Source organism: Falco biarmicus, chromosome 9 (assembly GCF_023638135.1).
Source record: "Falco biarmicus isolate bFalBia1 chromosome 9, bFalBia1.pri, whole genome shotgun sequence".
NCBI classification, from domain to species: domain Eukaryota; kingdom Metazoa; phylum Chordata; class Aves; order Falconiformes; family Falconidae; genus Falco; species Falco biarmicus.
In genome coordinates this window covers 31,937,750-32,226,107 of record NC_079296.1, presented here as the reverse complement: position 1 = coordinate 32,226,107, position 288,358 = coordinate 31,937,750, and the positions used below count along the sequence as shown (strand labels likewise).

Genomic DNA, 288,358 nt, shown 5'->3' with positions numbered 1-288,358 from the left:
AATTTGTCAGCAAAGCCTAATTCATCCTCTGCTGAGGATATGGACCCACTTCTTTCCTGTGCATAACTACAGCTGAGAGCTTTAGGCCTGTTAGCTGAGGTCCAGGGCTAGATTTACACTAGGAGCTTTTCCAGTGATGCCAGAGGGATATCAGTAGACAGACTGAAGTATCACTCTTGTATGTTTTCAGCTTGGTTTAACAAAGCTGCAGATCTGCCATCCTGTAGCTCACACTGAACAAAACCTAATGTGAAGACAGGTAATTGATACCTAACTGCGCTGGCAGAGGGTCTGCTATGGCAGCTATATTGACCAAAGAGCACATCTCTTCTCATCCTTGCCCAGTAAAGAGTGTAGAACGTACATTCAGCTTCAGAGTGGTGCAATGAGAGTAATTAAACCACACTGCTACCCACAGAAACATCTCTACAGAACCAGAAAAAATGAAAGCTGTATTTCAAGGAGATTGGGACACGATTTTTAATTCAGTCCAAATGGATTTGCCTTAAATTAAAACCTGTCAAAATACTACATTTTGCCTAAAGTATTTTAATGTTTTTTTTTCCCAATAAACATGCTTCTAATCTAAAAGCTGATCTACAGCAAAAGATAAGCTTGGGTAAAATCAATCAGTGTAAAAATAAACTAAACGCATTTGATTTGGAAGACAGCAAACTGTCTTGGGATGACCCAAAATGAATTTTTGGATGTTGCTTTGCTGAAAAGTAATTTGAATTTCTCTGATTTTCCCCAGGAAGCCCAAACCATTATCTTTCCCCAGATTTCCTGCCTGGAGACCATTACTTTCCTAGAAAAAAAAAAAAAGTAGGCAAGTAATAATAACAATAATAATAAAAAAATTAAAATAGAAAACCCCCAAAACAGCAGCAAAAAAAATATTTTACTTTTTTCAGTGGTATCTAGATTAAGCCCTAAGAATTCCCCTTTGTTCAGAAAAGGCCCTGCAGCTGACTGTTACAGGGGCTCAGACAGCTCCTTTCCCAGTGGAACATGAGATGGAGAGCAGGAGATATTTGCACGCTCTGTGTTCTGAACTGCTTTGATCTATCAACATCCACCAGCTAAACATTTCATACCACTAACCTCATTGATAAGGATTGTCAGCATCTTCATCACTCCTCTACTGTACACAGGTCCATAGTCCATAGGTGTGACTACTCTGAGTTTGCATTACTTTGCTCTATTCATTTGGCCCTAGTGAGTAAAACGTAGTCTCTCCACTTTTGATATTGAATTTAGTAGATGTGAGGCTTGATGTACTATGCAAATTCACCACTATTTTGCTTTAAATTGGACTATGACTCCAAGTTTCTCTCCCCTATTGCATGGCAAAAACCCATCCCAACATACCTGAAGCCAACATAGTGATACGCACTCAGAAGCATCTGAAGAGCCAGGAACTGAGATGTTAACTCTGAAACCCAGTAATGGTGATACAAATATCTCAGCTAACAGATTAGAGATGATTTGTTGCTCATCACATCCACACAAACATTCAGGTAACACGCTTAGCCCTGTTGTCAACACAGATCACCAGCTGCACTATGACAATCACCATTTTAGAGTGGGGACTACGGCTCAATACAGAAGTCAAAAAAGACATTTGTCTACCACAGTACCCCTTCAAAGACTGAGAGTCAAGTATTTAGACAGATAAATCGTTATTGATTAGATTTGATAACAAAGCATCAATGGCTTATGTCAAGAACATAAGCTAGACCCAGGCCAGGGAGGGAGGGAGATGCAGCCTCAGGATGAAGGACCAGAGCAGCAGGCATTCAAAAGCCTCACACATTTTAGGTGATATAGCACTTGCTCAAGAGGGTTGGATCTCATGTGTTAATCTAACATACTGGAAAAGTGGGCCCAGCCTGGATCACCTTGATTCACAAGTCCAACCCCCAGTATCAGTGGTAAACAAACTGGAAGTTCAGAGTATATCATCCACCCTGCAACGCTGCAAGCTAAAGCAAGTTTCATAACATTATACAAACTTGAGACTTAAGTTGAAACAAAGAAATAAAACTATAAAACAGAAGAATAGCCATGTTCAGTCAGATGAGTTGGTCTATAGGGAGAAAGCACAGAAAAAAGTACAAGTACAGAACGGAGGTTTTTTTGCTGGTATATAGTATATATAAAGCTGTACACTACAGCTGTACGTAACAGCTACCAACAGACTTGTTAGCCCTCTGTTGGTAGCTGTTATCCCATAAGCGTCCAATCCCATTCTGAAGTCATTAGGTTTTGGCTCCCATAATAAACTGTGGTAATGAGAGTTGCAATTTAATTGTTAACTCTCAAGACAAATAATTCCCTTTGCTCGTTTTGAAAACAGGAATTCTGATAATTTAAGCGATCCTAGCTGCTGTGTTATGAATACTCCTGAATAATTAATTATTCCCTTTTTGTTTTGCCCATAGTGTTTAGACTTCTATCCAATTCTATCATACCCACCTCTCAATCATCTCTTCTCATGATCCAGGCAATTTCTTCCCGCATAGAAGCCATCCATATACCCGAAACTATTCCTACTGCTCTTAATTTGTGTATGCAACTTTTGGGGGTTGTTGCAATAGGGTAGGGGAGATCAAGAATATGATCAAAGTCCTAAATCTATTTTAGAGGAAGGCATATCTTTGTTGAATAAAAATGGACAGATGACCCTAGGAAATGGGTTTCTGAAGCCATTGCCAGAAAGCAAGCCTCTCTAATTGCATAACTGAAGGTATTTTCCCTAATTTTGAAATGGATGCAAAGATGTTAATGAATCTCCAGCCATATCCTGTTGTATCACAGAACAGACACGCTACTATGGGACTTGGTTGAGGCTTGAGGCACAAAACCCAGGACTGATTGTAAATTTGCAGATGAAAGAGGCAGCCACTACAAGCTCAGCTTTCCAGGTAGTGGTGTTATACTCAAGTCAGCAGTGCTATATCAGCTTTCCTCTGTTGAGCACCATACCTGTGAAAAGCGTGCAGGGCAGCATCAGAAACTCATTCAGGTAACTTTCCTCTACAGTGTGGTCTCCTAAATGTCAGGTTTTGCTTTAATTTTTTACAAACTACTTCCAGATTTTACATTTTCTCATTTAGTTGTATGCACAGGACAGGGGGTGAGTGAAAGTGGAACCAAAACAGCCCCCAAGGTGAACAATGAATGTAGGAAAAACTTCTGATATTTAATATCAACATTACAGTGATGACGATCTTAATGGAGAAGCTAGACTCTCAATAAAAATTGGCAAAAAGAGGAATAACATTAATAGCAGCTTATTCTTGCATTTCAGACTCTGGAATTGCCTAGCAGTGTTTGATGATCTTCCTCAGGATACCAGCATCTTGCTAGTGTTGAGGTGGAAAAGAGAAACAAGATATTTAATCTTCATCTAGACTTTTTGCTTTGTTTTTTTCCCCCCATTCCTGCAGTATACGCATACAGCATATTTTCAGAGTACAGCACTAGGACGTCTGCATTTTCAGTCCTAGCACTCACGGCTTTGATCCACAGGTGGTTGTTTTCAGGAGCTCTGAGCAGGTTGCTTCAGCCAAACAGTGAGAACACTTTCTGGAGTCATCTTGTCCCCTTAGATCTTTTTGATACACTAATTAGCGTAACAGTGAGCAGTACATTAGCTGACAATACTTCAAACCTTTCCTTTGATGTACAATGAATAGGATCCTCACTCTACAGCAACAGACAGCACACAACAGATGTCGCACACCGTCTATCCACTATGGATGGTCAAGGAGCCATTACAGAAGCCGCTGCTCAGCTGCATCCACCTTTCTTAAAACTGTTCACAGCACTGCCACAATAGGAGCAGGCAACAACATTGCTCTGGATCAGACCAGTAAGCTTAAGCAGCCATATCATGGCAAACCACTGAGCAAGAGAAGTGGGGTTAAAAACTGACATTGCCTGACTTCCATGTGTTCAATCCTTGCTTAAATGCAGTGGTTTGTATTGCCAGACTGGGAACATTGCTTCCTGTTATGGCTGCCTAGCATTATCCACTGTAAGAGTCCTTCAGTTGCCTGTAACTTTGTCAGAAGACAACTGTTTTGCACAGGGTCGTCTGTCTCTTGCAGACTGGCCAGGTCACACCCCAGGCAGTAAGGGCTGCCTTGTCGATGATGGATTCACCACCCCAATCTGTTCCTCATGGCTGCCCAAGTTCTTCTGTCCTGGTGGAAAAGAATCAAGTGAATTCTGCTAAGGGTCTGACTGAGTTGCCTAGGGAGGGGACTTGTGGAAGGGAGAGCATCTCTGCAACTGATCCTTCTGAGATGGTAATGTGAGCAGGAGACAGAGCCTTCTCACTTGCCACTTGATCTGAGCTAGCTTTCAGGTCTTTCCTGCTGTCCCCTAAAGCACTACCTTTTTCCTCAGCACTTTACAGCCCTTCCCAGAGACTGACTCCTTAAGGCCAGTGGCTAATTCCCAGTCTGGAAACTCTGGGAGATCTACCTGGGATTTACCCCACTCCATCTAGGATCTGACAAAACAAAGCTGAGATTGCTGATCGGACGTACAGGACCTCACACAATACTTCTAATAATTAGGCTTCCTAATTTTTCTGTAATGACCTTGCAGACGTGACAGCGGGTTTACTCGGTGGACACCAAACTGTGTTCTATACCTGGCACTAACTCTACTTTAAAGGCGAACCAGGGGCTGACAGTCCCTTTGAACACTGGGATCAAGCTTACATTACCATTAAGTGCAAAATTTCCAGCTAACTGTACACCTTAATGGTATCATAATCTATATTTTACAAACAGACATAAAAAGAGGAATAAGTCATGTAATTACTGGCCTAAGACAGACCTCTCCTCCAAGCAAAAATTGTAATAGGAAGAGAACTAATCACTAATCAACAGGAAGATGGCAAATGATGGGTTTCAGAGACAGTGTTGGTTTATAAAGGGCAAAGTATTCCAGGCAAAAAGGACTAGTTTGCTACAATGAGACTGTAAAACAAGCACTAAGTGCAGCAGGGGCAACATGCTTGGATTTCATTACAGTGCCATATCACATGGCTCCTGAATTCCTTAGTGCAGTAACTCAAGTTGTCTGGAACACAAACACTGCCAGAGGTACCCAGAACTCAGAAGGGCTCCTCAAAAAAGCATTATCATAGCATGCAGCATACTAAACTTGAGAAGGGATATGCAATAGCTAGCAGCAGAGTAAGAAGCTCAGAGAGGTGTCCAGTTCTGCTCTGAACTGAAAGTGCCATAGCTCCCCATAGGCAAAATGGTGAAGATGACAAATATATTAACTTTCTTGCCTAACATGGCAGAGGTTCCACAATAATTAATGCTGGCTCTAAGCTACCAGATCACTTAATAAGGCAAGACTGAGCTAGATCAGGCATGGACACAATCATGTTTCTGTCAAGTTAGTGAAAGCACACAATAGAGAGTTTACATCAGCTTTATGCCAGCTGCAGAGGAAGAGATACCTAATCCAACATAAAATTGGAATGATATAAGCAGACCATATTTATATAAGCAGACCATATCTCAGTTGAAATAAAGCTGGTTTACAGCCTGGAGGGGTGTCTTTTTTTTTTTTCTCCTCTCTCCTTTTTTAAAAAATAAATTTGAAACACCAAAATGAATTTATTTTAGAACAATACTTTGTATTACATATCTATATCTTTGGTACTAACAGCTCTAAAATCACGTTAAATTCTTGAAAGAACCTCAGACAGTCTTAAGTACATGTTAAATGTCTTACCAAAATACACACAGTATAAGGCTCTAGTCTCAGCTGTGCTTCAAGTCTTGTATCTAGAGTTTTGTTTGCATCAAGATCTACTCCATTCAGAGACATCTAACTTTTCTCTCTTCCTAGAGAACACTTCTTGTAATGTTTTATTTAGTGTTCAGATACTATCTTCATAAAGATCTGAGAGCAGAAAAGTGTGAGAGCATGTGAAGGTAGTAAAAAGTGTTGCAAACTGCAGTGACAGAAATAAAGCAAAGAACCCTAGATAGGTTACAAAGAAATAACCACAGGAGACTAAAAAAAGTGTATTATGTAAAAACAATATGTACGTTATGGAAAAATAAATCTTGGCAACAATGAGAGATGACAGGGAACGGCTAATCACAAAGGAATTTGTGTGCAATAAAAGCAGCAACGAAAGCACAGTTTGGGCTGCAAAATAAGAGACCTCACATCATCAATCTTCCTCCAATACACTACATGGCTCTGTAAACTTACATGTTGTCATACAGTTACCCGCTCTATGGCGAGATGAACACCTTCCCAGCCTCATGGCCAGGACAATCCCTGCCACTCTCATCTGAATTAAATGATTTTACTGAAAGAAAATTTTACTTGTGAAAAGCCTAATTTCTGTGAAAAGCAGACTTTTGTAAAATTTTTAGTTTTTAACAAAATTACTAGGTGACTAGGATTGCAGATCTACCTATGAAAATGCAGGGTTGCAGTAAAATTGTTACTGACTGTTCTGTTACTATACAGCCTATATGTTGGCTAACAAACAGTTTGACAAGGCTATCAGAACTACACGTGTGACTCAGAACCAATTTTACCCCTTGTTCCTGCACATATACCATATAGGTTTTTAATAAACTGCTGTTTTCAAGCGTGCCGAGTTGCTGTTCAACCAGGCAGGCAGTTCTGGAGTTGTCACCTTTCTGTCCTGTATTGGCACACATTCCTTAATGCTGCTTCACATTTCTCTGAGATTTTCTATAAATCTACCTATTTGTATTACCAGACAGCATCTTCTGCAATGGGATCTGATAACTGCAGCTCAGCATTAACATCTACAATACTACCCAGAAATAACCCAGAGAACCTCAAACCTTGGAGAATATACAATAGGAACAAATCAGGTCGACCCTCATTCTGAATAGCATATCATGTCTGTCTGAAGCATTTTCCCTACAGCACTCCATGGCTTCAAGACAAGAAAGTAAGCTGAAAAAATGCAGGTGGTGCAGAACTTATCAGATGGGAGGTGAAAACATCACAGGGCGATACTGCTAACAGTAAGTCAGGAAAAAAATCCAAAGTGGTCTGAAAGCCAACCACTTGGAGTACCAAAGGCCCAAGCTGCAAGGAGAAAGAGCTAGCTGACTTTTTCATGAGCCTGCTAGGACCTTTCGTTCCTGCAAGATGTCTCCCACCATAAGCAACTGGAGTGGAATTTTGGGCTTACATGGGAAAACAACAAAACAGAACAGTAATGATTCAATGTGGAATCCATCTTTTCTCCCAGCTCCCTGTTTTCACTTACCTCCCATCTACTCCCTGCCTGCAGGGAGCCCTAGCTAGAAGCTAGAAGCAGTTGCTGTCTCTGTAGCCTCTCCAGCTGGATTGGTGTTATTAGCAGTGAGGCACACACACTTCCTAATCAACTTTATTAAACCCGTTCATTACAACAACATGCGCCACTTGCATGTTCATGACAAAAATGAACCTCAAAGGCTCAATTCCTACAATATTAACAAATCAGTGTGGTACAAACAAATAAATCTGGGTTTCGTTGTAAAAGCAAGATTGTCTCTTGAGTCACAGTTAAAGAGACTGACTCACCTCCTCACTCCTGGTTTGACATTAGATCTACTCTGGTCTCATATTCTAGCAGCCTTACCCCATCTACACACCTCACTGCTTGCAACTGGATTCTGCTTTCCCAACAATCTTGTATGGTAGGGAACACAATGAAGATCAAATAATTGACTACTGATGTCTATAGCTTCGTTGAATGAGGTTTTTTAAATTTCTCTGTCCCTCAAAATTGTCTTTAACAGTGTGTACCCCCAGACTTATCTGGCTGCCATTATGTCTAATCTCAAATACCCTTACAGCTAATTCCTCTCATCTTTCTCACCTTTATATAAAATATCTGTTTCTACACAGAGTTAAAAAAATTGGCATCTGTTTCAGTTTTAAGAGCTGTGTTGAACACTGTACTCCATCGAGCTGGGAAGGAGTGGTCCTTCTAAGAGATGCAAATTATTACATATATAGGTGAGGGGTAAACACATGCTACTTACTGTCTGGATGGATGATGGCCCACAGGCCATCACCATCACAGAAGCTAATGAGGCAATTAACATTTCTGCCCAAATAGCACCAAAACTGAATTCCTCATTAAGTCACAAATAGCAGGAAACATCTGGATCTTCTTAGAAACTATATAAAATATAGGTGGACAAATATTAGGGTTTTTTTCAGAAGTACATACATTCTTTTATCCTAATGTCTCTTCAGTGCTCAGATACTTTCCATGGTAGCTGGCAAACCTGACAAAACTTTCCATTCCCATAGGTGTGGCAATCCTAAATTGGCACAGAAGATCTCTCAAACAGAACAGCCCAGCAGAGGAATTGCGGATAGACAAGAAGTAACAAGGCTGCCTCTGTTAATCTGCATGGTCTGCTTTAGGAGCTTGCAATGCAGGGCATCAAAATACCTCTCAGCAGGAAGCATGAGCAGGAAGCATGTCATGGATAGTCCACAACAGGTCTGCACCTTAAGTCTCAGGCCCTTCCATGTTTCTTGGGCTAGACTTTTAAGGTTATTTATAGAGCCTCACCAGCAGCAGTAATTTGTCCCTTCTAGGTGAAAATCACCCATACAATTCCCACCCATTTAAAGAGATGTGGAAAATAACATTTTAAAATAAAGTTACAAATGCCTACCCCATTGTTTTAACACAATTATCTGAACTTGCAGAAGACCACTGAGTAACTTCATTCTCTGTAATTCTTTCCCTTAATCCAGCTCTGATGATAACATTCTTTTTGATGACAAGCTAAACCTAGACACTCTTTGGATGCACAGAGAGAAATCCTAGCAATGACAGTTCACATGCCTTGGATATCCCCTGCTCCCAACTCTAACACCCAAAGGGATACCTGCACTGAAAAGAGCAGCGGTTATGTGGCATAAGCATTTCAAATTGATACCTAAGGAAGGCCAACTTGTGTCATCTCATTCACTAACCACAGTTGTTGCAAGCAAGTCCCTAAAAGCTCCCCAGTGATGCGGTGGCAGCAATGGGATCAGAATCTGACAGGTAAACATCTCCTGGAGACAGCAACCTAACCCCTCTATCCACCCAAGCTTCCATCTCAGCTAGGTCAAGTTCCTCAAGCACTGAAAGTGGGGTGGAAATAGCTGAAAGAGAGTGAATGAAAAATTAACTAAGTGATCTCTATTAATAACAGCTGAGAGGAATGAAAGTGACAGACCAGGTCAGGGCCAGGAGACTGAGAAAGTGCAGGCTGGCCTCAGCATGCCAACAAGAGCTTCACATTCCAAGAAAGAAACTTAGAATTAAGTACACTTTAAAAATAAATCCCAGTCATTTCTGAATCTGTCTCATGGCTGAAGTTGCAATGCTGAATCTCTGCTTGCAACAACACACCTGGCTTTCAGCCAGAGATTTGAAAGTCACTGTGATCTTTTTTCCCCTTCTCCCCAGCCGTTCATAATTTTTAAACATTCCCACAGCTGTGAAAGAAAAGATAGCTGGGAGGGGGCAGTGGTTGGGTACCCAGAGGCTGCTCTCTCACATTTGCTCACAGCTGGAACTCTTCATGGTCTTTGGCACAATCCCTTGCTACTGCTTCGGCTGCCAGGCTGCCCTTTGAACAGGCATAGCTATCTGACCAGTTTCAGAATTATTTCTAATTGGACAAATACTGGATTTTCCCATAAGCTCACATAAAAATGGGCAGCTGTTTCCACATGAAATAAAAAAAAAAATAGCATGTCTATTTGGAGTAGACATTCATAATTCAAACAGATGAATATTACAGACTTCAGCTTATAAAGCATAGGCTGTGTCTCAAACATCTTGAGGCCGTGACACCATTTTCCTTATTCACATGCCTCATACCTCAAAAAACTAACTCCACCATGAAGTTCAGTTTGTGGCACTAGAGTGGCAAGCATATGGTACGCATTGGAGAGGCAAGGGCAGCAGCCAGGAGTCACTGTGGTCTGCTGTCTGCTCAGTTGTTTAGCATGGGAACTACCTGAGGTTCACAGTGTCCCTCTGCCTGATGTAAAACCAAAACACAACACATACTAACTCAGTGGTGCTCAACCACTCACCTAGTATGGGAAAAATCACCTCTTCTAGAGGCCCTTGAGCATTGTACCCCCACCCTGACCATGTCATTAGAGATCTGTCACATGAACGGTAGGTGTCACACAATAGGGACAGGTGACATCTTGTGATGTGATGTGCACATATAGAAGAAAATACAGGTGTTCCCTGCACTTTCCAACACATCACCAGATGTGTCCTCACTGCATGCATAGCAGCTGTTGGAATTTTATTCACCTGAAAGATTTATTTTGTTCACATGCTGGGAAAAGTCTATGGAGCCTCCGGGTAGGAGCACAGCAAGGACAGGACTACCAAAATAATCCCTCCAGTCCTCAACCCACTTCCTGCCCACATCTGAAGAACCACCAACAAACAGGGCAGGAGGGGAATGTTCTGGCCTGTGTGGTGTATGCTCGGCCTCCCAGGATTAATTTTTTTGAAACCTCAGGCTGTCCTGACAGTTTTAAAAAATTATAAATACCAAATGAAGTGTCCTAAATTAATATGCCTGCCTAAACCATGAAGATTTTACTTTGGCTAAAGAAAGTGGATTTTTTCACCCCCCCCCCCCCCCCAGTTTTCAGGAAACAACTGAATTCAGCTTGCTTATTTACATACCACTGTTACTGTGCAATTTGCCCTCTCAGATTATACCTCAAATTTTGCCTCTCTCAACTTAGTTTATGAACTCAATGCCTGAGATGCACTGAGAGATGGCTGATTACCCCACCACTGAAACAGCTGACACAAATGCCACAGTTAAAATTTTGGCTATATCAGAACTTCGCTGTGTCATACCACTGTACAATATAAAGCTGTGGAAATAGTCACAGTAGTGACTAAAGATGTTCACTAAGTCTGGGCTGCAAAGTTCTAGGTGCTGTCTAAACATGCGGCTGGCACTTTCCACTGTCTACAAGATAGAAGTAACAACTGGTTGAGACAAACAACTAAAAATAGTCTAAGGAGGGAGTGGTAGCTAATGAGGATGTGCACGGCTTTTTTTAGACCACAACAAGAGATGGTCCATGCCCTGCAGAGTTTATCATCATAACAGACTAGAGAACAGGCAGGCAGGGAATTGCAGGCAGACAAAGGGAGCAGCATGTTCACAGTCACACAACAGGCATCAAGGAGAAGGAATTCCTATTGCTGTTTTGCGTCACGCACCATCCACCATCCACAACATGAACCTGCCACACAAAAATATACACATTCCCAGCAGGTCTACTTGCTGCTTTATTCCACCCACCTCAGATGAACTGAGCAGCCTGTGCAATTAACTTTTGCAGATGCCTTTCATGGACTACAAGTTAATCACAATACTAAGGGATCGGAGAGTATCTCTGTTAAACTTACTATCAAAGAAAAAAAAGAATGCTATGAGACAAGATAACTGATTGAGATGTCTATTATAACAGCACATCTGCAGCAAGAAGAAGAAAGCAAAACAAAAGGCAGCTTTAGGCTACCTATTTCTTGACTTGAAAGTGCTGATTCGTATTGTATTAATATTCAGTCACTCGTGGTGGATTTTATAAAATAAAAATAGACCTGGAAAATGTTATCACCAAAGACCAGGTGAAAAGCTGAAGATGAGATAAAACCTGAACTGATAGGAGAGCAAGCTTAGAATGCAATATCCCATTATGAAACACTTAGAGCTTGTCAATATTCACTTTTACATAGATTTAACTAAATTGACAAAAAACCCAATGCAATCAAATAGATGTAGTCCTTCAGCATAACTAAAGTCAAAGTACATTAAAAGTGTATCAGCATGACTTGGCTGGACAGTGAATTAACTAAAAATCAATATCCATTTAGTTAAATGGGTTTAGTAATAGAGTGCCAACCAGACTCAGGCAATGATGAGTTCTAACCATTGACATTTTTTCTTCCCTGGGCTCCAAGCCTTGACTCCAGCACTATGACTGACTCACTGAATAAATTAGTCTGCAAGTTTGATTCATAACATCTTTGTGATGTACATCTAAAGCTGAGATATGATCATAATTCATGCAAGAACCACTAGGAAACTGATTAGGCAAGGCTTAACTAGACTTTGACCATCTAAAGCATCTATGCTTTCCAGTAAGTATGGGCATAATGATATTCAGCTCCAAAAATCTCCCTATCCCTTTGTGGGGCCTAAAAAGAAGACATGACCAGAACTGTGACTGTATTTTTCCTCTCTCTGGCATTTCCCATGCTCTCCCTCTTGTGGCAAAAGACACCCACTTTTTTACTTCAAAAATAAGCAAAACTTTCAATACATGCAATAAACAACTTTCTGCATTAGCTGGCACACACTGTTGAGTCAACACAGAAAGAAAAAAAAAAAAGAAAAGCTGTCGCGAAACAGAACAGAGGCTCTCTACTACCTTTTCATTTGTAATAGTAACACTTGCTTCAACTGAAGTGCTGATACCAGAAATCTGAGATCCTACCACATCACCTCTTTTCTTTATAGCTATGGTTTTAAACCACCTCCTTTGATATTCATATTTGCCCCATCATGACAGTGTTGTAAACAGTACTCGCTATCCTGTAAAGTTCATTCTCTTCCAAGTTTTCATCTCTTTAGCAGGAATGAGATGTGTCGATACAGAAAACCAGCAGCAGATGAATAAAGATGTTAGGAAGGTGGGAAACAGAGGGACCAAAGGCCACTCTCTACACACAGCTGCAGAGAACAGACCATAGTACAACTGTCAGTCCTGCTTACTCTGTTACCAAGCAGTTAAAAACGAGGATCTGTGAACCAAATCCAGCCTCAGCATCCATGAAGTCTCAGAGAATGGGATTTTAAGAACAATGGCACGTGAACACCCATAATAATGGTCTTTCATGACACACATTTCTAAAAACGAATTAGTTTGTCTTCTCAAAGTTTAAATTACATCTTCTCTGTTTCCAACCCTGTTTTGTATTAGCTACCTCCAATGTCAACTCACCTCAATTAGATACATTTACTGTTCGAGCTAATCCAACTTGCCCTTGAGAACTGGGATTAGGAAACAGCGGTGTTGCTGCAGGGACAGACGTATCTTTACATGACTGCAGCTTTAAACAGTCTACAGATGGTTGAGTCAGGCCAAATGACTGAAAATAAAATTTCTCCCCCAGATGTAGCCTAGACTTAGTGTATAACATTCTTATACTCAAGAACAAACCAACATGATCCTTCTAATGACAACAATTTTATTCTATTGTCCAGTTTATACAGGCTGTAGGCTATGTGTGGACTTTTCCTTCTAAAAAGCTGTGTTACAACATACAATCTCCTTAAAATGTTTTTTTCAAATGAGTAACAAAGTAAAAGGAAGCAATCCAATGTAAATAACCCAATGAGGACCATTAGCTAGATACAGAATTTTGATTTAATCATGAAAGTTTGCTGAAAGACTTGAATAAAGCAGATAAGCAAAGAATACTACAGGCGTAACTACTTCATGCTTTCCTTCCCTTATTTAATGATTAGACACTAAATATTCAAACTTAATTTAGGTATTTCCCCATAAGACTGGAATGTCATTTCAGTAGTAGACCTTATATTCTCTCACTGTACAGGAAAACTTCAATACAAGCAAACAGCATGAGAATCGTGCAATTTAAACACCTTGATGTTACTCTAAGGTCAGAAATAGCAAGCCCAGGCAGTCAGGAGAGATCATCTGGGAAGGTTTAGGTCATACATAAAGGTAAGAACTATCCTTAAGGATGCAGAAAACAAGCCCAGCACAACGCTAGGAAGAGCTGTACTGCTGCAGCTGCTGACTCCCAATGTAGTAAGCAAGCAGCACCTGAACATTTGCACATGTCCTGTCTAACATGCATATGAACCAAGAGGTGACCAGTCTGTTACAAGTAATAGTTGAAACCTAGAATGATTTTAAACCAGTGCAGGAGGGAACCTCAGTGGAAACAGTAATTTAACACCACAGGAACAGTGTATCTCAGGGCAGAGCCCTTCTTTCATTGTCATATAAAGATTTCCTAATTTGTCACTCTGGACTTACTAGATCTAGCCATTAGCATAATTTTTATATCCTTTGATTAGCTTAACCAGTTTGATCTAGAGCTTCTAGTCAGTTTTGGATACTGAGGTAAAAAGTTCACTGCTATATACAACATACTTAACCTTTTCTTTCATAACATGTCTTTTCTACGACACTTCTTTTTGGCCTAACTTGGGTTAAAATCCTTAACTTCTAAGCAGAGTTTATAAAGTATTCTAGGGCTTGCAGAAGCATTCCTCCATTTTTCTCCAGCATTTTAAAATTTGTATTTATTTACACAGTCATTTTCTATTTACTTTATAAACTGCATGTTTCCTTGGCATCTGTGCTAAGCATAATGGGGCTGTAGGCAATAACTAGGGTCCTTAAGTAATGGTACATCTATGTTCTGAGAGAGTCCTTTTGATGAAAGCTTACTGGATTTGGACCAAACCTGGAAAGTCATCCTTTTCAAATGGTGCATGGTGTGCTGGTCCTATTTACCATCAAACCCACTATCAACTACACAGCAGAAGGAGGATGCATACACATTGACAAGTATTGCTAAGAAAGTTTGCCCCCTAGAATGGTTACACATACAGCTTCAACTTGTAATTCAACAATTAATACTTTAAATAAATTCTATTCAAACCATCTTGATCATAACACTATGATAGGCTCCAATTGTTTGAACTTTTTCAAGGCAATAACAAGCTAAGGACTAGGATTTCAACATCAAAGTCTCACCTGCTCACCATGGATGCTGAAAGGAAAAAAAGCAACAACAAACCCAAAAAAACAAAACCAAAAAAAAAAATCACTGCCAGAAATCAGCAGCCCTGTCCCTCCAATCGTGAAGCTCTACCAGTTCTGTCCAATTAATCATGACAACAGGTATTTGCATATACACAATCCAGCCAGTCCATTAGGATAACATCAATAAAATGAGTTAGCACTCACATAGCACTTTAAATTACCCAGATGCAATAACTGATTAAGAAGCTAGAGAAACTACTAAGTGAGAGCAGTCCATACACTTTAGGTGGCCAGATACTAGGAACTGAAATTTGTTGGTGGTTTTTTTTTTTACCCCTTCCACAAATCCTGCTGTGAAGGCAAAGTGGATTAGCGGTTAGAAGTGAAAGGAAGAACACTTCTTCCCTAATGGTGGAATCCACCTACCTTAGCACACTGCGAGCAGGCTGGCGCACACCATCCAGCACCACCTCACAGCACCAGTCTGACTTTGCTCTGGAAGTCCTTCACAACATTATCAGTATGGCCAAGGGCTGAAGATGCTTTATGTGCAAAACAACTCATGCTGCCCCTTCAACTATCCCCATCCTAGGTAGACACTTTGGATGACAGAATTCATGTACTCTCCCTAAACAGTGCCTCATTTCAATTCGCAGCAGTTCTAGAGGAACATCATGGTTATCGAGCTTGGCTTCCCTGGGAAAAAAGGATTTAAAGGATTTAAAAACCCCCAAACAGTCTATCCCTAGTCAAAGCAATCCAAACAGGCTCCCTACTTGAAAGTGACTTTCAAACAAACCAGAACAATACAGATTAGCACTAAAGATAGTAAGCCCATCCAAAAGTAGTGTCTACTTTTTTGGAATACTTCCTGCACATTTAAATGAGTCTGGAAAGATGAATATGATTACTTCCATCTGTATTGGGGTAATGCTTCTGTGCCCTCATATCACTGAGTGATTACTATAAACCAAAGTGAAGGTATTTGCCTCAAAGAAACAGACAAGAAGAGAGGCAGCTCTTGCAGTGCACACACAATAGCTAAGTGAAAACACCAAAGTTATGGTCAGACCATCTACTCAGTACACCTTCAGCCCTTATCTAGAAGTCTCCATTTTTAAGGGACATGCACTAACACCTATTGCATATGCTTCAGCTAACACATTTTACTTTGCATTTCCACCAGACAGAGGTAGATCTGTAAATTATCATATCTTTGTAGAGGATGAAAGTTCAAGATGCATTAACTTGATAGTCAGTGATCAGAGAGATCTATCCTATTACTAAGAGCAGAACAAAACGTTTACCTGAAAAGAGAATAGATTTTGTGATGATTACAACAGATGGGCACTAAACATGGATCATATTCAGCCACCTCACTTTCCTCTTCTTTTTAAGACAGCTTATCATGTCAAGATGAGAAAACAGGCGCTGAAAGCTTCGTCAGAAGAGCTTGAACTGTGCATAAGGAATAAAGGAATAGAAATTGCATCTGATGTATTTGAGAAAGAATGCAAATGGTATGGAAGTAACCAAGCAGAAGACACTGGTCCCTTGAGCAGCTGCCACTTTCCAACAGTAATTCTAAATGTTCTTTCAAATCCATGAAAGGCAAATAAAGATTTTTTTTGTTCTAAAGACAATCAGTTCTAACCTTCTGCCAAGCTGGGACAAGGTTCGGATTCCATCTTCCCAGCAAACAAACTATCTTCCCCACTATACTGTCCTGCAGAGAAGATGCTTCTCCACATGACTAAAGCATCAGACTTCACATATGCTTTTATACACCCTCTGTTTGTGCTTGCAGAGGTTACATGAGGAAGCTTATTTGTTTTGGACAAACCAAGGATAAAAATAGAGATACTCTCTTAACACCAGACACATCCATTTGTAGAAACAGAATGGCTGCTTTGAAGCTGCTACCCGTGTACTGAGGTAGACAGAGAAACACCAGTAGTGGTGAGAGGAAAAGCCATTTGTATGGCTTAGCATATGAACTGGTTCTATGCCATTCTCGGCATGCTGCACAAAATTAACCAGAGTATTAGGCTTGCAAATATCAACATGACACTAATGATGAGGTCATGTGAATGTCTGTAATGCTCAATGTAGACTTAATAGACATGAGTATCTCAAGGAATTTCATAGGTATTGTTACATCTGAGGGTTGCAATAGACAAAATTATGATACAAAATTACATCTCTTCCTTGTAAACGTATTCCAAGCTGGAGCTCAACTACTGCCTCTCTCAAACTTCCCAGTTCATTTGTATGGATTCAAATTCCATTCCAGTTCAAACCTGTACAGTCTTTTCTAGACCCACAAGCAGAAGTTGTCGCCCCTGCTTTTTCTGAGGATATACTCCCCTGCATTTTCTGAGGCTTATCCTCTTCCAGCAATGCAGAAAGCACTGAGATGTACACAAGCAAAAACGTATTTTAATGCATTATTTATCCATTTCTGAAAGTTCTCATGGCTGCTGAATTCTGTACGGCCAACCAGACTAGCCATGCACACACCTTACAAAACATCAAGTCCACTCCCTGTGGTAGTAATTATGGAATTCCCTGTGGAGTAGGCTTTGATGGATGCTTCAGTTGAAAGCTATTATCTAGTTCAGATTGATTCCAATTAGCAATTACATTTCAGAACAGAACAACAGGTCTGCCAGAACAGAAAGCTACTGGGACTATTACTCTTAGAGATCTAATTGGACACTGCATCCTGATGCTGGATGAGGATGCCAGAACTGACTGACTCCCCCCCAGGAGAAACCTATGCAAGATGATCATCCCTCCCCTTGTCCCCCCATCCAATCACACATTAAGGGAAAGTCTCTCTTCTATGATTATTTTAAAGTCAGATTACCAGGCCTCATATCCCTGGCTTTGATAATGGACCATGACATTTATTCATGTGAATAATATTCATTATGGAATCAGTAATGAACACTAGCCACACCACAGCTGAAAGGGCTTTAGGAAAGTGGAGATTTCTTTTAGGATATCGCTACTAAAATATCAACCCCCTTCCCTGTGGATCACAACTCGCTGCTGAGATTGGCATGCCCTCCCAACTCATGGTCAAGCCACACTGTCTCACTGGGAACCAAGCAATAATAACTAGCAATTGCTGCCTTAATGGTGGCTTTCACTTAAGACTGACAGAGGATAGATTTCATCTATTGTGCTACTAAATGACCCAGGTTTGGATCAGTAAACTCTACTTCATGTGATGATGATTATGGCATCCCAGTGTTCTATGGTTTACCTGGATGGCTGACAGAAGCAGAGATTTTGTCAAGAAGTCACATGCACAGATCGTTTCATGCCCTGCACACCAGTTCTGCTCAGTTTCAAACATGGACTGATGCAATTAGATTGGAAGAAGATAAAAGAGGTGGAATAAAAACCACTGTGCTAGAAGCCCTGGATCTGTTCTTCAGCTGTACTTAAATGCCTTACTAAGCTCATTCAGTGGCATTAGCTTCAGGAACTGACACCTACTCTGATGGTAATAAACCATCACTCCTCAGAGTCATGTTACCCCTTAGCCTAGAAAGGATCTTTATGCACGGTATGAAAGAAATTAAAAACTGGACAAACCCAAATTATTTCAGGAGGTTTTCACTTTAAGACAAAACTTTCCCAGCATTCTAGGACAAAGGGACACCAAGACCCCTGGAGCATCGCTGCTGTTTAAGAATTGTCTCAGTATATTTCATTGAATCAACACTTATCCCACACATCCACCCTGTGTATGAACAGTCTGTGTACCTTTTGATTCTGAAGACAGCAAAGAGACTTATTTAGATTAATCTACATAAGTCTTCATTGATTCTTTTCTCCTCCTGGGGGTCTGCATTCCTTCCACAACTGAACAGATAGAAACAAACCTGCGTTGTAACCCAGCAAAGCATAGGGTTAAGAAATCTATCAGCACTGCATTTAAGCACATATTTTTCTGGACAGTCTACTGCATGTTGATCTATGCCGGGATACAGGAATCCCAAGTTTTCTCCCACAGTCTGCCAAGGGCATGTCACACAACTTCGAGTGGGTCACTTGGGTCTCACTTTTCAAAGCCATGTCCTCCTATCTCCTATTGACTTCAGTGGGTGTTCTGAACAGCATTTTGGCAGGTCAGTCCCTTAACTGTGTCTCAGCAACCTCACCTGTAAAATAGCAATAGGTTAGACCTGTACGCCAGCTGAATTATTCCTGAACACTGCAGTAAATACGCAGCATCAATTTTCCACCTCTATGTAGCTCTGAATCAAGGGAGCACTCAACAACTGCAGATGTACAGCTGCTGCAGAAGGTCTCTTCAAGCAATACAGCTCTGGAAATCCAAGTTATTGTTCTAGCTTCCCATGCCAGGAAATCTACCAGCAGTTGTAAGGTAATTGCCACAGTTAAAATTTGCAACAAAATAGGTCCTGCTGGGATCTGAATCTGAACTACACTCAGTGATAATAATTGGGTGATGCTCCGTGTTAATGAGGCTACTCAGTTCTTAGACTTGGTGATACTCAGATCATCCAACACTTTGTATTTAGCTAAATAGATCAAGGTCTCAAAAAAAGACTTCCCTCTTAAGAAGTAGCACCCATTAGTGGACCTGAGATACTGCACTCCCTGGCTCAAATCCCAGTTGACTAAATTACATTCTTGGTCTCTGCCTCAGTTTTCCTTTCAGTAAAGTACAGACAGTATATTTACAGAAATGAAGCTATTTTTACTGAACTCCAGCTAACAAAAGACCAGAGGAGGTAAAGTCCCCTGTACTTCTACAAGTGGCCAGGCTGCATCTAGGCAACAGGTTAGGGCTTTTCAGCAGAGCAACCTCCAAAAGTAGCAGATAACAAGCAGCACTTTTACCATCACTGTAGCTGAGATGGCTTCAATAAAGAAGAAAACTGCCTTTTCATAAGAAAAAAAGTTAACAACTTCACTGAGGAGCTAGGAAGAGCCACTGGAAGAACTGAAAATTCAGTGAATAGGAGCAGTGTTCCCCTTGTGCTACCACATAAGGGCAACAATTTTTTTGAGGCACCAAACTAAAAATAAAAAAAAAAAAAAGAAAAAAGGTGCATGTGTGTGTGACAACTCCGCAAAATTTACAATTCAAAGGTACTGTACATTCCTGATGCTAGCAAAACTAACCAGAATGATCACTTAACTGTAACAATAGATATTTGGCAGAAATATTGAAACATCTTTCCCAGAGCTTAAGTTATCTCTAGTTGTTAAAGACATGATAAAACCTTGTGTAGGGGTAGATTAGCTCCCACCTGCTGCTGCAGACCCCAGTCACTTCAGAGACATCTGGTGCTAGCCACTGTCAGAGACAGAATACCAGACCTTGGGTCAGATCCAGTCTAGCAACTGCTGCATTCTCAGAAAAAGAAAACAACAGACTTCGATAATTTGATAATTAACAGCTCAGCAAGGGTTCTGTCCAGAGAAACTCAGCTGTTAGTGAAAACAGGCCTTGATCATGCTTTGTTTCAGCCATTGTCAGAGAATGGCTACTGCTGCAGAGATTTCTTCAATTATGATATGCCTCCTGTTTTAGATAATTCAGAAAGGGGTGTTGAGAGCAGATCGGAGGCGCATAAATTAGCTTCAAAGTCATGAAGTCAGTGTACACTTTACTTTTCTTCAGCAGAAACCACAAACTTCCCAAGTTTACTTGTTTTCCTCTATTCAAATGTCCATTGCTCAGTTCTACACTATTAACAGCTCACCTACAGCATCAGAGAAACAAAAAAGAAGATTCTTAAGCCTACCTTGGACTAGCCAAGTCTGCCAGTAACACCAGTTTGCATCTCCTGACAGGTTAAATAACTCAGTATGGATAAATTTTTGGGATGCTGCGAGTGAGAGGAATTACCTGATTAATTAAGATGACCACAAATTCACATGGGTAGCTTGGTATTGTATAGTTAAGAGGATACAAAGTTGTGGGGGACTTAAGTGGGCGATTCCAACAGACTCAAAAGGCTGCCAGCCTGCGAGGCAGTAAAGCAAGTTTTAGGGCATTTTCCGTTATATCAGAAAAAAACCCAGCTGCAGAGTGCAAAAGGGTACCAATTCTGTTCTGCCATATTTAGATGTACTAAAATATTACGAAAGGGTAATCTCTTGAAGTTTCTGTGTGAGATCAGGCAGAGTCTGCTCCCACAGGCAATACAAGGTACAAAGTGCCAGAATAAAATTCTGCTACATGCTCTACTTAATCTGATACAAACACTGCTGAATTGGTCTTATAGATCAGGATTACATTTATATTGCCAGGTGTTCTAGCAATATATATCTGATATTAATAAGCTTAGAACTGGCATGTTCAAAAGCAGTAATTCATAAAGCATCTCACCAGCAGTGGGCTCAGAGACCCTTGCCAGACCCCTAAACAGCTGCCTAAAGACTCTCAACTAGTCTAGTCCCCTTGCTCCAAGAGAATTCAAGTCCCATTCTCCCTGGTGTGTTTCTCTTCTAGTAAAGTCTCTCTCTACCATACATATGCCAATACTGGATCTCTAGAATCAGAACCAGAAGCAAATTACAGCATGAAATAGAAACACCTAGTAAGGCTCTAAGTCAATGCCACTGTCAGCAGGCACAAAATCGCCCAGGTCTGTCTGGCTTACACTGGCAAACTCGTAACAGTAACATCTCAGAACCCCTTCACATTGCTGCTGTTTTCAAGCAGATCCCCCTCATTTTCTTGGAATCTCATTCTCCTCCCTACAGTGATGGTTGAACTATTTTTTGCCTCCCAAGGGAGAGCTGGATGCCTGTCACTTGAACTGCTTACAGCTAGGCTAGTCAAAGCACATGAGAATATGCCAGGGGGAACAATACTGCATATGGTTTCTCAGCATTCCTGAGAGCTGCAGACAGAAAAGGGCTGATGGAGCCAAAGCCCTCCCTCCCACTGTCCCCCTTCAGCCTGACTCTTCACTCCAGAGGGGTGTCTGACCCAGTGGGCTAATCAGCAAGGCACACACATTGACACACACAGATTTTCCCACACAGAAAGCCAAAACACTGACTTTTCAAAGCATTGCTTCAAGAGCTAGACACAAAAGGCCTCCATTCTTCGAGCAACAGGAGCAAAGCCCTTGATTCCACTTTTCTAGGGGTGCTTAAGCGGTTTAACTTCAGGAAGATGCTGCCCTCCATATGGGAAGGAAACCAGTGCTCACAGAGCATGAGGAGACAGTGGTGAAGTAGAAGGTTCATCCCAGGGTTTTCCTTAAGGGACCGAGTGCTTCTGTCTCTCACCCATGCATCTCCTTCGTGCTCAGAGCAGCTCTAGACAGCAGACTGATGGGAAGAAAACTGGAGATACCCTGCTCCCTACTTAGTTCCTATTGGAGCCCTGAGTGTCACTGTGAGCAGTCTGGCCTATGTGGGAGAGCAACTGCCACAGGACAAAGCTTCATCCAAAAGCAAGTGCAGTTAGTGCTGGCAGTACACCTGACAGGGAAAAAGGGCCAAGATTCAAAAAAAGACCACTGTCCTGAAAGTCAAGGGACAAGCATTACAGAGTCCAATGGTAAAATCTATAATACCACCCTAAAAGAAAAAAAAAAAACAGCTAGAAAGTGTGAGGACATAACATCAAGCTACCTAGACAGACCTGAGTTTAGCAGAGTGGCAAAAAGGTTTTCATCAATTACACAGGTGGGGTGCTGGATGTCGGTTGCAGGTTGCATACCCTGGATGCAGAGAATTAGTGGAAGAACAGGGATGACAAGCCTGAGCACGGATACAGCTTCTTGGGCACATAACACCCTAGAGCATGAAAATGTAGAGCACTTCAAGCCAGAAAACAGGCCTGCTGTTGCCCATTTTAACTTATTTAAGGAAGTTACTTCAGGAGTTGGGTTTTGGGTTTTTTTGTTGGTTTTTTGTTTGGTTGGGTTTTTTTTTTACCACACAAACAAGGTTACTTAACATACCCAATTGACATAATCAAAACCATCATCCTCTTAAGTCTTGGATTTTGGCAGATCACTTAAAGTGTAAAAACATTCTTACATTATTTTATTTCTTAAGTTTCATATCCTTTTTCTATGGCTTAGAAGCAAATTTGTAGTTCCTTGTAATTTTTGTTCCATTTCAAATTACCTACGTTAAAACCATTGTTTCAAACACATCTGAAACACCCCTTTCCTCAGTTGATGCTGAGCCAGATATAGCCAACTCATCATGCCTCCAACAGTATTTTCAAGTGTTTAACATATCTACGAATAAATTCCAAGAAATTTTATAGGGACATATCTCTGAATCTGACTTTTTTTAGCTACATTCTCAGTACTTGCCACATATAAGCACGTGTACGTGGTGTCTTCGCAAAAATAAACAGTCATACATTATGTTGGCACTCTGGGGAGGAAGGGCAGGAGGCAGGGAAGAACTGACTTTGTGAACCATTTTCACAAGTCATAACTACCAAATCTTACCAATTAGAAAAGTAAATGAAACGTCTCTAAAATAAGGGAGAATTTCTTGCCGTCATCAGATATTCACAGAAGTTCACACTAGCAAGGAAAAGAAAGCTTTTATTCTTATTCTGCTCTTCAGTGTCTAGTCTGATTTTTTTCAAAACCTTTCAATATTCAGCACAAATTTCCCTTGAATAAGGCAGAAGCACAGAAAGCTTTCATCTCCATAGTGAACGACTGCATTTACAACCACAACACTTTGCAGCAAATAAAGAGTAAAAAGTTAAACGCTCTAGATTGCTCACCACTGCTAAAATGAGCAGTTACTGGTATGTTGTTACATTTCATAGAATCACAGAATTATTGAAAGGGACATTAAAGATCTCCTAGTTCCAAAACCCCTGCTATGGGCAGGGATACATTTCACTTGACCAGGGTGCTCAAAGCCACATCCTATCTGGCCTTGAATGCTTCCAGGGATGGGAGGAACCCACAACTTCTCTGGGCCACCTGTTCTAGTGTCGCACCACCCTCACAGTGAAGGATTTCTTCCTTATATCTAATCTAAGTCTACCCTTTATTCCCCCTTATCCTATTGATACAGGCCCTTGTAAAAAGTCTCTCTCCAGCTTTCCTGTAGCCCCCTTCAGGTACTGGAAGGCTGCTATAAGGTCTCCCTGGAGCCTTCTTTTTTCTCCAGGCTGAACAACCCCAACTCTCTCAGCCTGTCTTCATAGGAGAGGTGCTCCAGCCCTCTGATCATCTTGATGGTGCACCTCTGGACTCGCTCCAAGTCCATGTCCTTCTTCCGTTGGGGGGCCCAGAACTGAACACAGTACTCAATGTGGGGTCTCACAAGAGCAGAGAAGAGAGAGAGAATCACTTCCCTCAACCTGCTGGTCACACTTCTTTTGGTACAGTCCAGGATATGGTTGGCTTTCTGGGCTGCAAGCGCACATTGCTGGGCCATGTTGAGCTTCTCATCAACCAGCACTCCCAAGAGTCCTTCTCCTCAGGGCTGCTCTCAATCCATTCTCTGCCCAGCCTGCGTTTGTGCTTGGGATTGCCCCAACCCACATGCAGGACCTTGGACTTGGCCTTGTTGAATTTCATGAGTTCACATGGGCCCTCCTCTCAAGTCTGTCCAGTTCCCTGTAGATGGCATCCCTTTCCTGCAGTGGCTCAACTGCACCACACAGCTTGGTGGTGCTGGCAAACTTGCTAAGGGTGTGCTCAGTCTCACTGTCCATGTTGCCAATGAAGACGTTAAACAGCACCAGTCCCAATACTGACTCCTGAGAAATGCCACTCATCACTGGAGTGATGAATTATTTTTTTATTTGACTGTCATACCATAACATATTTGCTCATATAACGTAGAATCTCACAGACTTATGATGATAATGTAGTTTCCCTTATGACAGTATCTGAGTATATCGCAATCTTCAGTGTTCAATCTCAATCCCAGGCCATTATTGGAGGTCTCACAAAAAAAGAATTGAGGCCTTACAGGACTAAGCAACTGGATTGGGGTCAGAATGATAACCGAGGCAGAGCACGGTACTAAACTTAGGTCTCCCACACCAGTGGTCTAACCATTGAACTTTCTTAGGTTCTCTTATCCTCTACATTCTAGTCGTTATCCACAGCATCTCAATGGCAAGAACACAGGTGAAAAGGCCATGGTGATACATAATCTTCTTAATTTCTTGTGTTGATGGCAGTAGGTCACTAAAGAATCACTGCATATACTAGTAACCGCATAAAAATAGGACACTCAGTGGAAAAGACTTACAGCCTATGGAGAGATAATTTAATGACTTCCCCTACCAGCTGCACTTCTGATTTATGGTTTTTTTGATAAACAAAACGTGCTAGGAGATAAGGCTATCCCATCATAAGTACTGCTAGAATACTGCCGTAGCCACTCAAACTGGAGGAGCGTCTCTGCTGCTCATCCAACAACAAAACATTAAACAAGGTTTGGGGGAAAAGAATCCCTCCACAGGGTTTTTTTCTCTTGTTATCATGACACAAGTATCAAAGTCCAATCCACTTGGCTGGAAATGGCCAACTCACAGTAAATGACCAACTCACAGTTGGTCCTGCTACAGGGGCACAGGGCCAAGAGACACCATATCTGAAATTACTGGGAAGCAATGGTTGTACCTCATACTCCCGGGTACCACAGGGGCTTCAAATGCGAGCTCAGTGTCACAAGTTGTTAATGAACCAGCACATATATTACACTTCCCAGAGGAAGTGTAATGGCCTTTTTACAGATTTCTTAGAAATTAGTTAATTTAAAATGAGATTTTCAAATAGCTCATCTCGTTCATTTCTGAGCTCCCCACCAGATTCACTTGCTCAGTTCATTAAACCTGCCAACATAGCATGACGGAATAACCATTTGTACTTGGAGTTGTTATCACGCTTTCAAAGTTTAGAGAGAACATTTTTGCTGCAAAGGCTGTGGGAGGGCAGAGAGCCTCTCTTGCAACCACAACTGCTCCCAAAACAATACTGAAATACATGAGCTTTTCTCTTTCAGGACCCAGTCCTCCCAAAAACTTACTCAAATCACTTACATTTATTGTCAAAGTCTCTGCCAGAAAGAGCACATTGTGAACTGTCTCTCCTTACTACCAACTTTTTTAAAGAATAAATTCATATAAGAGCAAGAGGACAGTCCTGTCTATGGGGCCAAGCTATGGCAAACTGCAGTCCATTTTCTCTTGTAGTATCTACCAACTGTAGAATAGAAAACACAGCCAAAGGGTCACCCACACACTACACCTGCTATAATGTTTTACATGACATGCCCTTTTCCAGGTTAAAAATAATTTTAATGACTTACTCCTTTCAGAAGCACACCAACTACATCAGAACTGCAAAACTTACCTTTCAGACTGCGGTTTCACTGTCTAAACTGAGGCAACTGCTGAAATCAAAATCATTAGTAAAACAGTAAACAGGTAACTGTTAAATAGTAAGACAAAGAGACTATCTGCAACTACGAAGTATGCTAAACAGATCAGAACAGTTTCTGAATTTTTTTTCCATGATACTTGAAAAAAGGTAAAATAATTATTGGACTTATCATATTATAAAAACACCCATTGTTCTCCCACTCACTCCCTGTGCTCCCTTTAAGTTTGTTTTATGCTTTAAAAATTTGTTTCATGAGTTAAAATTTTGTCCCTGACAGTCAAAACAAGATGCTCAAAGTCTTACATACTATCATTCCTTAAAAATCCTAAAAATGTTGCCTATTTTCATTGCTAAATTCATACTTACTAGTACTGCTGACATACTTCCTGAGAAAAAATAAAAATCAACAAAATAGCATTGTTTATTATTCCAATAAACATTCAACAAACAGAGGGTTTGTTTTTATTTTGTTAGATTAGTCACATTGCTAAACACTGTCGGTAACTGACCTGAAAGACCCTTTTGCTTATAACAGCTACTCACAGCAATGTGGTCACCTACAAAAGATGTAAGGCATCCAGTGTCAACATTTGAACAAAGTATCGAATATTCATTACAGTAAAACCAGTTGATAACCACATACAGAGCTGTTTTCAACATATGAAATGGAAGCATTAACTCCTTTTCATGTCCAAGCATGTCCAAGAAATTTTGACAAGACTATCATTCGCAGGCTGCAACACAAACGACGCTGTTGTGTGTAAGTCCCCTGTTGACTCCTACCTGCAGCAGCCAGCAGACTACAGCAAGCCTGGAGGCTGTTTCCTGGGTTGTCTTGAGAGAAGCAGCAGGCAAGGCACCACCAACATACCCTCAGCAACATTTTGCCTTGCACAGGTAAGATCTCCCCTGCTTCCAGGGTCACTCACAGCTCACTTATTTGGGGAAGAAAGGTAATTTTTTCATGCTCCCCCAGAGGACAGCAGGGGAATCCAGTAATGCTCACCCTTGCTCTGCACAGCCCACAACTGCCCCATGAGCGGGTTCAGGTACCCAAACATGGGTTCCATTACAGTTATTTCAGTCTAAGAATCATGCCTAGCATACAGATCATGGGGTTTGCTTTTGTTATTTGGTTGTTATTTAGAAAAAATAAAGGAAGAAAAAAGAAAGGCTGCTACACCAGATTCTAACCACAGTGTTTCTCTAAACAACATTTTTTCCCTCAGTTCTCACATACTGCTGTAGAAGGTTCTTCTCCACATCATACACTGGTTAAAAAACCGAGACACCTCATTTGCTTCATTTATATGAACTGAACAAGTTCTGCATCATCCCAATCAGAAGAAGTTGATTATTTACTGTATTTGCTTTCAGGAATACTCTTACTTATCAACATATATGCTCCAGACCAAATTGGATGTGTGGGCTAGAGAAGAGAATGAACACGAAATATCTAACTTGCTTTGATGTCCAATTGCTTAGTTATTTGTAAGAGAGCGTGCAGGGCACTGAGCACTTCTGCAGCAGGAAAGATAGCAGAATTGCTGAGCTCATCACACAACGTAAGCTTCCACCCTTTGTTTAAAACGACACTCTGTGCCTCAAAAGTACCGTTTGGCGGATCTTTCTTCTAGTAAAAAACCAAGACACTGTGTGGTAAATGTTTTCTCAGCTTCACTGTTTTGCTGACTTTTTCAGATCCAGGACAAAAATTTCAAGCAACAGAACTAAATATTAAATTTCAGTATTTTTTAATTAAGACCTTTGTGTTAAGGGACATTAGGACAGGATACTTGAACACTCATTTTTCAAATCCAAATGAAATAAATGAGTTTTTAAAGAAAGTTTAGACTAGGTAACGCTTATGAATTTTTCTTCAAAAAAAGTTAACTGTCCCTAATCTGAAGTAAAATGTTTCTATATAGATCAAATATTTCCATATCTCCAATGAAAATGTGTATTTTTGAGTCACCGAAATTTTACCACACTATCATATCAGGCTGACTCAAAACAGCTTTTAAAAAAATACAGGAACGCAAAAGTGTAAACAACACATTAGTCTCAATACTTTAATCAGGAAACAAGAATTTATTTTGTCATTCTCCTGAGTATTTGTTGGGTAACATTTGCCAAGTCATTTTCCTTCCCTGTACCATAAAATGAAGAAAACGGGGAAAAAAATAATGCTTGCCTTGTTTAGCTTTTCAGTAGGGTGAACCACAAACCAAAAAAATACAACGGCTGCAGAAAAGCAACTCATTCTGAAATTTATTAACCAGCAGATTTTCTGCCATCTTCTCTGTCCTAGTGAGTTTTCACCTAGCATGGCAAGCCAGATTTGGAGACCAGAGAAGTGGACACACATACCACAGAGGATCAGAGAAGAACAGTAAGAATAACAGATGTAAAATAAATCTTGTAGAAAAGCTGGAAAATAGTAGGTTTGCTTAGCCTAAAGAGACTGAAGTAGGGATTTCCAGTAGTCTCATAGTTTGTTAATGGCTGTCATGAAGACGTAAACATTAACAAAAGATTCATACAGGTTTTAAGAGTGATTTTCTGTTATTAGTAGTGACTGAAGAAGCTGAACAGAAAACTTATTTATGTTGTAAATCTTTCCTTAGAAGTTCAAGACCTTGCTGTATGTCATCTATTCAAGATGGTCTATATGAATGTAATTTGGTTAAGCACAGGATTTCAGGACCTCTTGAAGTAATTCTTACAGTCCTATGTTTCCATACCAACACTTTGTTGACATTTTTTTAAATTTTTATTTATTTAAAAATATTCACACCAACCTTCACCTGGGCTCTGGCCTCTGCTCTTGCTTGTTGGTGCTAAAGAAATACAAAGTATAAATGAGTGTATTAATATATAAGATGTGGCTATCAACACAGCCAGTGCTGTAAGAATTTATTTCAATTATTCCAGCCAGCAAGCCCAGTAAAACATGTCCAAATCTAGCACACTGTGCATCTCTCTGGATATATATACAACATTCCAAATTCAGAATAAAACCCCCTTGATAACGATTTTGACACATATAGTGTTGGTGATGACTGCTTACATATAATTAGGTGCTCCTGAACTTTTGTGGATGTTTAGGAAAAAAGGCAGTATTCATGAAACCTCAATTCCTGTCCTAGCTCTGTAAGCATAAGCTCTCAAAACAATATAGCTCAGACTGTTAAACAAAACCCAAATAACCAAAAAAAAAAAAAAATGCTTCTACACATGGAAACAAATCAGTGAATCTGGTTAGCACGAGTGGGATCCGAAGAATAGGAACACTTCCTATCACGGCTTCATAGACTAAATTGTATCTCCATACCAAAACTTCATGGAGGTAGCTGAGGAAATTAATAGTAGATAAAGATGCACCAGCCAGAGAACCTCTAAGCTCAGCACGCTAATGAACATTAAAATGAACATTAAATACCCAAACAGTATCTAAAGAATATCTGAGCAGTTGGTATTTCAACAAGGCCCATAGGAAAAGAGAATTTTCTAGCAGCCTGAAACCTGCATGTAGGAAGTCTTCAGCTGGCTTCTTGAACAAATTATCTTATTTCTCTGTGCCTCAGTTCACCTACTCTAATTTTGGGGGGGTTGGGTGTTTTGGGGTTTTTTTTGTTTGGTTGGTTCATTTGTTGGCGTTTGTTTGGTTGGGTTTTAATATATATGAATTCAACTCTTGCTAATCCACTCATAGAGACCTCTATATGGGATTTTCTAGTTAAAAGCTAGATGAGGGCAGAAAAGCTCTTAACATCCTTGGTCAAGGATGCAGACTACATAAGTATTTTCTAGGTACATACCTCTAAAATGTCTTTATTTTTTAAGTCATATTTTCATAAAATAAACCCACTGGAAAAGAATTAGCAGTGTTAACTTTAAGAAGCCTTTTCCACATCACATTTAATTAAATGACAGCTGGTTTGTACACTCATTAAGTCCCAATAACAATGAACACAAGTTCTACCTATGGTAGTATGACAGGTTGAAAGCCCTTACGTATAGATGGACACTGTATTTAGGAAAAAAAGAGAACACAGTATATAAAGCAAGTTGGAGGGGAGAGAGTACTTCTCTCTGTACTTCATGCAGTTTAGGAAGCTTTCCCATTATGAGTGAATAATGTCATAACAGAGAGCAGAAGCAATGTCACTGCAGGGGTCCATGCTGCCTTTATGGCTTTCTCACTCTGAGAGCCTGAAATTAGAACAAGTACCAAGACTCTGTTGACAGTAAATACAAGGCAGAGGTTGAGTATACAGCAGATGTTATCAAATCTTCAGGTGTTAGCTTCAGTTGTGTACAGATTAAACACAGCAGGCAGTTTAACCTGCAGGCAGTTCACTGAAGGGGCACCAATGCTGTTCACTAAGTAAAGAACTGCTTAAGCTTCTCAGTTGATATAGTTGTTATATATTAAAAGCCTCTCTGGAGCTATCCTCCACATAGCTGTATTCCATATTTTTCTGTTTCTACATACAGACAGTAAACTACTGCTTTGCTGAATCTCACCGGCCTCATTTCTGGTTTTGGCCCCATGTTTCCTTCCTTCAAGATTATATCCACTCCAGTTAATACACCATGTGCTCATTTTCAGACAGGGCCCAACATCACACAAAGTAACACATACTTGCTTGGGTAAAAATGACAACCGAAAGCATTCAGCACTTTTGGGTGCAAGTATTCATTTATGGGAAGAAATAAAAAAAAAAAAAAAAAAGGTTTAAGTTGAAACTTCTGTTCCCAAGTTATAGCAATCAAAAACTAGAAAGGCAACTTTTGATTAAAAATTCTTTTTAATTGCTTCAACAAAAGAACTGCAACTAGTTCTACTTAGCAACCAGCCAACATCTTCCATGATCTGTCCAAAAACCAAACTGTGAATCAGACAAGAGACTAAACATATGATCAAGCCTTTGAAATGCTATCAGTTACTTTCTTTCCTTTTTGGAGCAGAAGTGATAGAGACCATAAAGGTTAACAGTACTTTTTCATCAACTAACACAGCAACCCCTCTGCCATATTAGGTTAAAGGTTAGTCTTTGTTTTCATTGATAGAACTAGTTACAGAAAAAATTTCTGGACAAGTAGTAATTGACCAGATAACATTTCTTCTTAAAACAAAGCAGCTTTTCAAATTTCTAGTTATTATTTTTTATTTCAGCAAAAATAACCAAGGAAAAGTCTCCTACATGCCCCAAGATATACCCTCCAAATTTCACCCTTATTAGCTATAAGTATATGGAAAAAGGAGGAGGAAGTACATTTGGGTGCACACCCGGGAACACCAGCTGGAAACACATGCAGGTGACATTCTCTGTTGTACTCACTAGAGAATCCAATTCACTTTTTCCTACATTTTGGAAAAGACTGTGAATTCCTCCTTTATCTCCTTTTTTAAATCTTGAGTTATCAAAAAGGATACAGAATGCTCAGAAGATTCCCAAGTCCGTTTTGCTACTATAGTTACCATGTAAACTGATCACCTTGTTGAAATGAGGAATGAGTTCACATACTAATTTTATATACATTCCCATCCAACACAGGCTGTTCTCACAGTGCTTAGGTCCCACCACACAAAGGAAATAACTGTTTCTCATAGGAAGGGAAGTGTGCAAAATAATAAGCACACAAGTTTATTCATACACATACTTTCTCATCTGGGGACTGCATAACTAAAATACTGCAACTGTGTGCTTCACATGACTGTACATGGGAGAGCCAAGTGTGTAAGATCACAGTCAAAACCTACTTGATAGTGGGAACTCATGCTGGTCTTCTGCTAGAATGTATCTTCATAGTTACTATGGAAGTTGAAAAAGAATCCAGGAAAAATAGAAGACTGAAGATTTTTATTTTTATTTTTTAAACAGGAAAATTAGCTCCTTAACTCTAAGATCATATCAGGAACCCTAAGATCACATTTCTAAAGTGTTCCAATATCACAGACTGGAAGATTCATAATACATATACAGTGTATTCAGCATGTCAGACTTCTGAAGCATGGTTTTCTAAATACTTAACCTTTTTTGCTCTTAAAGTGGAAGTTACTAAGATCATCCAATAGGCACAACTGACTTTTTTAAAAGACTTCCCTTTCTACTCCTTTTATACAAAGCATGACCACCATCAGAAAAACCTAGCTAGCTTTTGTATCTCAGATAAACCCCATTTTGCCAGTCTTCCCTGTCTTATAAGCCCTACTCACCTTACACCTTCTAAAGTACAAAATAATAACAGAATTGGCATCAGCCAAGACTGGAAGAGAAAATATTGTTTGGCTGAAAACTTGAGTTCTCCTTCATTCTTGATGTTTGCCCCAGTTTGGAATCTACTGGTGTTTGAATCACTTTTTACCATAGTGAATGCAATATGGGTTTTCCTAGGAGAGCTAAACTGAGTAGCCCAAATTGATGATGAGGTTAAAGAAAGTAATTACTTACAATCTTGATTACATTGCATGACTGGAAATCTTTGCAACACTGCAGTGCAAGATTTTTTTTGATTGTCTGATTGGGAATAACTGCCAGTGTAAGAAATGCCAAGAAAAGAAATACAATCGTAGTGAAACAAGCAAGCTCAGTAAATAGGGAAGTATATATAATCAACCATAACACACGAAATACACTCTCCCACCACCTTCAGGTTCCAGTCTGGTCCAGGCTAGTAGAAGTAGACAGTATTAGTGAGGTGGAAGAAGGACTTTATTTCTAGTTCCATTCTAATTCCTGCACTGGAATCATGCCCTTCGCCCACCTCCTGATTTCAGCACATCCTAAGTCACTGATTGTTAAGGAGGGGTAAAGGGACAATTCAGTATTCCTGCCCAGGATTCTGGTACATACTAACTAGTAGGCTAATTCCACTACAGGGACAGAAGTTGGTGAGTGGGGATGACAACACTCCACCTTCGTTCTGGCCTTAAGCAAAAGCAGATCTCCCTAAACTCCCACCCCTTTATTAAGCTTGTCTCTGCTAGCTGCAGATAACCAGCTGTGTTCGGGGAGACTAACACTTCAGTCTGCCAGTTCTTCTAAGAAATCAGAATCTACTCATCAGTTAACCCTATCTGTGTCTGATGTGCTAAAAACCTATCAGGACCAGCTGATAGGGCAAATGTAATAACTCAAAACATACCGTTATCCATACCTTGGTCCCCAGCCACACCTCTCCTCCCACATCTGCCAAAAGTATTCTCACACCAGAACAGGACTAGTTGAAGCTCATGGTCAGAAGGCCAGTACAACAGTAGTGTAAATCATTCTCTTCTTCTGTGAAATCAGACTTCTGTGAAATCATGCCACAGGAGCAAATTAGTGAAAAATCTTCCACTGAGGCCAGAGAAATAAAATAGTGTGAAAGCAGCATGGGCAGTCCCAGTCAGAGGCTTCTCCACATACTTTACAAATCTAGGAGCATCTGAAAAGCACTGGTAAATAAACATACTACTTTAAAGGGGCCTATGCCAAGCACCAAGGAACAAATGAGTTTCTGCAGAATCCTACAAAGCTGAATTAGGTCCCAGTTAAGAATACAAATCACAGCTTAGCACTTCAGGCCTTCACCCACAGTGAGTGACCAGTCAGACAGGGCACAGATTTTTTAACCTCACTGATTATATTACTGCTAATGGCAAAGTCTTATTACACTTGAGATTTATTTCATGTAGATGGAGGCACACAACCTCTATTACACTTGAGATTTATTTCATGTAGATGGAGGCACACAACCTCCATGAAACAAACTTCAACCTTCTACATGGGTTAAGAGAGTCAGCCAGAGGAAAGATTTATACCATTACACAGGAGTAACTTCAAAATATATTTTAAAAATAAGACAAAAATAATGGCAGGGCCTTTAATGAGCTACTCTTTTTCCTGAGCCTGTCTCTAGTAGGAAAAGATGCTTTCATCAGGTGCCACTCTGAGAATCTGGGCATAGTCAACTCAACAGCCTGAAATACTATACAGATGTTTACCTGGCCTTCCCTACTCCTGGCAACTCTCCTGAAATGGAATATTCATTTCAGTGTTTATCCCCTTTTCTAATATAACTGATACCCATATTACCTCAGATCAGCGCCCTTTTCATTTAGCTTTATTTTCATACTGCATTCTTTAAATTCATGAAGCTTATGTATATAGATAAACTTTATCTTGATACAACTGACATGCAGACAGGGGCCTCATATTCACCAGATTTCCACCAATGTGATTATTTTGCCTTTGTGTCAAGACCAAAATTTGTGTGCTAAATTCCTAACATTTTTTGAATCATATTTTCAGTGTACTGATAAAGGTACATTTTGCTTTTTCCAAAGTTTTTAACAAGAAATAACTTTTTTCCCCTTGTTTTCTCAGAAATCTAACTTCAGAGGATTTTTGATTACTGAAAGAATTATTTTCAGCTGTCAAAGCTAAAACATTTAAGAGTTTATTTATTTTACCAACTCCAAGCATGTTAATGTTTTTGAACACTATTCTTAAAAGGGGATCACTTTCTACCCAGAAAAGCTACACTTCTCTTTGGGCTCACACATTACCTCTTCTTATTCCTCCTGAAACCAGCCTACAAACTTTCACCAAAGCAAACAGGATGCTGGGGGCTGGTCCCAACCAGCAAATCCATGCAGGAGTCACCTTGGGAGTAACTGACAATCTGTACGGAGAAAGAATTACAGTGGCTTTATGCGGGTCAGAGACACTGCCTCTCTACCTCCTATCTCAGCCTGTTCCAGACTCCTGAGAGCTCGGCCCTTCAGAAAGTATTCAAGTCCACCAGGACATGGAACTGACGAGGGAAGATTTTGTCAGCTAATCCTATTGCCACATTAATAGCTTTCCTGATAAGAAAAAAAGAAATTACCACTCTCCCTCCCATTAAACACTTGTCAGCGGAGAAAAAGAAGAAAAAATAACGGTATTTTAAGCATAAGATCACAACCAAAGATAATTTTTAGGGTTGGTTGGTTTGTTTTTAAAAAAATGAACCACCAAAGCAGCAATGACACCTTCCAAGGGACTAGACACCGAGTACTGGACCCGGGAAAACCCTCGTTTCCATTCCACTTTGTCCTGTTGAGGCGGAAGGCAGTTCAGACGGCCGCCACCGATGCAGGGGCTGCCGAAGCGGCCGGACAGCTGCTGCCGAGCCGCGCTCACCCGCGGCTGCGAGCAGGCACCTCCCAGGAGCCGCAGCCGCGCCGCAGACAAGAGGGGAAGGAGGGGGGCCACCGGCTCAGTTTCCCTGTCACCTTTGAGGGGGCAGTTAGTTACCTCTGGGCTTCTCATCGCAGCCTTTGCAGCAACATAGCCCCATGGCAGGTGACAGCGTCCCTCGCAGCCCCAGCAAGCCCGCTCCCTGCCAGGCGGGACCGCCTACAGCATCCCGGGCAGCGGGGCGGGCAGCCGGGCCCGGGGCTCCCAACGGGCAGAGGCAGGTTGGTGCCCTGGAACTCTCCGTCTCTGTCGCCCGTATTTCTAGCCAGCCTTAGGGAAGACCTCAGCGCTTCACAGCTCTCTCTGCCCGTTAAACTTCACCGGTTTATTAATTATACTCGCCCCTTTGAAGGGGTGAAGGCCGCCAGAGGCTGCATTATGCGAGTGCCAGATGCTTGCTCTCAGATGGCTGGAGGGCAGCAGACACCAAAAGTAAGCCTTCAGTGTGCATAAAAAGATACTAGAAGGGCCATGTCACCTCTTGCAAAATTATGTCAGGACAGGGTCATATCATATGCTCTCCCCCCTGTAAGAGTAAACAATGTATCTCTGGGAGTCTCTGCAGAGATTTTAAGTACTGACAGTTACAGGGACCTTGCATTCTTGCAAAGGTCAGCACTGCTCCAACAATATTCGCAAGGCTTGTTTAAACACTTACTTTTAATTGCATTAACCTAACTAAATCACTAGCCACAAAGACAAGATAAGAGTTTTGTTTTAGGATAAGGAAAGAACAACAATCCTAGAGCAGATGTTTGCCGATTCCCTGATCATTCAGTGTTTGTTTTCTAGACCTCACAGCACTTAACTTAACCAGCAGGGACCATGCTTATTGAAGACCTCCTGCCCAGAAGCAGCAATGCCCTAAGCATTGCAGCATAGTCACACAACTTTGTTTTACACAGCAGCTCACAGGCAAACAGGCTGCCTTTGCAAAGCTTGGATCAAGTGTTAAGAGTTAGATGTCACAAGCAAGAAACTGGGTGCTAAAGTCTTTTCCAGGTTGGGCACTGCAGAAGAGAATGCTCTTTGACAGCACTGTGCAATGCACAAAACAAATTGCAGTGCAGGTGGGAGTGGAGAGAGGTACACAAAGAAAAGTTTGGGAGCTGGGGGGGTAGGGGTGGTAACAGGGAGCTATATCTTGAAATACAGTTCAAATACCAGAAACAGCCTGAACCTGAGACCCAGTAAGAATCTGCAGCTCCTGCTTCCATACATACCCCAGCCTCTAAAGATCAAACCAATACTTCAGACTGGATTTCCAGGACAGACACTGAATAAAATAAAGGATAAATGTCTACTGGATCTCCCATCATCTAAAAACATACGACTATGATAATGTGCTGAGGTCCTTATACAGAGCGTTCAGCTGTTACTGCACACTTGAGCCATCCCAGATTACGAGAATTCATTAGTTAGCACAAAGCCCAAACCAACCCAAACCCTAATCCCACACAGGATGGAAGATGGGCAGGGCAGGAAAGCTTTCCCTTCACCACCAAACATGCTAGAGGAAACTCAAGATATTCTTGCAGGAGAGCTGAAGGAAATCCAGTATTGACTTTGCTGGTATAAACTTGCTTGTCTTGGAGAGAGGAGTGAAAGCTCACCTCATTTGTTTTCTTGAGTCTCTAAACTTGTCAAACAATGCCAGTTAGCTGCTTAGAAATCCATCTCTGGTGCGAAGTGCTACCTTTCCATTGTAAAATGGCAGACACTTCTCTTTCTTCTTGGCTAGAGGGTGATCTGATCTCAGAGGCACATAAACCACCTGCTTGAGTGACTGGACTCTGTCCTGGCAACACTCCTGCATTTCATACAAAGGAAACTCCAGAGAGCTCCCTGGCAAGGGTAAGATTTCCAAGTTCTGGAAAACACACAGTGTTTACTAACAATGCTGTCAGATCAGTGGCAGATAAAACTTATGGAGAGAGCACCCTGCTCTCCAGCTGCTCCAACCTGGCAGCCAAGTCAGCTCTGTGGGGATTGTTACTAGATGCTACACCTCAGACAAACTCCCCAGATTATTTTAAAGTTGCTGAAATTTGAGCATTTAAGAAAATTTAAGACTACTAGGTACCATGACCTCACATTGACAGATATAGGCTGCTGTGGGGTTAAACACACATGCTTCTTTTAAACAATCAAGCTGACAGCTTCAGTAAAGCATGTCATGAATTTTTGTGTTTCTATTACTGAAACATTACAATTCTAAAATTCATTTTTACAATACTTGGAAAACTCAAAAAGTCTGTCTTTGCTTTTGATTGTTACATTATATGAGGGAATTAAATGGTCCCAAATGAAAACAGCTGAGATTCATTTACTGCAATAACCATCACCATGTAATTAAGAAAATAATCTTCATATGCATTCATTGCAAGAGGGAAGCAGAGCCTCTGACATCCCTACCACATGGATATACTGTGACATTACCTGAAAGCATTGCTACAAAAAAAAAAAAAATAAAATAGTTAAAGAGCACTTAACATTTCCCTCACTTTTGCTCTGGATGAAAAAATAATTACAGTGAAGTACAGAGAGCTAATCTCTAGTGAAGTAAAATATTATAACCACTATCACTTTCATAAAACCTTTTTATGACTTGAAAAATCTATATAAGCAATATAAACTAGGACATACATGCTATACATACTTCCAGTGCACTTTGCAGATCATTTGTCATTTTAGGTTTAGAGGGCACACATTTTGTTTCTTAGAACTTAAGCTAATACATGTCTTTTGGCAAAAAAACTGCCAGTCCAAATACTGCCAGACAGAAACAGCTAGCGTAAGATTAGGCCAGCAAAGTACCTCCACACAAACCAGACGCCATGGTGGGTGGACAGGCAGGGGCAGTGAAGGGGAAAAAACCACCACAAAATGCCATTTTGAGATAGCTAGGCAATGTTTGGGAAATGCAGAAGTCAGATCTGTCACCCTATGGGAAATTCAAGGTTCTTCAATGATTAATCTCATTTAGTTTCTCTTTTGAAAGCAATCAGGCCCATCTCAAGTCAGCTAATGAAGAACTGCCACCCAGATCTTTTGACTAAATATAAACTACTTAGTTTCTCAGGCCCTGCTAGTGAGAAGTCTGGAGGGGCACAAGAAATTGGGAGGGGACACAGCCAGGACAGCTGACCTGAACTAGCCAAAGGGATATTCCATACCATGGAACATCATGCTCAGCATATAAACCTGGGGGAAGAAGAAGGAAGGGAGGGACATTCGGCATTATGGCGTTTGTCTTCCCGAGTAATGGTTACGCGTGATGGAACCCTGCTTTCCTGGAGATGGCTGAACACCTGTCTGCCAATGGGAAATAGTGAATTAATTCCTTGCTTTGCATGCATGGCTTTTCCTTCACCTGTCCTATTAATAGTTCTTATCTCAACCCTTGAGTTTTACATTCCTTTCTGATTCTCCTCCCCATCCCTCCTGGTGAGGGGACAGTGAGTGAGCAGCTGTGTGGTGCTTGTTTGCTGGCTGGGGCTAAACCATAACCCCTTCCAAGACCCCATCTCCATCATCCCCCGCCTCCAAAAGCCCACCCTTCTAATTTTAACACTTCCAATGGCTTTTGTATAAACTGTGAAGAAAATGTTTTTGCAAACTCCAGTTCTCCAGACTGGTAAGGCCCTGAAAAATTACCTGCTGATAGAGGAATCAGACCTTCATGGTTTAAACAAACAATTTATAATAGTTCATCTATTCCTTATGGAAGGCGTTGACACAGAAGAACATGAATTCGATGTAGATATATAACTAGACTGTATGAGAGAGAGAGGTACTGAAACAGAAGTACACATTTTGTATTCACACACTGCCTTTTACCCATGAGGTATAATGATGCATTCTCATTAGCCAGGCTAGGCTAAGCTTATAATAGGGCACAGTTCTGTTAAGGGCTTATGGGCTTAAAACAAACCCCAAACCAAACACCACCAAAACCCAACACAGAAACGTTTTAGAACACAGGATCAAAGCTATCAGGAAGTGCTCCTGGTATCCTGAAATGCATGTAAATCCAATATTCAAGCATCTACAGGATCCTATCTGTTAGAAAAGCTTGTATCACAAGAAATCCTACACATTCTGGACATGCCAAAGATTCGACATCCATTCCTTGCTTAATAAATTTATCTGAACAACAGGAACTGATGGGAAAAAAAACTTATATTGTCGTCATTTATTAATTTTAAAGCACACAAAATTAATTGCTCGGTTTGCCACTCTGCAGGGATACTCTGCAGGAATAAAAGTGCACGTTAATTTTTTTTTTTAATATGATTAGTGTCAGTGGTTTTGTTCGCTAGACCAGGAAAACTAAACTGTTCTGTCTGTTTTGTGTTTCATGTTGCACTAGCTCTTCAGAGCCAGCATTTTCAGCAGTTCAAGTGTCAGACCAATTTGCTTCCCTGTGGTAACTTGCACCTTTCAAAATTCTTTCATAAACATCAAGCCCAAGAAGGGCTCGTGTGATGAACTAGTATAAGTTCCTGAGTAACACAGGAGAATTTTATGAGCAAGTTCACAGGCATATATTTTGGGAGCAACTGAGTTGATAGGACCGTACCCAAGGTAAGGCTAAGTACAGGCATGTGCGTAGGATAAGAATCTGAAAAATCACTAAAAAGCAGCATGGAAGTCACTTCAACACCTCAGCCTTCCTCCCCCACTCATCATACCTAAATCCATAACTTGGAAATAAAGTAGCATACAAAGGCTAAAAATAGCTTTTACAATGTAAAAAGTTCTTGTTACTTTATAGCATGACAACTTATTTAATAAAGTATAAATCTTAAGTGTTACACCCTAGGCAATACATCTTTACTGTATTTCCTCCTCCCTATGAATTTCAGAAAGCCCAGTGCAAGCTGATTCTCACTGATAGCACACTAGCTATCCCTAAAGCATTTAAGACAAACAGAGTGGGTTTTGCCTGTGAACCCTCAGAACTGGGTGACAGCAGGCCAGCTGCCACTTTGAACTGGAATTAGCACATCATTCAAAGGCACAGTTTCATAAACACCCCAGACAGCAGTTTCCCAATTATAATTCCTCTTGGATGCTGGAGGAGCACACTATCAGATTTGCCTCCCTTCCCCCACACAATTTTGTGTGGGCTGCACAAAGAGGAAATTAATTCTATTTTTCTTACCTTTGCTCCCCAGAACAACTTCCAGCTGGTATTTTCAAGTCAGCATGTTACACTGAGCAGCTGAGCTACCAGCACTAACAGGTACCTTAATAGCATCAGCAGTGCTGCCTTACAGGATTCTCAGTACATAGTATGTTTTCTAATGATGGTTCCCTCTCCCTGCTTTAGGCAAGTGTTGTTTTTTTTTTTAAATTGTGTGTGTCAGAATTCCCTTCTGGAGCAGTCTGGGGAGCAAATATTTCTGTTTTTTTCACCTATGTGCCATCCTGCATTGGTTTAGAGACCAGTCCTGCTTCTGGGCCTCTTTTCAGCAGATACAACGTGACTGCTGCATTTTCAGAGTGTGTGTTTCTTTATATTTTGCATAGCCTATACCTGCTGCACACACCACAGAGATCAAATCCACAGCATCTCAAAGCACGTAGGAAGCCAGAGTAAACCTCAAGTCATTAGGTGTTGCAGATGTTACAGCAGGAGCATAGCAGGTACACAAAAATTTTTACATTTAAAAACAAAGAGATGTCATCTTTATACTTGCTATTATAAAGCATGAACTCTTGCAAGCAGATATATGCATCCACTGACAGGTTCAGGATCGACAGTATTAAAAATTTTAACCACTTTAACAAAGAATCATCATCTATCCATCCATCCAAAATTCAGTAATTTACTTCTCCTAGTATCAGAGCTAAAGAAAATAGGCCCAGCAGACACGCTGACCCTTAAAAGCTGAAGAAAAATGAGAGCAAATCAGTCTCTGGAAATACTGAAGGAAGAGAGTGAGCAACCCTGACTGCATCTCCAGCTCACACAACCAATACAACCCTGCAAATTAATTTCAAATGCATTATATTTGTAATTTAACATGACTGTGCCAATCAGCTAGGGACAAGAATTAACCCACTGAACTGCTCAAGGCAAATCAGATGAACTTCAAATAGAAGGCCCAATCCCACAAGACTTAGAGATCAACTCACATTTGTGAGTTGAACATTTTTGGGACAGGTGCCTAAGCAGTAAACTTCCTTTTAGCTTGATGTTTTCTTTCTTCATGTTGATGTTGACCTCTAATACTTATTTTTAGTACCACTAGAATTTGCTGTGTGCTATGAACTACATCGCCATATATCATGTGTCTTGTTTTAATTGCTTCATACTAACCTACTGGACTAGAGTACTTTTTTAGCCTCAGGGATCCCAAACATTGCACAAGTCTTGTGGAGAATTCACCCCTCATTACTGCAAATGGGAACACAGGGGCTTCTGGGGCTGAACAAAGCTTAACCTGCAACAGTAGCATCAGAGCACACAAGCTGCAAGAGAGCACTTGAGACTTGATTTTTGACAAGTTGGCAATAAACATTGGGAAAGTACTATATAACTCATTATGTTGACCATTCAATAAGCATATCTTTATGGAACAAAGCTGCTAATGCACAGAAATGCTTAAAAAAATAAAAATCTCTATTAACTACACATGCTTAGGGCTTAATATATTATCCCTAAAGCGAAATACTCAACAGCAGAGCTTACCCTGGAACGTCCCAGCAGGAAAAATTCAAAATCTTACCTAATTTGCACTAAAAAGCCAACCTGATGGGATCAAATGATGCCTTGTACATTCCAGCAACAACATGCCATCATTTTGCAGAGCCACGTTTCTATACCCAAAGTGCAGCCTACACAAAATGCTGTGCAGACATATTTGACTCTGAGGAATACAATGGACTTAAGGAAAATTTCCCAAGAACACTCAAAGGTTGTGTCTTAATGATCTGCACTAGCAGAAAAAGCTATTAATGAAAGTCCTTAAACCTTATGCTCCTTTCCCAGCAGGACTCATGCTGTTACAATTGAAGTTGTAAAAACCAGCATTCTTGTTGAAAGCCAGTGTGTGCATTGAAGACAGCTAGGTGCTACAGATCAGGAATTAGATGCAGAGTTTCTCTTAGAGATGCAAATTCCAGGACAACAGAACATGTATGCTGTCACAGCCTGTTTCCAGGCCTACTTTCAACTGCCCAGGGCCTCAGAGCACTGAGGGATGTAGACAGTATAATTTTGAGTAGATCAAACACTTCTAATGAAACAAAGGCAGGATCTTGTTTATTTCATGAAGCAGGATCCTTGCTTGCCAAATGAAAACATAAGCTTTGGGCATTGCATATGCTAGGGAAAAACACCAAAGCAAAAAGCAATTTACAAGCTGCAGGTGCCTCCTGATGCCCCTCAAGACGTTTGAACTTGATAACATAAGGTGAACCAAAACATTCTTAACTATCAGAGAGCCTCATAGCCCTCAGGGGGAAAGAAGAGCCTAATAAACTTTCTGTACAAAAGTCTGAATGCAGTCTGAAGACTTTCACCTGAAGTAAGCAATAGTGTATTGGTCAAGTTTTAGGGGTAATACCACTGGGCTGAACACAACACTATTGAAATCAGTGAGGTTACATGAATTCAGAGGCAAAGTTCAATCCCTTTTTTCACATTCTCTTTTCAGAAGTATTTAGTGACACAGTAGAATATTCAGGGAAAATACCAGTCAGGAGACCAGTAAGCAGAGAGGCCTTGCTTGCAGAAAATTTGACTTGTTAGTGTCTAGCATCTGCATGAGGGAAGCCAGGGCCTCCATTAACATACTCAGGGAATAGTTGTTCAACTCAAATCCATTTGTATAACAAGCCTAGAAATACTGGCAGCTTGTTGATGCTAAATGAAGTTGTCAAGGTGTGGATAGGCCACAAAAACCTATTTTTCAGTTGGATAAAAGAATTTCAGTAGAATTAGGAAAAGGAGTTACCCTGAAGAAGGCAATTAGTAACTTTTGGTCTTTCTGGCAGATCCCTAAGCAGCAATGCAGTGGGAGGTTTGATCAAGCTCCTTCACCCCCAAACCCAGATGGAAGCAGCATATGTCAATTCATTAAAACTGGAAAAGTCTGAAGATGTATGTTTTGAAAAATAAGTTTATCAGGCTCAGAATGGGGGAGGTGGAACACAGTCAGATGCCACAAAATAGCCAGGAACCCCTGGGTCAGTACATCAACCTGAAGTAGTGGAGGCCTAGGTTCAAGCGGCTTCACCACACAGTCATTACTGTACATATCTATATAGAATGTGCTTTGCTCTTCCACAAAAAAACTTTTTTCATTTTAAGATTAGCAGACAATTTTAACTTGAATGTTTTCAAAGACTGTTGATTTTGGCATCTGTGACAGCAGCTGATAGCATTCAGTAACTTGTATCTTGTGGATTCAGACTAAGATGCCAATGGCAGTGCAAATGTGCAGAAATGCATGCAATGCTATATTCTGTCTGCACACTATTAGCTTCACAGGCTGGGCAATAACGTTGTTACAGAACTCCTGCTTGCTGTTTTGCTTTTGAGCAGACATCAATGAATATTACAGTGGCTAATTTCTTCTTACAGAATGAACTTGCACTCAAGTGATTCAAGACATATGCCATAACCAGCACCATCTAGTGCCCAGGAGCAGACAGAGCAAGGATAAGATATAGAAGAACGTATCAACAATTTTCAGGCATGGAAGTGCAGAATACACTTTTCCAAGGAGACTCAGGCTGCACTTATCTTGCATATAAAAGGAGACTCTGCAGCTGGCAAATCTAAGCAGAGGTACCTGTCACTCACTATCTTTGTGCAAAGACTCTGTGACTGCAAAGGCAGCATGCAATTTTAGCATTCTGGGCACTGCTTTGTAAAGACAGTTCAGAGAAGGTATTTTGGGTTTCTCCCTCCTTAATAAATGCAGAGTCTACCTCATGTTCCAAAACACAGCTATCACTTTTAGTGACATACAAATATTTGCATGGCCTCAGCTGCACTCCAGACATTTAGAAGTGTTAGGCACAGATCAGACAGTGCCCTCCACTGCAAAGCCAAGACCATCAAACTTCTCCTGCAGGTCCATGCAATGCCACGGACATTGTGATGTCCCACAGCTCTCATTTGCAAAGTGTTTCCACAGTGCACTGCTGAAACTACATAGTCTCATTCTTTCTAGTAGAACCTAGAACTACTTTACTTTGCTGCCATTTCCCTAGTCAATATGCTGAATGTCAAATCCCAGGAACCTAAATAAACCTCTCAAATATCAACATTATCATGTATTTCGGTATGCACAGTTGGTTATCAGCTGTAGACTTCAAGAGAAAATTCAATTACCAGCAGCAAATTCAGTTTCCTACTGTTAGTTAAAACTGCAATTTGCATTGAATAATACAGAACATGGAATAATTTTTATTGTCTGAATTTCTGATTTCCCCTCCAGGTATTTTAATTACATACCATCTCAACAGGAACTGAGATAAAAAGTCCACAAAAATAACTTAATTAGTGTTGATCACCTGGGACACAGAAGTGTACCAGAGTAGACTGCTTTGTAGGCATCATTCAACCTACCGGGACAAGACAAACAAGCTGCCTGTCCAGCTGCTCTGTAAGATGCTACCAATGACGCTGACCTCCTCCCTACAGAACAAGTAGTCAACAGTTATTGTCCCTGTAAGATAGGACTCTCGCCTTCTGATTCTACTTGTCTTGCTTTCCTACTTGTTATATAGCACAAACAAGGCAGTGAAATAGCCTTTATATAAACCCTGCACAAAAGTTCCTGGATGAGACATTTTACTGTGCCCCAGTTAACACCTGGCAGAATGCAACCACTAATCCAACTTTAAAGGAGTCACTGTTGAATGCAGGTCCCTTTCACAAGGGCAAGCTGCCTATACTGAGCTCAGTGTTTAACTGAAGAGCATGCCATAGAGCTCTGACTTCTAAAGTTTTGAAAATAATCTTCTACATGTAAGTCAAGCACAGGCAGTCATCTTTGCTCTGGCTGTCTGCAAAAAGCCTGAGACAACAGTTCTGAAGAAGACTCAACTGCCTCACTAAAGAGAAGGCTGCTGGTGGTACTCAGTTGGAGCACAAAAAGCAACGTGTTTTTTTCAGTCATAAGAGCTGAAGTGAGAGATGTGATTAGATACTGGGGAAGAAGCCAAGGGGAAAGGGGGAAACCAAGATCAACCCCTTCATCAACAGTTTCCAGTGAAATCAAACTAAGAATGGAGTTTTGTGATAAGTTTATTTCACAGAAAGACCCAGCTAAAAAGCTGTCACTGTTCACCTTGGCAGAAAGTGCTAAGCAAGAAACAGAAACTAGGTGTCATCAGTGATAAGCAGACACCAAGATGTGTACCATGAGTTTTGGCCTGGAATTTTTCAAGCTGCTTTCCACCATAACATACCAGGTTGTTGAAACAGAGAAAGGCACATCTTCTTTGGACTACAGCATTAATCTAGAATGATTTCATAATAAAAAAATGAAGCAAAACCATCTCGGCCAGAAAAATAAAAAAGGAACAGTAGCTACTGAAGGTACTTGCCCATTATGCAGGAGACAGATTCAGGTTCCTGGTCTAAGCCCAGTGGTATAGAAACTTGGTTCTCCTGCAGCACTGGAGAGTATGTTAGCCAAAGAGGTGTCAGGTAATCCATGGAAAATTTCTTGTTTGTATTTATGCCCTTTCCCTCTTGCTCTTCATGAATAGATCAATCAAACCCAGTCTGAAGCAGAGTAGAAGAATCTCCTTAAAAGTCACCAGGTTTTCTACATAGAAAAGCTATTCTCCAGTCAGTTGGTAATAAACCTTGCCATACCTATAAAAAGACGGCACTTCTCACCTCCTAACTTTTGAACCTTTTTACCACTCCCTTGACTCTGAAAACCTTACTATATCAGAGAATTATCTCTGACTGTGCAGAGAAACTTGAGCATCTCATCTCACAGTGGTGCAAAAGCCAGAGAATAAAACTAGGCAGATTATTTGCTGCAGAGCATTAAAAGCATCAGCTTCCTAAAAAGTGAGACCTCAGGAGCATTTAAGCCATCAATATTCCTTAAGACACTGTCAGCAATCCATTCCTGTCCATCTTACACACTGCATTACACCACTCTGAGATATACTGTAACACTAGGCTACACATGATTCCTTTGTTGCCCTAGTAATGAATCAGCTGTTGATTGTGTTAACAGATTTTGACTCCTCTTCCCAAGCAACATACAGTGGTTATTTCCTTCAGGAAATACCAGCGGCTGTGTGATGATTACCCTAAATGGTTAAAGGTTTGCACCTGACCTCATACTATCCTGATAATTTTATACAAACACTCCCACCACCTGCTAATGAGTGCCAGAACAAGAGCAACTTGAACCCACAGCTTATCCTGCCATTCTGCTTTGAACTTCACTAGCTGTGAGGAAGGAAAGCATGAACATGTTTAAAAGGGTTCAGAAAATTACATTTACTTTTCCCAGAGAAGAGGACAGAGGACATTTCTGCCACAGGAGGTATTTCAGGAAGTCCTGTGCCACCAGCTCTAACACTGGTTTGACTGTAGAACTGTTCTACAGTCTCTCATGTCCCTAGTTAACCCTTCTCCCAGCTGCACTATACAGCTTAGAAATTAACTTGGTGAAACGTGAATAATACACAATGCCCATCATTAGTTCTTGTTACTCAGCAGAAAATCAATACATGCTCTGTTACAGCGCAGGACATGCTGTTGCTCTAGTCCCTGCACTCTGAGGAAGCAGCTCCCACAGCCAAGCTTTACACAGCCTACAGCAGAGGAAAGGTGAGAAGATTTCAGCAACAGTTCCAGCAGCAAGGATGCTGAAAGCCTTAGCTATTGATAATGAAATAAGTTTTTGGAGGTAACTGGTACCACAGACTTAAAGCTTTGAACATTTCCTTGCTGAGAGATCTCAGCTTCTCCTCTTTGCCATACAAATTGGTATCACAGGACACTACGGGAACATTTTAGGAATGCTGCACTCCATTTGTAATTTTGTCAGTTAAAGCCTGCTGCTTACTAGCACAGTAAAATCCCATATATATATATATATATATATATTCACAGCTATGGAATGTACCTGTACTCACAAGATCCCCAACTTAGTTAAGATGACTTAAAATAAAATCTCATCATCCCTATAGAAACTGTATAGTCCTAGTTTACACTGGGAGAACTGAGGCACAGTTAGGTAGAGGTATGATCATGGCCATACATCTGACACAGGGGAGGACAGGAAGTGATGGAAAATAATTATTTGGGTCCTGCAAGATCATTTGTGCTCCCCTTCCTATCTGGCATCTGTTTAAGAGCTGTTCACTACGTGGGTGTTCTGCAGGCTGGCAACCACCAGTTGGCAGCCTGGCTGGCAACCAACCAGTCATTACAGAACACATGCGAAAAAGAAAAGGCATTTATGCCAAAACCAGCACAGAATAAGTGTACTGTGAACAGAATGGGGAACTCTTCAGGCCACATTTTCCAGTGACGTCTGTGCTGAGTCACATTCCATGTTGACTATTTATAGCATTTTTCAGTATTTGCTATCCACATATCCACATAGCAACTAAGTTTGCTACAAATGTGAATGGATTTAGGTCTACAAGGGAGGCAAAACATTTCAATTTTGCAGCAGGACAGTGGTGTGTTAAGACTGGATAGTTTTCCCAGGGTACACAGAGAAGGACAATGTCAAAACCACAAGCTGAACACAGGTGTCCTGGGACTCACAACTGTGCTGTGAACAGAGTAATTTTTTTTTTTCCACCCTTCTGGATAGCCTCTTTCAAGTAGCCACATGGCATTACTTTACCAGCTTCACTGAAGAAACAGCCACCTGCAGTTCAGGACAATTCTTTTGCAGCCTACAGTAATACAACATGACAGGTTGGGCAAGAAATGCAGAATGACCGTTTTCCCACCCTGAATCAGGGGGCAAACTCAAATCTGCGGAAACAACCAAGCTGGTCTGTGGCTCAGTTAAATATCTCAGGTCACTGACAGAACACGTGGGATCATTCACAGTCACAACCACTCCAGTGCTTTCGCATCCCAGGTCCACAGTCCTTCTACAACTACACAGCGCACAATCTTTGGAAAACCGCACATAAGATGTGTCACATTCAGACTGTGAATGCAACCTCCTACGAGATCATCTATGCAAGGAACACTGTGAGCCCAGTGCCCTGCTGTTTGTGGGGCCTTGCCTATGAAAGCATGGTCCAGTATAAGAAAAAGGAGGCATTAACAGATAGCATGCAGTTGTAAGGAAGAGAAAACCAAAACAAACGTCTTCTCCCCAAGTAGCTTCCTGTGTGTCTAACAGAATGTCGTGACTAAGTTAATGCAAAACCTGCCTGCTTATATAATTGAAAACTTTGCAGTACTGCCCATTCTCCTTGCACTGCCCGATACTGTGTCAAGATACATGTGCAACACAGGCATTTTAAGCCAGCCTGATTAGAGAGTAAGAAAAAAGACCCCAAAGACACAGGTAAAAGTACACCTGCCTCCACAACACCAACATTCAACTATAAGGACAGATGTTCCCTGTGCTGTCCATTTTATTAAAAAAAAAAAAATACTGTTATCTACCCTATCAATAGCACCAACACTGCGGGGAAACAGACAATACCAAGAAGTATGGACAAGTAGTCCATGCAGGAGAAATTTACTATGAAATAAAGCATGACTGAGCCAGTGCAGTGACATAATTTTTACCATAGTCACATTTGTCTCCCTCCTTGCTTCCAGGAACTCAGTCTTCACGTATTGGGAGATGGCTGTGGAAGGACTAATCCAGTTCTTTCTTATTGCTCTGGTCTAACATTGCTAGTGGTGCAACAGCCTTCTTCTTTGTAGATCCTGCCACCTGAAACTATGTCCAAAATATACTGCATTCAAATCTATGCGCAGGGATGATCCTCTCCCAAGTACAAACAGAACTGAATAAAGTAAATTCAGTTGCTCTTTTGCTGCAACAGGGGACTTAACTCTAAGTATACCCTGGAGATACCAAACCAGTCCACAGGTAGAATTTACATGGGAGTTAAAACAGTTTCAAAAGTTTTACATTTAGACTATGCTGGACAGGTCATTAGTTTTTTCTACTTAACAAAATGTCAGCTTCTCTTTCATGGCAGATCATCTATTCTCTTAAAACTTTTGGATAAAAGTGAAACAGGTCGGAACTTCTAAAAACTCTTCTTCTTCTCCCTCCACCCACCGATCTGCTGCTTTCCCTACCTCCACCCCCAATTGTGGGGGACTAGTATACAAGAATGAAATTACATCCAGATACTGCCTACCCTTTTTCTCTAAGTTCTGTGCTGTGCTCCATGTCAGCTTCAGCTTCTCCCACAACAACCAGAAAACCACAAGCTTGGGAGACCACCAGGCAGGAGTCCCTTCCACACAGAAAAATCAAGGAGCATTATGTATCTCAACTACTATTTTCATGAGGTACCATGGCAGCAGTTAAATCCAAAACAAAGAACACTACATAGTCTATCAAGTCCCACTTCCCAATCTCTCTAGATAATCTAACTAATGTATCAGAACACTTAGAAGTGATTAGTACAGTTAAATTATCATTAATGACAACAGATGGGAATGAGATGGCTATGTTGAAAGTACAAGAAAATGATGGCATACCTGGGGCAATTTCAAAGAGGTGTTTCCCTGGTTCATCAGGATTAGGTGGCAGCTCATTCACCTGATTGCCTTGCAGTAGTATCAGACCCTGTAAGGGACATAAACACCAGTGAAAGGGGAAAGGCAATGAAGAAAGTAAGGAAAAGGAGACAAAGGTAATGGATACAGCAAATTTAAGCCCCGCTCTTTGATTAAGCCCATTTCCTTTCCACATTTCTGAGCAAGAAAAGTTTGAGCTGGTCATGCACCTGCCTCATCCGTGCCTTCTCTCACACTGGACACTTCTGATCAAACTACCTTTTCTCTAGAATAACCATACTCTGAGCATGCATACATGATTCTCCTTGGTTTCCATAACTAATCATCCCTTGCAAAAGTGTCATTTCACATTGCATCTTACTCTTCCTTGACCCTTTAATTTCTGGTTACAGCCTACAGCAATGAGGTGGTTGAAGTTCTAGATCTTTACTTCTGCAACTGAAGAAAATGGCCCATTTTCCAGAGATTGTCAGTACACAAAAGCTCCCAGGGACACACCTAAAGGAGAACAGCTAATTTTGGTTTGTAAGGCAACAGGATTACCTTTTAATCCAAGAGGCAGTTTCCCTAGCAAGGAATCTGAGCCCTTTTGCTTCCCAAGTTCAAATGTTGCCAGAATTCAGATTAATTTTCACCTTGAGCCCAAGTATAATGAACACAACATATTCCAGTTTGGGAATTCTGCATAGCTGGTGGCATAGTATCTTCAAAGTGAACAAAATCTATGGAAAAGTTAAAAAAGAGATCACAGGAAGCTCTTGTCCAGTAACACAGGTGGAACAAGAATGAACACACTATTTAGAACTCATTGTTTCTCCACTTTTTTAGTTTGATTTTTGACATTTTAAAGGACTTCCAGCTAGCATTCTTTAGGTCATACACACAATAAGACAGATAAAATGCAGTAAGAACTGGGACTTGCAAGACTTAAGCCATGAAGAACATAATCAGCAGTTCCTACTCCTGCACTGAACCACCCTGGAATGGAAGCTGGGTCCAAACCATTATCTTCTGCTCAGCAGAAAAAGTTGTTTCAGTCAGTTATTTTCACTCATAGCTCTATTAAACATGCAGTTACATGTTCTCCAATCAGTTTGGCAACAGCCAAACCTGAGACACATTGGAGCATCATAACATTGGCAATCAAAATGAATCCTAGTTACTCCTTGTCAGCTTCCAGATCCATATTACTGAGTAGCACCATTAGTGTCTCATGCGAAAGACAATCCAGGATTTCAATCAATAGAAGACAACTCATCATATGACCTTTGCAACCTTCTCCATAGAACAGAAAAGCCAGTTGTATTATTTTTCATTATATCTGTTACAGCATAACTTCCCTAGCTTTGCCCCTTAATAATACATTCTCCTACAGATGCTTTGTTTGGAGAAACCACTCTAACAACCCAGGGAGCCAGCTTGTATTAATGTAAATTAATTAAATTTTACACTTTTCATTGAACACAGAACGTGCAAAAACTACTACAAATAAAGTACAACAGTAATAATTGAGATTGAAAATACCTCAGCTAGGAAATAAGCTCTGCATCGTGGAGGTTTACAAGTTGACCTTCCAGTTCTAACAATTCATGCTACTAACATTTGCTGCTTTGAAAGGATCTGTTCATTGCAGACTGAAAATGTTTCACATACTCAAATTTGTTCTTCACAAGGTAGATCTCAACCTGCTATGTCAGTATAGATTCAGCAACCTGCTTCTGGGTTTTGCTACACTGGCACCAGGCTATAGACTCTTATTTATTTCCTCTTGATAAGCCACATCAACATTCTAGAGCAGAGAATCCCCGTCACCTAGAATTCATGAAACTACTGCAGTTAATGACATTTTGCAGGCTAGTGCCTATGTGATCATGTGCGGAGTGGGTAAAGGGCTGAACTACAAGAGAATGGGGCAGATGGGCAGAGAAGCACCTCTCCACAGTGTAACCTCCACCATGAATTCCCAGCTTCTTAGTAAGATCAGATCACCTGTGAAACAGGAATTTCTAAAAGGATAAGGTCTCCCTATCCACATATCACTGACCACCTGTCTAAAATGGCAAAATATTTCTGACAGCAGCATCCTGGAAAATTAAAGTGATACCACCAATTACCACCATAGATAAACTGTCTTCTGCCAGAAAGCAAAGAGCAAATCTCCCAAGGAAATTCAAGCCCCATGCACACTGCAACTCACAAAATTCATGCAAAGTAGAGGTAGCGTCATGGAATATTATGTCAGCCAGAGCAAGGACCAAACAGTGGTCAACTGAACACAGCATGATTTTCAAAGACAGGTCCCTGAATCTTGCTTTTACCCAAAGCTTAGGATGTTTTGACAATAAGCAGTCTCAACTTTTGACTTGAGCAGGAAGACTGCTTTTCTCAGTCTCATTTCTATCGGGTAGCCCTCTGAAACAAAAATAGCTTAATTGAATGTACTGAGACGTCTGTGCTCTCTCCCCCATCTCTTCTTCATACTGAATGCACAGGTTTTAAAGTAGTTTCATAGCAAGCTCCTAGGGACACCATATTCAATGGTAAAGTGAACAAAACTGTTAAATGTAAAGCATGTGCTTGCCTTACCACAGAACAAAGATCCCTGGAGAGACTGAAGAAAGTAGCTTCTATGTCAACCTGAGGCTGAAGCACATGGATAAGGGCATGTGGATAACTGGAAGGGACACAGTTCTTTGTTTAGTCTTTTAAAAAAGCTTCTTTATGAAGAACAAAACCTGAAATTTTAGTACTCCAAATAGAAATTCAAACCCTTCCTGCTTTTTGGAGTATGTGGACCATCCCTAGGGAAATGGTAGCACAAGCAGAAGAAAAATCAAATATCCAAGTTGCACAATTGAAACTAGAAAGGATTACAGAACTGCCTAAGACAAGAACGCCAAGAAGCCACAAGGAAGGACCCTGAAAATCATGAAGTTGGCTGGGCTGGGGTGGGGGAGCTCTTAAGATAGTTTTGTTGGTCATTATCTTATTAACACAAGCTGGAAATGTACATATAGCAATAAAGACTAATACAATATCAGTGGATTCCAGCTCATCAGACTTTCAGAGTTTCAGGTATCATTTGCAATTTGGCAATAGTTGTTTTCTGCCAGAAGATGTAACTCTCTAAATGTTAACAGCTGCTTTCCTTTGAGAACCTACTTACATTTTGTTGAATGAAAAGTTGTTAAAGATACAGTTAGTTACTGTCTCTTCTTTTAAAGTACAATCCTCTCTTAAGAAGCCCTCTAAATAAAACTAGCCAGTCTCAAAGTGGATATGCCTACAAGCCAGCACAGAATAAAAGTGAGGCCTTCCTTATCCAATGGTATAAAGCAAGCAAACCCCCATTTGCAATATTACCTAAACTTCACATTCATAATAAGTGGACCTCAGGACCCTGAAACAAGCCCTGTATTATTTCAGAATAAGTCACACTTTTATAGAGGGTTCTTTCCCTCAGCCTGAAATAGTAAACTTGGCAAATACATATAGCCAGGTCACACATATTTTAGGCAAAATCCAAGAATACACATGCCAGCTTTTTGTTGTTTACAATATGGAATGGTGACGGTGTACAGCAGTATATACAGACCAGGAGATACACTCTGCACTCAGTGAAGAGCAGTGACAGTTCATAGAAAACTGCTGTCAAACTACAGAGTTTCAGAAGGCCCATCTTTCTGCAGGAAACTGAAGTCAGTGATGAAGTCAAAGTGTTAAAGCAAAATCTCACACTGCAGTGCATTCCAGTGGCTGTAATTTCCTTGCTTTGAGTCACCCTTCTCCTGCAACAGAACTAAGCAAATGGACTTTCTCCATGCTCAAGGAACCATATGGTGCAATGTCACCTGCCCCTGCTTCAATGAGTCCCACCTTTGGTACATGAGGTCGATGTTTACTTTAGAAGAGATTTCAGAGGCATAAACTGCTTCAACTAGCACCCTAAACCAAAGCATTTCCCACACAAAATACCCTTTCTTTTTGATCCTTTTCAGAACAAATGTGATTTCATATATTCTGTAGAAAGTTCTCATTGAAGTGACTTCTTTCTTGTTCTCATTTTACCCATCTTTGATGAAATGGAAAAGAAAAAGATCACTATGTAGCAGAGCTCATTTAAAAAATAAACAGAAAAACTACCACACACACAAGATAGTGGATGGAATGCAGTACTTGCTGCAGCCACAGTGGCAATGGGGACCGTACACCAGTATAGCTACTTTGTCCTTACCAGTGTGCTCCTCATTCAGCTGTGCAATGGAGTTGCAAGTTGAGCTGGTAACATAACAACTGCAGGAGCTGGGAAATAAGACAACTAGAGGAATGATTTTTCATAAAGGAAATCTGAAGGATGCTTACTCTACTTACGGAAACCAAGAAAAGCCTGCAACCTAGGCTCACCCCTGGCAAGTATTTTTAGGTCATAGGTGTATATACAGCAAAGATCTTCAGACCAGCTTCTTGTGCATTTCTCTCTACACATGTCAGCTAACTGCGCTGAGCTCTTCTATCTTATATAGTAAGTCCTTTTAGAAGCCTTTTAGGCTTCTCCGGAGGGTAATGGATTACTTAGCTCACAGCTGTCCAATCTGCCTGGCACACTATGGAGAAGTCTAAATAAGAAAAAGCTGAAAAGATAGGAAAAAACCTAATTCATCTTAGCAGGGAGGGTGTATCAATTCTGACAGTTGCTGTCACTGGTAGAAAGACATTACTAAACTTAAACAGATTGATGTGTCCTTGTCAAGCAGCCACTCAGACTGCATTAGTAATCTTGCTTGGGAAATAAATTAATGATGGATTAAATCAGTTTAAATTCCCCAAGGTCTAACTTGTTATATGTCAAAGCGCGCCCCAGAAATAAACTTCAGTTCACAACTAAGTTATTCCTCCCTCCCTCAGGCTTTGGGAGCCTGAAATGGCTCAACAGCTCAAGGCACAAGCAATAGGTTACAGACCTTCCAGTAAGCTGAGTATTCAAATCCAATGTCTGATGATAGCATCACCTTGCATGCTTTGAAGGAGACTCTTAAGAGGACAGGTGTTCATACCTTAAAGGTATTACTGTAGTCCTCCCTATTGAGACCAATTTAGAAGTCCTGCCCTCTACCAGGCTCCGTAGAGCCAGGATTTGGTAAAGAAAAACTGTAACACAGGAAACATGAGTGGGAAGCTTCCTTTTCTTGACAGAGTCCCTCAACACACACAGTTGGTGCCAGAGCACTGATCATCCTAATTCTCATACTGTTACATTTAACACATTAGTCACTATTAAAGATGTTTACAAGATGGGAGGGGAGGAAGAGTGGAACTCAAATCTGCTCTCAGTTATACATATCTGAATCCCAGTCTAAGGATGATGAACTGACTACACAAGAATCTTGATTTTAGCTGAGCATGGAACAAAATTTCTGCAACAGCTTTATATCAATGAATTATCTCCAACCCCAAATTCTAAGGATCAAAATAGCCCAAGCTAGCCCACAACCAGACTTAGCCTTAGTCTCAGTGAAAGGGACGAAAGTCAAATTCTCTTATATTTAAAGCAGGCTAAGGATAGACCCCACAGTTCAACTGATAAGTCAGTTGTCTCAGAACCTCATGTCTCAGGTGAGGACAGAGAGCAAAATGACAAAGGAAGCTTTCCCTAAGTGTTTGTGAAGAACTCTTCCAGAGCTACACAAGCATGAACTGGCAGAAGAGCTCTGTTACCTCTGTTGTTCATCATCTAGACACTCAATAACAGTTGTATCAATAATAGATAAGAAAGGTGACTTGCTGGCTCAGGCTGCCAGCAGACATTTCTGCATCAGCTATACTCAAAAGTTTTCTGCAACCTCAATGGCTAGAAAACCAATGCTGTCACTCCAGCCACAACAAATGATCCTTTCCAGAGACTCATTCTCAAACTGGTACTTTGGATCTACTGTGCCACAGGACATACCCAACTACAACTTTGGTGTGTTATGTTAACCTAACAGCCAAGTTGTCTGCGTCACAGTTCTTCTGTCTGTAGGATACTGACAATGTCCCTGTAACTGCAGCTGCTTCCACAAAAGGAAACTGAGTCTACAGGATCAGTTCAAGATCTTTGAAAAAGAGTTTTATAATTAAAAAGGTGGTATTTTTTTTCTTCATTTTTTTAAAGAGAATTTGGATCTTTAAGTTATATTTGAAAGGGAGAGGCATGAAGACTATTGCATCCAGTGCCATTACTGGAGATGTACTCTGCGTATTTCAGGCTGAAGAAATCTCAAAACAGCCACACTGGTGTCAGTTGTTGAGAGGAACAACCACTGAATTATTTTAAAGATGGACACCAACTGGAGAAATATTGAAGGCAGAGAACACAGTTTTCTTTTCCCATCTGTCACTCCATAATAACCTTAATGCTAGACTTATTTCTGGAAGCATGATTTAAATTAGTGCCACTGAAAAATATGGAGGCTAAACAAAAAAAATGAGACAGCATCAACAACATGTAGTAGGTTAACCATGGATGCACTGAGCTCACTCATTTTCAAGAAAAAGTCAAATTACTTGACTTGCTACCATGTAAGGCCATGCACATCGGTTACTATGATCAGTTAATATCCTGATACTTGCAAAATTACTGCCATGCAATCACTTCTCCACCCCAAGTGACAGGAAAAGTGTATGTTCTTAGACCACTGGAAAAAAGTTTAAGGATCTGGCATGCCTGAGCTTCATCAATATCTGGGAATAGATAAATAAGACAGCTACTTTCTGGAGCTATGTAAGTCTCAGACTGTTTCATAGATTTTTAAGGGCAGAAGAGATTAGTAGGATATCTAGCCTGGGCTACCACCAAGGCACTAGCACCCCTGCTCTTTTTGCTGGTTTACATTCTTCCTACACTCAGAGCAATATTAACATTCTGCTTAATGTATACTTTTCCAAAAGAAAGGAAAAATGAATGCAGATTTTGGAGAAAATAATAACTCACACTTTAATATTCTTCTCTCCTCTATTCTTGACACTCTCAGATCTCCACCTGCCCCAAAAAAACCCTTACTTCCTTCTTGAGTAAGACCCCACCTGAAATTATCCAACAATCCATTTTTGTAAGTGTAAATTTTTTGTAAAATAATGGAAAATTTCCCACTAGCATTACTGGAGCTGGATTTTGTTTGGGGGAATATTTTGTGAATAGCAACCCTTAAAAACTTCTAGAAACAGTACTGGGAAATGAACAGAAGACTGAATACATCTTATAAACCTCTAGACCAAGGTTATAATAGATTTCTGGTGTTGGTTGTTTTTTTTTAGTCAAGATATACCTACATATCACACTGGACCAGAGGGTTAAAAGAGCACCAACAAGTATGGGTAACAGCAACAGTCCAGCCGACACATTGCTGTGGAGTAGATGGAACAGCAAAGACTGGTTATTTCAAAGGTTTTCCAGGCATTGGCTCTCTGTTCCTGCAAGGAAAAAAAACACACGGGGGAGGGGGGGAGGGGTGTGTGTGTGTGAATCTCTTCATTAGCAGCTAATATTCTCCACAATTACTTGAAAGAGGCTGAAATTCCAGTCCATTTCATGTGTAAGTACAGCTTTACTCCTTCACCTTGCAAAGTGCACCACATATTGGAAAGAGAAAACAGACAGACACTAGGTGGACTTTACTGACAAGAAATTGTCAGAACACTCATGAATAATCTGAGAGGACAGAGATGTGCAGGCTCATGCAGACCCCTTGGAGAAGAGGGAAAAAAGTCCTGCTGTTACTAGGTATTACCTAACAGCTAGTTAATTCCCATTACCAACCTCAATGAGTATTCTCCAGGCATCCAGAGTAATGAATAAAAATATTTACCAAGTTTGCGTGTTATGACCCCCCTTCATATTACACATACAGGTACAATGCTACTCTTGCTTCCCTTTTCAGGTGTTCCATTATCAAGTCTGTTACACAGAGATCACATTGTTGCTGCCTCTGTTCACTAACTAGAATAGAGTTGGCTCTAATTCTCTAGTAGATTCTCTAGGTCGTGCTGCACAACAGTGTCAGGGCTCTGTTCCTGTCCCCTACCTAGTGAAAAGGTAAGACCGTGGAAGGTCACAGTGTACAAGGGCACGTAGCAAATTTCCTACTGAGTGGTTTATCTAGAATGGTTGTGAGTTTTAAAATGAAGGAGAAGTAAGAAGTCAACAGAATAGAATAAACTGCTAGCACCCTTCCCTCCCAATCTTATTGTCCTACATTTTGACTTTGAAGTTCACTGAAATTAGAAGATATGCTGAAGGCATTCCAAAGATACCAGGAAAACACTAGAAAGGCAATGTGACAAAATCTTATGTGCATCACAAATTATTCCAAAAAGGTATAGAATACACATCGTCATCTTTAGAGTCTAGTGGCCAGAACACATTCCAGAAAATTCCACTGTTTTCTAGAGCGCAAAATTCAAGCCCACTGCAGATGCACTAAAGCCTTCATACAAAGTCAATGCTGAAAGAAAGGTTAATGACTTAGCTGCAGAGTGGCTTCTGTTCCCCTGGAAACCGGAGAGGGGCATATGTTCCCTCCTACCCTGGGAACAGAAACAAGCCTAAAGCTACTTTAAAAACCCACATATATATTGACAGAGTTAGAAGGAGCATGAAAAGCTCTTTGCCAGTCAGTCCTCCCTTCCCCATTTCCTCATGGGGGCACCTGAGAAAATACTCAAGAAAAGCAATGGCTACAAGTTCACCCTCTAACCTTTGGCACAAAAGTTAGTCTGATGAAGTGCAATTATGTCATACAGCACACAAACACACACACCTTCAACAGTACTAGATCCATTAAGATCACAGAATAACTTCTTGTCACTCCAGTAAACCTATGCCAGTCCTCTATCATTAGATTATAGCTCCATCTTTTCAGCATTACTTTCAAGGGAAGAATATCTACACTTCCCTCTAAGGACCTGGAAGCACAGGTTTTCATAAAAATAAACAATATAACATCCATTAACAAAAAGGCGTTTAAGGTTTCTGTTTTGAAACATTATGGCATAAATGTTATTTTCCTTTGCCAGATAAAAGAATACAATCCTCTTCTAGAGTTCATATAAATAATCAAGTAAGCAGAAGAGAAATGGAAATTTCAGTGGTTATTGATTTAGTTTATGCACACAAGCTTGTGAGCCATACTTAATATTTAAAACAGAAAGATTTAAAAGAAGCATGAGTACCTTTAGAGCTGAAGGAAATTAGAGATTAAATTCAACTTATGAAAATATCTACATGGCCTGTAACAAAGATCTCTAAGGTTCACAGCTGTCTTCCTAAGATATATGGGCATGCCTGTACCATTGTGCCTTCATTTCAGAGAATCCCAAGCAATAGCTATCTACAGGTTCCAAAAGTAGATCTCACCTGTGAGATGCATACAGTCCTAGCTGACGTCAAATGTGAATTCTAGTTTGCAGCTGTTAGAAGGATAGTTATGGCATGGTTGCGTACGATCCTATGCCAAATGGCTTCCCCCAGTGATAAATGTACAGCAACCTTGACCTCAAAAAGGAAACCCTTTTTCAACATGTCAAAACGAGGCAGCTCCTTCCTCATCATGTTCACTGATACAGTTCAGAAGTGCCCAGCTCCCCCCATGCATTGTATAGGAAGATAAGGTGCTTGTCTTGAAAGTGCAAAATCCAGCTGTTACTTGCAGAGTCCTGAGCAGCAACAGGTTACATCATTGAGTTCAAGTCTCTAGCCTTTACACAACAGGCTATCCATAACAATGGACCAAATACTTCACAAGGTCAGTGCAGGACATAAGATGCAGCCAACATCCTCACACATCTACCATGCACATGTCAGGGAAAATTCATTACCGTTCTCATTCTACAATGAAATTTATGTGTAACAGTTAAGCACACAGCTGTATCAAGCAGTTTAATAATAGGCTATAATGAGTGTGTGGATGGTGATGATATTACCCAGGCTGTCTGTCACACTAATGCCTGTACTGACTCATCAGGAGGCAGCAGTACAGGCCCTCCTCAGTTATGTTCTCTCTGTTCAATGACTCTTGTTAAAGGACTGACAGTCAAAACAATGACTACATGAAATATGCTGCATAATGTACTACAGCAATTAGAAAATCCCTTAGCACAAATGCCGCAAGAATATTTTACAGGCATATTGAAGAAATTGAATAAGGAATTCTTCATCTAAGCTGTAAGCTTTATTCCATCCCATAGCACACAGACACACGCCTCACCCCACAAGTGCTGTAGATACAGAAGGGTCAGAGAAGCAGAAAATCATCCTGAAATTAGTGATGACTCCAGACCAACAATTGCAATATCCTCAGCTCTGCTTACCCTAGATGTAGAAGCACTGTTTTAGAGAATCACATTTAATTATAAGAAATTGATTCTAGACCAGCAACACACTCACAAAAGACATATGAAGCAGCAAGTAGTTAAAAATTCCATTAATTCACACTTGGCTTAAGAGAGACATACTTGTGCAAAATGTTCACTTTATTAAAAGCTGTTCAAAATGTTCACTACCAAAAAGTTACAAGTTAAATGTCATATACCCATGAGAGTATTGCATGGTGACTGTCTATCACCCTTTATCAACAGCAAACTGCTCTACAGCTTCTCAAAACATAATTGATTAGAATCTCCTAAGCCTTTCACAAGAATAAACGTGCTTTAGAAAGGTTTCTTGCACACATTTGCTGTCCCATGGACAAACAGATACAGCTGATCTAAACTAAGTAGCCCTACTGTGGTTCGATTTATTCAAGTAGCATTTATTGGTTATTATTAAATTATTTAACCACCAGCTAACCTCTTCTCTCTTTGTTAGCTCCTACACATCCTGATCCTATCTCTTTCCTCTGTCCATTTTCATTCCATGGTCTACTTTGGGACGGCTCTATGACACTGTCCAATACATATTGCACAACTGGACTTGACCAGTTGTTCCCACCAGGAAAAGTGTTCTCTTTCATTCATGCTCCATAAAGCATAAAAGTTTTGATAAAGGCAAACTCCAGACAGTTTAATTTTTTCCCCCATTGTAGAAGGTCGCATTGTTCCCTAGTCTGCTAAATTAGTTTTTGCTGTCACACACATAGCCCTCCATCCAAACCCAGACAGCACACAACCTTATGTAAATTTTTTCTCCTCAAAGTTTCCATAGAAAAGCAGTAACTCCCAGGTATATATAAAACATGCTAAAACACATATTACAGCCCATTCTCTAGTCTTGCATGCAGGCATGTAACAAAACCTACATACTCTACCCACACAAACTAACCCTAAGCAGCTGGCTCACCTCTCTGCAAAACAATGAATTAGTTGGGAGATAATGAATCCCAGCTGACTAAGCAAGGTTTTTCACTCCTGCCTCAGCAATCTGGAACTCATAGCTCTTCCTGTCAAATTCTAGTCTCATAGATGACCATACTAAAATGTACAGGTCAGCATGTCCTAGTGGGTAAATAAACACCTTCTTTCTCGCAAGCTCTACTACTTGCCTAGGTAGTAGCCAGGTCTCCCTGCAACATCTCTTGCCTTTGAACCTCCTTGAGTGTGTATGGTTTTGGCTAGGATATAGAGCAACAGAAAAGCTGTCAGTCAAAGCAGTGACTGTGACCCACGTAGAAGTCATAACCAATACACCCTACAGTTCTCCAGTCATACCTGAGGTTTAGTTTCCTCTTCATCCTTATAATAGAAGAGCTGGTCCCCACGCAGCACAAACCACCGCTGCTGCCAGTTTTTCATAATGCTCCTTTGTTTCTTCAACCAGCCACACTTCAGCACACGATCTTGACAGTTTGGAGAAGAAGGTCTGGAGGGAGGCCCAATCTGTTCACCCATCACCAAACTCTTTGATCGGGCTGAAAAACCAATTACAGAGTAAAGGAAAGAAAGGAATAAGAATAATAACATACAGAGAGGCTAAATAACTCTTCTGTACTTCCTTCTCTGACATGGACAGACCATTATGTGCAGGCTCTCTCTTGATTAGGTACTTTTTTTTCCCAGGGTGTACATTCAAGTTCATTATAGTCATGCAAAAGACAAACACCAGCCTTTTGGCACTGCTCACTCTAACAATTTTAAGTGATACGATACCTCCACCAAGGCCTCTACAGTTCATATTACCTTTCTTTGTGGCTTACTGCCTTCCAGCTCTACATAGGAATAATGATATTGCTCTCTCCTAAGGGGATATTTGCTCAGTGAGAAGTTGTGTAAGCATGGTGAGGCGAGACAGAAAAGAAGGAAGGAGAGAGCGTAAGAAAATATTCTCACTCCACACGCAACCACTACTGGAATAATCAGCCAGTGAAACCAGCTGCCATGGGGTGGGGAACAGCCAGCATAGATAATGTAGCTATCCAGAATAATTAAAGTCACCTCACTCTTAAGGGATTTATGACATTGAAGCAGAAAAACACAATGGAAATTAAAAAAGACAAACAGAGAAGAAAGTTGAAATGTTATAAGAAGTGCTGATATGGTATCATAGCTTCTTCAGAATTACACTTCGCTTATTTTTGCTTAAAACACCTTGCTGAATTTAACCTAGGCTCATGTACAGTGTTAGTCCTACTTTAGGGAAGTTTACTAGCAGACTTCAGATTCACTTCAGTAACCCAGCACTCTCCAATTCTGATTATTTTTATATAGCCAAAACAATAATTTAAAAAAATACCTTAATACATAATTCACTTAAAATCAGGTTTTGATGTATCCAGGCTTATTCTCTAAGCTTACTAACTGTAGTCTGAGCTCTCAAACAGGCATTTTCATGCCAGCAAAATATATAAAGAACCACTTTTCACGATGAAGCCAAGATCCTTATGCCTTCATATATCCCTTTCTGTCAACACAGTGCCCTCTAGCAGATGACTACCAAAAATACGAGAACTTCATCTCCTCCCCACTGGCCCCCAATACTGCCAAGAAATGGAGCACCCTATTTTATATGCATCTAGTAAGAAAATAGGCTTTTCACATTTAAATCTCTATTGCAAAAGCCTGTAAGGATCTAGTTGAAGAAACTGCCTCTGCCTCATTCCAGGTCACATTTTACAACAAGGACCAAACTGTAATATGGTTTAGACTGTCCTAGATTCCTTTCCACATTCACATTATAACATATGGTATTACAAGAACAAGTATCCCAAGAATTTTCTTTTCCAAATGGAACTGTAATGTTTCTTAGGCAACATATTGGTAATTAACCTAACCAATAAGTCTAATAACTCCAAAATCTATACTTCTATAAGCACTCAATACTCTCCAGATTGTGTGCAATTCCCAGCAGTTTCCAGTTTTCCTGAGTTGCATATAGTTATATAAACCCTCTCCTACTTCAGCCCTCCTACTAAAAAGAAATTAGGTCTGCTTAACTGGAAAACTACTACCTTTGTTTTAGCATCTATATTGAAAAGACATCAAATCTCTAGCTTTAGATTACTCCAAAGCATGTTATCTCATATTTCCGCTCGCATACACTTTGGTGTTATTTGTACAGCTCTTCCTAGTAATTATTATAGTGAAGAGCTAAGGCTTTCATGATCAGTCACTGGAGAAAGAGTATCTTCATATTCTTATTTTAAATAGCACCACATCTTAGTCAATTGCTATGGTTATTAATTCTTCATGCTGTCTTAGCTTTCTATTTCCTTAGAGCTTTTAGTTGTGACTGTAAAAGTTAATTTCATTAGGGAAATACTTAGCAACCTCATCTGCAAGTCAACAGCATGGATCAGATAGAAATTTTCAGAAAGAGGAATTATTTATGACTATTAACAGCATTGATGTTCATATCACATGCTTCACAGAACACAATAATTGCATAGAGGATAGAAGAAAACTTTCATAGATGAACACAGCCTTCCTTTAAAGCAGCAGGTATCTTATACTACTGGGATCAAAATACTTGCTTTGATAATCTGATCCAGTACATCAAGCCCGTAATTATTAATGGTAGATATATATTCTTAGTGCTCATCTATTTAACAGAATTATGGAATCAGCAGAGTGTAAGGAAAAAAACAAATCAATAAATCAGACTCACAACAACTCAGTGAATACTTTACATGGTCTGGAGTTCTGATCCGTAATGCATTTTAAATAATACAGCACAGTTTGGTTTTGCTCTTCACATTTTCATGAATTAATTATTGATTCCGCCAAACAATAAGTTCTAAACATAAATCAATGTAGAACGGACTCAAGTTGTTCTTGGAAAAAGGTTTAGGATTCATTTGCACAGTGCAGCAGTACTGAAATGCCAACTACAGGACATAACCATTCAGATGCAGGGGAGCACAGCAAGATTACAACAGACTAGGCAGACCCATATCCTCGCTGTCCCATAGGTGGCACTAACAAGCCTGGATTTGGGGGTGACAAATCATTAGAAGGAAGGCAAGAATCAGAGTCGCAGACCTTGAAAATACTCCTGTGGCTGGAAGTGACACTGGCATATGGAAGTTCCCATATCCAGATGAATACGGGAGCAGGAATATGAGCAAAGGCAGTGGGGTGACCATTAAAGCCCATTGTGCAAATGCCTGGGCTACACTAAATAAGCTCCCTTTGTCATGTCTTTAACAGTAAACTCAAAGATTATCCTGAGGAGTGAATAGACCAAAATGGATAGAGCCACGCTGCCATTCCTTATAGGCAGCAATCTTTACCCCCGTTCCAACTCAGCCCTGTCTAAAGCTAATCTTGCTGTTTATCTTCCTTGCCCCACTAACAGAGCATCACAGACTTCTGCAAGAGTTCTTCTACAACTCAGAACTGCCTCCAAGCAAGATACATATTCCTGTTTCCTCAACGCATCTATTCTCTAGCCTAAGCAGGTGCATAACTACAAAGAAAGCTTTTCCCCTTCCCTACCCATACCATCCCCCCTTCCCGAGTTCAGTCCTGCTTGGCAATATTATACAATCTCTTCTGCTCTCCTTCACCTGCTTACAGCTCTAAATATCACTACAGATTTGAGCAATCAATATAAAGTACCTACTTGAAAATAGAGACATGGAAATCAATCAAGTCAATGCAATTCAGTATCAATTAAAGTTGTAGTTCTTTGAAATTTCATAAGCAGGGAGCCTAAAATCAATATAGTCATTATAATAGATTCTGGCTGACAAACTGCCCTACCATGAAGGCACTTTGCTCTAGTGTTTCTTCAGTCTAATGACACGGTGACACTATGTATTATTTCTGGTATAGTCTTTGTTTAAAGTACTAGCCACAAAGGGAAGTGGTTTCACATACTACAAACAATATTCTCAGTTTTATTTAATTCATACTTTGCCTCAAAAATGGATGCACTGAAAACACAAGAATCATATGCCTTAGAAAGTGATACTGCATTGCCTTTCACCGAATTGTAGGAAATAAAATCCTTGGTTTAGTCTGTTTTATGTGTCTGTTACACATCTGTATTTGCATTTCAGTTTGATTGCTAAGATACTACAGCCAGTGAGCACAAATGAAACCAAGAACTTCCTCAAACCACTGTGACAGCTTAGCATCTTGAAACACAATAAGCAAAGAAATTAAAGGCAGAATGTTTGGAACTGTTGGTGGTGAGATGTATTTAGGCAACTAGAAGGATATCAGAAGAAATTGGCAAGGGCTTTTAGTCCCCTCCAGCCAAATAGAGTAGTAATTCATACAGAAACAAAAGGGTGCTACATAGCCACATGCCTATGCACATTTTGCGACTTGGAAGACACCACATTAAGAAATGCTACCATAAGAGTAGGTTAAGCTCCGTTATTTCTATTCAATAAAGTTACACCTGTCTATTCAGAACATTTTATAGATCAGGACAATGTGCTGTGATTCTACTTTTTTTCCTCGATTTGTTTTGCTTTCAGCCAAAAAAAAATATGAAAGGATGTTTTACTATGGAAAATAATTTTTCATGGCTACCCATCAGATACTACTGAAGAAAATGAAAGTAAAAACAAACAGGTCTGGAAACCCATCATTTTTTCCAAGAGAAACTACATAACTGCTTCCGGTGTAATGCATGTATAACCTTACTTGTCCAACCAAAGGAAAAAGCAGGGAGATAATTAGCTTTACATACATTTGTCTAGTAATCTGCATTTTCTGCAATGGTTAGGATACCAGACTGCATGTACCAAAGGAGGTAGGCTTGCCAACAAAAGATTCTGACAGTCTGAAGATTTATTTGTACAAATATTTACTTGATATTAAGTTCCTAAGAGAACAACTGCATTCCCAAAGGCCGTTTCAAACATCTGAAATCCAAAATAAACTAGTCTAACTTTACCATCAGACTAGAGATGACTGCTGGTTAGAAACTGGCTATATATACAGGGTAAAATACATTTCAGGCCTTACTTTAAGGGCAGAAACTTTGTTTATAGATATTTAGCTGTAGGTAAGACACATGCTGTTTAAAAACTAACATCAAAGCCAAACAAAAAAACCCCACCCCACAATCACCACAGACAGCCTTCTGAGAAGAAGAGCAAAAGAGGTGGATGTAGGAAGATCTGAACAGCAAGGTAATGACTAAAAGGCACATTTCAGCTACAAAACACAACTATAACAAAAAAAAAAAAAAATGAGCCAGCCTGAAGGACAATGACAAGAACGAACTACACTGTAGCAGAAGATGCATCAACACCCCAAAAAAAGGAGCTCAAATGGACTGGGAAACTAGACTTGCTCATCAAGAAGCACCCTCTTCTGAGAGGTTCATCCCTGCTCAGAATTCCTAAGACAAAAAGCTCAAGGTTCTGCTTTCAAGAAGTCTGCTGTTTTATAAAGGTTGCTACCCCTTATCTCTTTTGCATGGTCAGAAAAGTCAGCGCTCTTTCACTGGCAAAAGACAAAGGAACTGCATGTGAACCAAGGTGTTGTGAAGAATAAGACTAGACTGCATAAATCCTCCATACCAGCATGTTTTAAGAGAGGGCACACTGACAGTGGCTGGCAGAACAGGAGGCAAGACTTCCTGCTAGCTAATGGGGTTAGCACACCCAAACAGCACTGTTGTACTACACATAACTGCATCTGGTACTGAAAGCTGTGTAGCCCTGCTTTGCCATAAGCTCAGGTACAGCAACACACATTTAAAGTTGCCTGTAGCCTTTCTAGAGTCACCAGAGCTGGCTCAGCTCTTTGCATCAAACATCAATAAGCATGCAGCATTTCCTTTGTAGAACATGCAGAAAAACTATCCTGTTTTCCACCTACAGTACAGCATTTACAGAACACTGTCAGAACCAAGAGACAATGTCACAGTAGTTTGAGGGCAGGTGCTTAGTGACTGGCATGAAGAAATTAATCTTGGTCTTTTACAGTGTTCAAGATAACAGCCATGACCTTTCACCACCTTACAAATGGTATAGCCAGCTCTGTATAAGGTATGTTCTAAATCAGAAAAATAATTTTATATTCTAGTGACCTGTGCAATGTAACCGTAAAAGCCACTTTACTGGTCAGTTACTTTGCAAGAGTATGCAGGTAGCGCACCCTAAAAAAAGCGGTGAGGAGATCAGTTGAAGGAAGGCAAGAATCAGCTTCAGTCTTAGTTAAATTTCACAAAGATTCAAGGCTTCCATGAAATATGCTAACAGATGACTTGGTAATGTCTTTAATGCAAGGAACGCATACATGGTAGCACATACTGATACACATTAACGCAGGGCCTTTCCACAAGTCAAGGAAAACTCGTCTTTGATAATTAATTCAACCCACTGCACACAATGGAAAAAAAACAACAACACATAGTCAGTAGGATAATTTAGTCCTTTACTCCTGAAGAACAATTTACATTCATCTTTAAACTATTGTTACAAATTCATGGCATCTTGGACTCCAGAACAGGTAAGGATTTTGGCAATCCATTGCTGCTATCATACAGGTAAAGGGGTATTGGTTTGTTGGTTAACATTTCACTCCAGCTCTGGAGATCCATGACCTATTACACAAAGAAGTCTTAAACTTATTTTGCTGTCACTAGCAGCAAGAAGGCCAGCAGGTCTCAACTCCACAGAAGAGTCATTTAAAGAGTTTAATCTTGTATTTTCATTAGGATTTGAATTGTTATCCCAAGTTGTGGGAATATGTTGGACTTGTGGAATTTAAGGTTTATTCATTGGCAGGTACCAAAGGTAACCTGCCACCTGCTGTTCACAAGAGTACCCTATGAATACATAAAGCCATGCCAGTCTTACCAAACCACTAGCATTAAATGACGGATAAGTGCCAAGATGGAAGGGCGATGGCTGGATTCTTTCAGCTACAACTGACCACCCTACAGATTTCCCACCTAGTAAAGTGAAATACTTTATTCTAAAAAACACAATGTGTTGTGGGAAACCACAAAGAATTGTCAGTATTCAGACAAGATACCCTGCATCCGTGCAGAACTGGGGAATTTGCTAGGTCTGTATTACAAAGTAATACAGTACAATGGGTGTAGGGCGGAACAAGTAAGGAGGAACAGCTTATACCACAGACCCACCATCTATACAACACTTATTCAGGGATCTTATTTGGACTGACCATGGAAGCATACTGCACATGGAGCACATTTTCATCCAGAAGTAATTCAAGGCTATGCTAAAACACCCTCTAAAACACGGTAGGTAGGAAAGATCAGGAGATCTGCTTCAAAAGTGTGCCATTGATTCAAACCCAGACAGATGCAGACAACCCTCAGGACTCCAAATGAGGACAATGGACAAGATCTGCCAACTGACCCAGCAGCTTAAGCTAAGGACAGAAGCACACACTCTGTAGAACTGACAGTAGATAGTGATGCTAATAGATATTATAGCAGTAGGGACTAATAATTATAATCACTTTCTTCACTGAAGAGTTTAAGCCTTAGCTGTTGAACCCTGCCATTCCTATCTCTAGTTTTACTGCTCCCAGCATATCCATAGTAGCACAATGGCTGCATCTCTACAGTGTGATTAGAAAGCATAAAGAACAGGTAAGAAACTGTTACAAAAAAGTGTCTGTGATAGGACAAGGAATAAAGACATTATTCATTTAGCACCCTGACTACTGGCTCTTTATTTCTCAATAGATGATACCACACTAAGGGGTGCAATGCTTATGCCCTCCTTTTGGTATCAGCCACTTTGCTGCAGCAAAAAACTCAAACTCATGCAGCAGTGTAAGTTAGCTTCTCTGTGACAGAGGGTACAAAACACGTTAGAGCACAGCCATTCAAATTTGCCTTCCTAATGCTCCCAACTTTTTCTTCACTAAGAGTGGCCTCCAACCCCTTCTATAAACAGGAAGATGAAGTAGACTTGCATAGCTTGCTGCAGGTCATATTTTAAGCACATTATTTAGCATAGCTTTCTCCAAATCAATGACTATAAACACAAAAGGCAAGGAACAATGAGGTAATCCTATGTACTCTTGAGGGAAGGTTAGAGAGCTACAAACTCCATGAATTGAATACTAGTCACTGAAGTATGCTCACATGCTTCGTTTATTTGTTAAGTACTGAAAGGGACACATAGAAGCTGGAGGGCCAGCCCATTATAGATTTATGCTAATCTACACCAATAGACAGCAGGTTCAGGTCAGCTTCATTACCAGGAGAGATTAAACACTTTGTGGTGGTTTTTTTTTTTAGGTTGTATGTGTGTGTGTGTGTAGAAATCAAAGATATTCCTACCTCTTCTTGCTGATCATGAGTAAACCGTAAGCAGAAGGTCAGAGCCCCAGATTCAACCTGCTGTGTCCTTTGTTATTGCCAAATCGGAGTTACAGACCATATTGATAGGCAGCCCAAGTACAGAAACCTGCTCCTAGCCAAAGACTGTATTTTCATTTTCAGGTCCCTATATCTGTAGTATCCTGTGATGGTTCCCAGCTAGATCCACTGCAGACTATTCAGAGGACAGATCAGCACTTAGTTTTGTAGTCCATTGTGTGTGACAAGTGGGCGTGCTTTAAAGTGATGCACAAAAAGGCTATGAACTATCTAGCAAACCCAAGCACCAGCTCTTCACTCCCACTGAACCATGGCAGAATCTCCTGAAAGCTGTACATCATCTACATCTGGTTGGTTAGAACTGCCTACCTGACAAGTACTGCTGAAAGCATCTCTGCTGCTAGCAAAGTTCTGTATTTCCATATGAAACCATGCTGAACTACAGCTCACTGCTGTCAGAACAGGCAAGGCTTAATCCCTTCTCCCTACACCCACACTGCTCTTCCCTTCTGCTGATACACCCAGCCTTACATTCCTAGGCTTCACTGACAAGGCGAGGCCTTTTTATAATAGTTACTCACAGGAATGACAGAAAGTTATTTCAGTTTTCTTCCTCCTATTTTAGTGAGTCAAAACAGGTTACAGAAGACTGAATGAATACGTTGTACTTCCTCCTACGGGTATGGCTTTAAGGCTTAATTTTTAATAGCCTTCCCAGCCATAATGGACTGAGGAAGAAACCAAAAATGCTGACCGTGATAACACTCGGATTTGATCTGGGACTGTACCCTGAGCTCATACAGCACCAGGTACTGTGGAATCCTGGTCAAGACTGCAGCTCTTCACAAACATAGATCTACCACACTCCATGGAATATCCCTTCCCAAAATTATTCTGGACTGAAAAAATAATCAAGACTACAGAAAACTTTGTCAAGGTCTTTTACCAACAACCGACTCTAAGATACTATATTATGGCCGAGCCACTTTCAGCAATAAACTTCCCCAAATTCAGTCATCATATATTTCTGATTTCCCTCATCCAGACACCAGGAAGGTATTCATTCCTACCCTACTTCTCAGGGCATAGCATTGAACCAACAGTTCAGTGTGCCCGTTTCAAAGTTTATTGTATCTATTTTCAACGTGCAAATCCTGCTTCCTTCTCTGTACAATAGGTTGCTTAAAGTGACTTGCCCTACTGCTGGAGTTGATTCAGGGGACAAAGGCAGGAGAAATCCAGGAATTCTTACTTCTGAACTTGCTCTGAACCTAAGTACCCAACTTAGATTATTTAGCCATAAGTATTTGTATTAAGATGTCACTGGTTAATAAGGTAAGGGTGGCTGCTCCAAAACTGGAGGGCTGCACAGGAATTAAGTATTAACCCCGCTTCTACAGTTCTCCCAAAGAGATTGTGATCAACCCAATCCTTTCCCCTGCAACAGAACCAGTTCTCACCTTAGAACCAACATATACAGCTACCTTGTCATTTAGCTCCTTGTATCATAGGTTTGTTCTTTAAACTTCTATACCAGTTCACAGAATGACTGTCTTACTGAAGTGTAAGAATTCTTAACATCTGCATTTGAGAGGAAGGATATTACAAGCAACTTCTGTCAGCTGCAAGGACCTAGTATCTCCTCTCTTTAGGTCTTCATAAAGACCAATTTACTGCCTTTTGGGCACAAGGGACACAAGCTCTGTAGAAAGAACACACATTAGAAGAAATGTCAGCAGAAGCTTCCCTCCCCCGTGTTAGTTTTAAATACCTTAAACGCATGCAGGCCTGGGCAGAGTCTAGGCATAGATCTTTTCCTCTTCTGGCTCACCATAGCTCATACTGCAGCCTCATCAAGGGGTTTCCCCTCCCCACCACAGTGTGCAAGTGCCTTTATTGTTGCCTCAAACTACCTCTGCCTATAATGCAGACAGCTGGAGAAAACAAATTAAGCTGCTTATGCAGCTGTGCTAGCGTATCAGCTACCATGAACATAAAGGCAATGCCGGCATGGAAAAAAAGTCATTCTGGTTATCACCTTGCAATGAAGATTAATAAATTTATAGAGGCACTAGAAGTAGCAGGTGACTGCCATCTTGGGGGAGAGGGGTTAGCATTTGTAGTGCTTCCACTGTGCTCTTCACAACCCTGCCAGTTTCACTCCATGGGTGTTTCACAAGTAATTAGATGGCCTATGGCTTTTTCATTTTTTAATATTTAATTCCCTCCCCACAAGTTCTCTGCCTAGCAGTCCAGCTACCCTTTGAACTAATTTAGTACTCTTTCTTAAGGCCCCCTCCACAGGAGATGAGACTATGGCTCATTATTTCAAGTTCAGATTGCCAGTGCTTAATAAGCTGGCACCTGCCTGCTAACTTTTCAGGGCTTTCTTTAAGGAGAATGATTTCCTGCCTAAGCCTTCAGGCAGAGACAGAAAGCTGCTATTGCCAAGAGCAGCACTTCAGCACACACCATGAAGCAATCCTATGCGGAAAGAGGGACTTCTCTACAGAGGTAAAAGCATGCCACCTTTGAACAGCCTGGGCCCTTCTTCATGGGACATACCACAATACAAGAGTAGGAATCTGAACCTGCCTCTGGAGGAATCCCACAAATACCACCTTGTTGACCCTTTCTGTCTATGCACGAGACCACTGAATCAGGACAATAGAGACAAAGCAATTGTAGCACACAGCTGATAATGCAGCTCGCTATCGCACACCCCTGCACCAAAGCAGCACAGTGCCAAGCAACTGACCTGGTACCAAGGGGCAGAAGCAATTCCTTGCTTTATCCACCTCCCTAGGGCTGCACATGATGAGAGGGGACATGCAGCTCCCTCTTTGTTCACTTCTCCCCCACTCTTCAGGGTTACTTCCTCCTGCCACCTTCAGGGCAGTTAATCCAGCAGCACTCCAGCCCCAGTGCCTCCCCTCCGCAGCCCCCATATCATCACCTTGTGATTTTAAACTCAACTCAGCACCTTTAACTCACGTTCCTCCCAACAAAGATGATGAAACCCAGACCCACACCACCAGCCACTGCCACCTCCACCACCTCCCCAGCACCTCATGGACCTTCTTCCTCCACCAGCTCACAAACTATGAGCTATAAACAAAATCATATTTCTCAGCACCACACCCTGGCATTTTACCTTCACATTTTACACTCCTTTCTACAGCACAGCATCTGAAATCACCTCTCCTGCCTTAAAGACTCACTCATTTAAGTAAGAAGGGTAGCGAACCTCCCCCTCGCAGCTGGGCACCTTGTTAACGGTGGCTCTGCCATGCCAGCTGCAGCTAGTCACACTGATTGCTCCCTGCCCCGGGGGGTTGGTGTGCTCCCAGCAATGCTGGTGGGCTCTCAGGGGCTGAAGGAAGTGTTTGGAGTTCACAGCTCCAGGGCTGTTATCTTTGATACCAGGAGTAAGATGCTGGATGTTACTGTTTGCCTGGTAAGCTGGAGGTGCCAAGGTGTTGGCCTCCCATGTGCTCTGGAATAGCCGTGTTATTATCAGCCTGTCAAACCAGAGCCACAGCGTGGGGCTGTTGGAGGCACTGGGGTTCCTCTTTACAGAGCTAAGAGGCTGCAGGTGCTCTGCTGTGGTTTGGCAAGGGGAACTAGACACATGGGAGCGTTCCCCTTTTCTGCCTTTTGCTGAGCAGTGAAAGGAGGTTTCTTCACAGAGCGTGATTTTGAAAGGAGTACAGTCAGAGGAGAGGCCTGCACTGAGCAGTCTCTGAGGTCCTGGACTTGCACAAGCAGCACTGTTCTGGCCTCTGCAGGGGAAGGTGCCACCAGTTCTTTCCTAACACCAGAGGAAAATAGAAACTTGACAGTGAACTCCTGTTGTGCACAGGGCAGCAGGATTGCCTCCTCGCTGTGGAGTCTGGCCAAGAGCCAGAAGCTGAAGGGTTGATGCCTTGCTAAACAGAGAAGTCTGAGCACACTTAGCGCCATTTGGCTACTTCTGTGTCCCTGTGAAATGTATTTATTTCACTGTTCCTAATTTCTTCTCTCTGCTATGTTCTTCTTCACAACTGAGTTGCACACAGTTTCTTTTTCTCCTTTCTGTTGAAGTCTCCTTTAACCAATGTTTGTTTCCTTGCTGGGCCTCATCTCAACTCTACCTGTTTTATAGATTGTCCTGCTACTGAGGTTGTGGGGTTCCTCTTATGTGAGGTCCAACTCCTGGAACCTGAAGTGTGTTGGTGAGACCGAAGAATTATTAACTGGCCACACTAAATATGATTCTGAACAAGCAGCATCTTCTAAAAGAGTCAGAGGTCTCCTCCATTGGTCTAAAAATCCCTAATTCATATCATCATAGCTTATTCCCTGAGCCTGGCAAACTCAGGATGAGAACTCCTGAAAGCCATAACCAGTTCACAGCCTTCTGGTGTGATTAAGACTGTCTTGAAGAAGTGATAAATAACATCATTTCCTTTAGACAAGAAATCTCTAAAGAGATGACCTCAATCTCACCCTACGTTTCTGGTACAGAATAAAAGTTCCTGGAGGCACCCCCCACAATTTCATATCAGTATGTTCATCCTATTATGCTGATGCCCTCCATTTAACTCGAGAAATAAAGTTGCAGGGTTGCATTTATATGACTAAACTGTTCTTAACTAGTGAGCTCTTACAGAGTTGATGTGTTATGATGACAGAAAGAAGCCAGTGAAAAGCTGTTAAATAAGAAGGAAGGATAACCCAGTATTTCTTCACATATGCTGAACCTGGGGAAACTCGTTTCAAGTCCTGGCTCTGCCTTGGACTTCACATGTGGCCTAGTGTTTTTCCCTCATTCACAGAATGTCAATGTCGCTTGTGAAATGTGGCATGTGCAAAGGTAAATACATTTTGATTTGTTAAGTTCTGCAGTACTATGGTAGTGAATTGTTGGCCAGCAAAGTAATGAATTAACATAAAACTATCAGTTCTGAATACAAATGTCTTGTGACTCTGACAACTTTGGAAATGTCTAAATTAGCAAATAATGCAGATTGTTGGGAGTGGATCTGTTACTTAGTGGCAGGGATATCCATGTTACCTATGAATTACAGGGGGCTCTGTTTTGGACTGGTTCTATTCTGATCCTATGCACTGAATACCCTTTAAGGGCCACAGAGCATTAGGGGCACCCCGGAAAATACCATCCCACCTAGTTCAATACAAAAGGAATTAATGTTTGTTTATTCTTTATGACACTGTTCTATGACATAACCAAAGTGCAGTAAGTGAGGAGAATTAGATTGGTTCAAAACCCACTTCTAACCCTGAAATGATCATGTAGATTCCAAAGTATACTACGAGAACTCTCATAACTGTCATGTGCTTTTGTATTAAATATGCTTTCAGTCTGCAGAATTGAGAAAGACTGCATTTCCACTGCCTTATATTCTTCCACCACACAAACCCTACATTTTCTGTACATATTCAATGTACATATCACATACAAACAGATATTTGTACATATCTACATTGCGCTCTATATATTCCTCAAACTTGCATAATGTTGTCTCTTCATCTTTCTCAAATACCCAGTTCCTTCCACACCCCTGACAACCCAATACATTCCTAACATCCCTTACCTTTTTAGCTGACTTGCATATACATGTGCTCTTACAGAACAGCCAATATGTGTCTTTTGGATGGTCAGTTGGGCATTATCTTTCAGAACATATACTTCTGTTGAGTACTGTGTGGCACTTTTCCCTAGGTGTACAGGTATGGTTATCTTTACTCTGTCCTCCCACCAATTTTTCTTTGAGATTAGAGGAGTCAAATATATTTTGGCACTCCTTTTCTGCTTTCAAATCTGGTTGGATTTAGCCAAGCAGCTCAAAAATTGTTAGGACAGAGATTGATAGAGAAATCACGCAATCATGTATCCTTACTGCAATAAGAAAACAGTTTAAATATAGGGTATTCATGCTCCTGTAATCAAAGACACAGCACTTTCATTAAAAATACAATGACACCATTGCAAAGACATTAATATTAAAACCTAGCTGTCCTCACTACAAGCACATGAAGCTTAGACTGTAGATGTGCACACTCCCAGAGGACTATCATAGTACTTTACTCGCTAAAGTCCCTCATGGCAGCATTACTAGACACCGTCCTCAGAAACATTTTAAGTATGCTAAAGCCCACTTTTCATTAAAATTGAATTATGACAAGTTTCAGAAAAAGAAAAAAGAGAGAGGGGAAATATCTCTGTTCTACTACAGCCATGTGAAGTATACCTAGGTAAAACTAGCTCATCTGTAGCAGGCTAGCTAGCCAAAATGTCTCACATCACTTTTTCCCAGCTCTAAGTTTCAATTTAACAAATAAACAAAATTTTAATTATTCTGACTGTGAAAAAAATTTTCAACACACTGGAACATATGTATGAGCATGTTGCAAACAGAAATGTCAGAAAAGTGCAGACAATTCCATAGTATCAAACACCCATTAGCACAAAGTCCCAGTAAGGACAGTAGGTTTATTTTTAGTACATATACAACTGAGACAGACTGTGCTGAAGATAGGAATACTGTAAAGAATCTATCATGTCAGCAGGCCAACTTTCTTGGTATAGAGGGAAATCCCATCACCCTACCTATTAAAAAGCAAATGCATAAGCTTGTAGTCAGTCCAGCTTCCATCTCCTAGCACATTTAAATGCGACTGGGCAGATATAACCTGTTTAAGACTTTTCAAGGAGCAAATCCTTTGTTTCATTTTTTTCATCTCTTAACAATGAAACAAAAATACATTCCTTGAGACTCAAGGATGTAGTCTGAAAACTGCTTTTCATGGTCTGCATATTGAGATTTCTCTTGCCTCCTTCCAGTCTGGAAGGCACTATTTCTGTGCCCCATCACATAGAAAGAATGTGAAAATAGATGTTTTTCCATTGCAGTCACTTATTTCAGAATCCTGGGCTCCACCAATTGCTGTACATAAAACACTGTAGATGAAAAAAATAATGCAAAATCCATTCCAGCCTAGACAGGATGAATGATTTTCCAGGAGGCCCATTTATGCACATTAAGGTTTTCAGTCTGTGAGATTTTACACCTTCCTAGGTCTTATGAAAACATAATAATGTACCTGTGAATGCATATTTCTGAGTTACAGATGTGAGCTTGCTGATGGAACAGCAAGGATTGCATTACACTTGACAGTCACCTTTAGTAAGGCAAATTATCTCTGTTTTCTACCATACCTTTCACAGATATTAAGAACTACAACCCACATGTCAAGTTCAAGTCTGAACTCAGCATTTTCGAAGGTCTGAATGTCTTTCAACCCAGGAGCTTTCTTAAGGACCATCCACAAGTCAAACAAAAAAGACAGCATCAGACATCACAAGTGAGAGTTTAAAGATACACTCAGCAGAGATTTGGAAATACAAGGGGAGCTGATGAAATATTCCTGTTGGCACAGATGCAGAGACCCTGAAGCAAAGAGCTGAAGATGTATACAGGGTGGTTTGAGTAATTTATCTGCAAGAAATCTACACTAAATACATGATCATCACTAGGTTCTGTGATAGGAGGCAGCAATAAAGCACTCAAGTGAGACCTCAGGCTGTACGCAGAGTATCCTTCCCTGTGCCTTCTATTCATTCTGTCTGTTGAGAGAAGTCACACGGCCTCCCTTACACAACTAAGTCCTCGATGGCAGAGCTAACAGCCACTACTTTGAGAAGTCAGCCAAGCTCATGCAGCAGTTTGCAGCAGATCTGCCCTTAGTTGATGCTCACTGTCAGCAACAGATTCTTGCAGCCCTCTCAACAGTTTAGTTGCCCACCATTTACCGCCTGAACCTTCATTAGCAATCCCAGCTGAGAGTCTAGGGAGTGTGAACTACCATTTCACATTCAGCTCAGTCTTGCAAGGTGTGAGACTTACCTTCAAGAAGAATTCAGCATCTTCAGCACTGCCTGTTCACAGCTCCTGTCAACAAAAGCTATGGAAGAACCTTGCAGGAACCAAACAGAATAAACCTGAGAGAATGACATATACTGTAGAAATTTAAACTGAATCACAAAAGTACACTACAGTTTGTCCCCCAAGCATCAGTAGCCCATAGATCTAGAATAATACGTCCCATAACTAGACTTCAAAAATGTATTAATGTACAACTTAGTCCCTTCCAGAAGAACTGAAGAAAGTGGAAGAATGGCAGGCATGCAGTTGTGAAAGCCTGTGTTCCTTGCTCTGACACAGGCTTCCTGTGTCACTCTAGTTGCATCATTTGGCTTGTCTCATCAGAGCTATAATAGCCCACAGGAATACTGGATAAAAAATATATTAAAGACTGGAAGGAGATTGCTGACCCCTTAAGAAGGGGGATAGCAAAGAGACAGCATCTACAAAAGACTTGCTGAACTTCTATGAAATTGTGTAACTAAAAAATAAGTACATATGACTTTGCTGTGGGTGAGGCTGTGCATATCTGATCCTGACACCTCCAGATGGCAGGAAGCTTCTTTCTTCCAAGATACTAACAGCTATTTAATGGGCTGTTGGTATTTAAAGGCTGTTGTGTAATATTGCTTTTATATTTATGATGTAAACTGACATTCAGCTGCAAGTATGTGTCTCAGAATCACAGCAACTGGAACTGGTGACACTTTCCTATTTTATAATGTTGGTGCTGCTGAAGAAAAAACTAATTTTTATGTACTCTTCTGACTGTGTCTGCTTTTGCTCCTAAATGACATTAATCTACCCTCTGTTTCCGATAGGTGGGAAGATATCCCTCTGAGACTGTCATTAGGCTGCAAATGGCAACAATGCTCAACAAATGCCATGTCAAATGAGGAACTGGTGCTGCAGCAGGGGATTCATCCCCTGCCAGAGCATCTCCTCCAGGCAAGCTGGAGAGGAGACAACGGCTGTGCCCAGCCCCTGCTGATCCCTTTACACACACTGCATACTACACCTTGCAGGTCTGAATGACTGCTCAAAGCAGCTGTTGCAAACCCAGGGCAGGTTTTCCTTCCTTCCTTTGTCTTGCCCACAGCTCTTACACAACGACTTTCCCCACCTCCTGTTTCCAGCCCTGGAGGGATAACGTGCTACAGCAAACCGCTTCTCCAAGATGCTGCAGGTAAACTTGTCACAACTGTTTCCAGTTGTTATAATGAATTTCAGCATTAGAAACACAGCATTAGCAACCACCACAGGGGTGCAAAGGCTCCATCGGGTCCCAGGACAGAATACGAGTCTTGAATTATCCCTGCTGCTCAGCCTTGACATTGCAGACGATTTTAGTGAGCCCAGGCACAGGTGCCCTCCTCCTACGCTTCATTCTCCCCGCACCTTTGCAAGCACCGTTCACTCCCGCTGCCCTCCCCCCAAGGCCGGGCTTCAGCCAGCGGGGCAGTCGCTGCAACGGGAGGAGCAGGGCGGGGAATGGGGACCGACGACTTCGCAGGCAGGGGTAGCGGCTCTCCGCCACCGCCGGGAAGTTCCCCCGTGTTGACAGACGGTCCCCGTCCCCACAACACGAGGTGCATGAGAAGGCTCACTCACCTCTCCTGGCCTGCCTGATCTTGGGGCTCAGCATGCTCCCGGCTGGGCGCGCTGCTGCCGGCAGCCTCAGCGGCCAGCCCCGGCCGCCGCCCCGCGCATTGCCGCGCCCGCCGCTCTCCGCTCCAGCGCCACTTCTCTCCGCTTCCAGCTCTGGCTCGGCGGCAGTGCTTCACATGGGGCTAAATAAACCCTAATGCATTATTTATCAGGCCTCGAATTAATTCCCATCCAAACTAGGCATTAAGTGCCTCGGTAATTACTGTCGATAAATCACTAGCACACAGACACGAGGGCTGGACCTGGCTCTTTCTGCTAGTTGGCCATGCATCAGTGTTACTGATACGCCTCTTTCAAGGAGCAGCGCTGATCCCGCACTCCCCCTCTGCATCTTCCTCCGGTCGCGCTCAAAAGACGCTTTGACTCGCCAAGGATCAGGTCAGGTGCTGAATCTCTCCAAACCGGGGTTGGGGGGGAAGGGCACAAAACACACGCCGAGAATCTTGCACATCTGATAAGGTTGCGCATTAGAAGAAATACCAAGTGCGCTGGTCCGGAGGGTAGCGGTGTGCTGGGCTGCCTGCTGATCACTGCATCCCTCGCGGAGAGGTATTCCGGTGAGAGCTGGGAAAGAAACGATCCACTGCTCTCTCCAAGGAAGAAAAATCTCTCGCCTGCACTGACAGCCCGGCAGGATGGGCACAGGGAAATGCCAACACTCCATTTTAGCACCCATCATTTTTATTTGTGTTCTTTGCTAAACTCTCCTGCATACCTCCCAGGGTGGGGGGAGGCAAGGCAAAGCCTGCAGCCAGTAATGGGGGGAAGAAAGGACAAACATCTGATAAAATAGTTAGCTACTATTAAAAAGTATCTATGAACTATTATAAATACACACTGGGATGAAAATTAAATCTCAGTAATTGACACATCCTGCCCCTGGGCTGCTTTTTAGCACAACCTCTTTCCTTACCATCCCCATCTGCCTAGCAGGTCCTTCTGCAGCATAGAAAAGGGGGTAAATATTTTCCTAGCAATGTGCATGCCCTGCAGTGTCACCCTGCAGGTTTGTATTGTTGAGTTGCATTGACAAAAAGCATTTCAGATTGCCAGCTTCGTCACGTTCCAAGAAGATCCATCATATTTTGGATACCGAATACTGGCCAACAAGTCATATCTCCAATAATAGAGGAGGTTCTCTGGCCCTTTACAGAGGCTGTACTTCTCAATGTGCAAGCTGCAGCAACAGTTGGTTTGGATCTTTAGCTGCTGGTAGAACCAGCTGCTTAGAATTGAGTGTGAATCTTTGAGTTCATGGTAGTTATGTCACATTTACACAACTGTAAATGAGGCTAGAAACAGGATCTGAACTGTTACCTCTATTCTGAATACATAGGCTCCTGCAGATATCTTCCCACTGTGTCATCTGTCTTAGCTGGGCTTCAGCACAGTGAAGAGTAGCTAACTAACTGGTGATCCCTTGCCCAACAAATTTAGCAAGTGTCCTGATACTGTGGATAACCAACAAGAGCATTGACAGAGGGAAGTTATGCTTCTGCATTTCTGTCCACCTCAATCCCTGGATAAGAAATTCCTACCAATCATGGAGAAAGAAAGAGTTCTGTTACATATTTTTAGCATTTCTTGTCTGCTCTGATGCTGTTTATACACATCATTTTGCAGTTTGAGCAGGAAGCCAAAAGGTAGTATAGTAAAACATCACAAGAGATAAAGTTAACTGAACTTTTAACCTTATGGTTAAAAGGTCATGGGACACTTCATCCTGCTAAGTCATTTCCCATGAAAGCTTTATTTCCCCTCTGTGGAAAGACATTATATAGGGACTTATACAAATAATTATCATGCTTATGGGCAAAATGAAAACATTAAAACAAATAACAGCCAAGTTCAACACTAAATGCTAACTTGGAAGGGTTTTTTTGTTAAATAAAAGTAGTACTCACTGTAAACAGAAATATTCAATTTGATCCTGTTTGAAATGTTTTTCTTTCACTTAAACATTTTCAGCCCTTCTTAAAGCAATTTTCAAAATAGACACATCGTTGAAATGATTTTTTGAAAGTTGGAAATTATATATTTTTTTTTTCTCCCAGCTTACATACAATAAATTCATACCTTAATTTCTCAGATGTCCTCTTTGGGGCAAATAGACTGTTTGTCAGGGGAGGGGGGAACTATAAAAAAATGCCAGCTGAGAGAGAGAAAAAAATCACCTGTATCAGGTGGTTCTATGCTGGCTGCTGTGCTTTGCTTTGACACTTTAAAGAAACACTTCCTGAAAGAAACACCAAGAATAGATCCAACAGAAAGGTAGCATAGCAAGCGTCTAGAAGGAACCAGATGCTATGGGAATGTAAAATCCCTGAAGCTTACATACTGAACTTCTTAGACTGAGCAGGATAATTAGGACAACATATCTTAATGGTTTGTAATTCTCCTATGAGTTTCACAGCCCCTTTCCATCCCACAGCTAATTTCTTAGGGTCTGTGTTCCTCAGCTGTACTGACCCCACTGAACCACATCCCACAGGGGCTCTGCCCACGGAGCAGGGCTGGGAATGCACTTTACCTGTAGCCCAAGTCAACTTCTCACCTGCATCTGTCCCACACCACTGCTAGCTGCTTCTTCAACACACATACCTAGCAAGAGGTATTTTGAACATACACCCTTCTATATAGAAAGCCCTTGTGTGAAAGGTGACAGAGCTCAGAGTAGTCCATGGTGATGCAGGAAGGAAAAAAATTTGAGTATTGCTGATTTAGCGTATTCTCCCTATATCAAGTTTTGTCTGACTCAGGTACTGCTTCCAAGTGGCAACAGTATTGACAAATTATCTTCTTATGACATAATGTTTTACAGTAACTGCAATCTGAAGAGTATCCAAATTAAGTATAATGAAGTTCCTCTGGCAGTTCATCTAGGTACAATTACTTCAGTACAGCAATTTTACTTAAAGGATTGTAAAGATGTGAAGAATGAAGAAATAATCTGTGAAAGTTTTACTTTCAATATATTTACATCGGGTCTCTCCCTGAATATGCAGTCACATAGCAGAAAAAAAGGGATACTGGTTTAACCCAGGCTACCAACCAGGTAACCCCATATTTCACTGCAAAAGAAAAGCTTGTAAATACAGAGGTGGTAAAACTGAAGAAAACAGAGATACAGTTCTGTGACACCAGCTCTCCCCACTTACCTAGCAAAGGTATCCTTGAGGAGAATTTGAAAATATCATAATTAGAGAATTTAAACAGAACTACCAGAAAAAGTATCTGGTCAGAGTTCCCAGTTTAGGATTACCTGAAATCTTGTGTCCTTGTTCCAGCAATTCTTAAAAATGCCTGCCTGCTGCTTCAGAACATGACTTATCTATGTCCTTGCTATTGAAACCTAGGAGTTACAATACCAGAAAAAATTTTGCATAGAGCTGCAAAAAGAGTTGTAGCAGAACTAAAACAACAGAGTTGTTCTTACACCTAAACTTATTCTAAGGCTACAAAAACACATGTTGTGGCCCTAAAGTGCATAATAGCCTTAACAGCCCTGACCAGCCTCACCTGGCCACCACCCACACCCTCTGCTCATAGGCCCAGAGCTACATTTAAGTCCAGGCTTGGGGGCTTTACTTCTAGCTTGAGTTATCTTGCAGGGATACTGATCTCTAGTTCAGCTCTACTGATGAGGTCTATGGATTGTTTCCTTTGCTTGATCTTGTATCTGTCTTATTGCTGTGGTTCTACCTAGTCCTTGCTGGATTATATCTAATACTGGTAGCCCTCATCTAGTCTCATTTTGTGACCTGTAAATGGTTTTTCTGTCTTGGCTCTAGACCTGCTTCATCATCATGAATGTGTTTGATGATCTGGACTCCTGAGTATCACTTCAAAGTCTTTTCTCCTTATCTTACTCAGGTACTGTGGAGATTATGCTCTATTTTGTTGTGCTGTCTCTCCCTTTCCCTTAAAGAACAAATGGCTATTGTTGGTCATCCTATTCAGGAGCTAGGCTAAAGGTGGCCCAATTTAGCAGGCCTCTCAGAGAGACTTAGGAAGCTGTTGGGCTGTATGCTGTAAGGCTTTTATGACTGACTGATTTGAGGTAAAAGGAGCATTCCTGGTGGCTTGAGCTACTAATGTGAAGGCATGTACCCACTGTTGGAAACCACTGCTCTCATGTTTATATCTCCCTGCTTGTCTAAATCTAGAATGGCAGTCTATCATAGAGTACTAAGCCTCTATAAAGCTAGAAAACAGAAATCAGCTGACTAATGAGGTACTAGAGAAATGCTACTATATGTCTTTTATGTGAATCTAAAAATAAGTATGCTCATCAACTATCTGCTGCCTGTAGGAAGGTGATATGGCCTAGGGATTAGGAAATAATCAGGAGAGTTGGGAGGAAGGCATGGCCTCTAGCTTTAACGTCAACTAATTTCCCATGGCTACAAGCAAGATATTCAGTTCTAGGTCCTATCCACCTCCATGCAGCATTTTGAGACCTGGGATTGGCAAGTGTTATCTAAATGCAGAGATGATAATGATAATAAGCTACTGTAGCAGGGACACTCACAGAATATATGATTCATCTGTTGGTGCCAAGACTGATAGCTGGAGGCTATGAAACCTGTCTGGTGTTTGAGACAGAAGAGCGCGTGGGCCAATGAAGTTGCTGAATGTGTGGGGGATTGAATGGATCTCTGTTTCCCAGGCTGCATACATAGCATGCTGTCACCTACCAATTATTACGCGGCATATCCTTTTTTTCCGCCTACTCATCTTCTGCTTCCATATGCAAGCCAAGGACTTGTTGTAACTAGCTGATTGATATATTTTCTTTACTCATCAGCAAGATGTATCTGGATCAAAGCCCAAGATCTAATCACACTGGACTTTGGCACCATTGAAATCCAGATCCAGTTTGTTTAGATTGCAGCTTTGGTTACAAACTGTTCTCATATGGTATAAAATGGAGTTGATGGAAAGGAATCCAAAGAAACAGGAAGGACCATGACATGCATTTTGAAATCAGCAACTGCAGCAGCATTGCCTCTGCAAGGCAAGCTAGAATAATTATGTATACAAGGACTGTGGGATTTTTGCTGAAGAAGACTGGGCATAAATTGACAACTTTTCAAGCATCTAATGATAGAAGGAGTTTCAGTTTGATATGATCCTTGCTTCCAGGCTAAGTGATCCCTGGTTCAAACCTCTTCATGATGGTGCCTTCTGGTTTTCCAGGTGAAAAGGGCCACTGGTCTTTCAGCTGCCAGTAACTAGTGGTTTTATTAGCGGTTTTAGGAGATATAGTAAGAGATACTCCAACCATGAAGAGAGAATTTCCCTGTTTTCCTTTTGAGATAACCTCTCTGGTACCAGGTATGCTGATGATGTAGGACAGAGAAGGCTGTGCAGATGTTCTAAAGCACCTCTGGAAACAACTGGAAGCTCAAAGGTATTTTTGAGAATAATTAATAGTTTAGTTCTGGGATTATTTAAGGCCAAGAGATAAGAAATGGAGCAATTTCTTTAGGTTTGGCTTAAAACTAAGAAAATGCATAAGCCTCATGGCATTTTGGGCTTCCTGGGGTAATGTTTCACAGAGGATGCAGTGAATATGCCAAACACATCAAGACTACTAAAAGAGGACAGAACTATGATCTCATGGAATTACATTCAGGAATGAGGGGTAAGGGGAAGACTGTAAACAAAATAATTTTGAAAGTTTTGCAGAGTGAAACTAGGCAATTTCTGAGTATCTATCATTCCTTTACAGTCACTGTTCCTTCCCATCTAGTTGTGTTCCAGAAACAGGTCAGGAGTAATTAATCTTTTTATTTCAGGATGTAAGAGTGAATCCCTAGACAGCAGCTACAGCTTGAGAGAAGGCTGTAACACAGCTGTCACAGACTTCAGTTGGGCAAGAAACTCACCAAATTGAGATACTGCTGGCAGCCAGAGATGGCTTTAACTTTTTTCTCCTCTGCTGTGATGAGCATGCACAAAGGGTACCTATATCCCTCCAAGCTCTCTGCTACTACTGTAGCAAATACCTGAAAATAATCTGACTTTTTTCAGAAGTGCCCTGTGAGTAGGAGGAATGGGTATTTTACTTAAGTGACCTGCAAAAACACTTTGAGAGTATATGTTATTCTTCATGGTAGATAAAGAAAACCTGACTTGGTATTTTCTTTCCCTTTTTTTGCTTATACTTGACAAACATCGAAGATGTTGAGGTGTCCTTTCTCATTTTGCTATATATAAACAATGGTCTCTGACCATGTTGAGGGTGTGCACTATATTAATGAGAAGCAAAACCTTTAACAGAAATTTCTGACTTCCAAGAAGTTATTAGGTAAGGCAGTTCAAAAAGTGACAAAATAAAGGCTAGGCAATTCTAACTGATCTGATAAAGAATTTCAACTTTTTGTGATGCACCTTCATTACATTGGAGGCAGGCAAGGCTTAGACTATGAATGTCAAAACTTTCTTAAAAACAACAAATTACCTGATTCCAATATAGAAAAGCATTTATGCTTCACATCAAAATACATGCTTAACTGATGTGCAGGGTCAGAATTTATTGGAGTAGTTCATGTTGTTTGGATTTTGCATTATGTAAGCAAAGCATAGAGCCTCAAACTTCAAAGGAAGCTACATGACCAAGTCCCAGTTAACTGCTGTTCAGTCGAGTCTCTGATTCTAATTGTATTATCTACATATGTCGCCAGTTGTATCGATGTCAGACTGCTCTCACTCAGATCTCACAACAAAATTTGTCTGTTTGAATTTCTGTGACATTTTTGGAACAGGTGGGATGTGAAAGCCTGGAGAAATTACTGATTTTTTCATCATTCATCTGTTCCTCTACACCCCCAGACCTTGCACCTTTGAGAGCAGTGACAGCAATATATGCTTTAGAAGAAGGTGCAGGACCTTGTGAATCAGCTGCATTAAAACACAATAACCTGGGCAATCACTTATCCTATCTGTCATCTATGGGCCTAGAAGGAATGAGGTACTTGATTCAAAGAGGAGATACAGAAATGCATTATTTAAAACTTAAATGCTATCTCTGCAGAATAGATATCTTTTTTCTTTTAGTGGCAGGAACCAAAAAGCAGGCATGCGTATTTTGGACACTGAGGACCGAGGCTGGTATCCTCAGGAACATATTTCCTTCTGCTGTCTCAGGGAAAAAACACAGTTGTTTAGGTAGAACTGCTTCAAAATGAAACTTGGGTTAAAAATGAAGGGAGCTAAAAATTTCCAATGTGCTGTTTTTTTAACACTGACCCATTTTTCTTCTGTTTCAAATACTTTTAAGCAGAGACAGAGGAAATAATGAAATAAAAATAGAGTTGTAATTATTAATGACTTCTGGACTTGCATTTTGGGGGCTCAGGTAATAACTGTGGCTCTGCCACTGTCTGGCAATGTGGCTCTGGGTATGTCACTCGTAATTCTTAATGTCACTGTTTCCAGCCTGCAAAATGGAGATTATAATACTGACCTCTCTGATAAACTTTTCCAGATGTATGGAAGAAAAATGTCCAATAAAATGGGTTTAATATAAGTAGTATTACTTATTAAGCAAAATGTGACCTAAAAAATTCTTGTATTTTTGGATCAAAATGTAACAGGAAAATGTGAAAAGCATTTCTGTTTTGTTTTTTTTTTTTTTTTAAATGTCAGCATTTCCATGAGGAGGGGTGGGGGTGGGTAGGTAATAATTTAGGGTTCATAATTTTGGTAATCAGCATTTTATTTACAAGGTTACCAGTTTCCTAGAAGATGGCAAATGTGGAGCACACTTATTTGGACTATCCAACTGTGTAATTATAGCAAAGTCTTCTCAGATATGATCTCCTGTGCCTCATGGTTCTAAATCCTTAGCAAGACAGTTCCTAAGCTTGTGTTCTTGCAGAGAATTTATAGCTTGGGAAAAAAAAACATGTACTGAAAAGCTCTATATTGCTGGATTTACAGACACAGAACTTACCTGTTTATTAAAGTTGTATGAATAGAATTTTTTTTATTAAAACCAACCAAATAACCCTCTAAAATTCCACACATGGTATTTGTCTCATGATACTCTGTTCTATTATGTTTTATTTAGCCTTACTAGTATTTGTTCAATGTTTAAATGAAAAATGTCTTTTCAAAACAAAACATTTACTCCAATTTTGAAAGTATTGAAAAGCTCTCTTCTATTAAATATCCTTTTTTTTCCTTTGCCAAAGCTGACCCAATTTACAAGTAATTTTTCTCTGAAAAGGTCCATTCTTCATTCACAATCTTTTACCTGCTCTGCTTGCATATTGTCAACTTTATAATCTGTGCCCCTAAAGTGAGAGAGTCAAAGCAGACTGCTGTTTTCAAAGTGGCTTCTCTGCTGGGTGCCCAAATGAACCCTGTCCATTCCAGAGGCTGATGGGAGTATGAAAATGTAATCCTATAAATGCTCAAATTGCTGAAAGTAAATAAACAGGAAAATAAGTCGTTATATTTTGTGCTGTGATACTTTCCTGCATCGTTATTGAGGATGGACTGAGGAAATGAAACGGAAGCCGCAATTTTAACATGAAAATAAACTGTGTACCTGCCGATATATATGATTTCTGCTGCCTCATCTAACAGCAGACCTTGCAAGCCCTTCTGTCGTGCTGCCACCTGGTGACGCTCAGAGAGGAAGGTGCCACCACAAAAAGCTCACAGTTAAGACTGCTCGTGTTACCGCTGAGACCCACAAACTAGGTAATATCTGGAGCTTGGGTAGAGGCTAAAAGGCTATGCAGTATATTTCATGTATACGTTTCAAATGTACAGTCTGTATGGAAAGGAAGAGGTCTCAGTACCTCTGGCAGGAATGCCTGTTATTGGGCAAAGGCAGGCTGTTTGAATTTTTCATCTTTACTCTCATCTCATTTGAGAAAAAATGAAAAAGAACTACAAATAGAAAATAAAAGTTTAATGGAAATTAAAAAGAAGAACTTAAATAGAAATAAAAACACCACTAGAGCCTGGCGTGTCTACATTAAGTATTTAGTCATATACTTGTCGTCTGTACATTTAGGATGTCTTTTAAGATGGATCCCATCTCTGAGCTTCTCCTTCAGTTGTGCAGAATAAAACGCAAGCCCATGGGCCTGACTGACCAATTTTTTTTGCACTGGTAACTCTGCCAGTGGTCTGAACGCAGGTTCTGGTATTAGCTTGTTGCTACATAATTGGCACAAATGGGACAAACCTTGCAGATTATATTCTGAATATGTTGCTCCCAGACTTCAAGACAGACTTCTGCTTCCTTCAAGTTAGAGGCATCTGCACATTCCTCTAAGCATTGTGTAGCAATCGATGCACTGAGATGCAAACCAATTAAAGTCTGACCTCATGACTGGTGTCTGTTTTTTAGACAGCTTAACAAATCCTATTGCTGAATAAGCTGCCTTAGACCTCCATGTGAAGTCTGCTGTTCACATTTCCCTGCTTAAAGAGGTAATTCTTGCAGGCAGAGACAGCCCTAGGGGACCCTGTGTTTGAACTGGCATCCTAAAATACAGCCTTGCAGAAGGAATTTGCTTGTTTGTCAGCTCTGAGCCACTGCTCTTCAGCTCTGGGAAGGTATCACAGCAAAAGGACTCCTATCTTACAAGTAGCTGCTGAGGATCCTGTTGCACTTCCCTCTTGTGGTGAGCCTCTCTGCAAGGTAACTACTGCATTATTTTACCAATTCCTCCTTTGCTCCATGTGGTAACAGCCTCTGCTTCACATGTGGAAGCTGTGCTTTCAAGTTCTGCTGAATGCACTGAGCTCCCAAGTGATCATGCAGCTAATGACCAGTTTCTTGTTGCTCTACTTTGCTTCTTTAACAAAATACTATGTGTTTGGTTCTAGGGTTTAATTCCAAGCCTAATATTACCTCTGCTGAGCAGCCGCAGCAATTTTGTGTATCTTTAGAGGTCAAGTTCCTAGCACAAAAAAAAAAAAATGCTAATGTAGAATCTGGCTATAAATTAAGTGAAGATTAAGGAGATTTTTCATATTACTTACCAGCCTAGAGCAGAGTCACCTGAACACCCTAAAAGCAATCCTTTCCTAGGAAAAAAAGGAAACCACAGTCCCCCGAGAGGCTATTTGTCTTCAGGAGTTGTTTTTTAAACCAGAACATACCAGATAGGAAAAATACTGCTTTCATCAGTTTGTCCCCATTTTTTCTGTCCAGAATTTTGTGGCAGAAAGCTAGCAACCAAATTCAATTGAAGTATTAGTTCCATAAATAAGGAATTAAAGACAGGGGAAGATATATGAGTCTAGTGCAGAGAGCTAGAAGAATATTTGTAGAAAACCCAAGCTTATCCATGAATAGACTGTGACAGCTTGTTAAGCATGGTTATTAGCTGTTTGAAAGTACCTGAGTAGTTATCACTGTGGGAAAGCAGCCTTCTTGGATACATGCGGAGTCTGGGAGTGCAGCTTATAGGAAAGCAAGGTCAGGGGAGCAGGAGTTTATAAATAGACTTGGTAGCTGCCAAAGAATAAATAGCAGTAGTTAGTAGGGGACACATCAGAGATGGAAAAATATCTGTGCTCATACTTGCATTGCAAGGATTTTGCAACTTCAGGCTCCCTATTTCGTACAAGATGACAATGAGAGTTGCTGTGGGCTGTGCAAGCTACACAACATCCTTCAGAGAGCAAAGAGAGATGTTAGGAACTAGAACCAATTTCTGAGATTTAAGGAGGTGGTATTGTCTGCAGAGGTTTTGGTGCTTCTGCAGAGAAAGTGAGAAGAATAAATCTTCCAACAAATAGCTCTTGGTCAATATGTGCTTATGTCATTATGTCTTGTGCTGTTTTCTGAGGCTGTGTCTAAGAGTGGTATTTTCTGATAAGTACTAAGTGTTAAAGTCTACCTTTCTGTTTTGTAAATATTTGTGAACATTTTCTTGCAGAACTTCTGTATCATGATCCTTTCATTTGACAGCTTTTGAGTTGGTCATGAAAACAATGAATTCCTGTATATCCTGTAGTAGAAAGTTAATCAGAGGTATGGGAGGGGGGAGAAATGGTATTCCATTATATTTTGCATTACCCTTTCAACTTCCTCAATCTCATTAGACTAACATAATTTCCAGTGTGGAGATATGTGTTCAGTAAAGCTGCCTTAAAAATTTTCCTGCACAACATTTTTCTAGTCAGTAGGTGGCATTTAATCAAAATAGCAGCTTCCCAGTGGAACTTTCATATTTGATACTTTTTTTTGTCTTCTGGGCGGGGGGGGGGGGGGAACCCTATTAATTTGAGCAAGATGTTTGGGTATGAGAGTTTCAAAGTGTTTTCACTGTTGTTACAAACCAGTTTTTAAATGTGGCTTCTTTTTCCTTGTGCTTTTAAAAAATCAATCCTGTTTTACTAATTCTGAAATAATTTTGGTGACAGCTATGCACATTTTTTTTTAAAAAAAGTAGTTTAAAATTATTTAGGGTAGTTCTGTGATTATATAGTCCAGTGACTTCTCCTTCCCCTCACACACACCACTGACTACTCTTAAAGGAGCCAAAAGAGATGAGTGAAGGGGGGACTGTCAAGCAGCAGGCTTGCACTTGCTGTGTAATGGTTCATAGGGAACTACTTCAGGATTACACAGACTGGAAAAGGCTGAAAAGCACTGCTCCTGTCTGACTTCTAAGATACAGGCTCTGGGATATACTTTGATTTATTCCTGTTTAAACAACAAAAGCATTGGAAAAAAAATCCCCTTTTGATTTACAGACTTTTGTTGGAGGCAATTTGTTCCAAGTCCCAATGAAATATTTTGAAACAGCAGAATTCGATGTGATAAAAAATGTAACACTGCTACTACTGATCAAACCTTACCAGTGCGGAGGTGCAGGCTGGCTGGCAGGAGGCAGAGAGGGAGGGTTGCAGGTCACCTACCCTTGGTCATTGGGGGAAGAAAATGGCTGCCTTTCCTGAGGCGAGTTTGGAGCTTGGCTCCAGCGCCAGCCCTGCAAACTGCCCTTTTACAACCTATCAGTGACGGTGCCAGAGCAGTGTAACGAGACCTCCCGATCCAGACTGAGTGCTCGGGTCCAAGGACTGCTGGCTGGCAACAGGCAGGGAAACGTTGCCTCACAGAGACTCTGCACACCTTTACCAGCAACTAGTCTACCTTTACCAGCAACTAGTCTCATGGTTTCATCAGCGTGACCTTCATTTAATTTAAAGGTGAAGTATAGTTATCTCTGCATATTCAATATATGTGTAAAAATATTCTAGTTACCTTATGATCTGCATAGTGTGGCCAGGCATCGGTACATGCTGTCTTATTTTCCTCAGAGGTGGTGGCGCTGCCTGAGGCGGCAGGCCTGGGCGGGAAGGCTGCCCCGTGAGGGCGCTGGCCCTTTCGGGGGCTGCCTGGTAGCACCGGCCGAAGCTGCTTTTAGTCCCCACCTCCCCGAGCGAGGCTCTGCGCTCCGGGAAAGTGCAGTCACGGGAGGGGGTGGCCTCCCATCACCCCAGGCCTCCCTACATCCAGAGGGAGAGGAGCTGAGCTGAGCTGCTCAGGCGCAGAGTCTTGCAGCTTTTCGCTTTGTAGCCTGCTGTTTTTGCTTCTTTAGGAAGATTTGCTGAAGGAGCTGAATGCCTCCTTCATTGTAGAATTCAAGGTTTGCTGAGCAAAACAATGAGTGAAAATGATGGTTAAGCAGATGGTTTAAATTTTTGCATTGCCTTCCTCTGCAGTCTCTGTCGGCTTCGGTTCTGCCATTGAACAGAGGGGAGGAAAATGAAACACAGCCACTTCCCTTTATGATGTTAAAGAAATAAAAAATGATTCAATTAAATTTTTTTAAGCAACGTTCTTTTTATCAAGAGAAAAAAATGCGTTTTAGCAGGAAAGGTGAAGAATGGGAAAAAAGCTGCAGCTAATTCAACTTTTGGGCACTTCAGTGTTGAAAGGAACATGTGTTTAACTGGCTTTTTTTCTAGATTGAAGGTTATGAATGTGCAGCAGAAAAATCAGAAAAATGTATTGTCTCAGCAACATCAGCTGCATTTTATTTCTTATGTCTGCAAGGAGAGAAACTTGATGAAGGGAGAAATACAGGCTTTTCAGCAGAGCTCCATCCCATCTGGGTTTGCAGTTGGGCTGAACCGACAGCCCCCCCGGGCAATGGCAACTGCAGAGAACATGCCTGTTCTGGGTGTAACCAGTCAGCCTGTTTGGTGAACCTAATGCAAATGAAAAGTGGTGCAAGTTGTGTTTCTGGAGAAACCTGCAGTAGCTTATCTCCAGCCTTAAACTGGAGAAGTGCTATGCTTCCAGCCATTCTGGACCACTAAGATACCTTTGGTGTGGGTGGTATTAATGTAAAGCAGTGAAACAGGGGTTTTCCATTGTGTGTGGAGGTTGGAGTGGCAAAGAAGAGAGACGTTTAAATAAGAATTGACATAAGGGACATTATTTGGTGCTGTGAGACAGTGGACCTTGTAATTATCTACAGATCCTTGCCTTAGGAAGTTCGCTGTATGGCCAGCTCAGGTAGGACATCTCATCTCCACTGGACCATGCAAGATCTGCTTGAGGGTGCTGCCCCTATCAGATGACAGTTTCCAGTTGGTGTTGTTAGCTCCTGGGTCCAGGAGGTTACTAGTGCCCTTTCCAGAACCCTTAAATCAAGATGAGGGTTCCTCTGAGCTAGGTGCCCTGCATGTAGATACAAATACAAGCATGTGGGAGACCTGGCTTTTTATTCCTGTGAGACTGGGGGAAACGATGAAGAACGGAGGGATTTTCTTCTCCATTTTTGTAGATGGAGGCACTGTGCAAGGGGTTGTTAATATAACCAACCCAAACTGACAAAGGGCATTGTGGCACTGTCCCCTTTACATTAGCTATTAGATTATCTTTATTTCTTGTGTTATTTTTACTACAGATAATTTGGTTACAGCTGTTTCGCTCCAGTGAAGCAGATATTAAGCAGGAGGGTGTGTTGAAATTCGGGACTTCCAGCCCCATCAGCAGTTAGTGCAGAGTGAAAAAGAGAAATGGTGCTTCCTCTGCTGTGTGGATTGCAAATCTACTAATGACTGTGTGGCTACTTGGGTCCTGACAGCATCTAGTGAGGGGAGGCACCACTGGATAGGGAAGGCTCCTGGGAAATAAACCTCACTGAGAAAACAGTATGGAGGGGCTGCTGCAAATGATATTCTGTTCTGTGGTTTTAAACTGAGACTAAAAGGGCAGAAATGGAGCACATTTAGGCTTGTTTCTGAGTCAGGAAAGGGAAAATGATGATGTTGTCTCTGGGTTGGTATTAATATTCTCTTCTGTGTCTCTGCTTCTGCCATTAATGTCACCGCTGCAGTTTTGGCTGGATCTCAAGTGGGAAAGTAGCAGCTAATATGTGAGCAGTCTAAGGCAGAAAAGTAGTGGATGTGTTGATGCAGCCTTTTGCAGGCTGTGTGAGCTTGCTGGGCCTGTGCTCAGAGCTGCCTGGAGGCCTCACAGCCATGTTGTTGCAGCACTGAGCTCAGCCAGAGCTGTGCGTGTCTCGGTGGCGCTCACTAAAGCGGCCTAATGCAACATTCGCTGGATCTGCCCTGGGTGTGGGTAGCTCAGCGTGACATTGCATCTGCTTGGAAAACATGCTATACATTATACTTAGCTAATGCTTTCCAAAATCTGCTCATCTTAAGGCTACTGTCTCTACAGACTGGAGTGGAATATTTTCCTTGGGTTCTAAGGTATATTTCTGTTTACAGCAGAGATACAGAGATGCTTAATTCCTGCTATAATCTATAAAGGGATCAACTAAACCCATTATTTTGCTGCTGCCTCTATTGTTGATCTTTCTTTCAATAAATACATTTCCACAGTAAGGGATGAGAACAATCCTCTGGGATTTCTATGCCAGAAACATCACTGCAGTGAGAGAGGTCCCTGCAGTGTATAGGGAATCGCTGTCCTGTTTTACTGCTTAATCCTATTGAATAGTGAAATCGGTCCCTTCAAGACATACTGCTTCTACCTTGAGAAACATCAGGACTCTCCAGTCTGGATACTGCCATAGCTTAACTGGAAGAGAAAGTTAGTATTCCTCCTGAATACTTTTTCAGGCATCTGAGTGAAGCGGATGTTAACAGAAAACAGATTACTTTAACTGCCTAGGGTAAAATCCCTTCAGGTTTCAATCACTGTAAGGCTGTGATCCCACTGATTCTAATGGTCACCATAAAATTCTTGGGGAGAAGCAGTTTACAAAACACTTGAGTTTCCTGTGTAAAAATGTTTAAACTCTACCTCCCCTCAAAAAACAATTGTAAAGCCTTTCAGATGTGTTGATAGGGAGAGCAAAGAGCAACTAGGCAATTGAGAAGTAGTCTTGCTCCAACCCAGTATCTAATCTAGGCTCCCTTATGTTGTCAGCGAATTTATAGAGCTTGTTTGCCTCTTGATCTGAGTAGCTTCCTTGATCATTTTAGTAGAGCTATTATTTAGCATTCACCTCAGTATTTAAATGTATTTATTTTAAGGGTATTGCATTTGAGGAAGGACTCTAGCTGTTGCTTGTCCTTTGGGCACAGGTTGCACAGAGAGCATGAATTTTGTGGTATTGTATTCATGCAGTAATTTTACTTTGTAAATTTGTAGAATTTAAAATTGAAACCAAAATGAAACACCACACACACACTCTTCTTTGCCCATATGGTGTAGGAGGAAATACCTGGTTACTCTTGAGCTAGGGAGAAACATGCAATGCCTGTCAGGTTTGTGCATAAACTCAGTTGTTGCTTTGGGAGCTGGCGGGTCCTGAGCATGTGGGTCATTTGCTCTTCACTTCTGCTTTCCTCAGGAAATAAGTGCAGCAGCCAATCAGGTGATTCACAGTGGAAAGTTTAAAGAGCAGTGGGGGAGCTGCTGCATACACCAAGATGCCTAGTAGGATAGAAGCAGTAACACTCTTGTCTCTGGATGTGGTTATTGACTGCAACAGGAGCTGCTGAACCTAGGATCCCAGGTATGTCAAGATATTTGCTGTGAAAGCAAAAGGTACAAACTGTTAGTTGTTGAAGGTATCTGCAGGATTATCTGTAATGGGTTTATTGTGGTAGGGTTATTTTCAAACAGCAAAGGTTTCAGTCAAAGTACACCCTAAAATGAAGTACAAGGAGCAAAATGGATCAGTGTTTTGCTTGTATCCTTTAATCAAGGGATGATAATAGGGTCACAGATTTAAGGGGTATATCTGTTGGAGCTGCTGGTGGAGACTTGTTAGATTTGGTTCAGCTTCATGTCCTTATTTAATGAGCTCTTGTTCTGAAATGATCAGAATTGGCCTGGTCTTGTTCCTCTGAGTTTGTTACAACTATATCGTCCATGACTAACCAGAAGCATTCTGTTTGCTCTTGAGATTGAGAGCATTTGATTTCCAGGAGCACCACATCTCAAAAGCAAGTATATCAAATATCCCTGCTTCTCTTTTCACTGTGGTAGGGGTATATGCAAGCCAGAGAAGAAACTGTTGCTAATTAGATATTTAGAAGCTACTTTTTGAAACAGAAGAAACAAAGAGTAGGTGCCTGTGTGGGAGAGCCGAAGTCGGTTTTAGAGCTGTTTTTGGATTGCATGCAGATGGTCTTCAAACAAAAATGAAGAGAAATGCAGTTAAGTATTTTAAACTGAATTAATGATTTGTGAGACTGTACTGCAGAAATGCCTTGTGCAACTTAGATGTACTCAAAAGGTAAAAATATGCTTGGACAAATGAAGTCCTAGTGTAACTGATCGCAAGTCTTTTGGTAGTAATCGTGTCACGCCTTCTTGAAACAAGCTGAAATGATATTTATATTGCTGAAAAAGTAGGGGCCATGTCCTACTGAAATAGGACTTGTTCTCTGAACAGTATTCAATCTTCTGTAAACTGAAAAATGTTTTAATACCCCTATGCTATTCTTATTTTGTTATCTATTTTGATTTCAAGGCACCAGCTAGATTAGGCTCCTATTGTATAAAGCGCTGTGCCAGAACTTGGGACGAGAGAATACCTTCCACACAATTTATGGTTAAATGGACCTGGGAAGGATAGGTAGGATATTGAGTTTTGCAACTTGTTTTAATTCTTGGAGAATTTTTATTAACTCTTTTATTTTTTTAATAACTTGGAGAAGGTAAATAGAGTGACATCAAAATGTAGATTGTTTTGGTGGTGGTTTTAGGTTTGCCTCATGCAATATGGTCAAGTATGATCACTAGACACAGAACCAATAAGTGTAGATAATTTAAGAGGGAGCTCAGGGAGGAAGAACTGAGGAGATTAGGAGGGACAGAGATAAGAGTTGCAGATGGACAGTGACTGGCACAGTGTTTGTTCTGAGGTACTGTCATTTTGTGTGAGCACAGAGTGGCATGAACCACAAGAAGGAATGTAATTGAATTGGGTGAAAACTAGAATCTGTGAGATAAAATGGTTCATAAAAGAAACAACTGATGCCTTCTACTGCTTGGGTCTGTTATGGCATAAGACAGCTTTCCTGGTGAGATAGTGGAATCCCTGGTTTTAACATGCCAGTCAATCATTTTAAATGCTATCTGTATTGCCAAGGAAGGGAAGGGGGTGTAAAAAGGTATCACAGTGGATTTTTGGGATGCTGTGAGCCTTGTGTTTCTGATAGTCACCAGAATCCTGGTTTTAATAGTCAAGAAAAGGTTATTAGGAGAAGGAATATTTAAATCAGGTAGTCCTAGTACTAGGGGTCTGATGTTCAGTCTAATATACCTCTTGTTGTCTGAACAGTTGGAGTAAATAAGGAGGCAGATAGTAGTCCTCATTTTGCTTTCAAGTACTTTTTGGAGATTAAATATTTCCATGTACAGTCAAATATCTGACATTTTTTGCAGATACTTACCATAAAAAGTGGACTAAACTCTGAAATTTTGTATGAGACTTGATTGTGTTTTTGTCAGCCATCTTGCCATGAGACCCTTCTCTGACAAGAAATTATTTTAAATGTGTAAGTAAATTTCTTGATCTTGGTGCAAATTGGGATTTTATAGTTGTATGGGATCCTTCTTTGGACTGCTAGGGGAGTTGATCCCAGATAAACGCAATTAAAATGTCATTTAAAAAATCATGTTTGTTCAGTCAGTAAGCTTTTAGTACTAGCATTCTGCCTGTCCTGCCAGCTTTGGTCAGACCTTTCTTCCCTTTTGTCTTATCAGTCTGAAAAGGTGTAGCCACACAAGTGTGATTTCACACAAGCTTCATTTAGAACAAAAGGGAAAACACATTAATAAGTTCCACTTCCTCTGTTGCCTAACACCACTCTCTGAATGATAATATCAGGTTTATTTGATATATTTTCACTTTCACATATTTTAAAATACTTATTACTTAGACTTTACTTTTTGTGTCATTGTAATATTTATAACTTGTCAAAGCTGAAATAAGCCATTAATTTACACTGAGGATCAGGACAAATGGTGGGATGTAGAAGAGAGCCAACATATAAGGCATTTTAAAAATATCTAAGCTATCCTTAATACCAAAGATACTTGAATGCTGGATGCTGTGATACTGCGATTGGTCTAGAAGAATAATTATCCTCCAAGAGGAATAAAAAATGTGAAGTATTTAGAAGCCCAAATGAAATTGTAGATGCAAGAATAGGCTATTAGGAGAAGGAATATTTAAAGCAGATAGTGGAAGTGGAGATAACAGACCGTTACTAGAGGACTGATATTTAGTGTAATATGCCTTTTGTAGTCTAGACAGTTGGAGTAAATAAGGAGGCAAATGATAACCTCCATTTTGCTTTCATGTACTTCTGGAGATTAAAGACTTCCATGTACACTCAAATGTTTTACATAGTCTGTTACAATTAGGTCTTCATTAATGAAGTTGTGTGTGCATATCTGGTTTTAATACTTTCTGTGGAGAGGGAAATAATTCTTTCATTCCATACAATCGTGAGAATTTTTTAAGTGACCAGCCCTATTTGCCTTAACTGTGCCACCAGTAAGAAAAGTCTGCAAAATAAATTATAAATAGAAAGAGATAAAACTGATAAACGCATTTGCAGTGCCATTCAGTGCAGTGCAGTTCAAGCAGTGCCATTGACTGGTCAGTCACTGACCTTCTGAGTCAGCATAAGGACTTCATTTCACCTCTTTGTGCCTCAGCTTCTCTATAGAAATGACCAAGGTGAATGTAGGCCCTGGGAGTGAGTTAACTTGTTACTTAGCATTGATTTAGTCTTAGCAGAGTAGCTTTCAAGGTGAGAGGTTTCCATTAGGAAGAGAATGATGCCACCTGGGATGTGAGAGCAGGCTCATTGAAAAAGTAACTCTTAAACTATGCTCATTCTATGCTAGAAGAGTACCCAGGCTTTCTCAACACACTGTACAGCTTCACAATGAGTCAAGTGAATTGAAATCCCCTACGAGGGTTAAGTATAACATATGACAAACTGAACTCCCACGTAGTCATGAGGAACAGAGTCTTCCTGTTTATTCTGTGCGCACAGTCATCATACTTCTTCTTGTCACAGGACTGTGTTGTCTTAGTGCTAATAATTAAGGAAAACAGCAGCAGTGAAACATAAATTGTTGTTGAGGTCAGAAATTCCAGACTGACATCCTTGGAGACTGATCAAAATTTTGTAGCCCTCCACTTCCTGGTAAAAGGACAGAGTATGGGCTGTGGTAAAATCAGTTACCCTCTGCTGTGGGGTGAAAGAGTGGCTGGAAAGCTGCCTGGCAGAAAAGGACCTGGGCATGCTGGTTGATGGCTGGCTGAACATCTGAGCCAGCAGTGTGCCCAGGTGGCCAAGAAGGCCAATAGCATCCTGGTTTGCACCCAAAACAGTGTGGGCAGCAGTGCTAGTGAAGTGATTGTTCCCCTGTACTGGGCACTGGTGAGGCTGCACGTCAAATACTGTGTTCAGTTTTGGGCCCCTCACTTCAAGAAGACATGAGGTGCTGGAGCGTGTCCAGAGAAGGGCAACGAAGCTGGTGAAAGGTCTGGGGCACAGGTCTGATGAGGAGCAGCTGAGGGAACTGGGGCTGTTTAGTCTGGAGTAAAAGATGCTTGGGGGGGGGGGGACGGACAGAACAGACAGACACACCTTATCACTCCCTATGACTGCCTGAAAGGAGGCTGTAGGGAGGTGGAGATTAGGTCTCTTCTGCCAGATAACAAGTGACAGGGCAAGGGGAAATGGCCTCAAGTTGTGCCAGGGGAGATTTAGATTGGATATTAGGAAAAATTTCTTCACTGAAAGGGTTGTCAAGCATTGGAACTGGCTACCCAGGGAGATGGTGGATTCACCATCCCTGGAGGTGTTTAAAAAATGTGTAGATGCAGTGCTTAGACATGGTTTAGTGATGGACTTGGCAGTTCTAGATTAATGGTTGGACTTAATCTTAAAGGTAATTTCCAACCTAAACAATTCTATGATATACATCCAAGCATAGGTGTCTGCTAGGACCATTGGTTTCCTGCAGGTGGTGTGGTGCACAGCGACAAGATAATTTCACCCTCTTCATCTCTGCAGTATGGAGCTACTGCATGAGTGTGGAAGTGAAACTGGTTCATCTGGCTTGGAGTGGACAGCGTGCAAGCTGTAATCAAGCTGCATAAATGATGGATGGTGAAGAAATAGAATCCCAAACACAGTATTAGTGTTGGCTTATAATTTCTAAACCAGGCTCATAAGTCTTCTTAAAAATTTATTTTAAGGAATGTATGTATTGGTAGTGCAGATATGACTCAGTTTTTGAGGTAATTTGCTTTTTGGAGTATTCATTGACAAACTAGAATGGCAAAGAAGCACTGTAGACAAGGAACCTATTTCCTAGAAATGGGTGTACGTTGGTGTTTTTCTTTGATGGGGTGTAATGATGTGTTAAATATTCTTCTAGGCTCTTAAAGGACTGTATTTGGTGAGTAAAGTGATGATCTACATTCATCTTTGTGATAAATCCCCAGCTGCCTGCCCACACTATGATAATTTGTGTCATATTTTGAGTAGTCAGACTATGTCCTAGACACCAATAAGCATATTGCTGATTTTGATGGAAACTGAAGAGGCCTGATTTCCATTGGTGTAAAAGAGTGGAAAAGAGTCAGTGGCTGCCAGAATTTCCATACTTCTAAACTCCTCAACTCCAATAGTTAAAACTTTCAGGGCCTAGTTTCATGGGACTGGTAAGAGATTATGATAACTGTAAATAACACAGTATCTTTAACTTTGAGTCTCACTTCAGCATGGACAAAGCAGCTGAACTTGCATGGCAGCTGGAGGATTCATCTGGCAAAGCAAGACAGCAAGAGCAAAGCCCTGATGATGGAGACAAAGCAGAAGAGCTGGGTCGGCCTGCACACGACAAGGACAAGCCACCCCAGAGCCATAACCTCCAGTGGGAGAATCTAGGCAGACAGTTTGTAGAGTATGAGCAGGTGGCTCCATTTCTCATCCCAGAGGAGAAACAGAGAAGGCTGCTAGAATTTCTTCCCCTCTTCTTAAAGGTTTGTTCTCCTTGTTGCCTTTGGTGCAGATGCAAAGGATGTAAATTTGAGTTTATGTTGCTCTAACCATTCTGTGGTGACCCTAACTGCCGGCGGAGTTAACTGGAGGGTGATCCCTTTGTCCAGGTGATAATTACTTTTATTCCATTGGAGCCTGGGCAAAGTTTCCTGTCCTCTTATCTAACTAATCTGCTATGTTAGCATGACAAAAGTACATGGGGGGAGTGGCTAAATCCTACTATTGGAGACAAAGGGTATGTTGATGAGACAGGCCTGTTTCCCAGTCAGTATCCTGTGAAGGGGTCACTTCATGTCTGCCTCATCTGTTTTATTGCTTACTGGGGGGCTGAGCACAGTTTCAGTCTGGGAAAATGTGGCTGTGGCATGCAGCCAGCGAGGGGAAAGGCAGGGGTACAGTCTTAAGATGGAAATTTTTGGGTTAATGACAGTGCTGATATCTAAGTTTTGTGCCTGAGAGGAATTGCATCACAGACAGGGAAACTGTGGCATGAGGAGGGGAAGGTCATACTGTGGTTGGGGGACACAGCTGAGAACTACAACGTTTTAGTTAGCAGGCTGCCCTACCCCATGCCTTACAGTTTCCATCAGCCAACAATTTCTGAGATGGCCATATTAACAGGTGAAACTGGAAGAGCTCTGTGATGAGTAACTAGTGTTACAACTCTAATGTATAATAACTCTGTAATGTACTAACAAACAAAGGACTGGTTGGGGGAAGCCTTGAGTGTAGTGACTATATAAAAGTAATAGTACCTGATTGTAGGAGGCCAGTTGGGTGCGATAGTATTAGTCTACTGGATTTTTTTTTTTATTTCTGAACATTTTTTCCACAAAGTCAAGGCTAAAAACCATTTAAGAGGGAAACAGTAACAAACAATTAGTGACACAGGGGCTATGACAAACATTTACATTGTTTTGATTGTATTCAAATTAGAAAATGTAACTGTTCTCTAGTAGGTGTATTACATGATTCAAAAAGTAGCTCTGAGTTGACTTCTGTAACTAGAGTCAGGCTCCTGCCTGTCTAGCAAATGCTGCTTAAATGGATTACACTGGCTGGGGAGAGAATTTTGCAGGGGTATGCTAGCTTTATATTTGTTTCTTTATATTTATTAGTACTTCTAAATCTACCAAAGACATGCTGTATCAGAAAGACTTAACAGTTACACTTGGATTTCAGGCCTGGGAGCAGTCTGGTGGAGTAATCATATTCCCCAACATTCAGCTGTTAGCCAGTGAGGTTTCCAAGCTTCTGACAAAAGAAATTAAGAGGAACCTCAATGGCAAACCTGCAGGTAATGATCCACTGGATCCTTTTATTCTGGGAATGTGCTGTCATTCAGATATCCTCTGTGCTTACCATGAGGGAAGTAAGGAGGGGAACAGGAAAACAGTAAGTGTAGCAAGTCAGATTTTTAGTAGGTGGTGAGCTAGCACTGGTTTTAGATGACTGCACTGAAGAACTGGGCTTGTATGTCCTGCTGACCTTGGATTTGGAACTTTTGTAGCTGGAAATGTGTAATACTGCAGCTATGCACTAAAAGAGTAGGCTACACACTGTTCTGAGGAGCTTTCTTTAATGATAAAAATACTTGCTAGCCACACATGGCTTTCCTGGTGGCTGTTGTACATTCTTCACGCTGGTCAGCTGGCAGACTTCATGAACTGAGCTGGTATTCCTAGTGAAGCTTGTCAGTTTGAAACATGTAGTTTACATGAACTGATCTTAACCTGGTGCTGCAGCAAAATCCTTTTATGTCCTTCTCTTCACTTCAGTGGACTCATGCTACTGTAATTTTGTTAAATTTGTCAGATCTTTTAAGAAAGGAGCAATGCAGTATTTTAATATTTCATAAATAAATTAAAGGTTAATATTTTTATGGTAACAGAGCAAGCTCGTCTGGCTTTGGAGCAATTGCTGCAACAGAAAGGGGAAGCAGAAGATGGCCATTTGCTCCTGAAATCAGTGTATCTTCTCTCTCAGACTGACTTGGTAAGAAAAACCCACTGCCCACAAGACTCCTTTGTAGTCATTTCTTTGGTTGGTTGGTTGGTTGGTTGGTTTGGTTTTTTCCTTTTTATTTCAGAGAAGCTGGGTAGCCACCTCAACAGTGGAACACCTAAGTCTCATGTGTGTGTTATCCGCAATGCTTTGTGCTTCAGCATGCCCAAGGTATACAGTCAGGTAGAGGACACACAACCAGGTTTATAGTTCAGGCTTTTCTATGAAGAGGGAAGTGTGTGCTCTTTGCTTTCACATACCCTTTTTATTTTGATCATCAGGCAGCTATTTTTTGTAGCGTTCCTCTGATTAATCTTCCTTCCCTCCCCTCCTTGTGTATCACTGCTCTTCAACCTTTCTTTGTCACTCCAGCTTCCATATCAAAAAGAGGAGTAATAAGGATCTATATGGTAATGTAATGGTTGGATTTTCCATCCTGATAGCCTCTCACTTTGAAGCATTTCAAAACATTTCACAAACTGTACTTGTACAGCCATCTTGAATGCAGACTGGCATCAGCAGTACAGCTTGCTGATGGACATTGTGGGTACATCTATCCCTGACTTTGGGCTGAGCAGTTTCTTATCTTTATCCAGATACGTGAAAATAAAATATTACTGTCAGCTTCTAGTGGACATGTTCTGTGTATAAGGATTTCTATTAAATTATATATAGTTAGTAACAGCATGAAGTTCCTGATGAGGTTTGATTTTTATTTTTTTTTTCACAGATTTAAGACGTTGCTATTTTTTGTGGCTCACACTCAAACTTCATATCACAAACCTCACCTTTCTGTTAAATTTTCTGCTGATTTTTGTTTTGATTATTGTGTGCCAAGCAGGCACACTGGGACTTCTCTGTGAGTTGTGCACAGCCATAGTGAAGATGGGAAGAACCTAAGTGTTGAGAAACATTGTGGAGTTTCTTGCATTTATAAAACCTATAATTAGAAAGGTGTGTGCAGTTGTGCAGTATGTTACAAAAGGAAAGGTGTTATAGCTAAATTGCTGCTGGCTCGGTCAAGGAGCGAATAAAGAATTAATGATTTTAACATACTAGACTTTTGTAGCTGCACAGTATCCCGTGAACTAATGATAAAGGGGACACTGTCTGCCCCTGGACTTACTGCTATGTTAGCTGCTAGTTAATTTGCAAGCCGTATGCTTTATCAGCTGTAGGTTTCCTTGTACAGGACATGGTCAGTATCTCCATCAAAACTGTAGTTCAGCTAGAGTGGGAAGTCCTGGTAATAGCTATGGCAACACATGGTCAGTGTGTTTACTTCTGCCAAGTGGATTTGTACAGCCATTCTATATGATTGCCATGCTTGTGTGCCCTGGAGAACTTGTAAGAGTAAAATGCTCAAGTAGCTCTTTCATCTGCCATGACTACACTCAGTGTGTAGAAACACAAGGAAACTGTGGTCATCTTCTGAAGGAGCTGATTTTTATTTTCCTTACCTAGAGAACTATGTGGAACATAATTGGATCTGGCCTTCCAGCTGCTTTGATGCAGTGCCTGTACCTTTTCTTTACTTTTCCTCTGAAGAAAATCAGTGATTATGGAGACATAAGCGAGGATGACACCCAAACTCAGGACATGGTTGTTCAGGTGAGATGCACCTCTGGGAGCTCATTTGTTCTGAGTACTCAGATGTTCCTTTAGGCTTTTAGCTATGATTGATTCAAACTGCAAAAAAAAAAAAAAAAAAAAAGGACTGAAAACCATTGAACAAGTATCAGGAGCAATATAGAACAATCAGATTTATTTTTAAACATCTTTTTTGTTAAACAAAACAACATGACTTTAAGTGGCAAAAAGTCCATTAAGAATATCCTAGTGGTAGTTTAACTTTTTAATTTCACTGCATCCTTTCTTCTGGCATTAGTATCAAACTATAATCCCCCCCTAATTAATTTTTCTTAATCTCCCAGATATCTGCAGAGGTGTTTATAGTAGTTGATGTTTCTTTGCTTTTCAGATAATGCTTAAGATGTACAGAGAGGAACAAGGTGTAGAGGAACTTCTAGCAGCTGATAAGCTTCAGTCATTAATAATAGCAACTGCTTCACTCTGGGACCAGTGTAGCCACTCATGGAAAGCACCTACAGGCCGTGTGCTGAGAACAATTTCAAAGGCTCAGACAAAAAACAGCATTGTGTACCTTCAAGGTTTGGTTTAGTGATTTGGTTTCTCCTTTCTGTATAGCTCCACTGACAATGATGTCTCAAAAACAGTCTACCTGGGATAGATTTTTATCTTTACATCATCTGGTAGTCAGTCAACTGCAATACACGGGCTCTTGGCTTTCTAGACAGGAGCTTTATGTAGTACTGATAGCCAACTGGAAAATGAAGAGTTTTTTCCACACAAAAATAATAAAATTACAGGCAAGAGCCAATCCCACCTACCACACTAATGTAGGAAAGGACAAGATTTTTGTATGATTCAATGTACGAGCCTAAGATTCATGTGCACTCTAAATATAACGTGAGGGCCAGAGTAGTGGTACCTTTTGGGACAACATCATGATTGGCAGAGGTACATCCTCATTTCTTCCTAAGCTTTATTAAAGGAAGCAATCTTCTTGTTACTAAGAAGTACAAAGGCCAGGAGGCTATATTTCTTAGAAGGAAAAAAAAAAAAAAAATTATAATCCACACTATACTGTCAGTGTTCCTTGTCATGGAGTAACTGCATATAGGTATTTTTATTTTTAAAAATAAAAAATTTGGCTTCCTGAGTGAGACTGAAAGACTGAAGAATAATAGTTCTAAGATTACTGATCTGTTTAGACATTTTGAAGCTGTCCTGGAAGGACTGGCCATCAGATCAGACAAGAAAACTAAGCTTCATTGCTCGGAGCAAGCCTCATTGAGGCAGAATTCATCTGTTAACTTCACATAGAATGTGTGATTGACTTAGTACAAAACAATAAAATATGTCAGCCTCTGCTTACCTTGTATTCAGACAGATGGATTTACTGTATACAAATTTTGGTGAGTGGGTGAGTTGAAGTTTGTACTCCTAAGACTGAATCAGCTGAGAGTTAAGCAAAGAAATGCATGCATGCATACTTTAAAATCAGAAATGTTCTTCATGTGGCCTCTAAAACAGGTGTGACATTCGTATATCCTCTTGATGTTGTTTTTTTTAACCTAGAAAAATTTTGAATAGAGTCCTGTTTTACTGGGAAATACATTTTCAAATGTGCTGGTTTCTTTTTTATTGGTAACTTTGAACTTGTCAGTTCTTAAATACCTGCATTTTTTTTCCCACATAGCTGTGGACTGCATTAAAATAGCTATTCAGAATCTCTTTAAACTGGCTGACAACCTACCTGCCTGTGATGTGTGTGAAGCTGCTAGTATTATCTTGTGCTTTGTGAAAGATTCCTATCCCATATCATCAGCTTTGTTAACAGAGTTCGAGAATAATGATGGATACCAACTCCTGCTAAAAATTTTACTTGGGTAAGTAAAGAGGTTTTAAGTGGGCTTCTAGAGGGTGGTAAAACTTCATTTTCAGAATGCATGGTTGTTTATTCTAAAATATGAATCATGTAGGTAATCCTATGTGGATGCAAAGCCAACAATAAAGACCTTAATATTGATTTTTTTATTACTGTTTTAGGAAGGGAAGTAGTACATAACTTCTTTTAGTGAAACCATAATGGAAATTAATGGTAGGAGAAGTTAGTCTACAGTTGGGATAGGGACTTACCAATCACAAGATGAAGGTTCTTTGTCAATTAATGTAAGAGGGGTTATAGGTCAGATACATTTGTCTTGGTTAAGGTGAACTCTTGATCCAGGAGTGCAGTCAGCACTAGAGACGGAAAGCTGATCTCCTTGCTGTACAAAAAACCCAACCAAACAAAAAACCCCACTCAAACTTATATCTGAAATGGTTATGTTCCTCAGAACTGAGGTGAATATAAACATATCAAGACAAATCCCCACTAGTTATCCTAATCAAAAGTACAAAGTAGAATCCTTTACCCTCCTTGTCTCCTTGCATTGTCTAACCAGACTCTGAGTTTTGCTATGTCAAAACAGTATATTACACTTCCCCAGAAGGACTTTAGGAATTCTGTTTTGGTTTTCTTTAATATCTTTTCTTAATAATTTTCTTTAATATCGTATGAAGAAAGCATTTCCAGATCTTCTCAATCTATTCTTGTTTCCATTCTGGCTTTGCCTTTTCTTGTACTTCTCCAACACCTTGGTGGAGAACTTTGATCCCTGGTCAGTACCTTAGACTGAGGGTGGGTATTCTGTAATTTAGATATAGAGGATTGTAATTTGAATCATGAACCAAAATATATCCATACGTGAGTATGATTTTTATGATTATGGGATAGCACAAAATTATTAACCTACAGTTGGAAAAAGTTATGTCTCTTTCTAGTGGTGTTTTCTGTAGTTACTGTAGATTGTCGAGCTTTCTGTCATAAGCTGTGTTGAGATATATATTTCTGATGAAATTCTAACTATATAAGGGCAGAAATGCCCAGTCTTTATCCGTAAGGGCTATGGCTGCTCCCATCCTTCTTAACTGATGTAACCAGGCTGGAGAGAGAAATAGCATGCAGGTGCTCAAGGCTTCAGATTTGTCTTTCTTTTTAACATATACTGGCAGAAATGGGTTGACAGAGAGCTTCTTTCTTGAATGTGCTGTGTGACCAGATTTCCTTTTCTCTGATGTTCGGAGTTTCTTTTTCAGGTAAAAAGAAGCTTGATTGCAGTCTTTCCCACCAAAATGGATACTAGCATTTGCTCTGCTCCCCCACCCTCCACCCTTTTTTTTTTTTTTTTTTTTTTATTGTTTAGATTAAAGCAGAGCACATTAATTTTGTTTTCCTCTGCCATCAACCCATGCCCAGATGCTGCAGTTTTCCTTAAGAATCGATCCCTCTAAGCAGTATAGACTAGGATGACATGATAAGTAGCTCTGCCTTTTGACAGACTCCCACTTCAGTCTAAACTATGGCAAATCTGGGATTACAGGTCAAACTATCTCCTTATGGAGGAGAGAGATGCCATCTTTATGTCTGATTCACAAAGCTCAGGCTGTCGCAACAGAGGGAAAACCCAGTCACTCATTATGAGTGATCAGCAGACTTTGTTTATTGTGTCTTACAATCATCTTTTATGCCTTGTTATAATTAGCTCATACGTATTACAAAAGTTAAGCTCATTATTGGTTAGTTGCCTAAATACCAAGCCCACCCCTAGTTTCTCTTCCGTAGTTATCTGTTCCCTCCTGCAACATTCTTTACCGACCGCAATCTTCTTGTTATTGTGTAACAAAACCAGCCAAGGACAGTGTATTTTTGCTTTACTTCAGATAAGCTGAGTGCGATGTGCATTTTTTGTCCAGCCAGCTGGACTATATGTGAACTTTTTCAGCTAGCCAGCTATCCACAACTCCCCCGTTTTTATTTTGGGCGACATAGGCTTGGTTGACCATTTTCAGTAACAGCGTTTTAACACAGGAAAATACACAGCTAAGCACTACTAAAACTATTACAATAATGATCAAAAATAATAATCCCGTTTGCAAAATGCCTCCTAGTCTCAACCAATTTCCCAAAGTGTCTAAGCCAAAAAAACCCCCGATATCTTTCTGTACACGCAGGGTGTGGCTGATTAGGTCTTGTATCTCCTTATGTATAGATTTTGAATGATCCTCTAGATCCATGCAACACATCCCATCAAAGTCTTCACATCCATGCCCGTGGGCCAGCAATTACACCTCTTATTGATGATTCAGGATTGTTGCTGAACAAGGATTTCGGTCACTTTCTTCCTAATCGCGTGAAGCTCTAATAAGCGTTTGCTTTTGCTAAACAAATTCACAATTCCCACATTACAACCCTCGCAGTTATGTTTGATAAATCCAAAGTTCACGGTAACACCCTGTTCACCATAACAATACCCATGCCCCACAGTTACAGTTACCACATTTAAGGCAGCTGGAGTGACCAACTGGCCTTGGGTTATGAGATTGTATCTTTGTTGTCAAAAGTTCGAGTTTTTCACGTGTGATCCCCTGTATGTGGGATCGGAACAGATGTCGAATAGGTTCTAGAACAGGGTCTATCGCACGGTGCAGGCGAAGCAGCGTTCTCGCGTCGAGCTCCTCCAGTGTGCTCTACAGCAGGTTTTTATCCAACAGCTGGGAACCCAAATAGTACCTGAATCGGTAGAAATACAGACATAACCACACCCCACATAAATCACCTCCACAGGACGTACCCATTGTCCTGTTTTTGCATCCTTATACAGTACTTTCATGTGTGGTGGCCTGGGAGGTTCTGAGCCAGCGTGGCACCTTATTATAGGCGGCTCATTACTGTCCCCAAATACACACAAATGATTAAGCACAAAAAGAGCCTTTTCTACCCTTTCTCTTACATCCTGAATCTCTTTGAACTTTTCTATATAATGTTTTAGCGTCCCGTTAGCCCGCTCTATGATTGCTTGTCCAGTTGGAGAATGAAGGATTGCAGTAACATGTTTAATATTCCACATTTGCATAAAGCGTTTAAGTGATCCGCTACCATATGCAGGTCCGTTATCAGTTTTAATAATAATAGGCACCCCTAAAAAAGCAAAGCAACTAGTTAAATGCCAGCGCACGTCCCGGACCTTTTCCCCGGGCTGTGGTGTGGCCCATAACATATGGCTATAGGTGTCTATATGGCTATAGGTGTCTATAGCAACATGCACATATTTCAATCGACCGAATGCAGGAACATGAGTAACATCCGTCTGCCAAACATCATTAGACCTTAGTCCTCGCGGGTTGACCCCTCAACCGAGCCCTAAGCCTGAGTTATGGTGACTACATATAGGACAAGCCTTCACAATGGCCCGAGCCTCCTCCATAGTTTGTAGGTTCGTGCCAGCCCCTTTGCGTTTTGATGGAAGATCGAATGGGCTTCTCGGGCTTGACAATGTGGTGCTAATGGGGGTTCAGTAGCGACTGCGACGAGATGATCAGCTCAAGCATTGCCCTCTCCGAGGCCTTCTTCCCACTGATGGCTTCGGATATGGATCACTGCATGCGATTCCGATCTCTGTGTGATTGCAAGCTGCAAGCTCACAAGTAGTTCTGTCAAGCGTTGATTCTTTAAATCACACGCGCTTGCATCTTCAATCCGGCTGACTATGCCAGCAACATAGAGAGAATCTGTGACTACGTTCAGTGGGACATCTCTCCATCTAATAAATGTCCAGACCACTGCGAAGAGTTCTAGCGTCTGTAGGGAATCCTTTGGCTGCACTTGTAGAATTTGGTGTTGCCACCCTTGCTCATCTTTCCACATTATGGCAGTGGTCCTAGAGCGTCGACCCACATCAGTAAAGGCCATAAGAGCATGCGGGATAGGCTGGCTGGATCGCTTCGGCTTAACAATCCAGCCCATGTTCTCCATCCACGACAGGATGGGCAATGGGAGTGGTTTAACTATTATCGCTGCTCCATCGTGGAGTAATGCAGCCTGTAGTCCCTCGGAGTTCTGCAAGTACCACTCCCAGTAGATCTGTCTCATCGGCACCCATATCGTGCCAGGAGGAGTGCCATCCACCTGTAAGATACGACAGTGACCTTTCTTGATCAGCTCCGTCAGCGTAGAAAGTTTTTCTTGTATTGTGCGTCGTGGTTGCAGTGGGGGAGCTATCCATTCCAATACGATGGTGGTGTACTCCCCTTTCTCCCCCGTTTTTATTTTTCGCTGTGTTAGAGCACCCATGAGGTACTGAGTGCCACATAAGATAGTCAAATCGATGGGTAACCCTACAACACGCCGATGCGTGGAGCACGTAGTCACCATTGATGCTATTTGTTGTAATGTTTGTTCTTGCTGTTCAGTAAGCTGTACTGGGGTTGAGGGATCTGTCCCTCTCAACAGGGGGCGTAGTTGATTTAATAGTTTATTGGGGATGCCCACTACAGGTCGGAGCCATTGCAGATCACCGAGCAGTCGTTGGGCGTCGTGAAGGGTTTGGATATCCAGATGGAGTGACAACTTTTGAGGCTGAATTGTTGTATCAGTAATGCACCACCCCAGATACTTCCAGGGGCTTGATTCTTGCACCTTTTTGGGTGCTACTACCAAGCCTCTGTGCTTGAGTTGTTCTGTTAAAACCTGTTTTTGTTGTAAAGAGAAGGGTGTCGGCTGTGCTAACAAGATGTCATCCATATAATGGTAGATTAAAGTCTTAGCCCAGCATTGTCGCAAAGGTTGCAGTGTGGCATCAACATAGAGTTGACACAAGGTGGGCGAATTTCTCATTCCTTGTGAGAGGACCGTCCATTCAAAGCGTTGATCCAGTCCCTCCTGGTTGATCACGGGTAAGGTAAAGGCAAATCTGTGCTTATCATCTTCATGTAAAGCAATTGTGAAAAAGCAGTCTTTCAAATCTACAATGAGTAAATGCCACCCTTCCGGTACCATAGCTGGGTTGGGTAAGCCAGGTTGTAAGGCCCCCATATCATACATCTGTTTGTTTACCGCTCGCAGATCGTGAAGCAATCGATATTTTCCAGACTTTTTCTTGATAACAAAGATGGGGGCATTCCAGGGGCTCGTTGACAGATGCAAATGACCTTGTTGATACTGCTCTTTAACCAGTTCATGCGCCTGTTCTAGGCTTTCCCTTTTTAGCGGCCACTGCTCTATCCACACTGGTTCCTCTGTCTTCCATCGGAGTGGGATCGGGAAAGTCCAAGCAATGGCCGCTCCTAGAAAGGGAGGTCTGAAGTGAGGACCATCCCCATTTGGGCCAAGATATCGCAGCCTATCAAAGCATGCACCCCCTCAGGCAGTGGAATAATCGAGACACAACAATTTATGACTTTGTCAGCTATAGTCCATCGTAGTAGGGGGGATTTGCGAGCGAGGGTCATTCCTCCTACTCCTGCAACTGTAGCATTGGTCGTATGGGTTGGCCAATGCACCGGCCATTTGTGTGCACTGATTATAGAGACATCAGCGCCAGTATCCAACAGCGCAGTAATCGAGAGTGTCTGGTCTCCATACTGCACTGTGACCGATCGCCGTGGTCGTTGACCCAAGCCAATAGTCAATAAAGCCATTTGTCCCGTAGACCCAAAGTTACCTTGTCCTCGAGGTTGTTCTTGCAATGGTTGGAGGGTGCCTGCAAGATGCGGTAGTGGAATCAACTGGGCTATCTTGGTCCCTTTAGGTATAAAGAGTGGGGGAAACAGTGTCTGAGCCATAATATGAGTTTCTCCGTGAAAATCTTTATCAATCAGTCCCACCAAAACATTGAGTCCCAACATGGTGGCTGATGAACGCCCTATGAGTAATGCTCCAACAGCTTGTCCGCTTATACAAATTGGTCCTTGTATGCCAGTAGCAAGTTTTGTAGGCTTTGAGTCCAATAGGGTACAATCTACTGTTGTTGCCGGGTCCAAGCCGAGGCTTCTGCTGGTTGTGGGTTGGAGAGGAAAGGATTTTGTGCTGCTGGGTAAGCAGCCGCTTTTTGTGTCGGCGCGGGGCGGCTCTTCCCGCTGGGTCGCCTGTTTCCCGATCGACGACAAGCAGCTTCGTTGTGAGTGTCTGAGCGGCAGTTTCGACACCATACAGAGTTGGCATTGCAGTCCCGTCTCATGTGTCCGGTGACACCGCAACGGAAGCACCGTAGATGAGATGGGCCGCGGGCATTTGATCGCCCAGCAGAGGCTTGCAAAGGAGCAAGGGCTGCCAAGACCTGACTTTGGGTAGCCTGCGCCTGCTCTTTTAAAGCACTCCCTAGTTCTTTTATTGCCTCGACTAACATAGCCTGGGGCCCGACTGGCACTTGTGCCATTCTTTCTAAAGCTTCTTCTATGGTCCATGTCCCTGGTAGCGTAGCTAGGATGTTACGTGTGGCTGGGTTACAATTCTGTATGGCACACTGCTTTAAAATAGAGCCTTTGAGATAGTCTTGCACCCCAGCTGCCTGTATGGCGTTTGCTACCCGATCGATAAATAACCCAAATGGCTCCTCCCTTCCCTGCTTGATTCCCATATACGAAGGGATTCCTCCAGGTTCCTTTATACGGTCAAGCGCTAGTCTAGCTAGCCTCATCGCCTCCTTCGCCTTATCCGGTCCCATCAGTGCCTGAGCTTCAGTTCGAAAATAGGGTCCTAAACCCATCAGCTCCTGTAGAGTAACCCCATGCAGTGGGTCCCCTGGCTGTCTAACCACTGCTGTCGATTCCTGAAAAGCAGCCTGCCAATGAGCATTAAACAGAAGCTGCTGATGTTGGCTCAAGATTAACTTCATTATACTGCGTATGTCACTCGGGAGTAAGATATTAGTTCCCCAAATATAATCTAACATTTGCCTGGTGGGTTCCCCTTTCAAACCTGACTCACTCACCGTAGCCCTTAGCTGAGTTAATAATTTCCAATCTAAGTTAGTGATAGAAACCGTGATATTCCCCTGCGCATGTGGCTGTGAATACGTGACTGGGAAAGCCTCATGCACGATTCCTGCGGCAAAATCACGTTCACCCTCAAGCATAGCACTTTCTGCTGTCTGCTTCCAGACCTTTTGCCTATTTTGGGCAACCTGAAAACTTTCCACAAAAGGATTCGTACATTCCCTACTCTCTACTGGGTTTTTACGCTCTATTTCCTCGTTTATCTCATCATTCCCCGACGGATGGGCTGAGGGTTTCGAAGAGGGCGGCGACGGGAAGGGCGACTGTTCCCACCTCCCCGCAGTCCCCTGTTGAACCGTCAGCGTACGCACCGAGGGAGGCAACGGGCAATCGGGGGGGGGAGCCGATTCCCCCTGCTGTGTGGCTATTGCAGTCCCGCTTGCAACTCCCAGTCGTTCAGAGGCAGCAGCAGCCGCTCTCTGTTCAGCTCGATGTTGCAAAAGGGCATTGGCGACAGCTTGCCACGGTTTCATCAGTTTTTTGGCAGTTTTATTGTCGGCTATTACTTCGGCAAACAGTGTGTCCCCATAATTACGCCACTCTGCATGCTCGAAAACCGTATCTGGATTCCCAAAATGACCCTTCGCTACCCCATACGCTAATAACCCAGGTAATTCCCTTTTACAATCTATGCCCTGAACGCTCCGCTTTTCTAAAAAGCATTTGAGCAAATCGTATGTCGCTTGTCTCTCCATACCGTCATCAGCGCTGTTGCAGCCTTTGTGAGACTTCGGCGACGCGTGGCCGGCGGGACCCTCTGTAGGTGCTCCCAGGCGCGGGGACTGTTCCCTTTCGCCTCCTGCACTGCTTTCAGGACCGGTACCCGATCTCCGTCGACTCGTGGCTCGCAGGTTCAGCCCTCTCTAGGGTCTCTGTTTGGGGTGCCATTTGTCACGACGGAGGGAAGACACAGTCACTCAATATGAATGATCAGGAGACTTTGTTTATTGTCCCTTACAGTCACCTTTTATGCCTTGTTATAATTAGCTCATACATATTACAAAAGTTAAGCTCATTATTGGTTAGTTGCCTAAATACCAAGCCCACCCCTAGTTTCTCTTCTGTAGTTATCTGTTCCCTCCTGCAACATTCTTTACCGACCACAATCTTCTTGTTATTGTGTAACAAAACCAGCCAAGGACAGTGTATTTTTGCTTTACTTCAGATAAGCTGAGTGTGATGTGCATTTTTGTCCAGCCAGCTGGACTATGTCTATGTGAACTTTTTCAGCTAGCCAGCTATCCACACTCAGGCAATATATTTTTCCCTTCCAAAGGGCTGAGTTTTTTCTGTTACTTATCTCAGTCAGCAAGTTTCTTACCTTGTCAACCATATGCCTGCCTTTTAAGGTGAAGTGTCTGGTTTAATGTTTTGATTTCTCATAAAATTTAAATTTTTACTCCCCAAAACAGGCATTTTTGGATATAATGAATAATTTTAAAAAGTACACTTATCTGGACTAAATTCAAACATTTATCTTCCCTTTCTTCAGAAGACTCCTCAAAATTCTTTTTAAGTTTGAAATTTTTGTTCTAATTCAGAATGTGCTACCATGGTGTGGAGTTACTGTTTGCAAAATGGTTAAAGAAGTCAGAGAAATAAGGCAAAACGACAGTAAAATAGACTGGGGAGGAGTGGGGAGTAAAATGGGTAGCTCCTGTGTGCTCAGTACCTGGTGATATATCCAAAATGTTTTACTAAGGCATGAACATGTGACTCTCCCAAGTTTTGTTCCTAGATGTGAGGGATTGGAGCAAAATGAAGCAGACCCCTATCTGGATGAGATCTTGGACATGCTGACCTGCCTTACAACCTGTGGAAAAACTGAACTGAAAGTTTCTGGCGATATTGTACACCCACAGTTACCGCACTTTGATTTTGAACAGACACGGTCTTCTGGTACAGTGTGTATATATATATTTGTATTTATATGTGGCTATGTAGCAGGTCATAGAAAAGTGAAGCTCTGTTCATTATGTGTTTTAAGATGGAGGAAGAAGTATGAGATGGCATCTTTTCTCTGTGACCTTAATGCTGCAGGAGTCTGACTCTTACCTATTTCAAACTGAACTGATCATGTCAGCTGTAGGGTCTGATCCGAGGCTGAGAACATGCCTCCCAATCACATCCCTCATGTCTGTGACTTCTATTTCCACTTTCAGACATGATTTAACATTATAGTTATTGTGCTTGCAGTCTCAAATAGCGCTGATGTAAAAATGGTCTTACCTGGTTTTATCCCACAGGAATGACAGTGAAAAACCTCCAAGCTTTTCAGGTGTTGCAGTCCATTTTCCAGAAAAGTAATGACCAGCACTTATGTGGAAGAATCTTGGCAGCAATCAGTACCATATGGGCCTGGGATACAGTGAACTTCTTTCTTCTGGAATGGACACTACAACCTATCAACCAGTTTACTGACATAATCCATTTCAAACCACACCAAGTCCAAGTCCAGTTCTTCAGACTGGTGGAGTCCATAGTGCTAGACCTGTCTTATGTCCCCCATGAAATTTTGAAGAAGATTCAGTATTTAATAAAGGAAAACATAGTGCCATTCTGCACCTTGACAGCTCTCCGGTGCCTTCTCAGCATGACCAAGAAGGACCTGTTATTCAGTGACATATTCCGCGACTCTGGGCTCTTAGGCCTACTGCTGGCTGTTTTGAGGAGACAAGCCAAGATCCTCAGGAAGTCAGGTACAACTTAGTGTCATTCACAATGACTGTTGAAGTAGGAAGATCAATGGGAATTAATGAAACCCTTTCTACAGTTAATTTATACATTTTATATACTAAGTAGCTAGGTTTTGTCTTCAAGCCAACTGGCCTAAGTTTATGACATACTAAGTTGGGGGTCATCTCTGAAATCTTAGCTGTTGATTATTCTGTTTGCTAGCCTAAACAGTTCTGGGCTATTCTTCACCAGTGTATGATGAATTATTCTGGAGGGTACCATTCAGCCCACGTTTTTAAACAGGTCTTAATTTGGGGTTCTCTAGGATGCCATCTTGAGAGCAGAGGAAGATTTTTTTCTCAGTGCTTAGTTCCTCTGAAAATAAGACTTAATCCTGAGGAATAATAATGGAAAGCAGTTTCTTGAATTTTGACCATATATTACGTGCAATTACTACCACTCATTGTCATCTGATATAGTTTATTTCCTATTATGAAAACAGGAAGGTGATGGTCCTGGTGTAGTAACTGGAGTACAGCTGACTTAGGGGATAGATTCAGATATTTAAAAGTTTATAACTGCTATTAAAGAAAGATGCATGGTAACATTTTCTGTGCTGTATGAATTAGGAAATGTCTTTAAATTTCAGTGCAATAGTTATTTAGTAAAGGAGGGAGGGACTCACAGTACTAGGTATAACTTCTGATGCAGCAAGCACAATTAAATTATTTATACACATTTATTTCAAACAGCAGAAGGGACATGAATTGCAGAAAATGTTCCAGAGTGCAGATATCCATTACCTGCAAGGATACTTAGATTTGCATTTTTTATACTGGAGAACTAGAGTTTTGTACAAGAGTACTTAGGTAAGGTTTGTCAAGATACATACCAAGGTTCTTGAAAACGTACCTTCTGGTTAGAAGCTGGTGTGTAGGTGCTTTCTTTTGTCTTTGCATCCATTTCACTCTGTGATTTAGATTTTATAGAATGAGTAATTGAATAGCTATGTAATTTGTAAATTTAGACACACAGATGAAGAGGGACTGGAGCAAAGGCACTGTGTGAAGTGATCATTACTTCCCTCTTTTGGTTTCCAGAAACTTAGCCTGCAAACTTCAAGGCTTTTAGATCTAAAAATAACCTACCTTACACTGTCTACTCTTGGAAATGTTTGCCTTTGAATATGCAAGGGGTTTCTGCTCTTCACTTTTAGTTTAGACATTTGAGTACTTCTGTTGCTTAAAATCTCATCACTTCACAGCTCATAATCCATAATTTTCTTTTTAATTGTGTGTGTTTCTACTAAGGATCACTAAACAGGTAACTAACTCCACATCAGTTGAGAAGTGGAGACACTACAATTGCCAATATTGCCTGTGGTTATGCAGAAGATCTGGGCTGCAGGGCATAGAATCAGACCTGTTTTTCCCAATCCCAGACTAGACCCTGATGACAAGACAATGCCCTGTCTGAATTTTTTGCTCATTTTAGGGTTCAAGTAGCCTGTAAGCCATATTTAAGAGAAAACTGGGATCTGCTGGGGAACTGGTTTTGCTTTTTGGTTTAACATATTTTAGCTACAGTTACCTATGTCTTGTATAAATTATATTACAACTTCTAATAAACTGACAGCTGGAATGCATCTGCCTGGTGTGGAAGAAGGCACTGAGAAGGAATTAAATGCTGTGATGTTGAAGATGGTGGCTGCCCTTACAGTGAGGTCTGTGAGGAACACTGGTAAGAAATTACATATAATTGCCTTACCTTTATGGTATTTGGTAGTTAGTGACCACTATGCCTCTTAAGGAGCACCAACAAATTTTCCCACTTTTGTGCTTCAGTGAGAAGTGAAGGAGAAAATTTAGAAATGTAGGGATAACAGATACACCAGGAAGAAATGTGGCAAAGTTGTTCTCATCCTGCATAATGAGCTTTATCCCAGTACCCATCCTGCTTCCCTCATCTGTGTGGATGCTATTGAAATGTTTACATAGAAAAAAACAATCTTACCTTGAAAACAAGACTCTGTCCACAAGTTTTGGGTAATGTTTGTTCATCCAGATTTTTTTCTGTGATATCTATTATTTGAAATCTTGATAGGATCAGACACATGCTGAGTAACGCTCATACATTTAGTATTGCATACCTAAGAGGTGTATGTGTAGGGAATATAGTGAAACATGGTAATACAGAAGTGAACTCTTCTGAATAGTGGAATCCACTCACTTAATTTGCTCATGAATCCTGGAATCATCATGTTTGCAGCATCTTACATGGTGCAAATTATTGTCACAAACTATTAAGCAGTCCCCTTCATAAACTAAGGAGATGTTTAACCTCGATACTCATAAGGCATCTTTTCCTTTTAATTCATTACTGTATTGGGAAACTGTCGCCTATGATGATTAGAAACCATGGTCATCCAATCATTTTAGTTCTAGTTGTTCCTATGCCATTCAGTTTGTGTCATCTTTAGCTTAACCAGCTCTTCTTCTTGCTTCTCCTGCTGTACTATTACTCAAAATATTACTCCAAAACCGAAAATCTATCTGCAGGTACTACAACTGTTATATAACATTTGTTATATGGTACTGTATTTGTCCCCAGTTGTTCTGAAGGACTATGGAATGGTGCCATATATCAAGATATTTTTGGATGATGAGTGCTACAGAAGTGCTACTCTCAGCATCTTGGAGCAGCTATCAGTCATCAACTATGAAGAATATATGAGCATTATTGTAGGGGCCCTCTGTTCTTCTACTCAAGGGGAACTACATCTGAAACTGGACTTGCTGAAGGTAATTTATGTGGCTTCTCTCTTGGTTGTTGTTTTCAAGAAAACTGCTTGGCTTTTGGCAAATGGCTCTTAATCTCACCCCTAGCACTGAATTTTTTCGAAGAAGTGCAGACAGAAAAAGCCATGGGCCAATTTTTGATTCTGGTAAATTGGGCGCTTTGATTTTTAGTAGTGTATGTATGTGTGGTGAACACCTTCACTCAGTATCAGATTGTGAAGTATTTTGAAGACTTAAATAGTAATGAGGGACAGAGAAATGGAAGTGGCAAAGGGCACAGTTGTATGAGCAGTTCACATGTAATATGACAGAGAAAGGGGAAACAAACATGAATAACAGTGGAAGAGATGTGGAGGGAGGATGTGAGAAGAGGTAAAGGAGGAAGACTGGAAGAGGGAGGGTAGGTATGAGATGAACAGCTTGATTCTGGTGAGTTTGAGGCTGAAACTTTGCTGTCCTTAATTTTGTCATCTCTCATATGCACCAATGTAATAGAAAAAGAGATGTGAAATAACGAAAAGGAGTAGTCTTGTGAATGTTTGGAGGAAGAAATCAGCGTTATTCATAGCCTCTGTTGTGTTTATAGAGGGCTTGATCCATAAGTAATGAAGCAGTGGAAGCAATGTGTTTTATTTTGGTTTAGATCATAGGCATCAAACTGAAAAGCAGCAGTGTTGTAAGCACTGATTTAAAGTTTCATTCTACATTCTCGACAAAGCGTGAACTGAATTGAGCTTTCAGCACAATATAGCACCTGATTCTGTGATTAAAAAAACCATGCTACTTTAAAAAAACAAAACCTTGAAAAAGTTTATAGTTTGATTTGAAACAGTAAACTTTAACAGTGTTTGCAGGAAAAGTTGAATATAGTGTCCAAACTAATATGAAAATAAATGCAGCTTTGGTGTCTAATTTTGACAGATGTAACTGTATTAAAGCATAATGTAGGCAAATGAATTTATTATCTACATCCATTGGGACTGTGATTGTGTTACACACAAATTCAGATTGATTTGCTAATATATATTTATCTGTTAAAGCCTGCGCCCAAATGCAATTAACACTGCCATATTCCAGTGTGGCACACGGACAATTATGAGGAATAACAAATAATGGAATGTGAAATAAATTCTGTTAATGATAACTGAATTAGGGGGTTTTCAGCAGACATCAGTTTTATAGATTCAAGACAGAGGAATACTAAGTCACAGGCGATTAAATTCTAACTGAGTTAGAACTGAAGGAAATGTAGTTACTGTTGACCTTCTTTGAAATGTGTTAAAGCCGTCCTGATAACTTCAGCTCTGAGTTATTAAATTTGATCCCTGTTCAGAAGTCTCTGCCTGGTTTGATACATTATCATACAAAATTGAATGACAGTAATAGAGTTCCCCTTCCCCCTCCCCCTCCAGTTCTGCCAACCCTTTCTCATAGTCCTGGATCCTGTTACAGGGAGACATATATGTTAAGAAACCATTCTTCTTCAGCAGGCTGTGAAGTGAAGCTCTTTCATTGGATGTCTATTGGAAAACTTTATATGTAAAAACAGTGCTTTCCAACGTTGGCTTGCAGATAAAGGTACTGCCTCAAATGTGAAAGATCCCTGGTGCCTGAAAGAGCGTCATATTTTCAGAATTAATTGTGCAATAACCCGAAAACCTGGGATGGATTACATTCAAATACTGTAGACTGTTTCCTTGCCAGCTCTTTTTTTTCTCACTAATTTTACTTCTAATACTACAACTCTTAATAACTGTTCTAGATTTGTTTTAAAATAGCAAGCCCATAGCATTCAAAATTTACAAGTGGTATAGGTTAGTTTTTATGCATGCACAGTATTGTCAGGGTGCATTCACGTATAACCTGCTTCAAGCAACAATCTAATGACCTAATCATTTAGCAATCTGACTCTTTATGGCTTTTCCCCTCCAAAGTGTTATGCAAACTTTAAAACAACATCTGCTGAGAAAGGGAATTATTATTGCCTGCCTTAATGACAAAAGCCTGCTGCTTGGTATTCTTTGGGCTATCCTGTGTCACTGCTTTTTTGGAAAGGGTTTGCACAGTCATGTGAGCAAAAGTCCAGTGTGCCTTCCCATGTGTATTCAGGGCTGTAGGAAGACTTGCCTATAGAGAGCTGTGCCACCTTGTCAGTTTCTGTATAAGGTTATTTACAATGGAATCTCTGCTTTCATTTAAGGCAAAGGCAGATTTCTTGAGAGAGTCTGAGAAGACTGATGAAAGAATAGCCAGAGATCTGAAACTACCTCTGGCCAAACTCACTCGGATATGTGATGCAGGAAATTTGATTTCTTTGTTTATTCCTGTAAGCACTATTCTATACCAGTCAGGCTGACTCCATGGGTTGCTCCTGAGGGTGCATTCAAATTTTGATTGAGTCATTGGCTATACGGGAAAAGGGAGAAAGAGAAAAATTGTGCAGTGGTGACCTTTACTTTGACCAACTTCTTTTTTTTCTTTTTTTTTGTTCTTCAAAGAGTGAAATTTCAGTGAAAGAATTTTGGTACAAGCTTGGAATTTTAAAATATTCTAAAGCTTCTTTGTCCCTTGATTTAAGTACTGCTTTTGTCTCCTTTCTTCCTAATGTTTGTAGTCACTCCTGAGGATACTGGAGAATCCCAAGAGTCATTCAGCTTTCAGAACCTGTAGTGGATTCAATGGACTCCTGTCCCTTCTCTCAGACATGGAAGGTGCATTGCAGGACCCTCCCTCTGGACTGTGGACAGCAGTTGGTCAGAATTGCATATTGGAGCTCGTTTTCTACACGCTTCAGGGGATAGCAGCAGCCCTGCACCTGGATCCTGTCAACAGCAACTTCTTCCAGAGGAATGGTCTCTTTGAAAAGATGGCAGAGGATCTTGGGTCACTTGGATGCTTCTGGACACAAGGGGAAAGGCAAATCCCTCTGAGCCTTGAGAAGACAAGGACGTTTGCAGAGTTCTTGGATGCAGCTTTCTGCTCTTCAGAACCTTTCCCAGTGTGGCTAAAGAACTGCATATGGATTCTGAATTTTCTTGATCACATGGTCAAAGGAACACTCCACCTGGAGAGCTACTTCAAGGAGAGAAAGCCAGAGATGGGAGAGGCATCAAGAGATGATCAGGATGAACCCCAGGCTCAAGAAGGGCATCCTGTTGCTTTCAAAAGACGAGGCAGCAAATTACCTGCCTCTGCCTGTAGGCTATGGGGAAACTCTGAAGAGAAGTAAGTTTTTATTTACTGCAGGAAATGTAACAGTAAGACTAGTATCTGCATTTTATATGGTAGTAAACTGAGGTAAGTTATGACATAACTTGCCTAGGACAAACAAATCCATGCCACAGTCTCAACTTCCAGACAACAGAAATCACCTCTTTTCGGAAGGTAAATGATGGTAAACATTTAGGTATTAAGTGTTCATGTGAGCAGTGGGACACACAACCCCAAGTTGCAGAGTTTGTGCTGAAGGGTCTGACACATGCAGTGTGGGAGCAGGAACGGGGTCTAAGGAAAGGGTTACTGGGACTTGAAGCTTGCATTTGCCCCAGTCAGCTTTGGCTTCCTGAATTATGTGGGAAGCTGTTTCCAGTCTCCTGATAACTTAAAAGTACAAACTGTTTTAAATGCTCCCCCATGCTTGTGTCTCAAAGCACACATGTACAGACACACACTCTCACTCATTTACTCATACAGCTGAATCAGAGAAAATTGGAAGAGGAATATTAATGCTGCCTGCCTCATATAATGAAAGATTATATCAAAATACATATCCTTTGCAGGAAGGAAAGCCTACACCAGGAATCAACTGGCTGTAATCAGAAAGATCCTTGTGTTGTTTTGCCGGCTGAGCTGTGAGGCTGTGTGGTAACTGAATGAGTACCACTTGTGGAGAAATTAATCATGTAAATTAGGATCCATTCAGTTCACAGTGTCTGGTTTGGAACAGTTTGGCTTTGGCTCTGGTTGTGAAGGCACAAAAGGAAGCCAGATTAGCTAGATGTGGCTGGAGCGTGTCCAGGACAAGTGTAGGCAAACACAGGAGAAAAACATGTACGGGCAAGCTGTCAATCTTCAGGCCACACAGCCTTTTCCAGCAGCAAATTTTCTGAAAATAAAAATAAGAAATGAAGTTCCCAGAGTTCCTGCAAGCCTGTGGTTCCCCTGATGCAGCTTCCTCTTAACTGTACTCCATGCTCACACTTCCTCCTGAGGAAGGCTTTAGCCTGGTGCTGTGCAACTTGAAAGGAGGAACTTGAGTGCAGTCAGTGTAGGTGGCCTGTGATGCCCAATCCTGCAACATGTAATTAACATCCTTGAAGAGAGCGAAAGAAGGTGATTCTACAGGAGCCTGTGACTAAGACACAGGAAAATCAGTATTTTAACTGGGTAATACTTTAGCCCCTTATGCTGTCCTGTGGTCAGTGATACTGCAAGCCACAGGGAATTGACCCTTCCATTCCTGTCTGCAAAACAACCCTCCGTGTTCCTGCTTCTGTATTAATGTTTGAAACACCTTCTGTGACAGATGGAGTCTCTGTTCTCCCTTTTGCTCCTGTTGATTAGTGATAGCTTTTGCAAGCTGTGTTAACTGAGGCTGATCTCTCTTTGGGAGGGAAGCCCCTCTTCATACACCCCGTAGCAGAATGGCTGCTGCAGCTGCTGTTCCCAGACTTACTGCTGTAATGGCTCTTCAGGTTCTTTGTGGCATCTCATTTTGTTCCCAGACCATCTTTGTCTTATTTTTAAGTAGCAGCCAGTGCAGAGCAAATTTAGGATTCACACCATTATACTGGTAGGGTAGATGAATTGGAATCATGGGGCTGACCGGTTAGCCTTGAGGCAGGAGTGTGAGAGATGGTGCATGGAGACAGCTTTTGTACTAAGACAAGCTAGGAAATGAGAGCCTCATGGAAAACAAAGGAGGCTGCAGATCAGACTTACATAATATTCTTAAAGGGGAGTGAGTGTGCAGTGCTAGCAGGAAAGTTGAAGTGTAGTTCAGTGCTGGTCAGGGACTCTGGATTTTTCCTTCTTTTTCCTTCCTTTTTAACAGTCCTGGAGAGTACTAAACCTGTCAGGCAGTGCTCTAAAATATGAAGACGTCTCCTTATAGTTATGGCAATGTCTTAAGAACTTAATGATTTTATTTGTTTTTTAAAGGATCACTTTATATTATTGTCTTCTGATACTTGCATTTTGTTAGTTCATATTTTACTTCTACTACACATTGTATGGGTTATAAAGTCTCTATATGAGAAATTTTTTTTGGATGTTCAAGTGTTGTGGTTTAACTCGAGCCAACAACCAAGCACCACATAGCACTCATTCAGTCCCCTTGTGTTGGAGAGAATCAGAGGAGTAAAAGTGAGCAAACTCATGGGTTGACACAAAGACAATTTAATAGGTAAAGCAAAAGCTGAGCATATAAGCAAAGCAAAACAAGGAATTCATTGACCACTTCTCAATGGTCAATGGCAGGTGTTCAGCCATCTCCAGGAAAGCAGGGTTTCATAACGCATAAATTACTTGGAAAGACAAATGCCATCATTCCAACTGTCAACCCCCTTTCTCCTCCTCGCCCCAACTTACATACTCAGCATAATGTTCAGTGGTATGGAATATCCCTTTGGCTAATTCGGGTCAGCTGTGCTGGCTGTGTCCCCTTCCCATTTCTTGTGCCACTCCAGCCTTCTTGCGGGCAGGGCCTGAGAAACTGAAAAGTCCTTGACTTAGTATAAACATTACCCAGCAACAACTAAAACCATCAGTATATTGTCAATTTTCAGTATATTTGTCAAATCCAAAATACAGCACTGCACCAGCCACTAAGAAAGTCAGCTCTATCCCACCTGAAACTAGGACAAGAGATAATGATATTTCTTCAGTCTAGGAAGACTGCTGTGTGTTAAGAGAACTGGACACACTGCTTGGTGATGTATTTTTACAGTGCTAGAGATGGAAGTTTTAATTGAATTGAAAGTTTGGGAAGTTAATTGAATACAGTGGCTTAGGCTAAAAATGAACTTGCTCTGAGGAGCACTTTTGCAGCATGAAAACAGACTGAAGTTTCATAGAATCATAGAATTGTTTAGGTTGGAAAAGACCTCTGAGAGAATAAAGTCCAACCGTTAACGCAGCAGCGCCAAGTCTACCACTAACCATGCCCCTAAGCATCACATCTATCTGTGTATTAAATATTTCTAGGGATGGTGATTCTACCACCTCCTTGGGAAGTCTGTTCTGATGTTTGACCATACTTTCAGTGGAAAAAAAATTCCTAATATCCAATCTAAATCTCCCCTGGCACAACTTGAGGCCATTTCCCCTTGCCCTGTCACTTGTTATCTGGCAGAAGAAACCTACACTCCGCCTCCCTACAGCCTCCTTTCAGGCAGTCATAGGGAGTGATAAGGTCCCCCGAGCATCTTTTACTCCAGACTAAACAGCCCCAGTTCCCTCAGCTGCTCCTCATCAGACCTGTGCCCCAGACCTTTCACCAGCTTCGTTGCCCTTCTCTGGACACGCTCCAGCACCTCATGTCTTCTTGAAGTGAGGGGCCCAAAACTGAACACAGTATTTGACGTGCAGCCTCACCAGTGCCCAGTACAGGGGAACAATCACTTCACTAGCACTGCTGCCCACACTGTTTTGGGTGCAAACCAGGATGCTATTGGCCTCCTTGGCCACCTGGGCACACTGCTGGCTCAGATGTTCAGCCAGCCATCAACCAGCATGCCCAGGTCCTGTTCTGCCATGCAGCTTTCTGGCCACAATTTTAAACCTGTTGATTCTAGTGAGCCCGGGTTTTTCACTTTAAAGGTGGTTAGGGGTTTTGGGGGGAGATGGGCATAGAGTGTATTCTCAGTGTGTACTTTTTTCTTGTTTGACACTTAAAAACTCACCCACATTCATGTCATGTATAGGGGTGTATGTGTCCACACTGAAGCCACTACTGAAGTAAGTATTTATATCAGATATGACTTTGGTTCATTATACAGAAAATATTGTAAAGGAGCAATTTCTTTGAAAGGATCTTTCTTCAGGGTGCAGTAAGAATTATTGGTCACTGTGTGGCAGCGTGGTACACATTACTCGCTGCTCTGATGTATCAGATGAGCCTTACTGAAGTACCTAACGTATTATAGCCTTTTTACCCTCCTTTAGGTCCCTTGTAAAAGTGTTTTTGGTTTTGTTTTTTGTTTTTTTTTAATCCTTACTCTTTTACTTGTACTCTTTGTTTTATACAGTCCATAAAGCATATTGTGCTTTATGTTCTCAGTCTAATTATGGCCATGAAATGTTGTCTTTGCTTTTCTCACAAGATCTATTTGGGACAGATGTTATGGACAATGCACATCACAACTCCTGTTCAGAGGTGCACCCAGAAATGCTGATGATCCTTTGAATATTATAAGCCTGCAGTGTCTAAACTAGAGTTACTGCTATGCTAAGGCTTCATCTTTGATATATATATATGACTTCTAGTCTTTATCATGGCATAAGCAGATCTCTGTGGTAACTGATGCCTTGGTTCCTTCCTGTGCCTGAATATACAAAGTTGATATGTGTGAAAATGAAAACTGGTGGGGAAGCACAGATATTTAACTTTCTTTTACTAATTTTGCTGGTTTGGCTTGAAAGTACTGAAATTATTGCCCAAGCAAAGTTACAAGCTACTTGAAAATAGTAAATATAACACTAGTTTTGACCTCATGCAACTGGAGAGGTCCTTCTTGTTGTCTGTTATCTGTACTGCAAATATTTTAAAAGGTAAAGTTTGTTTAAACAGGAGAGTGCACATCTTTTAATATGCAGGTCCCTGATATGTAAGCTCATGAGCAGGTTATGTCCTTTCATTTTTACTCTAAGGAGGGTTTCAGCTGTTCTAGGTCATCTGTATTGTTCACTAAGTTTCAAATGCTGAGCCTAGTTCCTGCTAGGAGGATTCAGTGCTTTACCTTGGAACATAGTTGGACCCTCTTTGCTGTTGTTAATGTTTTGTGTGTCTTTTTCCTGCAGGTGGGATACGGGAGACTGTGCCATTGTACATCCAGGTGCTGTCTGTGTTATGGTGAGGTTGTTACCAAAGCTGTACAAAGAGGGACACTCTCAGGTGAGCCTGAACATATCAAAGTGCCATCTAAACAATGTCTTCTACTTTTCTGTAGCTTCATTTCCAAGAATTTCTTACTCTTTCCCGATGTGGAAGTCTTAAATTTTACCTAGAACACTGGCAAGAGGAACAGCACAAATTTCACTGGGTCAAGAGAGTCACAGAATCATTTAGGTTAGAAAAGACCTTCAAGATCATAGAGTCCAACCGTCAACGTAGCACTGCCAAGTCCACCACTAAACCATGTCCCTAACTGCCACATCTACACATCTTTTAAATACCTCCAGTGACGGTGAATCAACCACTTCCCTGGGCAGCATATAAAAATAACAAAGGCTCTTGACTATCAATTTGACTAAGTCTTTCTATACCTGTCTGATGTAGGGCATGGGTCTTGGTCCCAGAATACTTATTGCAAAGGTACACGTGTAGAAGTCCTTTGAAAATTGTTTAAAATATTGCTAATAGACCTAGTGACCAGAACAGTCTGGTTCTTTAGGCCTAATGATCCATAAATCTTCAGTGCAGCTTAGAATCTGCTTTGCTTTGTCAAACCTTCCATACACACCTGTACTCTGAACAGGCACATTGCCTATATTGTATCTGCTATCTGGACTAAAATACTTGAATACAGTTTAAGTACATATGGAGGGGTTGAAATAAAACCAGATTATTCATCCAGAGCTATGGAAGCGGGAGTGCAACTAACTGTTGGCACATCCCAACTCTGTGTAGCAGAACCAAGTCATCAGCTAGCGAAATTTTGTTGATTACGGTAATTAACTTCTGAAAAGCAAGTAGAACAGTTAATTGGATGGGAGTGTGTCATCAGCAATCTATTGCGGTCAGCTCTAGGGCTGAGCTCTGTGAGAAAGCCTCTCAGTCCCTCAGTAGATGGCAGTGTTCTTAAAAATATGAAGGACTAGAGCACAAATTTCAGCAATTTTAGTTACGTATTTAAGTGTGTTCATTTTTTCTTTTTCTCGCTCCTTTTTTTCTTACTCAACAAGAAATTATTACTGATAGTGTTTGTTCAGTATTGCTGTTATAAATAGGGTTGCCTCAGGTAAAATGGGACCACTGTTACACAGGGTCCTGCATCAGACTCTAGCTAGGAGTTAACACATGTCCTGAAGAGTTTTTCATCTAATGACCCACAAAAAGGATAGAGGAAAAGTAGGATTTTTTCTGGCTAATTCTATTTAAAATCACGTGAGAAAATGAGTGGAACCTCATACTCCATAGCTTGGGCAGCTCACTGATGCTGCCAGGTAGTGACACAAAGGGTCGAACTTCAGTACCTTCAGTCATGACATATACCCCTTGTGCAATGAGATGCTACTTGAAACATGGGAGTCATGCGAGATCTGATACAAAAGGCGGACATGAATGGCTAGTGAAGGGGAGCTACTTGGTAGAAAGGTGACCTAGAAAGTGAAGGAATTTCTCTTTGAATAGTTACATTCTGTCCCAAAGAGAGTACTATTCCTTCTTTCAGTGCAACAATATTTGACAACTATACGAGACATGAAATAATTTCTTTTTGGATAGAGCTTTTTCACTGCAGACTTTCATTCAAAAATCTGAAGGGGCTTCTTGCTCTGACTTTAAGACCAAGTCGAACAGTACATTTTTTAGGAGCAGTGGTGAAGAACAGACAGTAACTCATCTCTTGCTGCATATTTTAGTGCTGTGTCAGGTCTTTTAGGCCTAGGTGTTCAGGAGTAAACTGGAAAAATCTTCAGAATCAGTTCAGTCATGTACAAATCCTTTGCTTTCACAGAAATGGCAATGAGAAAGCATGGCTTTTACAGAAGCATTAATGGAACTCAATAAAATTAATGTACTTTGATTCTGACCCTCAGAGGTAATATCCATTTTCCGCCAAATTTGCAGCTTCTGTGACCTTTGTCAGACCCAAGCAGTGATGGGCTGAAGCAGTGTTGAGCCTGTCAGCATAGAAGAAAGAGTAGCAGAGACTAAAACAGGTGGTCGTGTGTTTCAGCCATTCTGGTCATCTAGAATGACAATTAAAAGCTGAGGAGAACAGATTTGTGGTTGTATATTACTGCCATTCCTAGGTATGATCAAAAATAATTTGAATGTTGTAAGCGTATGAAAATTTGCTTAAAACACTTAACACCCCTCCACCCCCAGGAAGACTGTCTTTGAGTCAGTCAACTTTAGAGGATATTGCTCATGTTCATGCCTAGGACTGGTACTAAGCCAGTTCCCATCAGACTTCATATAGTTTGACCAAATACAAGGTGGATTTTCCTTTTATTAATATGCTGCCTATTCTGTGATGAAAGATAGCATTGCTATATGTTTCTAAACCTAAGTAAAGTGAGACAGGATATGTGGATATCAGGATATTCAGAGCTCTTTTTCTACCTTACAAAGAAAGACGTTTCCCCTCAGCCATATCTCATGCTTGTCTGGCATTTTGGAACTGTGGCTTTTAAGACCGCAGAGTGTCATGCCAGACCTTTACTATTTATGATGTCAGATAAGATCTCCTAGATCTGAGGAGGCTGGTAAGGGAAACAAAAGAACTTTCAAGAAGAGAATCAAGGCATGATTCACTTCTGTGTTCTCATCCTGGTATGTTTCTTGTGAGTAAGGACAAAACCAGTCCTCATATTATTCATTATGTAAATTATCTATACATTTTAAAAATAATATTGCTTCCACAGCTGGATTTGTCCTCTCGATTTTTGTCTAATCTCTCCTATGATGAACTGCCGTCATATTCTGTTGTAAAACTATGTTTTACATATGTTGTAAAACTAAAACATTGTGCAGTAATAAGAACTTTACACCTTTTTAAAAGACCTTTATCCCTGGTTTAAATTTAGCCTAAACTAGGTGCTCTCACTGTAGATGTTAACAGCATAACACTTTCCAAGTATTTGTACTTAAAACTGAAAAATATTCCTAAACTTAAAAGGTCTCTGACATAGATATGACCCACAGAAGACTGTGTCATTTGTCTGCCTTTAGACTAATATTGCTGATATCACTGCTAATGTAATCGTTAATATCACAGTGAATTCCTAAATTACTGCACTGCAGTGTCTGCATGAGGAAAATCTTTGGGTATTTTGCCAGAGCTTCATTCCCCTTAGGATTATGCAGCCAAGTCTTTCAGAGAAAGGAAGGGAGACTGGGACTCTGGTAGGAGCAAGGAGACTAGAAATACTGTGCCAGTGGGTCCTCTGGCTTAGGCTGGTAGCTGAAGGTCAACTCTTTCCCCTGAAGGCTTTGCTGCAGGCTTTGCTCCAGCCTTGTCTCCTAGGGGATTTTTCTTCACTGAGCCTGATTACAGTGCATTTTTTAAAAGAAAATGCACAGACTGTCTGCATGTTCTTTTCCAAGGTTATTTTTGGGCTTTTAGTAAGAAGTTTGCTTGTTCATTGATCAACCAACTTCTGAAGCTTTCACTGTTCTTACAGACCAAGCAAATTTCTCCCTGTGCTTCCAACCCCAGAGCCTGCCCTTTTATTTGTTCTATTTCTCTTGCTATTCACTTTCTCCTTAAAAAGCAGCCGGTGTCTCTATAAAGTTGCACTAAAATCTCAGTGATGTACCCTGGATTGAAGACACAGGAACTCTGCCAAGAATCCCTGGCTAACTACACTGAAGATAATTTTCTACTTTGTTTTGGTTTTCATGCAATCACATAACTTACGATGTGGCACACAGACAAGTTTACCTTCCTCTCAGGTGTCTGATGAACATCATATTATAGCACTACATATTAGCTTAGAAAAATGAGAAGGAGGCACTGCATTCAGCTAATACTGTGGGGGAAAAGCAAGAGGTCTGTCAGACCATGAGAATTAACAAAAGAATTCTTAACATTATGAAGAGATTTTGTTGCCTGGCTTAAAATGGTCAAGACTACTTAGTGTATTTTCTCTAGAAGGCAATAGTAGCCCTGGTGTTCATATGAGGAAATCTGTGTAGCTTTTCTTAACACAGAAGCTGTACCAAGGGAAATGTGAGAAGCCTGATGGAGATGGTATTATTTGTGTGGAGTGTTTAACTAGGCCTTATCTAGGTTTGTGGTTCTGGCAAAGTAGAAGCAGTTCACATGTTCATAGCGGGGTTTTTCCCTGTCTGCTTGCAAGGAATACATGAATACAAGTTACTGTGCAACTTCATAAAACTCAGTTATACATATATATACATATACAGCAAAGCAAGTTTTGCTCAAGGTCAGTGGATGAGAGTTAATCAGGAAAACATTTTGATAGAATGGGAATGTTCTTGCAGCTGCAAACTGTGCATCAGGGATTTGAGCTATAATAAATTCATGATTTATTTTTAATAGCAATTTAAGGAAAAAAGTTGCACAGATGATTTTCAGAAGTGACTCAAGCTCTCTACAGACAATAGGTTTTAAGCTGATGGATGTCTACCTTTTCTTTAGAAAGCACAATTTAAAATTCTGGGTCATTTGGAACTTTCAGAAAGTGCTAGTTTTGATGCCTTGATTTCTTCATTAGTAAAACTAAGTCTCTGTGATATGTTAGAAAGTTAATTCTTATTTTCTGTGAAGGGCTGCTAGCTTTTCAAGTAAGAGTTGCTCTGAGATTGAAAAATAATTATACTTAATAAGCCAGCTTATTCTGAATCCAGTGAAGTTGCTTCTCATTTGTGTTACAAAATCAAATGCCATTGTCCTAATCTGCATGTCTGCCCCCATTATTGCCCTATTCTTTAAAACTTTACATAGATTTTTCTGAGGACAGCTTATCAGAAGGCCAAAGAGCTCTTGGGAGTAGGGAACACTTCGTCTTTCTAAGACTTGTGTTTAAATATATGATGCACAGTTACATTTGTGTGAAAGCTAGTTAGGTCAATGGAGTAGACATCATTCCTAATTGGGAACAAATTGCTCTAAAGATAATTTTTGAGAATTGAGATACTTGTTTAAGATCATTAAGAAGCAATAATGAGGGAAAGCTTCAATTCAGCAAAACATGTAGAGAAGTGTTTAAAATTGTTTCATGATACTAAGAGATACAGTTTTGTTTCTGAACAGTGCTTTTGGAATGAAGAGTAGATCATGTCAATATGACTTCCCATGTGCTGAATGTTAAATATATTCTCAGTTACTGTGTTTGTTTTGGAGCTTATGCCTAATAACCTGCCCTTGGTGCTGGTCCCTTCTTTTGAATGACAGCTGATTGCTCTCTTCCTTCACTACCATAGTGTTGTGGCAGTAAAGCTCAGCTGTGGATGGCCATGCAGGTGCTTAGATGGATATATGCACGCTGTTCACGTGCAGAGCTTCATAGAACAGCCATGCAGTTGCACTTGAGCCTCTAGCCTTAGAAGCTTCTTTTCTGGGCCAGATTTTTGCACCCAGAGATTTGTCAATTTAAAACCAAAAAGCAATAACCATGTACAGTTTTAGTTCCAGCCTACTGACTTCAGTTCTGTGTCCATTTCAGCTTTCACTGGAAATCCAATGTGCTGTGGTTGATCATATCCAGTCCTTGGTGAAGTCAGAGAAGAGTCGCCAGGTGATGTGTGGATCTGGCTTGCTGAGCACCATCATAACGTCCTGTCAGGATGCCTTCCGCAGTGAGAGCCATCCACTGCATCTGCCCCTCACTCGAGTGTTTGAGAAGCTTGCGTCACAGGCTGTTGAGCCAGATGTGTTAAGGTATCAGATTGTATCTAATGGAACCAATTTGCTTTAGTGGTACAAATATTTTGCAAAGTTTATGTAATAATTAATACTTCATGTAGTGCTCTAATTCAGCAAGGCTCTTAGCCTTTTGTTTCAAGTCTCAGTTAATACTACTTACATATTGATTACAGGATATATGTTTAATTGACTTAATGAAGATGGTATGACTCTGTAGTGTTCTGCTGCATCATCTCTGCAGGGGTTGTAAAGCCATTTATGAGTGGTAACTAATTAAGTAATTGCAAAACAACAAGGGTTATTCTCTCCTGGTATTCATATGGAGAAGCTGTTTCCTGGAGAGTAAAAGTGACTTTCTCTTAGCTCAGATCCACGTCAATGACAGATGCAGAAATAAGAAGCATAGTCTTGTTTCTCAGTCTCTGCTGTTTCTACTTTGATTCTACTTTCTTCTTTAATGCTAGCAAATGCTAAGCATGAGAGCACCTAACAGAGATCAGAGTGCAGATGAAGTTGGATATGCAGTGGAAGATCACGTTCCTTTACTCAAAAATGGAACTGAATTTCTTAAAAACTAACCAAACAAACCAAAACAGTAACAACCACCAAATAAACAAAAAACACCCCAAACTCAAAAAAACCCATAGGTTTTTTTTTTTTTCTGAAAAATTAGTGGTATTTAAAAGCATTGCTGAAGGAAATAAACCTATGGGGTTTTTTTCAATTAGAAAACTTTGAAAGGGGAAGTGTAAAGTAAACAAATGTTTTTGATGATACAATGGAAAACATTCCTTCTGTTCTGTTGGGGTGCCTTTAAAATTTGGTGTCCAAAAAGAAAGTTGGTCTTCAGAGGGATGAGCTATATTTGCAGAGTTGCTATGAGTCCAGTGTCCAGAGTTGATTGTTCTCCTTTTTTTGGTTGCTTTCTCCTTTTTTTTTCATGTTAGGCAATTTCTTTGGTTGGGAGGTTCTCTGTCACTGCCTTCCAGGCCCAGCACAAACAAGACTGAGGTCCTTTCATGTCAGGGGAGTGATTCAGCTAATGCAGCGTGGAATGAAGGTAATCACACCATGAACAGCCTGTTGCTGATACAGTGGCTGGGTCATAGATGTCTCTGTAATGACAGGAAAATGCTGTTGGAGTAGGTTGCTCCAAGATAGTCAGTGAAAGTGGAGTATGTATGGGTGTTTTACAGAGGGCATTGCCCAGGTTGGGTGATACTTGACTGACACTGAAAGTTGATCTAATGATGAGTAGAGATCAAATTATAATACATGTGCTCAAGCCAGATGCTGATATAGACTCAGACTTGGCTGCATCAGACATGGGAATGATCTATAAAAATACTAATCATATTCCACAAAACAAGGGCAGTGTTTCCTGGGTTTGCAGCATATTTTCCCTGTGGTTTATAGCTAGAACTAGAATAAATATGTAAATAAAGAACATTGCTTTTTGGAATTCTTAGGATACCCTGGTGTAATCTATCTTGCTTATACAGGTGATTTTCTATCCAAGTCCTTTCTCTGTTCTAACATATTTTGCAGGTGAAAGGCTACAGTAGTAGTATTTGGCACTTAAACTGTTCTCATGCCTATGGGACACCTGGTACAGAATGGTACAAATTTGGGTCTTATGTTCTTTGAAGTCATTCTTTAGATCCTCTCCCATGTGTTAGTTCTAACTATTCTGTTATGGCAGAATATATAACCACAGAATGTTCTGTGTATAAGAAAAATGGAAGCAATGGGTCAGGAACTAGGGTTGAAGTTTGGAGCTACCTAAAGATGTGTGGGGAGAAAATATGGCTTGTGTAAGCTCATGTCTCCTGCCAGCCTCCCATTTTGAAATTCCTTCAGTGCAATATTTTTGTGTACTGCTGAGTATTTCTGCAGGCTGCTGAGGATGTGTTATTTGAAGAGCATGCAGATCTGTTCTTAGCAGTGATGAATATGGGCAAAGCCTGTGGCTGAAACGGTATTGCAGACACTGATTTGGTTAGGCACTGTGTTGATCTTGTAGGTTCAAAAGAGGACATGGTGGACAATAAAACCGATCCTCAGACAGCTGTGCCTGTCAGCAGCTGTGCTTGGGTGTCTAAGGGATCTGCATTGGCACTCCAGACTGCAATGAGTCTCATCTCCATGACGTCACCTCGAAACTTCCAGCTCCGCAGTACTGCTTTGGCTCCATCTTTTGTGGAGTTTGACATGTCCATGGAAGGATACGGGTATTGCTGCTGTTGGTTTCCTGTTTAGCTGCTCTGCAGACTCCAAGCCCTTATTCTGGACACGGCAACCAGCGCTCTCCATCTTAGTCAATCCTTGTGTCCTAACACTGCCTTCCTTGCAGCAATGTTGCCAAACAATTTTGTTACTGTCTTATTGCTGATAGCCTAAGCTCTGGCTTGCTACTGTGATGCTGCATTATTAAGTCACTGGTGACCTTCAGGGATAATTTTATGTTTCTGATGGATGGGTGCCTTCTTGCTTTTGTAGGTGTTTATACCTCCCTACCTTGGCCACTGTCATGGGACCCAGTGCAGAGCAATCTGTCTCAGGAGGAATTGGCATGGGTAAGCACTCTGACTCATGTACAGCTTCCTGAAAGCACTGACGTTTCAGCACCACTTAAAGCATTCAACATGTGTAAGAAATGGCAGCAAATAAGCTGTGTATTTCAATACACTTCTGTCTGTATCCCAGTCCAGCTCTGAGCTGTATAACTCAGACTGCTCACCAAAATACACTGCCAGACGCAGCTTAATAGTGTGATGCTTTAACATTAACATTAGCGGTACAAATTCAAAGCAAACTGCTGAAAAAAACGGTCTTAACAAGTAGAAGTCATGAGATTTCTGGGTTACCTTCCCCAGAAGGAATAAAAACTATCACTTAACATGAAATGAGGTTCTTCTATAGATAAAAATCTATGAGTGAACTGTGAAATGGCTGTAGCTTTTGCTTCCTGAATTTTGTGAACTTTGAGAAAACTTGTTTCTGGCTCAGTGCTTCCCAACTGATGAGCTCTGTGGTATAGAGATCTAGTAGTCATTTCTCATCAGTTAATTTTAGGTCATTTATACATATGTACACACGCACATATGCAATCTGTATGATATTGAAGATAGGCAGTGAAATCTAATAGAACAGAAATTAAACCTCATATTCTAATATTGGTTCTTACATGGTTTGGGCTACAGATGAAACAGAAAGCAGGTTGCTAATGTCTGCACAGGGAAACCAGCTTCCTTACTGCCTTTTTGTTTCCTGCCTACAGGAACCAGAATGTTCCCTCCCTCAAGTGGCCTGACGCTCTCATGCTGGTTTCTGGTTAGCAAGTTTGGTTTGGTGCACAACAATCACCCAGTCCGTTTCCTCACAGTTGTGAGGCATATGTCAAGAACAGAACAAGAATTTGTTTGCTTTTCAGTAAGCTTCTTCCCACAGGATCTTTCTTTGGTCATTTCCACACAAGAAGTGGAATTTCAGCCACTTGGTAAGGCTCTTCTCAGTTAAGCTGCAGTGCTGTATTCTCTGATTATCTGGAATTTTTCATGAACAAATTTCGTCTTCCTATAAGTACCCAGAACATTAGTGAGACTTCTTTATCTCTTCATTTTCCTTCTGTCACCCTGTTGTGATTGTAATTCTTGGTCATATTTCAGTTTTAGGTTTGCCGTAGGCATTGAGAATTATTCTATGGCATGCAATACATAATAAAAATTACAGATATTCCAAGGAAGACTTTTGAATGTCAGTTATGTGGTTGTGTGCAGTTGTGGGAACTGGATTTAAACCAGCTGATCCCTGCCTGTTCTGTGTGGCAGTGGGCAAGTTTGGAGAGTAGGACTGAGGAGTTTGGGAGTGATCTACCTTCCTAATCAAACAGCACATTACTTTTCCTCACTCTTAGGATGTTTTCTATCATGCCAGCCTATTAATCTGTTTTCCTTGTTGACATTTATCCCTTTCTCCTTATTGAATACAGTAGACACTTCAAATGTGAATGTGATTGAACATTGCAGAGGTTTGAGAATAGAGTGGGAATAGTAGCTGGGTTTTTTCATGCACAGCTGGCATTGTGTGAGTGCTCCAATTCTCTTAGATGATGTTAAAAATCCCAGCTTACCTCTTTTCCTAAAAACTACAAATTAATGTACAGAGGTTTATCATCTCATGAATTCACTAGGAATTTTTTTTCTGTGTCAGCTAACTCGGTGAACATCCTGAGGGGTTCTCCTCTTAGAGAATATATTGGCTTTGTCCTAGTTCAGTCTAGCTTTGCAGCATTGAGGTAGGTGTTATTTGGGAGTACAGCACATCGGATGCTGGAAGAATCTTGAGAGTTGTGCAAGTCTCAGAACCTGATAATAGATCTTCAGGGAAGGTTTTAAAAACCTTGAACAGAATAGCACCAAATCACTGTATACCTACAGAGGGTCACGTTCTTTGTGTCACACTTTATAGCTGTGTTCCAGAGGCAGGGGAAAGTGAGAGACTTTGTTTACTTCCCCTTGTTTTTACTCCTACAGATATCATGGAACCTGAGGATGAGGTCTTAAATCCCTCCCAATTTCCAGGGCAAGTCCAGTTTGGCTGCGGCAAGCTGATGGTCACCGGCCAGTGGCATCATCTCACAGTAACAGTTGCTAAGGAAGCAAAGAAGAACTGCATTGTGTCAGCTTATATAAATGGTCAGATGCTTGGCTCTGCAAAGGTAAAGGCTGTTTGATAGATCTTGTGCCTGACATTTGTCTTTCATTGCTTTTATTTTCATCTCCCCATGCACGTACCATGGCTTCTCAGTATTAACCTAAGAGACTCAAAGCACAGTGATCTGCATATATAACATCTGCCACTCTGCACTGTGCATGAGTAGAGTCAGAAATCCATACAAACCAAGCTGTATTTGTGCTGCTCCTGAGAAGTATGTTATCGGTTTATACTGATGCTTGGAACTAGTTCCTCTTCCCTCAGCATGCAGATAACCAGGGTAATTTTCAGTGGTGATGCTCATCTGAGAGTTGTGGTTACCTAGTATGCAGGTAGCTCAGGGTTATGTTGATGAAATTCACTTCTACCCTTAGGCCAAAATCTTCTGAACTGACTAGTGATTTTGAGGATCTCTCAGTTTACACCCAAGATTTTCAGAAGTTGTCAGCTATAAAAGGTACATCACATTCAGGTGTGAACAGAGAACCCTACACTGACGGTGCTTTGAGCTTAGGCTGAAACCTGCAAAGGCAATGGGTTATGTAGGAAGCCTCCATTTTTCAATAAAGGCCTGAAAAAGCAGTAAGGTTGTTGAGAAATGAGCTTCTGTGACTGGCCAGCTCTTTACAGGAATCCTAAGATGGATGGAATTTCCTCAAGCATCTTACATGGGCATGTTTCAAGCTGTCCTCTTCCTCTTACACCCATTGAACAACCAGTTGATGAGTCAGTGGCCTTTTTCCCCATTGTCACGCTAGGCAGACAGGAACAGATCGATGTTCCTCCAGGTTAGTTGTTCAATGTGTAAGATAGCTCTTGAATTAAAATACTTCTTTTTTTCGAGTTGATGGAAATGAAAGAAGTGTTTCAGTTAGGAGAAATTTGTAAATTTCATTAATATCTATGCAGGAGTTCATCGCAAATGTTGGCGTAGCTAGTATTTCCCCTAATGTACCACTTCTTGTCATCTTCTTGTTGCATAGGAGTCAGTTCTGAAATAGTGGATATCTGAGGTTGCACAAGATACCACAAGAAAGCAATGCAAATGTACCTGAAGTGTTCATAACCTGCAGGATAAATGAGAAGAGCCCGTAGTTTGTTATTATCATCATGCTTCTAGTTTTGAACCTAATCTCAAATTATTTCTGAGATTTGATTTTTGGAATTTGAATGCTCCAGGCTGGTAATGTTGAAAATGCAGACTATGTCTGTTGCAGGTCTGGTTGGTGTGGTGGTTTTCTGGTTTTGTTTTTGAATAGTATTCTTTTATTAATTGAGACTTGTAACCTTGGTCTCTTCTTTCTTGTTCCCATATTTCAAATCAATCTCAACACACATGAAGCTAACTTCTGTGTTTATATTTCCCTTGTAAAAACAACCTGTTTAATTCCAAATATTCTCTTTCCCATACTTGAGAAAAATGATCTGTCTTCTAAATGCCTTTTGGGACCTATATCCATTTCAAGAATGAAAATTTAATTTCATTTGCTTTCCTTCAAATGAGACTGAAAGTCATCAATAAAACTAGGCCTAAGCATTGCAATTGATTAAAGAATTCACAGCAACTGTGTTTAACATACAGTGAAACAGCTCATAATAAATAAAACAAGCCTTTAGTAAATAAAAGGTTGTCCCAGTGCTGGGGTCTCTGACATGATGCAAGCCTTTGTCCTAATGTCTACAGTGAAGAAAAGATTGTGTAAGAAATTAGAATTGCACAAAGGTTGTTAACAATACCAAAAGCTATTTTGGGGTTGTGGAGCTGGGGGGTGGGGGTTACTGCATTGCATCAAGCCTATTTGTTCACTCAAGTATCAAGTCCTACATACTAATATTGCCCACCCCTGTCTTCTAACTTCAGTAGTCAGAGATCTGTAAACACTAGGAGTCCCATCTTAACAGCAAATTGTTAAAGGCAGAGCTAAGCCCTGAAGTACAGTATAGTTTCTCCCTATGAAAAAAATTCCATCTACTTCCTGTTAGAGCTTTCCACATATAAATGGAATAATAGACTTAATTTAGGAGGCACAATCCTTATTTTGATACCAAAAATGAATGGTGCAATTTCTTAAACTATGTTGCTTTGACTGAAGCTAACTGATGCACCTTGATACCCTACGTTCTTCAAAACCTGTTTATTATCTAGGTGCCTAGTACAAAGTGTGATCTGTAACCTGGCTTTCTATATTAAAAGTCACAGTCTGAGTTATGAAGCTTAGAACAGGAAAAATAAGTCTGTGGTCGAGAGAGGATTTCTTTGCCAGTACTTGAAATGATTTTGACTGTGCTTTTTAAACAAAAAAGTAGGCTTGAACTTTGTAAAATGCTTATGTCTGTGATGCTTCTGAAAATCCAGTTTCTAAACAGCAGTTGGTAATTGTGTTGCACAGCTGAGTAAGACTCCATTGAGGAAAGAGGTGGCAGGCATACCTTGCAGGGTCAAAACAGTGAGGGACCCCAAGTGTATTCTGTCCCCTTAGTGAATTCTTCCTCTGTTGCAGATGCAGTATCTCCAGCCCTTACCAGGTAGCTGTATTTCCGTGGAACCCTCTTCCTTTATTGATGTCTATGGATACATAGCTACTCCTCAAATTTGGAAACAGATGTCCTCCTTGACCTGGCGCCTTGGCCCTACGTACTTGTTTGAAGAAGCCATCTCTGTGGAAGCAATGGAGGTGATTAATAAGCTTGGCCCACAGTATTTTAGCAATTTCCAAGCAGTACAGCTTCAAGGTATGTGATAATTCTCATATCCACCACTATTTGTCAGGGCAATGCTCTTTTTGTTCTTATAATCTATTATTAGTATTCCAGCTGTGCCTAGAGCTTGCTTTAAAAGCCTGGAACTCTGCATTACTGAGTGTAGTAAGATACGATGAGAATCTTCTACCATACGGTAAAAAGGGCAGAAAGAGAAGGGCAGGAATCAAGCAGCAGAGGGAGCTGGAGAGTGAAGAGGGATAACATGTCCTTGAGGAGATGGAAGATTGCAATTTCTGTTGGACAAACATTAAAGCAGCAGCTTTGACTGAGGTGTTCTACATTTATGGTGCTACAGAAAAAGAAGCATCATCTTTAATTGCAGATGTCTGCAGAGTAGGGGAGAGCACAGGGGAGAGAGGGGTAGGGGAGTAAGTTACATTCCATTTAATGAAGAGGCTTTTTAACTAAAGTGTACTGTTAGCTTCAATTATTAAACAGGCAGACAAAACATTTCAGTTATTGATTACTGTTCATTCACCTCTGTACTACAGCTTGGGGTAAAATGGGGATGGTCGTCTCCCATTTGAAAAGAGCAGAATAATCTCAGCTGGTAATGCTCCAGCCTAAAGCGAAGTGAAAAGACTGGCTGAAAATACTCCTTCAGAATGCCGTCTATCTAGACTAAAAAAAAACTCTAAGTAAAGCATGAGAAGGGGTTGTTGAAAGAGAAATTATATCAAAATACAGGCCTACAGTAAAAATGTTACCAACAGAAGTCAGGAGGTTTGTTGAAGTGTTGAGTCTTTCTGAAGTCTGGGGTGCTTGTTCTCTACTAACTGGTCTTCCCAGTTGCGCTTTACTACCAACTAATCATGGATTGTAGCCATCTGACTCCAGTGATGCCCTGATGCAGGGAAATCATGGGGCGTTATACAAGATGTAATTTCATAATTGTGGAAAAATATCTTTCTTCCCTATTTCTTTCTTTTTGGGGTGGGGGGAGCTCAGGGAAGGGAACTGTTACCTAATATCTCTCTATTCCACCAAAACACACAAAAAGAAACTTTTCTAATGGCAATTTTTACTTTTAAAATTTCAGCACAAACCCCAAAAATATTATGGTTTGTTCCTTAAAATGGATTTATGACCTTGTTACAAACAGCAGTTTGAATTGTTGCAGTGGTGTTGTGTCCCATCTCACCAGTATCTCCTTCCTACTCCCTAATCAGCAGCAGCTGTGCAGAGGCTTAGCCGTAAGTTTGTGTCCTACTGGAAGGGAAATAGGTGACACGGTCTTGGGGCATTTACTTCAAGTTAATCTTCATGTGGAATACATGCTAATGCTTTTTGCCTGTAAGGGCTTTTTCAACAGGATTAGTAAACATTTTCATAAACCAACTGTTTTCACAGTCTATAAAATTGTCAAAAATATATTTTTTCTTTTTTTAAAAAAGGTACACATAGTTTTTTTTCCAAATGCAAGCAGGAATAGAAAAATCTTTAAATAAAAGCATGTGAGAATTTCAATCATTAAACTGCTGAACCTGGTACCTTTTAGAGGCTTCTTATATGTTGTGGGTTGGCAGCTCTGAACTTTTGCCTTTGTCCTTTTTGCTTCCACATTAATCCTTGCTCCTAGTACCCCTGAGAAAGCTCCCAGTAACATGGAAGGCCTCTGAAATGTTTTCTCTGCCCAGAAAGTTTGTTTGTATTGTGTGGACAGAGGAAAGTTTATTCTGTACTTTTCTGAGCTTCATGAGATACTGGGAGAGGATGTAGGATCTACACAAAGCAGTAACCAGAGGAGACAAGCCAAGCACATCTCCTATTGGTGCTTACAGTGGCAAGCTCCTATGGACTGTGTTGCAAAGGGTGAGGGCTTTTTTCTGATTATAGTTGAGTCAAAATCAAATTCCTATCTAAGCTTTCATTTCCTCTGGTTATTTTTCATCTGCCTCTCTCATGTGTCATATGTTGAGCATGTGAAGTTCCTTCAGAGATTTATACTTTTTCTTGTTTTAGGTGAGGATCAGTACAGTGATCATAATCCTACACCTCTGGTGGCAGAAGAGAAGATTTCTTTTGGAATCAATGCCGTGTGCTCATCTCTCACTACGGTCCAAGATATAAAGAGCTCCTACAATGAAGTGGATGGCCGGCTGATTGCCAAAGAGGTCACAAATTTCCCTCATTTGTCTTAAACACACTTTTTCTTGTTTCTGTTTGATTTCCTACAGCAAAATTTGTGACTTTGTTAGTTGTGGATCTTCAGTGATTTATTTTTTCCCCAGCTTCTCATTTCATAACTCCATTATACCCACTGTTTTGTTTTCATCTGTGGAGAGGAGTAGATTGGACAATGAGACAGTGTTAAAAACTTTGCTTGAAACAGCAACAGAAGGCACAGTTTGCAGGTCTAATGATAATTTGTTTCAGTCTGTGGTATCTTAATGCCTTCACAGTGACCTTTCACATGCTATTCTAGCTTTATGGCCAATGATACTGACATGTCAAAGTAATGCAGTTGCGGGATATTTTAGGTGGTGAATGTTTGTCCTAACAATCAACATTTAAGGGAAAAAATGGTTTTCATAGTCTAAAAGTAATAAAATAATCTAAATTATTAGAGGTTCTGTTTGTTACTTTTTGTCTCCCCCATATTACCATGGTTTTTCTTACTGTTTTAGATTGGGATTAACTCTCGGGACAATTCATCTCCAGTATTCCTAGCTAAAAATATTGCTGGGCATCTCTCTGGTTCCTTGCGGACTATTGGGTCAGTTGCTGTTGGCCAATATGGTAAATGCACTATGCCTTAATGTTTCATATTTTTTAAGAGTTGGGCCTCTCCTCTGTCAAATAACAGATTTATTCCATGTAACTTTCTGGTAGAGTAACACTGTAATTTTCTAGGGGTAAGAGTGTTCCAGTCCTCTCCAGCCACTACTAGCCTGAACTTTATTGGAGGCCCTGCCATTCTCCTGGGTCTCATTGCTATGGCCCGTGATGACCACACCATGTATGCAGCTGTCAAAGTTCTGAACTCTATCCTGAACAGCAGCCCAATGAGTGAAAAATTGATGAGGCACATGCATGGATACCAGGTAGATACCCTTGTTCATTCATACTAGTTATAGTCTTTCACTTGGAAAACTTTACCCCAAAACCTATCGATGTCAATGAACCAAACATATCCTGGTTATTAGCACTTATGCTTGTAACTTTGTAAGCGATGAGATCTTTGTGAGGGTGTTACAGGATAGCGCTCTAAATTCTGTGCTTGGAATCTCTCTAACAGCATTGTCTGCTGATGGAAAGGTGAGAACAGGTGCTTCTTGGTCAGATGTGAACTAATAAACTAAATAAACCGGTGCAGCAGATTTGTGAGTGACCCACCCTTCACATTTTACTAACATACTTGATCCCTCCCACGAGAGACTACTTCTCAGACAGGTCTGCATCCTCCTCTTGGCTCATCCAGCCTAAGACTCCTCTTCACAGACTGCCCAAGGCAGGCTGACGGTGAATTCCTGTGGCTCAGTCTTCACTGTGTATTAGGAATTGTGCTGATATAAATAAGTGCTGTCTGGATTTTGTTGATTAGGTCTTTCCTAAATTCCTAAAATCCCTAAAATCTCTCAACCTCAAAGCTGTTCAGACTGAAGAGTTTGTTTTTATTAAAGTATTATGTATGTAATATTGGATGGCTTAAGGCTCAGGTGTGAAGTTTCAGTTCAGTATCATTTACTTTATGCTGTGTGGGCTAAACAGAGTCTTACAGAACAGAGAAGGCTCTTTAACAGAGATGGTTCCAAACAAGACTCATAACAGTAGGGTTTCATGAATGGTTTATTATAAAGTTTCCATTTTCCCAATTTGTGAATACTTCATAAACTGATCCTGATTCATACTTCAATATTGCTTGCCCAATCCTTTCTTGTAGGTGAATGCCAGCCTTTAGATTGTGTATGAGCTGTTCCTTTTGACTTTGTGCTAACCTGACAGATCACCATGTTGTGATGGAGTGGTTTTGCTCTTTGTTTGGATGTCTGAAACTTTTTTCCAAACAGCCAACTAATAAACATGCCTTCATATGTATTTTCAAATGAGTATTCCTCCCAACCTAATCAAAAAGTAGTGGCTTTCTGAACGTTTTTCTCAGTGTATCAGGAATTCATTTCATGATCAAAGATAAACTCATTTGAGAAACTGGCAATGTTTCACACATGCCTTTTATTTGAAGAGGTCAACATGAATTTTTTTTTAACTAATACCATTTGCAAGCAACTAAGAATATACCCATGAAGAACAGCGTAGAAAACTTACTGTAGTTATTTACAATTATATTTGTATGTTACTTTTTGTAAATTCCATTCAACATAGTATGGCATGCATTTTGCTTCTCTTCAATGCCACAGAGTTGTCAAATTCCTTCAAAAACTTACCTTTTCACCTACTGCACAAGATTTTATGCCTGGACTGAAATCTTTACTTTCTTCATGATGCTTATGTAAGATGTATGCATGCATGACTACTACAGCCAAGTAAACTGTGTATTTGTCTTGAATTAAAGTGTTGTATATTAGTTTATGAACAGATTTATACTCAGCAGATACTTACTAAGTCTTTATTTTCAGTTGCTGGCGTATCTATTGAAGAGTAAGACACAGCTGTTAAACAACAGGATTTTACAGTTAATGTTCTCCCTAGTGGGTACAGCTGAACTTGGCTTTGAGTCTTCAGTCATCAAGAACTATAGTGCATTCCAGTATGTTCTCTGCAACTTCGAGGTAAAACTCTTGATGTGGCTTTGTGGGTTTGGCTGTACTACAGGTGGCTTTATAGTATGAAGTTTGGTTTGTTCACAGCACCTCCTGGACCCAGTATTTGGGATGGGGTGGTGTGTGGTGATTTTCCACACTGAGGCTCACCTGGGGAGGTGGTAGCTCCTGGAATGGCAGGTTCTCTGTCACCATGGCTCCCCACTCTTCCCTAGTGCAATTTCTGAAGTTTTCTTACAGTCCCTGAGGGCCTGCTCCTCAGGGCTAGCTCAGGAGCAGCCATTCCTCACACTGGCAGGGATTTCCGAGTGCCTGCAGTTTGTCGTTGCAGAAACAACCGAGAGTTTATGATGTTACGCTTCCTGAACTACTTGTAACTGTTTCTCTGCCACAGGTTACTGTCCTCTCTGCTCAGCAGAACAGCAAAACATCTGCTTTCCTTTTTCTTTCAGCTTTGGATGAAAGCACCAGAAAATCTTGACCTTGCTCTTTTTTCGCATCTTGTGGAGATCTTGCAGTCCTCCAGGTATACAAGCTAGTGTTTGAATCAGAAACGTGGGACATGTTCACCTGTAACCTGAAGCTGGAACTGTGAGATCAATATGAAGGGTCCGATCCTAGTTGGAATCAGTGGACTCTGGCAGTTAATAATTTTTATATTGCTTTTTCAAGGCTGGATTTAGTGATTTAATCAGTCCCTGAGGTGATGATGGGCCAGATTGGGAAAAGCTATCTGGTGACCTCGTTTACATGGAACCACTGCTGTACCATGGAAGTTTAAACGTCTACTGGGCGGGGGGGATATCTGAATGTTAGAACTGAATATGAAATAATAAAAGTATAATTGAAGTTGTGTTTAAAACCAAAACACAAGCCAGGAAGACTTTTTTTATAACAATATACTTTGTTAATCAACTGTAGTAGAGTTAAATATATCTGAAGTGACAGAGCATGGCAGAGGAGTAAAATAGATCACAGCGTTAGATTGCTTCTTTTTGGTACCAGAAAGTTCTTTACAGAGCTGTCTGGTGTCCCTTGCTGAGTTTTACAGGAATAGCATTTATTACCACCAACTCACTGCTTGAAAATTCAATAATGTTATTTTCTTTGAACTTGTTGAAATGCAGCCGTTTCCGGGGGAGAGGACATATAGGAAGGGTAGAGAACACACAGAGAAGTCTTCAGATCTCCTTTGCTGACACATATTCAATTTGTCTGACAGTTTGAAATGTTGCCACGCCAACATTAGAAGCCAAAGGTGCAAAGTATCAGTGCAACCTGAGAATCTTCTTAGCTGAAACCCAGCAAATTTTGTTATTTCCAGTAAAAGCTTTTAATAGTCTCTGTGCTTTTTTACAGAGATGGATGTCAGAATGCTGCAATTGCTCACCAGGTGCAAATGGTGCCCAAGCTCATTTTCCTCTTCAATGATCCTGAAATCAGTAACTCCAGGATCACTGTGGCCTGCACTATTCTCTCCCATCTGTTGCAAGGGTACTTTAACACAAGGGATATTCTCAGGTAACCTTCAAGTCCATAGCTTTTTCTCAGTTTGCAGATGAGCTATATTTCTACCAGTGTTGGAGAGGGCTCTATAGTAGAACTTCCTCCACTTCACCTTTGGTAGGAGCCTCTAGATCTGACAGTTGCAGAATCCCCAGTGATGAAAAACTCTTTCATGCCTTCAAAACACAGTTCATCCCAACCTTACATTTGTGTGAAGATGGTTTGGGTGGTGACTCTTACAATGATGGCACAAACAGTTATGCTGTTATGACTGGGACTACTCAAAGTCTGTACTTAATATTTGATTTCATTAAAGCCTGCCTCTGAAGTATTGCAGTTGATATGGTATTGCAACTTGGTCCCGGTGAACTATGTACCTAATCCTGTTGGTTTGGCTTATATCCCAGTAACTATCCTTGTTGTTCTTGAATTTTGCTCAGTTAAGGTATGTTAGTCAGGATTTCATGAAGCAAAACACTTAAATCCTTGTTTGCTTTCCACAGAATGTAGGCACTGCTTCATTTTATATTCCCAACCTAGTTGCATCACCTTGTAGCCTATGAACTGAGGAAGGTCCACACAGTGCTGTCTACAGCCACCTAACTCCAGGGAAATGCACTGCACAGATGAGAGCTCTGTTTTAAAAGCACTTTGTCCAAATAAAACATAGAAACAGAGTTACATGTCAGACCTGTGGTCTCTGCAGTCAGACTTTAGCTCTGTTGAAGAGTATGAGCACACCAGGTAGTTACTGCGGAGTAAGCTAATATGTGAACTTACTGCTTGCAGCTGTTTTGTAGAATTATCTGTATGTATGTTCCTACCTGGGGCTTGTATGAGTTATCACATTCTTTTTTCACACAGGTGTGAGTAGTGGAGTTAGTATATCAAATTTACCATATGGTGAGGAGTGTGAATAAACATTCTTCTCAAAATATCATGATTTGTTATTGCATGGTAATTTAATTAGTTGTCAGGTCCATGAGTGCTGAGTGAGTGGACAAAGGCAGTCCCTACCCTTCCAGCTCCGGGGCAGCAGAGACTATAGCAGGCTCTCAGCAGAACTGTAAGGTGCTGGCATTTCTGCTGGTCCCAGATTTTTTACACATCTGATGGAAACTGTGGTGTGGACTATTCCTGCAGAACAAGTGGTGATCTGTCCCTTAAGAAATGTCCTTCTTCTGGGCACGAGGAGGTTATATGCTTTCACTACGTGTGTATGTCACATTAATCTGTCTATCCTTAGAACCAGGTAATGCGTTAAAGCTGACTACAGGTGAAAAGAGATTTCCAGTCCTCCTCCCTGAGTACCTGCTCTCCTCTGCGTGCTTGGAAACCAAGTGGTGATAACAGTGATGTCTGAATGCCACAGGCAGTTCAGAATCTTGTATGAACAGAGTGTAACTCAGTATTGCTTTCCTCATGGTGAAACACCTTTAAAATCAAGAAAGAGAGAAAAATGTTTCCATAGTAGAATAGTTATTACTTGCATTTGTAGATAATGTCCTTATTTTCTTCCTAGTTTATGAACTTTTGCATTCTTATTTCAACGCTATTTCTGCAGCAATTAGAATTTCCAGTGGTTGTCATTAACAGTCATTGTTAATGAGTATTGAGATTTGAATGTAATCTCAAAGTAATTAAATGAGTGCCTGCCTTTCTGGTAACCAAAATTGCTTCCCTCTTTCTCTGCAAGGATTGGATTGTTCCTTGTTTACACTTTGAAACCTTCTTCTGTGGATGAAAATCAGATTTGCTTGGACGGTGTGGCTGAGATGCCCAGTGAAGGTGAGAACTACCTCTGGTGTATGTGTTCTGATATCTAAAGTACTTCCCTTCTTCCCCAGGGCATGATGAACCCTAAGTACAACATAGTGTTTCTGCCTCCAGTGGCAGGAAGAAACACAATTCAGATGACTTCATCTGGAAAGGGGCAGGCTGCAGTGAAGTGACACGAAATTGTGGGGAAAACTTATATTACTACAAAGGCCTGATGTGAATAGTGAAGTGACAGTCATTGTTTATATATCCGGGAAGGCCTGACCTACCACAAGATACTTTTCCTGCTAAGGGAGTTCCTCTTTTGTCCTCTCTCTGCTAATAAGCCAGCAGTACTTTGGCTGCATTGTCCAGAGCCTACACAATGCTGGATTTCACAGATATATGCAGAAATGAAGGCCATAAAATTGAAATTGCCCCAAAACTAACACACTAGGCCATGAAGAGGAATAAAATTTCACTTGGCAACCTGGATTTTCTGTGAACATTTTGCTATACTTAACAGTTGTAGCAAATAATAATGTGGAGCTCTGCACCTTTTAAAGTCTCTGTGTATTTATGTCAGCTTTGTTTTGACAACAAGTGTGTGGGATCTTCCAGTCAGCTGGCTCTTTCATTGTGATCTTTCAGTTGATACTATATTGGTTATTGCACCTCTAAACAGTATATTGTATTAAGGGGACAATGATGACTGTAGTCTCTGTATATAGATAGCACAGCTAGGCAATACAAGTCAGATTGCCTGTTTTCGTTACCCTCTCTAGTTAACCTGAGATTGCTTCCTGTGGATCATTATTCAACAGGTAGTCTGAATGAGTTTTAAGTAACTCTAAAGAATGGACTTTGACAATGTAAGCACTGGTCATTTCTGATGTTAGCAGGAATCCTTATGTCTAAAATCTGAAGCCTGCATCTTTTTACTCTACAGAAGACTGATATAAGTACTTCCACTGGGCTAATCTGGTGCAAACAAGGTTGTTCATCAAAGCAATGGAACACATGTTTTGTCTCTTCATTACTCTTTATTACTTTCTGATATTTGTAGCCTTAAGCCAAACATCTGGAAAGACAATCTGGCTTCGAAACCAGTTACTTAAGATGTTGTTGGATGTAATGCGTTCAGACAAACTTCACCTGTCCTCTGAGTAAGTAGAAACAATTTAGGAATGCATAGGTAAATGACTGTCTTCTAGATTTCCTCCTTTCTGGTGCTTGACACAGACTAAACACACTGGATAATATTGGAGTCTCAACAAAATAGTACATAAGAGCAGACTGGGTTCAGAGTTATTTTTTGTCAGTGATTTATGTGGCATTCATATAGATATGTGATCAGATCACGCTCTGATACCCATTTTGAAAAAGTTCAGTGTTTTCAGAAAATGTCTCAAAGGAGGAACTCGGATATTGCTGTTCCTTCTGCATTGCAAGGGTTGAAGAAATCCCACCTGTCTTTGAAAATCAATTCAATCTAATGTGCGATTACTTACCACCTCTCTATCATAACCATGAGCACTCAGTTACTATAGTTCTACCTTGTATAACTGAAATGAAGTGTTCATAGTGCTGGGTGCTGTAACTGTGCATTTTCATTACTTAACGTATCTTGGACTTCAAAATTCAAACTGGAATTCTGAATTTTGTAGGTTGAAAGATCTTGCCTGTGATGTAGTTCACCTCAGTTACTGATACACACTCTCAGAAGCAGCTTCATCTTAATGAGCTTTTTTGTCTGATGATAGTGTAAGGTTGCATTTAGTGGGAATTAAGTGACTTGAACTGTGTGGATGAGTCTGTTGTTAAACCTTTGTAATTCGCTGTTGTGGTATGACGAATCAGATTTTTTTTCTACAGAAACTTCAGTTTCTAAATCACTGAGACACAATTTTAAATAAAATCTCCTTTCTGTCTTCTACCATGTGTTTTCATTTCCCTGATTGTCCTAGGGAACAAGAAGAGGTATTTTTGGCGCTGGGGCCAGACTGGTTTCTGCTATTCACACAGAGCTACCTGCACTCTAGCACAGTTGTGCTAGGAATGAAGCTACTTCTGTGCTTCCTCCACAATCGTTTGCTGCTGCAGAAATTCAAGGAGGGGATGGTGGCTGGACGCTGGCTGGAAAACAGCTCTGCAGGCTTGAGTATTCTAATGGGTATGTGTTGGTTTAATGCTCCCAAAACAATTCCTGGATCCAGCTCAGTGATGAGAGATCACTGAAGTAGGTGATAGGAGAATACCCACTGATATCAGACCAAGAAAATCGTATTACTTTCTAGGACAAGCTTTTCCTAGTACTTCAGCTTTTCTGTGCTAAAAAGTGGAAAGCATTGCTTCTTCCTTGCACAATAGCTGGCATTTCTAATTAGCAGTTGCAGGGAGACAGGCCTTTATTCTCTTGCATAAAATCAGGCTAGTTGATAAACCTGTGAGGTGTTCAGATGTCAGCTTGTGCCCTGAAACCTTCTGTTTCTTTAAGATTTGTTCAGATTGCTTTTTGATAACTAGACCTGTGGTTCTGAGAAAGGGAAGAGAAAGGAAGAAGAGTTCAAGGAAGATCTCCAGTACAAAAGTGATAGTGGGAAAAATTGTTGTCTGTTAGTCTGAGGAAATTTTGTAAATTGTTGATATCGCAGCCTAGCAGAGTACTGAGTGACCTGGGACACAGGCAAATGAGGATAAAGTTGGGTCAGTAATCCTTCCTCTGAGACAGCATTCATTTTTAGGCACTTCCTCAGAATGTTTTCCTTTTCCTTTAAAGATAATTTAAAAACCCATCCTCCAGTGCCTGACAATGACTCCTCCTTGATTTTTGGGTTTTCAACGTTGCAAAGATGTCTGATTGATCATGTCCACATCCCTGAGATCTACTTGCTTGTAGCAGGGCTATTTCTGGCAACTCCACAGTCTGAACCACCTGAAACAGCCAAGGTATGAAAAAAATAGTGGACAAGCATGAATCTGCTATTGCTGTGCTAATTTGGCATTTTGTGGCCATTTCTGTAAGATTCTCAGGCAAGTTAACCCTCCTTGGTTTTTGTGATAGTTAAAATTAGTCATTCATACTTATAAAGTTAAGTTAGTTAGCTTTGATTTAAGGAAATTCTGTTTCGAACAAACTTGTTCATGCAGGTGTTAAATGCTGTTTAACTACTGTGCTTTAGAAGGTAATTCAGATTAGCTTCCCTGTCTGTTCTTACATTGTCAAAGCTCATTAAAATCTAGAATTAGTGAATCTGAGTACTTCTACCAGTGTCCTGAGAAGCCATAAGGCATTTTTTTCCCCAGCAGTGCCAAAGATGTTATTTCTGAAGAGGACAATCCATTAGTGCTATCCTAGGGAAATACATTTAACAGGAGAGGGAGGAGTTGCTGGAGGTGAACATGTTTAGGTTTTTTCTGACGTGGAGAAAGTAGGCATTATTCTTGGTGTATCATATATAATTCCCATCTTTTCTTGAAATATCTCTCTGCCTGTTGTAGGAAGATCTTGAGTCTATGTTGCAGTGGATCTTGCAGCACCACCTGACAGAGAACGTCCTCAAGATTGGGTTGTGTGGAGAGGCAGCTGCTTTACTGCTGGAAATGGTTAGAGTCACTGTGGACAAGGTAAGTGTTTTGTTGCAAGGACAGTGCATTGTGAGCGGCAGAATGAATTGCCTGAGGGTGTCAGATGTCAGTAGCAGTCTTTATCTGTAACCCCTAGCCTTCCTCTGCCCTCGCAGGGCAATATTGAGTATAACAGGGAGCAGGGACTTCAAATCATCAGCACAGCTATTGGCCTGGTTATGTTACATAGTAGATGATGTGATGGGCTCATAGAATTTCATAGAATCATTTAGGTTGGAAAATAACTTTGAGAGCATCAAGTCCAACTGTTCACCCAGGACTGGCAAGTCCATCACTAAACCATGTGCCTAAGCACTGCATCTATGCATTTTTTAAATGCTTCCAGGGATGGTGATTCTACCACCTCCCTGGGCAGTCTGTTCCAATACTTGACTGCATTTTCAGTGAAGAAATTTTTTCTAATATCCTATCTAAACATCCCCTGGCGTAACTGGGGTCAGTTTTCTTTTGTCCCATCACTAGTTATCTGGGAGAAGAGACTTACCCCCATCTCCCTACAGCCTCCTTTCAGGTAGTTGTAGAGAGCAATAAGATTTCCCCTGAGTCTCCTCCATCCTAAAAAACCCCAATTCCCTCAGCCACTCCTCACAGGACTTGTTCTTCAGACCCTTCACCAGCTTTGTTGCCCTTCTCTGGACATGCTCCAGGACCTCTACGTCCCTCTTGAAGTGAGGGGCCCAAAACTGAACACAGTATTTGAGGTGTGGCCTCAGCAGTGCTGAGTACAGGGAGATAATCACAATCTTGTCCTGCTGCCCACAGTGTTTCAGATACAAGCCAGGATACTCTTGGCCTCCTTGGCCACCTGGGCACACTGCTGGCCCATGTTCAGCCAGCCATCAGCCAGCACCCCCAGGGCCTTTTCCACCAGGCAGCTTCCCAGCCTCTCTGCCCCAGCCTGTGGGGCTGTGTGGGGTTGTTGTGACCCACGGGCAGGACCCGGCACTGAGCATTGTTGAACCTCATACAACTGGCCTCAGCCCATCGGCCCAGCCTGTCCAGACCCCTCTGCAGAGGCTTCCTACCCTCCAGCACATCAACACTCCTGTCCAGCTTGATGTCATCTGCAAATTTACTGAGGGGGCACTCAATCCCCTCATCCAGATTGCCAATAAAGAGATTAAACAGAACTGGCCCAGTACTGAGCCCTGGGGAACATTGCTTGTGACCGGTCGCTAGCTGGATGTTACTCCAGTTATTACCACTCTTTAGGCTCAGCCATCTAACCAGCTTTTTACCCAGCACAGAGCACACCCATCCACACCATGAGCAGCCAACTTCTCCAGGAGAATGCTGTGGGAGATGGTGTCAAGGGCTTTATGAAGGTCCAGGTAGACAACATCCACAGCCTTTCCCGCATCTGCTAGGTGGGTCATCTTGTAGAGGGGGACCAGGTTCATCAAGCAGGACCTGCTTTCACAAACCCATGCTAGCTGGGCCTGATACCCAGATTGTCCTGTGTGTGCCATGTGATGATGCTCAGGATGATCTGCTCCACGACCTTCCCTGGCACTGAGATCAAGATGACAGTCCTGTAGTTCCCTGGAACCTCCTTCCTGAAGATGAGTGTCACATTGGCTAAAGTCCAGTCTTCTGGGACCTCTCCAGTTTGCCAGGACTGTTGATAAATAATGGAAAGCAGCTTGGCGAGTTCCTATGCCAGCTCCCTCTATACTCTTGGATTTATTTTTAAGAACTTTAAGAATGTTTAAGAACTACTGAACACATAGGTGGATCTTACCCATAGCATTACCCATTTTGTTCATTCTCGATAAGGACATGCCACCTTTCTGATTGGGTGTGTCTTCAGTCTACAAGCTGGGAGTTGGCTGCTTGTGCCTTGCCTGACTTCTCTGTGGCCGCATCATGTTTGTTTATTTGCTTAGGAATACCTGGAAATGAGAAAAGATGAGTTTATGTGAGTGAGAGGAATGCTGCCTTGACTAGATGCACATTTGTCTGTGTTCAGCCTATTGCAGATGCAGAAGCCTCCTGGGAGATTGCCTATCCAGGGAACGTTGTCCAGTTTCTGTGCTTGATCTATCACAGTTATACTCAGGACCCTGTGTGGCATTGTCCTGACTTCTTGAAAACTTTGGCTATGGTTGCTTTCCATTCTGGACCACCCAAGGTATGTGCATCTGAGCCAGCACAAGCCCTTCAGGTCAGAAATGGGTTGCTAGGAGGAAAAAAAAATTTGAAGGAAGTATGAGTTAAAATGCATTGCTGTCTGCTTCCACAGGGAGGCTCTGAAGACCTTTTGACTCCTGATGGTCCAGCCATTGCTGAAGGGAAAGGCTGTGTTGATCCCTCCTCCTTCCTGCTCCTACCCCACCCTGCCAAGAAACATGTGTGGGATTTTGTGCGAGTCCTCCTGATGGACAGTCTTCTTAACATCCCAGCAAACAAACAAGGCCATCCACTTGAGCTGCTTCTTGAGGTCTCTAACGTAGTCATGAGGCTTTGCTTTAAGGGTGGAAGGACAGGAGGTATCCTGCTAGAGGCCTAGTGAAAAAAGTGCTGACAGTGATGGAGAGGTGCATTCCGTCAGCATTTTCAACAGTGTAGGACATGGCTGGGATCACAGCTCTTAGCATGCACTACAACCTGGCAGTTCTGGACAGTCTATGTAGAGAGCAGAATTACTACCTTTTCAACAAGGAAGAAGGGCCTTTTCTGCCTGCTTTGCATTGATTTGAACCAAGAAAATGCTGCCCTTAGACAACAACAAAGGCAGGCAACATTTAATATTGAAGTCAGGTGTGGAAAAAAAAATCCTTTTTCCTTAGTAATACCTGCTTGTCAGTAAAGCAGCCCTTGGATTTGTTGAGAACAGAAAATTTCACATGGAGCATTCCTGTGTACTGATGTTTGAGACAATAATTTATTTTCAGTGCTCAAATAAACAAAAAACAACTGTCTCCACTTTTAGTACAGATTAATTCAAGCTGTGGCAGCTGAGTCCAAATTATGGACTTCAACCACGCAAAGAACTGGAAAGAATCAGAGTCTGAATAAAGGGAAAATGGAAAACTTAGGCTTCGTCACCAAATTGTCAATAGCCCAAGTGTCCCAGATGTGAGTTCTGATGCAGACTTAGCTTAGTAATACAAATAGTAATGAATATAAGCTTGACTGCAGCTGTCATGATTTAAATCATCTTGCAGAGCAGCAGTTCCCTAAAGGTTTATACATTAACATCCCAAGGCTTGGTGCAGTTTAAAAGAGAGGATGGCTCCTCTGACTGTCTGAATCCTGAGCCTGCTAAATGGAGCTTAAATTCCCTGAGGGCAAGATCTCTTGGGAACCACATGTGAACCTAGGTTCTGGCCCTGTGCAAAACCTTGTTTGTGTTCAGTGTGCAAAGGGCAACGGTGATCCCCTAGAGTGTAGACCTGCATAAGATTTCCTGCTTTCCCAGCTAGGGTAAGAGGTACTGCCACCTCATCTGCTGCCCATTAACTGTCCACACATGCACTCTTGCTGAACTCTGCATGAGAGATGCCACATTGTCTTTGCATGGAGGAGTACACCAGATCTCTGATTTACATTACTGTGGATTAGCTGTCACAGCTAACTTCTCAGCTTGCACACCAAGGGCTAGTGTGCAAGTGAGGTGGAGTAATTGTCCTTGCTCTTTTGGGGCTGTTTTCCCCCTCCTTTTCTTAACACAGTGCCTAGGTGATAAGGGAAACATTGGGCATATTGAATTATCTCAGATAGTACTGAGTGTCTCTTGAAATTTCTATTCACTTCTTTGAGCAAAACTTTTACTGAATCTGATTTTTTGGCAGGAATAATCTGCCAAAGATCCAATGAAAGCAAACATCTTCGAATAAAGGCTGAAAGGGAATTTGAGTCTGTTTTCCTGGCTGTTTTTCTGCTGTACTAATATGTATATGGTCACTATGTAGGCTTCTCCAGAGGATGCCACCAGTGAACAGAAGAGACATTTTCAAACAAAAGTTTTGCTGTCTCCTATGGATGTCTTCCATGTTACCAGCCAAAGTGAGGGGAAAACAAGACCAAGAGGTGAGTGATGAGAATCAGAACATTAGCTAGCTAGTATTTAGCATGTAGCTGTAATTGCTAGAAAAGTTCGGTAACAGTAGCTAGGAGGACAGTCCAGCTCAGCAGGCTGCACTGCCCATTCACTCCTGCTGTAGACCAGTTTGCATAAATTACTGTAGTTTTGCCATTTTTTTAGACAGCCTCTTCATATTTTTCTCTCTTTTTAAGAACAGATTCTGAACATTAAAAAGAGACTACTTAGAAATAAACCTAGGCTTATCCTTGAGTGCTTCTGGAAATAACCCTGATAACTTAATAGTTGCTGCTCTCCTTTCTGAGTCATTACTTGGACAAGTCCTTCATGATAATGTTTTAGCGAGATTGGTTCTGTCCTTAGGATGGAGCTGTCATTTCCAGACTGAGTAAGTTATTTCTGCTAGAACTAGAGTGTTTTTAGGCAGGTCCCAACTCTGAGACATTATGGCGTGAGACTTTCCTTCTCTGCTCTGGTAACCTCACATCTCTCAATTTATTTATTTATTTTTGTATTTCAGCTTGTTTTGGAATAATCAACTCTCTTGTATCCTCTCCAGGGAGCAGTGATCCTCATGGCACTTCAGAATCAACTGCACCTGTATCCATGATGAATATTGCTTATTTTGTTCAGAAGCTGGTTGAGAAGCTGAACAGCAGAATGTTTGCTGCTGATCCCAAGCAAATCCTGATCTTCACTGCCAAACAGATTATGGGGGTGAGTCACATGACATTTTTTCCCAACTGCTATCAACATGTTGTAATGTGCTGTTTCATACTGAGGTCATGATACTGCAGTTCTCAAGAAGATGGCTGTAATCCATTTGGTGATTATGAATATTCCTGGGTTTATTGCATGAGCACATAATGGCTTTAAATGACAATCAAGGCTAGATGGTGCAGCATAAAGGAAGGATAGTTAGCTCTTTTGTGCCACTGTCTGTTGGCTATGTACATGTTGTTAAACAGGAATAAATTAATCTCTTACACAATTCCAGGGACTTCAGCAGCAGTACAGAAAAACTGAATTTGTATCTAACAGGTAGTTCAGGGAAAATAAGTTTGCAACGGCTTAAATGAAGTGAGAGAAGTTGATGCCGGGAGAGAGAGTTCTCTGAGCAAGCTAAGTACTCTGCTGTTTTGTGTTTTCACAGGTCTTAAAAAGCTCTGTTTCGCAAAAGGAAGTTCTTCTCAGTGCCCTGTACAGCTGTCTAAACAGAGCCATCCTGTACTGCCTGTCCCGACCACAACAATCGTTGCCTGAACAGCTTAATGTCTTGCACACTCTCAATGTCCTGCAGGAGCAGTGGGACATTATTTTTGCGACTTACAACTCCAATAACAATTTTGTCATCTGCCTAATGTACTGCCTTTGCCAGTTGAATTCGGGCAGGTACAAATGTTCATCTCAGTATGTTTGTTTACATCTCTGTGCTGTTATCTATGGGAGTGGGTGCAGAGGAGGAGATTTCACATTAGGTAATATCAATTCTGGGGAAATGCTAGAAACTGGATTGAGCTGAATTTTTTCCCAACTGTTATCAACATGTTGTAATGTGCTGTTTCATACTGAGGTCATGATACTGCAGTTCTCAAGACGATGGCCGTAATCCATTTGGTGATTGTGAATATTCCTGGGTTTATTTTGGCTAGTGCTTTATTCACTACAATGGTGATTGTTGTTTCAGTGAAAACCTGCTGCACTGCTTAGAAGGTCAGAATTTAATCAGTTAATACAATATCACCTCAGAAATGAGATGCACTTCCTGAGGTCTTTTCTTGATGCTTCTTATTCCAGCCAGATGATAATTCCCAGGCCCAAAGTGTTGGGGTGGTGTAAGGATTGCTTATATGTACCAAGAGCAGAAAATTTTTTAAAACATTAATTAAAGAGGTGTTATCCGAAAGCTAAACTTAGCAAATCCAGGGAATCAGAATTGTGGTATTTAAAAGAAAATCAGAAATAAAAATTGCAGCTTTGCATACCCAAGAGATTTGATTCTGCCATGTAGTAGTGCCTATTTATGATTGAAAGAACATAGGATGTTACATATATTATTGACAGCACTTCTGTGACCAAGTTCAGGTTGTCTGTTTGCCTTAGCTAAGTCTGTTGCATTTATTTTATTACTGCTGTGCTGAAATTCCTGGTCTTTTACCTACCATCTGGTAAATTATCTGTCATACACCCCACCCCACCCTCAAAGCAGCACTAACTTTTTTTGGCTGTGGTGATGCTTTCAATTACAATCACATGTAGATACTAACACCACGGTGTGAAGGTTTGTAGGTGTTTTGTGCTAGGTGCTTTATAAATTGAAGGAACAATCATTGATGCAAAGAACTTAGTAAGCAGTTCAGGTGTAGGGTACCATGAGGCAGTGTTTCCAACATAATGGGAGACACTTCTAGTGAAGAAATTCAGAGCAAAGAGATGGCATACAGGGTACTCAGGGGAGGTACAAGAAACCTGGATGTAATCTGGCTACATCAGTACAGCCCTGTGTTCCAGCTAATTGAGATGAATGTTAGATACAAGTGCACAAAGAAGTGCAGGGATAAGGTGTGTACAACAGAGCAATCCATAAGATCTTGTTGACTGCTTCTTAACTTTGAAAACCAGACTGGCAGTGGTTTAGTTCCCCCTTCCTGTAAATCCTGCAGTATCATGTGATTGGTATAAGCCCTTGAGCCTGGGAATATTGATTTACTAAATTAATCAAGTAGGAGTGGATGTGCAGAAATACCTTTAGCTTTTTTGCTATCCTCAGTTTGTTCTAAGTCTGGTTTTCTCACATCCTCTCTTTTTGTGTGTGTGTGTGTGTGTGTGTGTATGTGTGTGTCACAGCTGTGCAGAAGGTTTTGGGGTGGACGCAGAACCAAAGCTGGCTTTGTATCACCAGATTTTTCTTGCACCCAGCGAAGAGGAAAAGGGCAGCCTGCCTACTCCAGATGATGGTAAATTATGGCACATATTCTCTTTGGCTTATGGAGCAGGAAAGTGCCTGGCCTACACAGTTATCAGAAGAGCTTATGCAAGTGCTACTTAATTGTTTCTTTGGTCTATATGCACTGTAGGCACAGCACAGAGAAAGGAAAGTAGTGCTAAAAATTACTTGTTTGCATCATACCTGTTTATTCAGAATTCACACTCGCATCCTCAGGAGTAATGGGTATCAGTTTGGAGATCTCTTCCCCATGTTGTGACCAGTGTCAGTGCCCAGATACATATTTGTAGCTTTATTTCTGTTTTCAAGGCCTATGTGGAGCTTGTGTCTGTCTGTTGTACACAGGAAGAAATGTTTTGGTCTTTTAAGAGAAACACTGGAAAAATTTGGGCTGGATTCAATGTGTGGGCTGTTGGCTGAGCCCTGCGGCAGAGTGATACTTTATATATATATATACACACATATATATATTGGCTTGGATATGATGCAACCAAACAAGTTCAATTTGCAGGGAAATACAACAAAACAGCTCAGTACTTCCTTGTACAGCATCCTGTTACTGTGTCAAATTGTATCACAACTTGGTTACCTTCCCCCTGCCATCTTTAGTGATGTTTGGCAACATAAAGGAGTGTCCTTTATGTGCTTTAGCATTCTATGTATGATAATAACGTCATCAAAATTCTGATGAGATGTTTTTTTCCAAGGCAGAAACCAGCTAGAATCATCTGTTGCTCGAACTTGTTTCTTTCAGGGAGTTGAAATATAATGAAAGCAATGTCCTGCTGTTTTCTGTATTAGACTAACTAGCCTGGCTTAGAACCTCTGAAGGCAGTAGAAAAAATGGAGCAACTCCAACTGTCTCCAGCAGTTACTCTGGACCAGTGTTGTTCCAAATGAGATGCTTTTGCTTTCTTTTGCTTGACTTGTTACACAAAAATGATTCTTCATTTTTAGTTTCTTTTGTTTCCTAGTCCATCAGGAGATTTTGAGAATGGTAGAAATCATCTGGAAGCAGCTTATTTTTCAGCGGCGGCTGGCTCTGGAGGACACTTACAAGATGGATCTTTCTGTAAAAGGAAATGAGAAAGAAAGGGACATGAAGATAATGGAGGTCACTCCTTTATGGGAAGAAATTATGACAAAAGCTTGGCAACACTTGATAGGTCTCTGTTCTTTTACAGAACACTCACTGTAGCAAGCAAAGATGTTGCAGTAAATGTAGTGCTTAATGGAAAGCCACTGATTCCTTGGGTATACCCTTCCTCTGCATGTCACTTGCTAGATAAAGCAGATTTTCAGTTTCTCTCATCCAGGATTGTGATAAGTTTCTGTGTCATGCCCCAGCCCTTCCGTAATCACCTGGTGATGTTGTAGGGCTCGTGCTGTACTGCAAGAAAGAGGAATCTCTTTAGACAATTGTATCCCATAGGAGAATTTTAAAGGGAGGCTATTTGGGTGGAGAAGGGCATCCCAATGTGTGTAGTACTGCAGTGATTCAAAGTTCATGCTTGTATAATGAATCTGATTTATGGCAGAACTCTGTTGAGGCTTTTAAATAAGGACTTGAGATGTACATGTTAATTCAATGCTCCTCTTATAAATAGAAGGACAATCTAGCTGGGGAGAGACACTGCCATGTTGTGTCTTGTGTAACAGGAATACAAGCCCTCTACCTTCCCACAGGCTCAACTTCAAGTCTTACAAACTTTTTTGTCTGTTCTGGTCCACAGCATCTGAAAAGAAGCTTCTCCAGAATAAAGCAGGGCCAGGCCTGCCACAGAGCAAGCACAATTCCTGGAGTGAAAGCCTCTCTTCAGCTATTAGGTTGATGCCTGGCCGAAACACAAAGGAAATGACAAGAAAATCTGAGGTAACTTTTGCTCTTTGTTTCTTCAGGCTCTCTCACTGGTCTGCCTTTTATATGGCTCTGGAGAGTTTGTCTGGACTTGGGAGACTTCTGAGCATGTCTGTTGACATTCCCATTGTAAAATAGACACCTATTGCTGTTAAGGTTCCTTTTCTACATTGCTAGAAATAAGCACTAAGAAATAATCACTGATCTGAAGAACTTTGGTTGGAAGCCTTAACACCTCAGGTATTAATGCATACTTTTTGCATGAGGCCTAATTATTGCACTTGAAAGGAAAAACCCAGCAGCACGTGTGTGTTTGTACTCATAGGGCTCTGCTTGGGTCAGAGCAAGGTGGGGAGATGTCTGCTTTGCTGCTGCTTCTTCTGATTTACACCACTTAGGTAAACCTTGTCCTTCAGACACTGAATTAATAGAAAGGATCAGGTTGTACCATAGTACTGTCCTTTCATTTTTGTACTCATTATGAAATATTAACAGTGCAAACTTAGTTTACTGTCAGGAGATAGAGACAAGAGTTTACATAAATCAGGGATGGGTCTGGAGGGTATGCAGCATTGCTTGCACCAGCAATGCAGCTGGGCTATCTATTCCATGTGTGAGCTCCTCCTTTGTTGAGAGATAAGGCATTTCTGTTGTTTTGCTAGGTATTTGTCAAGAATACAAACAGAAAGCACCAGCTAGATGTTACTTCTTTTAGTGTTAGGGCTAGAGTAACCAGCTACAGGGCTGGGCAGCAGTGCATTGACAGAATATTGAGAGCTTTGGACTGAGCTTGTGTTACTGCAGTGCTGAACATATTAAGGTCTTTTTCTCTTTTGATGAGGAGACAGTGAGTTTGTTACAGCACCAGTTTAAGGTGTCTTAACCCTCTAGCTCGAGGTGTAGCAGATTGCAGCTTTATCCCCAGTGATGACTAGTTCACTTCCAGGTGTGTAGATACCCAAGTAATGTGTCTGATAGTACCTTACTGAGCTGCAAGTTTTTCCTCAGCATGCCACAGTATTCTTCTCATTCCTTAAAATCACTTTGCTGCTTACAGAGTGAGCAAGTTCTTCCCAGGTACATATGTAGACTGTGATGTCATACTACAAGAGCATCGACTATTTGCCCTAGGGTCTGTTTAATTATTTTTTTAAATTAATTTTGATTATTACAGCTGATTACACCTCAGTGAGCAATGTAATTGATATTTGTAAATGTATCCCAAGGAACATTTTGTACAACATGCTTTTTGCTGTTGAAGGTTAAAGACTCTGTTATTGGTTTTTCCCTAAATATGCCCACATCATTAGTTCCTCCAGTGAAAAGGTTGCCATCTGGAAAAGGCAGCACGGAGACATTATTCAGGCACAAACGCATGAAATTAGTGTTTCTGCATCTTCTGTCTCTCTTCTGCAAGGAAGCGGCTTGTAATTAAAGGAGCTGGGTTTGGAGGAAACATTACTCATTTGGTGTTATTCCTTATCATGTCAGGGACTGACAGGTCCACAGCTCTGATAAATTGTTCCTCTCAATGAGATATAAAAACTACAGTTCCAAATATTCTCCATTCTCCCTCTCCCCCCTTTCTCCCTCCAACCTATCTTTGAAAGAGTTTGATGCACTTTTCAGAGGGATGAAATCTAAGAGGAAGAAAATTATTTCTTTGCTCCTCAACAGCCCTCTTTCTTTGTATACTTTGTGCACTTCACAAATGAGGTATGAGGTGGAATTTTCAGTATCAAAGGAAATTGGGAGCACAAATTAACATTAAAAGTAAATGGTAATTGTGCTTCTAACTTGTATTTTTTTACTTCACTTTGGTAGCCACTGTAAAAATGCTGTAAAGCGATTTTTTGTATCATTTGCTTCATCTCAGGTGCCTTCTGTATTCACTTGGGAAAAATCTTCAGATACCAGCCTCGGTCTTCACTACTGCTATTCATGGACCTATGTCCTACATCAGTAGGCAGCTGGTTGAAATGAGATAAACCAAAAAGTGGCAGTATGAGCTAGATAGCAAGAGACAAAGCCTTTAAGTCCTGTAGTAAAATAAAAATACTTGCATTTACTAAGAGCTAAGGATGGTTGCTTCTAACTGAGCAAAGCCTATTAAATTTGAGAACATAGCAAAAATTCAGCTAGGATTTCAAAGCTTTGCCCAGTAGAAAGAAGAAATGGATTGGTTACTGGGTTATGAATTTGATTCCTTTATTGACTGAAATTAAACAAAGAGGTTGAAGCAGTAGTAGCATTTGCTGCAGATTAAAAAAAATAACAAAACAACAAACAAAACACACCCCTCAAAGCTATCAACTTTTCCCCTGTTGTCATCTACAGGATAGCAAGCGTGCTTGCTTTTGAGACACAGTCTTCACTCTGGAAAAAACAGTAAAATTCAAACTATTGACTCCAGCAAAGGATCAGGCCCCATGTTTCTGCTGTACTCAGGATCTCCAGCATCAGTGAAGCCAATACCCTGCTATTTGGTGACAAATGTTAGAATTAGCAATCAAATGCAGCTGTGTTTTCCCCATATTTCTGAATCCACTTTGTTATGTCATACTCTGCTCTGGGCTTTGTCTGGAAGGCATGATCGTTCAGAAAGGAGAGTGTGTTCACATTTCTGGTAGTAGAATGGTGATGATCTGCTCTGATAATTGCTATTTTGTGCTTTCTTGGAAGCCTGAGTAGCCATGCAGGAGTAAGAGGAGCACTGTACTAAGTCAGATTATTTTTTTTTAATGCTTACAAGTGACAGAGCCTCTTGAGTTTTACAGCAGGCCTGATCATGCCTGGTCTCCCCTGTTTTGGTTCAATAATCACATTCCTCTATGCCAGAAGCCCATATACCTTGAAAGAATGAAACAGAAAAGGTCTTTTTAATCTCAGCCTTTGCAATGAAGAGGTCAACAGAGACCTCCTAACTTGTAATTGCAAAATCAGTAACTTTATGGTAGGATTTTGGTCGCCAAACATACACTTGTGAAGACAGCTATAGATCTGACTTCCTTTGTGCTGGTTTTGTCACTGTCAATTGCAAGAGAATTCCTTCTAGTTAAGTGATAGGAGAATGCAGCCTTTGAACTCTAAGGATTTTTGAGCAGTCTAATGGATAGCTTGGTTTCTGCTCTGCTGCCCTTAGTGTATGCAAGGTTGCTGCAGAGCTAATGGCAAAAAAAAAAAAAAAAGCATTTAATGGTGTAGCTCTAGAAACCAGAAAATTCACTAAGTGTTAAGTTTGCCTTGATTGGGAATGATTAATTTTTCTTTATTTGGCTTCATAGTAAGAGCCCATTTCTTGTGCTTACTTTTGTAAGCAAAAGGTGGATTATTAAACCCACAGCAAATCTGTAAAAGATAACTGTATCAATGTGTCAGTGAGAGCTGCCTTTGTCTCTGTGGATAATTTTCTGAAGTCAGGAGCTCCAAGAGAAGACCTTTTGGCTGAGACTGTCAGACATAGAATCTACTTCAGTTCCTTTTTCAAAATTCTTCCTCTTAATTTTTTACAATGTAATATTTTATTTATTTATACTGATGGCTAAAGAGTTTTGATGTATCTGCTAAAAAAACCCTGCAAGTTTATTAACTCATTTATGAAACTGAGTTGTATGCCCTCCTCTTATCACTGAACAAGAAGATAGTGATATGGCCAAGGACCACTTCAATTCTGCAGTTTCTTAGCAACAGGTATTCTTGGTTGAAGTAATAGAGATGTCTCTTGGGCAAGCTCCACTGAAAGTTGTTGAGTCCTGTCTCTATAGTTAGATTTCCAAGAGGAAGAAAAACAGCCTCTCAAATGTCTTCTAGGAGTTAATGTTCCCTTTGAAGTCTGAGAAAGACTGAGGCATGTTTCAAACAACATGTTATTTCAAAACATTTAGGACTTTCTGTAGTTTTAGATTTACAGTAAATTTATTTTTAAAAGGTTTTCATGTGTTTATTCACCAGGCTTCTCTTAGGCCAGCAGCTAAAAGAGTTGCTGCTACAGAAAATTTTGTTACACCAAGAACAACAATCTTTTCAAATTTCACAGCCAGCAAAAATTTTTTAAAACTTGTTTCACATGTAACACTCATTCTTAAGATAAGTATGGCTAGTATACCTAGTATCTCTACTGATTCACCTGTAATGGTAATGCATTATATTTTGAGAAGTATTTAAACATAACATTTCCATTGGCTTCAGTGGGAATTTGAACTACAGGCTTAAATTCTTTCCATGCTGGAAATGTAAATCTCTACATCAACAGTTAAAGGAGTTTTTTAGTGTGTTTTGTAGAGTGCTAGGACTGACTTACCTAGTACAAATAATAGCTGCATCACAGATACAGAATTAGTCCTTTCTGGGGCAGGACTCTCAACCCACGTGATTCCATCGGGAAGGAGCACTGACGCTTCATTCATGCCTGGCTGTCAGTCTTGCTTCAGACTTTTTGCAGCCATCTTTAGGGGTTTTGCGTTAGGTTTGGGGGAAGAGGGAGAAATGACCTGTTTTAAATGGACATGTGCAGATCATACTCACAAATTCTTGGGTAAGATATCTGTGTGCAAATGTCTGTGTTTTTAGATGGTAGTTTTAAACAAAGCAGAAGTGTTTGATGTTGAACTGGAAGGCTGATGATGTATTCCTAGGCTCTTGTCAGGTTACAGGAGACTCAGCCCCAGGACATAAAATCCGTGTTAGCTCAAAATAGTATGTGTTGGTGGCGCATACCAACAGTGGCACATACCAACAATAGTGGGTGTTGACTTCTGTAAGAAAGAAGTTTTATCTGAAGTTTGTGGGCATGAATTTACAGAGACTTAGCATTTACCACCCAAGATGTCAGTGGCAACACTAGCAGCTGAACCCAGAGCTAAATAGTAGACCAGTGCCTTCAAATACTAGCTACTTCTTTGCTGCATTATTATAGCTTCTTTCAATAACTGACTATAAAATCAAAACTGATTGTAAAATCAAAACTGATGCTGACCAGGCTCATTTTTCAAACAATAATAGAATCACTGCATCAGGGGGTAGTTGTTTAAGGGGGGGGAGGGGTATGTGAGATACTGAAAGGGAGAGTGGGATTGAACAAAAATCTTGCTAATTTGGGATGAAGGAGGAACAAACAACATATTAGTTCATGGTAGGTGAAATAAAGAAAATAGAAAAATTTGAAACAATCACAATTATTACTTAAACATTTTTCTTACCAGTCAGTTGGACTTTTATCAACTTTTCAAGGTAACTGGGTTAAAACAAGCAAGCATACAATGATATTTCTTTGAAAAAGTGCATCATTTATGTAACATCTTTATCTTCATAATAGAAGGATAATCAACATCACTAATTATCTAATTAAGTTCATTAACTATCCACCAACAGTGCACCGTGAAGTTGACATTATGTTCTTCTGTCAACAAATGCTTTGATTTCTTAGGAAGTAATTAAAATGTAAATTAGCATGTCATTAAATGCACAAGGGAGGTTTGGAATCAAATATTCATTTCAAAACTGCTCATAGCACACATTTTTTTTACTTCAGTGAAAGCAGGCATTTTACTATTAATGATGTATATTAAACAATTTCCATTATAATATTATTGTCTTGTTTAATAACTGGCTCAAAGCTAAATTACAGTATGTTGCAGCAAGCTGGAAAAAGTTTCTTTAACTTTGAACAAAGAAATTTTATGTCCTCTTAAGCAGATATTGACACACTGCTCATTTATCATTTTTCAGATTGTTTACAAGATGATAAAGAAGTAATTCAACAGGTCAATAAGTTAGATTAAAACTGCATGAAAACATAAAATGCAGAGGTATCTGATTTTATGTAATACAAATCACTGAACTTTCTGCAAAGTATGGGAATAATTTTCACAGTTTTTGAAAATAACTGTTTAACAGAGAAGCTGGAATAATAAAGGTTGTGTGATAATGAATACAAATTATTAGGCTGACTCAGATCCGCAGCCCACTCACCCCACAGTCTATCCCCTAAAAATCCAGTACTGGTTGCTACAGGAGATGGTGTATGGCAGCACAATGTACAGTACAAATTCTGTCCTAGCAAAATTGTTCCTCTCTTGATTTGTATCAGTTTTATCTTAAAACCTGAAATACAAGAAATAACCTCTTCCAAAACTTTTTGTGGGTAACTATTCAGAGGGATTTTTTTCTGTTTTTTTAAACTTGGTGATGTCCTGTGGCAGTGAAGTCCCTTAATTTAAGTACACGTTGTATGAAAAGATATTTTCTTTTGTTTCCTATGTATTTTTTAAAGCTAGAGATTGTGTCTGGTTCAGGTTTAAGCTTGGATACATGATTTCAGTGAGTGGAGTTTAATGTTTAAAGCTGTTGGCATTGAAATCTCATCTTTTAAGAGCTGCTAGTTGCAGAGTTTTATTTTCACATAACAGGCAATGCCAAACGAGTTGAATGGTATTAATGGGGATGAAAGCAGAGTTTTATTTGCTTGCAGAGAAACTCTAGAAACAAGTGCTAGCCACTGAAACAATAATATTTTTTCTCAGCTGAATATATAGAAAGACAAATAATTTTTTTACATTTCTTGATTCAAATGTGGCTAGTTTCTTCCAGAATTTTGATACATTTTATTTATAATAATTTCAGAAATAAATTGTTTTTAATTAAGTTGGTTTATATGTATTGTTTGTTCAAAAGCCTGAAGCATCAATTTAAACAGAATCAAACTTACATTTTTGTTTTAAAACTTTGGATGGACTCAACATTCTCATCCAGTTTCCCACCAGAAAATATTTTTTTGTTATTCGTTATTTTTTAAGTTCCATATTGGTTCTGTTTTTAAAGACAAACTGTACATTTTTTCAATTGCATTTTATATTATTAGAAATCTTTATAAGGAGAAGAATTATGACTGAATCTGCTTATGAACAAGTTATGTGTCTATACATGGTGTCTCATCTCATGCAGGGGGCAGTATAAAATGCACATAGGAGTCTGGGTGCCCAGAAAATTAAGTATGAATTCCTATTAAACAGCAGGGACTGAAAATAGCTACAAGTGTGAACTGGATAGTGCTATGTGAGAGTACAGGAAATAGGGGAGATCCTGGTAATCTCTGCAAGATGAGCTGAAATGGTTCTAAGTGAGGGTATGGGCTGCTAACCTGTGCTGAAGTCTGTGACCATTCATTTCTTGTTGTTATCCTTGCTAACCAAACTAAAGATAAAGCTTGGTTGTGCCTATCTGGTTGCTTCATTCGTGCTTTCTGCTGCAGAGTAGCTTGCAGAGCCCAGGATTGTTCTACAAACACTAAAAAGCTCCAGAAATAATCCTGTCATTTTAGGTAAACTGATAATTTTAGGGGTCAGGGAAGAGACATTTCCTTGTATTCTGTATTCTGGGCTCTAAGCATATGCTTATATTCACAGAATTCTGACATCAGCTAAAGGATTAGAAGTGCACATTTTTCTTAAATAAAAACCATGATTCAAATGTAATCCAAAAACATCAGTTCATGAGGCTTTCAGATTAACGCATTGCAATACTATGTAATAGAGCCCTAAGTTACATACACCCATAGAACTTCATAAAAAAATCACCATTTTAAATAGAAATAGTAAAATGGTAAGTAAGAAGTAAAGGCAAGAAGAGTTGCCATTGCTGTTCCCTAAAATGCCAGTCTGACCTTCACCTTTCAGACAGGCAAAAGCTAATACCTCTGACGTAGCAGGATGGAAACTGAGCCCTCAATAGGTTGAGTGAATTATCCCAAAGTCACAGAAGTCATTCTCAGAGACAGGATTAAAGAACAAACATGTCTTGTATCCCATTGTGCTTTTTTGCGATTAGAAGACAAATTATCTGTTCTCCCAGGAATTCATCTCTTAACAGTATCATCTGTTGAAGCAGTGTGTGCGTATGCACACAACATATATACATACATACATATATATATAGTTGCTATAGAAGTAGAGCTGCTTCTGTGCTGCCTGAGTTTAGCTCTGTATGGAAGTCTTATCACATGTACACCGTACTTTGGGTTTATCCTTTTGAAACCCACCCCTGTGTATGGGTACTTTTATGATACACTGAAATATGGAGGTTTTTCTCATTAAGTTTGCTATTCCCCAACCACCTGGTGATGCCAGGAATCCATCCATGATCCTTAGGAGCAGTTGGCACTGTGCATTAGCCTCCTAGCGGGTTGAGGCACGAAGCTTCCATGCAACACTTAACTGCTGGAACTACAGTCTGTTGAAAAGCTAAATGAATTTTGGCAAAGCAACAATAAAATCTACATGGCAATAACAATTTTGTGATTTGAAAGAGCCTGCAAACAGCCCTCAGTGTGGAGAGTGTATGTGAAGGACTAGGATAAAAGCTCTTTAATCTGCTGAGGAAAACGTTATCTGCCTTGGCTTAATGCTTGTTACCTGGTGACTAATGAAACATTTTTTCCTCTTATGAAATGAATTTACTCGCTTCCTAGTGTATAGTGAATTACCTGAAGAGTAGTCTGTTCACAAGGTGGGTGGCTTATTATTTGCACAGGATATCAATGTACCTGGTCTCTGGTTCACCATGTTAGATTTAGTAGCAGTAGTAGTAGTAGAATAGGAGATGTTATGTGCTTTGTCCCTGTATCTGAATACAACAAGGCTGGTGAATTGGATACTTCACCCAGCTCTAGTAATTTACTAGATTCTTCTCTGTAAAATTGTCATGCCTAGCTGTACGCTGATCCTCTGCTTGCGAGGCTGATGAAGAAGGGATTGATTTATTTTCTGTGATTTAGCAGGAGAACACCAAAAGTATTGCGTTTTAATTGTGCATGTCAGGAGGGGAAATTCTGGTTAGATGTGTGGAAAAAGGAGCATGAGAACTGAAGTGAATACATGAAGATAGTTTTTGCACCTCAGAAGAGATTAGGCTCAAAACTTAACTGCTGGCAATCTGGCTCTGTAGCTATGGTTTGTAAACTGTGGTTTGGGAATTTTCCATTAAAAAGTTTACTGGCTTTAGATGATGACTTCAAAAACCAATCAGTTTTGTGAGAAGTGTCTCCTTCCTCACTAAGTCACATCATCAGTGACAGGAGATCCACAGTGGTTAGGGTATGCAGTCCAGGGGAGAGAGCTGGTTATGGGGCTGCTGAGAGAGGTGCTGCACCACAGATGGATACCATTTAACATTGAGCTGCTGGGAAATACATGCTTAAGTAAAAGTGAACAGTTTACTCTTTATAAAATGACATTTCCTTAGTGTTCTATTTAATCAGAAATTTAGATCTTCTATTGGAGTCAAGATGGGAAGAGTGTATCACACACATGTAGTAGTATCATGTAATTTTTCTCATTCTAATGATGCAGATTTCCTGTTTTCCTCTTTTGCAGTCATCACCCATAGAGGTTTTAAGCTTGTTTAATTGCCACTTTTAAGGTCCAAGTGCTGTGTGTGTAGTATCTGTATGCTTGTATCTTAAATGCTTGGATTAAAGGCAAATCTGCCCCTTTTCAGTAGCAGACAACCTGTACATAAAAGTTGTGAATTATATGCCTGAACACAACCTGAAACATACGATTTCTTGCATAAGGGTCATGACAACAGTTTCTGCCATGCACAAACTCTTTTCCACTGTCACATATGCTATTTACATACAGTTTGTTGTCCCTAAGAGCTCCTTACCCACTGTTCTGTTTTTCTATGCCTGTGGAATATTTTCTAAAAACCTACTGATCACTTGAATAGCTGTAATTAGATCAAAAAACCTTCCATACAGAATTGTGAAAGCCCAGATCAGAGGAATAAGGTATGTGAACTCCTCCTGTGATATAAAATCTAATATCTAGTAGATCAGCTATATTAGGATACAATCTGGCACCGGGAACATAAAGAGTAGAAGGGATTTCCAAATTGGTTTGTCAAATTGTTTCCCCTTCCCACTACTGCATGCTGTCACCATATACATCCTCTTTGTGGGCTTATCAGGCTGTTTCAAGTTAATTTGTGTTGGGTTTGCCACACCACCAACCCCCCTTCCCCTGCAACCAAGTCGTAGTGGCAGGATGTTCCAGAAACTCACTACCTTACTTTCCCCATCTGTAAGCTAAGGACTTCGACCTCTTTCATAAAGACCTCTGAGATGTACTGGTGAAAAGTACTGTAGTTTTATTTGTAATAGCTGCAATACTATGTGAATGCTCTTACTGTGTGCGCTTCTATATTCATAATATTTATTTTGCTCGGAAGAACTAAAGTAGTAGACTAATATCAGTGGTTCTAGTCCTCACCAAGAGATTACCAAACTGACATGCTTCGGAACAAGTATGTGGGTATTCTCACTATCATCCATGAGATTATTCAATTGGCACGGTGAGTGATCTGGATATTTGGATTTTCTTTTGGCTCTTCCAAGTCCAGAATTATTTTGTCTTGAAGCTTATTTTTATTTATTAAGAGTTTTGGCACATACTTTTGTGTGCATGTGTGTTCTGTAATACATCACATAGCTTTTAATTCCCTGAAAAAAGCTTCAAAGTCAGAGCTCCAATGACACAATGTTTCTTTAGGAAAGAACTGTGGTGTATGTGGCGTCTGTATCATGGTGTATGTGGCATCTGTATCATGCAATATGAGTTTATTATGGCAAGCTTGAATATTTATGGGGTGCAGGAGTGTTAAGTGATATATATATATATATATATAAATAATTTTAGAATTCATACATGAAACATTCCAGAGCTCAGTAGAGAATTGTTAACTTAGAAGTCACACCTCAAACTTTCTTTTTTTTTTTCTTCTCAACTGTTTCTTGTTACAAGCAGCCTTTCAATTGCTTTAGTTGAAAGAAATTATAGAAAATCCCCTCTCTGGTTTTTTTTGGCATGTGGATTTCTCTGACAGATTTTTTTTCTACTTGCTCGTTTTATTTTTCCCCAATACTGATCATTTTCTCTCCTATGTGCATGAAGTCTCTACGCAGCAAGAGGAGAAAGGTTTTTGATTCTGTGGTTGGTTTGTTTGTTTGTTTTTTACTAGGGAAAGTTGCAAATTTCATCACCTTTTCAAGCTCTAAATATTGCCTAGGGAATCTGAGACAGCAAAATTATCTGTTTCTATTTAGAATGTGATTGTCTAGGGCTGCAAAGTAGTCTGTATAAAAAGGACTTAAAGCATGGTATCATACTTAGATTTTTAGGAAACAATGGATCAATATGGTCTTTTAGTCTGCTCTTCCCTAGAATGCAGGTCATATTTCTTGCATTTACACTTGCTTTTCTGCATATGAAACTTAAACCTGATATTATGTTACATAATATTAACAATTATCAAAGCTGATGTATTGGTTTTGTTCAAGATAGGTATTACACTGTGGCACCGTCGTATTTAATCTCTTGCATAAAGAGTTGCCATTTTTAAGGATAACCACCTACAATTTTTAATGGAAACTTTGTTAGAAACTTGTTGGCACTAGTTTTTCATTAAGCATGACAGTGTAATTGTTCTGAATGAACTTAATAATTAATAGCCTAGTCTATATTCTTCATGTTGATTGGATATCTTTTTCAGGTTTTGTTTTTGTTTGTTGGTTTGGGTTTGGGGGTTTTTTGGCTTTGTTTTGTTTTGTTTTGTTTTGTTTTTCCAGTCACAGTGATCTCCAGTTTTGTGAACTGTTCATTTCATTTTACAACCAGATGGTTTTCCTGTGGGAATGATCATCAGGGGCATGTTCATCTGGTTGAAGATGGCTAGTTATACCTCATTTGGAAGCCAAAGTTGTTAGTCTTCAGTTCACCAGATGTGGCTAGCAGAATTTTTCCTTCTGAGGACCCTTTATACTTTTCAAAGGCTAGGAGCTGGGTCAGTGAAGTCAGTGAGAATCATTGCAATGTGGGCTTTGACCTTAGGGGTCTGATCAGTGACCATGAGTGAAATACAGACTATAAGCACCTTTGAAACAGCTGCCAGTAGAGCACTGACTCTGCTTGAATAGCCTGTGGGTATCTAAAATGGTTGTTAATACCTGGAGGAATCTGTTGTCTACTCTGAATGGCTTTTACCCTATGTCCACACAGAGCTGGGATCTCAGCTCTTCTCTAGTGAGCCCAGCTCAACAGCACAGAGATGCTGTTGCTTTCTAGGTCAGCCTTTATGAGATTTTTATATGAATTATGGAATAGTTTTGTGAGGCCACAACTGTGATTACAGATTTAATGATGCTTTAAACAAACAAAAATGTAATGACTTTCATCAGTGTAAAACAGGAGCTTCCTGCAGGGAAACACCAATAAATCTGACTTCACGGCAGGGGTACAGACCTGGCTGGCAGCCAGCAGTAATCGGCACACCACATAGACCTTGTGCGTTAACTTAATTATAGCAGTGCAAGCAGCAGCTAGACAGTTTGCTGTGAGGAATCACTGCCAGCATGGCACAGAGTCCATGCATTTAAAAGTTACCCATCTGATCCGTGGCTTTAGGTAGTGAGAGGCTGGGACTTTCACAGCCAGTTCTGACTCACAGCTGTCTCACCTTTGTCAGGGAAGCTCGGGTGCCCATGAGAGCCTTTGAATAGCACTGGGGGCACTCTAACCTCTCCTGTGTAATCTCTGAACAGTTTCTGCCTTCTCTGCCAACTCTAATCCTTAGGAATTTATCAAAGGAACAGATACTTCTGCTACTCTCTGTAATGCAGTTAATAGTCAGCAAGTCTGATTCCTTTTTTTTCCTTTTTTTTTTTTTTTTCTTTGCATTTCATGGCTTTGGTGTACCTTTTGTAAGTTCCTGGGAAGGGTCAGCAATCTCATTTTTACTTCAAAATCAAGTTCAAGTAAGCCCACATCCTTCCTACACACTTGGCTGGCACATGGAATAGATTTTTACGATTTATTTGGATACTATGACTTTGGGGATTCTGTTTCTTTCAGTAGTGTTTAGGAGCATCATTCTGGGTCAGGTCCCGATATGCTATACCACTGACTTCAAAGGAAAAAAAAAAAAAAAAAAAAGAGTTGCTCTTTTAGAGAGCTTCTGGTTTGGAAGATTTTAAAGCAAGTATGCCCAGAAGGTCAGATATGGCATCATGTAACTGTAATTGGATAGCTAGAATCTTTTTCCAGGAAATGCTTTCAAACAGTAGAATTTTCACCTGTGACTGTTAGTAAAAAGGCTGTGATACTGAACTCCTCCCAGTAGCTACCTGTCAGCAGTCACACAAAGAGATACTGAGCAAGGAGAGAAATAGATAGAGCACCTGTATTTGTGTTGGCATAGAAAACCTGAGTTACAAGACTCTAGAATATTCCCGTGAGTGTTTGATAGCCTGTTAAAGCACAGTCCTATGGTTCTTCAGTTTCCTTCATGCAAGAATATAAAACAAGCCAGTAGCTTACTTGGCAGCTGCTCAGTGCTTCACTTATACACACAGCCTTTCCGTACACTCTGTCTCTCTGATCAGGCAAAAAAGTACATCATGAGAACAAATACTTTACCTCAAGTCTCTTTGGGACCCAGAATTTCATAGATGGCTAGGAAAAAAGGAGGGAACAAACCTAAGTATTTTCAAAACTGGAACCTTATCTTTTGATTGAAGTTTAACAGCTGAATTTGAGGAATTATTAGGATAGTGACTATCCTAGGTTGTATTTTGTTGTTATTTTTATGCTGCTTGTTTGGCACCTGAGGGATTCCATTGAGTTTAATAATATTTCTGCTGATGTTTTTCAAAAGGGAGGTTCAGATAGGAAATGCAGTTCAAAATTCTCTGGTTCTGTATAGATCTTGACTACATGAACCTTGTGACCCCAAAACCTGTGGGTTCTGGTGGAGTAGGTAGGAAGACAATGAAACCCATTTCATTTCCCTGCTCCCTGAGTTTATGGAGTCCACCACACTGGACAGTTGTTCATGGTCTTAGCCTGTTTAACTCTGAGGCTAGTGTTATAGTCTCTGTTTTGTGGTTGGAGAGGTAGTGGTTTAGCACAATTGCATATCTTGCCTAAGATCACATTATGATCTGTTTGCAGAGTGGGCAATGCAACTTGTAATCTCTTGACAGCAGTTCATCACTCTTGTACTTGCATACAGACCCTTAGTTTGAGAAGTTCATTCCAATAAAGCAACAGATTAAATGTATGACTGTTAATGCATGCTTACTGTTCTGTGAGTCTAGTACGTTCTGGAAAGGAAAGGTGGCCAGGAAGTTCTGTTGGTGTGCTTTAGAAAATGTGTGTTTTCAGAAACACCTGAGTAGCACTGGAGTTTAGGGCATATCTGTGCTGTGTAGTGGAGCAGAGGCAGTTGTCATGGGTGTGTTGTCTTACACTGGCACAGCTTTACAAGTTTCCAGTTCTAGAACTAGCCCAGACATCTCTGCATCACAATCCCTTTAAATAGTGTATTTATACTGCAAGTCGCTTCTTGCCAGAGGACTTAGTCTCCTACATCTCAAAAATGTTTTTGGAAATATTTGGTTTCCTGTCTGCAAAAAAGGGACATGGATCATTCCTTTCGTTGCACTTTCTGTTTACGCAGCAAGGAACAGGTGTATTGATATGAATCCTTACCTCAGTCTGGGTCTCTACAACAAATAATTGCCTTTTATGCTACTTGCAGTACTAACTAATTCAGCTCCAAAAAGAAGGGCCTTAAGTTTTATTTGCTGTTTTCTTTCTCCTTCTGAGTAGTTCCACTGATGACCCTTGTTAAGATCATGAATATGTTTATCTTCCTGGTGTAAGTGTGCAACTTGCTCTCAGATGATTGCCTCATCGCTATGGCATCTGGAGAGCTGTCAAACTTCCAGCCACAGGCCATATTCCCTATTCTTGTAAAAGACAGAGCAACTAATGCCTGCTTCTGCCCCTCCCAGAGTTTACACCTGCAGAACCTTGGTGTGATGAGTTCTGATGTTTCTTCTAGGGATTTGTGTCATGTATGGAACGGTACCGAAGAATTGGGCAGGAGCTGTATGCCTCTTTGTACAAGGACCACGTACAGGTAAAGAACAGCAATACTGTGCAACAGCTTTCTGTTGTTGAAAGGATGCCTTTGGACTACCCTGAGAAATCAGGCATTTCAGAAGTGGGAATGAGTAGTGTGTCTGAAAAAATACTGAGAATTGATGAGTTCCTGACATCAACACCAAAGTGTGATATAGCATCACTCGCCAATTAGATTCCTCACTTTATCTTTAGGAGCCTTTTTTCTTTTAAATGAACTATTCAACTCTCATAGTGGCAGCAATGAAAGTGAGGACTTTGACCTTTTTTTCTCAGCAGCCAGTAGAGTGTTTCAAGAGGTCTTAAACTCAGAGCCAGTAAAATCTTACAGGTATGTTTCTGTTTCAGGATTGGCCATCAGAGACCAACAAGACTTTCATTCTTTGAAATTCTCACCTCTTCTCTCCTTTAAATTGATATTTTAGTGCCCCCAACTCCCTTCACACACCTCCTAAGCAGAAATAATGAGATTTATGCCATGCTTGGAGGGAACACAGTACACTTGTGACTGAGACTTTCATACTGTATTTTCAGCGAGCATAGTTGTTGCCTTTTGACACAAACATTCACCAGAAAAAACTGAAGTGAATAAAACCTCTGTGATGAGTTCTTCTGGCTTACTGCTTTTAAGTCAGAAATCTAATGAAAGCAACCATTTTCAAGGAGGTTTGCAACATACTTGTATTCGTCACTGTATCTTACTTTGGCTTGTAGCATCTCCCACAGCACACTTTCAGTGGTCAGTTGGACCTGTGTTTGCTGGGTCTGCAGAGTTACCTCTGCAATGGTCCCATCCAATAGGTTGGGTAGATCCCTCTGAATCACTGCAGTGGTGCCAATGCTGGATAGAAGTGTGCAAAAAGTGGCACAATTTCGTTCTGTCCCGCAGATGCTGCAGTGTGGTTACAGCAAAGCAGCCAAGGACTGGATGATGCTTGAGGAGCAGCTTTTCTACAGTAGGGGTCCATGGAGAGATGCATCACGATCCTTAGAGCCACGATGGATTCTTGATTGTTATGAAGGGCCTTCACGAATGAGAAGGAGGATTCAACGTGTGAAAACCCGAGTGGCAACTATGCGAATGAGGAGTGAGGTAGAAAGCTTTTGCAGGAGATGCACAATTTCTCTAACAGTTGCTGGTGACTATACTCGCCTCTTTCCTCTGGTTCTCACCACATGACTTGTCAATATGCTGTGTCATGCATAAAGAACCCATGGAACAGGTCTGTTTTTGAGAGAGTAAGAGGGGCTGCAATATGTTTAGTAGCAACAGAATGATTTTCCCTCTTTCCTGGTATGAGATCTCCCCACACTCCCCAGATGAGAGTATAACCTGATCATATTTTTCTGCTCTTCATATACTGCTTATAGTATCCATCTCATGGGTACAGCGCTTCCCAATACATGCAAAAAGAGTCCAGTTAAAAGGCTGCACTGTCCTGTTAGTCTTACGCTGATTAGGACTGCTAGAGCTGGTGGATGATCGAAAGGGGAATTAGAGTGGTTTGAACTAAGCATTGAACTGTATATGTGGGTTATTTACTAGTGTCTTTTTAGTGTCTAAGTGCCAAATCCTATCCACCAGAAGCTGAAGCTTTTTAGTGTATCAGGAGATTCCCATCTCTAGGATATTTTCCGCTTTTATGTGAAGCTTGGATTCTTGCAGTTTCCTGTGGATTGGGTGGTATGTTTTTTATCCTATAACTGGCCTCATGCAGGGTAGTCTTTGAAAAGACAATAGTCCTTTTGCTTAATTGTTGATATTTGTTCCTATATTTAATTGTTCCTTTGGGCCCTTTCAAATGAGTTTATTTGAATTTCCAAGACATTTATTTGCAACATAGCTCTAAATCTGTGGTTTTCTCCACAATAATGTTCTGAGTTCTGTTTACCTGTCTGCATATTCCACTTTAGTCACACCTAGTCTCTTTTCAGGTTCTCGCAGCAAACAGAAACGAAACAACCCTCCCTACTGAAGTGAATCCAGGTAACCTTTTAGGGATGAATTACACCATCAAGAGGGTGGACACAAACAGCAAAAGAGAATTGAAGTTAGTGTATGGAGTTCCAGGTCAGAATTTCATCTAGTGGAAAAAAACCTTAAGACTCTGGGCTAAAAAGTCACTGTAACATCTGGGAAAAGACTGATGCAATTGTTAAAGGTGATATATAAACTGTCTTCAGAATATGTTGCTCTCTTGTTGCCACCAGAAATTTCTAAAAGCAAAAAAGCTATCTTGAAATGAAAGCTTTGGGCATTCTTGGGCATCTGGAAAGCTCCCAGCTGCTTAAACTCAGAAGGAAAAGTACAGACTTTCCCCCTGCTTTTAGTAGACCCTCCAGTTCTACCTCTGAAATAGTATTTCAACCTAGGTAATAGATGGCTTAGAGAAGTGGTAAAAGGAATTGTAACTTTCCAAGAATGTGGACAAAATGATGGAGAGTGGAAGGAAATCATCAAGATCAGCACGTCAAATTGTTTCTCGGCTTTTAAAATAGAATTATTTTTTTTTCAAAATATGATCATGTCAACATTTTTCATTTTCCAAGGCCAGGTTTTCTGTTACGTTAGACATAAAAAGAAGAGGGGCAGCAGGTGGAGTGTAAGGTACGGAAGTCAACAGTTTTTTGCGGGGCTAGAGGGGAACACTGAGAAAGAACTGCAGTTTGGAAATATCAGCCAAGTCTAAGGCTGTGGATATCAGCCACCTGTATGACTGTTACAAGTCAAGCTTCTAGTGTACACTGTTGAGAATAGGAAGTATTGTTGTATACTTTTTAGTGTGATAGGGCCTAGCAAACATGTGAAAGTGGAGCTCATTGTTCTAGAGTCCGAACAAGATTCAAGCACAATGTAGTTTCTGCGTGAAAGTGGTTACAGTCTACCTCATTAAGAAGGCTGATCATACCCTCCCTAACAATCTGCACTGCATGAATTTGCAAAACTTGGGACAGAGCTTGGGCAAGATATGAGTGTGTTGTCTCTCCTTGGGTTCTCTTGCTCAGTGCATGTTCCCAAAAGACTGCCATTTTCAGTTTTTCCTAATTTCCTAATCTTCAGTGATTTTAGGAATTTAGTTTGAGTTATGACTGAGTGCAGCTACCTGTTTTTAGTTCCCTGAACTAAGCATCCTTCCTTTGCAGTCACAGATTTTACTTCTCTCTTGCCTGTTTTTTTGCAGATAAATACTGGTTTTTCCCAAGGTAGAATAGTTTGGGTGAAAATCTAAATGGCAAATGCTTTTGATGTCACCCGGCTGCCACTAAAACTGCAATCTCTTTTATATTGATATAGGAGAGCTGACGTTAAATGGAGCAGAAAAGGAGATGGATAAGAAGGGATTGGATTGCAACCAGCTAACGTTCTTCCCTGCTTTACATGAAAGTTTCCATTCAGAAGACTTCTTGGAACTGTGTGTGGAGAGACAAATTATTTTGCAGGAGTTTGCAGAGAGTGAAAAGGTAGGCAAGATGAACTAGAAAATTTTCTGTGGGAAGATGGCATTTTAGAGGGTAAATTGGATGTGGAGGCCTATCTGTTCCTTTCAGTTTGGGCTTCAGGTGAATTCAGGTTACAGTAAACATCACTATCTGTTTTCTTAGAACAAGTACAAATTTCCAGCCTCTGTATGAACTCCAGTATAGACTTATTCTTGAAAAGCATTCAACATTAATTTTTTGAAGCAACAGAAAAAAAATTGGACATGTTACCAAGGTAATCTCATACCTGTGGGACAGTATTCTCTGAATTTGCCTAAGACATGGCAAATGATGAGTCTGAGAATTCCTGTCCTGCTTCCCCAACTTTACTCATGCTCAGAGCAATGCCTGGATCAAATTTATTTATTACTTCTGCAAGAGTGTGCCGATTTTGTATAGGTTGCTAGTTCGGTGATGTTTAAACCTCTTGCTGCTGAATAACAGAAAATGTTTTCTTCCTCCCTTCACATGCCTTTTTCTTCTCTGCCTCCCCATGAGTACTGGACAGATTCTTCCTTCTAAGACTGTAAAGACTTTCCCTGCTTCCTGTTTGATGTTTCTATCGTGTGTTATCTAGCCATAACAGTACTGTTCCTTCTTTTTTCTTGTACTGGACTGGATATCCTTCTCCCAGGTTTATTCCCAGCATAAGGAAGAGGCAGGTTCAGGAATACTGGGGGAGAACATGAGCTGTGGAGTCAATAGGGGTAACTCAGGGGGATGGTAACTTTGGTCTGGTGTTCTAAGTTTGATCCTTTTGGTGAAAGCCAGCAGCCTGCCCTTTGCTTTCAGAATAGTCCTCACAACAGTGACTCCAAATCAAATCCTTGACACTGGATATGCACTATACATTTTTGTCGTGAGTAGTAGACCTGGCCTTGTCCTCTGACCTTTTGCAGTATGCCTTGTTTCTTCCAGTGGCATCATTCCCCTGTCTGGCCCAAGAATTGGCATCCCATAGTGGAAGCCAAGTTGGACTTGAAACATTTAAACACAGCCATCACAGTGCTGTGATAGTTGTACACAGATATAGAAATAATTATTTTATTTTTATGTCTCAATATCAACACCAAATTTTCTTTATGCTTTGCAAGTGGCCAGGGGTCACATTCGTGCTTTCTAACATAATGGCTTTCTCATGCTTTTAGAGCTGTTGATACACTGTCTCTCTACACAACATAATTAATTTCCCTGCTCCTCCTCCTTTTCTCCCCTCCCTCTCCCATATCTCTCCCCAGCAGAAAGAGACAGGCATGAAAATGTGAAGCATGTTTTCCATGCGCTGATCTCATTTTGAGCCTTCAGGCTGTCTGTCTCTTCTCCATGTAACTCCACGGGAAGCCATCAGAAATGCCAGGCATGTTTTTTTCCAGCAGCAGTCACTGTGTTGCTGAGCTGACAGAAGTATTAAAAAAAGCAGTAGGGGGTGACATTAGCTGTCCTGCGCTCACTTAGTGCGCTGTGGTCCTGCCTTGTAAATGGCTGCCTCGTGAGCTATTTGCACTTTCAGCAGGCAACTGGAACCATCTTACCTACTGCACTCACAGAAAAGTCATTGGGATGCTTTGGCAGATACTAGATTGATTTCTGGAACACGGGGATAACCCTTGTCTGGAAAGTGGTCATTGTTTTATAGTGTCACCCAGTGCTTGCTTTTTTTTGTTTTTTTGCTTTTTTTTTTCTATTATCATTAAACAGGCACCTTTATATATATTCAGGTATGTGAGATGTCATTTTGCAGAAGCAGCAGATCAAATGCTCTGACGTCTGTTGTTCTAGAGTCTATTACTCAGCAAGTTACATCAGGAGAATATGGGTGCAGGAGGGGTATTGTTTTGCTAATGTGATCTCGTCTTTTGTTTTATCTTAGTTGAAAAATAGAATAGAAAACATTTCTAGGAATTCCTGTGAAAATAATTCTAAGTATTTAAACAAGGTAAGTTTGCCACTTGGACTGCAAGAGAATGGGACTATAAAGGAGAAAGCAAATGGATATAGTTTGAGTATAAGCTAAAGGAAGCTACTGAGTGGCTAGTCCCTGAAAGTGGGGGCTAATCATATGAGGGAGCAGTTGTGCTCTCTGAACAACACTCAGACCATGCAAAGTTCAGCCTTTAGTTGTGTCCTTTTTTGTCACTTTTTTTACACAATGAACTATGCACAGAGGAATGTATTTCCCAGATTTCAAAGTCAAGCACTGAATTTAGGAAGTGCCAGAAATCAAGAAACTAATGCCAGATCTATGCAATTACAGACCTTAATGACATAATCACTTGCTGATTTTACCGTAAGACTATCCCTTCTGCTATTCCAGTACATAGAGTAGAAGGAATGCATACCTTCAAAGTAGTATTTAGTTGTATTGACCATAAGTCTGTTTCTTCCAGCCAGAATCCTTGTAATACATATAACTGCACCTTCTGTGTTCTACAGCTGGCAGGAATGCTATAGACTGCAGTCATCTTCCTTACACAGTGCTAATTCATCACTAGCATGTGTCCATCCTGAGCAGGCTCTATGAAAAAAATAATATTTAATCCTGTAGTTACATGGTAACGCATATACAAAGGGGATGAATTCAGGCTGACTTTTGGGGATATGACTTTGCAATTGTAATAATGCTTTCTTAAATTTTGTGTGACATTCCCAAAGCTTGAAAATGGAAGCCTGTATCAGACCTCCCAAGAATAGCAGGCTAATGTCAGAATCGCTGAAAGTTGCAGGTATCACATTGACATCTGCTGGAGAAAGCACCTTTAGAGCTTTTCAGTCCTTTATAATGGCTTCTGCCAGAATGGCAGCTGGAGGGGATAGTAGGAGTATGTTACAGTCCTGGATATAGGCCTGTCCTGCTAGAGGAAGGAAGTTGCAAAGGAATCGCAAATCTCTTCCACCACGTGTCCCAGCCATGCCTTTGGAAGGGACAGTGTGTTGTGATGAGCACAATTTCTTTCCTGATTATTTGAAGTTTAGCTTCAGCTGTGTTGCCCCTCAGCTGCCCTTGCATTCCTGTTGTTTGAGCTAGCTGTCCCATTTTCCTCCTCACCTACGTAGTGCAGCCTCCAGATCTCAGGATTCTTGATGTCATCCCATTTTCCTTGCCCAGAGAGCCCTAGTCTCTCCTCTGCAGTCACCCTACCCTGGGGGTAGTGGCAGTTCCAGTTACATGAAGATCCTTGCTGTTCTCTTCCTTTTTCTTTCTATACTCTGCACTAGTTCCCCCTATTCCCTATCAGCTTTCAGTGATCTGCTAAAGGCAGATCTAAAAGCCAAAGACTTTGTATTGCAGTGCTGGTGAAATGCACGGTACAGAGGACCATTGTTGCGTTTTGGCTCTATGGAGGTACATAAAGAAGTAAGTGGTGTTCAGCGGAGTTTTAGATGTTTATGGCTCACCCATACGCTAGATGTCTGGAGACAAGTCAGAGCAGCCTGCAGGAGAATGGTGGGCCAGTAGCTGAGATATTTTGTTGCTTTACTTTCTCCCTTACAGATCACCCCAGTAGGGACCATTTGTGAAAGCTGGGCAAAAGGACTGCTCTTGGTGTGCTTGGGACAAATGTGACTTTGAAATCAAAGTTGGGAACTGAGTCACATCACTGCTAAATGTTTGGAACTGGTGCTATATTTACAGTAGTGTAAAACAGTATCGATGTGTATGTGCCCAAAGCACAAGGCAGGTTTTTTTACCTGCACACAAGCTAATGTGTGTAATTCACTAGATGAATATATCAGACTGCAGGTGCAGATTTACAGGTGTTGCTATTAGGGCTGTCCTCTCTGAAGTTACCGAACTGTCATACTCTGGCTGCTTGGTTATACATCTTGCTGAGGCTCCATTGAGGTTATAGTGTGTACAGGTGAAGAATTCATTTTTGCATTTGTCTTTAGTATACTGAAACTGTATGTTCATAGGCACGGAAGGAGAGGTTATATGCTATGTGGATGATGTTACAAAACACATGCTGCTGCAGAATTTTGCAAGAGAAATACAAATAAGAACCTGTCCTGACCTAATCTATCAACTTGCTTACCAAAGGCCAGAGCCAGCCCTTTAAATAACCCTGGCTCACCAGCAGAGACAGGGAGATTGGATTCCTATACCTGCAACCCAAGCCCCCAAGTTGCAAGATTCCCTCCCTGATCTTTACAACCCTAAAGTAGTCCTGCCAGGTTGTTAATATGTAGTTAGCATGTAAAAGATGAGGAAAATGTTGGAAGGTTTGGGAAGTGGATTTGGTGTAGAAATTCTGAATTTTGTAGAAAAGTAAACCTCTGTTTCCTAGCAAGTAATTTGAGACAGTAAGAAATCCAAGCAGCTGGGGTAATGAATCTGAAGTTAACAAGAGGGCAGGGCCTAGCAGAAATCTGGGCACAATGCCTTTCCTTGAAGGAGGGGCTGGAGTGAGCACAAGAGACGCCAAGAACAATAATAGAAGAGACTAGCGTAAATTAGAGGGAGTGGGATCTGTGGCTGGGAGAAAGTAGCTGATTAAAGAACAGGCTCAACTGAAAGAGGGAGCAGCTGTAAGGTGCAGCATCTAGGACTGGCAGAATGGTGCAGCAGCTCTGCATCCACTTCGTGGAGCCAAAGCTTTTAGAGGCATCGCACACACCTCTTGGCTGTGAATAAAGCAGAATAATCTCAGTTAGAAGGGACCTGCAATGATCATCAATTCCAATTGTCTGACCACTTTAGGGCTGATCAAAAGCTAAAATATGTTATTAAAGGGTTTGTCCAAATGCCTCTTAAATACTGATGAGCTTGGAGCAGTGACCACCTCTCTAGGAAGCCTGTTCCAGTGTTTGACCATCCCCAGTAAAGAAATGCTTCTTCATGTCCAGTCTAAACCTCCCCGTCACAGCTCTGAACCATTCCCATGCATCATATCATTGGATACCAGGCAGAAGAGATCAGCACCTTCCTTTCTACTTCCCCTTCTCAGGAAGCTGTAGAGAGCAAAATGCAAAACACTGTTGCAGGCTGTTTGTATGGGAGAACTTTTATACTTCATCCCAGTGCGAGGATGCAGCAGTGAGGAGCTTTACATGTGATGACATGCAATGGGAACAGGGACTAGCTGTTGTGGCTGAAGCAGGGGACGGGGAAGCCAGGTCCAAATGGCAAACCATTTACCTTTTCTGTGCCTGAGTTTCTCCTCTTCCCTCCCTGCTGCAGGTGCGGAGATTGTAATGGCTACCCCATTGCAGGAAGTAATGCTAAGCAGTAATGAGATTTTTCAGTATGAAATTCTGCCTGTGTTCAGATGGAAGCATCTGAAGAATGACAAAGTGCAGATGATTACTCCCCTGACTTCCCCTATCTGGGTTTCTGCTGCAGTGGAGAGGCTGCTGGGACCCTCTTCCCCAGCCTATGCTCTTCCACGCCTACCCTAGATCACGGAACAACTTTGCTACTAGGTGCAAAGGACAGGGTCTGACTCATGCTGTGTTACACACACACACACACACACAAAACAAAACCAACGACAGAGCATCCTTAGCCGTATCTCTGCTGTTCTGGATGTGCTCCTTCACCACACTAGTTTGTGCTCCATGGATACCTCCTAGTATTCTCCCTTCATATCTGCTTCTGGGTTTGTTTGGGTTTGGTGGTGATTTTTTTCCGAGTTTGCCTTGATGAATAGTATCTTTCAATTGTAAGGCTGTAGCTGCTCCCTGGATCTCTGCAGAGCTCCTGACAAACCCCAGGGCCATGACTGCCATCTCAAGAAAGCAGAGCTGATCCCCTAACAGTTGTTTTCTGTAGAATGATGCAACAGGGAAAGGAGCAGGCAGATTTTTCTATAGTTATTCCTGAAAGAGTCATGAGAGCAGTGGGAAGGGCATGAACTTCAGTGAACTGACCTAAGGGGAAATTTAAAGGCTCATATTACTTTTTGGCAGCATTTTCTGTTTGACAGGAGCCTGGAGTGAGACAGAGATGTCTGGGTGTTCAAGAGGTATGAGCACAATCTTACTAGAACTGTCTTCCAGATGCTGGCATCAGCTAAAGGATGCCAGCCTCTCAGGCTGGTGATGGGCTGGGACAGATGGCAGCTTTCAGTGAGTCTCTACTCATCCTCCTTTTCTCCCAAATATCTGATATTCTTTTCTTGCAGCATTTGGAAAGTTGTTAAAACGTGAGAAGTGGATGTGGAAGAAGCATCTCCCACATGGGGTTTTTGCTGCAGGGGAGGGAGGGTGAGTGGAGGCTACCTGCTTAAAAAGGAATGTGTCCTGGCTCTTCTAAAGCAAAGTTGTGACCAAAAGGCTTTCTTTCTAGTGATTCCAATGGTTTCACTCAACTCTCAGCAGAAGAAATTTGATCCAGTGTTTGTGACAGTTCATATGTAACCAAACTCAAGCCTAGAGTGCCTACCGCTAAAGACTAGGTCAAGTGGATTTAGTTTCCTTTGGTCATTGAGCAGCTGGGAAGAATGAAGCAACCTGTCATGTATTCTTAAGCTGTGATTAATGAGACGCGTGTGTGATGGTTTCAAAGTAAGAGGAGATTTCAACAACAAGCAAACTAACAGTCATTGCTGGGAAGATCTTGTGAGTGGCACAGGGAGGTGGACCTGTATTGATCTCACCATGATAACCCATATCTGTTTCCCTAGCAAAAATTGTAAAAGCAATGTATTTGATTTCATGTACTCCTAGTAATATTAAACTCTGTGACCCCAAATAGCCTTGACCCTACTTTACTGACAGGTCCTTTGTAGCTGATGCACCCTGGGATTCCTCAATACACAACAGAAATGGCAGAAAGAGTACATAACTACGGGTTTCATCTCTGTGATTCCTGATACAATGCTACTTGAATGCATTGCTTTTATGTGTGTTATGCAAAGTTTTTGTAGCTTTTGCTAAGCAAGTGATTAGAGACAGCTGTGAGTGTTTGTAGGGACACAGGAGATGTGACAATGAGGACGACGAAGGGGCCTCAGGAAGTCCCTAAGCCACTGATTGCTAAGAAGGTAGATGAAGATAAGAATGAATCCATACCTAGCACATTTCTTGCACACTTTCCATAAGCTTCTATTACTAAGATGCAGCATAGTTGTTTATATGGACCTCTGAATTGACTTGGAATTGTCATTCTTTTATCCTTATTCTTTTAAAATGCTATGCTCAGGAGATTGTGTGGCATGGGTAAGTGTGTTTCAGTGAGATGGTTTTGTGACTTAAATTTCCTTGTACTGAATTTTTCCGTTGAGCGGGCCATGCTAACGCTACCAGAGTCTGCAGGAATAGATGGCTAACCTCCTCCAGTGTTTTTGAACACTGTAAAGACTGTTTGCCTGTTCAGGCATGTGATTCCTCTGGAAATCTGGCTCTTGAACTCCAGAGCAGATACGCTTTTATGGCTATTTACTTAAATGCAACTGCAACATTTACAAACAGCTCTTGTGAAAAAACAAGAAGAAAAAACCCCATGCCTTTCAGCTTTAATTTCCTTGTACATCTGAATGAACAGAGCATTAAGAGATTCAGGGCTTTGGGCAATACCTTAGAAGGTAATTATTCAATTATTTTATGTCATGTTTGCTTCATTGATTAATGATTCTAGTGTCTGGTGAACAGGATTCTGTTCTGTTTTGACAGAAAAGGCAAGCTTTTATTTAATCTATGATAATTTCGGGCTGCTTGGTGTTTCAGTGCAAGACTGTAGGTACAAGACTGTCCTGGTGGGGATTCTTCAGTATACCTTTTTGTCAGATCTTTATTATTCACCTGGAATAAAATGAACCCTGTTCTCCAAATGAGAACAACAGATTCATCCCAAAGGCTCTAGTATTTCTAACAGTGCAGATGAGTTTAATTCTGTTGGGGGTGATCACATAAAATTGAAGAAATGGATTTGGCACTGGTGACTGTTACTGGTTGGATAGTACACAGTACACTGAGGCTTGGAGTGTAAGGTTTGAGATAGAGAGGTACACGCTCTCTCTACTCTCAAGGCCAGCTAACATGCTCTGGTCCTGCCTTAGGTGAAGTAACAAAGTGATTATTTGTGCCAGACCCTATTAGTGATCATGAGCAGGCCCCCTTCACAACCCATGTGTCTCCCAAAACCACACACATAATCTCTGGCATGTGGACTCGGTGTTTGCCTGGGTGGATTTCTTAGAAGTCTGGATTTCCACTTCGTATCCATTTAAGTATTTTACACAACTGCCTGATGTGTATTTTGGAGTGGAGGCAAGGAAGTTGTAGGTTTGGTTCCAGAAATAGTGAGGTAGGAGCAAAGGCAAAAAGCGAAAGACAGTCATATTTACTCTACATATCACCATGTAGACTTTACATGATCTAGTAGAACCAATGTTATTTCTGGGTCAATTTTGCATGCACAAAAATAATACAGGACCTTTGTTCTTATGAAGTTTGGTAGAGGTAAGATCACTGAGACCTTAAGAGAGAAAACAGACTTTGTGATACTTCTCATACTTGTCAGTCAGTTCTCTCAAGAACATTGCACTAGACTGCTGAACCAGCAAACTTCTGTTACGTAAATACCTCTCAGATCTAATCCCTCTGTATGCAGCCCTCTGGTCCTTGCAGTTTCAGATGGGCTCGGCTTACAATATTTTGCACTCGTTTCTGGATTATATGTGGTTCAGGGTTGTGTTGACTTACAGAAGGAGCTGACAGTGAGCAGTTTTCTTAGTAGATGAGGTAGTATTGGTGTTTAAAACACTAATGCTCCCAAAATCTTGGTTTAGTGTGTTTGAAGGGATTTTTTGCAAGCAGAGGGCGCTTCATCTGAGACTGAGATAGTACGCTGATGATTAGCTCCTGCCTCCTTACCTGGGTGTGTAGGAGATACAAAATTCTGGTCCAAACTGGGCACAGCAATGAGTTGACCTTGATCCTCCCAGTTGACTGCCCTAACCAGTGGACTGCTGTTTTGGAGCCAAGTATATATAGAAGATTGAAGCAACAGAAAAGAAAAATATGGAACTTCATGCCTCTAAATGTTAGGGAAATTCTTTGCACTGAAGTACTGTTTGTTTTACAATCAGAATGTTAAGTTTCCCACAGCTCACACAATTGTCCAGGTCGTTGGGGTTTTCCGGTATCTGTATTGGTCTGCTTCCTTTCTACATCATCTCTCAGCCGTAGAAACTTCCAGAACGGTTTTTATTCTTCATCAAAACTGGTCAATTCCCCAAAAAACTTTTTATGAACTGCACTATATGACTGAAGAACTACTTTGCTGAGAAATTCCCAGTGCTGCTATATTGTGGGTTAGAAATTCCTCTATTTTAAGGGCCAAGTTTATTTGCTCAGGAGAAAGAAAAAGAAAGTGAGTCTTGGGATGCCAAGGGAGGATTTTTTTAAAACTATTTCAGAATGTTTAACTAAGTCTTTCGGACAACTAGAATCATAGATGCATATATTTTGATTGGCCTTCTGTATAATATACGAAGGAAAAGTGCCACTGCAAGGAGTTTTGTTACCAAGATTTCTATCCATTGTAATCTGATTCAGCTAGCCATGGTGAGATAGATACCCAGAGTATTAGATCCTTTCCTTTCTCATTGTCCCTGGGATCCGTTTGCAGGATTTTTTCAAGTATAGGTTTCACTGGGATATAAATAAAAATATTTGCCTTTTCTCTGTATCCTAAATATACATATATTTATTATATGCCACTGTTTTTCTGCATGATGTTGTGTCAGTCACTTCTTTCCTCGGTGCTTCAACCCCCTGCCTGTGTAGTATGTATTGCTGTCTAATTAAGTTTTGCAGTGCTAACTCCTGCAACATTTGCAAGCTCTTTTTCTGTAGTATGGTGCTAAATATAGCCACAGATAGATGAGGAAGGAACAGATTTAATGGGGGAAAAAGACATCAGACCCTCCCACTACTCGTACCACAAGAGGAATGTTCTGTCAATCATATGGTGATTTTGTGGCTGCATCCCTATAGACCTGCCAGTCAAGATGGCAGCTGATTTGGACGGGTGAGCTGTCCCTGTCTGCTGTGTTACCCACTCCTGGCTTTGTTACCCACTCCTGGCTTCGTTATGCTTACTTCCACGCTAGGTCACTTCAAAGTGCTCTGTGGCAGTTGTGCAGGGGCACACAGCATTGGAAGGAGTGCTGCTCTTTGGCAAAGAGCACTTCTACATCTGTGAGAGCTTTGTGTTATCCCCTTTAGAAGAAGTCTACTGTACACGTCACTGCTTGTCCAGGTGAGTCATTCTTTCCTCCCAGAGATCTGGGTTAACTTCACTATTGGCACATGGATACCTAGAATTTGCACAGACTTTGAGGGGATTTCAAGAAGGATATTAGCACAGCAAGAAGTTTGCCATCCTTTCCATCTCTTCACAGAATTGTTTAACATAACTAACCTAGGTGCTTGTTCACAGGCTTTGGAGGTACAACAAGAACTCCCAGCTCTGACTGATGGAGATGGTGGGCAGTCTAACACAAACATTGCTGGTTTTCAATTATTTTAAACGTCATTAATGTTTCTTTCTGATTGGCTCCCATCTTTTATTCATATGGAAGTCATTACAAGAGCCTTTAGCTTCATTGTCTCATAAGTTTTTTGTTTCTCTGAGACAGAATCATAATTAATATTTGGCACACTGCTATCATTGACTCATGATTTATTGAAACTGGTCAATATTGATAATGAGTTTGTTAGATTTAGCTCTTTGTGCATACTGTGTGCTCATGTGCAAAGCCTGGTGGGATGGTGAGTAACAGTGTTTTTACTCCCTGTCTGCTCTGTATCTGAATCTTACCAAGTCCAATATCAGTCAATCTAATCAATCAACCTCTAATCTAAGGTTCAATTGGACAGGGTGTGATAAAAGCTTAGGCTGTTTTTCTGAGGGATTTGCTATAGGCTAGGCTGTAGATAGCAATTGCCGTACATATACACAAGTAAAGTAATAATTAATTGCTTAATTATGTGTTCCAATTAATTGTTGTTTATAATAGCTGTGTATCCATCTGATGCTTGCCTTTGACCCAAGCTTTCAGGTTCTTCCACCCAGCTCCTTCCCTTGCTGCTTCTCAGACTTCGGTGTGTGCAAAACATTGCTGTCTGCCTATTTGCACACACTATAATAATTCCAAACCTACCCTTAACCTCACAGGCTCTTTATTTTATTTTGAGAAATAGTACAACATCTGCCTTTAGTATTTAGCTTTATTTTCAATTCATGTATGCCCCAGTTGGTCTTGTTATCTCTTAGTATTTTTATTCTTCTTTAGGGAGAACTTGGATGTTCATGACAGTTCTCCTGATCTTTTTTGTTTCAAACTAATTTTTCTTTCTTTATATTTTTCTCTTCCAGCATCAGTGATCCATTTATTTTCAACTTATGTCATAAAGATCATGCTGTGGGAGACCAGATGTGTTCCCGTTATTCATATCATGACATAAAAGAGATTCATCTGATGCGCTTTCTTCTGCAGGTAGGAGCCAACTTGCTCAGTCATTTGAGGGAAAGCTGCAACAGCAGTAATGGCATGTGACTGAAAACTACTTGCACAATTTTTAATAAGACTGAGGAGATTTCTTTGCTTGAGTCCCAAAATGCTTTTGCTCCCATCATTGCTTCATTAGCCTCTGGTAATACAAACTCCTCCTTATATTCACCAGAGTGTTTAAGCACCCTCACTGGAGTGGTTTGCTTACTAGTTGTTAGACTATCAATGTTCTTCACAGATTACCTCAATGTTTTTGAAAATAAGACTGGAAGTCAATTTCCTGGGTTTTGATGCAAGCTTCCAGTAAGTGCCTGACTTTCAGTAATACTCAACTCCCACAGACTTCAGTAGTTTTGGATGTAAGTGAATTATAGGTATGTGTAACATGCTTACCCTGGGCCTCTTGGAATAACTTTGAAGTTGTTCATGTGAGTCAATAAATGAATCAGAAGTTGGAGCAAAGGATTTGAATCCTCTGTACCTTTAGCTGCACTACCCAGAAGCGACTCATCACCAGTGGCCTGGTACCTCTTTAGTTTTGTCTGCTTTAGATGAGCTTGTGGTAAGGGTCACAGAAGAGTTGTGCCTAGAGCTCCTTGCAGCACCAGAGCCTTCACTTGCTTTAGAGGGTTTTGGTACAGTCTAAAGACTAATTCACAGGTGGTCATTGCCAAAAATATGGAATTTTGAAGCAGCCATAACTACTTCCCCGTCATTTTTAATCCATTTTTGGAAGGTTGAGCTTCAACAGAGAATTAAGAAATCATTCAGAAATTGCAAAAGTTGGACAAAATGGGGCTCATTATTGTCTTACATCATGCAGTATGCCACTCATCCATAACTCATCATCCATGACTCAACCCTACGTTATTTTATATTTAATTATATATGCAAACTGGACAATTTTAGTAGGTAAGACTTGTTTCAGGCTATAGCATATCTCAATGGTTAGGTCACTCTCCAAGCATGTATATGAATGTTAAGTCTTGTTCTAAGTAACTTTGTGAAGCTTATTTTCATACATCAGTGGTAAGCAACCTGAGCAACAGAACTGTCACCTTTTCAGTTTTGTGAATAACATCAAAGTTGCCAGTGGCATCTTGCCACCTTCTCATATATTCCCATGCCTGTGTATGCACGGATTTTATTAAACATGTGAAATGGAAATTTTTTATGTGGTCCAAAATGAAAAATGGAGATAAGCAAAACCAGTCCTTGAATGGGCTTGGGGCAAAGGCCGGGCTTGTTGGTTTGAGGGGGTTTTGTGAGGTTTTTCGTTGTGGGGTTTTTGTTGGGATTTTTTTGTTTTATTTTTGCTTTGCCTTAATTAATGAACTGAAAACTCAGGTATCTGTATCAGGCTCTCAAATTCTTGTACTGGGCTTCCATGCTAGAAACCACTTTGAAAAATTATTGCAGAAAAAGAAAACTGATTCCTTGTACTTTCCCTGCTTGACAGGTGGATCAGCTGTTCAGGCAGCTACTATGCCTCATGGAGCTGATCTGTTCATGAACGTAACCCAGCTCAGAGCAAAGCCCTGTGAAACCACATAGCCCATCACCTGTGATGGTGACGCTTGAGCAGACTTGGTTTGGAAAGCTGAGCTTCAAAGCAAATGCTGCAAGCTGTTTATTGTTGTAGCTGCTCTCATATTACCTTTCTGGTCTATAATTTGTGAATCATGTACAGGGAAGTTCCCATTGTGGTGTTTTTCTAGGTTTGCACTGCACCTGCCACATTTGGATTGAAACTCATGTCTGGGTTCCCAGTCACTATACTTTATAGTTTTATATAACTGACTCAAACTGACTTTGAGGGAGAAAAAAGGACCAGTCACTGAGTAAACAGGATTGTGTGGAGACATTCCAGAAAAAGGGGGCGATGTTTTCAACTTTGATTATTTAAAGCTACAGTGAGAAATGTCATAAACTCCCCTTCCTCCTGTGCTGCTTCTAGTCAGCAGAAATTATTTCGGCTTTTCTGTTGTGCCCACTGTTCATTTAGAAAGCAGTATGGTTGCTTTCTGAAAGAAACTATTATTTAGCATCCCCTTTTCGTGTTATTTTTATCACCTAACCAGAAGTTAATTCTACTTATGTCTTGATAGTCATACTGAGATTTCAAGATAAAAATGCTTCAGAAGCAGCAGGGGCAGGTGGGTGATGGAACCAATATCTGGAGTCTGGTTTTGCTTCAGAGAAGCATTTGAACTCCTAGTTAACCCAGTAGGATTATTCCTACAGTTGGAGAAATGGGGAATATTAAGCATATTTTGCTGTACTTCTTCAAACTTGATATGAAGTCCAGGCATTTTTCTTTAAAGCTCTGAAGAACTGGACAAACCATGATGGACTGTGCAGCACTAACCTGTGCTCTGCAGCTCTTCACACTGTAAATGATTTACCTTTCAGGAGATCGCCTTGGAAATATTCTTCAAGAATGGTTACTCCAGATTTCTTGTCTTCCATGACAGTGACCGCAATAAGATATTTAAGAGGTAAGCACTACTTCATAATAACATGTGAACACCCAAGTGACACTCCTGGTCTACCACCCCTGTTAATCCTGGCTTCAAATGTCTGCCTTGTGCTGTGCCAGGAGCTTTTTCTTCAATTGCAGCTCCATAGTCTTTAATGGGTTACACTTAAGCAAAGCTATGAAATTTTCCTTTTGCTGACCTGTGAATTCTTTGGAGCATTATATAGTCATCGATTTATCAAAGGAGTTAATGCATGTGTAGGACTCCTCTAGCACCCAGTGGTATGTTGTACGTCTCTGCATCCCAGGAAATTGCAATTGTAGCTGTGCTGCTTCCTTTCACTGAGATGAGAGCCACCCCCATCTCACCTCACAGTACTGGGTGAGAGAAGCTTTCTTCCCGCTTTCTTCCAACACAGACAGTGTCATTAGATTCTTTAGGAATAAAACATTTTTGTATCTCTGACTCTGGCCTTATCTATGGTGTGGAGTTAACTTTCAACAATGGAATTTTTGTTTAAAAAAGATTTATCCTTATGTGCTTGTCTTATTTGATGGAACTTTAATGTAAGGCTATGGAGTGATTAATTTGCACTTTGTTTTCTTGCTTTTTTTCCTACTGAAGTTCAGGCTGTTGTATTAAGTTTACTTTCACTGTCTTTTATGTAGGAAAAGTACTTCGATACATAGTACTTCTTGTGGTAAATTCTGCAGCCTGGACTAAAGATTGGTACTGTTAATTTCTAAACAATCATAGGAATTCCTTCTGCTCCTGAAATCTCTGAACAGTTTCTAATGGAGTGTTGCTTAAAAAGTCAGCGTATGTTTATCTATCCTTCCTTTCTAAACTGGTTGCATAGTGTGGCTACTTAGAATCACCAGGTTCTGCCCCAGAGCCAGCTGCTTAGTTTAGCCCTTAGCTTTATGGTCTGTTAGCTCTGACAAATACCTTTTGGGGGAATCCTGTGGAGGCAGCTCAGGATAAGGTTTTGGTCCTCAGCTGCCTGTACTGCCCCTCAGATGAAGGTTACCGAACCTATATATTTCAAGGGTTTAGTATGTCTGACATCATAAACCCCCAGTGAAAGTAAACAGGAATAGCTGAGATGTGGGCTGGTATTCCTTTCTGCTCTGGCTTTAATTAATAGAACCTTAAACCAACTGATCATAAGTCCATAGCCCTATGTATCAGTTCAAGGTCCTGTTTCGGAAATAAATTGCTTTTATCCAACGCATAGTCAACTCCATAATGTTAAATGTATGCTTTTTCTGTGTTGTCTTGCATCTTTGTCCTAGGTTAGAGTCTCAGTGAAATGCTGTGGCATCCTTCAGGAAGAAAGTTGCTGTCAGGTCATGATATAGATTATATACATATGTAATGTATACCGATAACAGTTTAAATAATTGTAATGTGACTTTCATATCTCCTATAGATTTTGCTCTTTCCAGCCTGCTTTGAAATCAAAGGGGATAACAGAAGAGTCCTTGAATATAAGGTAAAACATAGAAAACGCTGGATAAGTTAAATTGTGTGAATAAGTTGCACCTTAAAAAAATAATCTAGAAACTTACCTATTTGTGCCCTTTATTTTAAAGACTCAAAGGTGTCCCCAGAACTCCAAAAAGCATTCTAGCGTACACCATCCACAGTATGAAAACATGAAGAATCTGTTGAGTAGCTGACTGTGCATTGTTGTTTAATAATTATTACCTCCTTAATATGACTTTATTAGTAAACTCTACACAGATGGTTAGTGTGGGAAAGAGACAGTCAGTGAGGTGAGGTTAGAGCTGATCCATAATACTTCTGTGTAATGGCCTTTTTATTGTGTGGTTAGGGGAGACAGCGATAGATGTACACATGGATGTTTTGGCATGTTATAGTAACTGTGCAGTGGAGATTCCAAGACTCAGATTTAGCAACTCAGGAAAAAAGGTTTTATCCTAGTGGGAGGTGATTGAAAGCATGTTCCATGCTGACCTTGAGTTACTCACATACTTGTAACTCTTCTCAGTTTGGATATCTGAGGAACACAACCCAAAGTGCCTAATGGTATCCTCTGAAATGATTGCCTGGAGGCTGGAATGCTGTTGAGACCTGTGGGGCAGATTGCCCCTATGTGTTGTTGTGGCCTGTCACCTGTACTCTTCTTTTTAATTTTCAGTCTGTCTGTTGTTAATCATTACCTATCTTGGAAGTGAACATTTTCACCCCTGAGTACCAGCCATTTGCTCGCAAAAAGTATCAGTGCCGTATGCAACCAGCTCTGGCTGGACCCTAACCTATGTCAGAGATGATCATTGACTCTATGGAGCATGATGTCTGTTCTGCGTGAAGTAACCAGTAACTCACCCCAGAGTTTCCTTTCCCTGTACTTGCTGGGTGCTCAGCAGGTGGGAATATCTTAAGATGCACTATAACTGCAGGAACTTTTGGCTTTAGTTGGGCTTATGTTTATTGTGAAAAACACTTGACTAATGTTTGGTCTCAGAGATTGAAGCAGACTGTATGTCTAGATCTAAAGTAGCCTGTCCTGAATCCCATAAGGCTCTGTCTTCAGTTTTACACCACTGGCTGAGCGAGGACCCTGTGCACCTTACTCACTCTGAGAATGTAAGTGGCCTTATGGTATAGCTTTGGGCTGTGTTAGAGCATGAGCTGAGCTGAAATAAAATAAATGTAAGACAGTACCACTGCCTAAGTAATGATCCCAGAAAAGTTGTGCTTAAGTGGAAAGTTAGAGAAAATGACCCCAGTGGACATGCTTCCCTTTTACCAAGCTCCAGTCTGGGAACTGAAGGACTGAGGACTTCATGAGTTTACTTTTCCCTTGTTTGAATTCTGAAGCCACTTTTGAGTTAGAAAAACTCAAGAGCAGCACGAGGGGCTCCTTACCCATCTAGGGTCAATGGCCATCTTCCATAGCATTCCAGCTTTTCCTATCCTACCTGAGACAGGGAGGCAGGCCAGACCAGACACACTATTAATAATTATTAACAGCTGAAGCACAGAATGAAGAAATTACTAGTCTGATGTATCATACAACGTTGAGGTAGTAGCAGTTCTGGGGAACTATATCAGTTTTCCACCTAGTCCATAGGAATAATACACAGGAGTTCTGACTTCCAGGCTCTACTATAGCCATTTGAAAAATGATAATGGGGTCTTACTGGACTACTGAGTACTTTGCCCCTGGCACTTTAATCTTCATTTAAATATACCTAAATGTTTGCTGTCACCATATGTTATTATGGCCATAGCCAGCACCTCTTCTCATGTCATGCTTGACTGCTTTTATAATCTGCTCATTGCTTGTACCTGTATATTGCTGTTTGTAGGCTGTCAGCACTCTATGCCCTAGGGATGTGATATGAGCAAGTGAATGTGTGTGCTCAGGTGCACACGTGCATGTGCACATGTAAACAGAAAGCTAAAAGTACTGTGGGGACACCAGACCTGATTTCATCAATTCACTGGCTGACTCTTGTATCATGAAAGAGGGTGAATCTTTTTCTCTTTGTCACTGCTTAAGTGATATGCCCAGGACCCTTAAAAAGAGCAATCTTTTCCTTACCGCTTCTGATTTCTGTACCTTACGTGGGGGGAGACTCAGAGGCAGACAAAACACTCTTGTGTAAGTTAGAAATCACTGAACCCAGGTATAGCACCCAAATTCCCAGAGAACTTGCTTATGCAGTCTGGCCCCTTGATGGGAAACAGGATCACTGGTTATTTAGCTCTAAGCACTGTGTTAGTGGCTCCTGAGAATTTGTGTCTGCTGCCTCTGCTGAATTTGAACAGGCTCATGGTTCTCACATTGACAGTGCGTGCCTGAGATTCTCTGAGGGTTTGGTGGCAACCACCAGCAGCAGAAGGTTCCCAGGTCTGTTCCTTTTCCTCCAAATGGTGTTTACTGAGACTAGTTTAACTGTGTTTCAACCTATAAAAATGAACAGAAGTAATGTTTAGGTCTCAGTGGTGGAGTGGAGTTACTAGAAAAAACGATCTTTTTGAAGATTCCTTCTCTGGACACGTGCGTGCACAAGAGACCCCCCAAAAAGCCCAAACAAACCCAAACATGAACACATTGTAGGAACAGGCCCAAATGGAAATGGTCCTTCCTTTCCCAAATATATGTCTGTTGGTTTAGATTTGTTTTAGAGACCACAGAAATCTACTGCTTCTAAAACTGAGTAGATCTTTAAAGGAAGAGAACTGCAGGAAGAATAAGGAGGAGGAGGAGGAAGGAGGTCAGCTTTTTATTAGCTTGGGCTGGACTCCATGTGACATGGTCTGTGGAGTACCTTGGTATATTTCAGGGATGTTTATCTCTTAATCTCCATTCTTCTTGGTTATCCTTTGCAGAGGAATTGGGTGTCTGGAGTAAAGGGAAATGTGGCTTCTCTGAGGGGCTAGGTGTCACGTTCTTTAACTTGTTCAGCTTATCCCTCTCATCCTGACACATCTTCAGGCAGGAACAGCACAGGTCTTTCTCTTGTACCAGGTAGAGTGTTTCTATGCCTTTAACGGGGTCGGCATGCTCTTCTTGCTCTGTTGAATCTGGGAAAGGGTTTCTTTTTGCATTCAGTTTCTTGAGCTTGGGGAGATTTTTCACACTGTTTGGGATGGCGGTCAAGGTGTTGTCAAAGAGACCTATCTCCTTAAGTTCCTTCAGGGCCCCAAGACTAGTGGGGATACTGTCAAGACAGTTCAAGCCAAGGTTGAGAATACGCAGGTTCTTGAGAAGGTTTAACTCTTCTGGCAGATGTTTGCTGGTCAGCTTGTTGTTGCATATATTCAGGTAGAAAAGGTTTTGAAGTGTACCTATTGTCTTGGGCAGCTCCTCAAGCTGATTACTATGCAGGTCCAGCCAGCGCAGTTTCTGGAATTTCTGGATGCTGCTTGGAATCTTTTTTAACATGTTTCTGCTCAAATCAAGTTCATCCACGTCAGCCAGTTTCAGAATGCACTGAGGAAAGGTGGTGATGCCCATCTTGCTTAAGTCAAGACGGCGCCCTCCATCAAAAGATATCCGGATAGAATTTTTGGCAATTTTCAAGGTGATCACCTTCCCTTTTTGACCTTTTGCTTTCCCCTTGGCCATCTTTCCACTGAGAGACAGACAGACACACCAGGCTGTGGATAAGGTGTGGGAACTCCCGTAAAGCCTTTGAAAGAGGTGGCTCTTACTCCCTAATTAAAAACAAAATAATCACATAGTTATGAACTAACATATGACCGCTGGACTCTTCAGAATTCTTTTTTTTTGAGGTCAGGTCTTTTCAACCCTGAAGCTGCAACTCTGAAAGTTCCTCCTTGAAAGTATTTTGAGTAGGTGAAATTCTAATAATCTACAATATTATTTTATTGCATTGTAACACCTATATTGCATTACAGGGTGAAATTACAAGTGGGAGAAATCTGCTGTCTTTCATCCCTAGATGCTGATTTGAGCTCAGCATGTAACGAAGCTGAATGAAATGTGGTATTATCTGTCAGCCATTTGATGACCTGAGCAAAATATATTGTGGGTCCCAATACAGTCCTTAGGGACCGCACTAAAAGAAGCTCTCCAAAATTGTACTGATTCTACCAGACCAACAGGTTGCCGCCTTTACAGGCCTGGCATCTGTTGACAAGTTAGTTAAACATGCTGTTTAATGAACCTCAGATTTGGGTTCTGGTCGCTATTGAAGGATTAAATGTGTAAAGCAAATTAAGAGTGTTGTTTTAACCAGGACCTCAGGACATAGTGGGGTCCCAGATTTGCCAGGACTGCTTGTAGGTCATACATCACCTACAGGGCAGACTGCAACAGAGGGGTTTGTGTCAGTGCTGCTTAATGATGTGTTAAACCAGGCCTTACTGTGCCTCCTGTGCTTTCAAGGAAAGATTCTGGATACTCTAATCTTGACGTTCCCTCCATGCTATGGGATAGATGGGACTCCCACTGTGAAGGTGCCCTGCCCTCAAAAAGTGCATGTAGGTGTGATGGTCAGACTTCTGGCTCATACTGGTGCCAGCACGTGCTACACGCTTGAGTAGCAGTCCACTGCAGTCTGAGGTTTGGTGAACTCTCTCTCTAATCAAAGGTCATCAAATACAACTGTTAATTATGGCTAGTGACAAAGGAAATAGGTTGATTCCTATTCCTAAATGGATGACAATGTCCCTCTCAGCTGGAGAGAAGAGAGGAGCTTGGGTTACAGCTGGCTAATCTCAGGATGGTTTGGGTGCTTTGGCATTTAATTGTGAAGAGTCAAATCACGGCTTTGATGAATGATTGTTTGGGACAAAATATGGATTTGTCTACGATACATTTCCCTATTAGAAAGGCTTCATTACAAACCCTTCAGGCTTTTTGGCTGCTCATTAATCATGTGCAAATACATGAAGGGGAAGCTCAGGCTACAACTAAGGCATTTCAGCTCCTTTCCAATTACATGCCATAGTCCAAAATAATGCAAACCCAAGGGGGATCTCTGCCAGTTACCACCCACACTCCCATGAGCTCTGTAATGAGGCAGATGCTTCAGAAAATCCTGGAAGCAGTACATTGGGGTCAGTCTCGCCAGAGGGTATGTTCCAAAATTGAGTATTTGTTATTTTATATAAAAATATTTAAACACAGTTAAATCTTTCTGTGTCTGTCACTCCCAGGCTTCTGTCTCTCACTAGTACTTACAGGGTCATATTACCATTATAACCAAAGGCCTCTCACTTTTTGCTGTTGTTTAACCTTACGTTGTCCCAGGGGCAATATCGATGCCATTCTTTCCATAGTGTAGGCTGGTAACTGAAGCAAAGTACAGTGGAAAATTAAGCACTTTGCCCACCTTTGTTTATGTTAGCTTAAGTAATTTGCCCAGGAGTGGGCAGGAAGTTCTGGAGAACTTCAGGTTTTTTGAATCACAAATGACTGATTTTAAGGATTTGATGCAATATTCTGGTTGGCAATTCTGTGAAGATAAAGTTCAGTTGCGTGTGAAATGGGAGAGCGCTATGGCTGGTACAGAACACCCTGAGTCAATTACTGGTGCACAGAGGGTGACTACCATGCTTCAGAAAAAGATCTGCAAGGCAGCTTCCTTACACTTTGGCAGGATGGAAAAAGACTTTGTTTCCTGCAATTGATGTGAACCTGGTGACTTTTGGGTCCAACTTTCTCTTGATTTGAATTTTGTATTGGATAATTTGACAAAAACATTCAGTGCATTTTTACCAGTGAAGCTTTTTGACGAAGTATGCCTTTAAAACAATGAAAGGTATCCTCAAAGAAAAATAAATATTTTTTTAAAAATTCAAAATGAAAATTTCTTTTTAAATGCTTTTGGAATATCTGGAAAACTCTTAGGGAAGAAAACATTAATTTTTTTTTCAGTTCCTGGTAATTTTTTTAAATTACTTTTCATTTAAAATTCAAGGGGTAAACATTGATCCAAACCAGTTTCGTTTCTTAAAAATAGCGGGGAGCCAAAAAACCAGCTTGTCCCGCAGCTGCCGTTCCAGGCTGGTTCCTAGTGCTGGGCTCCCTCTGTGCTGTGCGTGCCTGCGAGCACTAGAGGGAGCTGGTGTACGAGGTTGAGTGCTGGAGGCCCGGCGTTCAGGAGTAAGTAGTTCGGCGTTTTGGGTTTGGGCACTTCTCTGTCAATAACCCTTGCCAACTTGTTACAAAGTTTGAACCTGGACCTTTCAGATTTTTAAGAGGTCCAAACAAACAGATCAGTGCAGCTTTCCTGAGACAGATCTCTTTGCGTGATGCACTGGGTGATGCCCAGACTTCAAAGAGGTTTAACAGCCTCCTTTAGTTGGATTTTTTAAAATCCTACTGTGGACCTCCGAGGTGCACTGATCAGGAAAATATGAGTCCCTAGTGAGTGCTCGCACTTTCCAAGTGCTGTTTCCTTTGGGTTAAAAGTTGGAGCCACGTTCCAAACTTACAAAAAGGTGATTTGCAATCCCAAAGACAGAGATTAGCATTAAAGGTCTGCAGAAACACCACAGTGCACCAGACAACTCGAAGGGGGATGAATAGCTCTCTTGTCTCTGCATGCTTGTAAACTAATTATCAGTGTTTCACAGGGCTGTAGCTGGAGATAATGGAGCTTACTTAGCCATGTCTCATTTTCTTTAGCTCTGTATAAGAAGGCTCCAGTTCTGCAGCCACTGATATTATAAATTCAGGAATTGCAGGAGCCCTCCTTGCTGTAAATGTTAATTATGCCTGTTCAATCTCATGCTCATAGTGCATCTCCTGAGATAGCAGAGGGAGAGGTACCTGTGTTGCCCTGCGATCTAAGAAAAGGTGACGAGAGGGAACTTTTACTCGTTTTCTCTAAACCCTCACCCCACTGCTAGGTTCACCCTCTGAGTTGCTGGCAAGTCTTTGCCCAGGGGTGGAGTTGCTGCATTTCTATGTGGTAAGATCTCACTAAAGAAGACCTTGACTAGAAAACTCTTCCCCTTTTTATCTACACTTGGTAGATACACTTTACCAAGTGTAGAGTCTTTGGTTTGGGTTGGGCTTTTGAAAGCCCAGGTCTAACCCCAGCACTTTAGGAGTGTTTCACAGGCCCAGAACTTCGAGGCTGACCTGATATAGAAATGAGCAGAAAACATATGTCAAGGGCATCATGCTCTCTGCGGTGCTCTGCATTGCTGGGAGCTGCAGGGATGGAACAGACCTTGAGCATCATGACTAGGGCTGTCAGTGCGAAGGAAGGATTTATGATTACTCCTTACCTGCACTTAAGCACTTGCACAGGGCCCAGTCATGGCCCATTGTAGCTAAAGCCTATCCTAAGAAGGAGATCCCATCCTAGAATATAGATTTGGACCCCGATGGGGCAGTCTCTTCTGCCTGAACCTTTCTTCTTCCTTTCTCAGCACAGGGCTGGCAGGAGCAGAACAGGCCTTCTGCCTGTGACACTGTCTGGGTGTTTCAGTACCCCTTCCTTTGTGGTGCTGCCTGTTCTTTTCCTCCCATAGGTTGCTGCTTCCTACTTGTCTGCATCCAGAGCTGCACAGAACCATCTTGATCCCATCCTGAACTAGTCAGTGAGAAAAGTTTCCTTTGTCTTTCCTCCTGGATGTCTGTGTATTGCAGAGCAGGCTTGCCAAGCCCAGAGGAGCTGTGCACGCCCTGCTCTTCTCTGGGGGCAGGAAGGCAGTGAGGTGACATGTTCTAATTCACCCATGGAATAGCTCTGTGGAAAGCTTTCATGTAAAGCTTAAAACCAGCATTCATACAACAAAAGATTTTGCATGAAGCCAGGCAGTTCCAGCTAGAGTAGAATTTTATTTCCTTATTTATAAGCCTGTTACCATTTCTTTGTTGTTGGATACGACCTGTTGTGGAATAGAGATTAATTCGCTGGCTATTTTAAATGTAGTCTCTTGCTAACAGGCAGCTGTAGACTAAATCCTGCCATGACCAAATAAATAGAGGTTTCCTTCCTTAATTTTCTTACTTTTCTAAATCACTTCAGAGCCACTGTGCTACACACTGTACAAGGTCACTTTTAAACGCAAGGCCCACCAAGAATAAATAAAAATATTATTTCATCTTAAAAATTCTGCCAAATTGCCCCCCTCCATAAGAACTTACCGGCTAGCGGCTAGGAAGACTTAGAACACAAGGTATAGATGCCACAAGCTGCTTGATTTTTTTCAGTAGGACTAGCCTTCGTGGTCTGTTACTGTGCAGTTGTCCTCTGTCTGCTCTTCTCTTGAGTAATCAATTAGTCTCTCAGTCTGTAAATAAAACGGTGAGCCGGGATTGCAGGACAATTTGGCAAAAGTGGAGAAAGAACTTCCGCAGCTTCAGGGTCTTTGTATTCAATTCTCCTTCCACAGCCTGTGAAACTTTTGTTCCTAAGCAACAGCAATGCTGTGTCCTTGGAGATTATTAGCATAATGCTTGGTTCCAGCTTGCAAGTTCAAGCTGGAGGGAAAAGAACTGAAAGGCATGCAGTGCCTGGAAATGTTAGATTTCAAATTATACAGAAAGAAAAAGCATCTGGACCTCGTTAGAAGCTGTTTGTCAACTTTTTACATTGCCTTAACTGTCCATTTTAGTCATTTGGCTGTTTCATTTTACTTGGCCGTAATACAGTGAGAGATACTTTTATGTGTGTTAAAACTCACAACATTTGTGATACCATCCTTAGCACAATCCACATCTGACAGATATGGACACAAGAGGGAAGGTTCATTCAGCTGTGCAGCAGAGAGGATATGAACTATTAGTTTATATTCATTTATCTGTGACCCTTCAAAAGTGCAGTTGGTACAATTTCCCTTTGTAGCATGTGAATTTACTGGAATTTGTGTCTATGACTGGGGATACCAAATTCAAGTTTTTAGTAACTGGTTGCAATAATTTCAAAGGAGTATCTGAAAAAAAAGAACTATGCAAGAGAAATAGCAGTGTTTTGTAGTAGGTATTGTTCACAGGAAATGCAACATTGAGGCCCCTCTCTTGCTGATGTCCAGGATGTTCTTGGCATAAAGCAGCTGATAATGTTGATGTGCTTGCCTGATTCCAGGGTTTGAGATTGCATTTTGTTCATCTCAACAAATTAATTGAATTTACTTGATTATTTTTTTTTCCATGATCTGAAGTGTGCCTGAGTGCAGCATTTCTGCAGCGGAAACGTTATCCGTTTGTATGCTGTAAGCCTGTGGATATACATGGTGCAAACAGTGTTCCTTACAAGAGGGAGATTCCTTTCTCCCTCCATAGCCCCCTCAAGACATCCCACTTCAAGGAGCCCTACTTTAATATTACACAGATTTACAGATTTCATATTGTATTTCTATTCTTTGAGCACAGAGTAAAAATACCCAGAAGGGAGACTGGTACAATCAAAGAGGACACTGTACTTTTATTCTAAATTAATCTAACCTGACACTTTTCTGAGTTTGAGAGACACTTGATTGTTTCACAGGGGAAGCTGACATTACTTTTGATGTCTTCTGTCCTCTTTTTAATAGTAGGATTTGAACCTAGGTTGTGGCTTACCAGGAAGGGTTTTTTTCTTACAATAATTTTGGTAATTGCAAAAATTCTTTCAGAAAAGTGGTTTTAGGACAGCCTTGGCACTCTTTTGCAGACATAAAAGGTCTGGAAGATGGAAGACAAAAAGAAAATGAAAGCAGCTTTGTGAAGTCTAAGAACCCATTGTTTACTGGAATTTTTATATTAATTTCAGTGGGGGCAAAATCTTATCCTTTGAGATTATCTCATCTGCAATGAATCTCCAAATGGGTTGAGATCCACCTGTCTCTAGCAAATGGAGAGTACTGGCTATCACAAGAGTGAGATCATAGTCTGGTGTTAATGGAAGAGGGATTAATGAATCACTTATGTATAGTGTAGCCAAAGGTGGATCATCATTAGTACACATCACGCTTAGATTCTGCCATGGCTAGCACCCTACAAATATCTTATAGATGTAAATCTAGATAGATAGATACATGACTTCACATAACTTCACCCCCTCTTTAAGTTTAGTTATTTACATTTATAAAGCACTTCTGTTTCTTTTTCAAACCAGCCCTTGATTATTTATTTAATTTTAAATGTACTTACTGTGGTTGGATAGCTGCAGTTGATCTGCTTTGAGCTTTTACTGTGCTGGCTAGAGAGGTGTTGGCTGGAGGAATGCTGGTTGATTAATTACCAAGGAGAAGGGAGGAGTAGGCTTGAACTGCCTATAATGCGATTCATGTTCTGAGCCCCTGTGAGTCAACAAGGGTAGAATGCAGAATTCCAGGTCTCTGGGCACTTGCAGGGAGCATCCTGCCTGGTCCCTGGAGACTCAGAAGTATGGCTCTTACAGGGGAGTGACTACGCTTAGCCTTGCTTATTTTCATCATGTGGTGAACTCATCAACGTCTTAGAATTATATAGTGGCTTCCGAAGTAAGCAGAGAGGATTGTTTTGAGCCTTGCAGAGTCCTTATTAGCTGCTTAGGGCTTGTGACACACAGAGCAAGAGTTCCACCAGAAGATCATGGGAGCCACAAGTCAACATATGTTATGTATATTTGCATAACACACACAGACTGGCCCAGTTTAGTCCTGTGTAAAGTATTTTACAATGCTCCCACTTTAAATGTTTGAGGAATAATCGATTGAGCAGGTTTGTACATTGCATAATCCCCTGCTTTCTAACTCAGCCATAAATCCAAAATAAATCTGAGCAGTTTTAGTGAGTGAGTCTGCCTCTGTGGAAAGGGAAGGAACAAACTTGATATCTCTGTGTCAAACACCCTAATCCAAACACACTTCAAATAATTCCGGGAATCCTGATCCTATTCCATCCCTTTGAGATACTCTGAGTTCTCAATGTCTGTCAGAGAATTTACAAAGGCCAGTGGGGTAAAGCTCTCTGCAATCTCCATATAGTGTGAGGGCTGAATTGTAAAGGGTAAGTCATCCTGATATCTGTTGTCTACTTTAGAATTCCTACATTCTTGAGCCTTGTGTGGCTCAAACTGGGGGTGAAACCACCATAACTCTGCTCTAGTCAATGGACTTTCTTCTGACTTATATTGTGTAAATTGGGCCATCATATAAGCTATACATTTTTTTGGACAAAGAGTGAAGATGCTGTTTTGCCACATTAGGTATGAACTACACCTTTTTGTGTTACCTAGTTTCTATAAACATAGCCTCCTGTTGTTAGATTTCTTATGCTTAACAGGACAACTAAACAAAGCTTAGGAGTTGCAGACCACATGCCAGAATTGGGTGTCACGTTTGTTCATGGAATAAGTTATTACTTAGGCTGTGCAAAATCCTTCCCTCAAAGACACACTTTTCTTTGAAGATAGTGCCTAAGCAGGGAAAAAAATACTGTGTTGAAAAAACCATAGTGGTTTTCATTTATGTACACTATTAACTGGTCCAGGACTGAATATGCAGTAAAATAATGATTCATAATCATGCGAGGTAGTTTACAAGAATTTGCTACTGCAAATTCAATAGAACTGTAATGATCATAGACCATTTTGGCGCTTTATCTAGATATTTGAGGCTGCTTTAAGCCTAGCTTTGTGGGTATTTAATGTGGTCTGATACAGAGCACAAGAGTGCAAAATAGCAGCTAGCTATTGCTGTAGCGGTTTTATAATCTATGGCTGAGCTGCTTTCCTTACACTTCGGGAATGTAGTAGTCCTGTCTCTGAGCTGGCACCTTAGAATTAATTTAAAGGTGTACACTCAAGAGGAAAAACATCTCCTACTACCACTTATATTGTGTCATGTCAGCAACCCTGTTTACTTTGGCAGATCAAAAGTTTCTTTAATTAATATGCTGGTTTTTTGCTGGGATAGAGTTCGTTTTCTTCATAGTAGCTAGTATGGAGCTGTGTTTTGGATTTGTGCTGAAAACACTGTTGGTAACACAGGGATGGTTTTGTGGCTGCTGAGCAGCTCTCACACCGAGCCAAGGCCCTTTCTGCTCCTCACCCACCCACCAGCGAGGGGCTGGGGGTGCACGAGAAGTCGGGAGGGGACACAGCTGGGACAGCTGCCCCCAGCTGACCAAAGGGATATTCTGTGCCATATGGCGCCATGCTCAGCATATAAACTAGGGGGAAGGAGAAAGGAGAGGGACATTCAGAATGATGGTGTTTGTTTTCCCAAGTAACCGTTACGTGTGACGAAGCCCAGCTTTCCTGGGGGTGGTGGAACACTTGCCTGCTGATCAGAAGTGGTGAATGAATTCCTTGGTTTACTTTGCTTGTGTGTGCGGCTTTTGCTTTACCAATTAAACTCTTTCTGTCTCAACCCATGAATTTTCTTACTTTTGCTTTTCTAATTCTCTCCACTATCCTACTGTGAGGGAGTGAGAAGGCGGTTGTGTGGGACTTAGTTACCAGATGAGGTTAAACCATGACAATCCAGAAGCTGTCACTTGTCTCGGTTTGGTCTCTAGGAATTGACAAGAACAAGTCTATGGCCTTCAGGCGCTGACACACCTTCTAGTTCAGCGTAGTTGAAGTGTGACTTTTGTTTGTTCAGAAACTTTCACCCTTCCACGTTTTCAAGTGAATTCCAGTTTAGTATATGCCTTCAGCTGGTTTCTTGAGGGGTTTTTTATTATTATTTAAAGTAAAATGTTGCATTTTGTGAACAAAGAAAGTGGAAAAAATGTATTTACTCTCTTACTTTAAAATACAATTATAAACATGGCAACCCAGTTTTTAAGGACTACATTAGTTTCAAAGTGCTTTGCGCAAAAATATCTTTGATATGGAGACTGAGGCATCTCTGTTTTCAAGCCAGTGTTTTCAGAATGCTTTAGAAAAGCATGAGCCTTTGAGAATAAGGCTTCAGAATAGAAACAGACAGCCTTAATGGTACCTGTCACTAGCACTCTAGCTTTACAATGAGGTGAGACCAGGAGCACAGACTGATTAGCAGTTTGGCTTAGCTTTGAACAGCTGAGGAGGCTGCTGTCCCCAGCTGTCCACCTGCCTCTGCTGCAGGGGCATCTTCTCTGCCTGTGAGCCAGCTTCTGAATTCTTGCAATTTACTATGTGGTGTCACTGCCACAGTGTGCAGTGGTATCTTAAGGCAAACAGAATCCATCCTTAGCACCACCACCCTACTTCATTCTTTTTTCTTTATTAGATATCATACTTTTCTCATACTTCATTCAGGAGCAGACTGGCAAGTAGCTTGGGGAGAGTCAGCATGTCACAGGGAGAGTGACTGACAGTGATAAATTCATCAGCCATCTAATGAAGCTAGGCCATCAGCTGTTCATCAGGTAGAGCCTTCCTTCCTAATGAAAGCAGTAATGAAATTTGTATTGTGCAGCACCAACCTAACTGATGACGCTCTGATTTTGGAATTCTTTGGTCAATGGTGAAACCTCAACATTCTTCTAGTCTTGGTGTTCTCTCATACCTGTGGGATGAGAGCAGGGGCACAGGGAGTACAGATCTTAATTGTACTGAAGCAGGCTATTTCAATAAAATGTTTGTTCCGTACAGGAAGCACTCAGGAGGGGAAAAAACAATGCTCCAGAAGTGGCAGGTAAGCTACATCTTGGCTGCACATGGTTAAGTGAAGAATTTCAGCATCTGCCTGTGTGTCTGCGCACAGGTGTGTGTGTGTACATAAGTACTTCAAGACCTAAGCTGTTCTCTTGTGCTGCTGGAGGTAAGGTTATTGGCAAGAGGAGCAGAGTATTTACATCTGGTTATTACAGAGGTTTTGCTCCTGCTGTGAAACATGTGGTGCTACTGTCTGGCAGATTAAGTGTGACTTTACACATTTTTAAACTGAGACCAAAGAGAGCCAGCCACCTAGCTGAATGACTGTTCACAGATCATCTGGACATCTAAATCAACGCACCTCTCATTTTCCCAGGTGTTTTGCTGAACTGAGAGATGCATTTACTTACCTGCACCCCTGATCTTGGTGACGCAGGACACATTGAAGAAATCTATACCTTCTTGTTTATATACAGCACTTTGTGCAGCCTTTTCTGTACAGGCAGTTGTCCAGGATTTTCAAATATACAGATTCTTTGCATTTGGCACTCTTTTAAATTGGGAGAAAGCACTCTGTTACGCAAATGCAGCATAAAAGCACTGCTTGAGTATAGACAAATGCAAACAGCCTGTCTGAAGAACCAGATTTAAGACAGATTCTGTTGAACAGAATTTGTTGTACAAGAGATATTGTGCTGATCTGAATGGCAATGGATGATCGATTCCACTATTTATAATTCTTGTCCTGGTAGACCTGGGAACCACAGGGCTTTGCGGGTGTCATTGAAGCATAGTTCTCAGGGGTGGAGTTAGAAGATTTTAATTCTTGTTTCCTTTCCCTGGCAGAAGAGGGAGATCAGCAACTTTGATTACCTCATGTACCTGAACACATTGGCTGGCCGCAGCTACAACGATTACATGCAGTATCCTGTGTTTCCATGGGTCCTTGCTGACTATCACTCTGAGGTCAGTGCTTGCTGTAGCATTCTGTACTTTCTATGATAGCAACCATACAAAGGTTTGTCGAATTACGCCATTGAAGCTGAGGGGCCTAGACCAAGGGTTCAAAATTTGAGATAGTTAATTTGAACAGTACTGATTCTTTAAATATTAACCGTATCTTCAAATCAGTATGGTGAGGATCACATTCTGCCTCAGAAAGATGGATGAACATCTGTTTCATACATACCTACTTAAAGGCAGGCTGCGTTGTCTTGGCAGATAGGCAGGGACAGGCTTCTGTGACCCCTGACAAGGAGGTTTGGACAGAAAAGCCTTGAGAGCAATTTGCAACCTGCAAGGTTCTTTATTTGCGAAGCTGCTTGTACATGCTATCCTTTCAGTGGCACATGCTGCCACTCTATTTCCAAGTCCCATAACCGGTTCTGGAGATGGGTGTTTTAGTACTGAATCTGTGACCCTCTTTGTATAGGTGAAACTTCCAACACAGCCTTGCTGCTATCCAGTGTCATTGAGCGAGTCATGATGTCTAAGACCCAGGGATCTAAAATCTACATCTTTGCTGGTTTTGCTTTCAGACTCTAAACCTTACTAATCCTCATACATTTCGGGACCTGTCAAAGCCCATGGGAGCGCAGACTGCGGAGAGGAAACACAAGTTCATCCAACGCTACAATGAGGTGGAGAAGAGTGAGGGTGAGTGTTTTAGGAGACTAACAAACAGCAGAGGCTTGGGTCCCCTCAGGCCTTTGGGGATGCTGGTGAATCCTTTGGAAATGGCCACGCAAAAAATTTCCAGACCTCAGGCTAAGGGAAGCACTATATGCCAAGGAGATTCTCTCACTTCTGGATACAAACTGGTTCAGGATTCAAAGAGAAATGACTCCTACAGGTACTGCCTTACATGTCTTGTACAGCTGCATTCTGTTGTCTTCCCTTGGCCAGGAAGACACACTACAGCAAAAAGCAATGTCCCCTGAAAAAGACTGCTGTTAGCTAAGCTGTACACATTAGTCTTGTTTGTTAGCTAAGCTGCATGTAGAAGACTGCTGCACAAAGCTTAGCTAACAGGTACTTTAGAAAAGGAAACCGCATGCTGAGGCTGTTGAACTCTGGAGATCAAGACCTTTTTTGGTGCTAATGGGGAAGGGTACAGTCTGGAAAGTTAAAGGCCTTAATCTTCAGAAAATGCAATGTGGAAGGCGAAAAAAAGAACGTACAGAGATGGTAGTAACAGTGCACATTCAATGCAAATATGCAAGGTGTGCTTTTGCTCGCAAATCCTTGAACACATCTGCTTTAAAGACCTGTTTGCTATTTAGTTGTGCTGTGGTAACTGGATGGTATGGCCTTGAAATGGTGATATTTTGCCCTAGAACCTGATTTTGTGTCCAATTTCCAGGAGACCTGTCAGCCCAGTGCCATTACTGTACTCACTATTCATCAGCAATTATAGTGGCATCTTACCTGGTCCGAATGGAACCGTTTACCCAGACCTTCTGTTCTCTGCAGGTAAGGGGGCAGGATAGTTTCCCTCCTACACCTCATTATGGACACTGTAGCACATTATAGTGGCCATGTAATGAGGGGGGATTAATTCTTTTGACATTTTCTGTATACTGTAATTGGACTGTGGACTCACTGAAGGCTCTGTGCTATGTCTGTTGAATTCAATGAAAACATCTTAATGGGAGCGTGATTGATGCCTGATGATCTTGGTTTATTCCTGAGGGAGAAGGATTAGTTTTGGTCCGGTGATACATTTTGTGAGAGCTGAGGCATGTGAACACTTAGACAGTGTTTTACTGCCTGCCTGAGTGTAAGCTTCTTGACTTTGGGGCAGATGAGACTTTCACGGTAGGTATTCTAAGCCCAAGTGCCCATATAGTAATTCAGCTACAGGCAAGCACTTGGAGCTGGCTGTGGTGACATAAAGACTATTCCTGGGCCAGATGAGGGGACACAGGTTCTAGTGGGTGTGAAAGGATAGGGATCATGGGATCAGCTCCCTGAAGGAGTAGTAGGGTGAGACTACATTCAGTGCTCCAGGAGGAGGAATATTATGTTTTAGCTTGTTCTGAACTCGGTGGTGTTTTATGATGCCAGAAGCACCCACCATGGAATCGAATTTCATGGGAACTGTGTGCTTACCTTTCCCAGATGGTCAGCATACAGGGGCACAAAATTCCCTGACTGCCCTATTCAACAGGCAGTTGGTGACACAGAAGCACAGACGCTTGGGCTGTAGCAGACAATCGTTACCCTTATTTTTGTAAATGTGTTGTGTTATAAAAGGGTCTGCCAGGAGGACAGGTCCTCAAAAGTGTATTTCTTCGAGTGTCTCGCTGAAATCTACCTATCCCTATGGAGCATGTGAGGGAGACAGCTAGGCCAGAATATTCCACACTCAGAGACTGCTGTGCATATGGTGAGGGCTCGCCATGCCTCCTGCAGCTTTCCAAGTGCTTTGCTGTTGTGCTGGTCTTTTTTCTTTTTTTTTTTTCTTTTTTTTTTTTTTAATGAACTAATACAAATAAAGCGCTGTGCTAATTAAGTAATAAGCCCTATGATATCGGCTGTTACCAGCAGTAGCTGATGGGTTAGTGAACCACCTGAGGCAATGGTTACCATTGCACTCTGTGAGCCATATGTTAGCTGCAGTCATGAATGACTGTGGAGCAGTTATTTCTTGTAAACAGCAAAGGCTGCTGTATCTCACTGGCACACTTTTCATGCATAACAAGTTCCCAGTCTGAGTAGTTGCTTTGTGGCTGTGTTTGTGTGTGATTAGCAGGTAACCAGCATTTTTGTGGGGATAGTTCTCTTCAAAGGCTGCTGGGACCTGAAGCACTCGAAATTTTGTCTGGATGTGGATCCACTGAAACTGTTGAATGACTTCAGTTCTCTTTCCTTTGCCCTTATGTTGTTGCATGTTCAGCTGAGCTCATTGCTGTCATTTCCCCCAGCTGACTGGTCCTATAGTGGCTTGGGAATCACTAACTGTGACATGCAGTCAGGCAAGCAGCAGACTTCAGAACTATGTGATTAAGTCAAAAGCAGGTTAGAAGAGAAGTACTCCCAAACTCAAGACCTTGGAAGGGTGCTGATTTGGGAGCTGTGAAAGCTTCTCAGCATCTTAAAAAGTAGAAAAGCTATGCTTATAACTGCAAACTGCCAGTCTGAATGCATGACAAGGAAATGCAACAACTTGGGTGCACCTCTTGTGAAAAGTTGATGTTGGTGTAACATCCTGTTTCTCAAGTCAAAGAATTGATTTACACCTGACCACAGAAGGAGGCAGTGAGGAAGCATTGCCTCTAGTAGGGGAACTGTACTGGTGTTTACAAAACCTCACTATTTCACATTTTATTTTAGTGTATTGAGAACTGACTCTATAGAAAAGTGTGTATGTGCTTTGCATATTGTACTGGAATGGGTGAAAAACTGGCTCATCAGACAGATGTTGGATGGTACCTTCCACTTCACCTTAGATAAGTACCACCTGGAATTTCTTTCGGGAGTTGGTACCAACACTACAAAAAAGCAGCAAAAGTTTCTGTGTTTAGTGTCTTTTTCGGAAAGGACCCTATGTCCTTAATAATTAGTGAGACTTGCTTTTGTTTCAACTCAGCTTTTATCCCCTTTTATTCTTATCCCACACTGTTGCATTTCAGCAAGCGGGGAGATCTTCTTTCCTGGTGTTTACATCCCAAAGGTACTTACAGAGAATAGGGTTCTTACTCTTCATTGTGTCACTGACTTGAGCAGTTATTTAAGCACTGTCTGCAGGTAGTTTCTTCGTAGCATCTCTGGGCCTGGTAAGTCTTTGTACCTTCATAAGCATCTCTTAGAAGCACTTTGAGGTCTTCGGGTTTAAAGCACCACCAAGGATCAGTGATGCTCAGTTTTATAAACGTGGAGTGTCCTAACTTTTCTCTAGAGATCACTTTGACTAGTTGCTTTGTATATACTCTGCTGAACTGTAGTTTTAAAAAGCATATTTTTCCAGTATTCCTGATGACAGACAGTATAAGGCCTCTACTGAAAGGAAAGAAAATACCGACTTACTGTGTCTAGCTACAGAAAAGCCATCAGTGTTTATGTCAACTTAGAATCTAAAGAAATAAAGCAGTTCTTGATTCTCTTTTTCCATTTCAGTGCAGTTTCTGCATTCATAGAGAGAGAAAACTCATTAATTCTGATATAAATATATGCAAATAAATTTATTAATATAGGAAATGGGAAAATCAGTTATTGCTTCCTTTATAAATAATACAGGCTTAAGTTTTAAAGATATTACTTTTCCCGAAAATGAATTAGACAGCGAGGGAAAAAATCACATTTTTTCGTGGTGGTAATATCTTTAACCAGATTTGTCGCGCTAACAGCATTTCCTATGTATATATTATTTTTATTTAATACAGGTAATCTTTTTATTACAAATCATATTGTTTCTCAGGAGATTACCATCAGCTCTCATAAAAGCTGCAAAAAAAGATGAAAAAGCATCAATCACCACCAGACACAGCATGCTGTGTGCAGATTAAATATACAAAGCCCTTTAATATGCTTCAATGAGATACTTGTTAGCTGTTGATTTATTTATAGTCCTCCTTCTACTCTGTTTTAATTTCAATTTGAATTTGACTCCAAGGGTTCCTGCCTAATAACGATCAAGAACAAGATGACCTTGTGCTTCAGATTAACTCCAGCTAGGCTTACTCATGTGATTAGCCACTTTTTCACTCAGTCCCTTGAGTGGGTATGGGAAGGCTTCACAATTGTCAGTGGTATAAAGGAGGAGGACAAGAAGGTAAAGCAGAACTACGTTGTCATTTAGAGATGAGGCTGGACCAAAAGCTTTGTCAGAATTCACACCAGGGGAAGCAGGGATGGTTTTTTTCCATCTAGAATGTGTTGGCTTTTGGTGGGAGTCTATCTCGAAAGACAAGTGCAGAGATGTGGCTTCAGAACTTAGGGTTTATTGATTTCTGTGTTTTGATGGCTTATCCATGGGGGTAGTTTCTCCCTAAGAAAAGATACAGCAAAAGTTATTTTTTGACTTGCAGTTCCCAGACTTAGCAGAATTTGAAGATCCAAAGGGGTTGCATCATAAGTGTGCAGGTACTTGCAGGGTCAAAAGGGCAGTGGTTCTTATCATCAGAAACCAATGTGGAAACTGCTGCTTTGGATTCATCTGATCCATGGGAGTAGGATTCCATCCTTATAGCATGATTATGCTTAGACATTATCTTCTTATTTAATAGACTGCAAGTCAGAACAGCTGACTGTTTATATGCAGGATGACAGCATTCTCCTCATCTGGCACATGCAACAGTCTACAGGCAGAGAGAAAACTAACCAAAAGCTATCAAGTTTTCCCAAGGGGTCAGCCATAGACAGAATGTGATGGCATCTCATGTTCATTAACAGATTGACTCTTGCACCACCTCTGGGTTTTAGTGTCTTCATTGTGCAATCCTACTGGCTTATTCTTTTTGCCTAGTGAAGCAGCTTTGAGGATTGAATGGTTGAGGATGAGCAATCATTCATACATTTTTACTGCACTGCAGAACTATTTAAAGGTACTTGTTCTATCTCTGACAATATCTCTTGAGCCCTATCAGTGGGATGTAGTGTTATGTCCCATGACATATAATCCAAATTAATTAAGTCCAATGAGAAATACCTATATTAGCCTGGGAGCATGCTGCAGTTGGGCAGCTATACTGCTGCCAGTACCTAAACAAGGTATTGGGAAACAATTTGGTTCTGTCACTTCATACAGTTAGAAAGTCAGCTTTCTTCTGAAGCAACTTGTTCTTTCTGGCAAACTCATTCAGATGATCTCAAAAACCCTGATTTTTGTTTGATTATTTCCATTATTGTAGAAATTTTATGTTAAAATAAATCCTTTCATGCCTAACGTAAGGATCCCTATGTAAAGGTGGACTTGGATTTTCACAGATGCATACAGTATATGAAATCTCATTAGAAAATCCTGTAGGAGATATGGTTCCATTGTAAGGCATATACCCTTGATTCAGTAAGTGATTTATTTTATTCTTTACTTTCTTCTTGAGGGGTTAGCTCAAAATGACATCCTGGGCTACTGAGGCTGCTTTTGTCTAGTGTTTGACTCTTGTGAAACTAAACATGTTCAGATTCTCTCAGGATGTGAGGTAGTTTGTTTCTCCTTCGTTACACATCAATTCAGCTTGGGACCCAGATATTCCTCCTTTCTTCCCCTCTTTATGCTGTTGTTCCTTCCCATAAGGAATGAACAGCCCCTGCAGGCTCCTGCCAGCTGGGCCTTTCCTGTTTGCGTGGAGCTGATGAATGCTATTTCAGTGGTACTGCCCCTTCCCCAAAGGTTTTTCTCAGTAGAATTGTGCATAAGATTGTTCACAACTATTTGGGTCTCAACTGAAGCAAAACCACTGAAGTCCACTGCTTGAAAATCATTTTGGGGTGAAAGGAATTAATTGCTTTCAGAAGGATTAATAGTGGGTATTCTGATATTCTCAAGCTGCCCATGATCATTTCTGCTTGCTTCTTGTGTTATTGCAAGCTACGCCAAGACTCCCAGCTTTAATGGTATTCTCAACCTACATATTTACAAATCAGGACTAAGGCAGCCCCTAATATGAGATCACAGTTAGCAGAGCTGGGACAGATCTTGAGCTATCACCTAATCAAACATGTGATAAGATGATTATTGCAGAATTGGCTAAGATTCTGCATCTACTTTTTATTTAAAAAAATATTTGCACTGCAGTTTTTTTGTCTGTCTCCATTTCACAGGGTGGGAATTTTGATGTTGCGGACAGGATGTTTCACAGTGTCAAGAGCACGTGGGAATCAGCATCAAGGGACAACATGAGTGATGTCAGGGAACTCATCCCTGAATTCTTCTACTTGCCAGAGTTCCTGACCAATGCAAATCACTTTGAACTTGGTAAGTTCTAGAAGGGACTTCAGGGCTCCCCTTCTGCTCGTCAGCATAATGACAAGGGAAAAGATCTGGATCATGTGTTGAGAGTTGGTCCCTGGACTATGTGGACTGACCAGGCTCTCTAGTGATGAGAGCTTTTATTAAAATAAGGCTACAAGAATACAAGCTTCTGTTATCTGAATGCTATGAGAAGAACCAAGTTTACAGCTCAGAAGGGACTGTAGTTCCTATTAGTTACTGTGCAAAAGAATTACAAATTTTGTCAGACCAAGGTGGATTTTGATATAAGCAATCTAGATAGTTGCTCTTGAAAATTTGGTCTGCATCATCACATCTATGTGGCTATGAACAATATATTAATTTGACTTTTGCAGATAGATCAATTGTAAAATGGTGTTAGTGAAAGGTGTTTTTTTAAATTTTGTGCAAGATCACAAGGTGATTAAAGTTGTCAAATGTCCTCCCTATAATCTTAAAATGTTCTGCACAAGTCACATGAACTTGATACACTGTCCCTGGCCTCAAGCAGCATCACAATCCCTTCTGAATGTACACTGTCTTTAGACTTTTCTGCATCAGTGATTGAGGGTCAGAGAGAATCCAATAAAAATAGTATTCAGAAATAGTCATGGCAGTCCTGATCCACTTCACTTTACAGGAAATTCACATAATTTGCATAAAATGCAAAGCTGCTTTTTGTAGTGGACACAGGTTGATTAACAATTAAGGCAGCAGAGAAATACCTTAAGAATCAGCCTAAACTGATGACGGCAAGGCAACTTAACTCAAGGTATTGAGGTCTAGGTATATTTTTATTTAAGATCTCAGTGAAATGAGACATCGTTGTGGTTTAAGCCTGGCTGGCAGCCAAGCACCACAGTCACTCACCCACTCCCCGCAGTGGGGTGGGGGAAAGAATCGGAAGAGTAAAAGAGAGAAAACTCATAGGTTGAGACAAAGACAGTTTACAAAGTAAAGCAAAAGCTGTGCATGCAAGCAAAGTAAACCAAGGAATTCATTCACCACTTCTGATCAGCAGGCAAGTGTTCCACCACCCCCAGGAAAGCTGGGCTTCGTCACACGTAACGGTTACTTGGGAAAACAAACACCATCATTCTGAATGTCCCTCTCCTTTCTCCTTCCCCCTAGTTTATATGCTGAGCATGGCGCCATATGGCACAGAATATCCCTTTGGTCAGCTGGGGGCAGCTGTCCCAGCTGTGTCCCCTCCCGACTTCTCGTGCACCCCCAGCCCCTCGCTGGAGGGGTGGGTGAGGAGCAGAAAGGGCCTTGGCTCGGTGTGAGCGCTGCTCAGCAGTGACGAAAACATCCCTGTGTTACCAACACTATTTTCAGCACAAATCCAAAACACAGCCCCGTACTTGCTGCTATGAAGAAAATAAACTCTATACCAGCAAAAAACCAGCATAGGCATGCTAAGAAAAGAGCAGAAGGGGAAAAAGATGCTACAAGATTGTTAGAAGGTAAGAAAGAACAGGGGTACTTTCATCCTGAGGGGAGGTCAAGAAACAGCCTGGCTGAGATCAAGATCCAGAGACTGACCTGAGTGGAATCAAGTGGAGGGACCTAAAAAAGACACCAGAATCTTACCGACAGAGAGTAAATATACAGGAAGATTTTACAACAGGCAAAGCCAAGCACCAGAATCCGTTCACTGCCACACTGTAAGGAGACACGGTCCGGGACCTGAGCCTCAACTTAGATTTGAATTCATCCTATTGTGCAACACTGTGCTCTGATTTCAGAACATATGCTCAACTCCTGAAAGGGATCAGATTGCGAAGTACCTGACAACAAAATCTTTTTCAGTGCCTGTTTTAGTAGGAATATCTGGCAGTTAGGCCCACAGGATTATGTATAAAAAGAAAGTTGTGCCAACAAGTTTGTCTTGTCTGAGTTTGCAGTCAGTGCTAAAATGTTTTGTGCTGTGGACATGCATATTTTTACTGTATTAGTGACAGTTATTAGAACATCTCAATGCTTTATTATTGGATCAGAAATGCCAGGAGAAATTGGTTCTGCAGTGTTCTATGGCACTATATTTGATGTAGAACCTGAAACTGCATGTGGGAACGTCACGTCAGTTCCCTTTGACTTCAGTGTTTTAGAAAATCTATTTCTATTTGCAATGTGTGTGATTCTTGTTTTTAATTCTCCCTTTGTAATTCCTGCAGGCTGCATGCAGGATGGAACAGTGCTGGGAGATGTGCAGCTTCCTCCTTGGGCAGACGGGGACCCCTATAAATTCATTCTTCTGCACAGACAGGTCAGTGAGTATCAAGATTTGTGACAAAATGCTGCACTGAGTTGCACTGAAAATGAAGCTCTGAAGGCCAGAGTCACAAACCAAAATGTTAGATCCAAGTGTGTCCTGCCTTTGCAGAGTTCATGTGGATTCTGAACTTCACATGTCTATTTGTCTGTCTGACAATTCACCCTGAATCACGACCAACTTTCCAGACAGGTGAAGTTTGTATCTAGGTCTGTGACATGGACCTATCTCAGCCTGTAAGTGTATGTGAACATAACATAATGCATACACGTGACATTTATATGCATATAGTTCCATGTTGTGGCTAACCAGCTGTGTGTGTGTTTAAACTATCTACCTTCATCTCTGAGTCATGTTAGGACTACAATTACGTTTTTATTTGGGGAGGGGAAAACCTAATGTGATTTCCTGCCTTTAATGGAGTTAGCCTTGGCAATTTGAAAGCAAATCGGTTTAAGGTCCTGAGACTTAACTACAATTAGTGCTATCTATTAGTACTTAGAAAATCTTGACTTCTGCATGATGTCACCTGCTATGCAGCAGTGAGAACAAATGCAATTCTGTATGAAGGTTATTGCAATGAATGCAGACTTTGCAGCAGAATGTCTTGGTGCAGGTGTCTTTTTGTTAGAGCTATAAAGGCAATGGGCTGTACTATAGTGCCTCTGCATTATGTCATCAGATTTCCTGTGGCACAATGAGTCAATCTGTATTTGTGAGTACAGACAGATTGTTGCTGTATACCAGAAATGTGATGATGATATGTTTTAGCATCAGTGGGACTAAACAATTAGCCTATGATTTTCAAGGCATTGCATTATCCTGATTTGTCACGTGTACCTTCAGTTTCTGCCTCAGTGAGTTCTTCTCACCTCTCCTATGCTACGGCAGGTCCTCCCCTTGGGAGTTCAACTTTCACTCTCTGTAATCTCTTTGTAGGTGATTTTATCCAAACCTATGGATACATCCGTCTTCTCTATTTTGGTATCTCCAAATAAGCCTTTCTTCAGTTAACCTTTCCAAACGCTGGTTTAAATCCTGTCTCCTTAATGACTATCGTAACTTTTTTGTTCCTGTTCTGAAAAAAACTCAGTCATACTCTTGTCTTGTAAATTTTCTTTTCACCACTGTTCCTTTAACCATTGACAATAACTGCCCTGCTCCCATTAAGTTACCATTACTTTCATGTCCCTTGCTTTGCACTGCTGTGCTGCATGCAGAATCCATATTTCTTGTGATGTACATACTACTAAATAATTTACATGTTTTTCTTGGGCATTCTTTTGAATCTTCAGCTTATTCTTTCTAACATCCTGATACCTTGTTTCAAGTCATTACAGAGATAACTGGAAGGGGGACCATTTCCATTGTCTGCATTGCACACAAATCTCCTTCCCACTGCCCTTATTATTTGAACTTTTCTATGGCTCCACTCCCTATACTTAGTGTCTCTGCTTTCCCTCTTGAGACCCTATGCATCTGTTTGATTTATTTATTCTGGCCTCTTATGTCTCCTTCTCCTTGCAGCCACCTGGGTGCTGTCAAGTAATCTAGCCTTAGTCCCATGTTTGACAATGCCTTTTTTATCCATGTTTAAAGAATAAACCAAAAAAAATCCTTTATAAGCTGTTCTATGGGCTGTGAATCCATCCTGAGGAAAATTTTCTTCTGTTAAACCAGTTTTAAGAGAACAGGCTCGTAGTAGTGTACATCATCTACACATTTTGCAAAATTAATTCTGCAAACACTTTGGCTGGTGAATAGCTCTGAGAGCCAGCCTGTTCAACTCTGGATTCATTCACACGTGCTCAGGTTACTCCTGTGAGTGAGCTTGTATATGAATTGAGTCTGAGCTTGCCTGCTTTCTTGTGCAGTAGTCCTGCCTTTGTTTCTTTTTAAGGACTGTTGAGTGTATAATGAGATATATCCTTTTTTGTTGTTGTTGTGTAATCGATTAAGCAGCTCCCTTTAGTCTCTATTGTGAATTCATCACCTGAACGCTTCACTTTAAATCTGTGGCAGAACAATAATGCTAATAAATATTTAAAAGAAGTTAAATTTCAGTCTTGCTACTTTACCTATTTTGAAATGGGTAACTTTTAAACAACAACACTTATTAAAAATGTTGTTTTCAATCATTTCGGAAATGTCATTGAAAGTAGTCATCTACCACTTTTTGCCCCAGAATCCTGCCTCAGTACAAAACAGCTTGTGAATTAATGATATTCAAAATTATGTGGTGTGGAGAATAGCTGCTTACTATTATTAGCAGGTTTCAAGTGTCTCCATGCCTAGTAGCTTGACTCAGTGGTATGCTGTCATGCAGTTTAGTAACCTAAGCCAGTACATTGAATTTACAGCATATGCAGTAACTAATCAGTCCCTTTGCAGAAGCCACATTAATCTCCTTGTTCTTTGTTTTACCTTCTATTTCTGTAGCAGTTACCTGTGTAACTCAGATCACAGCCCAGTTTTACTGGGCTGACAAGCACACAGTGAGTAAACCTATCTGGGGAAAAAATGCATAGAAGAGCTTTTCTCCAGAAAACTAGTCAGATTGAAATAGGAGTGTGTCAGTAATAACAAGAAATGTCTCAATGAATCATTTCAACTTTCTGTCTTTGTTATCAAAACATTTCAAAATTATCTTTTCATTGCAATGTTTATATTAGATTACAGGCTGAACTGAAAATATTTTATTTTATGATGTAACTGTTAGAACTAATAGTGTATGGTATATAGGTCCATTATTAGTAAAATAAAAGGATGTGATTTTTCCACATTTAGAACTGGGAGGGGAGGGGTTGTGGATTTTAATACATGAGAAAACTTGAGAGTTGGGGTTTTTTGTTCTGATTTGGAAACACCGTTCAGTGTCTGCATTTCCCCCAGAATCTAGCTTCCATTTTTCAGTCAGAGTCTATCTCCTGCTTTTTTGCAACCTATTAGCTTGAGGGGATAAGAAGACAATGTTTTTGCCAAAGAACTGAGATGCAGAGAGGTTAAGCGCCATGTTCAGACTGCTTAAGCTCCTGTACATGCACAATAATAAGTATTACTGAGACTGACATCTCTGAAGCTCCTGGAGAGTGATTTAGAGACCCAGAGCTCCAGTCACACTGAAAAGTAGTGGAAGGGAAGACAGAAACGAGTTTTTGTCAGTGCCCATAATCACATGGTGATACTTCTGCTATGAGGGAGGAGATACTTGAGTAAGTGTTCTGTGCACTGCAGGCTTGCCACTTGAAGTACAGTCCTTGCTAAAATGAAGAGTTGAGCCTAGCGAGTGCCTGATCCCTTCCCTTGCAGGGAAGCAGCTCAGTGCCACCCAGTGCAAATAGATGTTAGCCACTGAGGTCAAACATGCAGCAGTTCCCCGGTGTTCCCCAGTGGCTCCAATGAAGGCATGAAGGTTTTGGGGCACTCTGGTTCCTTTCCCTGCTGTATCTCATGCTGTCTATGTGACTTCAAGGTCCTTAGTCTCTGTTCTCCAGATTCCCAAATATGGGAAGGATAACACCGTCCCTCCTTAACAGAGGTGCTGCAGACAGAAATCCATGGATGCCTGAAAGCTGCTGCAATTTTATGCTGATGTTTTTTTAAAGAAAAACATAGGGAGAAATCCTGTCTCGTATATTGTGGCTTGTTTGGAGTGTAAAGCACTGAGCCGTGCTCCTTACTGCTTGTGTAATGGTGAGCACTCTGAAGGCACTTAGATAAAATGGGGAACATCTGTTTTTGCCTTGTACATTGGAGTAAGAGTGCAGTTTGGAAATTAATCTATCAATCATCCCTGCATAATGTGGCTTTGCTCTTATTGCAGTGATCTCAAATTGTGTGAACTAGATTTGTTTTGGATGAAACAAACCCAAAAGCTGCACTCCAGTTGTGCACTACAGATGCTGATGGCATTCAGCCTGTAAGAGCAGACTAGATCTAATTTGAAGTAAAGCCCCCACAGTGTAATGTGGATATTGGGCCCTCTCAACCATCTGTTCTGTTCTACAGACCTGCTTCCACTGAGCTGCACTATTTGATAACATTGGCACTACTGATAAAACCACACAACTTTTATAAATTAATTCAAATCTCAAATAGGAGCAGTTTAGCAAATGAAAGATCACATTTATAGACTCATGTTCTTAATGATTTGCCAGACCTGATCAGATATCACGTACAGTCAATGAATATTCTGTCCCCAACAAATAGGTAGTACTAGGTGTTACACGGGAGGATGCAAGAAATCTTGCTGTGGAAAGTCGATTAGCCTGCCTGGGAAGTTCATCTGACTCTGAAGTGGAGAGTTAGAGATCTTGAATTCTGAAACATATAATGGTTTCTGTCTTCTGAAACCATCCACAAGACTGGGTGTACTTGTTAGTGGTACCGTGGTCAGTTTTAGAAGGCTTCACAATGAGTTTGGTGCATTAAACTGATCCAGATGAACACTGTTCTGAGGTTTGACTATTGCTTTAAAGAATATGAGAGCAAAGAATTGCTCTTGACATAAAACTGAGTAGCTCCCTGTTTCATGTTTAATAAGTTAGGAATCTCATCTACTAAAGAAATTTATTTACTTCCTTATTAGACACCAAGTTCTCCCTCCCTGGTTGGGCTTGTCATAGTGCTCAGTGAAATACTGAGAGGCTGCACATTTGCAGCTCTGTTGGTTGCTTTGTTTTTCTCTGGCAGTGATGCCAGGCAAAATTTACAGTTTGTAATTCATGGACTAACTGCTTTTATTAATAAGGATGAGTTCTGAGTCTGTTCATAAGTGTTTTCCTGTTGTTTGCAGGGGACAGATTGTATGCCACACTTGTTCTCTGAGCTGCCCCGTGATTGTTATAGCTGTGGGCAGGGTCATTTAAACCAGCTGCACTGGGCTAACTGTCGGCTCTGTGAAATGAGCCATTGTTCTGGATCCCATTAGCTTGTTTATTTCCACTGTGCTTTGGGTGGGATGGTCTGCTTGGGAGACCTTTAACTGAGCATCAGGGAGTATTGCGCAGTCAAATGATTTGGAGATCGGAAAGTATTTTTAATAATGCTTAACACTGCTGCTTGAATTATTGGGCAAGGCTGTTTGGGAATCCACAAAAATTTGGTGAGGCAGGTGATGGCAGGGGCACTAATGTTTAGTGAAGCCTCATGGGTAAGGCTGGGTAACCTGGAGGTGGGCAAAGGTTCAACTGAAACTTTTGTCTGCTGCTTATAAATTGCTCTCTGGATCTTCAAGGAAAACTTGTGTTTTCCACCATGTTTACATTGAGCTTTCTAGGGAGCCCACATTGGGGTGGATGTATTACCTTGTAACATCTCTCCCAGTCTTTTTTAGTAGTAATTGTTTCTTCTGGTCCCATTAATCCACACACTTGTCACTATGGGTAGAAAATCTAACTGAAGTAAACCATTTCTTATTTGGCGGGAAAAGTTCAGATCCCAAGTTTTTCCATGATGAGGAAATCCAGTGGTGTGACTGTCTCTGCTTAAGTCCTGCAAGGGTAGCAAAATGTTTGTTGATCAAACTCAGGCTGTCTTGAAGCTTCTGTCATACAGCTGCCCTGTTGCACCCCAAGTCTCCTACTGCAAAACCCCTTCCCTGTCTCGGCTTGCAGCACCCCTTGCCATTTCACTGCAAGTTCTAAATTCTCTTTGCTAGTTCATGGCATGCAGTCTCTCCTGCTATATCCTTCAGACCCCACTTAGAAGCCCCTCTTCTAGTCATCTCCCTTTCCAATCTATATTGATATGTATTTTCTCAAATAAAGTCTTTGCTACTCAGTATGATTTATAAGGCATATTTCTACAAATAGAAATTCACCTGTGATTTGTCCATAGAGCAAAGTGGTGGCACCAAATGCTAAAAGCTGTTTTGCTCATTTAGACTGTCTTGTGTCAGTAACAGTATCGGTGAAGACATGATAGCACAGGCTTTAATGTGTGCTAGAAGCTGGAGGATGTGCCAAGACCTGTGGAGCACTTCCACTCTGTGGAACCTGCCTGTGGTGTCTCTAAGGATATTACTTCTGGTGTCTGTTAAGACAAGCATGCTGCACTTTGTCCTTCCTTTTCCTGTGGGGATCCACCTTTCATCTCTTTGGTCACATTTTGTGAGGATGTGCTGAGAATGGTGGTACTGGAGAAACTGAAAGTGTAAAGATTCTCTTGCACAGAATTTCAGTCTCCAGCAAGGATTGGAAAGTGGTAATGTATTTGTCATGGATACACTCTGCTGAATTAATTAATTTTATTTTGGTTTCAGGCACTGGAAAGTGACTATGTCAGTGCACACCTCCATCGCTGGATAGATCTGATTTTTGGCTACAAGCAACATGGCTCAGCTGCGGTGGAGGCAGTTAACACCTATCACCCTTACTTCTATGGAGACAAGATGGACCTCAACAATGTTAAAGATCCTTTGATTAAGAACACTGTCCTGGGTTTTGTCAGCAACTTCGGACAGATACCAAAGCAGGTACCACTTTACCATGCGAGTAAAGAGCATAATTTGTTTTGATCTTGATTTCAACTGGAAAGCAAGAATAGAAATTTAAATCAGAGACATTTTCTGATTTAAATATGTTGAAAGATGGGCTATAGAATTCCTCAGATTATGTACTACATCAGTATGCACCCACACATGTATGTGATTCCACCTTCTAATCATGCTGTTCCTGTTGTATGCCATACAGCTGTGGCATCAAATCTGGGTACTGCTGCTTCAGTACAGTCACATGAGTAACCACTAGTCTAGGAATGGGTACAGTCAAATAAAAGCAGCTCAAAGTCTCACCTATACTTTTCCCTCTTCTGAATTACTGGGATTAGCTTCCTATCTCTGTGAGGAAAGGATGTAGTCTGATGAAAATGTAACAATGGTAAGATGATACCACAATGAAGAGGTTTGTGTATGATAGTCCTAGAGTCTATGATTAAGGATTTAAACAGATGTCTCTCCTGTATGATCTGGCAAATAGATATTAGTTTTCTAATGCCATTCTTTTGTCCTAGCTCTTCACGAAACCACATCCATCGAGGAATGCCCAAGGCAAAAGCTCATCAGGAAGAGAGACTGTGCTGTCCCTTCACTCAAGTGGAATTCTTCCTCCTTTTATGAGCAGCCTGCAAAATCTGAAACTCTCACCAGTTACAATAAAAGGTGCTGCAGGGACTGTGCTCCATTTCCTGAGCTAATAAGTACAGAATTCTTGGATGGGGTGAATCTGAATTTTCAAGAGCAGAAAAATATTCATGCAGCTTTGTATGAGTTGGTGCAATCAAGATCCCTTCTGCCAATTATTATTTGTATATATGTTTATTGTGAGTGGGCATTGAAAACACTCAAATACTCAGGAGAAATCTTGAAACTTCTGTTGTAGAGTTAAGAAGATACATTTTTTTTTATAAGAAACCTAAATCTTTTCTCTCTTATACATTCTGAATATGTTAAATTGAAACACAAATCTCACTGTTTTCCATTTGCATTCTCACTTTTTATATTCAACAGCAAAGTAAATTATGTCTGTCTTTCCCCACTTCTCAGTCTTCACATCTTTTCTTTTTTATCATCTTTTTCTTAGTCTGTATTTTCCTTACCCTGGAAAATTTCACTGTGTCTACTTCACGCCACGATGGTGTTCTTTGCACATCTTGGTAGGGACAGTGGGCTCCCATAGCTGTGCTACAGAGGCTGTTGGTGGCATGCCCAGCATCCTCTGTAGTGCATGGCATAAGGCAGTCTGCACTGGCAGCTTAATGACACTGCTGTTAAACCCTCTCCTTCAGAGCACATCACTCCCTCTCATGGAATTATGTGGTCCATTGGAGAGGAGTGTTTCCACTATTCTGTCTGGAATCTCTAGTTGTAGAGCAGATTTCTGTCTATGGGCCTGGCCTCAACACTGAGCCCAAATGTGGGATTTGCCAGCCTCACCACACAAGCCGTGCAAGGATGAAAGTTAACATAAGTGCTCTAAAAACCTCAGAATTAAATATGTTCTTTGTCTTATCAGACTATCCCAAGAGAGCTATTGGACACATTGTTCATACTGAGAAAGGCATTCTGGCTGTCGAAAAAAATAAAGTTTTAATTCCTCCTCTTTGGAACAAAACATTCTGCTGGGGATTTGAGGACTTCACCTGCTGCTTTGGCAACTATGGGTCCGAGAAGGTAAATAAGGAAAAGTCTAAGTGTTTCAGAAATGAATGATATGTTGTGGGTTTTGGCTGGTTTGGACACCCATTTCAGAGCCTGTTGTGGAGTTGATTTCAGAGGATGCTGTACAGTCAACCTTTTTGAGGAATCTCAAGTCGTATATCCCAACAGAGTGCAAAGTCATTGTAGACTGCTCAAAAATGTGTAATTTCTGATCTCAATTATCTCAGGTTTTCCTTCCAGTAACTGTGTTCTCCATCAAAATGAAGGAGAAACACCATTTCATGGGTTGTAAGGACAACACAAGGTCTCCTGGCTACTAATCAGAAATTTCATTGTGCAGAACTTTCTGTTGGAATTAAAACAGGACCATCTGTCAATTTTTCTCTGTCTCCCCAGTGTAGCCCAGTGCATTCATTCAAAATAATAATATCTTCTGTGCTAGAAAGTTAATACTCTTACTTCTTTGCTGTTAAAAAGCAACAGTCTGTGTCACCACACTGCTTGTTAGGGCACTTGACAGATCCAGTTTCTCTAGCACAATCACACTGATTTTTGGATGTGTTTGGGTCAATGTTATGACACACAAAGAGATCTGAGTTAGCTTGGGTACCAGAATAGCAGAATATGTCATTCAGGAATTTGTGCAAGCCACATCATTATGTTTTTACAGACATACAGTCAATGGAAGTGAAAAAGCCATGAGGTATACTTTACTTCCTGCTCCCTGTATAAAATTATTGAGAGTTTTCTCCATTGAATTAAATTAAAATCTGTTTAACAGTTCAGAATGCTGTTGTGTCTTCAAAAGTCAGGATGTCACTGATCCTAGTGACACTGAGCATAATGAGTGTGATTAGACAGTCACTGTGAGGGATAGTTGGGAATCCAACTTAAGTTCTCTCTGGCTCAACAGTGCCTCTGGACATGAGCTTGGAAGAAATTGTCCTCGTAAGCAGGTAAAGGTTTGTCTGTCTGTGGTATGTGTTTTGTAGATGTGTCATCCAGCTGCACCAGAATCATTAGCAACATAGTGGTGTCCCTGTTGTGTGGGAGAGAGCTAATGCAGAACGTGAGCAGAGGGATGTTTGTGCTGTAGTTGTAGCAATGTGTAATAGACCTGACCTTGGTTTAGGCTGATGTGGGTGCTGCTAACAGAGCCGTTGACACAGACTGACACAAAGTGGAATTTACTGCACAGAATGGAATTGGCTTTTCAATCCAAGAGGAGGATTGCAAAGCCTGGCACTAACATTGTTAGCAGTGGCCATCACAGCCTGAGCTTTCTTTTTAATCTATGTTGAATGTTTGCATTCTGTCACTATATAGTGGCAGAATAAGCTTATCTGAAGTTATGTAGGAAGCCTGTGGCACAAGAGGGATTGGGACTCAGGTCTCCTAAGACGTAAGGCACTGATATTTGTCCAGCGTTCCTGTTTGGGCCCTGGAGGAACGGCACAGCTGCATGTAGCCACAGCCTGTGTGTGTGCATACTATGCAGCTGTGCTTTGAGCATAGAGACTGGTTAAGATGAGCTTTTCTTTCCTGGATGTGAAGAAATGGAAGTTCAGTTCTGAAAACTGCATCTGCCATTTGGTGCTAATAAATGCATGGTATCACCATATGAGCATTTGACTTAAAGCTGCTTTCTTGTACAGAACGTGTCTACATTTGAGTGCATGGCAGACTGGGGAAAGTGCCTCTGCGCTGTGTGTCCTTCAGCAACTACCATAATCACATCTGGAACAAGCTCAGTCGTGTGTGTCTGGGAACTTTCGCTGGTCAAGGACAAAGTGAAATGTTTGAACTTGAGACAGGTCAGTACTGTGGCTCTTTTGCTATAGAAGCTTAACGAAAACCAGAAGATTAGTTTCTCTCAGATGACTGGCAGAGGAAACACCTTTGGGTGAATCAAGAAGGCAGAGAAAACCCAGTAATCAGCATGTTATCAACCTGATATCAGGTCTGAATCTGATAATATGCCTGATATTTATACACAGCTTATAGTTATGAACTCTGCTTGGGTTTATTTGATTTTTTTTTCTCTTTGGTACCATTTCCAAAGTTTATCATGATGAAAGAAACAGTCAAGATAAGGCATATGCTCTTCTCACTCAAAGTGCAGCCAGCCTTTGGTTTATTTTCAGATACCAGTATCACCTGGAGATGCTTACAGTTCTTTTAGGTTGCTATAGCAATGGACAGGATCTCAAAACCACCCTGCAAACTTAGCAAATGGAAATGAAGGTTCAGCTAGGCAAAGTTCTTGATTCTTTTCTTTCAACCTGAATTCAGAACACAAAAGGTTTATCTGACACTCCATGAGGTAGAAATACATCCAATAAGAATGATATAGTTTGTGTCCTCATTTTCCCAAGTCCTTTAGTGGCTGTTGATCTGGAGCTTGTGTATAGTCATCAAACAGCTGTATAAATGCTATTTCATTTACAAAAGTGAATACTCATGCAGGATTTGTGTGGTTCAGCAGTGATGAGTTCTCAACTTTACAAGTAAAGCTGGAGTACACCTCTGTCATATCAGAAAGGCAGCATAGGACCCTTTTTCCCTAAGAAATTGAGGCAGAAAACACTGCTACTTTTAGGCAAACTAATAAAGGATTCACTGATCAGCAAGATCTCCAAGTGTTAGAAGCTTGTGTTCATTTGCTCTGGAGGGGTATTAGATGATATTTCAGTGCTTTCCTTACCCTGAGCCAAAACATATTTTATTTGTCATTAAATGATGTGAAAACTTCAGTGTCTGTTGGGATTCCAGAGAAGTATTTAGATCTTAATTTATCTGAAATCCTTGTGTGTGGAAATTAGGGGGAAACTGAGTTTAGAGCAGTCTCTTTTTTGAGGTTTATATTGTTTCCTGCTTGAGAAGAAGCCAGAAATATGAGATAAAATCTTCAGTGATGACCTTTTAATCCATCTGGTTATTATTTCAAAGCAGGACATGGACATGGAAGTGGAAGAAATAGCAGCAGAGGAAAGAATAAGCAGTAAACTTCATAAACATCAAAATTATTCCAGTCAGGGGGTCAGTTTGAGTTTCAGGCAACTGTTTGACAAGGCTGTCTTTTATCTCCAATATAACGCCTTTCTCTTTAACAATCTAAAATCAGCTTTGCTGATGTGTTCCACTATGAATAATCTGGTATTACGCAAAGTCTACAAAGTGGTGTGAGATCATGCATTGACAAATTCTGTGTCTTTTTCCTTTTCTTTGCTAGCAGAGGCGCTTTTTTTCTCTCTCTTTTTTTTTTTTTTTTTTTAAACAACTGTCTGGCATAGATGTAAATTTGAACTATGGTTCCAAATGTCTTCCAGTGAATTACTTGCTGGTTTCATGTAATTCACTGTTTCATGGTGACTGCTTTTTCTGCTGAACAAAAAAAAAATGTGAGTGAGCTTTGCTTAAGTAAAGCTGATGTGCTATAAAGTGGATGCTATTCACTTACCAGCTGTCTCATGGGACTGACACATTCTGGTTTGGAATGTAGTAAAGTACAGAAACTATATTTCAGCAGAAAAAGTCACTTTTCCCTCTCTAGCAGGGTCTGCTTCCACAGTTTTGTGGAACGCTAAAGATTGAGCATAATAGCCTCAGTATTGATCCATGCATTTACCAGTTCCCTCAGTGTTCATGAGCAAAGCAATCCATGCAATCCAGCCCCCAGAAAATCTGGGCCATATGAGACAATAGACTGGGAGAAGCATCTAGGCAAAGTATACTGTCTGCCACACAGACCTCTTAGGGAGGTGTTGAGCATAGCTGCAACATGTCTGTGTCCCCGTCAGCCAGTTAAGTTGGATGGTAGAACTTGGTTTATGTTTTCATGGACTAAACATTCCTGCGGTGAAGCTGGTCATCTTTTTTAATATTTGTGAATTTACTCTGGAGATATGCTTCATAGTTGTTTCTGCAAATAGGCTGCAGGGTACTTCCCATTAAGGGAAACCTGTCAGTCATGAGAAGATGGTAGAGAACTAAAAGCATGCAACCATCTTTGCATGAATATGCATTGAGACACTGGTGGATTGAAGATGAGATTATAGCTGTGCTCAGGTCTAGCCCTCTCTTCCACACTCAGCTTGTGTTTAAAGCACTTCACCACCAGGTAGGATCTTTCTGGGTTAAAAAAAGGGGTTTATTAAAACTTATGCAGGAGCTTAGGTTGGCTTGACTTGCCAGTTTGGATGCTGTCACAGTGGGTACATTTTCTTTCATGATTTGGAGGAAAGAAAGGAAATTTGGAGCCCTTGAACCTGCCATGTCCCAACCCTTTTTGCAGAGATCTTGTGCAGTTCTCAAGTGCAGGCACTGGGTTATGCCCAGTGCTTTGTAAAAGAGACTATTCTACAGCCTGTCCAAAGCTACTGTTGAGCCTCCTTTTCTACGCTCTGTAGAGAGTGTTTGTGACCTCTGAAAACCACTCTTGGATACCCCATTTTGTACCAGTATTTTTAGTCAACAAGTTCTTGTGAATGAAACAAAGTCACAAGCTGAAATTCATCCCTCACAGTTGCAGGTCACCTTCAGTAGTACAGAGCCTGCTGCAGCTCAGTGTCTTCACCAGTGGATTTAATGTTTCAGTGCTGTTGTCCTAGTAACCTTGGCAAGTGGCAGCACATGTGAGCCAGCAAGAGTTCAGTCTGGCAGTCACACGCTGGAAAAGAGTATGAGATGTGTTTGCAAAAATCAGCTGGGACATGTGGTTCTGCTCCATGCTGAACTGAGATAGACACTGAAGATGTGCTAATTATGTCCTGTAGAGAAAGTTAACAGGGAATATGCATTTACTGTTAAAACTGGTAAGTCTGACTTTTCACAGTAAAGCAGCTAAAAACTGAGCCCTTAAAGGCTTTTTAGGAAAGCTGTGAAGGACTTGTGCTCTGTTGCACTACAGGCTTTACTGTCATTGGTGGTTATACAGCAGAAATGTATACTGCTGTCACTTGAGAATGCTGCATTAAACAATTATCATCAGTATATTTCAATCCACGACTTCTATCTGAGCTATTAAGTTGCCTAAAGTGTTGTCTTTTTTTATGAAACAGTTTAAATAAAGCTGAATTAAACTGAGCACTCCTTATATCTCTGGAACCTATGAAAAATAACAAAAAAAGAATGAAAGAGAAAGGAATTTCTGTATGGCTTTAAAGCAAAAATTCTCCCCAAATGCTGTTTTTCTTAACTAAAGAAAAAAAAAAAAATAGTACTTGTTCAAAAAACAGAAAGATAAGATTGAGAATGTCACTGAAATACATCCTGATGAGTTTTATTTCACAATTTTTTTAAAAGATTGAGAAACTGTCATTTCCAAGCATAAATTTTACTTAAAACTGCATGGACTGAAGTGAAAAATGTGCTTTTGAGCACAAAGCCGAGTTGTAGAGTCTGAAATGTATGCCGAGGGCCCTGAGTTACTGTGCAACTTGGGGCAAGTCATATAATCTCTTGGAGCCTCAACTTTCTTCAATCATGAGTTGAGAACAAGGGTGCTTCTATAAGATGCTTTAGTATTACCCCCTCACACCCTTTTCAGTTCTCCAAAGAATGACTAGGTTGCTGTTCTTACTAAGCAAACTGACAGTAGGACTGTGGTTCCCTAGTAAATCAGCCAGCCTCTGCTGTGGTTTATTTGTTGCTTTTTCCCCACCAGGCTTTGTATGGGCACACTCAGGCAGTGACCTGCCTTGCTGCATCTGTGACCTACAGCATCTTCGTGAGTGGATCCGATGACAGAACCTGCATCATCTGGGACCTGAACCAGCTGACGTACATAAACCAGCTTCCTGCCCACAGGGCAAGCCTCTGTTCTGTTGCCATCAACAATTCAACAGTAAGATCTTCATTTATCATCTTTCTTCTGATGCATCCATGAACATTTCATGATAATTTAATGGGTGCTTTTCCCAACATAAAAACATCCTGAGAGTCTGATACATTGATTTTTTTCTTTCTACAGAGATTGCTAATAGTGTTCTTAATGATGAGAGGCGAGCACTAAAAGCAACATCTTAGACTGAGTAGCTAAGTAGAAACATCTTTGGATGGGTAGATAGCAAGATTAAACAACTTTTAGTTTACAGAGCATGAAGTATTACCCTAGTAGATCCTGGATTTGGCTCACCCTTAACCTTATTGCCTCCATTATTTCATTAATTTCTCCTGACATTCAAGCAGCAGAGCCATGTCAGTTGAGACATTAGACCTCAGTCTGCTGCCTCAGCTGACAACTGCCTTACACCTTTGTGGTGACAACACTGGCTTTTTGCTTTCCCTTCTACTCTCAGGTCTGGGGGAGCTTTTGATGGCAGTGGTCTGTGTCTGTGCCTGGGCAGAATTGCATGCATGTTGATAGGAAAATATTCTGTATTGAATTTTACTTTAAGCACTCTGGATGAGATTTTTTCCAACCTTCTACCTCCCAAAAGTGTTGCTTGCATATGTGTATTTTTTGTCTCTGCTAACATACTAGAGCAGGACTCCAGCTGCTCAGACAATTTGAGGTTGGATCCACTACTGGAGCTTGTACCAAGACAGCCAAATCTGAGTACACAGCAGTAAGAAACCAGGCAGATATTCTCTACTTAGTCTCCATCAAAGCAGGCATCTCATATCAGAACTTTATTAACCATACGATCCGAAGGTTAGCAATTGGGAATGGGAATTAAGTAGCCTGTTCAGTGCCAGCTCAGCTCCCAGTGCCAGGGGTCCTTGTTAGTGTAAAATAGCCAGTGGCTTCAGCAGGCCAGTTCAGTATACCATGGTGGTCCCTTATGAAGCCAGCTGAAGCAGTACGAAGCATTCAGAAATGAGTGGGTGGGCTGGCACAAAGCATGGGCTTGAGAGCCCAGAAAGATGGAGTCCTCTTCTTTCTATGTACCCACCCACCATTGACAGAGACTTTTTAGTTGGTAGCTCCTCTTCTAAAGCTGTCCAAAAATGAAATGGTCTGTGCCAGGAACAGTCTGGTGATTGATCCAAGCACAGTCCTCCAAGCTGTTGAGGTGCAAATGGTTAAACTGTTTGGACAATAGTCTGAAGAAAGATTTATTTAAAAGGGGAAAAACCTTAGGAAACTATGACTGAAGCTTCAAAAAAAGAAAGATGAAGGGGTCCCTATGTTGTGGATGAAAAAATCTTTTTTGATGTTAGCAGAACAGGATGCTTAATTCTGAAATGTGTTTGGGTATTAGTTTTTTGTTTTGTGGGTTGGTTTTTATATATATATATATATTTATGTATTGTAACACGAAGATAGAAACAAAATGTTTCCACTGTGCTAAGTTAAATATTTTGATTGACACAAAATTGTATGTTTAGTAACAAGGGTTTTTTTCCTGGAAAATTCAGAGCAATTTGAAGCAAACGTTTGAAGGAAACAAACTGGTGAACCACATACTTTTCTGTGAAATAAGAACTCTATACGGCTCTTTGTTATGTGATTGTTGGGTTTTGTATTTGCTTGAGTATCTAGAACAGGGGTCCTCAAACTACGGCCTGCGGGCTGGATACGGCCCCCAGGGTCCTCAATCCGGCCTCCGGTATTTACAGAACCCCCCCGCCCCCCCCCTCCCTTGCCGGGGTTGGGGGGGGAAACCAAGCAGCCGCAGATGGCTGCCTGCCACTTCATCCGCGCGCCGGCCCCCTGTTTAAAAAGTTTGAGGACCCCTGATCTAGAAGCTCTATTTATAGATTCAAACCTTATGATGTTTTTATCATGTAGACACAAAATAAAATGTTGTCCCAAAAAGTTTATATGCTATGGAGGACTGTAAAAGCTTCCTGTTACTAACAGTTTCAGTTAGTTTTAAATCCCTGGTCTAGACCAGAAAAACACTGTAGATCATTACCAAATGCCTGGACATTATGTACTCTCATGCAGATAAGGTAGCTGAAATTTAATCTCTTTAATTATTGGCAACTCTGTTTTGAATGCACTATCCTTGTTTTATCTTCAGAATTCTGCCCTGCAGTGTGAAGGGCCCTGGACCCAGATCAGGCAGGGGGGAGGTACATGTTAGTTGATTTAAACCAGATGCATGCCGCTAATTTAAGGGCACACTGGCCTTTGCCAGAATCAGATGACTTTGCTGATTATGTTCTATTTAGCTGGTTCTTAGTATGCATCAAAGCTGGAAAGGTCAGGTGGTCAATTAGTAACTTGATCAAAATGCACTCTTAATAAGATCCTTCAAAACTGCAGCATTGGTTCTTAGTTCTGCTGCTTCTTGCTCCTAAGGGATTACCTGTGTATTTGCTCCTTACATGCGGTGTGTGGCAAAAGTATGCACCTGCGTGGAAGGGAGATGAGAGATGCAGTTGCAAAGGATGTTTTGTGCATCAGAAGTGCAGGCCACCGAGTGCTGAGCTGGTCATTGGTCAAATGCAAGTCTACAAATGCGATGACATTAAGCTCCCTGTGAGGGGCAGAGGAGGATTGTGAAATCACTGAAGGCTTCACAGCTAAGCAGGTGAACATGTCCTTGTTTAAAAGAATGCTTATTTGTAAAACTGCAGAGTGCTAGTCCTGGCCCGGAAACTGTGCTAGCCATTACCTCTGCACAGCCCCTGCCTCTGACAGTAGCTAGGTCAGTCTGTCAGTCTGCTTTTCAACTAAAAGCCTGGATTTTCTGGAAAATAGAAAGGGAACATTTAAATAAATGTTTTCATTTTAAGATGTAAATAAACTTTGTTTCTGTATTATCTTGCTAAATCTGAGATAGTTGTCTTGGGTTTCTATGATGTAAAAATGTCAGAACTTTTAATGAGGAAAAAAATATCATTTTTCCTTTGTCTGATTTACATCATCTGCCCAGAGGCAAAACAAAAGTCAGAATTTAAGTCAGAGCAACTCTGTAATTTATAACCAGCACTTAAAAGTTGTGAGGAGGATAAATGTAGGATTTTGAAACATTGCCTCTTGCTTTGTTCCAGGGTGATATTATCACTTGTGCTGGATCTTACCTATATCTGTGGACCATCAATGGTCAGCTTCTTGCAAGTGTTAACACCACCTGCAGCCCCAAGTGCCATATTGTTTGCTGCTGCTTTGCTGAAGTGATGGACTGGGATACACACAGCATCATCATCACAGGAAGCACAGATGGAGTGGTGAGGGTAGGTGGATGGAAGAAAAGAAAAGGAATCCTGATTCATTGTAGATCAGACAAATTTTGCATCCTAAATGGACAGATGGAGCTACTAAAAGCCCATACCACTTTCTTAACAGGGCAGCACAGGGAAGATGATGAATATCACAGTACAATGCTTGCTTTCTATCAACTTTTATCCTGCTGAATGGAGGAGTCTTTGCCATTCAGGAGAAGTTTTGAAAATGTGTTTTTCATTCTGGTGTGGTTTTGAAAGCAAAAATCATATTGCCCATTGGATATATGTTTAAGTCTGGTTTCGGAGATTTGGTTTATTAAATCATACTTTCTCAGGAGCAGGAATTCACTGCTGGTTCCACCTCCAGTTTGGTGGGAGAGCTTCCTGGGTTACTGGGATCCTCATTAGCATGTCAGCCTCACAACCCCACTAGCTTACTCCACACAATTCTCCAGCATGACATCCTGCAGCACAGTGGCGGAGATGACTGTGAAATCCTGTTCTGATGTTAGAAGTCCAATTTCCACCCCTTGCTGGGAAGCAGACAGCCACATCTCTCTCTTGTTGCATTGTTATAATCCATGCTTTTTACATTTTTACCTCCTTGCCGGCACAGCTGTGGAAGATCAAATACACCAATACTCCAGAGCAAGCTACTGAACTGAGACTGCAGAGAGACACAGTGGCAGAGCCAGGCAACACAGGTATGACCACAGGGTGGGCTGTGCACTGCAGTGTGACTGTGTCCTGCAGACCTTGTTTGGTTGTGAGGAAGAAGAGGGTGTGTGAGTGCAGTGGTGTGAAGGGGAGATGGTGCAGGTAACTGGTGCAGCGTTTCTGCAGAAGTAACCAGCAGCAGTGGGTAGCCACTGCCCTACCTTAGAGACTGGGAGTGCCCCTGAGCCACTGGTCTCATGGGCACATCCTGCCTGAATGAAGCTACATGCTTCTTCATAGGCTCTGTTGTGGGTTCTGTCAAGCTTGATAGATCACCTTTCTGCATAAACCTATGAAACTAATGAACTATCCTGGTTCCAGAAAGCCCATTCCCTTGGCACCTTTGCTGATGGCTTGTACTAAAGTATCCTAGCATAACGTCAGACTGGGCACTGCCAGATCCTACCCTGGGATGGAACAGGGAATTTTGTTGTCTTTGCCACCTTAAATGGGGTCAGAGGCCCTTCAAACTTGTGGGAGGCCAGCAGCAGGCCCTAGTGCTTGGAGCTGTTTATTCAAAAGTGTGCCAAGCCAAAGCTGATACCCTGGATTTCGCACAGAGTTGAGGATAATAACATGATGGGGGTACGGTGCTGACTGGTATTAAAAACAACTCAGGCTTACTTCTCTGTTCTAACAAATACGGGAGCTGAAACCTGCCAGGGAGCTTTAAAGGCACATCCTAAATAGCACAGCTCTCTTCTCTTCCCAGCACATTTTATAAGGGAAAGAAATTGTGGTGTTAGTATGTATAATTTACACCACTTATTTCCTGTGATCCTCATTACAGGCATTCTCTATTACTTCAATTTTAGGCACACGATTTGCATAGATATAAAGCTATAGATGTAACATCTGCATAAAAATATATTCTAGAGTAATTGGGCATTACCACTGAGATGTTCAGAAGTGCTGTTCATGGAACTTGACATCTACACTACTTAGAATGCTATATGAAAATATTTATATGTACAGAGGCATATTGGAAACGCCAGACCAGATGCCCATCCTACCTTTTGTCATGTCTCGGAGTAGCTAGAACCAGATGATTCTGAGGAAGGTGCAAGAACACCAGAGATGCCAGATGTGAGACAGGCTGGCTGTGGTAGCTATGTATTTGGTTTCATTGTGGCCTTTAATCAGAGATTGCTGTAAATCAAACCAAAAGACTCAACATTCCTTCAAAAACCTGTGTAGTATTCTGTAGTCATTTTGCAGATTCTTTTTACATATAGAAACATCCAATATGTTTTAAGAATTTCCTAAGTTCTTGTCCATAACTTCCTGTGGCAGATGCCTTCATCTACATATATACTCAAGTACAATTGCATAGGCATGTCTTTGAGCAAACAGAGTTTTTAACTATTTTTAGAATTTATTTCTTAAACTGGTTTCTAAGCAGAGACTTAAAATCTGCCCATGGGAGCACAGCAGAATGCTCCTGTTTCTGCCTTTTTCAGAGAGGGTCATGTAAGACATGCACTGACCCAGGCACCTGGTGATGTGTAGACACACACACCTGTTTGCACATGACTGTAAGGATGCAAGTTTTCAAATGCATACAGCACCAGTGTTCTTTAATAAAGAGCTAAGAGGTGTAATCAAAGCAGTGACACACTCCCTTAAACGATTCAGATGACTTCAGAATTATTTTAAATGGCCAAATATTCCCACATCTCATTATATGCATTAAAGAAAATAAAATTAATACAAACCACAGTCATTAAAAAGACCAAAGTAACTATGATTGAGTTATGTTGTTAGGTGTGTGTGTATGTATGTGTGTGTGTGTATGTGAAATGTTCTCAGCATTTAATTATTGGTTCTGTTATGAGCAGATTTAGATAAGTTGATAATACCAGAGCTTTATGTAATTTCTTTTTTACTAGGCAATTATGGGCTGTATTATATCCTGGCAGCAAGGTATTGTGGGACATCTTATTAAGCATAGAGCCAGTGAAAACTGATGAACAATTTTGCTGAACTAGGCATGCAATTTAGAAAGCAATAATACACAAATCCAATTTAGCACACAATTGATACAGCCGCACGTCAGCACATGTAACTATCATAGCCACAAATTAAATTGGGATGGGCCTATTTTGCAACAGCACAGGCAGAGATTAAATATATTTGTTCTCAACTTAACAACTTGCTGACTGTAAATAATAACAATCCCATCCATGCTGCCCCCAGACACTTTCTAAATATTTATTTTTAAACCACACAACAGGTAACAAGTGTGGAAAACATCTTGTTCTCTGTCGGGAACTGAATCCCAGCCTTGCCTTGACTGGAAAACCAAGTAAGACCAGCCCAGCAGTGACAGCACTGGCTGTATCCAGGTATTGTCCTTCCCTTGGCTTAGCAGCCGGTGCCCAGCAGAAGGCATCACACCAGCCTCGGGCCACCACTGCTCTGCCCTAAATCTGCAGAGCTTTTCATTTTATTCTGGAGTTGGTATTAGTGCTGGGGTTTGGGGTTCTGGGTTTTGTTGTTGTTGAGTTTTTTTGTTGCCATTTGGTAGTTTTTTTTGTTTTTTCTTTTTTGTATCTCAGTCAAACCACTCTTAACCAAATGCAGTCACTCTGGGAGCTGGCCTGGTAACTGTATTGATTGAAGGATGTCAGGAAAGTCAATGGTTGGATAGGAGGCAACTCAGGAGAAACAGTAGGGTTTGGCCAGTATAGTTGTAGAGATCAGTAGTTGTTACACTGCTTCTGCACCATAGAAAAAACAGTATCCTAGCAGTTTCTGGAGATACTATCTCCTTAAAATGTAAACAGGAAGTTTTTGGCCAAAGGACAGCTCAGTTGTTAAACTCCACTCAGTTTGCACAGCCAGCAGTGTTTTAGTTTACTCAGTCCCCCTCCTGCAGTTTTATCTAGCTGTAATATTTGTTGTTATCTCCTACTCCAGGAAGTTATGACATACTGTAAAGCAGTTGCTGTCTTTCTCTCCAAAAGTGTTGGCATTTTGATAGATGCTAAAATGATTTCTATATTCTGCATGCTCAGCTTTAGAGCGCTTAGTGAGTGTGATGTTTATATGTGTTGAAAATTGGAAAGTTTGAGGTGGGACAGTTAGTTTCATTAGTGTTGGTGGCATTGCATGCAGCAGAGTTTTCAGTGGCTGAAGCCATAATTTATGTGCTAACAAGTCCAAACTTGCACAAGCAGATTATTTAACATTCACAGAGTCTCAGAGAATGGTAAGAGTTTCTGATCTGGCTAGATTATCCACAACTAATGCACTAAACTCCAGGAAAGTTTGCGTCCAATTCTAGATTCAGTCTTTGAGGTACAAATCTTTGTCTATTCTATATCATTGTTCTTCAAATTTAACCTTAAAGATAATCTGCTCCCCTGAATGTTGCATCCTCCTAATTGCTACACAAACAGGAGAAAGTCTTGATCCTATTTCTGTCTTATTCTTAAACATATTTTTTTTCTTTCTTTCTCAAGAAATTCCTCCAAACTCCTAGTTGGTGATGACTGGGGAAGAGTCTACTGCTGGTCTGTGGATGGATAGGAAGAAATAGGCGAGAACTCTTAGTTTTTCAGCCTTTTGGATGGAGAGAAAATTACCTTTCAAAACATGACAGAACCAGAAAAACTGGAAGCCTATGGCTGGGGACTGAATCTCAAAGGAGTTGTTGGACTGACCCTGCAGTCAAGTCTGATTGAAATTAGAAAATGGACTCCCAACTAGTGAGAGAGACACTGACAGACATGCACGCAGACAATGAGATTCTACAGTATCTGTCCTGGGAAAAGTTTTGTATTTTAAATGTTATTTTAGATACTGAATTTGGCTTTATACATTGTATTTCACAAATAATAGCTAGCAAATTAAAGTGTTTTGATTATGCCAAAGATCAACGTAGCTGAATAAAATTAACATTCTAATTTTATTATCATGAAATCAGAAAATACTGAAGCTGCAGACAGATGGCAGGTGAGTTTGTCATAGTATCTTTGTTCTTATTAACACACAAGTATGTTAATACCTCTGCTTCTACTCTTCCTGCTTCCCTGAGTCTGCATGAAAATGTATGCATGCCTTCTGAGAAGCTATTTTGTTTGCAAAGTGAAGGTAGCAATCCCCAGGTTGATAGTGTTGCCCTTATCCAGCCCCATTGTGAACGTGTGTTATGGTGCAATCCTTAGTTTCCTAATGCCTGACTTGTTTGGGGTTTTGTGTTTGGTGGTTGTTGTTGGTTTTTTGTTTTTTTTTTTTATAGTGAGCAAGGTAGGAAAAATGCATGGAATGGGTAAGGATGAAGATCTGACACAACTGGCCAACATATTCTTTCATTCTCCTTCTTCACTGCCTTCTTTCTTACCTTTGTCCTGGTGTTCTCTGGAATATCAGTATATGCGACATACTGCAGGATTTACCTTCGCAATCACCCTGCATGGTAAAAGAGAGTATTTGTAGTATAAGAAGGCTGAGGCCATAGTGCAGTAAATGTAAATGCTATTTGTGTCCCTAGTGGAAATGGAAAAAGTGTGAAAAATCAAGCTCCTTACTATTTTATGAGAATTGGAAGGAGCTAAACTGGTAATTTTACTCCCGCTCTCCCCTGCCTGTCCTTGACCTGGTAAAGAAATTATCTTATCTTACCACAGAAGGGCTGAGTAACCACTTAACAAGAGTAGCTTCCTGAACACCACAGTCTAGGTCAGGGCAGAACCAGAAAGAACACAAAGAACATTATGGTCATGAAGGCCTTTGTGTTCATACCGCCAAACACACCCTTGAACAGACAGAGCCAGGAGAGTTCCCTGGCTCCCATTGCACTGGGACTGGTTAGCACTGCAGTAGTGAAGCCCTGTGTGTGCTGCACTGGGCGCCCAGAGGCTGAGGAATCGCTATATGCCACAACCTTGGTGCTAGAGACTTGCTAGCATCGTTAGGAAGAATCTGGAGAGGAAGACAGGTTTTTACCGATCTTCTAACTACACCATCAACTTTCTTCTTCCTGTAGGGCACTGCTTTGTTCAGGACTCTTCTTTTGAATTATTTTGCTGAATGAGCAACTTCCTATAGCAAACAGCTTCCTTCCTTGCAGAGTGCTGAGAAGTGTCCCTGTCCCAACCCACCCCACAGCTCTGTCTGACCTCCACAGTGAGTGAGGTAATAGCCTGTGGAAAATGTGGTAATTGGAGGTGATTAGAGCTCATGATGCAGACATATAAGGAAAGCTGTGTTATGTCTACACAGATGACCTGGCTGGTTATCCTTTTTAACCTCCAAGTGCGTGACTTGATGACTCAAATACTGTCCTTTCTGTGCTCAGTGAAACATGCACTGAAAGCAGGGCAAAATGCACCAATGTTTTTGCAATCAAAGTAGCCCTGTGGAGCAAAGGTAGACCGTGCCTGTCTTTCCTTTTCCTGAGGACTGGGGAAAGGTCAGTTGTCACAGAATTCAACAAAATTACGTACACTGCTTCTTTTCTCTTCCCTCTGCACATTACTTAAAAATAAGTTGCAATTTGGAAACATGGACAGCAAGACTTGGACTCCTGTCAACTGTGAATACAGCTTTACTGAACTGTGATATGTTATTAAGAGCCATGAAAGCAGCTCACTACCTGTGTTTTCATTTACCTAGTAAGCATCTTCATAACTTGATAATTGTGCCTCTTCCTTTAGCCTTTTCATGCAGCCTGTCTTTGCCAATAGCAGATAGTCCCTTTCCTAGACCTGGCACTGACACCTACTTTACAGCCTGGCTCCAATGCTGTAGACATCAACCTGATTCTGATATAAGAAGAGGCCAACTGTAGGCTAGCCATGCATGGATTTGACAGGCTCATCTCCTTGTGCCTCATGTTCTCTTACACCTTCAAGAGAAGGACAAGGTGCATTAGCTATTGGTTTGGATTACAGAGGAAAAATCGAGTGTGCAAGTCTGAATGGAAGTCAGCAGGTCAGGAATTAATGTCTTCCTGAGTCAAGCTTGTTCTAATGTTCAGGGAGTTGTAATTTGGGAGAATACAAAAGGCAAATGGATAGAAGTAGGTCGCAGTTTTTTCCTGGTGAAAATTCTGATTATGAGTGATTTGCTGTACAGCAGTGCTTGGTTGAGAAAGTTTCTACCTCTAGAGGATTTTCCCCCAGACTTGTAAGTCATGAAAAGAAATACATATTGTGAGTATCAAAAGCACCACTCCTTCCTTGTGGAGTTAAGGCACAAATTTAAGCATGTTGCTGTCATCATATTTCCTAGGTCTGGTACAGCTAGTGTGCGCAAAAGTGGTAGAGTGCTACCTGGTCATTTTTCTGCAGGCAAGTCCCTGTGACATGAACATTTTGCTATAAATTTGCAATATATGATTGAACAGTTAGCTGAAACTCATTCTCTTACATGCATATACTTCTATATTTGTGTTGGTCACCTGTGTACTTGGTAAATTATGAACGTCCATGAAATTCTGTAGGCTCTAGATGTGGAGGTGGCTTTCACTGGCACGTAGACAAGACTTGGTACTAGCTCAGGGACACTAGTGGTGCCTACTTGGTGAGTATACTGGTGTGATACTGAATCTCTAATGGTTGCATAGGATGTAGGGGTAGCAAATCTAGAATATGTTTGAAAAGCAAATGAACAATTCCACAGCAAATATACTTGCAGCATAGCTTCATTGTTACCGTAAATGGCTCAATGTGAACATCAACAGAGTGTTTACCTCAGAAGTAGCTTTGCAAGGGGTAGTAGCTCTGGGTGAGAATTACCCTTTAAAGAAATCCAATCCCATTAGGATAAGAAATGCAGAAATAAGGCACGGTCTTAACTCTGCCCTGTAGGGAAACCAAGAAGAGCAATGTGGAACAGCACAACCTTTATGTGACTTTAAAAATCAGTTTAATTGAGGGCCATAAACACTAAAATGCCTTAATTACACTTATTTGGTTATTGCACAGACCATCTTGCTTCCTTGTTCAGCAATAGAAGCCTTATAAATGTTAACAGTGAGCATTAAATACTGTCTGATTTCTGTGGCTTTCTGTTGTCTAATGAACACCAGTTAAGCAATATTTGCAGAACTGCCTGTGCACTGCAAGGCCTTTTTGCATCCTCATAAAAAAAGTGTTTGCTCAAACCTCTCTTGAGAAATCCATGCAAACCAATCTGTAATTCCCACAGGGAATTTTCCCCTCTGATTGTCACTGTGCGCTGTGGTTCCCAAGTCCTTTTCATACAGGGATCTCAAAGCTTGTTACAGGAGGGTATTGACAAGAAGATAATCTCATTCATGGTTGCCTATGGCTCTCACAAGGGAAGTTATTCGAGTGCCATACAAGTTAAAATAATTTTCAGGAATATGCTCCCTTTTGTATGAAAATGTGGTCTGCCATGCTTTTGTCTCATCTTTCAGGAGGGACATCCCAAGGAAGTTGTAAAAGAAGCCCAGAAAAGCTCTGGACCTGATCCCAGCTTTCTTGTCTCCTCCTGTTTGGTACTAAGAGCACCTCTGAACCAGGTAGCTGGAGTGATTGTTTGCCTATGAACACACACATCACTCAGGGAGCAGACTGGTTGTTGCGTTACTGGTGTCACTCTTCAGATGTGTGCATAGGAATTGCTGTCATTGAAGTCAGCCAGGCTAATAGGAGAGTTGTGAGAGGGAACAGGGCTGGTGGAGGAATGCCAGCCTTCCCTATGTTTTTTGCCTTGTGAACAGGTTGTCATCAGAGTTCTTCCAAAGTGTCAGAAGGCTCCTGGAAATTTGCTGCATGAAGCTTTAAAAGGAAACTCCCTTGTTCCTCTGCACTGAACTTCAATGTCTTATGGAAACCTGGTATCCAGAACCAGGCAGCCTTCAGCAATACATTGGGATCTTGGTGACCATGAGTAATATTTGCTGTAATAAGTACTGAGAAAATGTAGGCCTTGTGATGGGAACAGTTGTGCCTGTGTTCAGTGATCACTTGATGTGTTCCACACTCAAGTGTTGAAGCCCTATGCATGTGGAGGGTTGTCGGTGTGGGGCAGTCACCAACCGAGCAACAGCGAGTGTACTGGCTGGGTGGCTGGAGCTGAGGATGGCACATGCGTCCTTTGTGGTGGAAAGAACATTGTGAGCTCTTACTGATGGGGGAGAAGCTGTCTTTGTGTGGGTGACTGCAACAGCAGCATGGGAACTTGCCCTGTTTCAGGTCAGAAATTTTCTCCTTGTTCAGCTTGGACAGGAGGCTCTAAGGACTTTGCTTCTCCATTGTGCATCTGTTCCTTGACCAGGAGGAGCAACAAAGAGTCATGCTCCCACAGCTGCTCCAGTTCTGGTGGGATGGCCACCTTCCATGGGGGGACCACAGGTATTAAGCCACTGGAATGAACAGTGACAGGCTCTTTGGCCACTCCTGTGCTATGTCCAGTCTTCACAGTCTCCTGGCTGTGGCAGTCTCCAGTGGAGAGGTGCTAATAAGTTAAATCTCCTCTGCCAATGTCTATGTCTTTATATCTCCTTATTTTACTGACACCACTGGTGTAACCAAAATAAAATGCAGTCAAGATGTAGTCATTTAGGTTCCCTTCTTTTTCACAGTTCCAGAGCACCAGATCTGGTAAGCAAGTAAAAAATGTATCTTTATTGTGACAGTGAGACCATGCATGTTGTAATCAAGGGATTCCAGCAGTGTTATTGAAATAACCAGAGTTGCTGCCAGACCATGAGGTAAATTGGTTGGGAAGGTGAAATCCTGATTTGCTTTAAAGCCTTTGCCTGCCTGGAAGGCTGGCTTCTGCCTGTAACCTGACATTTGTTGACCTTGGTTGTGTAAGGACTCAGTTGCCACCTTGCTGGGTGCAGCAGTCTGTGGTGGTCATGGTGGGCACCAGTTTGAAGCTCTGGGCAGCTCTTGGCTCTTCAGAGCCAGATTATGAGCTGAAGATATACTCCATGTTTGGGCCGTATATTCCAGGCCCTTCCCTGTGGCAGTGCTGGGGCTGTGATAAGTGGGAGGAGGCCCACTAGAAATCTACTCAAGCAGGTCTAATTGTACCAAATAGAACAGCTCAGTAGAGTGGAAAATAGTTCTTATATATCTACTCGAAGAAGATAATGACCTTTTAAATAACAGAAGCAATTTTATTTCAATACCCCAATTACTCTGAACTCTCAAATGTCAAAGTGCCGAGCACTTTCAAAATAACTTAATTTAGACATTTATAGCACTTAGACAGTGCTAGCTTCTTATCTAACCTAATTATGGGTTGTACAGGAAATTGCAAAGCATCCCAATTAATGTTATTTTTTATAGTGATACATAGGAGTAACCTTTGCCATTTGCCGTCATCATGTGCACAGTGATTTACTAATTTTGGCTTTTGAGTTAGTTCTCTGGCAGGGTAGAACTTTTCTATCCTCTGGTTGCTCTTTGAGAGGAAGTAGAAGTGAGCATAGCTGTGTTTACCTGGGGGATTTGAAGGGCACATGTTCCCGTGAGAGCAGAGTGCCATTGCAAGGCAGGACTGTTTAAGTCGTAGAGGTGCCCTATAGAATAGTACTGGCTGGCTGTCAATCTTCTTGATCCTCTCTGATCTGAGTACTGAGGCCAGTATTCTCCACCTACTTGTCTCCCACAGGACTAGTGCAGGGGAATGAGATTTGTAAAGCTGTTTTTAACTGGCTGCCTGAAAAATCCCTTCACAGATGATGCTGAGCAGTTTCCCTTCTAGTTCCTATGCTGTGCAGGTAGAAGAAGTGGTGTAGCACCACTGAATAGTACCCAGTGACTCCTTGCTTGCTTTTATGGTGGGGGGGGACACGTGTCCATTTAGCATGTCTGAAAGTGTTAACTGTTGTCCTTCCCCATGTGTTTTTTGCCCTGTATACTTTACCTGATGTCTTGGTTCTGTGCTGTGCACCCCACCATGACCCTGCTGTCAGGAGAGAACTGCTAGCAGTCAGAGAAGTTCCTGCAGGCTTCTTCTTTCCTGAGGATAATCCATAAGAGTCAACAGCTAATTTCTCAAAGAAAGATATGGGGCTGTGGGTAGCTACGTACTGTAGCTGCTATCAGCTGTGCCCAAGACTATGCCAGCCCAGAACGGGAAGGCAGAAGCCCCCAAAGGTCATCTTGTCTTGTGCTACTCTATGTACAGAGCTCTAATGTGCCGTTGTGGTATCATTTGCTTCCTTATGGTAAAATATTACTGCAGACAAGGCAGATATGATTTTAACATGGCTTAACTCAAATTAAATCCAAGAGGGAAAGTTTGAGTTTGACTCAACAGCTTGTGTTCGAGAGGGACACAGGGAACAGGCACACAGAGAGTTCAGAAGTCCCTTTCCCCAAAGTTTTTCCCTAGACAGGACCAAAGCCCAAGTGAGTTTGCCTGGGGACTCTGGGCACATGCCCTCCTACTTCCCTGGTGTGAGATGCAGAAGAGTCCCAGATCCTGCACAGCAGGGAGAAATGCAATTGCTGTATTATGCACTAAAATGAAAACCTGAGCAGGTCTTCAGCTGGAAGCTCAAAAAGGGCTGCCGGAACATTTCTGATGGGGATGGTCAAAGACTGAAAAGCCTCCTGTGGGGTTTGCAAACAACCCAGAAACACTGGTGAGGAATAAGAGAGACTTAACACAACATGGTGCCAAGACAACTAGCTCTCTTGCCCTACCTATTGCTATGCAGTCAGCAGAACACATTGCTTCAGCATTCAGCCTCTGGATGGAAATGCTGGAATACGAAACTGCTGTGAAGTTTGCTGAAAAAGCTGGGGCAGCCAGGGAAAGGGGTTGTTGAAAGCCACATGTTGGAGCTATGATGTGTTTTGTGCAGGTATTTCAGCAGACCTCTGTGGGCTGTGGTCAGAATGGCATTTGGGAATCCAGCTCAGAACCCCACTAACCATCCCCCGAATTTCCAGGGCAGTTTTCTCTGGAATAATTTCTTCATCTTTCCCATAGAAGCAGTATTGGGAATCATTTGTTCTTTACAAGAGGTACGACTGAGAGAATTGAGGTTGTTAATTCTTTTTTCAACCTTTCCTCCAATAGTATTCAAATATGGCAAAGGCTGTTAAGAGGAAAAATGTCTACTGAGGAAAAGGCAAGAAGATATAGTCTATATGCTAGGAAACACTTTGAATGATTAGGGCTGTGGAAACGGGTGGAGAAGAGAGTGTGGAATCTTATCACTAAATGTCTGAGAAGAGGTTAGAGCAGGGGTCCTCAAACTTTTTAAACAGGGGGCCAGCGCGCGGATGAAGTGGCAGGCAGTCATCTGCGGCTGCTTGGTTTCCCCCCCCAGCCCCCAGCGGGGTCGGGGGGGGGGGGGGGTGGTGGTCAGGGGGGGGTCTGTTAATACAGCGGGCTGGATTGAGGACCCTGGGGGGCCGTATCCAGCCCATGGGCCATAGTTTGAGGAGCCCTGGGTTACAGCAACCTCTATCAAGTTAAGACAGATTGAGTTGATCCAGCCTTGAGATCAAGTGATAGACTATCTGATATCTTAACATCTGTTCTCTAGCAGACATCTGAAAATCTGTTCAGATCCATTTTCTCTTTTTATTTTAAGAGGAATAACACAAACTCAGAGTCTTCTATTGACATGCAGTCTTTGGATCTACCTTGCCCCCCAACCAAGATAGTAAAATGGTGTCAAAACAGGTGGTGGAAAGAAAGCACACCAAATGAGTGTATTTCAGATTAGTGCAGGAAACCCAGAAGAGTGGAATTTAGGATTTTATGTTTTAATCCAGCAGGTTAGACTGAAGCCAAAAAGGATCTCTGCACCCTGATGTCACTCACTAGAGATGTTTCAGAGGAGTCCTCAAAAAGCAGAATTTGACCTACAAATCAAACGTCAAATGAAACCTCATTTGGTCTGAGACCTGCTGTGCCAGCACAACCTGGCCAAACCCTAACTAAGGACACAAGCTAATTGAACTTCTTAATGGAGAGAACCCCACAATTATGTTACAGTTTTCCTAAGACAAATAATTTGCTTGTAATTACAGAGATAATGACATTCTGACCACACCTACCAATTAGAAAGTTGTAATAAAGAGTAATAAAACACCTTTTCCTTGGGCTGCAGAATCAACCCCCACACAGCCCACGACACTAATATGATTTACTCCTGTTTGCTGATGGAGAACTCTAGTAATAAAATTTAATGTGGAGGAACAAGATGCATTTAACCAAAGCTGTAAACATCTCTAATTCTATTTAAAGCTATAGGGTGCAGTACATTAACATTTAACAATCTGATACTAAATTTGTGTAAAAGTAATAGAGCTGTATTTGTTAAAATTTCAGCACTAGGCCGTGTTTTACCAATGACAATAGGAGGAGTAACCAAAATAGTATGACCCAGCAGAGCCCAGCTGCTGCTTGATAAGGTATTAAGAGTCTTAATGGGAACTCCTGTTGTAAAAGAACAGTGGTCCACATTCAGCTCTGCTGCTGTTCTGCTGAAGCCAGAGGGAGCTAGGCCAGAGATTAATACGGCCTTGTGGTCCCTGTTAATAGGAGCTAAATCCGACTTATTCTGCATTTCTCCCAATAGAACACATTATACTCAATGAAATTTTCTTCTCTGTAGTCTTCCAGGTGAGTTGCTTTGATACCTAAAGATGTACAATTAATTGCAAGGTAAAGAAAAATGGTTTTCTTTCTCCAAGGATGTGTTCTGACACTATTAAATCTGCATCAGAAAAGGCATAAGAAATGTCTGCTCAGGAAGACAGGTGTTCTCCCAAGTAGTATTTCTGGCTTCCTTTCAACTCAGCTGGTCTGTTGCCTTTCAGGATTTTGCTGTCATCTTGAAGTCAGTCACAAATAGAAAACATCTTTAAATCATGGAATTTTCTGCAGAATGAAAAATTCAATTCCCACCTGTTGGGATTGTCTAAATGCTGAGTACAAGATAAACACACATACTTATATCGTTCTCTAGCAAGCAATAAATCCTATACAGACTAAGAGAAGTTAGCTCACAAAAAAAAAGTAATTTATTTAGCTCATTTAACTATTATTCTGGGAAATTAGATATCAAGCATAAACAAGAATATATAGAATATTAATACACAAAGAATTATATTCATTAAAATACTGGTCATAAACATACAGTAGAGGATTTTTCTAACAATGGGCACAATGGCCGGTTGTGTGTAAAAGGAATGTTTATGTACCAAACTTTAGAAATTTTCACAACAAAGTGGTCAACTCATTAATGTGTTAGGGTTTTATTTTTAATTTCAAAGGAATCACTAAGTTCTATACTTTTCTAAGGTCTTCCTTACAGCTGTCTGCATAAGAGATGTTCTCTCTTGAACAGTTAGTCAAACTCTGGCTGTTCCAAAATGGATCCCTGAATGTTTGATCATTCTTTAGCACCGATTTCTTTTTGGTCAATGAATTGATTGCTGTTGTCATTGGAAGTCCATCACCCAGTCAGAGAACAAGAAAAGATACCATGCCCTTTTGCTGGGTGATTACATACCTAGGATAATGAAAAGGTGAAATAAACATTTTCCTGACAGCTCACAAATGCACACATTAAAAATGCAAATAATTACTATCAAACCTATTGATAAAAGCTGGCTTTTGTCTGGACATAACTGTTTTGATAAGGGACTAGAGTTGGAATTAGTACTGTACATAATAGCCAGCCTGACAAGCTTTTCTTAAATTCTTTTTTTATACAAGAGATTTTTATCTAACATGGAAGCAGGAGACCACATTTTACACTTTCACATCCTGGCTATACTATAACAAATTATGTATGCTGTCTAATCTTTACCACCACTCAAAAAAGTTAAAACCCAGTTTATACAGACTCACTTATTCTGGTGAAACCCTCCAAAAGACAGTGATGTGCTCCCTTCCTTTGTTGCATGACCCCATCCCTGCATTGTCACCCCTGTCCCTCTTCTCCTGCTCTCCCATGCAGGAGGACATGAGTATTCCTGCAGTGGTTCCCAGCTGTGCTCTAAGCCCTGGTGAGAAGTTGCTGTATCACTACAAAAGCCTGACCTGTAAAGGAGGAAGCAACTTGGATCACCTTGATTAGGATTTCAAAACCCAGTCCTGCAAGTGCAACTCCAAAATCCACACTAAATACTGCTGAATGAGCAGACAACGTGGTCCTTCCCAGACCTGGAAAGAACCTGGCACTTGCCAAGTATCAGATCTCCACAACCTGATGGTGAGCTAAAGAGCCTGTGCTTTTATGTCTCTGTTAACAATGCGGTTACTCAGGAGCTAAAGCTTCCCAAGGACTGGAAGATGTTGGGTACCCAGCTCTCTCTGACCTTTGGTGGAGTTTGGGCATTGGAGATTTAGGAGCTTGAAAACATCAGTCCAGCTACCCTTCATGACTGAAATGCTCAAGGTGCCACAGATTAGCCCATTTTCCATGAATGTGTATAAAGGAAAAGGAAGAATCCTTTCTCATTTATGAAGAGGTGAAGAAAGAGGAAGAATATTTTGTGTTCTCACATTAAGCTCATTTCCCTATTTCCTGAACCCTGGTCTTTCCAAATAAATAACTCTAAAGTAAGTGAGCGGGGTGTTGACAGAGTCTGCTCCATGCTAAAAGAAAAGCTGTGTGATATTTCCTCTAGATCAGCAGCTCAGTAGTGTCGGCCACAGGAGGAAACTTTTGCAGGCTTGGGAGCACCAGTCTAAATCAAGGCCAAAAGGCTAGAGCGTCCTGGCTCTGTCAAAGTCTTACTCACCATCAAGCTTTTCCTATTCCCAGTCAGAATTTAAAAAAAAGATCGAATCATGGAAAATGTTCCCAAGCTATAAATTCTTCCTTAAATCAATGGGGTTTCACTACAAATGTTTCCTTTGGATTATTTTGAAATGTTTGACTTCAAGCACTTAAGAACTTTACTAAAAGTAACATAAGTTTTTAAGGATGACATCATTTAGAAAGTGAACTTGAAAATATAGAAACCAAATCCTTTATATAACTATTTCTGGAGGGGAAAAAAAATCAGAAAAAGTAATTTCAGCTTTTTCTTTGCTGTAGAAAAAAGTCTCCACTTTACTGAGCTAATATTTTTCTGATGGGAAAAACAGCATTAGATTGAGAAATTTCCTGATCAGCGGTCTTTGTCTTCAGAAGCAGATTGATGTGCATGAATCCTGCCACTAGTCCTTCTGAGGCGTGCAGAGATGTTGATGTTTACAGCTGGACTCATCAAATTAGCATCAAAGAAGGAACAGCGTTTAGTATTGAAAATGCCCCAGGTAGAACTTCAGTCCAATAGAAACAGAGGGGCTGAACACTTGGAAGGGTGTCCCTGGGATGTCACTCGTAGACCAGCTGTTTTTTCTATCATCACTTTCAACTACATTTTGTTTAGAAGTCTCATAGGAAAATAGAAGCGCGTGAATGGAAATTAAAAAAAAAAAGGGCATTTGTATGATTTTTATTAATAAACAGCACAGCAAGAATTAAATAGAACACAAAGGACATTTATACAGGCATGAACTATTACAGCTTGTTCTCCTCAAAGAGTATCTGTGCATAGACTGTTGTACTGGGAATGCCTTTGGCTTCCTGAATAGGCTTCATAAGTTCAAGTTCAGCGTATGTTAAATTCTCCTCTGTGATTTTTGGCTAGAAACAGAACCAGCAAATTAGTTATAATGTTGTTACCACTAAAGGTAAATATTCCATAGAATGGGCTATATTTTTTCTGTCACACATCCTAATTCCACTGTGCTGTTAATCAGTTTAGTCCGCATTAGTTAGTTCACAGAAGATGAAATAAAAATCATATGAAAAGCAAGTAACAGGAAATAGTGGGATTTTCAGGTTCATTTCCAATTTCTGCTTGTTTCTCAAGCACTGAACATTTTAATTTGACAATTAAAATATTGGAGATTTGAAATATATGTGTTAGCAAAATGTTCAGCCTCTTTAATCCTAAATTTCTCAATTTAATTTTAGTTATTGCAGTTTCACAATTTGAAATATATATGCCAAATTTGCTTCCCAGCTGTAAACCTTGGACCAGTTACATCTCTAATCACAGCCATGTCACAGTATCTCTTATAATGTTTCTTAACAGAACCAAGAAACCTGTTAAAAATATGAAGAAGGCAGCAAAAATTGATAGATTTGAGCCACTGTCTTTCCAATTATATTTCACCACTTTTGCCATGCTATAGATGAGTTCAGAGTTTAGAGCAAAGGTCATACCACCCAAGCTGTCTGATGTATTACAGTAGCTGAGTTTTAGCATTAAAACTGTAAAACTTAGCTAAGGGAGAAGTTAGAAAGAAAATTGACGGGACAAATTTCACATGGGTGACAGAAGCACTGCTTACTGCTGTTGGGGACTTCATCCAGACTCAGAGTGGTAGCTTAGAGGAGGAAAGCCTTGTCTTGTGTTCCTTTGTGTGTGTTGGCTCATCACTTGTGAGTGGGTTGTTCATATCAAATTCACCTCAGAAAATGAAGCAACAAACAAAAGAGTTGCTGTAGATTATTATGTGGGGCCTTAGTACTTGAAAAGGATTTAATTTCATCTGTAGAAGATTAAAATCTGTGCTCCCTGAAGAAGGGTGAAGTGCTAAGGCCCTGTGCAAGTGAAGAACTGGAGAATTTGGGTTTTTATCATCTTGGGTACTGTTCTACCTGAGTATAACTGGTGTCCTCAAGTTTAAGCCTAAAAAGGGCAATTAAAACAAAACCTAAAATATTTCAGCCATGCAAATTTTTTGCAGTCACAGGGCTATACCTTACAGTAAAAGTTGCATCTCTGAGATCAAGGAAGGCTTTGCCAATTGTAAACTGAAAATTGACTCAAAGTTCATAAATCAAGATTTTCCACATGGTATTTAAATGTTATAATGAAGAAACTGACAATATTTTCCAAGGCAAAGAATTTCCTTTATATTTTATTTACTGCTATTTATTTCTTTCTGATTTAACATAAATGATTCCTGTTTCTTTGAAATGTGTTTGAATAATTGTTATATTGCCTCCTGGCTAAAAAGATAAACATCTAATATCCTCTGAAATCGGTCCCTGTTCTCCCCTGCTTCCTGTCTTTTGCACTGCTCTGGAATCCTCTCATTTTGCTTTGACAGTTGCTCAGACTCTGCATTTCAGATTTTTTCCCTCTGGGTGGATCAGTTTACACTTTTCCAGCATTAATTTAATCTTATTTCTTCTCTGTAGATCTGGTCCTGAAATACTTTTTACAGCAGCTGCTGCAAGTGGTATCACTGAAGGCAGTTGATCTTTGCGTGTGAGTGAAGGCCATCTGCAGGGCTAACTGCAGGACTGTAACCTTTGCATTTGATTATTCACATGGTCCTCCCTCCCTCCCTCCCTCCCTCCCCTTCTTGCATGGGTAGTTCTAGTTGATCTTAGTTTCTGGTATTCATGCACTATCAAATGTTCCACTGTTGACTACAGAGAAAATTTCCTGCTTTCATTGAATTTTCTGGTGTGATGATGCAAAAGGATTTCCTGTGGATCCCAGCCTCATCTTGTACGTAACAAATGAAATCACACGTTTCTTTGTACATTATGGGGACTGAAGTGAACCACAATGTCTAGAAAGACATCTGTCCTATCCTGCCTTTGGCTTAAAGAGTTAAAAAAACCACCTTTGTCAACTGCTCTGATGTTTAATTAATTTTCTATATTCCCCCTCTTCTTTCTAGCCTGAGAGTATTAGTCTCAGTTTCTAGGCATTTAAGTTGTTTTTGTCTTTTACAATATGTTAAAGATTCCTTTTCAGATTTCAAAATTATACGTGCCCATCTATTCAGTAGATGGCACAGAGCCTAATACAGGAGTTAAATTGAGGCTGGACATCACAATAGCACCAGCAAATACTGAAGATTTTATTTTCAGTGTGTGATAGCACATCTGGTCTGTGTTTGAAGGTGTTGGAAGTTTTGCTGTCAACTTCAGTGTCACCTCAGACCCTCAGCGCAGAATGATACACTGAATGTGAAAAGCCTCCTAAAAATGAATCTGATAAAACTGCAAACAAGCTGTTGGTCACTGCCAGAGTAAAACTCTACATTTCCTATGACTGACCCAGTGCACCTTTTGAAGTAGGAATATTTGCATTGTTCTGTAGAATTCAGTTGCTCAGGGCAAGCTAAATTTGTATATGCCTTCCCTTTTGCTGTTTAATTGTATTTCATGTTATGTTTCCATTTAGAAAATGCTGCATGTCCTAAAATAGCCAACCCAACGCCCAGCTCATGTAAATTTTAGAACTAAGATTTATGAAATCATATTGTCCAGGTGTTTTATTATATTATCTCAAAATTGCATTGTTTTCCAGTGTAGATTATCTCTTTATTCTTACTTTATTCTATTATGTTTGGATATGAAAAATAACACTAGATTCCCCAAAACAAGTCATTGGGCAGTAGTGGCTGATGTGTTGCTTTCATACATTTTTATGATGTTCCTATAGTAAACATAATTTAATAAAGCCAAAACACACTAAATAAATAATTGCATCTAGAAAAGCAATAAAACCAAATAAAATTAGTACTTTCATAAGTGGAAAAGGTACTTCAATTACTGCTACAAGCAACAGCACACCATAAAATGTGTAGAATAATTTCCCTTATGCATATTTCTAGTATGTAATAATTTGATTGAAAATATAAGGAAACACACAGGAGGTTCAAAATTGTGAAAGGTATACAGTTTGCAGCAAAGGATGCGTAATAACAGTGCATGGAACCAACACTACTTTAAAGTACCTATGGTAGCCAGGGTTTTATTCCATGCGCTCTTCTGTACTTCATTTATCAACCATGTTTAATGTAATTTTGTTGGTTTGTTTGTCCAAAACCAATTTTTTTGAACAGACAAGGGAAGAAAACTAATTCTACAATTTCATTTCTCATTTGGATTGGATAACATTTTGGCAGTGTAAACCTGGAACCGTGCCACCACCTCCTTTTTGGAACAATAGCGTGACTTTAATAAGTGATGTTATAGATGGAACTGATAGTAAGGCGGAAGAGGAAGAGGCAGTGAATGACTGGTCGTTCACCTCTCTCTTTCGATCCTGGCTCTTCACTTAGGAGGTCTTTGTGATTTATATGGCTACAACGTCCTTTCCTGAAAAATTACATTGTTGTTCTAAAATAACATTGAAATTATTTCTTTAAATGCAATTCTATTCCAGTGTAACATTTCTACATACAGTCTTTATCTTGTATGTCTGTTTTCTCATCTTGGGATCATACGCTTTGCAGAAATATAAATTAGGAAGAGTCACCATTTTCCAGTATATCTTAAAACTATTCCTCTTCCAGATTTCTTCCAGTCACAGGGCTTACCATGGGCAACTAGTTGAACAAGTTCACTCATGGGAACATTTTTCTTAATGAACAACCTGCAGTGTCTATCATGTGAATATTTAAAAGAAACTGAAGTATGTGTATACATAGTTTTGTTTTTATTGGGTTTGTGCAGTATATAAATGTGTTAGAAATTACCTAGAAGCATTGGGGTTTAAATGAAAATTACTCTGATTTTGATGTCATAATGACCAGGAATCTCTATTTTGCTCTTCTTAGGCTTATCTAGTTTGTGTTTTGGCAGCCTCAAGGATGTTTTCTGCAGTTAGACCAAAAGTTCCTGAAGTTTTAACTATGACCACTTTTGTCCAGATTTGTAATTAGATATGAAGTAAACAAGCATATAATAACCTCATAAATTTAACTTGTCTGGAAAAACAACTGATGCCAACTTACACTTATGGATTGCTGCAATCTCAGTGTTCCATGACCACACCAGTTATAATGAAGATGACACAATGAATGTGAATTTCTAAATTTTAAAAAATATATATTTTCCCTAATTCTAGTTTACTATCAAAAATAAGCAGAAAAAGGCTCACTTCCTAATTCACTTCAGTTTAAAATATTTTAGTGACTATTGCTGCAGACATTTGCCTTGGAATTCGGTCTCTATATGATCACATGTGATAGAAGGGGGTTTTGGGGGTATGATGCAGAATGACTTTAACATGGGACCAGGGCGAGAAAATTAGGTTTATAAACCAAAATGAATTTTCACCTGAATTTTCTGAATGCAGAAAAATGAGTTTTCTGCATTTAACAAGCCTGTGTCCCAAGTTCCAGTCAAAGCTTCATAATATCTTTAATAACTCAAATCTCCTGCAGCAACACTTGAAAGTGAAACCCTTCCTTCACTGGTATGGTCTAAGCTTGTGGGTGAACGGATTAGGCCAGCAAGGATAAAACCTTGCCAGCTGTACGTATGTTTGCTGATTTGATTGCCAGTACATGGCAGACTGCCACCTATGGAGTGGCCATGCTGTGCTGTTTGGTGCACAATGCGGTACTAAGGGGATGCTATAGGAAATGTAAATGGGAAAGATAGAGTCAAGAGGTGGTGGTGAGGTTTGTTTCATCCAGACTCTTAAGAGCTGGACTTCTCTCCAGGTTACCCCACAGCACAAAGTAAGCAGCCCTGGCTCAGTGCCATGAAGTAGCTCTCCTAGCAAGCACTTGCTGAAACTACCATATTTTCTCTTCCTTCTTCTTGCAAAGGCCAAACTCTAATCTTTGGTCTTTTCCTTTTTATATTTGAGAAATTTTTGGTTTGTAGTCTGCTTTGTAGTCACACTTGCTAAAGGGGTCCACAGGAAAAATGTGGGTATTGTCCAGATGGCACAGCTCATGAACATCCTATGTCACTGCCTGATCACACTCAGTCAGAAAGGGTCGAGACAGGACTGTCCAGGCCAACCGGATGGGCTTTGGCCACAGAGACAGTGTTGCTTCTCTCTGCATGCATGCCCAGATGGGAGGAAACTACATACTGCATATAGCCTAAGGAAAAGGGGCTAGCCCTTCTTCTCCTCTCTATGTCTCATTTTTATAAGCATCTTTTTTTGAAGCTGTGGGAGAGGGCAGCATATAGCTGGCAGCTTGGCCATCATCGGTGGGTCAGTTACAGAGGTGAAGGCAACAGTGTGCTGAAACAAAGATTCGGCATGTGTGGTGGGCGGGCTGCAACTTCCTTCTCTGGGCCACCAGGGAGGCAGCACATGCTAGTAGTAGGGTCAGGCGGGATTTTGCAAAGTTAATAGTGAGAAAACTCACTGTAGGTTCAGAGAGAAAAAGATTCATTTTTTTAAAAATACACTGGAAAACCCCTCTCTAGAATGTATAGTCTTTCTTGCGCTGAAGGCAGTAGTGCTCCTCAGGGCCTTAGATACACTTTATGTTTAAACTCTATGAACTTCAGTAGGGTGGCTCCCTCAGTAAGGCAGTAACTTAACTTGGGAGTCAGAAAGAGATCTTTTGCTTTTTCTCTCTTTAGAGCTTTGGGTGTTTACTGGTGTCAGTGTCTTGATTGCAGGCAGAAGGCCAGAGAGATTCCCCTCAAAGAGAGTAGCTTCAAAAATTACTTCTGCTGATCTTCATGACAACCTGAAGCTAGATCTGCAAGATGAGAGCTATCCCTTAGAAATGCAACTGCTGGCCAGTAAGAGTGCTGAAATATCAAGGGAGCCATTGCCTTCTCACTGCCAAAGCTGAGAAATGTGACATTGGAAAATGTGGTGAGTAGGAAGCATGACTTTTAGTGGCACTATCAGTTAAAAAAGGACAGGTTCTTTCCCTTAAGATGCCTATTTTTTACTCCCTAGAGTAAAAAATACTTCCCAGACTCCATGAGAAAAATATCTACAATTTGTGAAGCCTCTTTCAGCATTGCATCTAAATTTTGCTATTGAATCCCACAGAAGTTATGATGAAAAAGTCAGAGGCAAAGATGATTTACTAAGTCCCATTGAATGATTTTATTTTAAAGAAACAAAATCCCACAAATGTAGGGCAGGCAATGATGCTAAGGGGTGAGCCAGTCCATCTAAATTAACAAAATCAAATATACCTGGCAGAGGTTTGTCCAGCCTGTTTTAACAGCTTCTGGGGAAGAACATATTCACCTTTGCTAATGCTTTATTCCTTTTACAGTTGCAGAGTTATTCCTAAATTCTAACCCAACACTGCTGGAAATCAGGGTGATTTCTTCTTATCCTTCGAAAAGGCCCAAGGAAGTAATTAAAGGTTTTCAGTTCTCTAGTGACACTTTTATTACTGAAAATGTGTCATCACACAAAAATCATCTGCTGTGGGATTTTGTAAATACACAAGTCTTGGCACAATTCCAGCAAGAGATTTTATGTATTTATACAAACTGTTCCTTCTTGGGGGTAAAGATAGCAACCTGTGGTCTGGATGGGAAAGCAGGCATAACTCAGTAGTTTTGAATGTGTTGTGTTCTGAGTGTCAGCCTGAATGTGTAAATGACATTCATGTTCCTATGGACATCTCACATCCTAAGGAGAGACTGGGGAGGGTGGCGGGGGGAGGGATTATTCATCTCGCAGAGAGAGAAATTATATAGACTGAATGGAAATATTCAGGAATCACAGGGAGCCAAGGAAAGAAATGTTCACCGCTCCTTTGTATATCATATGTACAATGTTACTTGAAGTCTGTGGAGATCAATATTGCCTTAAGAAATTGGGAACTTAAATCATCACCCGTTGTTATGTACTGTGGAGGAAACAACTCTTCTAACAGAGGGTGGCATAGCTTTTAATTTAAAATCATCCAGGAGAAAGGAAGACCTGATTGTTCCAGATCCAGAATCCACAAATTACTGAACAGATGTATTTCAGCTTCCTTTTCCTTTCTCAAAGAAAGGGCCAACAGCACCTATGAGCTAAGACTAATGAGGAACCCTGCTAGTTGTGCAAAAAGCTGACTAGCCTACCTTTCCTAGCTAGCTTGATGCATATAAGACTGGCTTGAATGATGCAGTACTTAATTACAAGATGAAAAAGAAGACGGGGTAAATGTCAACGTGTTCATCAAGTACAATCTTGCAATGTATAAATTTGCTCCTGGCCTGCTGTGAGGCTGAAGCTGCAGGACAGCAGCCTGGAGCACAGCTTAGAAGGCGCAAATTTCCCAGCAATCAAAACCCAAAAGCAGCCCTTTAAAATTTCACAGCTCTGACATGGAAACCAGACTGCAGATAATTCACTTGCACATCTAGACCCTTTTCCCAAAAGAGACCGCCAAGGTCACTCGTCCTGATATACAATGGGGCTGGTTGGTTTGTTGTACAATGGGAAATGCACTCCTGAAACCTAGAAGACAAAAGGATTTTTCAGGTGAAGGAAACTTAAGTTTCTGGAGCAGCTTTAGGAGCGCCTGCCTTCATTGCTTAATTCAGGAGCATACACCAATATAGAACACTGAGCTCAATGTGTAATGCTGAAAGCTCGATTTGGCTGAGTACATGCAGATAAGACCAAGTCACAGCCTTCTCAGTTGCACAAGTGTCAATCCTATGTCAAGTTCCTGCTCAAAACAATACCCTCCCACTTTGTCGACATAGAGGAGCAGGAAAACTGTCCTTTGAATGAATACTTTCAAATTCCAGACTTTCAGACAGATTACTTATTACAGAGTAAGCACTTTCAGGCCAAGGACTGTCCTGACCTGCACTGTCTGGCACTCGGCACATTGTCGGCACTTAGCCTATAATGATAGATAAGGATGGGATTTTCAAAGCTGCAGAAAGAAACCTGAGCTTCCCATTTCTGTTACATCTGTGAACACCTGGGAACCCAGATCTCTGAGCTGGCTTTGCAGCTTTCAGCATAAAATTTATAAGTGGTGCCTGAAAAAGGCAAGCAGGTAGAATGGGTGCCAAAGATTATGCTTTCACTGGAAGTTAACAACATGACTTCCAGAAATTTCCCTCAGTCTTAGATAACCATAAGCCTTTCCTGTTTCTCAAGTAGCTTTGCACCATCATCATCATCATCGAAAGAAAATCTCAGCAATCATGTGGCACCAGGCCACCAGTGATCCAACCCACGCCAAGATAAGCAATGCTGTCTGTGCTGTATGAGCTAAAGGGTAGAAGAATACTTCTCTTAAATAATCAGCCATGGTCACTGAAAGCACTCTGCTTCAGAAGTACCCAGGACCAATATGTATTCTGTGGTGGGCAACAAGAGAAGCCAAATACACTGCAGGAAAGAGATTATTCAAGAGGTTAATTAGTGCAGGAGAAGTGGCAGCAGAAGCCAAGTCTTATGTACTGTGTGCTTTACATGTACAATGTGTTTGAAGATCTAAACCCAAGGGGATCATTTGTAATACAGGATATATTTACCTGATTTCAAAATGGGACAATTATATGACTTAGCAGAGGCCACAAAATCAGCAGCAGAATCAGGAAGATTCCCTATAGCCTCTTATCTGTGCAGGATTTCCTCCCTTTAAAATTTAGTGTGAAAAGGATGAAGTCAACAACATTTTGCTTAAGTAAAGATTGCAGGATCTGGTCTAACCTTAAATCACATCCTTTCCATTGGCTCTACTGAATCACACAGGAGCTCCTAAGCTCGGTGGTGCAAACCTTCATGAAAAGGCACTGAAACCTTTTCATTTAGATGGTGTTCTATAACTGACACTCTTGGGCTATGACAACTAATCTCTGGGAGGCAATGAAAGACTTACCAGAAAATTTGGTTGAGGAAGTATGAGATTTATTTCTACCAACTCAAAGGGCTAAGTACTTAAGGCTATAGCAGAACAGCCCTTAGACAGCAGAATTTGTGGGCCCCTAGAATTTTCTTCTTCCTAATGACTCTCTGTGCTTCTTGCATGCTATAAAAACCATCCCTTTTTGCATTTCAGCATCTCTATTTCCTTTGATCTGTGCACATTTCTCATTGATGCTAATAGAGAATGACACTGATGGGGAATATTTTTGCAACAGGGGGAGCATAGAATTGTTATTCTGGCTAAAGCAAAAGCAATATGACTTAAGCAGAGTTTTTAAAAGGCTTTACTCAAGGCTGTGCAATTGAACATGATATTAGGCTTTCTCTCTTTTTTGTAATTTTCATTGAGATTATGTCCATATTTTATCCAGGTTATTGTATTCTTATAAAATTATATTGCAACCCACTCTAGCATGTTAACAACAAAAGAAATTCTCCAGCTTATTATAAACATCTTTCAAGAAACCAGAAGCACATGTCCTCTGGAAATAATTTTGCTGGTATTTAAGTTATTACAAAAAATTTCCCAAAACACTGGAATTATTTTGTAATGTTCCCTTGTACTCTAGCTTGTTTGCTTAGGTTTTCTAGAATGTTCTCCTAGTGTGGCAGTGTGGTACCTTGCTTGGGTTGCACAGGGAAGCTGCAGAAGTCCAGGAACTCAGCAATTTGAGTGTATCTTTGCTGTGACAATTACCTAGTAACTATGTGCCATCAGTGAAAAAAGACCTAGTGCACACACCAGCTGTGCGATAATTACAGTTGGAAAGAAAAAAATATTTCAACCTGCAGAGACTGAGTAGGATGACAATAATATTTTTTTTCCCCAAAGCAGGCTGAAAATTTAAAATCTGAGGAATTTTTGAGAATTAAGAAAAGGGGGAGGGAAGTTTGCTGAAAATCAAGAAAATTTTTTGTTTAGATGAATCTGATATGTCTTTTTCTCTGTAATTATCACCATTTTGCGTCTTTGTTGAACCTTTTTTTTACTTCAATTAGTTTGATTTCCTCACTGAAAAATCATTTAAAAGCCGAAAAAAATGATTTTTTTTCTGAGAATACTAAAACATAAAGGATTAACCGACTGTGTTGTAAAGGGAGGCAAGAGGAACAGAAATGGGAAAGAGCTGTGGGGAGTGTCCTGCCCAGCTTCTGAATGTGCCTTATGAACTGACTTGGGTTTAGTTTACTTTGCTCTTTATTGCACTTAATTGCTAGATGAGTTTGGGTCTTGAAAATCCATTAGATAATATTTTTTGATTACTTTCTGACTTCAAACTAATCTATGTCCATAGATTGTGTGTTTTCTGCAGGCTGTGATGTCTCTCCAGGTGCAGTCTGAAGTGAAATATGAAAGGGAGAAGAGCAATGTACGGAAACAGCTGCCAGACTCGAGTCTCAGAGCAAGGCATTAAACCCGAGTCAGCTGGCTGCACACAGCGTGTGATCCTCAGTCACACTAGGGAAGACAAAGCTGATTTCATTGTTTGAAAGGGCTTTGTTCCTGCTCACCTCCTAAGAGTTTGAACCTTGACTGGGGTTGCACAGCAGGAAGGGAAGAGCCAACAGCTATTTGTGGCCCACATCCTTGGATTTATTCCAGAAAGAAAAAGCATCTGGAAACAGATTTACCTCAAGTTCACCATGTGTTGATGTGCTTTATTGACCTGCAGGAAGAGTCTTGAGTGCTTTAACTGATGAGAGCTTTTCCTAGGAGGGCTGAAGACTAACTGATTTCTGATGTAGCCGTGTGCCCGGGAGCAGTGATTAATGTCATGTGCATGCAGCAAAGGGTGGCTGTCATCCCCTTGATGCCAAGCGCTCTCATCTGCCTCTTTGTCCTCTCAGCTTAGCTTTGGCCTGACGCAATTGCCTACCTACATGGATATAATGGGGTTTTTATGGACTTTCAAAACTATGCCTCTTCCTCTACTGAAACCTGACCTATATGAGCAGAGCCTGGTCAAGGTGCAATCTCTGCAGGACCAGCAGAAGAGAGGTGAGCTCCATACCCAAGCAGCAATATGGCCTAAGATTTTAGCTGAGCTGTTCTGAAGTCACCTGGCATTATGCACAGGTATCCTGTGTCATACCCTTACCACGCTTAAAATGGCAGAGGTTATTTACTGACAATTGGTGAGAAGGCTCCCAGTTCCCTCATCTGAAAGTGAAGCCATCACAGTAGCATTCGGGTTATTCACATGACCTAACTGTAGACACACAAGTCACCTAAGTTAGGGAGTTAGTCGCTTTGGGCTCTCTTATTGCCAGAGAAGGGAAGAAGGATCCCTACAAGGCAATTCAGAGCATCTAGTCTGAATTAGTAGGGGCATCAGGCTCCTACTCTGACTTTTGTCTGTTTCTATAGACTATGCAGGGAGCCTAACAGAGCACCCTCCATGTATAGGCAGCAGAAGTTAGTTGATATAGAACTGACTCTATTACCTCTGGATGTCTTGTACAGGTACTGTTTGTTACTAAGGCAGAGAAACATTTCTCCATCTATTTGATTTGTCTGGCATGTATTTGCAGGTTTTCTTTTCAAACAAACTTATATCCAACAGAAGCTGTCATATAAGGGTGGGTTTTTTTACCTTAATACGAGCTATATACATTCATCTTATTCCTGCAGTTCGGTTACTTCTGACTTACACCACTGTAGGGCAGAATCAGGCTTCTCATTTCTGACTTGAAAAGTCTCAAAAGCAATGTGACCAGTATGGTTGTGATTCTGTCAGTAACTGGTATTTTTTCCAAAGCACCAGCTGCCAGAAGCATGTGAGAATCAATAGCAGGTTTCATTTAAAAACAGGCTAAATTTGTAGGCACGATGACTGCTAGAAAGCTTGAAAACATAATCCAGTGTAACCTAATGCTCAAAATGAAAAAAAAAAAAAGCCAAGATAATTCATCACTTGGAAAAGTATTAATTTTTTAAAAAATGACTTGTATGATTTTTAAGCTAATTTATAGTTTCTGAACCTAGAGTTCTGGCAATATTATAGCAATTGTATTGAGAGAGAAGAATATGGAGAAAATAATGTCATAGAAAATTACTTACCAGGATCAATTTTCTCTGAGGTTTCAAGAGCTTGGGCTTAGGAAAATTATTGCCTATTGGAGCTATGGAAATAAATATTAAGGGATCATTTCATAGTATCATCGTTCACTGTCATTTTTAGTGTATGCATTAGCAATTTAGAATTTACAGTTTAATAGCAGAATAAGAGCAAATACATGTACTTATACCATAGTTTAACTGTATTTCAGGTAACATTCTACAATGAAGCATAGGACTTATGAATTAGAAAAATTCATAAAATTATAGAGTCTGATATGCAAAACATGCTGTTTGTGTGCAGCAGCCAAAGCAAATATACTCCTTGAGAACTGATCACTTGTGATCTAACCCACAGTAAACCTTCAGGTCCTTTCCCTCCTCTCTGCTAGTGGCTTAGCACTGTCAGTAGTGCTCAGAAAGCACGCCCAAGACTTTATTAGACTGACCCCAGAGGTAAATGCAAATCCTGTTTGAAAGTGAGGTCCCCAAGAGGTTGATCTTTATCTGCTCAGCTTGCTTGACTTCTCAAGTGCACCTGCAATTTTAAGAGTTCAGTCTGCTGGCTTCCCTCTGTCTATCCTCATGAATTTTCCTCTTGCCTAACTTTAATCTTCTCTTTGAGCAGGGTGAATATTGCTACAGAGGTTCCCCTCTCCCCTCTAATTAGTGGAAGCTGAGACCTCTTGCTTGGACTCAGTGACTAGTTTTTCAGTAGCTAAAGCCGGGGGGAGGTGAGAGCCTGGTCCCAGCAGCATGCACAGGCCGTTCCTTTCCCCACCCATGGGAGCAAGCACAAGTCACCTCCCTGGCAGAGCCAGTGGCAGAGTGTAGGAGTCCTGACATCCCACGCTCTGCTGGCCCTCCATCATTGTGCTTGGGATTTGAGATACCTCTGCAACTCTGTTTTCATACCTTTTGCTGGGATGGCTGGTGGCTGCTCCAGTTTCTCTTTCTTTTTCTTCACCTTCTTGGGCTGTAGAGGGGACATGCTTGTCACGCTGGTAACTGTCTCCCCGGAGCTACAAAGAAGAGGTCCATATGTGAGGGAACGTTGGAGGCAATGGAGAGAAAGGCACTATCCCAGTGAGTTCATGCAAGCACGTCACTTGCCACTTGTGACAGTCCCTGCCCAACAACTTGGATTTTGACCAGAGGATATATTGAAAAACCTCTTAAAGGAGTTGGAAATGCTCTGGGTCTTGCATTTTTTCAGCCATAGATCCTGGCTGAGAAACTCAGGAATCTGCTCTGTCCTGGTGCAGAAAATGCAAAGTATGAGGTCTAAACAAGACTCATTTCATAGCACCTATAACACCTTAAAAAATCTATGGCCCCAGTACTTCACCCAGGATGAATTTGTACCCACCTGTCCTTGAGGGCCAGAGGCACAGGTGGGCTAGGTGACTTGCATAATCTCACACAGAAAGCATATGGCAAAGCAAAACCTATGCAGTTCCTGGGCTGAGGCTGGCTGAGGGGACAGCAGGCCAGGAGGGCATGCAGCATGTCTTCAGAGAGCTCACAAACCCACATTTGAAAAAGCTAGCTTCTTAAAAGAGGACACTGTGCTCAGTGCATATAAAATGGAGAAACTGTGTGCCAGTCTCTAAACTTGGGCATTCTGCAGTACATCTGTGCTAAAAAAGCACTAATAGGTATGAAGGGAGAGCACAAGCTATATTGTAAACAAACTCCTGTCCATAAAAGCTTCTGTGTTTGGGCTACTACAGTTTAACATCCTCTGAGTCTGAGGTTTTTACCCTTAGCATCTCCCAAAGCCTGAGGCCATAAATCCTACTTCAAATATTTAGGGTTTGGATATGCAGTCAGGTTGCAGCAATTGTCACCATGTGTCAGCTGAGCTGTGGTAACCGACTGTGCAGGTACTCCTGGCTTGCAGCTATGATTGTATTGCCTTCACTGGTGATGAAAGCCTTAACTTGCAGCTGGGGCAGGAGGAGAGTGTATAGCAGTTAGTTATGATTACTGTGGTGGTGAAGGTGGCTTGGCAAGCAGTTGTTGCTCAGATGCATCTGACCATGGGCTCACCCTGGGAAGGTTAATGCAGTATGGTTGTGGGGACCTTTCTGTTCTGTGCTGGTGAGTTACACCACACAATGGGATCCAGCCAGGGTCTCCATGGTCATAACACTGACAACACTGATTTCACTGAATTTTAAATCGTTTGTCCCAAGTTGCTGTTTCTCTCCAGGTTCCTTTGCATAATGAAACATTCTCTTTATAAGAATAAAATATTCAAACTGGGCCAAAGTCTTAATGAAAGTTCAGATGTCTCAACTATTGCCCACACAAGAATAACAAAATAACAGACATTATAATTTTACACAGCTGTAAATCCAAATGAATGTCACTACCTTTGGTAAAATTACTCTGGATTTACACTTGCATAGATTACAAAAAGGACTCTGGTTTGCTGATTTTCCCAAGTTCTGTTCCGCATACTCAGTCCAAAACATAGGTTTGCTGCCAAACTTCTTTTAAAGTGTTTGAAAGGTTAAATATTTTCATAATATATCAATCACATAAACTGAAGGTTGCGTTAAAATAATATCAAAGTCTGCCTGCACTATTGTGAACCTATCACACAACCATTTGTTTCTATATTAAAATCAAAACATGAACTGGTTTAAAACCAGCAGGAAATGAAATTGTCCTGCCTGGCTCCATGGCCCAAACACAGCAAACTGCAAGGAACAAAGAATACCAAAAAGGTGATCTTTTAAAAAATATTTCTGGTTTTAATAATTCAAGGTCATTAAGGCAGATGTGTAGTTTAAATATATTATTATTCTGATATAACTACTTTAAGCACAATATATAGAAAGGCTTAGTGTCAATTCATTACATTAGTTATTATTCCTGCTTTGCCACTGAGAAAGTGAAGCTACAGAGAAACGTATTTGTGGCTTACACTTTTCTTTTAAATGCCAGGGCCATACAGGGTTAACTAATTCTAGGAGATACAATAACTGTACTTGCTGTCTTAGAACTGAGCTCCTCAAACCAAACAAGGAGGCTCAGTAAAGACTCCTTGGCTCTGAAACACTGCCTCTTTGTGAGCTTGCCTTGTTCTATGTCTAAAAGGAAAGTTCATTTTTTATCTTCAGCTCCTCCTCCAACCTCCTGGCTTCTATTTCAACAGTGTCACATTGTGCATTTCTTGAAGGATCTGATGAGTTTTTAAAAGAGCAAGAAAAATATAAGTGTTTGGGGGAAAAAGCTGTAGAAGGTGTCTAACAATCATGGCACCAAGACAGCACTTTCGCTGGAGGTCATGGCTGTCTCGAGCTGGCAAACTAATAAAATTTTGGCTTTACTATCCTTATTAGAATCAAGGATGTGGGACTTTTCCTGTTATCTAAATCAGCTATTTCCTCTTTTCAAATGTCTGCAGGGGGATGACAAAAAATTCACTGAAGTGAACTGGGAGCTGCCCTGATATTTTCCAAATAGGAAAGCTGTGTGAAAAGGTGCCAGGGGTGGAGTGGGCACTTGGTTCTGCTTCAGTCTGGCAGAATTTGCTCCTGCGTTGTTAGATTGGCACTGTGGAACAAAGATGTCGAGATGAACAACTTTCTGAGGTGAACACTTCTTTCACCTCAAATTATTTGTCTCCAGAAGAGCAGTCACTGGAGGACTGGAGAGTTCAGGCCAAAACAAATATAAAAGACAGAAAAAAATAATTCCTATTTCCAAAGCTACACCTCCTGGGGTTTCTGGATCTGAAAAGTGACAAAATGATCTAATAACAAAAAAGCTAAAAATAAGAAGGATATTTAAAGAAAAGAAAACCCCAGAAAATTCATTTAGGTGGTTTGGAAAACCTAAAATAACTCTATGGTTTGAAAAACCTAAAATAACTGTACTTTTTATTTAGGTATTTATTTTTAAAACATGGGTAACAAATGGATTTCGGTTAACTCGTTTTTTTCATAATTTGTTATTGGTCAAGTAGCAAACCAAAATCTAAACATTTGCTTTGTTTTACTCAGGAAATCTGGATTTAATTTTCTCTTCTACCAAGGCCATTTTGTGAGACCTGGGGCAAATCACTTAGCCCTTTGTGCTTCAGATTCCAATTAAGTAGAAACACCATTATGATGTCAAGACATGAAATACTTTAAGATGCTTAGGTATTACTGCAGTGGGAGTACAGACACTTCTTAGACACCAGACTATTAATGCAATTTTGAAACTGGATTCTGCTCTGAGTCTGAAATATCACTAAGGGAGTAGGGGCTGCGCCTCTCCTAATCAAGGCTGAATTTTGCGCAGTGTAGTCATTTTGACTGGCAGGAATCTCATGCAAGTTAGTTCATCAGTCTGGCCTAATGGATATTTAGACACTGGGGTTTGGGTCTAAATATGTTGAATTAAGTTCCAAGACAAGGAGTGCATAGGTGAAGAAAAATTAGTTCAAAGGAATTCATGGATTGTGTTTTGAACAGAGGATGGAAAATAAATGGTACCAAGTGCCAAACATAACAAAAATGATCATACTGGTAACACTTTTGTAGCTCTTTAATTTTAAAGCCCTGAAGTCGATGCACTTTAAACATGCATTTGTGGGACTGGGGCTTTCATCAGCATGTGTTGTCACACTGAAATACATGAAACCATATCTTTTTCCATATAAAGTCACACATTTATTTTGCTTCTGGAGATTCCATTTTACAGTGAAGAAATCATGTTGGCTTGTTTCCCCCTTGCTGTTCAGCCTCCTAAGTTTAGAGTTTGCAGTGGTATTACTACCATGTCATCTATTCCTGGAGAGGCAGGTTCTGTAGCACGAGTCTTTTTATCTGACTGCCATGCTCCATTTTTTTAGTCATGTCTTCGGTCAGGTCAAATTTTTCTCCTTTTTTTGTGTTCTCTACCAATCTACTTTGATTCCCCCCCCCTCCCCCTTCTTTTTTTGTTTTTGTAATTGCAACTTTGTCCCAGCAGCTAATAAAGAAAGGGAAAAAGAAAGCATCCAGGGGAAAATGAAAACTGCTGAGCTGTCTCAGTAAATTTTTGGTGTGGTGCAATGGCTCGTCAGGGTCACAGAACAAAGATCTTTCCATGAATAACATGAAAGTTTCAGCTTGTACTGGCTTCTCCTGAAAGCTCTGTTGCTTTGTTGTGACTTCATTTACATCCGAGTTTCAGTTAGATCACATACAGCAATAATCCCATGAGGATGCACTAAAAATTTGACTGTTGGAGGACCTAGGGTATGCTGTACTTGGCACCGAATCTTACAGTATCTAAAAAGATACTATGAGAAATTGTATCTGTGATACCAAGTGATACTGGATTTAAACTACAAGGCTAGAAACACATGGTTTATGTCACTGAAACCTGGGAAACAGCTGTTCTCCCATGTTATTATGTAGCCTCCTCTTTAAACTTTTTTGTTTGTAAAATGCTTTTGTCATCTTTTTTTTTTTTTTCTACTGCAGTTCCAGCACAATTTATACCTCAGGAAAATCACACAATCAAAATCAGTTTTATAGCACCACATAAAAACTTTTGGCAATCAGTGGTATTTAAAGGGACAGTGATTAATGACTGCAGCAGAAGTAGAATTTTTTCCATCACTTGGAGTCTTCAGCTGAGAATAGACTTTGGGCCTTGAAAATCTGCTTTTGAGCCCCACTCCCTGTTCCTGGGTGCAGGAATCACTGAGTAACATTGTAGTTTGTTCTGTGTAAGTGGATGGTTTAAGTTGTTACCATCTGGTGAGGTGCTGGGAAACCCTAGAAAGCCACACAGGATGGAAGTAGGCTTCCGAAAGCAATCCAGAGCCTCAAGGACAGGCTTATCACTGAAGCACCTTCAGGACCTACAGCTAGATAGCCCAGGTAGGTCTTCCTTATCATGCACAGCACGTACTGGTTTGCAGGCACATTCATGAGTCACGGACCCATGACTCCCTATATTCCTGCAGGCTTTTTGGAAAACATTGCTCATCTTCTTCAGCATACATGGCAAAACAAAAACAGAACTGGTGCCTTGGGTTATAGTAAAGAGAAGTATAATCTCCTACCTGTTCTGGGGGCATTTCACCAGGTAATGCTTCACTGTTAAAGAAAAAATAAAAGAAAGAAAATGTGGCTTCACACCAACACAGTTTATGAGTTACAAATGGGCACTGCAGATAGACCTGTGCTGCTGAGACTGTGGAGTTGCCAAGCTGTTACACTGTGAGAGCTGCTAATCATCACCATTCGTTGTAGTGTGCATTAAAATGTAGTCTTACTTAAAGACATAGCTAAGCTTGGGAGAAGGGAATGTATCAAACAACACCAAAAAACTGCTGTGGAAGTGCTGGGCGACTCACATTCTAGTGGTCAGCCCAGCCAAAAGACAGCTTGCTAAGGAAAAGCACAGCAGGCCAGTAATTTTGCTTTGAAGACTTTTATTTCCCTTGTGGTGCCTCTATTTATTTCCAGAAGCCTGAAATAAACCATTCACCCACAGGAGCCACTTCTGTTCCTAATGTAAGCTAGATTGTGGCCTCAGGCATAAAGGGATTGCCTTCTGGGATCGGATCAGAGGTCCAGTCCAGCCACTACCCTATCCCTGACAGCTGTGTGTGTGAGCTGTATAAATCCTTCTGCTTTGTGTTGCTTTGAATCTCTAGTCCTGAGCAAGGGCAGCTCCTCCCCTTGCAGAGAGGCTTTGCAGCCTTTTAGGAGCCAGAGTTATTAAGATGCTCTTTTGTGGCTTAGTGGCTTCTGTGATCCGGCCAAGCTGTGCCGCGTGCTGAATGCAGAGACACGCAGGCAGAAGGAGAGGCTCTCCTGGTCAACCTCCTGACAACTTATTTCTCCGAAGGGAAAAAGGGTGCATCCCTGGGCCACGGTGTGAAGCTGAATACAACACAGATCCCCCCCCTCCCTTCATGTTCTCTGCTCTTTAAAAGGCCATGAAAACCAGACATCAGTGCACTTAAAGGATTATGCCCCTCTACAGGAAAGTTTTCACATTTGAAATCATTCTCCCATTCTAAGGAAGCTACACAGCTCCTAGGGGGTGCATTTTAGTCCTGCGGAAAGGGGAGCTGCGAACACTAGGAACTGGGGTTAACACAGGGGCCATGTCTAAGCCAGCCAAGGCAGTGCTTCCATCCACCTGTCCGGCCTTGTTCAGATGCACAGAGAACAGCAGGCCTGACCCTTCGGGAGCAGGAGGATGCCCATGTACATTAGTGACATGCTTTTGAGCATCTCTAGGTATGTATTATTTTGTTTTGCCCTACAGTAAATGCTCCAGGCCTTTGAACCAGGGACTGGGAAGAGCAGCCACTTCTGTGGCTGGCATAGGGTGGGCATAGGCTTCTACCAAACCCTCAGAGGGGACCTGACCTGCAGCCATTGCTGCTTCCCAGAGCACCCCGTAGCTTGAGGGAGTCCCTTTGGTGAGGTGCTGGGTTCAGTATTGCCCTTGTCGTGTCAGAGCCCTGAGGTGAGCCAGGATCTGCTCGGGTTTCACAGACAGACGCTCCAGAGGGATCACCTCCAGCTTCAGCTACTGCAAATTTGAGTTCAGGTATGCATTCCTCTTTCTCCCAGGCTGGGCTGTGCTTGCAGAGGGCCAGGCGGGGTGTTCCCGCATTTTCTTCCTGTGCCTCCACTGCCTGCAGGCGACAGGGCACAGCCCATCGCCCTCCTTGCGGCCTAGGGGCTGAGGAACAGGGGAGGAAGCTGGAGTGGTAGGAGAGCGGGGGGAGCTGTTGGTGTCTCTGTGACAGGGGTAAGGTGACCTCAGAGAGGTTCAGGGAGAAGCCCTGATGGAAACCTGCCCAGTAAGTTGAGGTCAGGAGATAGTTTTGGTTGTCCTGGGCCCTGGAACTGGTGACATGGGGAGAAGCAGAGCCAGGCTTCTCTTGGAGGGCCTTTGAGGAAGATGGGTCAACAGCCACCTCACTGAAGGTAGAAGGCGGCTGTGTCTGGAGCCTGCCTGGAGGCTTGGGGCGATGCAGAGGGAGGATTGCTTGGCCGGGCCTGTCTTTTCTCAAGGAAAGATGGACTTCATGATTCCACTGCGGGCTCTTTTCACATGGATACTAACATCGGCCTAGTCCAAAATGGAGGTGGGCGCAGAGTTGCCAAAGATGGAGGGAAGGTAAGATAATGCTTTTTGAGCAGCAGTGCTTATTCTAGCAGTCTGAATGAGAGAGCACTGCTGCTGGCTGACGGGGTGGGTATCTTGTGGTCAGACCTTAACCCCTGGAAGATGCTTCTGGAGGGGGTAAAGGAGTGCTGAGGGAGGAGGGGGCTCATTGTGCCCCATGCCCATATGGCTGAGTGGAAACAGCACCTCCCAGGGAATGGCTGCTCCCTGGAGCTTAGGTTCAGGGCCCAGCGTGCTGCCATGGCCCAGAGGCTGCGGTGGGAAAAAAGCAATACGGACTGCTGAAGATTGTGTCCATCACTGATGTTTCTTCCACTACTGTTTTAGAAGTGTTGATTCCCAGATGCTTGACTGGATGCCAAGCCAATTAATGTGGTAAATACACTGATCAGGTGGTCCTAGTTGAAAGACTTGCCTGAAAAATCTTATCGTTGTATACTGAGTGCCTGTCTGCTAAGCTTAATTCTGTTACATTTCTGTTGAATCTGTAAGTTTAATGCTGCCAGTATTTACTGGATAATGTTCAAAATCTAAATGAAAATTTGGTGGATTTTCTGCAATTATTCAGATATTAGGGTAGTGAAGAAAGGTTTTAACAGCTTAGAAGAAATTACTTTTCCTGTTATATGTGCTTATTCTATATTGTATTCTACATTATTTCTATATTTTAATGGTGTTGGTTCAATGTAAAAAGACCTTTTCTCCAAGCTGCTTATATGCTCATACCAGTGTAAATCAACAGAAGCAAAATCTAGCCCAACGTCTGCTCAAGAAAAACCAGGATACATCAGTGTGTCTAGTGCTTGTGGCTTCAGGGTGACTCGCCATGACCAACATACTTAAGTGTGGGTACTCCCTTGGCACAAAACCTTTGTCATCACTTAACAGGGTAGGAAGAATAACTTGATCCTGCTCCTTCCTCTTGGCAAGCAGAGTGGTTGGGTTCCATTAGAATCAAAGTTACTCTACTGAGCCCACTACTGGGAAGAAAGAGCCACAGCCTGAAAAGTGTTTGTGATCAGGCAAGGACCTATGTATACATTTGTTTTTTAGTTTATGTGTCTTCTCTCTCGTGTATCTGAGTTACTCATTCCTCATGGTATGTGTGCAGTGCCAAAGAGGCAGCAAAGTCATTATTTCCTCCTGTCATTAAGAGTACACATCACTAACCAAACTTTTTTTGAAAGCTTCTGTTTGGAGATGGTCCTTACACTCTCCTTTACCATGGTGGCTGCTAAGCTTGCTGGTATCTCATTCTCACAGCTTGTGTGAGGTCTCCGAATAAGCCACTCTTAAACTGAAATGAAAGTAGAGCCTGCACTGGCTGCTCTACAGATCTGAAATTGCACTTTTGATTACAAAAGGACAGCTTTCATGCAGATGTAACCTCCTTGAGAAGCCCTCTCTGAGGAAGAGAAGAATGAAGCAGTAATCCTTGATTTTGAAAGATTATTGTGAAAAGGCATACCTGAATGATTAAATGATGCTTTAGTTTCAAAGAATGCTACAAATGAAAGAGTACTAATAACAACTCCCATATTCCCAAGAATATTGACAGCTAGTCAGGAAGGGAGAAGAAAACAGAACAGAATAAGGCTGCTTTGAAACCCCTCTAAATGTCTGCAGAAAGGTCACTCATGCAAAATGTTAGCTAGAGCTGATCAGAATGCAGTTTAATGATATATCACTTAGTTTTCTTTCAAAGAAGCTCCAACAAGCTTCAATTTATGTTTATGCAAAGCTGAAAGATTTTGAAGAGTCCAAACCAATTTTAAATGGCTATTCAAAGGGAGCAAAATGCCTTTGTTCTAGTTTTGCTGGCAGAAAAGTTTTTTTCTGCCAATAATTTTTTTTGTTTTTATTAAAATCAAGACAAGGAGATAATTCTCTTTTCTGCTTTTTCTGTATTCTCCTTCTCCCCCATCTCCCTCTTTGGTAAGGTCCTTGCAGTCAGCAAGAATGACATTTCACTAACCTGTGGATCTCCTCTTGTTCAGAAGTGACTGACAGAGAATGACAAATGTAAATAGGAGGACGCTGATGATTCCTATAGAACACACAAACACTGCATATACATACAGATCTGAAAGACAAGCACAGATAATAGTCAGTGTTGCAGCTGTATGCTTCATGCTTATAGGATAGAAAAATTAAATCAAGGTCTAAATAGACCCCTGCCCAAAGTATTTAGGGTAGAAGCTCAGAACTAATTTAATGCTTTTGAAGCTTTCTTATAGTGTCCTGCTCAGTTTAAAATTTGGTTGAAGTCTTCATAAATGCAACTAGGTTTAACTGCACCTAAAAGGGGGCTTACTTTCAGGAGAGATGACATGGCTGGTTTGGGGTTTTTTCTTTCCTTTTTTTTTTATGTGGAAAATGAGAAGCAAATAGACTTCAATTGGATTATTTCCCAGTTCAAACAGCTGTGCTTTTTTTTATATATAAACGAAGAAAAGGGGGATGGGTTTATATATAAACCAAGAAAAGGTGCTGCAAAACAGCAGGGGAGAAGTGCTAAGTAGCTGAGGAAGAAGCAAGAAACTCTGTGATTGCTTCTTTTGGTGGCAGCACCAGCTTGAAATTTTTGGGTTTTCGGGTTTTTTTGTTTGTTTGTTTTCCAGCCTACAGCCTCAGTCTCCCTTTATGGCTTTCATTCAGGTGCCGTAACACATTCCCAGTGGAGCTGACAGGAGTTGTACCATGGCAGATCAAGACAGAGTATTTTGTTCAGAAAAAAGAATAAATCTTTATTGACTTATTTCTGCTTTTACTAGAACTCCGAATAGAGTACTTCAGGGTTGCTGTACCCATTAATGTCTTGAAATGTCCTTAGGGAAGTATATTGGTTTCTTTCCTGTTTCACGGAGAGGAAACTAAGCCTCAGAGGTCAAGTGTTCTTGTAGAAAATAGCGTTGCTGCAACTAGACCCTTGATCTGCAGTTCTGTGCTTCATTTCCCTTACACAGTACAACAATATAGTTTGTAAATTGTGGTTTAAACAGCAAGGCTCCCCACAGAATCAAGGCCATCCTCCAAATGAACATTCCTGCCTGGCAGGCAGTGCAGCGGCTGCAGATGCTGTGCTGGCACCTTGCTAGTGCTCTGTTTTGGGGTGGGAGGAGGAGGAGGGAATCCCAACTTCGTGTAACTTCAGATTGCGCTCTCGTGGAACGGTTGTCCACTAATCTACACAGAAAATACTGCTTGCCTGGAAATTCAGGGGAGCTTTTAGCTGCTCTTGCAGTGCAGAGCATGTTCAGCACGCCGTTTCTAAGGTTAGTGGGAGCATAGAGACCTTGGTACCTCTTCAGACATGCTCAGCACCTTTCTGGATAGGGTCTGCATTTACTTTGCATGATTAGCCAGGCATAGGTTATTTTCCCATTGACCATAACAAATATACAAGAAACTGAAGCAGAGGCCATCCATTCTCTTTTCTCTAGCCCCTTGTACTCTGTGAGATGTTTTTTCAGGCAAAGCCTGAGTTTGCACAGGAACTGGCAAAACTGGTCCTGTTTGGGGCATTTTAGTTGCCCTGTAGTGCTGGACTAAGCTAACATCTTGTATAGAACCAATAGCAGTTAGATGCATCTTTACCTTCAAAAAACTTCCAAGTTTCATGGTTTTTCTTGAAAGTGGGATCATTAGAAGATTTTGAAGAAATCACTGGAAAAAAACACAAAGAAGACATGACAAGAACTGAAAACCTGTGGCACAAAGAAGACATGACAGGAACTGAAAACCTGTGGCATAAAAAGTTGGGACCTCTTGAAGCAAATGTAGTTCTGCCTTAGACTTCAGTACACCAATATGTTGCTTTGTCTTACAGGATAATTAGCTTTCGATTAACGCTTTATAACACTTCAGTTATAAAACAACATTGTAAAAATATCTTCCAGCAGATCGCATCTGGCTTGGCACTCCCCATGACTGCCATATGGCTTAACACTGCCTCCCTGATGTCATCTTATTCTGGGAAGATGCAATGTGTGGCTCTTCAATCAAAAGTTAAATGCAATGAAGAACAGCAAGAGAATAGAAACACACTTCAGAAATGCCTGCGCCTTAGAATAGGGTGGCCATGTGCTAATAATGTCTGTAATGACTTTGTGGGGATGGTCTCAGTATCTCAGGGAAAAAGCTGCCATTAATGCTCTATGTAGCTGGTTTTACTCTTGACGCGGTGTTCTCAGTTACCCAGAACTCGTACCTCTAGGGTTGCAGTTTGTGTTTCTGTGCCAAAACGGTATTTCTGAGAGAGGAGATGAACAATTTTTGCTCAAGAGAATGGGAACTCATTTTCCCTTGTAGTTATATATTAAAGATTCTTAACACTGTAGTCTATTTCAAAGTCTTAGAGGTTAAGAAAAAAAAATAATTGGAAGAACAGTAGCTTTACTGAAGGACACAGCATGGAGCCAGCCACATTAGGCACAGCTTTTTTAAAAACACAGGGAAGTCATTCTAGCAATTCCAACACGATAGTGTTTCCCCAGCTTCAGGATTGACTCTGTAGGCCCCTGATTATGTCCAGCTTGCCTTCCTTCCAAGGTTTCCCTCCAGTGTTCCTTGGCAGGTTAAACTGCCCTGCAATTCTTACAACAGTGCCCAAATAACACACTGAGAGAACCCAAGGTAAGAGCACTGCCCATGAGTTCTTTTTCTCCTTACTTCCCTCAAAAGCTGGCTTCTATGCCATGCCCTTTAAAAATACATGGATATGATACCTGCCTATCTGCAAAAAAACCACCCATGTATGCATGCATGGACTTTCTGAAGCATGTCCATACACTTCAGAAATTGCATATCTGAGCTCAAAAGCAGACTGCATTGGCTGTGTCTGCATACTCCCAGTGTCCTTCCCTTAGATGTAGGAACAGATGAGGCCGTACATCTGAACTAACGTAAACTGCTCTGTCAGTGCTGTATCAATGGCCATCGACTTTTGAGTGCAGAATAGTTTAAGTTCTCAGCTAGCATTCTTCTGCCTATGGGTGGGAGGTTTTCCCAAGAAGACTGCATGCCCACAAGTTACACCAGCTCACCTAGAAAAAGGGTGGACTGAATGACTATGTTCTAACTCAGTTAAGAGGGAAAATAGCTGCAGTTTGCACAGAATTGTGCTCTCTGATTCAAAAGGAGCAGACTACAGAGCACTGGGCAAATCGGTGAATGTCAGTATCATAACAGCTGTACAACCTAGCACTAGAATCCAAATGCTCTGACTGCTGGATCACTGTTCAAAACCTTCTCTGCTCTCCTCAGCCACATTGTTTATACATGCTGACATTTTTTGATGACATCAGATTAGATTATGTCACTTGTGTTAAACCATTATTTTTCTTCTGCTAACAATTATTACAACGGAATAGGAGTCTGGTGATGTCCTCCAGATTGCCAGTGAGGTCTGAATTTCCAAAAGAGGTTCACATGGCAAATCTTTAAAGTATCTTACTGGAAAGGGAATTCATTAAGGAGTGTCCTGTATGGATGTGAGGTGTGACGCTAACTCAATGAATATAGAACTACTTTCAGGACTGATGAAATCTTCTGTTCAGTTGTGATGGCAAGATCATCCTGAATATTTTAACAAATCTATTCATTACATGAAATCATCACACATGTAGATTTTTGGCAAGTATTTTACAATAACTTCCCTGAAAAAAAAGGGCTTTTCTTCCTACTGGGGAAAGAAAACACCTTGCATTCCTGTAACTTGCAACATTTTTACAGTTTAGAAAGAAGGAAAAGTTAGTTTTCCTTCTTTGCAGTAACTGATCTGAACCCCACACCTTAGCTACACAGAGCAATGAGAAGTTTCTGTGTTACAGTTAGCAATAGCCTGAGCAGATATGAAAGATGCAGAGTGGCATTTTGTGGAGTATGACAAGTGGTCTGACAACATTTTATGTTGTTTTTTCTTCTGCTACCATTTACCTGGAACATGTCATTCCCTCTCCAAGCCCTCCTGACAAATCCGTATGTTTCATTGCAAACATTTAAGAAATTCCATCATTTAGTGAATGAGAAAACACTTTAAACTGCTGAACTGCTTTATGAAATTACATTATCACAGGAAAATCCTAAAAATTATTTTCCATCTGACTTTTTCTCTACACCCCCACTCACCCCACCCAGTTTGTTAGTTGTTCTAGTTCTGTACTTCTTGGGTACATCTATCGCTCTATTTTGCAAGTCCTTCATGCAAGAAACACATTACTTGTTATCGATCCTATCTTTCAGTGTATTGCTCTTGGAGCTAGCTACCTGGTCTGGTGCAGAGGATCTGAGGGAAAGGTCAGTACAGTGTGAGCCCCTGGCTGAAAGAGCATTCTCCTCCTCCAGTTTCTCTCTGTCTCTTAACATCAGACCTGGCCCTCTCTAGCTCTCTTCCCTCAAGTTATCCTCAGAATTTTTTCTCTAAAGCGCTGGAAAAAAATGTAGTCTATGCTCTAGGAGACTCTGGAATTGTATGGTGGCCTCCTAGCCCTGCTTGTAGGCCTGCAAGCTTCAGCCCTGACCATCTATTTGAGATGCTGTTGGAAGTAACAACACCTGGTAGTTACTCACAGCCTCTCCTCCTCTTTTCCACTGGCACAGCATTTGCATCACTTGTTCTTTCTGGGTTGAGATGAGAGCCTTGGCTTCCCTTCCCCATGCCAGTTGCCAGTTTTGCCCCTTCCCAAAAGTGGGAGGCTGAGGCAGTTGGGATGATCAGCCCTCCTGTTTGCCAGTTCCTTCTTGACACTGGCTGAATCTCTCCTTCCAGCCAAATGTAGAGGGGTGAAGAAGGAAGAGATAGGGAAAGGAGGAGCAGAGCCAGTTCCTAGCCAAGCACAGGAACAGCAGGGAAGAACAACTGCTGAGCATGAAGCAAGCTAATGCCTGAATTCTGTAGGGCTAAATCATGCATGCAATAAAGTTTCATTTCATATCCCTTTGTGGTTGTAAAACTAACCACTGTGTCTTGGCTCCAGCCACTCAACATGGGGTCAGTGCTTGTAAAACTTCATGCCCTCCAGAAATTAAGATGGCTGAGTTCAGGAGATCTTGGACTCTAGTATTTTTACTCCTCCCTGTTTAAAAACAAAAGAGTGAAAACAGCAGCAAAAGTCATACAAGACACTGTTCTTTCAGCTGTGAAGCTAATTAATTCTATGTTCCATACCCAAATGGCTCCTCTCACCACAACCTTAGTACTGGGCTCATTTGCCTGTGGTATGTCCAGGAGCCCCTGACTGCAATATGTAAGGTCACTGGGCACACAGCAGCTCAAGAACAATAATTAACCTTTTTTGTTCTTACAGCCTTCCTTCAGTTAGGAGGTTCATACAGATCTTCTCATCCTCACCCCAACCAATTTCACATTACTTGTACAACCTTAATATCTTTAAGGCCATTATCTCATTAAAATCAGCCCATGGATTCAAAAGGGTGCAGACTAGTTTATAGTGTGATCATGTAAGCTTTGGGTTTTTTAGGATACCAGGTGTGGATTACAGATCACACTTGGCTGCAGGATTATATTTCTGACCTGTGCTACTGATTGCTCTGGTAATTCATACTTAGGAGTCTAATGAACATTGGGGAAGTTTTGCTGTAAGTCCAGTTGTGTGGTCTCCTGTGCAAAAGAAGTGTGGCTGATGTACAGAGCTGTGGTCTGGGTGTTGGAGGGGTGGGCATTTCCCTGGTGGAGACAGGTAAGGTGTTGGGGCTCCTCTTGGGACTTGGGTCCTGCTCTGTCATTATTTATATTTCTGACTGTCTGCAACCAGGGAGCAGGGGAAATCCCATATCAATGTCTTAGAGGCTTCCCAGACAAGTTTTCCATGCCAAATAAGACCTAAGAGTTTAGCAGAACTTCAGTTTTGGACCATTAGTGTCTTTCATCATTGGTAGTAATAATTAGCTAATCACATTATGTTAATGCCATGATTTCTCAAGGCAAATTTAAAGATCGCTGGTCAATATGAAGCTGCTCTTTATCTCTTGTTATACTATATTTTTTCATGTCTTTGTTGTCAAACTTTTTGATAGATCAAAGTGAAAGCTTGTGATACCCGAGAGCCATCCACAGGAGATAATGCACTCAAAATTATTTTTTACTGTCACACTTCTCTCCCTAGTGTGTTTATAATCCAAAAGTAATACAGAAACCTGAATGACACCAGTGAAGCTGTAGTTGATGGAATGTGCTTTGGATTAAGAGCACATAAACATGTTCAAATCCATCTTGAAAAGGCTTGTAGTCAATGGAGTTCCCTCACACCAAAATTAGTTTCAGAGGAGAGCTAGGGCCATTTTCACCAAAACATACGGTGGATAAGTGGGATTAGGGTTTCCCAGCTGCAGGAAAAACCTTTAAGGTCTAAACACGATGATAAATTTAGCATGAATAGGAGTGGCAGAAACTTCATGAAGTACAGTTTCCTCCCACAAGATTTTCTGTGATTGCTGGATGAGCCTTTTGAATTTCCAGACCCATGGTCCAAGCAGTCACCCTTGATTTTTGGCATTATCTTTAGAGTTGGCCATGTGGGAAATGAACTTTTCTGTTTATAAAGCCACAAGCAGGGGGCTAGTTTGCCAGCTAGGGCTAATGGCACAACTGCTGAGCTCCACCACCTCTTCAAAGAAGCCTGTTCTCCAAATTCAGTTTTACCCATCTCTGAAAGAGTGGGTGTGGTGGTTTTAGATTTGAGCTGACCCATCCCAAAGAGAAGGCTTGTTTGTAACTTGGTTCAAAACCATCAGTCATTGCTAGTCATTTCTTTATCTGGAGTTCAAAACAGCTTTTCTAGCTCTGCTTTCTGGCTACAAGTGGTATAAACAAAGGTACAGAAGTGATACTAGAAATGCTACTTACCAACTGCTGCTAGACTAGTTCTAAAAGCAATGAAAACACTAAGAGAGAGGCAAAACACAGATCTAAAATATAATGGTTCTATTTCTGGCTGACCCACTGCATTTTTTTCAGAAAATAAGTTAATTTCTCTCTGTTTCTATCTCTTTGTATTTAAATAATAATGGCATTTGTTTATTCCCACTAGCAAAGTCATAGAGAACTTGTATTCGGTCTGGCTGAGATGGAGTTAATTGTCCCCATAGCAGCCCTTCGAGCGCTGTGCTCTGTTTTGGTAGCTACAAAGGTGTTGATAACACACCAGTGTTACTGCTGCTGCTGGGTAGTTCTCACACAGCATCAAGGTTGTCTCTCTAGCATTACCCCCCTCACCAGTAGGCTGGGGGTGGGCAAGATCTTGGGAGGAGAAATAGCCAGGACAGCTGACCCAAACTGACCAAAGGTTTATTCCATACCATATAATGTCTGCTTGGCAATAAAAGCTAAGAAAAAGGAGTAGGAAGGGGGCATTCATTATTTACGACAATTGCCTTTCAGAGCAACTGCTATGCATACTGAAGCCCTGCTTCCTAAGAAGTCTCTAGGCATCTGTTTTCCTTTGCTTCTGTGCACAGCCTTTGCATTTGCTTTATTAAACTGCCTTTATCTTGCCCCACAAGGGTTTTTTCCATCTTATTTTCTCCCCTCCCTGTCCTACTGAGGAAAGGAGTGATAGAACATTTTAGTGGGCACCTGGTGTCCAGCCAAGGCCAAACCACTGCAGACCTGTGGCTGAACGTAAAGGAGTTTTAATTACTGCTATTCTGGTAAAAGGCAAAGGAAATAGACTATCTTCTACAAATCTACCAGTCTTCCCACTTTTTTACATCTCATTATGGGCTAAATAATGTTTAAATTGTAATGTGTAAGTAAAGAAATTATTAGTTTTTCTTCTCATATCCACAGATAACACTCAAAAATAACCTCACTTCAAGTATCTAACAGATTAACTTGCAAGAAAAGAAAAAAAAGGGATCATTGGACAAGAAAAAATGATAGAACTGAAATCAGTAGTCTCTCACCTCTTATTTCGGTAGCTGCTGTGCCATTTGACCAGGCCGTCCACTTATTCCTGTGTTTGCCAATTTCCTGGACTTTGCATATATAATGTCCTTGATCTGTTTCCTGGAGGCTTAGAATAAGAAATTTGTACATAGTTCCGTGTTTTTCTTTAAGAAGATGAAGTCTTTGCTTGTGGAAATGATGAGTATAATTTCCATAATATTGGACAGACCCAAACTTCGTCATTTTGATCATCAGATATTCCTGGGTAGGTGACGCAGCAAATACCCACCGCACAGCCAGCAAATTTTCTGTCTTTCTCTTTTGAGAAATGTGGCAGTAAAGGGTAGCATTATCTCCCTCCAAGTATCGCACTGTTGGTCCTGGAGAGACTGTCACATTTAAAGCCTCACAAACATCTGCAAAGGAAAGAAAAGATGGTGAGAATCCTCCATACCAGCACAACAGCATCATAATCTCTCCCAGTATGCAAATCCACTGTAGGTAAACTGATGGCATCTGTTCAGTGTGTAGCAATTTAATGAGCTTTTAGAACCTGACATCTGTCTCTCTGTGAATGTTAAAGATGGTATAAGGCCCTCCTTCAGTGAGTCTGCTCTAGTATTCTTGCTGTCACTAATAAGATAGGGCTGAAGTGGACACCTTGCTGCTGTCATAGGCTCAAAATCACAATCTTTTGTCAGTCTGAATGAGCATTAATCTAAAACTAGCTTGGAACGAGAGCAAAAAAATGTCTTTTGGAAAGCTGTTCCATGACCAGCTCTTCTAATCACTTGCATCCCACTCAGGATTTCCAGGCTAAATTGTCTCAGTAGCCAGTTTATGCCCATCTGTTCCTGTGCCAATCTTAGGTTTAAATAGTGTTTTCTTCTCTAGGTCTTGCTTCCTGACTCCATACAGAAAGCAGTTATCTGGTGTCTCAGCCTTTGCTTTGTTGAGCTAAAGAAGCCAAGCTGTTAGTCTCCTCTTGTGAAGTACTGCCTTCACTTCCATATTCACTTTAGTAGTCCTTCTCTGCATTGTTTCCAGTTTAATTTTTTTTTGATTGTAATTTTTTATATATTTTTCTTAATGTGGGTGACTGGAATTATAGACGCGGTCTGGAAAGAGGCTCTCCAATGTGAAATAGTCATGGTACTTCTCAGATTCTACTGGGATATATACCTTGCCTGGTATATCCCAGAATTACATTGTCTTTCTTCGTGATATTTTCACACTTGATTACATGTCAGTTTACAATTAAATAATATACTTTGGCATTTTCTTTGTCATTTCTGGTTCAATTCCTAGTATACCAAAAGAATTCTTACTAATCTCCAAGTACATGACATTGCTTCACTAAGTTCTGCTCCACTTTTGTCACTTGGTCCTCAGTCTTTCCTACATGCTATCCCAGTCTTGTGCTAACTTGATATGGTCACATAATTTCAACATGTATGCTTCTTTCTACTTCTTCTAGACATCATTTGCACAAACCTTACATGAAACTGTTCCCTAGATGATCACTGAAAAACTACTAACCTCCCTATTATGCCTGTAACCAGCTCCTTTCACAGTTCTCCATGTCCTCTGTTTTAAGTAATACTCTCCTTGTCATAACCAAATGGTCATCTCAAACCTGGGTTAAATCTGTTAGATTAGTCCTTCTGACTACAAATTCAAATTAATCAGACATTATTTGCATGACACAATATGGCATAAGATTATATTGGGGCAAATCATTACTTCACTGTTCCATTCATTTCTGACTCTTTCTGCTCTTCATCATAAACTTATCTTAGACCAGTTGTTTGTCTCTCTGCTTTACTTCTAGCAACAGAGAGTATAGGTGAAGACTGAAAGAAATCCATAGATGTTCATTAGAGGAAGATTTTTCTTTCCTGACCTGATTTATGCTGGTCTGATTTTCTGAGGCATGGGAATCAACACTCATTTTATTTCCTTCCTAATGTACATTAAGAATGTTCTTATTAGTCATATCAGAGACTGATTTATTTTTTACCAATGGTATATTGTGGCAATATGTTCCCTAAATGACTTGTAATGTGTAATCTACTGGTTTGATGGCATCCACTAGAGAGAACCATATTTCAACAGTGAGCGAGCAGTCCCTGCAATACGCTCTGCAGACACAAAGTGTCCTCTAAAATATGAATTTTAAACTTCCAGTTATGTGAATATACTGTACTCAAATACTAATGAGAATTGCAACTCTGGGAGAATGATTTTTTCATTTCTGGACACTTTTCTAGCACATCATCTAGGAACATTTTAACAAAGGGGATGAGCATTTTGGCAAAGACTCTTGGCTGCCATCAGTTCCTGAAACACAAACATATATTTATCTTCAAAATAAGCAAGTAAAGTATTTCCATTTAGTTTCTGAAGGAGTATTGGAGTCAGAGACACTGGTTTTGTGGCCCTGGTGAAGTTGTGAAACAGACTGGTGAATTGTATCACCTTACTTAAAGTAAATCCACAAAGTTAAGGAAGTTACATTGCAGCTGTTTGAGAAGAACCCTCTGAAAATCAAGAGTATAATAAATATTTTGGGTCATTTCAATAGAATGCTCTACTGAATGGTGTATTTTTTCCGAGTAGACATTATGTTTTCTTCATGAAGGAGAAAATAAGTTGTACAAAGAAAACTGGGAGGGTTTAATTTCTTAAAGAAACTACAACTAAGCATGGCCTAGGTTATCAGTATAATTATCTGTGCCTGATGTTTGTGTGTGCAATTCATGTAACTGCCAAAGCAAGATATTATTCTGGATTGCAGGAAGCACACAAGTAGGATAGGATGTTGAAATTTAAAATTAAGGCTGAGTACAACCAAAAAGTTTAGAGGAATGAAAGTTCAGTTATTGTTGGAGTTATCTGACCTTGGTATTTACAGGCAGATATGAAGATAAGGCCTCTACCATTAAAATAAGATTAAATTTTGAAGGCTGTGCTGCTTATAAATGAGGAATAAGTTTAAGAATTTCAACACTTTTGGGGGTTCTTATAATTACTTACACTATAAATGTTTAATAAATCATTTATTAAAGTGTGGTTTGGGTAAATAAAAACCCAAACTTTTTCTACTGAATTTATGAACATGTAATGAAAACTGTAAAGAAAAACAATTATGTCATTTTCCTGACATGTGAACTTCTTGTTTGAAAAAGCTGGCTAGGATTAATGTGGAGTAGAGTCCCAAAATAAAAGGCAAAAGTATCATTGCTTAACTTAAAACTAGGCAGAACATAGTGCCAAAAAGTATGCAAGAGAAAATAAAGAGGAACTCAGATACGGTGATGATGGAAGCCTCTGCAAGAAGATAAAAAAGCATTGTGCATGGAGTCTCTGATCCCTTTCTAGCTGTTTATACTCATACAGACATTGGTATTTTATACCTAAGGCTTCTGCTTTTTCCTTTGGGGACACTCCTTTTCATAAGGAAATATCAAATTTTGCATCCTTCATGTTGTCTGATCAGTGGGAATCCATCTCCTTATCTTCCTTCTGTGGCTTCTATTGGTGTGGCCAAACCAGTGCAGCCATGAGGAGGGTTTTGGAAATTTCCTGACGATTTTACCATGATCTCATCTCATCTCATCTTACATTGAACAGGGTCAGGTGATGCTTTATATAAAACGGAAAAACAGTATCCATTTGACTCTATCCTCTCACTGCCGTTGGAGCAGGAACAGTGGTGGATTTTGGAGGAAAGAGGTCATTTACCTCTTATGTGGAAAGGAAAAGCCTCATTCAGGGCTCTCAGACACTAGTGGAAATGTTCCTCCTGTATTTAGCAAGCACTGAATCAGCCCCAACATGAGGTTTACCCTTGTAATGGGCTTCTTGCCAAGACAAGAGACTTCTCCACAAGTTGAGAGCAGGCTTGTATGCCAGCAGAGCACCTAATTTCTAGACTTCAGATTGCTGCTCCAAGTGAGGAATCACTGGTTTTCTTCTCCTGCCTAGTCAGTATAGCATGATGTAGCTGCTCAGGTGGAGCTCACCACAACAGTCTTGCTTCTGCTTGGAAAGGGAAACTATTTATAGAAAGGGGAGGAGAGTGAGTCAAAGACTTGAGGATTCCTTTGCAGTGTGCAATCATCAAACACATCTCTCCTATTTGCAGCCAGCTCACTTAGTTGCCCCCATCCTGATGCTATAGCTATTTGTTTCATTGGTACCCTCCACCTGCTTGTCTCACTAGTCTGTTGGGAGTCAGGGAAGGTTACTGCTGACTAAACTCCGTTTTGAAAAGTGTTGTTTTGAAAATAGTCCACTTCTGCTTACACCAGTTCAGTTTGAAGTATTAGCTGGGTTTGGACTTTGTTTTCTGCCCATACTACATAGCAAAACACTTCCGCAGCACTGTCAGGTGTAACAAATAACACTTTCAGCAGCCAGCAATCCTGTCTGTGCCAGGGCTGTCCCCTGTGCTGGAACCAGTAGCAAAGGCCCCCAGCCACTGCTGGGTCCTTATGTTTGGTGAGCGGTTTCAGCATGGTTGCGTTTTTGTGGAAGAACTCCAGCTACTGCAGTTGAGATACTTGTACGCAGAGCTGCTCCTGTGTGCTACTGCTCACAGCCCAGGTTTACTGTTATAGACAGGGCCCTCTCCCTTCCTCCAGGGAGACTGGCCTGCAGAATCTACAACCCAGCCTTCAGGGCTGAGGGGACTTTTTTCCTCAGCTGCTGCTGATAGCTAAGGGACTACAGAGGCACGCCATCAGCGCAGTTACCTTGTGATCTCAGATTTGCATGACCAGAAGCATAGGGGTTGGCTTTTATTGTGTTGTAGTTTGTTCTGTGAAACAATGTTACTGTCAAAGCCTGCTTTATTTTGACTTCTCTACAATTAAAAAAGTAAGTGGAGCAGATGAGCCAGGATGAAGCAAAGCTCTTTGTTTAAATGAAAATAATTAGGAGCTGGCTAGCAAGACCACCAAAAGCAACCAGATTTTTTCAGTTGAACGGATCTGTCTGCGAGTTTCATGTCAGAGACTCCTTCTCAGGAGGACTCCTGAGCTTCTGCACTGACCGAAGATGGACTTGAACCAAACCTCTGCCTCTACCATCTCCTGCCCTTTTGACATATTCCTTTGAACTGGAGTATGTTCACTGCTTTTAACCTTGAGTGAGCAGGGCTTCCCCACCCCTCTAACCCTCCCTGCACCTTGAAGTTCAGATCTGGAGTCTGTGTCCATTTTGCAGCTTTAGGAGACAGCGCTGGCCCAATGCACCTTTGATTTTGCAGGAGGTTTCTTACAGCCGACCTACGGGTTCTGTTTGCGGCGGGCGCCTACAGAATCCAGGCACCTGTGGAAAAACCAGTGCCGCACCTCCCTTTGCTTGCAGTTCCACGGGGCAGCTCGGCACCGTCCCGCCTGGCACAGGAGGTGGCGGAGGACACGTTTCTTAAACTTCTGCACGGGAAGGGCTGTCTTTTTTAGAAGTACAGTTGCGGCTCAGGTCGCCGTGCAGAAACGCTGCTGCCGGGAGCCCGGAAGGCGGCGGCAGAGCGGGGCGGGGGGCGGCGGGGCAGGACCCGGCCGGCCGCGGGGAGCGGGGTGGCCGCTCCCGTCGCTGCCGTTGGGCTTCCCCGGGCGGCGGTCCCGCCAGGCCCCCTCTCCTGGTGCTCGAGTACCGGGCGCTGCCGCCGCCCCTTCGGCGGTGCCGACGGCGGGCTGGGGGCCCGGACCCCGCTCCGTGGCGCCAAGGGGCGGGCGGCGTCCCGAGGCGGAGCCCCGAGTCCCGCGGGCGGCCGAGGGGCTGCCCCGGCCGGGCCCGGCCGGGAGGGACGGAGGGAGGGAGGGAGGGAGCCGCCGGGCTGGGCGCCCGCGGTGCCGCTTACCTGGGGCCGTGGCCGTGGCCAGCAGTGCGGCCAGCGCCGTGGCCAGGAGGCGCATGGCCCGCAGGGCGCCGGGTCGGGTCCCGTCCCGTCCCTTCCCTTCCCTCTCTGCCGAGCTGCCTCCCTCCTCTCCTCCCTGGCCTCTCGCCTCCTCCCCGCCCGGTCCTCGCTTCTCCCCTTGCCTTTCATCTCCTCCCCTTTCTCCTCCTTTTTTTCCGCTTTCTTCCTTCCCTCCCTACTTCTCTGCTCTTCCCACCGTCCTGCCCCCTATTCAACACCCCTCCTTTTTCTCTCGCCTTCTTTCCCTTTCCTTTCTCCCCGCCGAGCCCAGGCCTGTGGGGTGACACTAGGACGGGATAAGGCAGCTCCATCTGTAGCCTGTGACCCCCCCGTGCGCACACCCTCAGCCCGAAGGGCCCGGGTC

At 41.1% G+C, this 288,358-nt stretch overlaps 4 protein-coding genes across 22 annotated transcripts in view; 1 reads left to right on the top strand and 3 right to left on the bottom strand.

The window, feature by feature from the left end:
- Positions 1-79,665, bottom strand: part of ARHGAP22 (Rho GTPase activating protein 22) — a 151,545-nt gene extending 71,880 nt beyond the window's left edge. For 4 of the 8 annotated variants that reach the window (XR_008824077.1, XR_008824078.1, XR_008824079.1 and 1 more), the window contains exons 1-3: positions 79,518-79,661; positions 61,926-62,125; positions 50,208-50,295 (exon numbers count right to left, since the gene is read on the bottom strand). Coding sequence is in view for 4 of the 8 variants with exons in the window: in XM_056352682.1 (XP_056208657.1) it covers positions 50,208-50,295; positions 61,926-62,125; positions 79,518-79,551 (322 nt within the window). In the remaining 4 variants the exon portion in view is untranslated. Of the gene's footprint in view, positions 1-50,207; positions 50,296-61,925; positions 62,126-71,749; positions 71,846-77,888; positions 78,056-79,517 lie in introns of those variants that run through there. The other 4 variants (XM_056352682.1, XM_056352681.1, XM_056352683.1 and 1 more) reach the window with 4 other exon arrangements.
- A 15,747-nt stretch (positions 79,666-95,412) lies between these two features.
- Positions 95,413-240,282, top strand: WDFY4 (WDFY family member 4). Of its 7 annotated transcripts, XM_056352637.1 has the most exons (63): positions 95,438-95,557; positions 96,521-96,625; positions 100,793-101,065; positions 102,267-102,381; positions 102,976-103,079; positions 104,553-104,699; positions 105,070-105,259; positions 106,372-106,561; positions 115,276-115,448; positions 115,796-116,248; positions 117,861-117,965; positions 118,836-119,026; positions 121,638-122,248; positions 127,043-127,136; positions 132,599-132,813; positions 133,746-133,858; positions 134,822-135,029; positions 135,298-135,374; positions 136,079-136,297; positions 137,334-137,518; positions 140,016-140,247; positions 142,240-142,391; positions 142,905-143,016; positions 143,131-143,321; positions 144,855-145,007; positions 145,451-145,524; positions 146,358-146,519; positions 148,201-148,296; positions 149,327-149,428; positions 150,230-150,435; positions 151,042-151,211; positions 151,764-151,889; positions 153,880-154,041; positions 154,153-154,350; positions 155,825-155,942; positions 156,515-156,672; positions 157,109-157,347; positions 158,803-158,912; positions 159,877-160,068; positions 160,636-160,775; positions 175,656-175,733; positions 176,625-176,828; positions 177,671-177,722; positions 179,031-179,197; positions 189,271-189,419; positions 190,539-190,659; positions 193,087-193,172; positions 194,587-194,649; positions 208,163-208,205; positions 209,012-209,131; positions 209,704-209,821; positions 210,528-210,637; positions 215,930-216,083; positions 218,276-218,367; positions 224,636-224,848; positions 225,385-225,532; positions 226,386-226,543; positions 228,187-228,345; positions 232,197-232,376; positions 235,478-235,660; positions 236,268-236,355; positions 238,602-238,713; positions 239,833-240,282. In XM_056352637.1, exons 3-63 carry the CDS (start codon positions 100,805-100,807, stop codon positions 239,897-239,899), a joined length of 9,609 nt encoding a protein of 3,202 aa, XP_056208612.1. In that variant the 5' UTR covers positions 95,438-95,557; positions 96,521-96,625; positions 100,793-100,804; the 3' UTR covers positions 239,900-240,282. The 7 variants fall into 7 exon arrangements, with proteins under 7 accessions (XP_056208615.1, XP_056208614.1, XP_056208613.1 ...); XM_056352640.1 differs by lacking the exon at positions 96,521-96,625 and having other exon boundaries at positions 95,413-95,557; positions 115,288-115,448; positions 148,201-148,292; positions 149,329-149,428; XM_056352639.1 differs by lacking the exon at positions 96,521-96,625 and having other exon boundaries at positions 95,413-95,557; positions 115,288-115,448.
- Positions 194,666-208,155, bottom strand: LRRC18 (leucine rich repeat containing 18). 2 transcript variants are annotated; one of them, XM_056352648.1, is made up of 2 exons: positions 202,762-208,155; positions 194,666-198,347 (listed from the first exon to the last, which is right to left on the bottom strand). In XM_056352648.1, the coding sequence occupies exon 2, from the start codon at positions 198,256-198,258 to the stop codon at positions 197,470-197,472; it is 789 nt and encodes a 262-aa protein (XP_056208623.1). In that variant the 5' UTR covers positions 198,259-198,347; positions 202,762-208,155; the 3' UTR covers positions 194,666-197,469. The 2 variants fall into 2 exon arrangements, with proteins under 2 accessions (XP_056208623.1, XP_056208622.1); XM_056352647.1 differs by having other exon boundaries at positions 194,666-198,265.
- A 7,409-nt stretch (positions 240,283-247,691) lies between the features above and the next one.
- VSTM4 (V-set and transmembrane domain containing 4) lies at positions 247,692-288,102 on the bottom strand. 5 transcript variants are annotated; one of them, XR_008824069.1, is made up of 9 exons: positions 287,938-288,102; positions 282,086-282,484; positions 275,759-275,827; positions 274,137-274,244; positions 270,072-270,105; positions 264,932-265,038; positions 264,020-264,081; positions 252,677-259,527; positions 251,757-251,963 (listed from the first exon to the last, which is right to left on the bottom strand). XR_008824069.1 is itself a non-coding variant. In XM_056352646.1 (8 exons), exons 1-8 carry the CDS (start codon positions 287,990-287,992, stop codon positions 249,188-249,190), a joined length of 846 nt encoding a protein of 281 aa, XP_056208621.1. In that variant the 5' UTR covers positions 287,993-288,101; the 3' UTR covers positions 247,692-249,187. The 5 variants fall into 5 exon arrangements, 4 of the variants coding, with proteins under 4 accessions (XP_056208621.1, XP_056208620.1, XP_056208618.1 ...); XM_056352646.1 differs by lacking the exons at positions 251,757-251,963; positions 252,677-259,527 and adding an exon at positions 247,692-249,199 and having other exon boundaries at positions 287,938-288,101; XM_056352645.1 differs by lacking the exons at positions 251,757-251,963; positions 252,677-259,527 and adding an exon at positions 249,553-249,833.
- Between the last annotated feature and the right edge of the window lie 256 nt (positions 288,103-288,358).

What these genes read in the sequence shown, in the direction of transcription:
- WDFY4 (XM_056352635.1), top strand. Translation starts at nt 100,805, where the DNA reads ATGGACAAAGCAGCTGAACTTGCATGGCAGCTGGAGGATTCATCTGGC. An exon ending in TCATTCTTCTGCACAGACAG is followed by an intron (nt 218,368 to 224,635) that starts GTCAGTGAGTAT and finishes TTTTGGTTTCAG; the next exon opens with GCACTGGAAAGTGACTATGT. An exon ending in GGCAGAGCCAGGCAACACAG is followed by an intron (nt 236,356 to 238,601) that starts GTATGACCACAG and finishes ACCACACAACAG; the next exon opens with GTAACAAGTGTGGAAAACAT.
- VSTM4 (XM_056352643.1), bottom strand. Translation starts at nt 287,992, where the DNA reads ATGCGCCTCCTGGCCACGGCGCTGGCCGCACTGCTGGCCACGGCCACG. An exon ending in AGCAGCTACCGAAATAAGAG is followed by an intron (nt 275,828 to 282,085) that starts GTGAGAGACTAC and finishes GTTTTTTTCCAG; the next exon opens with TGATTTCTTCAAAATCTTCT. An exon ending in GTGAAATGCCCCCAGAACAG is followed by an intron (nt 265,039 to 270,071) that starts GTAGGAGATTAT and finishes TCTTCTTTGTAG; the next exon opens with CTCCGGGGAGACAGTTACCA.
- LRRC18 (XM_056352648.1), bottom strand. Translation starts at nt 198,258, where the DNA reads ATGGCCAAGGGGAAAGCAAAAGGTCAAAAAGGGAAGGTGATCACCTTG.